Genomic DNA, 255,892 nt, shown 5'->3' on the forward strand with positions numbered 1-255,892 from the left:
GAAATGACACACAGCCTGTGCAAGGGCGCCCATCGGGGAGGCAAGGTGGGGCGCTTGCCCCCTAGAGGAAATCGTACTTCGAACTATCGAAAACCCAATAGAATTTTTACATTAGTTACAGCAAAATTTGAAATTATATTTGAAATGTCGCTTATATTTGCCCCCTTGGAAACCACAACGTGGGCGCCCTTGAGCCTCTGTGTGTTAAATTAACACAAGTGTAGAATCTTCGGTGTTGTTTTCTGCGTGATTGCCAAATATGTTGGGCATCTAATTATAAAGGCTTATGAATTGAAGCTACAGACAAACACAGTAGAAAGAAATACTTAAACAAATCCAGGTACGCAAAATTTCAACATGCAAACCGCGCGATGTGTTTTCAATTGTTTAACATAATGTTTCTGAAGAAACCCTAACAGCACAAGATGTGCTAGGCATGTGCCATTTAGGTGTTCTAAATTCATCTCCAACATTTGATGCATTTATTGTTTCTTTTTCTAAGCGATTGTGTACTAGAAGCAAGAAACGCATCAACTTTATTAGATGGCAACTGGCGCCGATCATTTGAAAGTGAATATGGAAGAACTATAAAATAAAGTAAATAGACAGTCGGCATTTTGTTATAAAATTAAGTCTACATGGCGAGCAGATTTTATCTTATCCCGAACGGTTATCGTCGAATATACGTGGCTTAAAGGAGCAATCTGATTTGCCAAATTCAAAAGACCTCAACAATTTATAACTCTACAAGCGATGTTTTCTTCAGCGCGTCCGTGGCCAAGTCGGAAGAGCACGCCGCTAGTAATTGAAAGGCTGATTGTTCATGCCCGCCCCCGCCACTGGAGTACTTTTTTTTACTTGTTTAAAGTGTTTTTTTTCGACTCAGCATAATATAAACACATTACGCATATAAGCGATTTAACATATTTTGGGAGAGTAATTTTGTGCTTCATTAACGATTACGGCACGGCTCAACACCGATTGTGTATTAAAGACGTAACACACCCCCTGTGTTAAACGCCAACACCGCTGGGTATGTGTTGAACTAACACCGCATAGAGGTAGTCACGCTGGAACCACTGTCCTGTGTTCAAATTGAGTTGAATTAACACAACCATTTTTCACTGTGTACCCTCTGGTGAGGAACTGGAAATCTTTTTTCTGTAATCATCTCGGCGAAAGTTTGAAAGTGCTGTTGCAATAATGTATATTATTTGATAATTATATTTTTGTTAAAGTGTGTATGTGTGTGTGTGTGTACAGATACTAACTAGTGTACTGCATGTATGATGCAAAATGTGTGTAACCAGAGGACCAGAGTAAGTTATTATGCATGACATGACGGTAATGTGGGGGATGCAATCTGAGGTATTACATTAAGGCAACTAGCTTTTCAAACAAGATACTCTGAAATGGATATATTAATAATATCGGGATGTGCCATATGCTTATTATGTATATGTGGCTATAGACATGTAATGTTACACCTGTTTGGAATATTACATGATATTGAATAAACATATTCACCAGTGTTATTTAACTTGTTGGATGCCAAGTTGTTGTAGTTAACAATGTTTTAAATATCTGGTGAGTTGAAAAAACTATTATATTCGTAATATCGATGATATTACTGTTTATGACTTATGTTACGTGCGGATTGAAATTGAAATGTAAGTAAATTCTGTGATAGCCAAATGGTTATAGAACCTGATTAAATGGTATATTGTTAATTAAAAAATCAAACATTTGTCTCGATGTAGTGCTCGTTCAGTATAACCACTGCTTTAATCTAAGAGAAATACACGATTAATGCAGCAGAATGATTTTGAAAGAATATGTGGATTGAAGGTATCTATGATTAGATACGAAAAAATCACAAGGAATCTCAGGATACGGTGATAATTCGCGAAAAGTATCCCCATCTGCTTTTGTCTACATTGCATAAAAAGAACGAATGAAATTAGTATGTACTTGGACTATTCTATGTTGGTACTGATAGCCAGGCACGTACGCAGAAATTTATTTCGGGAGAGGTCCAAAGCTTTTCGGGAGGAGTCCAAATTCAACGTCAGAATAAATTGTAGTGAAATTTGTAAAATCACCCTAAAATTAGACTAAAATTACAGAAAAGTCGGGATTTCTGGGAGATTTGGATCCCCAGGACCAACGCTCTTCGTAGGTCCATACTGACAGCTAAACTCTAACAACGCAAGCAGTTCTATATCCGTAACAAGAATCATATTTCAGTAGGCCCATTTAGCAGCTGGAAATAAGAAAACCAATCGTTATTTAGCATACTTATGTGTTTAACGCTTAGTTCAGGGATGCCTACAAGTGTATATTTGAGTTTTGTTATGTATGGAAGGAGAGTTAAGAAATAAATTTGCATAAAAAGTATATAGTTTATATTATAGTAAGAATCAGGGACGTAACTTGTGGGGGACAACTGCAACCCAGGGAAGCTTCGCACTGTAGCGGCAGTCTTGTTACCAAGTAATCCACTACCTATGAAAGGGTATTTTAGGATTCCCCTTAATGCGGAATAGATTGGGCAAGTAATCCTTTTCTTGGAAATTATAAATATACTTCAACTCGAACAATTTATTGTATAATTTCTTCAACATTTAAATAAATTCAACAATAACAATATAACTGCGCTAACACAAAACAACATTGCTCAATATTAACTTGAACCCTTTCCCAATTTGAATAGTAGTCCGGAAATTTTTATACATTCGCATTCCACTACTTTATATTCTAAATTAATTTTACTGGTTGTACTTTTGACAGGTTTCATATATCAAATATCTACACAAATTGAATTTAATCCCCAAATATAACAATATATATATATTAAACTAGTGACCAAAGACATACACTCACCAAAAAGTTGTAACAGTTGGGCCGAAATGGAAAGAAAAAAAATAGATTAAAATTTAGTACTTACAATTTCCTGACGAGCTGCATATCAATGGCACTTACATAAATTTACACTTAATTATTCCGGCTACTTTCTGTGTAGGAGCATTATTATCCAAACACTATTCCGAAATCACATTTAACTAGTTATCAATTTAACGGACACTATTTCTAAGCTCCTACCCCTGCTTACCTCATGTTTCAATCTAAAGGAAACGTAATAGGTACGGGTAGAATACAAAAGATAGATGGCGTTTTAGTCACTTCGAACAAACGAATATCAGAACCATGACATTGACCTACAGAGCCAATGTTTCCATATACAAGTTTATTTAACTAATCAGCTGATCGAGAGTTTTCAAGTTCTTTTTTTTTTTTTTTTTTTTTTGTTGAACTTCTTTGAAATGTCTCATATTAAATTTCCCCCCTCTCCGGGTGATTTAATTAAACAAACAGTTATCTAACATTTCGAAGTAAGTTCATCTTCCATGCACGGCATGCAGTAAAGAATAATGGAACGAACTCACCGATGGAAATTCTTCACAAACAAATCGTTAGTTGTTTCGGAGCTCCTTTTAGTTCATTGTCCAATCGACGAAGCACGCACCATAACTGCAGAAAGATAACAGGACTGATGACGGTATTGTTCTTGCCTATCCACCTGATGGTCCTGATTTAGATCCATTCTTCTATGGGAAGGTTCTCTCGGACAAACACAGCAAACACAGTGAACACAGCCCTGGCCAGAAACACCCAATTCCGAACCTGCAGAATTGTACAAACAGAGCACAGTACACAAATATATATAACACATAACATATATTAATAGTGAAGTGGATTACAATTATTACAGAATCTGTACATATTTTCTTAATTTCCATTATTATTTTCATTATTATTTTCTCTTGCTGGATAAAATTTCTTTATGAAACTGACATGACGTTTAATCTTTACTTTCTTATCAGCTACAAGTTGTAACCACACTGTGTTCTTTGTTGGATAGCTCATAATTTCGAACGGACCCTGATATTGGCTATCTAATTTAGGTTGATAACGTTTCTCCAAAGAAGATTTAGTTACTTTCTTAACCAATACTTTTTCTCCAATAGGTAAATCTATATCTCTATGTTTTCTAGAATACAATTTCTCTTTCCTTTTCCAGGCCAATTCAATATTATCTACTATAGTTTTACTCATCTCAGTTTTATCTTGAGTACTTTCAAGAATTCCTAGATCTAAAATCCAGTTTACATCTAAAGGATTAAACATCTTTCTTCCTAAGTATAACTCACTTGGAGTTTTACGAGTTACAGAATTTTCACTACTATTTAATGTGTACTGGACTTGATAAATATACTTAGACCACTTAGTTTGATTTTTATAAATATAGGTTTTCAAAATTAATTTTATATTTTTATTTTGTCTTTCTGTTAAGTTGCTTGACATGGAATAAGGAGTAGTACAAATGTTTTTAATGCCTAAACTAAATAGATAATGTTTGAAATAATCGCTTTGCAGGTATCCAGCATTGTCATGAATCACCTTATTTGGAAACCCGTAAGAATAAAATATTTTATCTAATTTCAAACATATAGACTTTGAACTCAAATTCCTAAGAGGTTCAATAATGACAAATCTAGAAAAACCATCGGTTAAGACTAATACATATTTAAACCCATTACTGATAAGCCAAGGCCCCATTACATCTAAAAATAGAGAATTATTAGGATATTTCTCTTTCTGAGTATAGTAGGTACCATAAGGAAGTCTATTCCTATCCCTACATAGCTGACAAGTCGTACATCTCTGAACAAAATCTCTAATTTCTTGGAATAAATTAGGAAAAGTATAACGTATAGCCACTTTTGCTATCGTTCTTTGGACCCCACTATGACCCCCACCTACAGGGTCTTGATGATGAAATTTAATCACACTATACTTAAGAGACTCTGGTACAACAGCTCTTAAACCTCCATATTGTTTACCTTTAGTTTTCTTCAGAAGGATACCATTTTTAAGAACATAAGGTTCCTTTACCTGTCCCCTTTCTAATTCTTGTATTATAGTATTTAAACTAGGGTCCTCTCGTTGATGATCTCCTAATGGCTTATGAAAGAAAGGATTATTCCAGAAATTAACAAAATTCAAGTGTACTTCTTTATCATCCACCTTATCAATTTCCACTATATCTGATGAAGGAGGTGTATAATCGATATAATTATGCATCCTAGTTAGAAAATCTGCCATATTGCGCTCACTCCGCAAGTGAATAATATCAAATTGATATCGACTCACCTTTTCAATAAGAGAGCCGTATTTTCTTTGACGTTTATGATTTTTAAGTATCCACGTCAAGGCTGAATTATCACAATAAATTGTGAATTTCTTATGAAGATACATGTCAAATTTATCAAGCGCATGAACTAAACTAGAAAGCTCAAGATCAAAAACGCTTTTCGACCAATCTGATGGAGGAACTCGTTTACTCAAAAAGTAAACAGGTCTAAGTTTTCCATCACCATCGTACTGGCTTAATATAGCACCATAATTTTTGGTGGAAGCATCGACATGTAAAACGAAGGGCGCATTCATATCTGGCACTTTAAGAACAATATGGTTAATAATAGCTTCCTTAATTTTCTCCAGTAAATCGTCTTCCTCCTTCCCCCAGATAAATGAAACCGTGGGTGATCTCATAGCATATAATGGACTCAAAAGTTCTGAATAATCTTTTACATATCTAAGATAATAATTAAGAAATCCCAACATTCTGTTTAAGGCGCGTTTATTTTTCGGCTTGGGTATTTCCTTAATCGCTCTTACTCTCTCATCATCTATTCTCATTTGACCATTAGAGAACTCATATCCTAATATTTTCACTTTTGATTTCATAAACTGAGCTTTGTGTGGACTAATAGTAATCCCCCAATCTTTCAACCTTTTTAACACTTTCTCTAAAATTTCTTTATGTTTTTCAACACTATCCGAGTGAATTATTAAGTCATCACAGTAAATATCTAAATAATCCCCTTCTATATCACGAAAGATCTTATGCATTAAACTAGACAAAACGAATGGTGAAACTGCCATCCCCATCGGTAGGCGACAATACTGTAATAATCTATTTGGTGTAGCAAATGCTGTTATATTCCTACACTCAGGTTTAATCTCCAATTGATGAAATGCGGATCGGACATCAATTAATGTATACAGATGGTGTTTACCTATATTAGAAATGATAGATTCTAAGTTTGGACTCGGAAATCCAGTCAATAACAATTTAGAATTAATTTGGCCATAATTAATCACTAATCTCTTGGATTGATCTCGATTAGTAACAAGGAAACAAGGGGAAATATATGGGCTACTATTTATTTCTTCAATAACACCCTGCTCTATTAATTTGTCTAAAAACAAATCGAGTTCTTTCATTTTATATTTAGGAATCATATATGGTTGAGTAATACTCGGTGAAGGATCTGTTAATTGAATTTCATATAAATAATCACGAACATGCCCTAACTTATCGGTTATTACTTCTTTGTATTCATTAAGTAATTGTTTAACATAAGGTATTAACCTTTCATCATAAATATTTTCAAAATTTACACTACCTTTTAATGCTTCTTCTCCATCTCCCTCTTTATCTGCCTCCTTATACAATGGATTAAAGATTCTCGTGCCAGGTGGAACAGCTTCATAAACAGCAGCATCAGTATTCTCAAGTGCAACTGTCTCCTTAGTCTTTGCCTTAGTACGGTTCTCCGCCCTATTCCTGGACTCGCCTACGCCACTGGTTGTCTGCTTGGTCTGGTTGCCATAACGTCGAGGTCTCCTTGGAAACTGCTTAGCCTTGCTGGTTTGGGTTGGTGATGTCAGGTTACAGGAAAAAGAACTGCCACCGTATTGTAAGGCTGCACCTTCAGACCTAGTCCCCTCGAATCGATCACAAACTCTGGCGCCAATGTGTCTGGGATCTCTCCGAGTAGGCCTGAAATGATATTGAAAAGCGCACAGATCACTGTTCATACCAACTGGGTTATTCTCAAAAGGTTGTAACTTTACTTGCATTTTCAATTTCTCAAAAAGAAGTTCTCGAGCGTTTATATTTATATGGGCGTAATTATCCCGTAAAAAGTCTAAACCCAATAATAATTTTAATTTTGGATGGTTAACAACTCCAAACCACGCCGTAAAACGGACACCGTATATAAAGAAAATAAGTTGCACCAACTCACGCACTAACAACTCATTCTCTTGCATGATGGTCACAGAATAGTTTACTTGTTTTATTTTAGGCTTGCATTTCGTACGGATTTCTTCTAAAACACCATTTTCAATTAAGCATAGAGTCGAGCCAGTATCTATTATACAGGGATATAAAGTATGGCAAATACTGATGGACAATTGTAATAAGCTTCCATGATCTTCCCTTGCACTATGAGAATACGCACTATGAAGTCCGGTTTTATTTTCGTTTAAATTTTGATAACTCAGTCTATTCTGTCTATTAATAGGTGTTGGCATATAATTTGTCCTGGCACTTCTAAGAGGAGTTTTTAACCGTGGTAAACAAACCTTTTCACTTTTAACTACATTTTTATAATCTTGTTTATATTTGTCATTAATTTCATAACTTTCCGCAAAATCTACATATTCATTTACCGTTTTTGGAACACTAAGTATCAACAACAGGTTACGAATTTCGGGAGTAACTAAATTACTTATTAATTTACAAATTTCATCCTCAGGCATGTTAATTTCTAAAACATTTAATGTACTTAGTTTCTCTTGTAAAAAGTTTAATAAATTTTCATTTTCTTGCATTACTCTATATAATGATACCTTCATAAATTCCGTATTAATCAAGGGTGTGACAAATTTTAATAATAATGAATGACAAATATGACCCCAATCTGTAGTTATTGTTAACAAGCGCTGTAACTCTTCATAAGCTTGCTTCCTACACCTCTGTAAACTCGATACTAATATCGCCTCTACGGGAGCAATTTCCTTTACTATTAACATATCAAGTTTCAAAAGAAAATGACATACTAACATACCATCTGTTCCATCTATTACCGGTATATCATATATTTGCTTTTCTAAAGAATTAAAAATACTTTGCGAAAATTGTTTTTGAAAGTTACAGGTTATGGGAGCTCGCAACACTGCTTGTCTCTGCTCATGAACAGGTGTATGTGAGAACGACAAGAAATTCCCCCCTCTCTGATTTTCCTGCCCTTCACACCTACGACCTTCTATCTCATCGTCAAATGAAATAAGGGGAGGGTCAGCTAATGCGACTCTGTTATTACGTAACATACTACCCCTAGCTTCGTATGCCGCTTGCCAATGACTCATTTTTCCTTTTCTTTTCTAACTGTACCAATGACCGAAAGATGTATATACTTAATGAAATTAATTTCTTTCCTTTTATCCAGCTTACAAATAGTAATACAAATTTTATTTTCGTTTTTCTTGTTTTTAATCACAACCAGATTCGAAATCCACTTCTTATTGCCCTCACGCATTAAGGTTTAAGTTCCGAGATTGAAACATGAGGTAATTTATATTTATATGTAGCGGCAGTCTTGTTACCAAGTAATCCACTACCTATGAAAGGGTATTTTAGGATTCCCCTTAATGCGGAATAGATTGGGCAAGTAATCCTTTTCTTGGAAATTATAAATATACTTCAACTCGAACAATTTATTGTATAATTTCTTCAACATTTAAATAAATTCAACAATAACAATATAACTGCGCTAACACAAAACAACATTGCTCAATATTAACTTGAACCCTTTCCCAATTTGAATAGTAGTCCGGAAATTTTTATACATTCGCATTCCACTACTTTATATTCTAAATTAATTTTACTGGTTGTACTTTTGACAGGTTTCATATATCAAATATCTACACAAATTGAATTTAATCCCCAAATATAACAATATATATATATTAAACTAGTGACCAAAGACATACACTCACCAAAAAGTTGTAACAGTTGGGCCGAAATGGAAAGAAAAAAAATAGATTAAAATTTAGTACTTACAATTTCCTGACGAGCTGCATATCAATGGCACTTACATAAATTTACACTTAATTATTCCGGCTACTTTCTGTGTAGGAGCATTATTATCCAAACACTATTCCGAAATCACATTTAACTAGTTATCAATTTAACGGACACTATTTCTAAGCTCCTACCCCTGCTTACCTCATGTTTCAATCTAAAGGAAACGTAATAGGTACGGGTAGAATACAAAAGATAGATGGCGTTTTAGTCACTTCGAACAAACGAATATCAGAACCATGACATTGACCTACAGAGCCAATGTTTCCATATACAAGTTTATTTAACTAATCAGCTGATCGAGAGTTTTCAAGTTCTTTTTTTTTTTTTTTTTTTTTTTTGTTGAACTTCTTTGAAATGTCTCAGCACCGTTCGAGGGAAGCCCATTTTAAGACAAAATGTTCTTATTCCATATACGATACGAGCATGAAGTTATAAATGAAGCTTCAAATAGGTTCACTACATTACATGAACAAAACAGCACACAAAAGGTAAATAAAATAAAAATGAGTCTTGGGCCCATTTTAGTAAAAATGTTAGGAGCCCTAGAAATAATATTTTTTCGTATGGCTATGAGATTTGTCAATATTGTCCCCTTAATTTGGCATATGTGGAATGGGCTCAGGGGCGCAACTAATGGCTCCGCAGACCCGTGCGGGAGGGCCCACAGGCTCCAGGGAGCCCGTAAAAAGTAAGAGAAAAATGGAAAGAGGGGGCCAAAGAATAAGAAAAGCAACTTTTTCTAGGGGGCCCAAATACGCGTATTAATGCTTTCCCCCCAGAAAAAAATCTCAATTACGGCGCTGCTAAGAATAACACTTTTAACGAGGATTACACCAAGGAAAGGTTTATTGGAGATCAAAACTATTGAGAAAATCGAACAGTATAGTTAATGTTTCTGTAAGGAAACACTTTCAGGAAAGAACTAACTATTATGCTCCTATTTTCAAAATATGCCCTCATCAACCTTTTCATTATGATATTGGCACCGCAATGGTATACAACATGATTAAGAAGATACAGCCCAAAATTATACTTAATTAAGTCCTTAAACTTTAATTTTTCTTTATCTATAATATTATGTGAAGATGATAGATATGTTTATCACTCGATGCTTGGTAGATCACATCTAACTGAATGCTTGATGCAAAATTTGTATGCATATTTTTTTTCAGAATATAGAGAAAAATAAATTTTTGTACTCAAAACGATATTTTTTTGGCACTCAAAACTATGTCGTTCGTTGTCAGCAATATATCAGTATATAACTGATAGTTTTTTTTAATTGTATTTTAATGGAACAAGTTGTTTATTTATAAACGCACTTTATATACAACCTCTGACAATAAAGTTCGGCGAATGATCCCGTAAATAGAAAGTAGATACAACATGAATGAAACTTACCTTACTGTCCTTCGAAGTAGTTCCGTCCCGCAGTTATGTAACGCTGAGCACGGCTGTACATGTCCTGGAAACTATTTGAAAAGTCTTCTTTCCGGATGGTGCTCAGGAGCCTCGTCAGGAGTCGGGAGGATTCAGATCTGGCAAGTATGGTGGATGGTCAATTTGCACCACCCCCTTTTGGGCCAGGGTGTCCAAGCTTAAAGCAACTTCAAATTGATCCTTTGTTCGTTCATTTTACTCTTATCAGTTTGGAACCGGACACAGTAACATTCACTTGGTATAACGCATCTCACACAGACCACAGTTGACTCACAACTAAACAACGGTGGGTCTACAATGGCAACACCTGTCGCTACTCGTGTGCAGTGTTTCGTTGCGCCAGTATTACCAGGACGAGCACAGCGACTTCATTCACCGAATTTTATTGTGAGAGGTTGTGGTTATATAGAAGAATATACTGTTAACTAGCAAGTTGTATTTATTGCTGCTTGTCCTCTCCTAACGTGACATACGGGCTCTTACACACAATGACAAACAACTGTCGTGTTAGTTTTCCTTCTACAAAATTCAGTTATTTAATTAATATTGTCAGAAATTTTGGATCACCGTTTCACCATGCACCGGGTATGAGTGAGCGTTGTTATTTGGTTATCATATACTAAGTGGGTTCCTTCTTCCTGAGATTTTCATTCCACGGTGAGGCGTGTGCCAGTGGGAACGTGTAACGATGGAGTGAGATAACTACGAGAATCGTGTTGCAGTCATAGTGCTACACAAGGTGGGCGTGCCACCACCACGGATATTTGCTACCCTGAAACCCCTGCAAATCAGTGAATGATTTGTCTACCGCATCCAGCGTTACAATGAAACGGGAAGTGTTAATGATCGGCAGTGTAGTGGCAGACCGCGGAGGACATCACGGCCAGTTTGAGCCGTAGCTGCAAGGATTCGGCGAAATCACTTCAGGACTCAATCAGCGATGTTCATTTCGGACCAACCATGTCATTTCTAGGCTCAATCAGCAGCTGAGACTCGGAGACTACAAATAACGTACAGGTCACTTTCTGACTGACGCGTTACACCAGCAAAGACTGGTGAAAGCCAAATGGTAACCTCTTTCTTGACGAGAAGCTGTTCACAGTCCGAGTGCACGCATCATCATCAATGCATGCTGCTGGACATATTTCTAGGATGCAAAGGTCCCATCTACTAGCAATTATGGTGCAGAGGGGCATGAGCTTCAATGGCATAACATGGCACCGTTTTTGTGAACAAAGGATGAAGACTTTTTTCTTTCGTGTACCAAATCGCAGGTTTTCCGTGTGTTGGAACTTACTGTGAATCCACTGAGTAGTACCATGTTTCCCAACCAGCAACAGGGTTCTACTCACGCGCACCTCCACATCAGACTGGCTCTCCAGCAGCCTGGATCTGAACCCGCTCGACTACAAGTTCAGTGCTATAATCAATGGCCTGCAAGAGGAGACACCTTAATTTGGACTTACTAAAGTGCGCACCACTTCCCAATTGACACAGTTCATAATTCCATTGACGAATACCCGCCAGACTCCGAGCTGCATCCAGGCTCAAGATGGACATTTTGAAAACTGATTGGTTATCTTCATGCTCCACACTTCCATGTATCATATTGCAAAAGGATATTAATATATCGTTAACACTGTGTCTGTGCATCATTTCCAAATATCTTACAGTATTTATAAAATAACTATGTATATTACGTATACTTGTATTTAATTAGAATTGTAAGAAACGGCTTATAGCGAATTTATGACAATTGAGAATTTATTCTTTTATTAGATTAAAAGAAAATATTCTTCAATCTTAATATATTTTTCAGTTCAAAACTTATTGGCAACAGAATTAACTAAATTTCATTAGGCTCATTATGATTCTCTAGCCTGTATCAAGATTTCTTCCCTGCAATTTATACAGAAGATCTTTATCCACCATAGGAATTCACACATGTTGATATTTTAGAGCGTAGAAAATACTTGAGAAATGTTTAATTTAATTTGAAAATTTTTATAAAAATGTAGAAATATGTACGATCTCGTATAATACAGGGGTGCCCACAAAGGGGGGCTATGACGCAAACTGCGTCATTGAAATATTTGGGTGGGGGTTAAAAATCTATATAAATATGTTTGAGAGGGTGTAAAAATTAATCGAAAAGATTTTTTTTCTTGGAAGAACACCTACGGATAGACAATTGAGGGGGGTGCGTCATGGACATAAGGGGAGAATGGGCACCACTGTATAATATATAAAAGAAAAATACATGTTTACAAGTGTCCTAGTAACAAGAAGTGAGTATTGAAGGTTAGAACCATTGGATGTGTTTAAGGTAAATTGCTTTTTTAGTTCGGAACATGTAAGGAGAATTTAGGAAAAGACAAGAAGTGGTTACTCCAGCTTCAGCTTCAAATTCAAATAAAGTATGACAGACAATAAAAAGAATCACATACTTTAAGTTTCAGTTTCATTCGGTAGATGGCGACTATTGGAGAACGGCTATCTAACGGCTTGATATGTAACTTTTATTCACTTTGTTTCAATTGTAAAATATGGGATATGGATATCCAGATTTAAAGTCACCGTTACCTGTGAAAGTGTTAACGGATTGACTCCATTAATCGATCGAGATAATCGAAGTAGCTATCGATTACCAAAAATAAATCGAAAATTTTCTTTCGTTCAAGAGCTATCGTGTTGAGTAAACGGGCGTAATACTAACTACACAACTTTATTGTCCCACACTGTCCCATTTGATGTTCCTATTAAATTGGATGGGTTGAATGTGTAATCTAGATTTAAGGTCCATTTACGAAAAGCAATTACGTAATTCAAATACCAATCAATGCTATCGTTAGTTTTCCAGATGTAATACAAAACAACTTTTATATTCAGCAGATTTCTTTGTCAGCTTCTTGTGCTACGTGTCAATAACAAAAGTTTATGTTTGTGGAAGTTGAAGTGTAATGCCCACAAGAATAATTGGATAAATGATAGCTAAAATCAACGGTAATCATCGAATGTTGAAAACATCCATGTGACTTTGGGTGACATAATTTGATTCGTGTATTTCCTTTGAGTCTCTTGTTTCTTTCTACTTTTTCATGTCGTAATTGGGTAATTCTTCCATACCATTTACTTTATTTCTTTTTTATTATTCATCCCATTTAATCTTCTTGACTTCATTTCATGTCGTAATAGCTTTCATGTGTTTCTGTAACGTCCAAATCGAAACTAGGTTGTTTTGAAATAATTTGTTAATAAATATGATTTAATACTATATCGTCAGTGTGTTGTTAAAAAAAAAAAAAAAAAGTTTTAGTACAGTGCTATCTCTAAATGTATATTATCGAGTCATTGGGAATTCCGCATTGGTGACGTTAGACATGTGGGAGCCAGACACATTAGACAGAAGCGTAGGTTGAAATGTCTGTTGCAATTCGAAAAATCATACGAATTCGAGAAAGAATGACTGATAATGTAAATAATACGACAAAACCACGCCTTCTAATTTTTTTGCGTAAAGCTGTTTTGGCTCGCGTCGCGTTAGAACGAACAACGTGAAACGTGGAGAAAGACAATTGCTTGAGTGGTCTTATGCTCTTCCACATTGGCGTGAAGCCTACAAACCGACATTTTCCGAAGGCAGAAAGAAAGTGCTGAAAATAATGCTAAGGTAAGACCTTGGTCTGGGAGTCATGTGACTTTTTGGGCAGTGTTGTCCAATATACTGAGGAGCAACGGGTATATTTACCTTGCGGAGGCTTCTCTCCAACGGGAGAACCAACCCACCTGCGTCTATCAGTGATGCCAGAACCTTTCCGATGTTGTTCCTGTGTTCTCCCATTTTTCAATTTCTTCTGGTAACAAATGCTCCCTGCTATATAAGCATATTGTGTTTATCAATCTTAAAGCTCTCGTGTCCTCTAAAGAGGTCGGTACACTCTGATCTTACACCACGTGATATTTTTAGCGACATTCTTCGAGAAAGTGAAAAATACTATTATGCGGAAAATATATCTGTTTGTCTGTCTCTCCTGTGATTCAGCAAAGTCTAAACAATTCACGGAAGCTCAATGAAGTTTTTCATCAACCAATTTAATTCAAACAAAAGTAATTTAGAATACTGAACCATACTACTAAACATTTCTCCTCTTACTTTAACATCACTTTTGATTATTTTTTTTAAATGTAATTACTCTTTCTTCACTCATTTGAGGTAGAAATGTTTGTTTTTTCCACTTCGAACACTGCATATACTTTTTATATTATGAATCATGTAACTCTAACACTCTAACACTAAAACAGTGTTTGAGATAAGGCTTGGACGAACTAATATTGGCCACGAGATTCATGATTTTTTTTGTCTCGTCTGAAATTTAAAAGGTACTTCGAGACGAGACGAGAAACGTCTTATCTACTGGACGAAACTATATCCACTATATTGTGAAGACGGTATTTCAATAGGAGGCAGATAAATTATCTGCGTTTGCCTTGCACATAATCATGGGCGCCCGAAGGGAAGGTAGGGTTCCCCTTCCCTTATAGCTCACGAAAATGTATGCGTAATATAGCAAACCACGTAAAAATTATATTTATTACCAGAAATACCATACGAAATACAGCAACCATAGAGATGCCCCCCTAGAAAATTTTTCTTCGGGCGCCCCTGCAGATGATATAATTATTGTAACGATTTTCAAGATCAAAATACTAATATGACGTTAGAACACTGGAAGAAGGACCATAAAGAATATAGGACAAAGCTATCAGTTTAATCGAAAAAGTTGTGGTGATCCGATTAGAGGAAAATGTGTCAGTCTTAGAAATCTGCAATTTAAATATATTCTTGCTATAGAAGTTGTGGCTAAGAGGGTACTGGTTGGTTTGCTATCTGAAGACGCGATATTCGATTACACCTGCCAAAATATTCGAATTCTTCCCTCTCTTCAGCAAACAATATCATTATATCAAACTTATATACTATGCTTTATATATATATATATATATATATATATATATATATATATATATATATATATATATATATATATATATATATCAAACTTACATGTAGAAAAAGCTTTTACTTTCTCGACTTTGTTTTTTGGGCGCCGATTGCTAAACAAATTTAAGTTTGTTTAGTAATTTATAAGTTTTGTATCACATTTCGGTATTGTAGGAAAATATAATAATAATTATTATTATATAGTTTTATGCGAATAAAAATGGGAAAAATTATTATTATTATTATTATTATTATTATTATTATTATTATTATTATTATTATTATTATTATTATTATTATTATTATTATTATTATTATTATTATTTTGTATGTTTCACAAACAAAAATGATAATGAAAAGCAACGCAAATAAAAGGTAAAGCCAGTTGTATTTTTAAAAAAATAAACGAGTGCCAGATAGTTTGAACTAGTAGCAAAAAAAAATGAAATGAAATCTTTGAGTTTTACGTCCCACGATTATGCCGGTTAGGCTAAAGGAGACGGTGATGATGAGTGATGAAGGAAATGGTGGAATGAAGAAAGTGGGAGGAAACGGGAGAACCCTGAGAAAACCCACGCACATGGTGTTTGTCCACCACAAAGTTCACTTGGCGGGGGTAAACTAGTAGCAGAATTTGAATGCATCCATATTAAGTTTTCGTGCTAAATTGGGGTAATTAAGTGCTAAATTCGTAATGCTGTAGAATTGAATTTTTTTCAGTCTGTTAAGTAAACCATTGTTTTGACGATATGAACACAAGTTACTTTCACAGAAATTCATATTCTAACTGATACTGTAACCAAGTGCAACTTGGATCCAGTTAATTTTGCCGCTTTTCCTGAAACCAAAGACTACTTTTCTTTCTTCATTTTGAATAAAAAGAAAGAAAGAAAGGTTAGCAAAACCAATATTAATGGACGAATGCTGCGTAACAACTCTATGCGTCATTTATAATTTCATTACCAGAACTTAAAACAACTATGAAAATTTGGAAAGGCAGAAGAAAACGTACTGCTAAAGTCTCGTGTTTAGGTAGTACCTTTTTTCCGAGATGTAAGATAGGGTTTTGCATCTCGAATGCCTTAAGGCATTTTATTTCCAGGTGCAACATAATATCACAGTGCACAGTGTGTGTTTGTGTTTAGGAACAAGTGTTAATGACTTCTTATAAACAGCCCATTTGAATTGCTAGAAAAAGCCAATAGGTCATTTTAGATAAATTTAAAGGTTCGGCAAATGTTTTTTTTATATATATATATTGAGTTCTAATTAACATAATCAAACGAAACAAAAAGTGTTCTGCTTTATGTTGACTGTACTCCAGCATTTTTTACATAGCTATGTTTGATATGGCGTAACAAGATCGTAGATGTTGCCAGCACTGAAAAAGTTATGGCAAAGGTTTTTGGATCACAATATGATTTACGAATGGTTGAGGGCTTTTCAGTCAGGATCATATGGTAGTCCATGCACAATTTAAAGGTTAATGAAATATGGACGTAACTTGGCGTCACCAATGACACCGGGACGATATGTTACACTCCAGAGGAAAGGAAAACGTTTTCGAATTATTTGAATAAAAGCAAAGAAAAGTTACCGAAGTGTTTCATGATAGTAGAATGTTTGTGATCATGATGATTTTCCACTCCCTCGCATCCATTCCTCATGCAAAAACAAATGCCGCTTACTTCCAAAAGGAAGAAATGTACCCTTTGTGCAATATACATATCCTAAATATCACAGCAGTAGTGTTTTCAAGATCTATATTCACACAAACAAAGCAACCAGTCAATGTTCTCGAACTTTTTGTCTCACTATCAACATAAGATGGCTGAAACTAAATTGTCTTATCAAGTCTTCCAATGCCTCGTTAAGGTGGATCACTAGGTGTTCTCGGTGCTATGCTAAAAGCTGCTTGAATAGTGCGGCGTTGCCAGGTAGTGTCGAGGGCTTACTGGTGCCAAATAATAAAAGAACTAATCATGAAATTCTGCTTGGATACTTACTGCAGAAATTAGTTTTCGATCCTTACCGCAATTCACAGCTAAGTTCCGCTTCTCGAACTGCAACACTAGAATCCAGGAATTAAACATACAAATTTGACAACAACGCATTATGGCGTTCTGCGCCAGTTTCTTCTCAAAATCTATTTCCTTAAATGTAAATTAATATTTAAATAAAATGTGAAACATAACACGAAAAATGGTCAAACAATATATCTATTTCGCAATAAGATCGTTACTTGAAAATACTTTACACACACAAGTAAACATTTCATAAAATGGAGCACTTCTAGTGAGATCTAACAGAAAGTGCCATCTTGTATGCTCATTGTAAAACGAATCAAATATATTCTTTCATTTGTTACCTTTTTCGATATCAGAAGAGACAACTAAATGAATCAGTGTCTTGTGTTGTAGCTGAAACATAACTCTATCTTATAGTACAATATTTATAATAATATGTAACGTTTCATTGCACAGTAGTTAAGAGAATGCAGAAATATGTACTGACTTCCAGGTGGTGATCCACCTTAATAAACGTCTGCGGTTTTGGGTGTGAAAAGGGAGCTTTGAAGAAGATGTCTCACCATGATTGAGAGGCTTTGGAAAATAGGTCGGAAAGAGGAAGAAATTCAGTTTTTTTTCACCAACTTAAGTAGACTAGTTTTGTAGTGGAGCTTACGTTCCGGAGCTATACTCAAAGTGCTTGGGAATGGGTTGAGTTGAGTTGAGTTTTGGGTTTAACGTCCCGTTCAGCAGCGAGGCTATATGAGACGTGGACCTACTGATTAACGTGGAATCCGAACCACATGGGCTCCCGCCGGGAATCGAACCCAGGTCTCCCACGCCAAAGGCGCATACGCTAACCGCTTAGCCACAGGGGAGCTCTACTTGGGAATGGGTCGTGGAAGATATAGCAGGTAGGAGGCAGCACGGTGTGTTTTGGTATGAAAAAAAAAAAAAGAATAAGGATAAGAAGTGCAATTGGTCAAGAAAGTTGAATAACACTTCCGAAAGATGAAATACTTTGAAGAATTAATCAAGGTAAAAAATAAACAAGGTAACTGAAAGTTTAAAAAATAGGTGTACAATAATACATAACTCAAAATAATTAAATCAGATGTGTGTTAAAAATACAATAATGATTCTCAAGTAGCGTCCCTGATTCATTTGTTGTAAGGCTATTAACAATCTGCGACAAAAAGTATCCAAATATGTATGCTAAATATTCAAAAACGATTCCAAGTAAAACCTTGCTTTATCTGCTGTGCGTTCTACAGCAAATCCTAAAAATGTAATTTCTCATTTGTCTGCCTGGAGTTTAACAGCAATTGCCTGAAAGATTGGGAACACATTCTCTTTACAGGACACACCAATGAAGCTAAGGCTGATGGGAAATTTCTCTTTCACCGTTCACCTCGTAATTCATGTTGCAGAGTATTATTTTTACTCTAAAAGCAGGTTTTGAATCATCTTGCTGCACAATTGACATTATGGTATTTATGCCATTTTGCGTGACAGAAATTTGATGGAAAACCTCCACAGATTCCGTAGTTTGTGCACGTTCGCAAGTGCAATCAGTTCGTAGTTTTACTATATTTTTGTTTACATTACGGCAATAATGCAAGTCAAATACGCAACAATTTTTATATAACATTTAGCTTCGACGACATCATGTACGGAAATAGACCAAAATTCAGTCCTAAATTTTAGCATTCCCCAATTCGAAGTAGCAATCCATAAACCTTGCATGTGTGTCGCTTCATCTTTTAAGAAACAAAACCACTGTTTCATTGTATTTTTAATTATTTTATACTAAAATGGTATATTTTATTTATTCATAAATATTGAAAAATGGTCTGTGAAGAATATAGATAGGATTCAAGTACTGCAACAAATAAATTACTGGAACTTTCAACTCTCTCACTGTCTTTTCTCAGCATTTATCCAGTACGTATTTGCTGTGATTATCCTTGTACCCCACAGCGTACGCGCCTTTGGCGCGGGAGACCCGGGTTCGATTCCCGGCGGGAGCTCATGTGGTTCGGATTCCACGTTAATCAGTAGGTCGACGTCTCATATAGCCTCGCTGCTGAACGAGACGTAAAACTCAAAATCAATCAATCAATATCCTTGTACCCCATATTTTAGAGCTCAAGTTAGTTAAAAACTGCGCTTATTAGCATTTTTTTTAAAAATCCATTTTTCGATTATACAAGTCAACGATGGAATAAAACTCCATTTTCAAATTGTTATAGCAACAGAATAGCAGATGATTCTGAATAAGACAATCAGAGCTTCGTAGTGGCGAGGTGACTGACGATAAAAAAGAAAATGAAATGAAATCTTTCAGTTTAACATCCCATGGTTGTGCCTTTTAGGCTAAAGGAGATGGTGATTAAAGAAGTGAATGATGATAGAAGAATGGCGGAATGAGAAATGGGAGGAGCAGGAGGTACTCCGAGAAAGCCCATGGACACGAAGTTGTCCATCACAAACTTACTTGATTGGGGATCGAACTTAGTACCGCACGCACCAGAAAATAAGCGTTCTACCACTGAGCCACCGCTCCTCCCGCGAAAAACTCGAACACGTTTGAATCTACTAAAATGTGATCTACTAGGTGAACTACCAGGCGATATCTCTACTATGTGATATACAATCAGATGTACAGGAATCACTGAGCACTTACGCAAGGTGAATTGAAAAGTGACGGCGAGGTGAACTGCGAGGACTAACATGTCGTACTAAGACATGAATGTGCAAAAGATTTGATATTTTTATATGGAGAATATTTCATTTCCATACTTCTCAGCTTAAATATTTGAATAACTAAAGTATTCTTAAATGTTCCAATATTCTAATAAAGTACACGATTGGAGTTTGTGTGTTGTCCGTTCAAATTTACAGCTATTATATTAATCACAAAACTTATTCCATAGTTTTAGAAGACTTGCTTGTGCTTGTATATGTATTTGTATAAATAGAACATATTCATCTTCTATAACCCCTAAACGAGGGACATACAGTATATATTAGACTAGTGCACACCTTAATTAGTATTTTCAAAAGAGGCTAATAATCATTTCAACATAAACATTTTTTTTAGTCAAAGCAAGACAAAGGCCAGCTATTTTGAAGTCCAATTGATTTTTTTAGTTAAATAAATTAAATTATTTCTTTAAAGCTGAGTAAGTTAGGGTGATATAAACGCATACATACACTAATATTATGTTGACCTCTTCTGACCTGAATTATTTCTAAGTGGATTGCACAACTCTACATAAAATGTGTTGGGGGTACAGTTCATTTTTAGGTATACCCGGGAAGATGTTGGGAGTCAATGGGTGCAGTTCAGTTTTAGATAATACCCAGAAAGATGTTGAGAGCGAAATAATCGGACAAGGTGTTAAAAGTTAGTGGAGAGATCATATAAACAAATGAGTAACGTTATCAAGTTGTTGATATGTATGAAAGCGTTTGGGATAGTAATGCCATGAGTGTCTGAAGTTATTAGGGATGCGCACGAGACGAGTCGAGACAGAATTTTCCTGTCAAAATTCGAGTCGAGACACGGCTCTTCCAATAGAAAAATATACATTTTTCGAGTCGAGACATCACTTTTACAGCACATTTTCGAGTCGAGACAGCCACAAATCTTGTCCCGTGCGCATCCCTAGAAGTTATAAAATTAATGACTTAAATACAGGAAGGTTCCTGCTAGTGTTGTCAGTTATATTCATCATTATCATCATAGGCATTCTGCCCTTACTGTCAGGTCACTTGCAGCAGCTGAGAAGCTTCGTCTTCACGTAATGATCTTTCTGTTTTTATATCATCCATTAACTGTAGTCTCCTCCGCCTCTCCTTCTCCTTCCCGCTTACCATACCCTCTAGGACGTCCCTCATGATACAATTTCTTCTTAGGCAACGTCTAGCCAGTTTCTCTTCCTCTTCTCAACAATATCTAGCAGTGTTCTTTCCTCCCTCACCATTTCTAACACTCTCATTCGTTTTCCGCTCGACTCAACTAACTCTTTCTATTCTTCTCCATATCCACATTTCGAAGACTTCCAGTCGTTTTACATCACTTTTACGTAATGTCCCTGTTTCCTTCCCATACAGTACAACACTCCACACGAAGTATTTTATGAGTTCTTTTGTCAACTCTTAATTCCAGGTCCCACAAAACAGACTTTTCTTATTCCTAAAGGCTTCTTTCGCCGTTCCTATCCTTGCTTTTATTTCACGTTCGCACTTCATGTAATTACTAATACTACCCAGATATCGAAAACTATTCACTTGTTCTACTTTCTTCCCTCCCACTTTTATATTGGACAAAGACCGCTTCGTTCCAATCACCATGGCTGTTGTCTTTCTAACATTTATTTTCATCCCATATTCTTCAAAGCCCTTTCTCATGTTTTCTAACATTTTATTGATTTCCTTTTCAGATTCTACAACAAGTGCCATATCGTCTACAAATCTTATGCATCTAATCATTCTATCTCCTACTGAAATGCCGTCTTCATCATGTAGGCTCTTTTTCACTATCTCTTCTAGATAGATATTAAATAGTGTTGGCGAAAGACAGAATCTTTCTCCAACTCCCCTTCTAATTGCACTCTCCTCCGTCAGTTCTTCCCCTATCCTAACACTTACTTGTTGATTCATATATAAGCTTCTTATGAGTCTTCGATCTTTCCATTCCAACCCAATTTTCTTTAGAACTCCCAACAACAATTCCCAATTCATGCGGTCAAAAGCCTTTTCTAGATCAATAAATACAACATACACCTCTTTCCCTTTTTCTATAACTCTTTCACCAGTCAGCTTAATAAAACAATATCATCTCTTGTACCCTTACCTCTCCTGAATCCGAACTGTTCCTACTTAACTTTTTCATTTGTTCTTCCATATAACCTTCTGTTCAGAATTCGAAGCAAAATTTTTGCTGCATGAGATATAGAACTATTAGTCTTGTATCTCATGCAGCAAAAATTTTGCTTCGAATTCTGATTTCTTAACCATCGGTATCATGATCGTGTTCAGGAAGTATTTTGGCCACTCTCCTGTTTCATATGTTTCATTGCATAGTCGGAACAATTCTTTCTTGCCGTTGCATCCGATATTTTTTATGAATTCGATGGGTATATTATGTATCCCGGTTGCCTTTCAATTCCTAATCTCGGATATAGACTTTTCAGACTCATTCTGAAGAATACTAAACCCTTTATCATTCTCTCTGACTTCATTTTCTACTTCAACATTTAGGCCACACGGCCCATCCCTATTCTTTCCACCTTCTTATTACCTCACTTCTCTCGCTGACTACCTTCCCATTCTTATTTTCTACTGCCATCGTAACACCGCCTTGTTTCCTCCGAAATTCCATACATTTGACCTCCTTGTACATGTCCTCATATTTCCCAACTCTTTCTAATTCTTCTATATCCTCGCATTTTCTTTTGTAAAACTCTTCCCTCGCTCTGTCTGTTTCCCTTCGTAATTCATTATTTAACATTTTGTACATCTTTCTGCCCTCTTCTGTATCAACCTGTTTCCACGTCTGCCTTTTTCTCATTTTCTGCAAATTCTGCTCTGGAACCTATGGTTTCTTAGCCGTTTTGTGTTCGCGATAACGCACTACTTCTTCTGCAGCCTGTTGTAAGCAACTTTAATATGTTCCCACCTTAAGTTACTACCTGCGCCTATCCTTTCTCGTTTGAATATTTTTCTTCGAATTTTTCAACCAAAAGATTTTTTACTTCCTCGTTTTTCAACTTTTCAGTATTCAACACTTTGTTACCTACTTTTCTTCTGCCTACATTTTTCAGTTGGATATCTACTTCAGCCAGCACAAGATTATGATCAGAGAAAATATCATCCTCGGGAAGGGTCTTCGCGTTCTTTAAGCTATTCCTATAGCTATTCTGAATAATAACATAGTCTATCTGATATCTTCCGCCATCTATTGGTGATTTCCATGTATATCTTCTTCTCTCGTGCTGATAGAACCCAGTGTTCCCAATTACTAGTGAATTCTGTCTACAGAAATTCACCAGTCCCTCTCCCCTTTCATTTCTTTCGCCTAAACCATATTTGTCTACGATACTACCTTCCTCTTTTTCTTCCACAACTGCATTGAAATCTCCCATTAGAATTACGCATACACCCTTTTCTTCCTGTCTATAATTTCTTCTATTTTCTCATAATTTTCCTCTACTTCTTCAGCTGCATGCGAAGTCGTCGGTGCATATGTCTGTACCACCACTAGATCCTTCGTTTTTCCGTTAAGTCTTAACAACTTAACTATCATCAATAAATTCTACTTTCACTACCTTCTCCTTTAAGCGCTTTCCAAGAATTATTCCTACGCCATTATGACCGCCCTTTTCATTATCTGACATGTGAGTAAAACATCCAATATTCGTCATATTGGTAGATGATTAATTTGTAGTAGCTATAAAATCCAAATAAAATTTGGAACGAAAAAAAGTAAATAGGGTTTTTGAGTGAACTTAGTAATTTGAAGTTAGTTGTGATAAAATCTTTGGAGATTAATTATTTAGAATAAGACTAACAAAATGTATTATCATCAGAGAGAGACACGGAGAGAGAGGGGGGAGGGAGGGAAAGAGAGAAACCAAACCTTTAGGCACTACTAAGGGTTAATCTTGGCACTTAATGCTGTTTTGATACACAAAAAGATCTTTTTTCATTCCGGGAGCAGTGAATATTCGTTATCTGGGACCGTCTCATGGTATGTTGTCTGAGGAAATTGTAATATTCTCTGTAGCTGTCATCTGGAAAAAATCTTAGTAATTTACAATTCTCTGAGTAACTTGAGTAATTTATGAAGCTCTATGATGTCATAATTTGCTTCTCCCATTCTTAGTAAAAATAAAAAGACGAAAGACATAAAAAGCGACGTTCTTAAGTTGGTAAACCCTGACAAAGATGGCCATTCAGCAATCGGGGCCCACTCGGGCACACGCGTATTTAGAGTCATTATACTCAATGGATCTCGCGCTCACTAGTTCCAATGAGATTCATGATTGCTCAGAGTGCTCAGACTTGCAAGCATACTAAACCACTGTCACGTAATGAACATTTAAATGGTTATATTGCAATAAAACTTAATTATGATGTTTATAATGACAAAAACCCTGTATCAAAATACTGTCATTAACTCATTAATTATTGAATCGAGTCAATATTTTGTATTCCCTCCCGGCTGGTCTATCGACTAGCACGCATGCCGTTTCTGCTCAGTGTCTAGGCTTCGAGTCCTTATGCGATAATCTTGAAATTTGGAACGCATTGCTATAGTAGTTCGGATTTTTAAAACTGTAGGTCCATGTTTTATATACCCTCAGTACTGAAAGGGACATTAAACTCTAACCAATCATTCAACCATTATTTTATGTTCTCCAAATGGGACAATACCGGTTAATTGGGAAGTGTGATCACCCTATTTCTTTGAGGTTGAGACCAATTTCCCTTAAAATAAATAAATAAATAAATAAACTTCACTCGTATTCAGAACAGTATTAATCATAATAATAATAATGATGATAGACATAAAAAATGATAAAGTATATTCAGATTTATTTGAAATATCAGAAGTGAGGCTGTTATCGATCAGTGATTAAATCTTTACATCAGAACGCATGTTTCAGAATTCGATCACATGTTAGTGTCATGCAGGCATGGTGATAGAGCAATATTTTTGTGCTTATTTTAGTAAGTTCCTGTCTTATTTTACACAGTGTATAATTCATCATCCGTTTCTTATCTCGCCAGTGGCTTACAATAACAGATTTGTTGGTTGTTCAGAGCTTAAAAAGTTCTTTTTCACCAGGAGACAAGGATGATCAGATTCACATGGGGTCCTAAGCAAATGATAATTCAATCGGTGCTTTCCGCGTTGAGTTGGTGTTTGAAGCGAGTATAGTGAAGCTTCTACCATTCGACTAAATCGGCATAATGCGTATCTGTCTGTCCGTGTTACTGTCTGTTTCTCGATAACTAGTGTTACCCACAATACGAGATGAGAAATAATGCTTTCTCGTTTTATCTCGTCTCGTCTCGTTTTATCTCGTCTCGTCTCGTTTTGTATATTTATGTACAAAATTTAGGCTCTATTTTATTTATTTATTTATTTTACTTAATTTAATCTAGAAGTTACGAGAATCCTGCCTTTCCGAGAGGATCACGAAGGGTGTGATATAACAACATATAAATGATATTTATTATTGGAGTACAATATAATCACTTGTACATCTTTAAATTTGATCAATGTTCTTCATTATGTTGGTACAAATGCTTCATCCATTCATAATTTTATTATGTTATCACTCATGTAACACTAAAAAATTGTTTGACGTCTTACACAAAGTTGAACTGGTGTTGCCTGTGAGAGACTTCACAGTTCTCGTTTCGTCTCGTAGAGGAGACGAGAATTGTGATGTTTTTTCTTCATATCAATTTAAATGTTTTTTGCTTACTGAACATCAAATTGTGTGATGTATAATCGCAATATTTTAAAGTACAATTTATTTTTTAAGTAATATTAAATTCATACATAATGCAAATACATTTAGACATTGCAAAGAAAAGTCACATAGATTTTTTAAAAAAATCGATAAAAATCAAACATGAAAATCCTTACTCCTTTCAAAGAAAATCGGGGAATTTCAAAAATTTAGATTCAGATAATTCAGGATTTCTGTTATAATTCTAGATAAACTATTTTATTTCTAGAAAGAAAAAGTTATTGTGATACACACTGTAGTTTTGAGTAGTCTTTTCGCATACTAAACAGAATTGTTTTGGATTTAATTGGATTAGATCCAATTAATAGAGTAAATTATGAATCAAGTTCTAGTATTTTGGTCATTGTTTAATAAGTTTATCCTAACATTAAAATTTAAAACCAATATTTTCCATGTAAAGTTTGAGTTTTTGTGTCTTTATTTGTGCAACACAAAGGTTATGTATGGTATTGTCCATGAGACGAGATGACAAATGAGGCGTTGTATGGCCTAACCAGTAACACTTCCCAAGTGGAACACTTCGATTTTCATAAAATTTGGCAGGTAGATACTACACATAAAATAAACGAATACGTGTTCTTTATTTTCTGCGGAAAAACGGTTTCAGAGGGCAAAAGCCCCACCCCAAAGTTTGAAAATTGGCGCCCGAAAGACAAAAACAAGTGGACTAAAGTGAACGAAATTGTTCACAAATATTGTAGACGTAAGATGAGGGAATACGGGTTTCGTATTTTCCTGTAAAAAACGGTTAAGTGGGGCACGGACCCCTCCAAAACTTTGATCACGAAATATCAAAATTGCTAATAACAGTATGTCAGATGTGTGTAAAGGGCATGGAAAATTGCAACGAAACTTTGTGTAGAGAATATACACAAGAAACAAACGAATTCGGATTTTTTATTTTCTGCAGAAAAACGGTTGTTGGGAGCGAAAACTCCCTTCCAAAATGTTGATAGTTGTCGTCCGAAAGACAAGAAGAAGTGGAGCAAAGTGAATGAAATTGTGCACAAATATTGTAGATGTGAGATGAGGGACTACGTGTTTCATATTTTCCTGAGAAAAAAAATGTTGGGTGGACCGAGGTGTTGGATGGCGGAAGGAGTGGACCGTAGCGAATGAAATTGTGTGTAGATATTGAATATGTAAAATAAGACCTTTCGTGCTTCACAACTTTCTCCATCCGATTTCTTCAAATTTGGCAGATCAACAGTAAGCACAAACAGTATAGTGTATTTTATAGTATTTCAGGAGGCGCCTTTAACCTTCACAATGTTTTTCCGCATAAACAAAAAAAAAAAAAAAAAAAAAACGTGTCGGTTTATTTCCTGTTTACTGTTGATGTGCCAAATTTGAAGCAAATGGGATACAGACACTTGAGAAACACGAAAGGCCTTATATTACATATACAATAACTACACTTACTTTCATTTGCTTCGATCCACTTCTTCCTGCACTATTACGGTAATATTTACTTTATTTTCAAAGGGGACCTAGTCCCCAACACTGTTTTTCCGCACAAATTAAAACACGTTTCGTTTCTTGTTTTGTAAATTGTCCCTATACGAAGTTTCGTTGCAATTCTCCATATTCTTTAGGAACTTCTCACGTATACTTACTTGCACTTTTGATATTTCATGATCAACGGTTTAGAAGGTCCGTGCCCTACCCAACCGTTTTTTTAAAAAGGAAAATACGAAACCTGTAATATCTCATTTTATATCTATAATATCTGTGCACAATTTCATTCTCTTCGGTCCACTTCTTGCCTTTCGGACGTCAAATTTCAAAATTTTTGGATGGAGGCCTTTGCCCCGGAAAATAAAAAACCCGTATTCGTTTATTTTTGGCGTATTGTCCCTACACAAGCTTTCGTTGCAATTCTTCATGTCCTTTACACTCATCTGACATACTGTTATTAGCACTTTTGATATTTCGTGATCAAAGTTTTGGAGGGATTCGTGCTCCACCTAACCGTTTTTTTTCAAGAAAATACGAAACACGTATTCCCTCATTTTACGTCAACAATATATGTGCACAATTTCGTTCACTTCGGTCCACTTGTTTTTGCCTTTCGGGCATCAATTTTCAAAAATTTGGGTGGGGACTTTTGCCCCCCTAAAACTGTTTTTCCGTAGAAATTAAAAAAAACACGTATTCGATTATTTTATGTGTAGTATCTACCTGCCAAATTTTATCAAAATCAGAGTATTATACTTGGGAAGTGTTACTTGTAGGTCAGTTTTGAGACATTGAGAGATGTTTAGACTTTTATTAGAATAGATATACAAAAAGCGCACAAAATCGGTTCTTTGTGGAGCCATTGTTTGACCTACTGCCTGATCTTATAACTCTGAGATTCGTAAGTTTGCCATCCAACAGGTAATGGTTGCAAGTTCTTCTTGTCTCGTATCGATTCTCGAATAGCTTTTGTTCATCTCGTTTTGTAAATTTATGTACAGTCATCGACAAAAGTTCTTTCCGTTTGGTAAAATTTATTTTGGGAATAACTGTGATAGACCTGGAACGTACAACTGTGATATACCTAGAACGTATCGAAAATTACATTCTTTTCAATTTACTAAAAGCTTCACTCAAATTCTCCTTCCATTCTGAAGTTATTTACAAAACTAATTTCATGCAACGAAAGGAATTTTTGTCGTTGACTGTTCAAAATTTATGCTCTAATCTGTGTGTCTGTGTTTTTTTTTTTTTTTTTTAAATTTTTATTTCATCTTGAAATTACCTGAACCCTTCCGCGTCACGAGAGGTCCACAAAAGGTGTGACAACAACATTTATTAAACCATATTTATTGTTGAAGTATATTGTGTAATAACTTATATAACTTTAATCGTTGATAAATGCTCTTCATTCAAAAACTTTAAATATTTGAATCAGTGTTGTCCACAAGACTGCTCAAATGTCTCGTCTCTTCTCAAAAATTTTGAAATTTACTTATCGTCTCGTTTTCGAATCGAGACTAGACAAGAAATTTTTCGTCACATGGGTAATATTAGTAATGAAAGACGGGCACTACCATTGATATAGTCTCCGAGGCTTGAATACGGTGCAGCTAGCTGATGGTACACAGAAATGGGCGCCCAAAGGTGGGGAGGGGGTAGGGCCCCGGGCCTTCCCTGGCTCACAAAAATGTATACATAATATTGCAAACCACGTATATTAAATACCAGACGTAATGTAGCAATCATGGAGATGACCCCTTAGAAAATTTTCTTTGTGCGCCCCTGTACATAGATCATCATGCAAGGTCAACTCTCACAGTGTGGGTCGTTTCCCAGCACACTACCTTGCCTCCAAGAGAAGTGCAGGTTCACTCCACCGACCGTAACATAGATGACAAATAGCAAAGATGACACAATATCTTTAATGAATGAAAAACTACTGTGTCAAAGTACTTAGTATTCTTTTTATATATACACGAAAATTGTGATGTTATTTGTTTGTAGACTGAAATATACTCGAAACTCCACATATTTGTGTAGTATCTTGTATTTGGATCTATGAGTGGCTGTGGGAAGAGCTTGGTATGTAGGACAATGAACTTTCATTGTAACTATTTGAATGTTGTAAACAGATGCAGTTAGAAACAGATTCACTTCCTCGATCGGAGCTAAGAACAGATTACGACACACATTCAGTCCTCTTTCTTCCCTCCGATCTTGAAATTTTTAAAAAGCAAAATAAGAGAAATGTGAAACAAATCTGGCAGTGGATCCATATCGCTCCTTCCTTCCTCAATGATCTACATCGTTCTTGGTACTATGAGGAATAGGAAATACCAAGGAGATGGCATAGTAAAAGAAATTGGGAAATATTTGCACCAGCACCGTGTAATTGTTTCTTGTCCAAAAGTCGCATGTCGTGTCGAGTAGGGCTATTTCAGGTGTCTTTTTTGTCCTTGGTGTATATAAATGCGTGTGCGAGTGTGTGTGTGTGTTTGTATGTGTGCGTGTTTGTATGTGTGCGTGTTTGTATGTGTGCCTACTGCATCTCATTTTAAGGCGGGCGGAGCATCTGAACCAAAGACGCCAACGTCACTACACGTAAACCAAAATAACACCGCTTCCTTACCTCTCTCTCTTTCTCTCTTCTGATAGAGGCGTCTATATCGTCTAACTTCAGTTGATTCTCGTAGTTGCTTAGTTAAACGATTCGTTAGCGCGCGGAGGACAACAGGACATAACGTCGAAGAAGCAACGGGTGCTTCGACATTCGCGGCAGTACGGTCTTTTGATTCGCGTTTAGCACTTGTACTTTTTTAAGTGCTGGTGTTCGGTTACATTTTGGTGGTCTAGTTACATTTTATGGTGTGAACCTGATGTTGCTCTGTCTCAGGTTTTGTGTTCGATTCCCCAAGAGGTACCTGGCTGCTGTATGTTTGTTGGAGCAGAAGAAAAATTTCAAGGATCTTGAGGAGTGAACAATAACTTTGTGGTGACATTGTTGAATCTTGAAGTTAATTTATTAATATCAGTGACAAACAGGAGTGTTCAATCAAGTTTATACTTTTTATACAAATATATTATAACCACTTTTGTGTGTTTGTGTGTGTGTGTGTTTCGGGATACTTTGTCAGTCCAAGTGCAGCAATCAAAATGCCTATGTTTGGAGGTTTGTCGTTTTATGACACATCCACATTTACGCCCCCATATACATTCAGTAGCATCCCCGTCCCGCGACCCTACACTTCTGGGTTATCCGGACTAAGCACTACCTCTTATTATGGAGGTATGGGAACAAGTTTACTCGGTATATCTTCGTACCGGTACACACCTTTACCAACAATATCTGAAAATACCACATTGTCGAGTTCACCCCAAATTACACGCCGTGGAATGTTGTCCCCTCGCCGCCGCCCGGCTCCCGTGTACACACCACCACGTCCGATTTACATTGACACTTCCGATATCGATGTATCGACCCCTAGAAATATTCGACCTAGAGAAGTACAACGCGATTGTACAATTAAGAGAGGACGCACTGTTGTTCGTTTGCATACGAAACATTTGAAAGACAACCCGGCACTACAAAGAAATAAAAAGACTCCCGGAGAGAAACTGAAGGAAAAATTTATGATTCGCGAATATAATGATGCAAAGCAAAAGGCGCTAGAAGAAGAGAAGCGACGGAAGGAAGAACTAGAAGAAAAGCTACGAAGAGAAGAGGAAAGGCAACAACGGATAAACAGGATACCGGAGGATGTTATCAAAAGAAATAACAATCAAGCATTGTCGCAGGGTAATGGATCTCAAACTACGGTAAGCGGGAAACCATGTAGTATTCGAAAGGCAAGTAATGGTACTTTGAATACCATTGAACAGTGTGATAAAGTTGCAGAGATAAGTGAAGAAGACGAAGAAGAGGAGGATGAAAGTGCTGAAGAGAATTCAGTAGTGTTTGTCGCGCCTAGTGAAAATGTTGCTACTAAAACGGGTATTGTAACAGACATACTGTGTATGGACGAAGAAGATGAGGGAATTCAAGAAGTTCCTCTTCCGAAATTGGATTCCGAGTACAAACAAACTAAGAAGAAAGGTACAACAAAAAAGAGTACTGTTAAAAGGTCCGGACAGAGAGATCCTCCAAAGACAGACAATAAACTTACGGCAATGCAGAAAGCGCACAAAATTTGGGATAAGGTGATGCATAATACAAATGAAAATAACGATAAAAAGGAGAAAAAGACTGTGAAGAAGAAAACGAAACGAAAGAAGAGTGACAGTGTAAATATCGTAGATAAAGATGTTGCATTAATTCTAGATATCTATAAAAAGACATTAGCAATTGACACGGGTGATAGCACTGACTCCACAGATGTAGAAAATGCGCCTCGAAAAGACAGTTTGACAATTACTTCTGAATCCGCGAGTCCCAAAATCCTTCCGAGTGACAATACGGGTAAAGACAAAAAGGAAAAGACTATTGATATTAAAAAGGATAAACCTAAAGACGCTATTAAAAAAATTGCTGAAAAATTAGCGATCCCACACCATGAAGCAAAAAGTAATGTCAAGAAACCTGAGGATAATGCCCAACCTAAATCCAAACATGAAGAAACTGGAAAGGGTACTAAGTGGGGAATGAGGAATGGAAATTTACTATTCGGTAAGAAACAGCAACAAAATAATGCAAAAAAGGATGTCGATACTAATAAAGGGAAATCACCTGGGAACTTGAAACTTGACATCGCTAAAGCGGCCGGATCCAGACAAGTCGATTCAAACTCGTCAACACCAATAACACCACTTAGTAGTACTCCCTCAAGCGACATAGATTCAGCGATACAAGGAAAATTTCCGCAAAGTCAAGCTACTCCTTCAACCATTCCTTCTAGTAATTCTCAATCTTTGTCTGTAGAAAATAAAGAACGAACTGATGCAAAATTGACATCATCAAACGCTTGTAATATAAATATTTCTGCAGGAAGCAAACAACCACCCGCAAGTAACGTAGATGTAAAGAAACCGAATGGTACAAACCTCTCTTCATTCTCGTCAACGACTATTCAAGAAGAAGAAAATATACCAATTCAAAGCGATTGCTTATCGAAAGCCAAAGTAAGCAATGCGTCACATGAACATGACAAGGAAGAGTACAAAAACATATTGTCAGAAACAAAAGACGATCTGTGTCATTTGGAAGAAAAAGAAAATAAGGAAAGCAAAACTCTGTTGGAGTCTGTGAACTTAATCACAAACAATTTAAAAGACATTGGACAGAAAGAGTGTCATCTCGATTCAAAATGCAAAACACCTGTAGACGCTGGCAGACAAGAAAAGAAGGCAAATCAGAAATTAAATGCTAGGGCTACTGTGGTTGATCAGAAAGTGGTTTTACCATTGGCACCTAAAAAGGAAATTTTAAAGAAGACTGAAGATCCTGTTGCTGTGGTCACCGTAGTGTTACCAAAGAAGATAGAAACCCAAGAAATAGATACCGTTGCTGTAGTGAAAATCATAGATGATAAAGAAGTGAGTGAAAACTTCGTAAAGAAAGAACAGATAGATAATAAACAGCAAACAAACAGTGGCGTATCTGCAGAAAAAACGCGGAAACCGGAAGTCGTCAGTGCAAAGAAAGAAACTGAATCGCAAGTGTCAAGTGCGAAACCGTCAAAACTTGTTCCGTGTTTCGAATCTAAAGCTACCACTCAACCCTCAAATATTATGTCTTCTAAAAACACAGGAAATATTTCGCCAAGTGATAGTGTGTTGTTACCTTCATATCTACAGCCGAAAATGGAAACAAAAGATAAACCAACGCAACAAAAGACGAAAATAGAACCGAAAATTGAAGCGAATTTTAATTCTACTTCTCAAGATAAAATAGCGGAACCAAAGGCGGAAAAAATTGTTAAGCCTCCGGAGCAATATGCCAAAACAGAATCGAAAGTGGGGGCAACAAATAAGACTGACCTAGATACAAAAGTAAAACCAGAAATAGAGGGAAAACTTAAATCTGCTCAAGACACAAAATTAGAACCGAAAATAGATACAAAAGTTAAATCTGCTCAAGATGGAAAAGTGGAGCCAAAAGTAAATGAGAAAGTTAAGTCTGCTCAAGATGCAAAGGTAGAACCAAAGATAGAAATAAAAATTAAGCCTGCTCAAAATGCAAAAGTAGATCCTAAAGAAGAAGTAAAAATTAAGCCCGTTCAAGATGCAAAAGTAGAACCAAAAGTTGAAACAAAATCTAAGCCTGAGCAAAAAGAAACAAAATTCGAACCGAAAATTGAAACAAAAGTTAAAGCTGCTCAAGATGCAAAGATAGAACCAAAGACAGAAACTAAAATTAAGCCTGCTCAAAATGCAAAAGTAGAACCTAAAGAAGAAGTCAAAACTAAGCCCCCTCAAGATGCAAAAGTTGACACAAAATCTAAACTCGAACAAAAAGAAACAAAAATTGAATCGAAAATAGATTCAAAGGTTAAACCTCCACAACAAACTGCTAAAGTAGAACAAAAAGCAGAAACTATCCTGAAATATTCTCAGCAAGATGCTAAATTAGAGACGAAACTTAAAATACCACAACAAACTGCAGTCACAGAAACAAAAATTAAACCAACACCAGAACCGGAAAAAACTGAAATCAAAGCAGAGCCAACAGTTAAGACTACAATACAAAATGCGAAAGTAGAACCAAAATTAGTCAAAGACACTACTCCACAAGACAAAAATGTAACTGTTATTAAAACCAAAGACGATAAATTCCAAGCTGCCGGAGGAAAGAAAGTTACATTTGTTCAAAGTGCCACTGGAGACGATAAGAAAGAACCAAAAATGTCTCTACCTGAAGATCGTCAAAATATACCAAAAGCTCCTCAACTTGTTGGAAACGAGAAAAGTTGTCAAAAAGGGATTAAAATATCAAGTGGATTGCAGCAAGATAAAACAGAACAAAGAATGAAACCTGTAAATCAAGAAACACATTCTAAAGATATTAAACAAATTACACCATCAAAATTAGAAACTGAAAAGAAGAATGCAGATGCAGCCACAGCAACTGGGAAAATAACAGAAACAAAAGAAGAGAAAACGCCAATTGCATCAAAAGATACACCTACCAATTTAGAAAAGAATTCCAAAGTAAAGAAAGAGAATGATAACATAGAGCGGGTATTAGAAAGTGAAGAACCCTCTACGAAACAAGCAGAAGTTCCTAAAGATGGCACGGTACCTAATTTAATACACGAGACATCCAAACAGACTGAGAAACCAGCGGAAAAGAAGGCAATTGAGTTAAATAAACCTGTAGGACCTTTAAATCAAGTTCCAAAACCGGAAGATAAGAAACCTCGCAATGCAATACAAGAGCGAATCGCTCTTTTCGCCAAAAAACAAGAGAAAATTACTCCGATAATAAAACCAGATGACAAAGCCGTGGGCAAGAAAGATGTAGCAAGTAATTCTACTGCTCAACAGAAACCGTGTGGTAAAGAGATACAAAAAACACCTCCCGATTCTGTTTCCAAGGTTGAACAACAAAAAAAGACAGAAGTTGTCGTAAAGCCAAATGACAAAAATGTCCTTTCGGGTACAGAACAATCGAAAGAAACTCAAGGATCGTCCGGAACAGAAGAAACAATAAATAAACTCGAAACAAATTCCTGTCAAGATAAAGACCACCCGAGCATAGCAAAATCGGGACAAGCGCCAAATGAAAAAGGTAGCATCACTGAAAAATCTACTACTGAAGACTCCGAGGGAGAAACTGATTCTGAGGAAGAAGAGGAGGAGGAGGAAACCGAAACTGAAGAGGAAACTGATGAAGAGGATGAGGATGAGGATGAGGAAGAGACCGCCCCAAGGACCAGCACTTCTTCTGATGACTCTGGATTCAACAGTCGTCCTTCGTCCAACTCTGGAAATTCCGGTTCCAAACAGAAGGGTAACGTTGATCATTTTTGTCTTGTAATTTTTCATGTTATGCAGCATGTTAGTTGTGGTGATTAAGTGGATTTGCATGCGTTTTTTTTTTTTTTTTTTTTTTTGTCTTTCTTTCCTTTGTGGGCTTTAATCGTGTTAGACATCTTAGAAATGATTCCAAGCAAGGAAGAAAAATAGACAAAAAAAGATTTTAAATTTTGTCACAACTTAAAAAGAAGTTTTAAAAGAAAACTACGTCCTCTAATCTTAGATTTCTGTTTCCAAACAGTTAAAGAGACCATTTCCCTAACAGGAGATACTAAGTTCCCTTTTATCTTCCTCTTATCGTTGGAAGAATAACGATAAAACCAAAGAATAGAATTATAAATTTTAAAATCTTTGTTTTACGTCCCACGATTATGCCGGATGGGCTAAAAGAGACGATTATTATGAGAAATGAATACAGTGATGGAATGGATAAAGTGGGAGAAAACGGGAGAACCCCGAGGAAACCCATGCACACGGTGTTTGTCCACCACAAAGTCCACTTGGCGCGAGCTGGGATCGTTCCAGGGAACCCATGCACAATTATAACTTTTTATTTATTCTGACAATTTACTTAGGGAATTCTGTTAGATAAAGTTCAAAGGGGAAAAAATGAAATGAAATCTTTGAGTTTTACGTCCCACGGTTATGCCGGTTAGGCTAAACGAGACGGTGATGATGAGTAATGAATGAAATGGTGGAATGAAGAAAATGGGAGGAAACGGGAGAACCCCGAGAAAACCCACGCACACGGTGTTTGTCCACCACAAAGTTCACTTGGCGGGGGCTGGGATCGAACCCAGGACCCCAAGCACCAGAGGTGAACGCTCTACCACTGAGCCACCGCGTTCTGACTTCTTCCTGACTTCTTCCTGATTTTCCCTGACTTTTGGCAGGAAATTCCCTAACTTTCATGACAGGTGTCGGATGACACTGCTATATAAATAAAGAATAAATAACGGTAAATATTTATATATGCGAACATTTATTCTATAAAGACAAATAGTAATCAATTGCTCATACGTACAGTCCATTTACCTCCCACAAAAATTTGAGCAACGTCCATTATAATGGTTGGCTAAGCAAAATTGGTATAAAATTAATGTTAGAAAACTTATATTTTATAAAATTTCCCTGACTTTCCCTGATTTCCAGACTTTTTCCCTGACTTGTAACATTTTCTCTGACTTCCCTGGCCAGTAGGAACCCTGAACTTTCCAGCTCTTGGTCAAAAATCTTAGTGGCCACAAAGCTCCAAAATAATAGCTTATTTCACTACTATGATCTATCAAAGTGCGTGATTTGTGCGGTGTGGGCTATGTCCCACTATCATGTTCTATGTAGATATAAATATCGTTTGACTAGTTGGTTGACTCAAACTCACTTTCGAGGTTAGCATCCCATTCAACATCAAGGCTATATCGTCATTGAAATAACCAATATAAGTGTATATCAAAATTTACATTCTGACATTACTTTATCTGTTTATATTATTAGATCGAGTGATCACTGTAAGAATCATAAGTGACGGACGGTTCATTCCTGAGACCACAAATTTGATTAAAATCGATAAATGTTGTAAAGTTATATAAGATATCGTTGTTAACTCAAAGTTACTAATTTTGAAGTACTTTTACTGGTTATTACAACGACAATGTAAGATATGAACCTACGGCTTAACGTGGGATCCGAACCATATGAACTCCCATATCATTACCTATCGTTTTATTCAATTCAATGAAATCTATTGATTGATATGTGACATATATGCATACTTTTTGTTAAAAGCTAATATACGGTGACCCCATAAAATCCTTCACACTTTAAAAGGTAATAAACAAAAAGTATTGCAGATAGAAGGTTGTTTATTCAAAAATATAACATAGTGTTAAAAACAGTTTATAATTACTATAGAATGTTTTGGGTACTGTAAAACAGACTGCCTTACAATCTCAATGTTCGCAGGCGTATGAGCACTTATAGGTTGGTTACATATATATATATATATATATATATATATATATATATATATATATATATATTTTCTCAACGCTGAATCCATTGTTAAAACATTCTTTTTCCACAAGATAGTCTTCCGGTCAGGAACATTTTCATTACGCATGGAATAGCAAACTTTTTAAGCGGAAAGCTTTTCACTGTAATCACAAAATTGCTGCTTTTGAAAAACATTTCGACTGCGTCCGCATTCATTCAGGTTCGTGTTATTCAGCTGATTATTTACATTATTTTAAAGGACTCGCCGTGCGTGTAGTCGTCTCCGGAAGGGGACTCCAACACCGATTGTTCCCTCCCCATTTTTCTTAAGGAAAGTTGGCATCACTGGCGTGAGGAGAATTTCTCTGAATTTTTAACATTTTATCGAAAAAATTCCCTTTTCTCTTTTCTCTACAAACTACGAACACTGGCCGAAACCATAACTACGACTGAAAACTTCATGAACCCCCCCCCCCCAATCTTCTCGCCTTTCCTCTGACAGCGCTACAACCAATCTAAAAGCGGAAAGTTTTATTGGGTATTGTTGACAAATAATTGTATTGTCAATTGTTGTGTCATTTCAACACACAACAGAACAGAGTCATTCAAATCGGAATAAAGTAATTACAAATTGTTTTCGATATCATTTTATATTTTTGAACAAACTATTTTTTATCTACAATAGACCTAATTCTTGTTTTATTAGCCTTTTAAAATATTGGAGGCTTTACTGAGTCACCTTGTAATATTGCAGACTGTAAAGCACATTTCTGTTTATTCTAGAAATGTCTTAGAAAGTGCCATACAAGTGTCGTTATTATATCAGATTTTTAGTAGGGACTAAATGTTCCATTTGCAATTATTTCGGAACATCTCAATTACCACGTATTTCCGAATTCAAGACAGGGATTTTACCCGTACTTTCCCAAAAATATGAGGTCGTCTTGGTTTTGCAAGCAGTGTCGGAGTGTCCAAGTTGAGGGTCATTGGCGCAGGTCTTTAAAGACCCTCCCATATATATATATATATATATATATATATATATATATATATATATATATATATATAATTTAACACTTCAGTTGCAGAACATGGTAAGTGACAAAATCATTTTTTGTTTTTTGTTTTTTGTATTGAATAAATATGGTACAAAATAGATCGCAAAAAAAAAAAAAAAAAAAAAGAATAATACTGAGACAACCAAACGTAATCGTGAAGTTACTTCAGTTACTTCGACAGTTTTTTACGCAGTTCATCACTTCATGAGGGAATCAAATCAATTACTTTTTCTTTGCCTACATTCTGGAATAAATCTTTTTTCTGTAAACATAAAAAGTAAAGTAGACAAGTGGTTTGGACTTATCGTAGATCTTAGTCTAGTTTTAACAATTTTCAATTTAGAAAATGCCCTCTCACATGTGAAAAGCACAAGGGGCCGTCACGAACTAGAGGGGGCCTTTGCTAAGTACGAAGTTTAACTGGCTCATGGGGCCGTACTGATATGAGCAAGGGAAGCCCGAGAAGATGAACTTAGGCTTCCGCAACCTTTTTGGTAGGAAGACTCAAGAAAGCATTTGCGATCTCGAAAATTCGACCAAGGCCTGCAAGTCCTGCGCCTCGTGATCCCTGCGGGGCCCTTCCTGAATGCCAAGTAGCCAACGTGGCCAACCTAGCACTAGTGACATGGCACTGAGGACACTCTTCTGTGGGGAAAAATCAAGGGCACAATGACACTAGCAGGACACTAAAGATTAAGTGGATCTTTCCAGTCAGGAAGACTAAGGGAAGTCTATTGCTGGTTTGATTGTTAGTTCAGTTTTAAATTCTGAAAATATATTAAGTAGGTGCCTTTATAATCCTTTGTAAAAAAAAAAAAAAAAAAAAAAAAAAAGGAAAAAAAGGAGTGATCCAGGATTCGGAGTCGTCTTATTTAGAATATACGGTAATTAATTCTTTCCATACTGGTTCAACGTACCCGACTGTAGTCTGTTAGTTCTATTTGTGCTTGGATTCAAACACATCCTTACTTATTTTTAATTTTCTATGATTTGCTTTTTAAATTTAAATATTATTCGAATTCTTTCCACTTCCTTTTCCATTGTTAGCCTTGTAGTTATTTGTCACTGATTGCTAATAATTGTAATGTAAATTAGCATAGCAAATCTGTATTTGGAAGTTCATTAATTAAAATAAGCATGTCTTTATAAGAGCAACATTGTAACATGCTTATTGTGATGTTTATTCCCCATTATAAAAATTATGTATAGCCTATAAAAAGAATGAAATCTATTCTTTTAGTATTACTAACGCTTGTATATTCCATTAAACAAATTACAAATTGTCGAAAATACGTATTCTATTGTAGATCTTCTACTGTAAATAATAGTAATTAAAATTATCTAAAACAAACGAAAAAAATTATTGCATTATTTTTCTTCTCGGGGATATAGAGAATATGGTAATAACGGACTAAAAAATTCGCTGCAAAATTTCACCAAATCATTCAACGATTCTACTAATAAAGACTTTGTTACCCGTAAAGATGATCGCCTTTGGTACGGGGGCGGGAGACTTGGAATCGATCCTCGAGATAATACTTAACATGTAATGTTAAGTTACATGTTTTCATAGAACCATAATCTGAAATAGGCATGTTAAACCATACACAAAGGAAGTTACGAAGACTGATTACGTATTTTGAGTGGCAATACTCCCTAACTCAGCGTTCAGATTTTTTTTTTTTTTTTAACTGAATGCCACTTTTATTAATCAGAACGTTTTATGGGTCACCATACTCTTGCTCCCTTTGAAAGTAAATTTATTACTTTTTAAGTGCTTTCACCATATACCGCTATACCAGTATACTTAAATTTTTGAAGCATTGTTGTTATAAATTTCCTTTATTTTATATTGATATTAATGGGATAAAAACACATTAATTTATTTTCTTAAATAATAGAAGGTTATCAAAAATATTTTATAATAAATACGCCTATATAATTTACTCGTATTAGAATCTGTATCATTTTCATCATATTGAATTTACACGCACAAAATATTATTTGTAGAATCCAGTGATGAAAATTTTCCGGAAAATTTTCCGATTCATAAAAACATACTCCACTTATTCCTACATCCTTGTATAGCCGTGATGTGAGGTGGAAAATTTTCTTCTATACTTTTCCGGAAAATTTTCCGTTCTTAACAAAGATCAGTGGTCAAGTAACAATTCCTCAGTATTCATAAATTGATTAAATTCATGTATAGAAATGTTAAAAATTGAAAGATTGTTTAAAGAATCTGAAAAATTTTCATGGCTCAGACAATTTTCTGTACTATGTAAGAACAAGTGAAACAATTTTTCATGAATCGAAGAATTGTCTGTCCTGTACATTTTGAAACGGAAAATTTTCCGCTTCATAAAAACACACTCCGCTTACTTATTCCTACATCATTGTTTAGCCGTGATATGAGGTGGAAAATTTTCTTCTATATTTTTCCGGAAAATTTTCCGTTTTAACAAATAGTGATCAAGTAACAATTCCTCAGTATTCATAAAATTGATTGAATTTATGTATAGAAATCTTAAAAATTGAACGATTATTTAAAGAATCTGAAAATTTCCATGGCTCAGACAATTTTCAGTACTATGAAAATGAATCGAAGAATTGTCTGTCCTGTACAGCGATGAAAATTTTTCCGGAAAATTTTCCGATTCATAAAAACATGCTCCATGTATTCCCATCGTTGTTTAGCCGTGATGTGAGGTGGAAAATTTTCTTCTATATTTTTCCGGAAAATTTTCCGTTCTTAACAAATATCAGCGATCAAGTAACAATTCCTCAGCATTCATAAAATTGATTGAATTTATGTATAGAAATCTTAAAACTTGAAAGATTGTTTAAAGAACCTGAAAATTTTCATGGCTCAGACAATTTTCAATACTATGTAGGAACAAGTGAAACAATTTTTCATGAATCGAAGAATTGTCTGTCCTGTACAGCGATGAAAATGTTTCCGGAAAATTTTGAAACGGAAAATTTTCCGATTCATAAAAACATACTCGACGTATTTCTATATCGTTGTTTAGGCGTGAGGTGAGGTGGAAAATTTTCTATATTTTTCCGGAAAAATTTTCCGTTCTTAACAAATATCAGTGATCAAGTAACAATTCCTCAGTATTCATAAAATTGATTGAACTTATATATAGAAATGTTAAAAATTGAAAGATCGTTTAAAGAATCTAAAAATTTTCATGGCTCAGACAATTTTCAATACTATGTAGGAACAAGTGAAACAATTTTTCATGAATCGAAGAATTGTCTGTCCTGTACAGTGATGAAAATTTTCCGGAAAATTTTGAAACGGAAAATTTTCCGATTCATAAAAACATATTCTACTTACTTATTCCTACATCGTTGTTTAGTCGTGATGTGAGGTGAAAAATTTTCTTCTATATTTTTCCGGAAAATTTTCCGTTCTTAACAAATATCAGTGATCAAGTAACAGTTCCTCAGTATTCATAAAATTGATTGAAATCATGTATAAAAGTGTTAAAAATTGAAAGATCGTTTAACGAATCTGAAAATTTTCATGGCTCTCACAATTTTCAGTACTATGTTGGAACAAGTGAAACAATGTTTCATAAATCGAAATATTTTGTGTCATGAAAAATTGAAGAACTTTCTATGAGTCGGAAAATTTTCATCATTTGGAGCAAAAAGTAAAACAACTTTTTGTGAATCGGAAAGTTTTATTGCTCTGAAAAACAAATGTAAGGAATTTTCATGAATCGGAAAATTTTCATCACGATGTAGAAACAAGTGAAAACACTTTTCATAATCCGGACAGTTTTGGATATTATGTATAGTGATGTTAGGTGGAAAATTTTCCACTATATTTAACTTCACATTGAGATATACAATTCCTGTAAAAGAAAATTAGACAGCAACAAATTATAATTTTCCAATTAGGTTACAGGAACCAGAAAATTTTGTAATATTTCAAGTTGGGAAGTAAAAATTTACATAGTGTTTTTCTCTATTACTTCAATTTTTCCATATAAGACAGAAAATATTTCGATTCAGGAAAAATTGTTTAACTTGTTCCAAATAGTATTGAAAATTGTCTGTCATGAAAATTTTCAGATTCTTTAAACGATCTTTCAGTTTTTTACATTTCTGTACATGAATTCAACCACTTTTATGATTGCTGAACAATTATTACTTGATTACTAATACTTTTTTAGAACGGAAAATTTTCCGGAAAAATATAGCGGAAAATTTTCCACCTCACATCACTAGTAGAATCTATACTTGCTTGAGATGCTCAACACAATTTACTTAAACTTTATTGTTTCTTCTTGTTTTTTTTTTTTTTTTTTTTTTTTTTTTTTTTTTTTTTTTTTACTGATGTTCAATCGAAATGGACTCCAAGCGCAGAGGACCACTTGTTGTCCGCGAATTACAGTTTGGGAAATGCTACCTCATATATATATATATATATATATATATATATATATATATATTAATTTCCCAACAGTTAAGTTCATCAATCTTGAATACATTTCATCAAAATATGTTTTATGTGGAACACTGTACTCAACGGATTAAAAATGTAGACATTTCTAAAGAATGGAAGAAGTAGTAGAAGAATTCCAAATGTGAGTATGAAAAGGAATGAAGAAAATTAACATAACAGAACAAAGTTTAATATCGTACAAAAAATCAATGAAGGTAGGATTGAGGAGAGGAGAACAAAATTGGAAGTACACTCATCCTTGCTTTTACGGACCTGGATTTAATTGATTTAAAAGCAACAGACGAAATCTGGATCAGCCGATTTAGTTCAAAAATTCTGATTTTAAGCTAAAAAATTTTGAATTTTCTCTATTATAGTGTATATTTACAACGTACTAGGTATTAACAGTACAGTATTATTTTTCTTTCTTTCGTAATTTACCAATTAATTTTTCTACAGATTGTCAAAATTTACAGACAATCTTCAACATTAGACCGCTATTATCCCTCCTTTGATATGTTAAACGGAGAATGAATGCACTTTAAAAAAAAAAAGGATGCAAGGTGCAAGAGGAAGGAAGGGGAAGAAAATAGAAAAAAATGAAATTTTTCAGTTCAATGTTCCATGATTATGCCTGTTAGACTAAGAGAGACGGATGATTAAGGCAAGCGAATGATAATGGAAGAATTGGTGGAATGAGAATGTAGTAGAAAACGAGATTATCACGAGAAAACTCATGGACACAATGTTGTTCACCAGAAACTTACTTGGTCAGGGTCATAGGTAAGCACTCTACTATTAACCCTTTCACAGAGGAAGTCGACTTTTGTCGACAGAACCAAATTTCCTTAACATGCGAATGTCGACTATAGTCGACGTGTTAAAATTTGTTTGTCCGTATCTTGACTTTGTCGAGAGTAGTCGCCAAAGTTGTACCGTTCATTTTTGTTTGTGTTCTATTGTTTTCGATAAACAATATAGAAATCACACAGAAAACCTTTGGCGACTACAATCGACAAACCCAAGATACAGACAAATTTTAACACCGACTATAATCGACATTCGCAGGTTAGAGAAATTTTTTTCCGTCGCCTTCCACAGTGAAAGGGTTAAACCACCGTGCCCCCGAGAAAAAAATAGAGATGCCCTATGTTTCATTTGGGTTTAGCGTCCCTTTTAACAGCAAGGCTATATGAGACGTGGACTTACACCTTAATATGGAATGCGAACAGCATGAACTCCCACCGGGAATGGAACTCAGGTCTCCCCCACCAAATGTGCATATGCTAACTGCTTAACAGATGGGCGATGTAAGTAAGAGAAATTCTTAACGGTGTAGAATAATATCGCATCTTTATTTTTTTACCCCATTAAATTATACGGCAAAGTATTTTTTTAATGAACTGGATGGTTAATTGATTTGGAATTTAGCGTCCTGTTCAACACCAAGGCTATATATAAGACATGGATCTATATCTCAATATGGAATCTGAAGCACATAAGATCTCATTCTGAATCGAATCCAGGTCTCCCGCGACCAAGACACGTACTCTAACCATATAGCCACAAAGGAGTTGAAATAAAATGGAATTTTTGCTTTTTTCCTACAAATTTATTTAAATGTTCCTTACTTTTTTTAAAAAAAATAAACTCTGTTTTGTATATTTTAATACGTATTTTAATACTTATACACTTTAATTTAAAGAATTTGTTAATTTTATTTTTAACGCAAATTCATTTTATGAAATCAAGAAACATTTGACTAGTCTTAAAGAAGAAATAAGTACGTTATTAAAATTTCAGTTCATTTTTTAAAAAAAATAGAAAGACAGTTCTCCAAATAAATCAACGGGCTGAAAAACAAAGATGACGTCAACACTTTTAAGTCAAAATTGAGACCTTAGCGCATCTCCATAACATATAGAAGCTTCTAAATTTAATACTGATTTGACATTGATGATAGAATAGTTAGGCATAGTCAGAGGCGGCTCATGAGGAAAGTCTCATCGGTAAAAAAAAATGTAAAGCTTTATCACTTCAAACTATAAAGAGAGAAAACTTACCTAATACTCTAATACTTCTATATAACAATTAGCACATTCGGCACTTTTCTTTCCTTTGCTTGAAGCGCTAAAACTTTACTTTTAGCCAATAATGTGACTTCCTTCATGAGATGCCTCTGGCATCGAATTTGATGGCTCAATCTAAACGAATTCGGCTGGTTTTTCTATCTTTTCCACTCCTTTCAGAAAAAAAAAAATAATGTAATCGTAAATGGAATTAATCATTACTTCGAACCACGCATCATTTTATTCCTCTTCCAACGCATCTTCACTAATATACTGCAGTGGTTCTCAACATGAGAGTTAACGCCCTTCAGAGGGCCTTCTAATTTCCAAAGCGGAGGCTAGAACAAGAAAGGGGCATTTGAGACATCATGACCTGTTGCATTTTTCTTACTATTGGACGATGCATTTTTAAAATTATCAAAAGCTTAGACTTTTTTTTTCAGAATTAGGAATTAGATGTCTGGTTTTCGGCATCTATGGCCATGTTAATCCGTCAGTATGAGGGAAGATGTCCATTGGCTATCACACTATCCGAGGAAAGGGAAGGAAGGAAGTGGCTTGGACCATTAGGTTAGGTATCATTCCGGAATTTACCTGAAAAACCTCACTCAGAATGGCTGACCTGAAAAAGCTTTTCACACTTTTTCGAGCGAGTGTCACCATCTCCACCAGGAATCGAGCCTGGGACCGCTCACACCAAAGACGAGAGCGTTAGGGATTACGCTATGCGGTCACGATTTTTTGTCTATTTTTACAAATAATAGTGTAGATTCTTCGAGGCTGTTTTTAAGAATTGAAGCCATTTTTTGGTTCTTAGACTGCTTCGTTCAATCATATGTTTAACTTTGTTGATTGGGTGGTGGATTATGTTAAGATGGCAGGAGGCGCTCAGGACAATCGCATTCCCCTAAGAGGACGCTAGGATCAAAAACATTCAGAACCACTACTTTATAATAGTACCGTCACACTCAGAAACTCAGGAGTTCTTTGGAAGCTGTACATTGGATTTCTACAGTATGAATAAAATCCAAAACTTTGTCTTACGTACGTACATCTTTAAAAATCTTGTCAAGAAAACACCCCTATCCATTTAACGATATACAGTATTTGCATTTATGGAAAATAAATACATTGACACTTTTTTCATTTTTTTCTATCAACGTGTTCTAAAGATTTTAAAAATATCTGTATACTATCCATATTGGAATATTTTCACACAAACAAGTATTCTTAATATTGAGAAGAAGATAATAACAGCGACACTGAATTTAGCAAATATGTAGTTTCATAAAACTCTGAACAATAATGTAAAGGTGTGTCTTTCAGTCAAGACACACCTTTGACGATGTTGACAAAAGGCTTCACATTTATTTGACTTCTGCACATGCAGGAATAAAATTCCACTTTCACTGGAAGTCGAACCTGTACGTTTGGTTGATAGGTCATGTTAAATGTAACTGTATTTCTAAGTAAAGAGAGAAGTAAAGTACAGAACAAGACTAAAATCTTCCTAGGCATTCACTTAAGTTTTAATCTTAATTCGTCTTGCAGATGCTTGTAACTGAATTTCAAAAGCCAACTCTTGCATATCCCCAATTAAAAAACAAATCAACGGAATTGTAGTTGACTTTATAACAATTTGCATTAGGCAGTTGATTTGCCTGGTCATGAGTTAAGGGTTCTTGTGTTTTAAGTGTTTATACAACACCGAGGTTACGAAGAACATCTCTAACTATTAACGTGGGATATGAACCGCGGACCTAGGATTGAACCCAGTGTCGTTGGAGGTTGGACAAATCCTCACGGTATAAAACTTTTCCACCACACTACCTCACTTCCAAGAAATCTGGATTGCAAAACCACTTCATAGATCCCGACCTACCTGTTCGTACATGTGGCCATCATATTTGCCATTTTCATGATTGGCCATATTGAATCTTAGTTAAATAATTTAAAATCAAGAGTGGTTGCATTTATTTCCCTGAAAAATGAAAAAAAAATATGTGCAAAGTAATGGTCAAGGTCTTTTATTATATCTTTATTGCTTTTGAAAAAAGTCGGTATAAGTTCTAGTTGTACTTGTAATATTTGGAAGTTCGCAAGAATCATACGTATACAAAGCTAAATATTTGTTTGTCCCTATACAAACCCATACTGTTCGCTTGGTGTACTTCCAGGTAACTGCTGGGAAAAGATATCGTAGGCTATTAAAATTTCTTTTACGTACGTATTAGCATACTAAGCGCGGATGGGGTTTTAAAATTTTCACAATACCCTAGAAGCCTCTTGAGTTAGACAACCCAAACTACCGTACTGTGTTTCAAGTTGCATACCGTGGCCAAAAAATTGGTGTTTCTACTTGCTTACTACCTATAAACGAATAAAAAATACATGATCAAACGAACTTTCCGCAAATATCTCATAAAGATTCCACATCACTAGCTTTAAAATGGAAAACATAATGCCATACGAGGGTGGGTTGATAACTTCTCAGCCTTACCAAGAAAACAAGTAGATAGGAAGCGAAGCTTGGTGTTTTTAGTCAACATATTCCCCTTGTAGTGCAATGCACTTTTCACATCGCTGCTGCAGTGCTTGCAGGCCAGACAAATAGAAGTCGGATGAATGCTATGCAAACCAGACCTCTGTTTAAGAAGTGACGTCATCGGCGCCATTGAAATGCGTTGCCTTTTAAAATAAAATTCAATTTAGGAAAGAAATAAAAGTCTGATGGAACCAAATCAGACGAATAAGGTGGATATTCCTGTATTTGAAATCGCAGATCCTCCAATTTTTGCAATGTCAGAAGTGCCTTGTGTGAGGGCGCATTGGAATGGAGGAAGATTACTCCTTTTGACAGCTTTCCACGTCTCTTCTCCTTTAGTGCTGCTTTTAGTTTGCCCAGAAGAGATGTATAATAAGTTGCATTGCTGGTTTCACCCGATTTCAGATAATCCAGAAATAGAATTCCTTCACAATCCCAGAAGACCGTAACAAGGACCTTAGCAAAGGAGCGCTGTGTCGTAGCCTTCTTCGGATATAGAGAACCGCTGTGGCGCCATTCCGCCGATTTCTGTTCGTCGTGGGATCGTAGAAATGTAACCCGCTTTCGTCCACTGTTACCAGCCGTTGCAAAAAAGTTGTCTTATCCGCTTGAATTGGGACAGAACTGCCTTACTTGCCTCCACCCGTTCACGCTTCTGATCTGCGTTCAAAAGTTTCGGAATCAATTTTGCGACCTTCCTCATACCCAAGTCTTCATGGATAACTTTCCACACCAGTTCATGACTAATGCCCAATGTGTCCTCCATCTGTTTGAGCGGGATTTGGCGATTGTCGAGAATCATCCGGTGAATGGCGTCAATTATCTCGGGAGAAGTCAGTGAAATTGGTCTGCCACGCCTTGGATCATCGTTCAGACCAAACTGCCCACGTTTGAAGTTCGCTGCCCATTTCTTCACAGTGGCATACGATGGTGCCTTGTCCCCCAATGTCGTGACAAGGTCGTTGTGAATTTCCTTCGTCGAGAGTCTCTTTGGGAAGAGGTACTTGATGAATGCACGGTATACAAATTTACTAATTTCTGGGACGTGGGCTGACGTCCTCACTTCGTAACTAAAAAATAAAATAAAATAAAATTGGTTTAGTCAAACCAAATTTTGCACAGTAACTTCACAAATAATAAGCATCATAAACGTATATAACTTTTATATCTGGCTTTCTTTGAACCTAGGTATGCTGAGAACTTATCAACCTACCCTCGTATACCTAAAATTTGAAATTATTACTTTAATTTAAAGTCTAGTGGTTATGATCTTTAGGCTAAGGAAACCATGATTGATGAAAGTGGATGATTGAAGTGCCCTCCCATCGGGAATATACCTGATACATATGGCTCTCTAAACAAGACCCGTTGGAATGATTTTGATTATCATTCTACTAACCACTTTTCAAATAAAATTGTGTTTTGGATATTTGTTTTTAAAAAATAATGTTTTTAATATGTTATGTAACCCTGTTTACATCTTGAAAGAAATAACTCAATTAGCCACATGATGTGACCCTCGAGCAGGGCTGGATTAAGGGGGCCTTAGGGGGCTGTAGCCTCAGACCTCCACGTAGACAGGTGCCTCTCCTCTGATCAAAAGCTCAACTATCTATCTAAAAAGAGTCATAAAGATGCAATCATCATCATAAAATAAAATTTGATCAAAAATATGAAACGTATTCCCTTCACTTTGCTACTGTACTTTCATAGAAAAGTATTAGGTGAAGTCAGCAGGGGTCACATAAATTTTTCTAGCCCCGGGCTTCCACATGAGTTAATCTGGTCCTGCCCTCGAGATTCCAACAATAACTATTAACCACTTCAAGAGATAAAATTTCCAACGCTATTCTTAATATGTCTATTAGTTTTCATTTCATAATTATAGAGATTGTTCTTCCAATGAAACTAAAGCTTCTGAGTTTTACCTCCACCTGTATCAACTATTTTTACATTCATCAGTTCTGATTGGTTTGCACTACTTCCAGTGTAAAAACATAGATATTAACGACAGACAGAGGGCATGGAAATATACAAGCTGAGGAAGTTATCTTATCAATATTGCCAAATACGTAGGATGATGAATGAGAATGATCAATTGAGAATTCATGGCGACATTTCCCGTTCTGTTCTCTAGTGTTCCTTTGTGGCCAAGTTGCTTACATAGTGGTATTCTGTTCGTTCAGTCACGGTACTGTTCAGAACCTACTCACTCAAAAATTACAATATGTTTAGCCAAAAACTATCCACAATAATTAATTATATTGTGAATCATGTTTATTCTTCTTTCCTGTGAAATTAGATATACTTCTGAAAAGAAGCCGTCTTGCAGAACCAATTTCAGGGTTGCCATTAGTATAAGGGTATAAATAAACCGTTCAATTTTTAAAGAGAGTTCATTGCCTCGGATATAAATACGAATAGCATTCAGTACACTCAGTGCTATGTATCTTTAGACATGACAAAACTCCAATTAATCAAATAATTTAATCTGTTAAGGAAAGATTTCTAACTGAAGTTTTATTTGGTTTTACAAGTATGGTATCTAAAGTCCTGGCCGATTTTCTTTTCCTTTTCTTTTTCAAGAATATGTCTTCGTTTACAATGTCAGACATTTTAATTCCTTGAACATTGAAACATTTTTTTTAAAAATAAAATTTTAATAACTTATTTAAAAGTATACCAAAGGAAAGTTATTTGAAAGTGTATTATTATATATGTTGCCTTATTTCAAGAAAATGTGCGTACGAAAAAATTCAGAAAATAAAGTGTACTTCCTGTGCAATTAAATATTTAAGGCTATAACATATGTTCAAAAGTACATCACATTACGATATTAGTGGTAATTACGACACATTAAAATTATTTATAGTATTTAGGGATCTGTTATACTTACGCTCTCTTGTTTCGCAATATATTACTAATAGAAAATTTGTCCCTGGAATTTACCTACACTTATAATGCACTTTTTAATTAAATAGCCAGGTTTTTCCAGATATTTTACTAGTAATCTTACGATTTTTTAAATATAAATTTATCTTTAACATAGAGTAATTATTTCTTGACAATGGATAACATCTCGTCAACAGCAACTATTTTAATACTAATACTGCAATGTTGTTAATTGCTAGAAAATTGTTTTGGGTAATATTAATAATAGTTTTATATCTTTTCAATCATGGTTTTGGATATAAAATGAGAAAGTGAAAGACGGACTGAACATAGTTTTATATATAAATAGGCCTATATATACTTATAACTCACTTCGTCTCCCTACTCATAATTTCTCAATACTCGTTAGGCCTAAGTTTCCCTAACTTTAAAACAATCACAAATACTTTGCAGTACATCTACAGTTATTTAAACATAAACATAAGTAAATAAGTATTCTGATCCGAGGTAAAGGTTACTCTCGACAATTAATGCCTTTGCTGTTTCTAGTGTGTAACGTAAATTGCCACAAGAAATGTGAGAAGCACATGCCCAATCTTTGTGGTGTTAATCAGAAGCTATTGGCAGAAGCGTTGTTGTCATTAAAAAAAGGTAAGTTTTAACAGTTGTCTCAATTAACACACTGGTAAATATTATCGGCATTATTATTCTTCTTATTTTTAATGCCAAGTGAAATTTTGCAGTGAAATAAATTGTAGATATTACGCAAAATAATAAATAAATAGTAACATTATGTTTTCTCAAACATACACTAATTCCGTATATTTTAAGAAATTAGTTTATACTGTCAAAAACTAATTACATGGATTTTTTTTTTAAATATCGACATCATTTCGAGAATAATAAAAATATATATTGATACTATAAATTATATTTTCAAGTGAGTTACCTCAATACTTCTACGAATGGTTTTAACATGGAAAATGTTACCAATCTAAACATAACGAGAAAAATCCAGAAAATGTACTGTTTTCGATAATGGTACACATAAGAAGAGTTTGGTGAACTAACAGCATGAAATTTGTTTTGCTTTGAGTGTTGTTTGGGACTAACCCATGTATCATTTAGCTTTTATCATTTTAATTAAATTTATTCGTCGTTAATTTCATATGTAAAAGGAAGCAAACATGTAATTTCTTCTTGATACCAGTATTATTTATTAATAATATGGAAATAGCATTATGAGATATTTCGTGTTCATTTATTCAGCTATTCTTTTAATAGAATAAATCTGTATTTACTCGAAAATAAGACTAGATCTTACATTAATTTCTTGCTTAAAGACGCATTATTAATAGGGAGTTACTTAGTTTTTCGTCAGGCACAATATCTAGTTACTCATTTACTTACACAAATAGAAAATGTCTGCATAGATTTATTCTTATACAATCATGTCATCGTATACAATAAGCTTTGTTAAGAGGTTAACCGGCGTAATAACAATATTAATTTACCGTGTTTAAAAAATCTAGCCATTGCTAATCTATAGATAAAAATTGTAACTTTCTAGTAATTATACATAAAAAGGTGAACCTGTTTCACTCCCTGTAACTATTGGAGTATATTTCGGGAGCAGAATTTATTCTTGGAATAGTGCTTATATTACGAGAAATTTGAAAAGTTATGCTATGGCTTACCATTTGGTTAGATCTTATTTTTCAGGGAAACAGGGTGTATATTGCGGTCTGTTTTTTTCCCAGAAATGCCAATTTATTTTTTTGCCAATTTATTTTATTTCAACTAAGAAAAAAACTAGTGTTTGAATATTATTTTCCTTCCTGAATCTATACTCCAGCATACATTCGAAATCCTATAAAGAAATTTTCAATAGAAAATAATATAATTTTAGGTGATAAGAACACAATATGAACCTGTAGTGAGCTATAAAGTCTTACTGTACAAAGGAGCAGAAATTTGTTTGAAATGAAGGCTCTTTTACACAAACTATCAACTGCTCTTAAAATCACAGAAAAGGAAGTTTTATTAAAAACTTACGCATATTCGTGACAAATCGTTCTTTATTTTATTTTTTATTTTACGAATACCTTAGGAACCACGCGTTTGCACTTCATAATATTTCAGAAGCTTGCAAAGGAGGTCAAGATCTACCGCCATACCAAGTTTGATCCAATTTGGATGAATCTAGTTGAATTCATACGGACAAAAAGTGGTATAAAAATCCTTGAATTTACCAACAACAAAAAGTTCTGGCCAACTACACAATCTGTTCGTTTATAATCGGCACACTGACCTTCATCATTGTTATTGCTGGCTTTCTGAGTAGAGGTTCGATGCCTCTTAAATCCGTGTTTCTCTAATTACCTCAGCATAATCTGTTTATCCCTAATTTACTTCTCATTTATCTTCAACGCTGAAAATCCTGCACCTCCAACGTGAATCGAACATAGATCACACTTTATCATAGTGAATGTGTGCTAACCATTCGAACCGAATAGGAGCTCTTTAAAAAGTATGCTTAATTATCCAATTTAATTATTGAGAGCTTTCTGGTCGGAGGTAAGTTCTAATACCCTTATATCCAAACCAAGCAAGGTGGCTTCACTAAGCTATTAACAGTTCATGGATGGAGTGACCAGTCCTTTTCCTTTGTAGTTCAGTTGAAATTAAGGAGCCGAACGGAAATGAGATATTTAATTTAACACTTATGCCCTACCAGGTTAAAGCAGTAGTTCCCAACCTTTTTTGACTGACGACACACTACTGCATTCGCATGCCATTGTGACACACAATAATAATAATAATAATAATACATTATAATAGTATACAATTACAAGTTTTTATAAAGTAGTGACTATGTATATTGAGCATTGCTGTTGCAAGTACCGCTTGACTGGTACAGTCTACTTCAAAAGTGATTTTAACTAAATATTAAGTGCTTTTTATATTCTAAAACTTTGCGACACATCCTATGGGACTGTGCGACATACCAGTGTATCGCGATACACCACTGAGCTAAAGGAACAGTGATAATACAGGTCACCAGATTATCTGGGTCACTTGAGTCAAGACTTTGTCCGAGTCTACCGAGTCTTGGCCTCGTTTCTTAGACATGGAATGATCAAATGACCCGACTACTTAGACAGAACGAAAATATCTGCTATTGCATTCTGCAAAAATTGTGACACTCATAATTTTACAATATAATTACTATAGAATTACAATAGAATTACATGATAAGTTTTACTAGTTCGTTCCTATTAAATTTTGGGCAATCTCTCATAAGAAAAACATATATCTTTCCTTTTCTGTGATACTCACACTTTATACCGGGTATCCCAAAATTTACGTAAGAAGTAATTTTGACAGAACACAGGTTTATAATTAAAATTTGTATTTTTTATTGATTCATTAAGTATACAGTATAGGATTATATATAGAATAGCATATTGGGTAAATGTCACCCATGGCTTTGCTGGCACATACGCACTTTTGTTGAAATTTTTCATGACCGCTTTGCATAAATGTGGTTGAAGCGATCAATTTCCTCTTTGAAATCGTGGGTGACCCTGAGCTTGTTGACATAAACCTTAGATTTTTTTAAAAAAAGGCCCAACTGCGTTAAGCATGATCTGGACGGTCTATTCTAATCACAAAATTCGGAAATTACACCACTAGGAAATGACTCATGTAGTAATTATAATTTTTTTCTCGGGCTGTATGATATATGGCACAGTCTTGCTGAAACCATATGTTGTCCACATCCATATCTTGCAATTTAGGCACAAAAACCTGGTTGTTTGTCATGTCGCAATAGCGAGCACCATTAACTGTTATTTCTTGACCAGCTGCATTTTCGAAGAAAATTCTTGACCACGGCGCCGAATTGATGCTCCTGGACTTTCAGCAAAGTTCTCACGAACTGCTTCAATGTTTTGTGTTGAATGACTTGTTGAAGGACAGCCAGAGTGTTTAAGATCACAATTTGGTCCAGTCTTCCTAATTTGTTTTTATTCAATCTCTTCACAGTTGATAATTTTTAAAATATTTCTTAACAATGAAAACGCCTTGTTCTTTTGTGTAGCGCTCCATTTTTAATAATCCTGAACTAACTGTCACGCTTTTTTTTTTCGTTTGGCAACACCTTACCGTACAAATGGCGCAAAATTCAAATCTTGCGAGAATTTTGGGACACCCTTTTCTTTAAAAGATCTCTCCAGTCATCTCCTAGTGCAATGCTTATACATATACACACACAAGAGGGAAAGAGAGAGAGAGAGAGAGAAATAAAATTACCTATTTAGTTAGAAGAGAGAGAGAGAGAGAGAGAGAGGAGAAAACTGCTAGAATCACTTTAGTAGCTTCATGCATGCTCTCAATGAGTTAGAGCCCGCGGACCTTCAAAGCATATATCACTTCGGGCCCGGGCCGTAAATTTTTAAATATACAACCATATTTCTCAGGTTTTCCGGGCCTTTCTTTGTAAATATACTGTACAACGATATATATTGCACCGTTCTTTCTGGTGCTGTAAATAAAAATACAATTTTTCGTTAATGATTAAGTTTCTGTAATTCGGGCTTATTTCGGGCTCATTTGATTATTACACGAGTTCGGGCCGGGCTCGGGCCTAAATGCTAAACATATTTCGGACTCGGGTCGGGTCTCACATTGTAAATTCATAGGCCGGGCCCGGGCTAAAAATTTCGACCCGTGCAGACCTCTACCATGAGTATGACGATTTCATTATCTCTGAGTCACACGGGGTCTGTCCGCCATTTCGTCTGACAGGTATGTCGAGGGGCCTATTTCTCAAAACTATTAGTCTTGTAATACTAGTGTGAAACTTTTCAAAATGACATATTTTACAATTATACATATTACGAAATCATCATAACTTAGATGAACCATCATTAGTATTTAGAAATGACTTCTACTATTATTATAGTGTTTCTGCTTCATGATATTTTACGAATCATAAAATCCGCATTACGAGACCAGTAGCTTTCAGAAATACGTTCGTGGCTGCATAGGTAAGAAAGTCAGTTTACTTGACTGCTTTATGCTAATGAATTTGGATTTCTTCGAAAACTTGTTATTTTTACGAACAAAACAAATTAGTACTATTGAAACCGAGTTAAATGATAATTTTGGTGAAGAAGAAATAGAAAGTAGATCTATTCTTATATGCATCGCTTTTTAAACATTAGCAAATGTAGATTGCTGATTCTTTTCTCTAACAGGATGAAAAGTTTCAAGGTTATTTCGTATGGTGGGTTGAATTTAGAGATGTACAAATCATACATTTTATAATAATATATACCATATTTTGGTTAGTTATTTGCGCTTCAGACAGTGTTAAGCAACATTTTCTTAAAATTTATTCATTCTGCTGTGGAATTTCTAACTCAAAACAAACCTACTACAAATTTTTCTGCATGATTACGATTTCTCTCGTTGATTTATTTAATCTTTAAAGAAGTCTTGAGTATCAACAGTGTTATATTTGAAATGAGGCATTAAATCAAAGGACAAATATGTTTTTGGCAACCAGCCATATTACCAGACGACAAAATGCAGAATATATATATGTGTATTCCTTGCTTTCTGTAGTATTTCAGTAGCATTCATTATTCCTCGCCGACATCAGCAGATAGTGATGATCAGTGATGCTCACCAAAATCTCTTTTCGTGAAAGAAAAAAAATCTCTTCTTCACACTGAATGTCCCTCTAGATAAATAATTTAAATTGTATTCTTTGACCATATGTCGCGCTGGTGCAGTTGGTGAAGGATTCACCTACCAACAATGTTGAATTCAGACTTTTGTACAAGAAGGGGCAATACAAATTTAAGAGGGGGCTAGTTCTAGATTGCAATAGAGCAGCAGGCATCTGTCGCAACAAAACTTGCTACTTGTTATTGTCTGGTCGGTTGCAATAACCAGCATTTTCCCCTAACAACGTCGTAAAGCGTTTGTGTGCGCCTGTATCTAATTTCCAAGTTTTTATTTAACTTGGACTTTATACGAGATTGCGGTTTGTTAATCACAGCAATTAGGTTGGACAAAAAAAGAAACTAATTTTCTTTAAGAGACAAAAATCTTTGCTTTTAAGACTCTTTTATTTCCGAAAAAACTAAGCAGAAAAAAAAATATATTTGAATGCATGTGTATAGATAATCTAGAGGGGGCGCATATATATTCTGGGGGCCTCAACCCCCCTTAAACATCCCTGAATTCAACACTGCCTACCAATTGGACGGGCTGAGTTTGATAATCAGTGAGGCAAGAATTGATTCTTTCCCTTCTGTAGTTCAGGCGTTCACTCAGGCTCTCTGTAAAATGGGTACCTGAGAAAACCTGCGAGGTAAAGACGTAGTGTTGACTATATGTAGATGGCCTCCTACTGTATATGTCCTGAAATAGAAGGCTGTTGTAGCTGTGGTAGAACGCTCACCTTTGATGTATGGTGTCTCTGGTTCGATTTCAGCTTGCGCGAAGTAGGACTTGTGGTGGATAAATACCATGTGCATGGGTTTTCTTCGGGTTCTCCCGTTTCCTTCCACTTCTTTCTTACCACAATTATGATCCATCTTATCACTACCATCTCCTGTACCCTCGGAGCACAATTATGAGAGGTTAAACTTTTTGTTTTTAAAAAAGTGCCAAAATCTAATACTAAGTGTGGAACCTTACATCCAAGCAATTCTTGGGAGTGGTATGGCCTGACCGAATGGACCTCCTTTGGTGTCACCGTCTACCCAGACAACACGTACGTGTACGACACATGTGCACTTTCCATGCATAAGCCGTATATTTGCACATGTGCATTTGTGTGGATGATGAACACATACATAACCCGTGTATGTGCACATGTGCATTTACGTGGGTTATGCACACGTACATAACCTGTGATTAAGTCGTGAATGTGCACATGTGCATATGCATGGATAAAGTACACATTTACATAACCTGTGCCTAAGCCGTTACATACACATGTGCATTTGCGTGGATGAAGCACAAGTACAGAACACGTGCTTAAAGCCGCTATGTGCACATGTGCATTTGCATGGATGAAGTACACATTTATATAACCCGTGCTGTAGCCGTTATATACACATGTGCATTTATGTGGATGCAGCGCACGCACGTAACCCGTGCTTAAGCCGTTATGTACACATGTGCATTTGCGTGGATGCAGCGCACGTACGGAACCCGTACTTAAGCCGTTATGTGCACATGTGCATTTGCATGGATGAAGCACATATTTATATAACCCGTGCTGTAGCCGTTATGTACACATGTGCATTTGCGTGGATGCAGCGCATGTGCATAACCCATGCTTGAGCAGTGGATGTGCACATGTGCATTTGCGTGGATGAAGCACATTTAAATTACCAGTGCTTAAGCCGTTGTGTGCACATGGGTATTTGCACGGCTACGGCACGTGTGTATGAGACGTCCATGATACCGTGCAAGTGTATACTTTTATTTTCATTATTTTACTCTCATTTTCATCAATAGAAAGTAACCTCCATTTTTGGTAGGTGTCGTTTTTCCTCCAGGCGGTGTTATAGAGACTTTTCGACGAATAACAGCTGAATGATTGTAAAAACTCCATAACGTCCACTGAGCTAGGATACAATATCAACAGGTGGCAGCATTGTACTGATGTAACTACTGTCAGACAGTTCGTAGGTTTACAAAATTATTTTCGTGACCGATTACAGTAGAATATGTTGCGTTATTTGTTACTTGGCAAACATGTCAAAGATACTGCCTAAAGCGTTGCTCGTTGCAAATAATAAACTCCAAAACTAAAATTCTCACTGACAATTATTAGTTACTTGTTATACACTTTGAAGGTGATGTCTTCGCAGTTATAGATTGTGTTACTGCGTGAAACACCAATTATATAAACTTCTTTTTTCCGTTGCATCTCGAATTTGCTTTTACATCACCTCTGTACTACGAGGAAATCACCTGTGCACTACATGCAAGTCATCTGGGTACTGTTTCAAATCACCTCTATCGTACATGTAAATCATCTGGGTACTGCGTGTAAATCATCTCTGTCCTACATGTAAATCATCTGGGTACTGCGTGTAAATCACCTGTGTGCTACGTGTAAATCATCTCTGTCCTACCTGTAAATCACCTGGGTACTGCGTGTAAATCACCTGTGTGTTACGTGTAAATCATCTCTGTCCTACATGTAAATCACCTGGGAACTGCGTGTAAATCACCTGTGTGTTACGTGTAAATCATCTCTGTCCTACATGTAAATCACCTGGTTACTTCATGTAAATCACCTGTGTGCTACATGTAAATCGCCTATGTGCTACGTGTAAATCACCGCTGTCTTACATGTAAATCACCTGTGAACTACATGTAAATCGAATACGTGCTACTTGTAAATCACCTGCGCGGTAGATGTAAATCACTTGTGCAGGACGTGTACGTTGCACATGTTCTGTGCACGTGAAGATGTTGAATAGGACCTGGCATGTATATGTGCATCACATGTACAGGCGTGCATTTATACAGATGATGCACATGTTGCATCCGTGCAATTGTACATGTACTATACGGATACTGTACGTGCATTGTGCTGTCTGGGTAAGTGTATAACCTATTACTAGTGCTGCGCTTGGATACGTTGAGGTCAGCGGATTATTTTAAAACATTTTTATGGAAACTTGTATTACTAAATGCATTACTTGCATTTTTTAAAGATATTATGTACTACAAAACGCTATCTATTTCTAGTTTGTTACTGTTATAGTACAAAACGGAAAAACACAGGGAAAACCAATTTCCTATGTTTTCTCACAATGAATATTCACTTTATGTAGTGTAAGTTGGAAACTAACATATTTTTCTTTTAAAGCTGTTCAACTCTGTCTAAATTCCGACGTCCAACTTCTGGCCATATAAAACCTCAATTTTAACCAAGATGATCGTACATTTCATAAATTTGTCGTAACAGGACTTGTGGTAAACTGATAAGGCACTGTCGACGAAATATCATAGTAAGCCAGTTTTTGATGAACACCTTGTCGCAACGGCAACAATATTTCGCTTTCTTGTCCATAGAGAATTGCTAACCATTGCGGTTGCAAGGTTCTGTAAGGTAAGAAACATGAAGTCTCGATACCCATTGCGAAAAAAATATATACACATAGTATAGCGAACATTTGGACAAGTACAGTAATATAATTATATGCATACGTGCACCGTTATATTAACTTTGTGTACCTTTTGTTTTCGTCTTTGTGTTCTCCTAGATTTGATAACAATAATGTAACGGCGTCTACTAATTCTGAGATCAGAAATCAAGAAGTAGAGGAAAATTTGTCATAACGTTCTAATTATCTTTTTCTGAATGATGAAAATTCTCTACATTTGCCATTCGTCTTCTCCCTTTCAAATGATTTTCTAATATTTCCCTACGCCGAGAAAAAATTTCCCTAACTAACGTCACTGTTGGCAACGATGGGAAGATAAGCTTTCTTGTGAAAATGTGTGAATAACAAATTTTTCAGCCAAATATTTCAGCCTCATATATATATGAACAGGAAAAAGTGTGCATATGGAAAGTTTTTTTCTCTCTCTCTCATATTTGCTAACTGTCAGCATTATGTCGTGGCGATGATATTTTTGCTTCCAACGAATGTTTGCAGTTGCCCAAGGTTTCCGCTAATAATGAAATGAGGATCTATCTCTCTAATGTACTATCATAAGAACTTTCTCTCTCTCTCTCTCTCGTTCTGCATACCCATACCCAAGTCAAACCAACGCAAATTTTTGTTTCAAGTAAATGTCAACTTGGTGTATTGTTGATCTCAATTACTCACTCTTCCCCGTACACCCTGTTATGTGCCAATAAAATTTAATAATGCCTCTTTACCAAAGATTTCTAGCTTGAATTCAACATAGTGTCGGGTATTACCCAAATCATGGTAAGCCTCAGGGGGGTATTTTGGCATTATGAATCAAATAACTATTTGATACATACCGCTCGTGTGCCCGCATTGTTTACCTCATAGCCCTAAGTTCTTTCTTTCTAATTGAAAAAACGTTTGGGTTTAGTTCGAGATTACATAAACAGTTTTTTACTGATTCTTTAATAGTTTCAAAATCCAGGAAAACTTTAGATTCCCATTTTTGTGAGTCTCTTCCTCATACGGAAGTGTATTCTCTCGTTCCAACGTCGGCGTTCTGTCTTTCTCAAAAAGATAAGAGCGAATTATACTTGGAATCAATGGTGATACACTCGCCACACGCTCATCGTTAAGTCATATGGTCATACTGACAGTCGTTTGTACAGTCAGTCATTCAGATTTTCGCGACAGCCACTTTCTATTTTCGTAGAGTCCATCATGATAGCTAATTATCATTCTGAAAGTCTATTCCTAAGTCCTTACTTTACGCTAACTCACAAAGATCTTACAAAACGACTTAAGATGAGTAAATCTTTTATAATGTCTATTAACTTCATTATTTTAATTAATCACCTGTAACTTTATACATTCTACCAGAAAGTAGCGTAAACGTCTACCATTATTAACCAAATTTACACATTTTTAATAGAAACGTTTCTAGTACTTTCCACACAAACTATCTGTTCCGAGCACTTTAGTCATATTTATGGAATATATGTTATTCACTATATTGCTTATCAAGTTAATCGTTGTGTTGTTTTCTCTATTCACACGTTTATTTTTTTCTTTTCGTTTCAAGAAATATATATATTAATAAATAAACTTAAGTTATTCTTTTCGAAAGATCTGTTAGCTTCCAATTTTCTGATCGCAATACACGACAGATAAAGCAATATTTTAAAGTATATTTTCATAATTAATTTTCTCGATATTGGCCAGGACATTAGATTAACCTCCAACTTTGCTCTTTTTTTCGTACTAAATACTTTTCCATTAATTTTGCGTTCGCCCTAGCTAATTTTCTCATTTTTCTCCACGCCTACATTTTTCTAATTTTCTTTCATCTTTCTTGCACATTATTCATATTCCTGCTTATAAAGTACTTACTTCACAGGAAGCATTTGATTAAATGATTTGATTGTTTTTTCCAACCCTATATGCAAAGGCTCAAAATAAACTTGTTGATTCTTAATAAAGGTTTTTCTCACCATTTTTATCCATGCTTTTATCTCTTGTTCACTCTTTAAATTTTCATGAATAATCTTGTCCAGAAGTAGAAAATATTTACCTATTGTATTTTCTCTCTTGCTACTTTTATTTATTTTGTTTCAAGTTTTCCGGTTATTATCAGTTGAGTGCGGAATTTTCACGACATCAAACAGTTTTTATTTTTTTCTGCATCCAAACGATGCAAACCTAGTTTCCGAATTATGAACTTCTTCAGTTAGAGAAAATTCATGATTTACAGACAGAATTGTTTCGTACATGTTGTTATACTTAGAACAGCAGCGCTTAGTAAAAGGAGAAGTGGACTGTCTTCTTCCGTGACTCAACACTTAAATGGTTTAACGCAAATAATATTAATAATAAAAGCTTGAGGTTTGTCTTCCAGTGTTGTCGAATGTGCATATGGAGAGTTGTCCTACTGAATACCAACTTTGCTTTACAGTTTGCCTTACTGTTCTCTGTGGATGTGCAAAAAACTGTAGGATCTATAAAGACGATCTACCATATCTCCAAATAAAAACATTTTCATTTAGCAGCTAAGAGATGTTTAATATAGTTAAGTATAACTACTTCATGTTTTCTTTCCTTGATGGTAATTAATATAGTATTAATATATATACAGTGGGGCAGGGCCGAATCTACGAAATATTGTGCCCTTGGCAAAGACGTATAGACTATTTGGCACCCTTCCTCCCAATTTTACATCGAAATAGCTAAACCTACATACTCTCAACCAGCTACGCCCGATCCCCCCAAGATCCGGCCCTGCAGTGTGGCCTTGATAACTGGAAGCTAAGGGAAATAGATAAAAATTCGAATAATCGAGTTTTTCGAGTAATCAAGGTTCGAGTTATCAAGGTGACCACAATAAAAGTTCGACATATCGAGTTTCAGCGTTCCTCATGAAAGGAGACTATATAACCTCTATAACTCAAAGTTTTATTCAATCAAACTCTATAACTCAAAGTTTTATGCATTCAACCTCTATAACTCAAAGTTTTATTCAATCAAACTCTATAACTCAAAGTTTTATTCATTCAACCTCTATAACTCAAAGTTCTATTCATTCAACCTCTATAACTCAAAGTTTTATTCATTCAACCTCTATAACTCACAGTTTTATTCATTCAACCTCTATAACTCAAAGTTTTATTCATTCAACCTCTATAACTCGAAGTTTTGAAAATTCCTAAGATGACGAGTAAAAATAAAATACTAAACATGAGTAAAACATGATTACAGCACACATATAGAAGTAAACTTCGACTCGTGGAGATTCACAGACAAGAAAGTTCGAGTTACCGAGGAATGCATTCGCTATCACCCCTATCAATTTACAGGTCAGCTGACATGCCCGTTCCTCACACGGGAATAATAAGGTCAATACAAAAGAATTAAATGATCTGAAAAGTATACAACCTACAACCCTGTAAAATAGTGTGGGTTACTTATTTCACATACACTATGATTAGTTACTTAATTTTTTGCATACATTTTGACTCCTCCTCAATCTTGCTCGAATCGAAAATCGAAGAAATGTCTTCCTGTGTGATTGGATCTGGTGAAGATCTATCTATGTACAAAAGGAGTTGGATAAAGCTCGGTCTTTTTCCGCCTATAATAGTCATAAAAAGTAAAAATGCTCATGAAAGCCAGTATATCGTATGAATATGAATTTCAAGCATTAAACGTTACATCTATAAAATACATATGAGAAATAATGTAGGAAGTCAAAGATTGACTGTTGATATTCTGCCTGTTTGGAGGGTTTTTATTTATTTATTTAGTCTTATTTTACATGGAGAAGTTAAGGCTAATCATGCCTTGTTTCCTTTTTTAACTTGCAATAATAATTTTACGACATAGTATGAGGTTTTTCATGAACCACGCTATATGGATATTCCTTCATAAGCCTATTAATTCTAATCTTCGCGAAAACAAGCAATACAATGGTTCATAAATTTCCTCATACTAAAGAAAAATTGCTGTTTTAAGTTAAAAAAAGAAGTCTAAACTAGCATAGTGTAAATAACCATGTTTGTTTGCGGTATTCTTTAGTAACTTGCTAAAATTTGTTTCATATGCGTCTTACATAGATGTAACCCTAAATGCTTGAACTTCATACGATATACTGGCATTAATGAACACTTTTTTTTGTTTTTATGATTATCATCGGCGGAAAAAGACCGAGCTTTCCCAACTCCTTTGGTTGCTCTAAATAGCTCATTTCTGTGTGAAATTCTGTTCCTTCCTTAATATATATTAAGATGATTAATTAGGTATTTTCATACAACATATATTGTGCTCAAATTGTCACTTTCATTCAATTTGTGCCTTGAGTGTAGAGAAAGTGATGATCTTGATAAAGAAACAAGTTAAACTGCGATCGTACAGCAGGTACGAACCATATATTGCAGACAATACCGTTTTGTTGCTAGTTGTCAGTATAGATTCACGGGAATTCCAGCGAAGCATTTCCGAAAAAGAGATTAAATGAACCGTTCCACTAAGTTCTTTAGCTACTAAGTTACGCGCATTGCCAACAAAAATAATTCACTTCGCCAAAATTTCTTTTAGCGTGTAGCTTTTCTTGTGTTAAGTGCAAATAACAGTTTAAAATTCGAGAGAAAAAAAATTGTTGACCATGCTTTTTCGGAGGTGAGAGAAACCCAACGGAATACACGTTTTAGTGACAAACTTTTGCTTTTACATGTTGTAGTCAATTTGGCAGGTAGAGTTGTCTTGCCGATAGATCATGTCTATCGTAGATGATGTCTCGACACGACCTAGTTTTGCAAAGTGTGTCGCAGGTGCATTTACTCAGTAAATATAGAGTTTTAATTCACCTGGGAGATCTTGCACTGTAATTAGAAGTAAAAACTTTTTCTCGAAGTTCACTTTTTTTTTTTTCATGCAGAGCAAGTCCCTTCTTTTAACGAACTGCATGTCTTTCTGCATTTAGGCTAGTGGAGCAGGGACGAAACTAATTTGTATGGAATTAGGGACAGAAAATAGGCTACCTTGTAACTTCCTACGTGCTATGTCGTGCGTCGTTACACGAAGAGGGTGAAGAGGAATTAGACGCGACAGCAATTCTTTAAATTTTCTGCTACGGATATCCTGCTGCAAAGAGTGCAGGACTTCCATTATGATTTCGAATGCCTACAGTGAAATGTATTCCAGGACGGATTTTGTGGGTACATCACAATAAACACACCAAGGTCAACGAAAGGCAGAAAATATAAATCTACTCTTATTTTGCCATTGTTTTATTATTATTATTATTATTATTATTATTATTATTATTATTATTATTATTATTATTATTATTATTATTATTATTATTATTATTATTATTATTATTATTATCTCGACTTTAACAGCATATTGATACAAACATAATACCCCATTTTGTTCCATTTCATGTATATGCAAGGATTAAATTCTAAACTGATCGGTGACGGAAATTACCAAATGTTATCTTAACGTGAGGGGTAGCTTACGGTAAATCATGTAGTCCTTGGTGTATTAATTCTTAAATGAATACTGTTACGTTGGAACATAGGGAGAAATAAACAGAAGTAAGCATAATCAAATATGTAATACCAACAAAACGACTAAAATCCTATGTGTGTGTGATGCTAGTAAAATTACTATTAAAATATGATTTCAACTGATGCTGTTAAAATTATTTTTATGTATAATTTTGAGACAGACGGCTTTTAGTTTTAACTAAGCGATTTAGTAGAAGCCGTGAATTCCTCTGTAAAATTAGTGTGTTAATTTAGACCTCTCGGGATTCCGTGTGTATTAATAAATTTTAAGTTTTCAATCCTCTTAAACCCTATTTTATGCTTATATTATTATTATTGCTATTGTATTTCATATTTTCTTTAGAAATCTTTATAGCCACATAAGGACATATTTTTTTCCTACTAAGTATCTCAGTTTATCAAATAACATAAATTTTAAATTACTCGTTTTTCACAAGTTTGGTATTGTTATAATTTGAACTTAAATCCCGTTTAATTCCTCTTCTCTGAAGGTTGCTATCCAAATTGATTAGATTAATGTTTTTTAATAGATCCTTACAATTTGTCTTATCCAAATTTCACCCTTGTTTAGGCAACAATCCGAGAAGTAGAAGAATTAACAATTTACTTTTATCTTTGGACCATTTTTAACATTCTACGATATGTTTCATGCTTAGGATTTCTAGTAACTTGTATTTTTTTCTATGAAAATTATATGTGAGGAAATTTCTTCGATCTTCGATTGTTACTTTTGTCAATTTCCAATTCACCTACTACAGACTTACAAGCCTCTTAATTCTTTTCTAGATAGTTTGGTTTTCCAAAAGATATGAAATAATACAATTAACTTTAGTGATCTATGCTGTGTCGATAATGTATTCAAAAGCTTAATATTAATCATCATCTATTATTGTCGTCAGGCCAGTTGTCGCAAACTGACAAGCTTCCATGCACCACCGTTTTCTCTTAGTCATTCACTATTAGGATCATCATAGATATTCTGCCATCACTGGCAGAACGCTTGCCGCAAACTAAGAACGTTCTAAGCAACATGGTACCCAGTTAACCTTTGACAATGATCATCAACATTATATATTCTAGCATTATTGGCAGGTTACTTGCCGCAAACTGAGAAGCCTTCATGCACCACGGTTTTCGGTTAGCCTTTGATCATGATCATCAACAATACATAGTCTATTATTGCTGGCAGTACTTACAGCAAACTAAGAAGTTTCCATACACCACGATTTTAAGTTAGCTATTCACTATGATCATCATCTTTGATATTCTGTCATTGCTGGCAGATCACTTGCTGCAAACTGAAAAACTTCCATGCACCGCGGAATTCAGTTATCCATTCACCATGATCATCATCATCATTGATATTCTGTCATTACTGGTAGCTCATTTGGCAAAAACTGAGAAACTTCCATACACCACGACTATCATAGATATTCTCGTAGATCACTTGCTGCAAAGTGAGAAGCCTTCATGCCCCACGGTTTTCGGTTAGCCTTTGATCATGATCATCAACCATACATACTCTACTATTGCTGACAGTACTTACAGCAAACTGTGAAGCTTCCTTACACCATGATTTTCAATTGACTATTCACAATGATCATCATCATAGATATTCTGCCAATACTGGCAGATCACTTGCTTCAAACTGAGAAGATTCTCTGAACCACAGTCTTCAGCGAATTTCTTCATCTCTACGTAGGAATTTTCTATTGTGCCATCCATCAACTGTAGCCTCTTTCGTCCCCTCCCTCTTCTTCCTGACACCATACCTTCTAGCACATCCCTCACGATACAGTTTCTTCTCAACTAAGTTTCTATCCTCTTTTCAATTACGTCTAAAATTGCCCTTACTATTTCTAATACTTCTTAATTCGTTTTCTGTTCGATCCAGCTCTCCCTATTGCTTTTGTCTTTAATTTTATTAATTGTATTTTAACTTTACGTGTGGACGTTTGAGAGTTAAATGCATAGGTTGCTTATAAATAAAACAACATATCTTGACTAATTCTGTTTTCACTGTTCAAACTTATTTCACATTTAATTTCAAAAGGCAATCCAATGTTGTATGATTATGTAGATGTGTAAAAAAACAATCCTTATATATTTGAATAGACTGTGGTCTCTCGTAATTAGCAGTAATTGGCTTTAAAGAGTAAATTAAACAGGCGTCAGTAATTTAATTTTACAATGTAAAAGATCAAATAAAAAGTCTCCGCGATTTTTTGGCACTTTTGAACAAAAAAATCTTTATTGAAAATGAATTTTAATCAAGTACATGTTGACCATTATTATCTATGATCTTTTTCCATTTTTCGGATAGCTTCATAATTCCATCGCTGTAGAACTTCTGTGGTTTATCGTCGAAAAACTTGGAAAAGTGATTTTCAACGGCGCTTCGGTCGGCCAATTTTTTACCATCAAGAGAGTTTTGAAGAGACCGAAACAAATGGTAATCAGGCGGTGCATTTTTTATTCTATTTGAAGTGACTCATTTCAGGCGATGAAAGATGGGTGAAATACGAGAATACCAAACGCAAATGATCATAGTTAATGGCTGGTGATCCTTCATAAGCAACTTTAAAGCCTGGATTGTCAGCAAACAAGGTTATGTTGAGTGTTTGGTGGGATTGGAAGAGAATTGCCCATTATAAACTGCTGCAACCTGACGTAACCATCAATTCAGTCCTGTACTGTGCGCAACTCGACTGTTTGAACGAAGAAATCGAGGAAAAGGATCAGAATTGGCCAACAGAAAGGTAGTTGTATTATATCATGACAATGCGCGGCCACACACATCTTTGATGGCTCGGAACAAATTGACGGAACTTGGTTGGGAAGTTTTGATGCTACCACCGTATCGCCCGGACCTTGCACTGTCTGACTACCATTTGTTTCGGTCTCTTCAAAACTCTCTTGATGGAAAAAATTTGGCCGACCGAAGCGATGATGAAAATCACTTAGCTAAGTTTTTCGACGATAAACCACAGAAGTTGTATACCGATGGAATTTTGAAGCTACCTGAAAAATGACAAAAGGTTATACGGTGTAGGTAATAATGGTTAATATGTACTTGATTAAAATTGATTTTCAATAAAGAATTTTTTGTTCAAAAATGTATCAAAAAACCGCGGAGACTTTTTATTTGATCCTTTATATTGTAAAATTAAATTACTGACGCCCGTTTAATTTACTCTTTAAAGCCAATTACTGCTAATTACGAGAGATCACAGTCTATTAAAATATATAAGGATTGTTTTTTACACGTCTACATAATCATACAACATTGGATTGCCTTTTGAAATTAAATGTGAAATTAAATGTGATCCTATAGAATTATGAGTTCAATATTGAAACCGGAAGTGAACTTACCATTTCCGGTTTTAATAGAGGGGTGAGGACGTGATTGAACTTATTCTTGAGACTGAATCCTTATCAAAGAACGATTCTCGCTATTTCTTATTTTTGCTTTGATATTGTTTGACAAACAAACGTGTGAACTAATTTGTTCTATAGGAGTTCCATACTTTAAATACCATAGTTTCGAAGTCTAAAGTGATTTGAAATATTTAGATAATAAAAAAATCATTTCTTAATTACAATTAAATGTTTACCACATGTATGTTCACCCTGAATACTATGTTACCTAATACTATGTTCTCAGTCTGACACTTAAGAGACACTCCACCTGAGCTTGTTGAAAAGTAGGACTCTAAACGGTGTTTATCTTGCAATCAACTTTCCACATTTTTAGATAATGGTTATAAGAATATATTTGCGTTTCGTGGAAAAAACTCATTAAATTCAAGTGTGTTATAAACTTCTGAATTACAGTAATTGCTCCTTATCACATATCACGTTTTGCTATCTCATGGTTAAACTATTTTATCATCTTAAGTAACACAACAAGTTGATAAAGTCCCGAAGAGTTTCCTTGTTGCATGATTAAGAAAGTAAATGTAACCGTTGTTCTAGCCGATTTTTCTAGCCGTTGTTCCTTTCTCTCTCCATTATGTCCAATAACTATTTATTTTGACCAGGAAAATTCCTAATGAAATAATTTTAGATCTGTCATCTATGGCATGCTGCTCTAGGAAGTTTCTTTGATTCATTTTCAATGCACTCTACGCTTCTTGTTATTCAATCAATCATAGAAATTGTAGCAAAATTGTTATAGGAAACTTAGGTTCTTTGTTGTGTTCCTTTCTATTTATCATTCACTCTCTTCTCTATAGTTTATAGGGGCCGCGGTGGCTCAGTGGTAGAGCGTTCACCTCTGGTGCTTGGGGTCCCGGGTTCGATCCCAGCCTCCACCACGTGCATTTTGTGGTGGACAAACACCGTGTGCGTGGGTTTTCTCGGGGTTCTCTCGTTTCCTCCCACTTTCTTCATTCCACCATTTCATTCATTACTCATCATCACCGTCTCCTTTAGCCTAACCGGCATAATCGTGGGACGTAAAACTCAAAGATTTCGTTTCATTTCTTTCCATAGTTTATACAGGGTGTTTCAAAACAACACTGACAACGTTTGGGAGGTGATTCCTGACACCAAGATAAAACAAAAGTGTATACCAACATGGGTGCATAACTGCTTCTTTATCGAGTTATAGGCTGCCGAAAACATAAAAAAATAAACTTTAAAGGTCCATAGCTCCAAAGCTAAGACTTACCGTAGTCGGGTTAAGACTTCACTTAGGAACTAGTATGTGCCCTATCCAAATATCCAAGTTTCAAAATCCTGTGGTACTTCCGCAACAGTTTTTACACAGGTAGTTGGTGAGTACTTCAAATTACATGCCCGTAGCCAAATTCTCTCTATAAAAATTGTTGCGTGGGTACCTTAAGGTTCTATTTTTGGGTAGGGAATATATTAGTTCCTAAGTGAAGTCTTGATCTGACTACGGTAGATCCCATAGTTTTGAAACTATGGACCTTTAATGTTCATTTTTTTTTTTCGTTTTTAGCCGCCTATAACTCCGAAAGAAAGCACTTGTGCACCCAGGTTGGTTTATACTTTTTGTCTAAAATAAGTTATGCAACCCAACATCTCACAGGGGCCGCTTTATTTGCCTAACCACATTATTAGGAGGTGGAAATTTATACATGTTGTCATTTGTGTTTTTCGGGGTATAAAAATTCAAACCGGCAGACTATAAAACAAAAACAAAAATACAAAACCATTTCTGTCTTAATATAAAATTTCGCTTATATCTCGTTCTCCGTTCGCGAAACACATTAATGTAAGCTTCAGGTATTCTATTAGAAGTCAATATGAGTTCAGTCTACAAAATTAATGCTATAAACTAATTTTTGATATGATGCTTATGTAACATGCTAGTAAAAGTTCATTATTCACAGAATTTCTTCTTTCCTTACTGTTAATACCGAGTCAGTATATTTGAAGTAGTAAACTTGTGGATAGCGTTTTCAATTGTCTCCTCGAATTTTAACAGCCTCAATAAATGCTGCATGATGCTCAATCTTTGGTGCAAATATTGATTGGCATCAACTGAATTATAGTTGTCTCTCAAGTACTGCTGTACTAAGAGCAACATTGTTTAGTGATTATTTTGAATACACGCGTTCCGTGGGAATGTGATACATGTCCTTCAGGAGTAGCCGAAAGATAAAAATTCATTGTAATTCTAGCTGAGTCATCATGACTCTAGTGTAGAGCTTTCTATATACATTTACAAACAACACTTTACGCATCTATTTATTTTAACAATAAGTATGAGATCATACTTTTGAAATATGTCTACTGTCCATTTATTTCATTCTTACTGGCATATGTGAGGTTCTGTCCCACCTATCTGAAGAATGTTTTTAATAGTATTTGGTCCAGTATCGAGTTAATAATGAATCCACACTTGGTCTCTAAACATGATTGACTTCATAGGTGATTTCAGAGGGTAGCCCGGAACAGTGTTTCTTCCAGACATATTTCTGGAGGAGGGGACTCTGAGAGTGTCCTACCCCCGATGGAGACCAAAATAGTACGTCTACAATATAATAATAAATAGAATAATACCAGCAGTGTCTCCCGGAATACTAAGTGTGCCCCCGGATCATTGTTTTGAAAAAGGAAAAAAAAAGCTGGATCGGAATGAGAAGGATTCCACCCCGGAGCCACTAAAATCCCCCAGGAGCATATTTCCGAGCTTATTCAACATACGTTACCAGTATTTTCGAAGTACTACTTCCATTTCCATTTCCCATATATTGAAAATCCTCCTCCTCCTCCTCCTCCTCCTCCTCCTCCTCTCTCTCTCTCTCTCTCTCTCTCTCTCTCTCTCTCTCTCCCGAGGGAAACATCTACAATTTTTACTATAATTTCGAAAAATAGTAGGGAGTTTAGAGGAGAACCTTAAAAATGTATGCTCACTGGTCCGATCTTAGGTTATGCAAACTTATGGCTCATAACGTGATGTGTGAGTTTTTCAAGGGTTTCCACGTGGTCCTGTAATCTAGCTCTCTGAAGACAAGATAATGTAGTGGAGAACGGATATACTATAAGGATTGACCTTGGATGATAATCTGAGCACTTGCCAACTGCACCAGTTCGAGCCCCAGTAGTAGTTTTGAGCCCCTGTTAATAGTAGGGCTATATCCTGTCCTTCATAACCCCGCTGTTGCATAAAGATGCAAAATACATTTCAAACTTAAACTCAAGAATTCCAGTTTTCCGAGATTTCTTGATTTCATGAATTCTTCCACTATCGTTCCCTTGTACTATCAGATATTTCCATCGGTTCAAAAGATAAATAACTGAATATTTTATTTTAATTTTTAATGTTGAATCCGAAGCCATATGCCACATGCTATCAAACATGAAAGCCATATATGGTACTTGCAAACAAACGCTCCTGAACTCCCCTATTATGACTGACCCTTGGTACATCCAACATAAAGTTCTGGAATATCTCATCCCATCCTTCTTTCAGAGAACTTACGTACGCACACGTCAGTGGCCCTCAAGAGCATTAAAAACCCATTAAGAACATATGGAAATCTCGTAGCAAAGTTGAGTAGATCTACTGCTGTAAAAAAAGATTTAAAACTGAACCAGTGCCAAAAAATGAGGGAACGTACTCTAATTTCATCTTTGGATGAAAAGGATATAACTCATTACATCAGTACGCTCTTCTTCAATTTACCTGTTCTCGGGCTGCCTCTGCAGCACAAGAAGTTTCCTCTCTCTCTCGTTCTCTTTAAGTAAAATTCAACGTACCTACTCCGTTGATTTGGCGGCATCCCAATTTAAAAGAAACTGTCAACTTGAAACCATAATGCAGTCGGTACTTAGAGGATCAAAGCCGACGAGTAAGCAAATTATTCGGATATCTCTGGGGCTAGCAAGTACATTCCCTGGGTTTATTATATATATATATATATATATATATATATATATATATATATATATATATATATATATATATATATATATATATATGGAAAATATTGCATGTATAGAAAACATGCATTGCATCAGGCGAAAGTTTGAAGCACTAATATTTCTGATATGATACACATTTCTTGTCGAAAGTATAGTTGATCTGAATATTTGGTCTAGGAATTAATTCGTGCGGTTGGTACGCACACATTGAAGCTGTAGTACAAACACAAAATACATAAATACCTTAAGAAAAATATTGTCCATCGCTAGCCACCACTTTCGCCCATCTGTCAGGCAATGTACGGATTCCGTGGAGAAAGAAGTCCTCATCCTTGGAAGCGATCCAGTCAGAGACCCATGTTTCGATATCTTCTGAAGAAGTAAACCGCTGTCCAATCAAATCGTTGTTCATGCAACAACGCAGCACAAGTAGTCGGAGAACAAGTAGTAGTCCGAAGGAGCAATGTCTGGTGAATACGGCGGGTGGGGTAAAACTTCCCATCCGACATTTTCTAAATAGGTTTTGACCGGTTTTGCGACATGTGGGCGAGCGTTATCACGTTGAACAATAAGTTTATCATGTCTGTTCTCCCATTCTGGTCGTGTTCTGGCCAGAGCTTGCTTCAAACGCATTAATTGTCGTCGATAACGTTCTCCATTCATAGTTTCACCCGGTTGCAGCAGCTCATAGTACACCACACCTTTCATATCCCACCATATGCACAGCATAACCTTTGCACAGTGAATATCTCGTTTTGGTTGTGATGGACCTGGTTCACCTGGTTTCACCCAGGCCTTTTTTCGTTTAGGGTTCTCGTAATGGATCCACTTCTCATCACCCGTAATAATTCGATGCAGAAACCCCTTTCTGCTCTGTCGTTGAAGCAGCAATTCGCAAATGGTTTTTCGTCTTTCAACGTCTCTGTCTTTCAATTCATGTGGAACCCAATGTGACATCTTTTGAATCATTCCCATGGCTTTCAAGCGTTTGGAGACTGTTGTTTGATCAACGCCTAATGCTGCTGCAAGTTGTTCCTGCGTTTGACACGAATCCTGCTCGAGCAATGCTGTCAATTCTTCGTCTTGAAATTTTTTTGGCTGTCCAGCTCGCTCTTGGTCTGCCAAGCCGAAATCACCACTTCTGACACGTTCGCTCAGCTAGAGCATGGTCACCATACACTTCCACCAAAATACGATGACTTTCAGTCGCACTTTTCTGCATGTTAAAGTAATGCAGCAGGACACCCCGCAAAAACACTTTATCAGGCACAAATTGCGCCATGTTCACTTAACTACAAACTGGTGTTGTTGACGCTTTAATCCACTGCCCTATACTACGAACGATACGCGATGACAGGGGTTTGCAACACATGTGTGGATACACGGAACTGTGGGACGCTCCGTTCGTTGCGCCATCTCTTGTCCACCCGCACGAATTAATTCCTAGACCAAATAAAATAATGAACATTGCACTGAAATGCGTACAATGTGAAACACACTAAATATATTATTGAATCAGATTTATTTTATTACGAGTATTCTGGCAATACTGACAGACCACTTGCAGCAAGTTTAGTAGTTTCATAAATAACTGATCTCCACTAATTTCTTCGTTAATGGCATTGAGTACCCGCGCCATCTTTGTTTTACTGATTTTTATACGGAAGTACAAATATTGTTCTTCTTTCTTTGAAATGGGTTAGAATTTTAACGATGGGATTTTACTGATTTATTCTTCCAATCTAGTTAAATGTTTCGTAGTTAATTAAATTCATTTGCATTATGTGTTTAATGTATTTAATATTACTTAAATGGCATTTAACTTATAAATGCAGCACTGAATTTAATTTTCAGGAAGTACAGGGCATTTAAATAGTCTTGAAAAAGAAATTGGTAAAATTTCATCATTAAAATTTCTGTTCATTTCAAACAAAAGAAGATCAATGGGCTGAGGAACAAAGATGGCGTTAGTAGTCAGCTCTTTTATGAGTATGAAAATCTTCTCTCATTTTCCTATTTCACTATTTCTTCTACCACATTTGTAGGAGACCCGCATTCAATTCCCGATGGAAGCTCGTGTAATTCGTGTCACACGTTAAGCTATAGGTCCACGTCTCATATAGTCTTGCCGCTACAAGTGACATTAAACTCTAATCAATTTATCAATTCTATCACATTTGTCATAAGACATCAACTACATATCCCTTCTCCTTAAATTATTTCCAACTATTTTTTTTCTTCCTTTTTCCATAATGTCTAGTGTTGTTATTCCCTACCCAACTTTTGCTCACGATGTCTCAGTTCTGTTCGTTCTACTCACCTGTTTTTTTAAATTATTCTTCATATCCATATTTCGAAAGTTTTCAGTCTTTTTTATTGCTTTTCCGCTCTATCCTCGTTTCTGCTCCAGACAATAATATACAATAAACGAAACATTTCATGCCTCTTTGTTTCATAGCTATCTGTTCAACGAACAGCATGTATTTTTCTTCCTCGTGAATTTTCTATTCTGTAAATTTAACTTTTTACCTTCCTGTCCATATTGCACTAATCTTCTACTACTAGGTAACGACAGCCTGTTTTACTTGTTTTTCTCCAGCTTCTATATTTGGCATTATTCTTCGTTCAAATCAATATTACTTTCGGCATTTCTTTAAAACTTTAAATGTGTTTGAATTCGAAACATCTAGAGTTTCCCAATATCTCAACTTAAAGTATTAATTCACATTGAATAACGTTATTTTTACCACGCGTGTGCTCTTCAATGAAAAATAACTTTTCGTATAAGTTCTTGGAAATCTATAATATACATAATAAATTTTGTTTTCGTTGTCTAATTCTTCCCAAGTTATTATTATTATTATTATTATTATTATTATTATTATTATTATTATTATTATTATTATTATTATTATTATTATTATTATTATTATTATTATTATTATTATTACTCAAATTTGTGTCCCATTTCCTTGTCATTATGCTTACAAATTGTTTAATTAAATGAGCATGTTATGAGCATACTGACAAGAACTTGTTTTATGAGAATCAGTCGAATCTCAGCAAGACAGAATATGTACCGGTCACGTATTCTTGGATCCTTAGTAATATTTCGTAAACAATCTTCAATAAAATAACACTTAGAGAAGCAAAAGTGAGAATTTATTAGTTCATTGATAAGATTACTCCTAAAGCAATGCATATTTCAATGCCACTAAATATACGGTATTTAAAACTCGGCGCTTCCCTGTTGCTTGCCTACCAAGTTCAAGTTGAGGAGAGAAGATGGTTATTTTCCATAGCAAATTAAGTACCTACTGATTACACAAACACGTCAATCACATAGTAGAATTTTCACTGCATATCAAATAAATTTACTCATCGGTTTCTCCATTTGTCGAAAATGAAATGAAAATAAAACACAGAATGTTTTAACCGTCCTTTATTATCACTGACCAATATAGCTCTGCGTGGGCTTTCGTTGCGTAAGCACCCTATTTCGAAATTGTGAAGCACTCCTTTTGCTTCTTTAACGTTCTTCAATTCACGCTTAAATGACTGAGAACATAAGTACTATATCTTGCCAAAATTATAATGATTTTTGCACGGAGAATTGCAGCGTTAAATTATAAAAGTAGCCATGAGCAGCTGTTTTGTTGTTTGAAATCCATTTCCAATTTGGCACAGGCAAACACGTGCAAATTACGTAGTGTATGGCTTACGAACAATAAAGCTGTACAGAACCAAAAGCTCTTTCATGGCGACGGTAGTAGTTTAAATTAAAGCATAATGAAGCCTTGTTAACAATTCTTATGACAAATTAAACATACGTAATTTAGTATTTCAATAGTTTGTAGGTACTTCGCAACTAAGCTGCGTAGTCACATAAAAAAGAAAAGTAAGAAAGGAAAAAACCTAAACACCAATCTCTTCCAAAACCTTTATCCCTGATTGTACCAAAATGCGGAACTGTGGTAATTATAGATCAAATCCATCGTCATCTCGAATTTTTTCTTGGTATCTTAAGACATTTTTTCTTTCAGACCAACAACTAATATCTTTCAAACATACAGTACCTAACGAAAACCTTGCTAGCAGTGAAATTGCCCGACAGGGTATGGGCCATTACGCCAAATCACTACAATAATATCTACTAGTAAATTAGCTACTTAATTAACGGAATAGAATGAAACTTGCTCCAAAATTATTTTATAATTCACACATTATCTACATATAAACTTGACACTTTTCACCTAATGTTATAAATGAAGTAATAGAAGTAATCGTTTCAGCTTATTTTTAAATGAATATAACATGGTGATCATTACATTAATAATTATGTCATTTTTTGGTGTTGTACTTGATACCTTAGAACAAAAATATGATGCCTACAACATTGCAAATATTGAAATATATGTACCTTTTAGAAAAGGAAAGAAAGAAAGAAAACATGTGTCAATTAGCTTAATTGGATTGGAGAATTCAGGCACTGGCGTCGTCAGCTTTTTAAATCGGGGGGGGGGGAGTCGGGTGAATCAAAATCAAAATCCTATTTCTTATAAAAGTTGTATATACAAAGTAGTATAGTTTCTTTAAATATATTTGACTGTTGGTTCAGACTGACTGACTCGTGGTTCAGAAGAAAGAAACATGAATGTCCAAAATTGTTGAAACAGAGAAAACTCACTTTAAAGTTGAAATAGATATACATGTAAACATTTGCATGTAAACATGCAAATATTTACGATTTTTTTTTTTTTTTTTTTTTTTTGTCTAATACAAAAAGCTTATTTTAATATAGGTTCACACTGTTCAAAAATTCTGCTCTCTCACATCCCGTCTTAAAAAAATATATAATAATTTCTATTGGCTCTTTAATTGCAAAAGTATTGCCTTCATAAACTAAATCAAGAATAGAAAATACAACAAACATCATACTCGGTTCGGCAGAAAAACTTTACAGTTTTCAAACTGAAATTGCAACCATATTGGTTAATTTAGACATGATCTTTATTCTATTTATTTCTAATTTCTACTCAAAACATTTTGCATATAACACTTAGTTGCAAAACATACCACACCTATATCATTTATCAGATGATTTCCGTCATTGTCAACTCATTCTTGGAGCCGTAATTGTTAACTTTGCATCACACGCCGCAGAATGTCTTGAGAAATCGCCGCCACTTCAGTTTGAATATTCCGCTTCAAATAATTCAATGCCCTTGATCCGCTCTGGTAAACCTTACTTTCTAGATATCCCCACAGAGAGTAATCACAAGCATCGAAGTCGGGCGATGTGAGAGGCCATTGAACGACCCTTTGTATGAGATCACTCGAGCCCCAAAAAGTTGTCGCGATGAATGCCGTTGAATAATTTGCAGCATTTGGAGCACTTGCTCTATCCTGCTAGAATGAATTTATTTCTAATGCAATATCAAGTTCCTGTGACTGTGGCACAATAAATGTTAGCAGTGTATTCTGGTGGCCAACACTCCACGGTAACTGAAATAATTTGAGGTGGTTACAATGTGACGATCAACTTCAGCGATCGCGTCAGCGCAGAATTGATCTAAAAAGAAAATGCTTTGTTTTACGGCAGTTATGAATATGGCTCTCAGACATGAGGAAAAAAAATCTGAAAAAATGTAAAAATGTAATTTTCAAAAGGTGGGTGCAATATGTTTCGTAACTAGTTGTTGTAAGCAAAACGCTTTTAGTAATAGTTCAATTGGAAATAGAAGATCGTATTTTCTATATGACGTAATCAGTATGACCACAATTTCAGTTTGACAACCATCAAGTATCACTGTCGGACTTCGTAGTTTAAAATTTCGCCATCGTTTCCGCCATGGAGAAATTGCATGTAATATATTACGCTACTGCTATCGGGTGAAATGCAAGCCTAGCTAATTTTTATACGATAATATTTTGTGCAAAAAAGTTTAGATTTTGACTGCGCGTTAGTTACGTTACAAACAAATTTATAATATTCGCCACAATAGGAAGATTTCGAATTCACAATCTTAGATCAGGGTCACAACAAAAACGAACAACGACTATTCTTCTTTCCTGTTTAGTTCCTTCTTCTGGTCAAGTGCTGCAATGTAAGTAGCTTACATTGACTAAATAATGACGCATTTTAACTCATCATTTATCAGACTTTCGCAATGGTATGGATGAAGACATTGAAAACATGTTGGAGTTGAAAACGTCAAAATTGCGCATATCTACTTTGTACACACCTTCCGGTTTCTATTGTCAATAATCATGTTAAGAATCGGCAGACTTTTAAAGCAAATTTCTTTAATTTAGAAAGGACATGACTATCTATATAAATTGAAAATTGTCCAACTAATGGAAGTCATCCTTAATCATAACTGTACATTATCATTGTAACTTCTTTCTGTACTTTCAAGTGACAATAAGAGTAAAGACAATAATGTAATGGTAATAAGAAAGAAAATAAGAAAAGAAATAGAATTGTCCATTTCAGTAGATGTACACACTTTATAAAATTTCTACATACTGCATCAAAAAAAAGTTTTGGCTGCACATGCGTCGGTAAATTTAGGTCAACATATTTTAGTGAACATTTTAAGATTAAAATCCCTAAGTAATTTACATAAAGGTTAAGCACAAATGTTAGAAATGTACTCGGGTCAGAATTTTAACACCGAAATATTCAAATGAGCTGACCACTCCTCAAATTTCAGAAATTATTAATTTCATTATTTTCCATGGTGACAACTTTTACTGCATTTTAGATAGTTCTTATTAATGCATCGGAAAATATCGATAACATACCTTATGTTTTAAAATTTACAGCCAAGGTCGAACCCAAATTCTTCAAAATGCAAGCCTGATCCTGGCTACTTGCAAACGTCGTTTTGAATATTTAGAATATCGAACCAAAGTAGATTGAACACTATTTTTGTACAGGGCTGTCATAAAGTCATTGCTATAAAACAAATAATTCTTATGACGTTTTTTAAAATAATGATATTGCAGTGAAATAAATGTTAAGATCTTTGTTGTGCATTATATTTTGTATCATCATCCATAGATACACCGCCGCCATCATCGCCACACCTCCAGCTGGGCTCCGTCGACATCCATACATTCTTGCAACCTTTCGCGAAATCCGTGAATTTTATTCCGTCTGGCGTCGTCAGAAATGTCATGGATTATCTCACTAAGCTTAGCTTTCAGGTCCTGCAAGCCTTTTGGTTTTTCCGCATACACATGTATTTTAACGTGACCCCATAACCAAAATTCAGAGTGTGCCAAGTCGGGGGACCTTGGGGCCAAGGGTGGGGCCTCTGCGCCCAATCCACCTGCCAGGTAGCTCAATTCAAGATAGTCCCTGACGACTTGTGCAAAATGTGTGCGTGCGGGAGGGGGGGCTCCGTCTTGCTGGTAGTGGATACAATCCTTGATTCCCAACCTAACTAATGCGGGCATCAGGAAATGTGTAAGCATTTGAAGGTATGTGTCCCCCGTCACAGTGTTTTCGTAAATAAATAAATAAATAAATAAAAAATAAAAAAACGGGCCTATGAGGTGGTACATTGATATGGCACACCATACAATGTAATACAATGCAATGATATGGCATACCATAATTCACTTTCGGGCTGTCTCTTTCATGCGTTTCATATTCATGAGGGTTTTCAATTCCCCTCCAAGACAGTTGTGCCTGTTTACCCTCCTTGAAACATGGAAAGTTGCCTCATCTGAGAACATGAGTAACTGCAGAAGTTCCCTGTTATCATCCAGTGATTTCAGTACCAGTTCACAGAACTCCAGTCTCGTGTCTTAATCTTCTTCTGTCAGTTCATGCCAACCTCTTCATTTGAATAGTGTTGCCAACCAAAAAATTATAGATCATCACGCAATTTAAAATGTATTTCACTGCAATATCATTATTTTCAAAAAAAAAAAAAAAAAACTATAAACATTTGTTTTATAGCAAAGACTTTATAATAGTCTTGTATTTAATTAAATATGTTTTAAGATCCAAATGAAATTATGCTATTTTAGTTGGAAAAGTTTAAGTAAATAGCCTGACATAACCTATTGTTTAGTTTTGCAAATAACCATATATTTGGTTACTCATACACAATAGTACTATTTAAAATACCTACGTTAAATACTTGTGTATTTACTGTAGCTAATAAAATGATGCAATTTACGTAAATAATTGTAGTTTTACCTTAAGTATTACTGTATGTGGACGCATGCATCAAACTGTGTGCATTCGCAACTTCGCTCGTGTGTCGATCTTTGCCCCCATTTCCCCTTGGAAAATATTCTCCAGTCATCCCTAGTTGGAAGTTGTTTAATATCCGCTCTTAGGCCTTACATAGAAATTAAGAATTACAATCTTACCAAATGCGAAGGCGTGCACATTTTTTGAAGATTTCATAAGTAATTACTCAAATTTCTTCTAGAGTAGGGTTTCTCAGCCTGGGGGGTCGCGAAGATAAGCAGAAGAGATAAATATAATTAGAATCTAATATCGAAAAATATGTTTAAATATTATTTTGAATTTTGTTCTAATAGGCATATTTTTATTATTATACATACTGCTAAGAACAATAAAAAATAGGTCTACTAAACAGTTTCAACAGGTGCAGAGTTGTTTAAAAATCAATGTAAATGAAAGAGGTACGATATGAAACTAATGAGAACTGCATATTGAAATACAAAAAATATACAAATGCAACAAAACCTGTATTGAAATACAATTAAAGTTGAAAGTTAATGAGATACCTGAGCATGGTGTGATTTCACTAGTGGGCCAATGTCCGGTTCAAACTTCGTGACGCACATTATCAAGTCATTTAAAATACTCAACAACGTTTTAAACAACTGTCCAAGTTTTTAAACCAAAATTAGAAATCACTTTATTTTTTATCATATGACCCAAAATTAAGGGAGTTATGGAGTTTTAAAATTTTTCAAACGTACTCCATTTTGAAACAGTATGGCGCATAGGATATATATAGTAATATATATGAACTAACCAAATTTGGTTTTAATCTATTCACTTTTCGGGAAGTTACTGCATCCACTATATACCACAAATTTATTCTATTATTTATTGAAATAGATGGATATCGTCAGATCTCCGTAATAGGTATATTAAATATCTTACACAAGCTTATTACAAACCAGAAATTATAAGGTGATCATTGGCAAGAGGATGTGATAAAATAGGGGGTCGTGATAGAAATTAGGTTGAGAACCACTATTCTAGAGTGTTTCTAAGTTGTTTTTTTTATGTGCATATGTTGTTAAATTTGCTGAACATTCATAATAGTCAAACATTTCTTGGTTGAATTCAAATTAAAGCAAAAGTTCGTAAAATGATGGCACATACGTCCAGATTGCAGGTTCAGGTAACGTACTGTGGCTTTCTTAAGGAAGTATCGTTTAAAAGACTCATTCAATTTAGGTAATTTAGCGAATCGAAGTGGAACAGCCTCACATAACTTAACAACCATTAGCCATAATTTAAAGTGACATTTCTTGGCATTTTTGAACACTTCATTGCAATGAAGAGATGTCCTGTTAGTTTACACATATTTATATACCCGACAGTATTGTGCCCGTTTTGCTCGCTGAGATAGTATTATCCGTTAGTAAAAGGATACAGATGAATTAACTGCTCCTAAAATTTGAGGGAAGTCTAATGGTTGTGTAGGTTTTTAATTTACCGAAACGGAGCTTTGATGGCGAAAACGAGTTGGAGGAACTGAAGTGCGTAACTGTTGGCGTCTCCTGAATTTTTCCTAGTAATGTTGTTGTAAACACATAAATTTAAAAATGCGGAAACTATCACAAAAAATATATATGCTTCTTGTTTTTCCTTATTTACGTTTAAAACACGTAACCTAGATATTGTGGTAATTTTCTACAAGTTGTGGGTGACATGATTTTTTCTCTCTTTTTTTCAAATAGGCATAAATAAATATGAAATACATAACAGAGGAAAAACTATGCTAGTTTAAACAATATAGCCCTATGTTGCTATTTGGTTAGTGCTTAAAACATGGTGACAAATAGATATTAATAAGACATTTCTGATTACAAAACAAGGTGTAGAGGATTTGTATGTATACACAAAATTTCCTTTAAACTCATTTCCTTTACGTATTAAGATCATTGAATAATTGCGCCATCTTTATTTTTTTAAGCTCATTGATTTATATGGGGAAATATTTATTTCAAGTGATTGTAATTACATAACAGTTTGCTTTTACTGTTTTCTTCTTCATATAGAGCTCCCTTGTGGCTAAGCAGTTAGCGTACGCGACTTTGGCTTGGAAGACCCGGGTCCAATTTGCGGTGGGAGCTCATGTGGTTCGGATTCCACGTTAATAAGTAGGCCCATGTCTCGCATAGCATCACTGGTGAAAGGGACACTGAACTCAAAATCAAATTTTAAAAAATTCTTCATATATAACCCTAGTAGCAAGAACGCTTTCGGCCAGTTGGCGCGTGCTTGGCTTTTGGCTTTCTACCCTTGCACTTAAAACTCATGCTTTCATACAATCCGCCTTTTGTTGTACTTGCAAACGATACTTTAGATCCTTCGTAGAGCGTCATAGCATCATTGGTCGTTCATTGGCTATTGATTTGACTTGACTTGTAAAACGCTAGCTTCAAGCTTGAATGCAACACTGAATGCAAGGTTGCCCCATGTAACTTCGTGATGGGAATCCAGCTTGCGGCATGCTTGCACGTTTTCCAATCAAGCTAGATGCAAGCTTGGCCGACTTTAAATTCAAGCTTACAGCAAGCGTTTTCAAGTCGTCTCTACTACTAGAGAAATGGCCGTTGCTTTGTAAAACTTTTTTTTTTTTAATTATAAGCAATATATGTGTGTCACTGGTAGCAAAGTCAAATAACAATAGACATAATATATTACTTTTCTTTTATAGTATATAAATAACTAAATAATCTGTTGCAGCAATATCAGGTTGGCAACGACCGACATTTTTTTAAAGCCATAAAAATCCGTTTTTCTCAATTTCCTAGAAAACTACACACGAGAATTTACTATCAAGTATTTCAATTTGTTCAGTTTAAGATCATCTATCGAGACTGGCAATTGAAAGTGGTCCCGAAGTAACATTTCTTACTGGGTCTTTGCACGTGAGATTTAAATATACATATATATATATATATATATATATATATATATATATATATATATATATATATATATATATATATATATATATATATATATATATATATCCCTTTGGGAATCTTATCATACATTTTGTACGATACGCATTTTTCATCGTACATTGCATTATTTCTCTTCTATTTGAGCTTTTTCGTCCGGGTTTTTTTGTTTTTCAAGTCCAGATACATTGTAGAAGACATTACGTATGGTTTCATAGCGTCCTGCGTCCAGACATAGGAGGTGATGACGTCATAATTTTGAAATAGAAATTTTCCCTTATGAACCCTATGTTCATTATTTTTTGGCGGGCTTCTTTTCTCACGTAGAAGATTGAAATTTTGCACAAACATTCAGTCTACCGAGTAGTATTTACCAGGTTTTTTGTTCCGATGTCAGTGCTAAAACAGGGTGGGAACCAGAGGGGCAAAGGGTTAAAAAAAAAGGATATTTTTACCCCAAAAATCCCGTTTTTCAGGATTTTCCCGCCTCACATACATGATGGAGACACGTGAGTGATACCGTCTGAAAGGCAGTTCCATTCTGAAGAGAATACGGGCGACACATGTCCCTAGGGTAATTAGGGATGTCTCAGGAAATTTTTTCCCTGAGATCATAGTGTTTTGTGGTAATTTGGGGCATTGTGGGAATTTTTGATAAAATTTCTCCCGCCCTTACTATTCAAGATAGAAACTTGAAATTTGGTACACACATCTAGTTTACCAAGTACTATTTATCAGATTTTTTGGAGGTCTCTATGTTCACACAGGAAGGGGGCAGGGGGGGCCAAAGTTGGACAAAAAAATGTTCCCCTCAAAATTTTCCCTTCGACATCAATTTTCCCTCTCCTGGTATATGGTATGGGTATGCAAGTGGTACCATTTGAAAGCCAGCTCTATTCTGAAGAGAATGAGGTATGAACCATGATCCTAGGATAAATAGTGACGATGCAGTAGCTGCTTGACTGAAAGTCTAAAAAATAGCCCAAAATGCCAGGATCCCCAAAGGGATATATATATATATATATATATATATATATATATATATATATATATATATATATATACTAGTTGCGACCAGTTCAAACTAGTTCTACACTTGACTAACGTAAGGTTAGAAGAGTTTTCAGCAGCAGTTGGAACAAGTAGTTGTTGCTATAAGATTGTTGAGTTTCAATTTGCAAAATAGTCTTAATTTTTGGAATCAAAATTTCACACGATAACCGAAACTTTATGTGTGATTTCTTTCCGTGCGAAAGATTACAAGGCAGTCGGAGGTCGGTGATATTCAGTGATGAGAGGAGTTCCTATCTCAGACACAGAGACGGCAGGTGCATATCCATGCACTTAAAGATGAGCTAGTAAATCCAGTGTCGTGCGCACTCAGCATGCGGAACCCCATTATGGTATGGAGTGCAATAAGCCACATATCCCCCCTCCCTGTAGTCTTTAATCAGAAGATTATGACAGGTACATTGTACACCCGTAACATCATCTATTTTGTCACCCGATCCTCTCTGGACGCTGCAGAACAATCTTACAACAGGATAACGCACGTTCAGGTAAGACTAGGATAATCCAGCGTGTATCTACTAGTATGTGCCTTGGTATTAGAGATGCGCACGAGACGAGTCGAGACGGGTTTTTCGTGACGAAATTCGAGTCGAGACACGGCTCTTCCGATAGAAAAATATACATTTTTCGAGTCGAGACATCACTTTTACAGCACATTTTCGAGACGAGACAGCCACAAATCTTGTCTACATGGTATATGTCTTCTACTTAGGCCTGCTAGGATTTGGATCTAAGTAGTGAGGGATATCCATGTTTGTCGTCGTGTTACATCAAGATCTACAGCGAATGTTGAATACCTGACCCCAACATTTATTCAGCGTCTGCGAGTCAGGCTACCAGCCCAAACGGTTGCTTATATAGCCGCTCCTGTTATAATGGGTACACGTGCTATTATGATCAGTACTAGAACTCTCCCTGGACTAAACGGTTAGTATACGTACCTTTGACGCGGAGACACGGGTTCGATTCCCGACGGGAGCTCATGTATATTTTGGAGCTCATATTAAGCTGTAGGTACGCGTCTCATATAGCCTCGCTGCTGAAGGGAACGCTAAATTCAAAATACCATTATATCACACCACATGATCAGTACTGCATGTTTTTGAATACCGTATATAAATCCCACAGGTGGCATGTTGAGATCCCTACCATCTTTTCCATACTACGTAATTTTGGGGTACATCCATGGTTCTGTAGTGGGTGAATCTGCAATGCATTTCCACCAATGTTTGGCAACTGCGCGGGCCCGTTTCTGTTTCGTTGTCAGATATTCGAGCGAAGATGTACAGAGTGCAGAGAGAAAAGCATAGTTTTAGGGAACACGGACCCCTCATCCACCTGAGGATTGACGCCCACAGTGTTTGACTACGAGTTTATACGCAATATGTATAGTAAATAAAAATAAATAATGTGAAATAAAAAAGATATATAATATCTAACAGGCATCTATGACCATGTGTAGTATGTATTGATAATCACGTGAAACGAATAAAATCACAATGAACTATTGAACAAGTACTTAAGAAGTAGAGATATTGCAGAAGATAGCGATTAATACTTTACAAGCATTTTGCATGTTTTCCTCGATTGCAGTTACTCAGTACAATTTTTGAACAGCATTTTGTAATACAGAAAAGCATATTTTTATTTTTATGGTGAATGTAAAAGAAAAGCATATATATATAAATTGTGCTTAACACCCAAAGGCATTTACAAAGTATTTTATTATATAATCATCAAAGGATGTGCAACACCAAACACATACATATAGTTAGTATTTAAACATGAAATTACAATAAGTATACCCTGTTTCTTCTTCAGGTTATAGCTAATAACACAAAAAAAATCTACAATTTATTAACAACTCAAAACACTTTCTCTTAAAAGTCTTAAATTCATACTGAAGTATTCTAAGCCCCAATTCTATTACCCGCATCACATAATTTATACAGTGGAGAATTTTTATTATATTTATTCTATTATGAGGTATATAAAAATTGTCTTCCTCTTAGATTTTGTCGAGGACAATAAAAAGGTAATCAGCCTAATAAAAACATATTATCTTCCCTACTATCAACCTATTTTTAAGATATAACATTATTTGTATAAATCTCCTATTTTCTAATGACAACAATTTACATTTTTTTAAAGAAGTACTTCGTAAGAAATATATTGTGTTTGTATACCAAGCATTTTATAGGCAGTATATTTCAATAATTTGTTTTGAACTTTCTCTATTTATTGTATTTGACACTGATAAAAAGGATCCTATACTATAGATGTATATTCTAACTTTGATCTTACAAATGCATTGTATAATGATAATTTAGTTTTAGTATTTTTACAATAATGACTTGATCTCTTTATAAAACCGAGCATTTTAAAAGCTTCATTAGTTATTATATTTATATGATGTTAAAATTTCAAATTCATGTCAAAACAAACCCCTAGATCTCTTATAATTTCCTTTCTTTTTAATCTGATTTCCTATAGTATATTCAAACAAAATTTCTTTTATATTGAGTATATGAAATATTACATAACATTTAGAAATATTTAGTTGGAACTTGTTTTTCATACGCCACTCATTTAGTCTATTTATCCGACTGTAATGTATTACAACCCCTCTCTGTTTGGGTTACATAATTTGGTGTCGTCTGCAAATATCAGTCATGATATATGTTTAACAGCTTCTGGTAGAACATTAATCATTATGAGAATAAGTAAAAGATCTAAACTTGATTCTTGAGGTACTCCTGAATATACCGAATATTGCTTAGATTTGATATTATTAAAGATAACATATTGCATTCTTTCGGTTAAATATCAATAAAACAATTTCATTAAATCCCTCGATATACTAAACATTCTCAGCTTTCTAAGAAGTACACCATGGTCAACCAAATGAAAACCTCGTTCAAAGTCTGTAGGCTATATATATTACATCTACTTGTGTCCCCCTATTAAAAGAGTCATTAACTACTTGATTCACAATCAATAAATTTGAAGTAGTTGATTGATTACATCTAAAACCATATTGAGAGTTAGACAAATATGTGGCACTATGATTGAATAGTTGTTCATAAATAACCGCTTCAAATGTTTTAGCAGGAGAAAGTATCAGAATTGGTCTATGATTTTCTATCAATCTTACTGAATTAACTTTAAGAACTGGGCATACCGCTGAAATTTTAAATTTTGCTAAAAATTTACCTTGATGCAAAGACAAATTGAACAAATCAGTCAATAGTTTAATGAGGATTTTTTTTTTTTTTTTATCATTAAGTGTTATTCCTATGTCTGTAATTTTAGTAGGATTACTAGTTGACTTTGAAATAGAAGAAACTTTAGTTCCAATTAAGGCTGTATTACTGACAGATGTAGCCTCAGTATTTTCGGTTATAGCAACATTTTTGCACTCATTACATATCCACTCTCTAATGATACCTCATTGTTTCAGGTCAATATCGTTTCCATCGATATATTATAACATGATATATTGAACAATTTATCACAGTTCTTTCTTGAGCACTGTTGTGCATCATCATAACGATTTATTTTCAAATTACATCTCGAACATAATGACGTTGTACTTGTACATATACAAAGTAAATCTTAGGATTCAAAATGGCGGTTAATAACAATACTAGCTAACTAGACCTCCAGGAACAAGCATCCTGTTAACGGGAACGAAACACTGCCACAATGCAAATGTATTTGAAATGTAAATAGTAAAAACTGATTAAAAACTGAGAGCAAAGCTCCCCAATACTTAGAGTTTACAGCGCCATCCCCATTTGCCACGTATATACTCCACATGTTTTACCAGCCTTCCAGCGCCAAGCAACCAGCCTCAATCGAATATTTGTTTACAATTAGAGGTCACCAAATTTTCAATTCTTGAGATTAGTTTCACCTCTATACTATAATCATATACTACTGTTATTATCAGTAACACTTCATGTTCACCTCATTATCTTCAGTAATAAAAAGGAACAGGATAATTTACTTAAACACAAAATAACACGGAGCTCAAACTCCACACATCCTCTGACCAATCTCATCAACGATCTAATGAGGTTGATCCTATATTAGCCTATATATATTCCTTCACAGGCTAATTGTAGAGATAACGTGAATGTGTTGTATATTTTGTAATCCTCGTTTAAATGAAATTAAACTTATGTTTGAAATCCTGGTTATACTCTTTAGAATGAAATATATAAATGACTAATTGGAAAATTAATTGTTTTCAGTTTTAAGTCTAATGAATATGCCCTGTAGACTAAAGGAGATGAATAATTATTCAAAGTGGATGATTATGAAATGAATTTGTTGAATAAAAATGTGGAGAAAATGGGAGAAGTCCGGGAAAACCACTCATACAATGGTGTCCACTACAAATTCAGTTTTTTAAAAAAAATCGCCCGAACTAGAGCATTGCTCTATTTTCTTCTTAATTCAACACGACTGGAAGACAAACACAAAATCTTCGAGGGCAATTAAAAGTTACCGATTCGATTAGAGGGACTCGAACCACCCGAATGATCTTCACCTCACGATCATCGACCTAACGTCTCAGATTGCTCGACTACATTCAGCGACTTCATGGCCTGGATTCGAGCCAGACATTCCTCTCACCAGAGGTGATAGGTTTGCATTTTTTCTTAATATTTAACTCATCATAGAAACATCCAGAACAGTTAAAAGAAGCCCATTCTCTTCAGTGGAACTTGAACTTACAGTGGACTGCGTTTTGCGATCTAAAGCCAAACGTCCGGTACCATTCGGCTACTGTCATCGGCAGCCACTGGGTCACCGTGCCCATTGTGAATAATGAAGATGAAGTGGTTAAAATTAAATTAAATTAAATCTTTTAGTTTTACTTCCTACGATTATGCTTTATAAGCTAAAGGAGATAGTGATGATGAGAATGAATGAAGTGGTGGAATAAAGAAAGTAGGGGGAAATAGACGAACCTCCAGAAAGCCCACCCATACGGTGTCTGTCCTCCACAAAGTTCTCTTATCGCGAGGTGGAATCGAACAAGGGACTCTACACACCAGAAGTGAACCCTCTACCACTAAGACACCGTAGTCCAGATGAAACGATTGATAAACATATATACTGTAATATTACCCCGGCTTCCTTCCATCTTCTCTGTAAGTTCCTATGAATCATAGCTCATAGATCCAATGATAACGTGCAAAACTGATTGCCTTTCAGGATTTAAGAGAGAATAGTGCGAGAAGAAGAAACGGTGTTAAAAAGGCATGGATAAGTACAGTAACGAAATATAAAAAGACTGAGCTTTATTATGTAGAATTGAACGTTTGCATTAAGAACAAAAGCAATACAAGACAGAATCTATTGTCTAAAGTGTAATACAAATGACTATTCGATATTCACACAGTGCGGAAATTTTAAATCGAGATTGGAGCTGAAAAAAAAAGTGAGACCATAGACAGTTTGTTCCCTAGAATCATTTAAAGTACCATTCTCCTGCATCAATACATCGTTGAGCTCTGTCGTCAGTGCATAGAAGGATTGCTGGATTGTTTTTGTGGGATGCTGTTGAAAACCTTTGTCGTTGACCTCTTGATGATCGTTACGTCATCAAAGTACGAACCTTTGGATGCAGACTTAAGTTTAGGAAATAGGAAATAATTGCATGGGGCCAGATATGAGGAATGAGAAGGTTGGGATAACACACAGAACCCCTTTTGAAACAAAAAAAAAAGTCTTGCACAATCATTGCCTAGTGACTTGGAGCATTATCATGGAGCAGATGCCATTAAACATTACTTCGATACTCGGGCCTCACACGTGTGATACGATACAGTAACCGCTTCAATACCTCAAGGTAAAATGAGGCATTAACGGTCTATCCTGTAGGTACAAATTCCTTAGGCACAATACCCTTGCTATCGTAAAAATAAATAATTAGTTAGTTTTTTTTTTGGTTTAGTTTAGTTTGGTTTAGTTTTTTTTTTTTTTTTTTTTTTTTTTTGGCTTGAGAGTTAGGAGACTTTTTGCACTCTAACGTTTTGTCGACGATTCATATTTAAAAACCCAGGTCTCATCCCCAGTAACGATATTCAGAAGGGAGTTAGGGTTCCTATTGCTGGTAGCAATTAGTTCTTGGTAGTGGTCAATCCTGTCCGTTTGTTAGTCGTTTGTTAAGGAATGAGGCATGAAACGAACAGAGCTTCTTCTTGATCGTGGGATTAATTCACGTGCAACTCCTCAGCAAGGATTCGTAATATCGCATTTCGGTCTTCCGTGATCAGTGTCCTTACTTTGTCCACCAATTCCTCTATTCTCCTTGTCCATGCTACCCTGGATGTTCGTCGTCTTCAATTGACTTCTGCCGCTCTCTGAAACATTTATACCGTGAAAATAAACGCACACGGAATAAACAACGTTCTCTTGTTGTCCCATTCTCTTGTTGCAACATGTAAGTTCCTGTAGTAATCTTACCCAGACGCTCACAAAACTTGATGTTCGCTCTTTGTTCCATGCTGAATTGAGGACGCAGTTTTGCAACGTCTGTCTACGCTCACCACACCCAAACACGTAATTGTCAATCAAAATGAATGCACTTGGTATCAGTTACTCATAAAACATTCTTCTTTTGTTTGCATCACAGCTCACTTGCACAGCTGCGCCACACGTTGAGAAAAAAATCAGTCTCGATTTCAAATTGCCGCACTGTATGTATAAGGTTTAATAACAACGAAGGATCAAGCTCACTACCACGAGAGCAGAAAGCACGCACATTAGTCAATTAGCCATAAAGAGGCACGAACAACATGAGAATTTGTTGTTTTTATTATGTATATAGGCATTGGCTCAGCGTAAAACAGCACGCAGAATTGATGAAACAAGAAAATGGTACGGCGAACCAGAGAAAAAACAAAATCTCTGGTTTCAGTTTTCCCTAAGTTGTTTCAGATATATTCTTATTTCTTAAGAGTAGATAGCTTTGTACTATTAAGACAGCATCATTATTAAAACAACGTCAACCAAACATTTTGTTGCCATGACCAATGCGAATTGTTCTATTAAATATGGGTGTTAAGAACCGATCACGCGCTAGCTCCCTCTTTTGGTTCTCCCTGGTAAATGAAGGAGCATACAGGAGTTTACTAGATTTGGATCGATGGTAATCCTTATAAAGCTTCTTTTCTTTGGAATTTATTCATTTTAGGACTTGTGTGAAACCAGATTACTTTTAGAATTTTTCACTTTAGGACTTGCGCAGCAAGTTGATTTTCATAACTTTTTTTACTTTAGGACTTGTGCAGCTTAGATGATATTAAGGGCTTCTTCACTTTGCGACTTGTGCACTTCTGCTGCTAGGTGAATTTTAGGACTTACGCACTTTAGGACTTGTCTAGCTAATTGACTTGTAAGCTTTCTGCACTTTAGAACTTGTATAACTAGATTATTTTTTTTTTAGGACTTCTGGATTTTAGACCTTTATGTAGCTAGAAGAGTTTTAGGACTTTTGCGTAATTTTCGTCCTTAGAACTTCTACACTACACTTTACAACTCGTACTTCTTCATATGTATACAGATATTTAAGCAAGCGCATTGTCGCCATGAGTAATGACAACTTATAGACCTACCTATTCTCCTGCAATCCCCACTCAAAAGAAAAACACATCTCAGCAGTCAGTATGGTAAAATTATCAACAGCCAAATGGCTGTTACTGTATTTATATACAGTAGTACACGGTCTAAGTATTACGACAAGGATTGTAAAGTACCATAAAGAATATAAGCTAATAATTAAGTATTTTATAGTATTATGCTCATTAAGAATTTGTTATCTTGACACTAGCTACAATTTTAAAATAAATAATAAATAACCAGATTTGTTCACAATGACTTAACTCATACTTAAATCTTTTAAATAGTCCCCTACTATTCATAGTGTCAGATTTCTCGTGTAGTGAAGGAACTTCGAGAACAAAGAGCGTTAAAATTTACTCCCGTCTACGTCTTTGTAGTATCTGATTATTTTCTGAATAAATTAAAATGTAACAAATCCACACAACTAATACAATAGGATATCTCTTCGTTTATCAGCCCATAGCATTCATTAAATAACATTTAATAGCCTACAAGAAGCTCCCCAAATGCGTCATGACTTTGGAAATACTTTTATTAATAATCAAATTACATTGAAAAACATGTTACTGATAATGATAATCAAAAGTTCGATTATTTTTTTGTCAAGTATTTGACCAAATAGATTTGATACATATAATCAAATATCACATTTTGTACAAATTTAACAAATAACCTAATCAAATAACTTAATTCAGCCTTTCTTTTTCATATGTAGTTTGATACCCATTAAGTGAACATAGTACAGTGGTTGTATGCCCGACAGTTACCCCCCTCGGTGCGCAAGGCGTTGTAGAGCACCGTCCCTGATTCTATTCAGAGATCTCTTTGCTGCGGCTGGGAAGGTAAAGAAGAACTCTTGGCGGAGCGTTCGTCCACATACTTTGAATAGTACATTGCACCAAGAACAACGTTAGCAATTTGTTAACCTCCTGCGTAACAATAATAATAACAATAAAAAGAAGGAAGACATACCAAACTCAAATCGCAATAGCTATAAAGAACTTCTGGTATATAGTCTGAGTAGTGACCATGTTTTGTTAATCCTACAGGCTTAGCTTCTGTCTAACATTCTTCACTCTACTATTAGCATCAGCATTTCTCTTAGCCTCGGAACATGATCGTGAGATGTCAAATAAAAATAAAGTGCCAAAATCTATTAGGTGTGGATCCGACTTTTTTTTTTTTTTTTTGTAATAATCTCACATCCTTTTATAAAAAACTGTCATGGCTGACGTTAGTTGGAAGAAGAAATTTACATAATCTTACCCTATTGTACAAAATACTTACTACGTCAGAACCATCGTATCTAACCCGTAGATTTTTATATTTATCAGACTTTCATACTAGAAGCACAAGATCACAAGATAATTTCTTGCTCTCCATACCCAGTCACAATTCTGATTCATACTCAAAATCCTTCACAGTAAGTACTACACGCCTCTGGAACAGTCTACCTCAATTAATACATGACGTTTTCACAGTTGCCAAATTTTAAAAAATCTGTAAATTCCCTTCTCTTAAGTAAAGATAAGGATACTGGTAGCACATGAGAAATCTTCGTTTTACCAGATTATTAATAACCCACATATGAACACACAACCAATAGGTAACCTATGTTAATTTGTGCAGCTTGTATATTCATAGTTCTGGTACCGCTATATGCAATATGCATTTTAAGTTTCTCCATGTTATTTTGTTTCCTATATTGTATATTATTTTCAATTTTTGTTTTTGAAGTCTTTAACTATTTTTTTTACTTAAGTAGTATATTCTTTTTTTATGTGGTTCAATACTTTTCTTTTGTACTTGTTAATATTTTCCATATATTGGTGCTTTTTTTAAAAAAAAATGCATGCACGTGGTTAAGTGCTCGGAGAAGGCTGCAGAGCCTTAACTTCGCCACGTAAAAGTCATAAATAAATAAATAAATAAATCTCGACACTGAATACTAGCGGAGCAGTATTACTAACGCAGAATTATTTAAAGTTGAGTGAGTTGATATAGTCCTGTTTCAAATGCAATTCCGTTTGTTTAAATTATTTTAACGCGTTGATTTTTTTTTTAAATGAGCATATATACCATGGCGCGAACAGCCAGCTAGCAGAGTCAAACAGTCTTCACTCACTTGTCAGGGCATAAGTATTATGCCCTTTCTTCGTTCAGTTCCCATCATTTCCCTGTATATTGGTTTTCCCGCCATTTTGTAAAATCAATGATGTAAAGGAAAATTCTTAAAAATAAAATTTAAAAAAATCCAAAATCACTTAGCAAAAATCTAGGGTAAAAATACTCGAAAAGAAAAAAACTCTGTAAAATATTTACTCCGTTATTTAATCATTACTCCGTATTACAGTGTTCTAAAATATATCAAGTATAGATGTAGATTTAGTATGTGACTCTAGCCAGTAATATACTAAACCAGATTACATCAAATAAGTTATTATACAAGATTTAACATGCACCCTGGAATAAATAATTAGTAATAATGCCAGTGAGGGGTAAGGAGACGAGCGCTCCCCGGAAGCTACGCCTTCCACAGACATGTTGTATGGTAATGTATATAGGTTTAAGTATATAAACTGTCCTTTTAATAAACAAAAAGGTAGCTGTCCTTCAATTTTTTTCTGCCCCTCCGTTTGTCCTCCCCCAAAATTATTAATACTGGCGTCGTCAATGGTAGAGTTACCCACGAGACGAAACGAAACAAAGAAAAGATTTTCTTGTCTCGTCTCAATTCTCAAATAATTTCATCTAATGGAGTAGGAAATAAGTATGGAGTAGGAATTATCTCTTGTCTCGATTCTCAAAAATTCTCTCTTATATCATCTCGAATCTCGAAGAGTTCTCTCTTGTATAGTCTCGAATCTCGAAGAATTCTCTCTTTTATATTGTCGATTCTCAAAGAATTGTCTCTCGTATCGTCTCGATTCTCAAGGAATTATCTCTCGTCTCGATTCTCAAAACAATATCTCTCGTATCGTCTAGAATCTCGTAGAATTCTCTCTCGTATCGAGCCGAATCTCGAAGAATTCTCTCTCGTATCGTCTCCATTCTCAAAGAATTCTCTCTTGTATCGTCTCCATTCTCAAAGAATTCTCTCTCGTATCGCCTCCATTCTCAAGGAATTATCTCTCGTCTCGATCCTCATAAAATTCTCTCTCGTATCGTCTGGAATCTCGTAGAGTTCTTTCTCGTATCGACCCAAATCTCGAAGAATTCTCTCTCGTATCGTATCGATTCTCAAGGAATCATCTCTTGTTTCGATTCTCAAAAAAAAAAAAATCTCTTGTATCGTCTCGAATCTCGAAGAGTTCTCTCTCATATCGTCTCGAATCTCGAAGAATTCTCTCTTATATTGTCGATTCTCAAAGAATTCTCTCTCGTATCGTCTCTAATCTCGTAGTATTCTCTCCTGAATCGTCTCTAACACCGTAGAGTTCTCTCGTATCGTCTAGAATCTCAAAGTATTATCTCTCATATTGTCTCGATTCTCAGGGAATTCTCTCTCGTATCGTCTCGACTCTTAAGGAATTTTCTCTCGTATTGTCTCGATTCTCAAGGAATTCTCTCTCGCATCGTCTCTATTCTCAAAGAATTCTCTCTCATTAGTCTCTATTCTCAAAGAGTTCTCTCTCATATTGTCTCAATTCTCGTAAAAACCTTTTTTCGTCTCTTTTGTATTGATGCCCTGATTTTTTTTCGTAGAATCCTTCCGCGTCACAAGAGGCCCACGAAGTTCTGATATAGCAATATTTAAACCGTATTGATTATTGGAGTATATTGTCTAATTACTTAGGAATCTTTAAACGTAGATACACACTCTTCATTGTTTTCGTACAACTAATTTATATTTTTTACTATGAATCATGTGACACTAAAACAATGTTTGAGGTCTAAAATTTGGATGAACTATTGTTGCTCATAACACTCGAGAAGTTTCTTCGAATCACCTCGATTCTTGTCTTGGAAATGAGCACATTACCATGTTTCTTGTCTCGTCTCGAATGTAAAAATACATTTCTTGTCTCATGTTCAAAACTAGTCATTGGTAATAATTAAAGTACAATTATACATTTTTATGCTTCACATAAAATACTTTAATGTATTTTCCTGACTTTTTATTCAAATCAATGAGTCAGTGAAGTCAAATTTTATTTTGAGCAAAGATAGACATGCTTTTCTTGTATTTTCAGTTTGTATTTTATGCTAACAAATGAATAAATAATTTTAAAAGCGCCAAGCATAAATTCTTACTTTAAAACAACAAACATGCACTGTACAAGTGCTATAAAAGTAAGTAGCACAGAATCGAACCTAGAACCACAGCCAACATTCTTTCTTTCTTACAGTGCTCCGCCAAGAATTCACAAGTAGTGGGCATTTCTACTAAATGTGTATCTCTGTGAGTGCGTTTTGCCAACGACGCAAATACTTCCTTCTTCCAGAGCTCGCTTTTCATTCATTGTTCCAAGTTGACATGTTTTGTAGTGTCCACTTTCTTCGTCTAATGTCATTTGTTCCTTCCTTGAATTGTTAAAAACAACACTTAGCAAAGACTGGACAAGATTTATAGCGTCAACATTTGTCAATTTCTGGTAGTAGATAGTACCTTTCGAGGTGCTAAATTTAGTCTCCAAACCAGCTGATCTTAGAGACAACATAAGGTTACTCATCAATCAAGTGGCTACGAAACAGGTTTCTCCCCCACCCACCCACCCACCCACGAAAACCTCTTCCTCCATCTTTGGGGCCACCAGTTTGGTCTGTATCATATTTCGATATATCGATTTGGGTCTGCTGTTGTTCAGTGGAAGAGTGCTCACCTCTGGTGTGTGGGGTTCCCTTGTTCAATCCCAATTGAATTTTGTAGTTGAGAAATACCGCGTGCGTGAGTTTCCCGTTTTCTACCACTTTTCAATCCACAATTTCGATCATGAACATCATCATTATATCTCCCTTAGTCTTAGAGCATAAACATGGGACATTAAATTAAAATATACATACATATATTCATATGTTCAAATACTGAAATCTCGATATTGAAAAAGATTACTGGTCGATATATCGTCACTTTTCGAAATTACAATTCTTGCTATCACCTCTGGTATGTGGTATCTTTAGTTCGATTCGGTCAATCACCAAGTAAACTTTGTGGTGGACAAACACCGTATGCGTGGGTTTTCTCGGGATTCGCACGTTTCCTTTCACTTTCTTCATTCCACCATTATATATTTCATTATTACCGATCATCTTCCTTAGCCTCGATTCATAATCGAAGTGCATTAAACAAACAAAAAATCTTGATATATCGATATTTCAATAATTTACAATAACGTCAATAATTCGGCATGTTTAAATATTTCCGATAATACGATGTTTTTTTTTTTGTTTTTTGTTTTTTTTTCGATTTTTCTATTAAAGATTGATAACGAATTCTGAATATCGCATACCCTTATATCCAGTGACTTCTCATTTTGATAGTAGGAGATTATCTTGAAGTAAAATATTTGATTGATTGTTTGGCATTTACCGGTTGTGTACGTCTGGGAAAGGGTAATCTTAAAACTGGTTGCAATGCCACTCATGACCCGTTTCTTCTTATTATTATTTGCACCCAGAAAAGCAATTTACACAGTATTTTATGTATTGAATATAGAATTGTTAAAACTTTCGTCATACGTTTGAACTTCTATCTACATCATTAAAAAAATCTTATTGTTAAGTGTGTATAATAATTATGCGTGGACAGAGGTTCTCTAATGAGCATACTACGAAAACAGTCACTTGAGGAACCTTTTAAAGTCGGATCCTATCGCCACCATTTCATTAGTCTCATTTTTTAAATTTTTTTCAAGGTGTTGTCGAAAGCAAAGAATAATTTTAAAATTTCTAGTTTGTGTTTCCGCTTACACTTAATTTTGAACCTTCCCTAGAAATCAAATTCAGAATTACCCATAATAGCCAGTACCGTGCCGTGGGGGGCCGAGCGGAGCGACGGTCCCGGGCGCCGAAGTAAGGGGCGCAAAATACAGGTGGAAAAAATATATATAAAATGGAAGGAAAAAGTAATAAAAAGTGGTCAAATCAAGGAAAAGCAGGGTTTATTTTTGAAAATTTTCTTACGCTTCGCGCCAACCATAGTAGTGCTTCGCGGCTGGTCTGTCGATCTCACTCATATGTAACGGGGGGAAGGGACGCTGTCGTATACTCTCGCCTCGAGCGATGATTTTGCACGGCACGGCACTAACAATAGCGAACTTACCAATATAATTAGTATATACTCAGGAGTAAAAGTAGGGCTGAAAAGGTAGGGAGACGCATGACGTCATGCCTAGTGATGGGTAAATTCCCGGGAAGATATTTTTCGGGAAGATTCCCAAAATGGGAATTTATCCGGGAATTTATGTTCAATCAGAAAGAAAATTGCATTCTATTACTATATTATGATTTCAAAGTTGAATTAATTTTTATATCACAGCATATTATTACTGTTGTCCACAGAGGATTCTTTAAAATGTATATTCTGAACGGTACCATGTTACTTTATTAACACTTTATTATATTTAGAAAGTACGCATAAATGTATATTTATTTACAATATGTTCTATCAATTAAATGTGTGAAAAAATTATATAGTAACAGTTTAAATTTATATGTAAGTGGATTTGCTCAACTTGATTCTATTGTTGATATTATAAACACATTAAATTTGTAAATGTTATAAACTAATTAGATTGGGTAAATGCTAGAAGATACATGTCTTACCAATTTATCAACATTTGCGCATACATATTTATGTTCACAAAATTTGCAAGATACTTACTTATCTTTATATTTTAGCACGTAACATTGCCATACATGACCTTTCATTCTACCTATTTCTCGAAATTCAATACTTTAATTCACATGTAAAAGAAGTCCGAGTACTTCTTCAGAAATTCGAGTCAGAGAGAGGAGATAGACCGACGTCTATTACTAAGGGTGGTTCAGGGTTCATTAATAGAACTTCATCTCTATTTCTACATAATTCTAAATTACTTTACAAAATGATTCCTTTTCATCATTTGTAAATTAGTAGTTTGCTAATTTTGGCTGTTCTTTAGCATTGGGGGCCAGATTTGCACCTACTTTTTGCGATATTCTATTCCGATGCGTTTGTTTTATGGTTTCATACGTTAAATTATGTTACCAACATTAAATTGAGACAGCGTTGCAGAGCGAGCGTAAGCGAATGAAGGTGGGTTAGAACCCCGCATGGCACGTTGTTTTCTATCTTCGTTACCAACAATTCACTTTCTTTTCTCACATAAATCACTTCCACTTACCTTTCCGTTTTGTATAAATCCCCTACTGCCCTAAAAAAAATGCGTTCGATACTTTCTTGACTACTTGAACATCACTATCAACTCATTTCTTCCGTAAATCATCCTAATTTTTGCTAGTTTTGGCCCCCCAATTCTAAACAATGACCTTACTTTTTAGTGCAAATGAAAATGGAACAAAAAAATTATATTATTAGTTATATAAAGTACAGTCAAAGAATTTTAAATTTTTTAACCTCCAAATTCTTTAAAACCTAGAATTAAATCATAATATATTAAAGTAATTAGTCACATTGTTCTTATAATTTGGAAGATAAAGTAAAGAAGTGTAAATAAATTCCTTCCCGGGAATTTATAGGCCAGGGAAAAAACCCGGGAATATTCCCATTTTTAAAATTCCTTCACACCGGGAATATTCCCACTGCCCATCTCTAGTCATGCCGTCCCCCCATGCCTATCTTTGCCCATTGAATTTTTTTAGGAAGTGGGGGGGACGCCATAGATAATTTTTGGAAGTGGGATAACGACGTACCCCCGCATTCCCTGTCACATTTACCCTTGACTATACCACTAATTGAAAGTCACAACCTTCCCATTTACTAATATTTAATAGACTTTTGGATTAATTTCGCAGGCAAATTCTAGGTAAATTTAAAATTGTGGCTAGATTACAAAAATATTGTTAAATCAGAGTATTTTCATTAATGAATTCTTCAATATTATTAGCATTTAACAAGAAAAAAGTATTGATCTCGTTGAGCCGAAATAAAATGATATGAGTGAATGTAAATTCTTATGTGGATTTTCGAGAAAAAACGAATTTCTTGTAAACCTAATAATTTATGCTGTACGATAACAATGCGACTTATCATGCTGAAACTGCTACTGAAGTATGTGCTAATCAAGATTTTCATTACGATAGTAGCAAGAAGACAATATACGAGATGGTATCAAAAAGTTTCGAGACTAGTTCTGTTTACAAGAAAGTAGTTTACTATCTGCGTTTATCATCTTCAAAATAGTCACTTTGTACAACAATACAGCTCTCCCAGCGTTTCTGCCACTGCTGGAGGTGCTCCGCAATGGTGTCCAAACAGCAACCTTTGAACTGGATCTTCAGATTCGGGAAGATGACGAAGTCTACAAAAAACAAATATGGCGAGTATGGTGGGTGCGGAAGTGCGATCATCTTGTTTCGGATGAGAGACTCACGTGTGAGGAGAACACGGTGTTAGGGCGCATTATCGTCGTGGAGTAGCCAGTTTTTTGTGCGCCACAGATCTGGTCGCTTTCGCTGAATGTCCTCCCTCAGACAACTTAAAGCCTGGCAGTATAACTCGATAACGAAAGTCTGGGCCCTCAGGATGAATTCGAAGTGCACAATGCCGTGAATGTCGAAAAAGTCAATGAGCATGCACTTGGTCGATCTGCGGACCTGCCTTGCGATTTTCGCTCGTAGAGATGATGGGCTCTTCCGCTATAAAGACTTATTTTATCTCAAAATTCGTACCCATACACGTAAGTTTCGTCATTGGTAATGATCCTCGACATAAAGGATCATCCACGGCACGCCGACAGAGTTCTTGCCGGATTTCGACTCGGTGTTCCTTCTGCTTCTGGGTTAGCACAATGGGGACGAACTTGGCAGTAACACGGCGCGTGTTCAAATCACACGTGATAGCGCACTGTTCCCTAGACACACCAACAATGTTGTAATGTTGTAGACTGTTCTCCGACGATCCTCATACACAAGTTGCAGATGGTTTCTACATTTTCTGGTGTTGTGCTCGTTACAGGTTGTCCTAATCTCTAATGCATCGTCTTCTAGTGATGTTCTTGCGCTCTTGAAGCGCGTGCGCTACTCAAAACATCTTTAACACTCATTGCAGCACCGCTGTGCATTTTTCGAACCATGTCAAGCTTCTCTGTGGTGAATTTTACCAGTTTCACACAGAATTTTACGTTCGCTTGTTGTTCTAACTTGCTGTCCATGATGAAAACACAGACGTGGTAACGCACGTGGTCGGAATATCACCAGTTGCACAACTGCCAATATACACAGGATAACGTCTTTTGACACACTGACTTATGAAGGTAGGTGCTCCCTATGTGTGTCATCAGTTGACGTTATCCTGTTACAGAACTAGTCTCGAAACTTTTGGATACCACCTCGTATACTGTGGTATATATCTGTAGCCATTATTATCTGTAGACTAATCATCAATCGATATATCGATATATTATCAAGTTGAACATGCTTGAGGATCAGTTGTGATGCGTAGGTTTCAATGAATTCTTATTGCGTTAAAAAATAATAAGTTAAAAAATATTAAGTCAATCTGATGTACTGGATAGCTTTTATTCTGCTGAAATAGATAATTTATCTATTTATGTACTGTATATGTAAAGAATACATTTCTAAGTACCGGATTGTATTGGTTGTTTAATTATTCCCAACAATGATACATAAAGTTCTAACAGTTACTCATAGAATCATAACAGTGATGCACATGCTCCTAACAGTGACACACATACATACTATTGTAAAAGTTGCCTTCATTTATACTATTATTTAGTAAACTTTTATTTCTTTAAAAAGGAAAAAAGCAAATCAGCTAGAAATAGAAGTTTAAAAAGGTTGGGATGTTTCTGCTAATCTTTTCTCACGTAGTAGAAATGAAACAACATATATATACGTTTTTGGTGAACGATTTATTCACCAGTTGGTTTATTTACATGTAACTGTACCTTGACCTTCACTAGAATATAGTCCGTTAACAGAAGATGAAAAAAAAATGTTGTTGAGTTTTTGTCCGCAATAAATACTTTTCTGCTGGCACCAAACTCGTAGTTTCGCAATGGCATAGGCTTGACATTGGCTGCTGTCTAGAAATTGTTGCGAACGACTTTTGTTAATTGCTTGCGATGCACAACGTGTCCTTTATATAGTCAGAAGAAGACTGTTGAAATTCACTTCTTTCACTGTATGTTTCTTTTGGTATATCATGCTCGTAGTACATTGCTCTCACAAAAGAATTTTGAGTTAGGTGTACAGATTTACGTTGTTTCTTAACGGTTTCTCAAAATACTGTATAAATAAATACAACAGATTCCATATAAAGTCATCATCCTCATAAGTATTCTGCCATTAATGGCAGATCACTTGCCGCAACTGAGAATCTTCCATGCTCCAGGTTTTCCGTTAATCTCTTCGTTTTCACGTGCGATTTTTCTGTTTTGATATCGTCCATCAATTGTAGTCTCCTTCGACTCCCCGCTCTCTTTCCTGCCACCATAACCTCTAGCACATCCCTCATGATACAGTTCCATGTAAAACAAAGAAAATTCCAAGTCTTTTGAGACATAGTAATATATCGTTCTTTTACAACTAAACAACTGTTCTTTGGCTACATCGTAGATACAGAGGTACACCCACAAGAAGGTTTCAGCGGGTTTGGACCTCCCCCCTAAAACTTCGTAACTCCATAGACATTTGTACACTTTCTTAATGAACTGTACTTCTTTAGCATAGACATGATTAATGTAGCATAAAGGTTTGATCTTATACTTTATCTGTATTCTTCCTTTTCTTATAAGAACAAGCTGGTTCTATCAGTTTTTCTGAGAATATAGGTGGCAGTAATTAACAATGAATTATTTAACATCTTTTTGAGTATAGAATAAAACCAGTTTAATATTACATACAGGTAATTTGTTGTAGTATTAGACCCTCTTACAATTTGGACCAGTCCCAAGAACAATTTCTCGGTGTGCGCCTGTGCAGATACGAATACAGAGAATGTTTCAAATCTTTTAAAATTACTTGTTTAAGCTTTCCAGTTGAGCTAATGCCTATATTGACGTGAACAGTTAAGAAGATCATATCTAGGGCTATGCCATCCATTGAAATATCTTTGATTTACAGCCGAACATAGTGTACCTCTGACAACACTATATTGCAAGAAAATATCAAACTATTCAAAAATCTTCAGTAAACCATCCAGAAATTTATGATTTGCACTCGTGTTTCTGAGAATATATTTCAAAACTATATCACAGTACTATTCAAACTATTCAGAAATGTTTGATTACACCATTCAGAAATATGTTATTCATTCCTAAACATTCGGTGTCTCTGATAACCAGGGGCGGATGCAGGACGGATTTCTGAGGAGGGCAGTGGGTTGTAATACTGCTACTTGAGGCTACTTTTAAGAGCTCCAAAACTCTGGAATGGCTTTTATTTATATATATATATATATATATATATATATATATATATAAAATAAGAAAGTTTCCTCTTCTGGGGGGGGGAGATTGCCCCGATTGCCCCCCACCGGATCCGCCCCTGCTGACAACACTAAATTGCAAGGTTAAGTCAAACTATTCTTCAAAATATTCGGTAATCTTTGAAAAATCTTCAAATTGTTTAGAAATGCATGATTCGCATCCAAACAGTGTATTCGATAACATACTAGCTTCATATGTTTCAAGAATCTATAAAACTACTCTTCAAACTGTCTAAAGGGAATATTTTCTATGAACAATAACGAACTCCTCAGGCAGCCTAGAGCGAGAAAAATTGTTAGAAACCTCATATTACAAAATTAAAATTTTACTTGTTTATTTTAGTCATAGCTTACACGTTTTATTAAAAATATTCTTTATTCATCTAATTATTCCATAATACATTATATCATATAGATCATCCTTAATATAAAAATGTAAAGCATTATCATGTATAATCAAGGCTTATCTTAAAACGAAAGAAAGCTACTACTATAAAATAAGAAAGAAGAAGAATCTTCTCGAAGACTTAGAAACAAGTTTTAACGAATAAACAAAAAGAAATGAATTAAAAGAACAAGGAAGGCCTTATCAACTATTACAACAGTATCTACTTTAAACTAGGGGTGGAAATCAGAGAACGGCCATTAATAGTCAGTCTGATCGGGCTACATCATGACTTAAATGAAAATGATTTATATACCTAGGAGACTATATCCCCCATTTCACCCCTGCATGTAACTATAATAACATATAAACATTTATCAACAAATGATTAACTAGCCTTCGGCTAGTTGGATACTTCGCTCCCAGATTCCCGCATTTTCTTGGCTTACAGACTCGTATTCCTCATATTTTTAACATATCTCTAATCTTAAGGAATTTCGAGATATTATAATCTTACTTTAACAATTGCAACCTTGACTATTTTTTCTTTCTTTTTAAGGGAAAAACGTGTATTGGAAAAACGCTTAAAACGCCTTTAATTACAAAATTTCATGTTTCTCACCTTAAAAAAATTTCGAGATATAGCCATCCAAGTATAATGATTGTAAATCCGCCCTTTTTCTTTTCGCCTCTTTTCTTTCTTTCTAAGAGGAACATTAAAAAACGCTGAAACGGGACTTTAATAATTTTAAATTAAAAGACTAAATACTGAAATATTACTATTTCAATTTGGTAGAGGAGTAGTAGTAGTCTGTGAGAGACCGGAATTCGGATACATGGACATTTTAAGATAGTAATCGCTCCTCTTTCCCTCCCCTTCCCCATCGAATTATCCAAAATTCCTTCGTTAGTGGGACCTTTACACCACAAATCCTATCCTATGCGCTGTCCAAATTTCGAGTTTCTAGCTTAAGCGGTTCGGTCTGTACGCTGATCAATCAGTCAAGTAGTCAATCAGGACTTCTTCTTTTACGAGATTTAAATCTAAGTAACAGTGAAGGAAGTTTCTATTTTAATTCTGTTTGCAAATGGTGGCTAGATTTTATTGTACTTTTATACAATTCAAAAACCTTGTGCAAATAACAATTGATCAAATTTTACTGGCCTGTATATTTTAATCGCGGTCTTTCTCTAGTATGTTCCTTGTGTCATTCCCTCCATAGCTAATAGTGTGGTGATTCTTCAATGTTTCATAATGTATCCAATCATCCTGTCTGTTCATTTCGATACAGCATTCAGTATTTTTTCCCCTGACAAATTCTTGAGAACAAAAGGAGGAACTACTCCTGATCCATATGACTAGTGGCCTTAGCTTTTATAATATGGAGGCGGACTAACCCACTCGAGTGTGGAGAATCGCTGGCTGGGCAGATACGTTTGCCAAGTGTTGACGAGACATTAAGAATCATTGTCCTTTAGTTGTTGAGATTCTTGCCAAGAAACGGAAAACATAATGTCACACTAAAAAGACAATTTGCTTTTGAGGGCAGATGGACCAGCAGACATTGTGATATAAGAGAGACGTGTTGCACCGGATAACATTGCAAACCAAAAGGAAGAAAGGAACGGATTGCGTAGGAAGATCTTGTTTTTTTTATTACTGCGCTTAAGTGAAGAGTTTGATTATGCTATCTGGCTTCCTCTCACAATGTCTATTTTCATCCGATTTCTCTCGTAAATGTGTACTAGTTACGTAATGGCCCATGACCGGTTGTTGGCGTCAATAATGGTGGTTTGGGAGTTCCGGTTCTAAAACAAATTGTGAAGAAGCAATCGGAAGGCCATGTTGTTTGCTAACGTACACACACTGAAAAGATAAACCGCAGATTACTTTCTCTGCCGGTCAAAATGCAGTGCCCTATTTTTTTTAACTGTCTTTCTTGTTTAAAAAAGCCTTACAAAAACTATCTCACCAAATGTTTCTTTTCGAACCATGTGGTTTACTTAGTAGCAAAGTGATTGCGATTTGTTACCACATGTAGAACCAACGTGTTACAATTAACTTTTCTCTTGTCCCAATTCTGTGTCTATTGCTATTACTAGTTTGGATCATGTAATCCCTAGTAACACAATTACATGATTATATCAGCTATTGACTAAAATAATAAAAATTGTAAGATGATAACTTCAGAGCCAGTGACACTTCGCTTAGAGTTGTAGTAGGAAAAAAAAATGTAAATTTTAATCTTTTTCAGTTGCTATTTTTCGTAAACACACAAACAACTAGTAAGTTTACATGCAGGATGTATCAAATTAATATGTAATTATACTCTTTAAAAAAAACAGAATACTTCACTAATTAAAACACATAGATGAACAACTTTAGTGTACCTTATCCTTAAGGACGTAAATGGTCAAAATTGCTACCTTATGCCGCTAAACATCGTCGACATAGAACAAAGCAGTATACCAATTGTATTTTGTTTCTAATGGTATAGTATCATACACCTACTCAATTTACTCTTTTATATATTCTAGTGTTTGAAGATTTTCGTCGTTCACTGTGTTCTTTAGTTTCCCAAAGAAAGAAGTGTAAAGGTTTAAATCCAGAGATTGAAGTGGGCACTCCGCAGGATTACTTCTTCGTACTTCCCATTTCTCAGGGAATGTGCGATTGAGAAAGTTCTCCCCCACTTCGAGATGGAAGTCGAGATGTGCCACATTCAGTGTTGCCAGGTGTGAAGATTTTAAAGGTAGCGAGGTTGTGCTCCAAAAGTAGTGGATTTGAACTGTTTGTATCCCAAACAAAAATGTAAAATCTCAGACGCCAGATGTGTGGGTTGGTAATGGTCAGGCTGCGACCGTAGTTTCGAACTGTTGGCGATAGTGTGTTAGAGCAAACTACATAATATGTCAGCTGCAATGGAACTGCCGTGTGAAATGAAATGGAAAAGCAGTGTAGAATGGGCGACTTCTCTGATTTTCAAGCAGACATTGTTTGTTTAAGTCAGTTTTGTGGGCTCTGAAATACACTTTACAACGTTTACATCATGTTTATTCTCTGTAATACCTCACTTCTTTAATTCATTTGCTAAATTCTTTATCTGGGAACCATTAATTTATTGTAACTTCACTTACACATTATGTATTATATAAAACTAATAATTCGTGATTTCATATATAAAAATGTAAAAAGTAGCGCATTCTTAAGACCTGCAAACAATTAAAAATGAAATGAAATCTTTGAGTTTTACGTCCCACGGTTATGCCGGTTAGGCTAAAGGAGACGGTGATGATGAAAGATGAGTGAAATGGTGGAATGAAGAAAGTGGGAGGAAACGGGAGAACCCCGAGAAAACCAACGAGCACGGTTTTTGTCCACCACAAAGTTCACTTGGCGGGGGCTGGGATCGAACTCGGGACCCCAAGCACCAGAGGTGAACGCTCTACCACTGAGCCACCGCGCCCCCTATGCAAACAATTAAAAGTAGCGTGTCACCCAATTTGTAATTTTGGTAGCGAGAGAAATTTAAAAATCGCCCAATTCGCTACCAGCCCAAACTAGCATTAGCAATTTTCTAAAAACATTTACCTTCTTAAGATACAAAACACAGCAAAAAATATAACAAATTACCTATCTGCTTTAGGTAGAGAGACATTTTGTTTTAAAGAATACAGGCTATACTTTAATTGGAAACATTCTGTACTGCAGGAAGTATCGTTCATCATTCATTTTTTAAATCACTCACTCACTCGCTTTAATATACAGTATATACAAAATTAAGATAAAATTACTCTCATGCTTTCCAGACGAAATCGCATTCTGTTTGTCAGTGGAACGCTTCCGACTGCTCAACTACACCATATCGACTACCACTAAGCCACTGCACTCCAGCATCACAAGTATTTGTTTTAAACTTTAGCGTTCCTTTCAGAACCCAGGCTATATGAGATGTACTTCTACAGTTTAAGGTGGAATTTGAACCACTATAATACCTCCAAATGTTAGTGCTCTCCCACTATAAATTGGACCCTGGATCACATGTATCACGCACTAGCCACCAGCTCAGTGGTAAGTATAAGAACGAGTTACACCTAATTTAATTTACATTTGAGTGGACTTTCGAACGGTATCTGATAGATAATGCTACACGTAGTTGACGAAAGTAACAAACGAAACATTTAGAAAATTCCCTTTTAAAGTCTCCATGCTTGAACTTATTTGGCCTGAACTTAGTCGGTAACAAATTACAATAAAGAGTTTTCAAAAATTCAGTGACAATTTGTCATATGTCCAAAATAGCCTGTTAGTTTTATGTGGATTAGTATAATTGCTTTTGTAAAATATAAATAAATAAATAAATGCTGTTTGCAGATTATGATTCTCTTCTTCCTTGCAAATTGGAGAGTAATTTCTACCTCCACACAAGCATAGAGTATCGTTTGTATACAGTAACACGTGAGACATTACAATATGGTTAGCAGAAGCAAATGAGAAATGAGTCTTAATAAATCATTCCAAACTTTTACTGAGCTGCTTCGTGGCTAACCGGGTAGCGTACGCGCCTTTGGCGTGGGAGAACTGGGTTCGATTACTGGCGGGAGTTCATGTGGTTCGGACTCTACGTTAACCAATAGGTCCCGTCTCGTATAGCTTCGCTGCTGAAAGGGACTCAAAATCAAAATCATCTCAAACAAATCAACCCAAACCCAAACAGAGTTAAACTCAAAATCAACTCGACTCCAAGCTTTTATTATCGTTAAACTCTTTTCTAAAATAATAATAATAATAATAATAATAATAATAATAATAATAATAATAATAAGAAGAAGAAGAAGAAGAAGAAGAAGAAGAAGAAATAAAATATACTATGAAGTATGAATAATATTATATATTGTCCTTCCCTTTCAATAAAAACTGACATCAAAATTACAAGTTCTACATCACTAAATACTCCTCTGGGAGATCAGAAATGGCATAGTCTATCCCACCAAAGGGCAAATAAACAAAAGCTGATTTGATTGAATATTTTGAGAGATACATAAGATTTTAACAGATTACTATATTAAGTACAGAAAAAATACAAGGGTTGGGATCCAAACTGTGTCCCTCCACTTTTATGAAAACGGACTGATGGAAAGCTAAAGTTCACTTCCAAATAGATGTTGTACTTCAAGCTCTCGCCAGTTAACGTATCGCCAGAAAATGTTCCAGATGAAATAAAACATCTACCTTAGCAACATACGTACTTGGTAGGCTCCATGTTACATTGGCTAACGGTCAGTATACGGTTGGAACTTCGTAATTCAAATAACAAAGTTGAAAAATACATTTTCCGAACTTAGTGTGAAATGTATGTGGCCAACTAATTGCTGGCATTTATCCGACACTTTTCACCTCGCATTCGTAATCGCAATTTTACTTCTTTCATAAGGATTTCGCTAACATTTGAGTTGGTTAGTAAATACTCGGTAAAGTGGCCAGTTACAACAACGTAAGAGTCAACGACGGTAAACCTACTGTCTGTTCTACTAGGATAAAAGTTATAGGGCACTAGATGCCAAATTTGATCTCAATTCTTCAATTTTTTAAAAAAGAATTTTGTTTAGCGAAAACAGCTTTATGTATTAATCCTGTCAGTCCATGTGTGTGTTCGTCGAATCGAAAGACAAACTACTTGATGTATCACCATCCATTTTGGCCAGGATGTAGAGGGGATGAAAGTTAAGAATCGAGTTAGTTGATTGAGGTGAGACTCAATCAGAAGTGGTAGAAATCAACCATTTCCGGTTTCGAGAGGCCTCATCCCTGTGAAATTAAAATACCGCTAATTTTACAGTAATTATGAGATATCTTCAAATAGATAAACGATAATCGAAATGTGGAACAAGAGCGCGCTAGACAATATTATTTTGCATGAGGTACCGTTATCACGAGTCACCTAGTAGCTTTCCGTTTGCAGCGATTTAAAAACGCGAAAATAAATGCAGGTTTTTTAAATAGCTGGAAATCGAAAGCAGATAAGTGAGTCGTGATAACGGTATCACATGTAAAATAATATTCTCTAGGGAGCTCTTGTTCCACTTTTCGATTATCGTTTATCTATTTGAATATATCACATAATTATTTAAAATTAGCGGTATTATAATTTCATCGTGATGAGGCCTCTTAATGATGCTCACTATAGAGGTAAAACGTTAATAGATAGTGAAAAACGGTTTCCAGCAATCGAGTAAGCATCCCAAAAATATATTTCATCTACATTATTAGTTCTCTACTAAAGCTGGTTGATCTACGTAGAACTCAAAAACGTTAAGAGATTGCGAGAAACGTCTTTTGGAATCGATTTAGTATTCTAAGAGTAGATGCCATCTTCTTTCTTAACCCTTTGTTCAAACCGAAACTGTTAGTTCCGGTTTTAACGTTGATCGCTATGTAATAGAAACGATAATAGATAGCGAGAAGCTGTTTTCTGCAACCAATTAAGGATCCCAAGAATACATTGTATATCCACTCTAATCTCTCTACTAAAACCGGAAATGGTAGAATTGTATTACAACTTCCGGTTTCAATATTAATTGACAAAAATATCACGCATTCAAACTAACCCCTTTTACGTGGTGTGATGTGGATATGTCTCAGCTAGTCGTTAATTACAATTTCTTCAAGAAAAACGTTAATAAATAATTCAATTTCTATTTCTTTCCTTGCAATATAAATGTAATGTTTCTTTTTTCTCCTTTCCAGCACCGCCATCCTCGAGTGAGTCGAAGGCGGAGGAAAGCTCGGTAGGTGAAACCCCGACGAGCAGCGATTCAGAAACAGAGGAGACCACGACGCAATACAAGAAGTGTACACCACCCGCTAAGACCATCCCGAGGTTCCGCAAGTACGTCGTTGAAGACTTCCAATTCCTTAAGGTGCTCGGGAAAGGCAGCTTCGGAAAGGTAAGTTCAACTCAACGTTAATTAACTAACATTAAAGTATGCTTACTACCATCTCCCTATAATTGGTTCAGCAAATACAGAGTCAGCCAAAAATAATGTGTACATACTTTATACAAAGAAAAGTCAATATTGTGTGTTAGTGCTGAACTTAATTATACATCACAATAGTATTATTAGTGATGATATGAAGTGTGAACATGAAATTAAAGCAAGAATAGGAATGGCGAAAGAAGCCTTTAGGAGGAAGAAAAGACTATTTCGTGTTACCTTGAATACAGAGTTGAGAAAAAGACTCATAAAATGCTTCATGTAGAGTATTGTACTTATGGGTTAGAAATATGGGCATTACGCAAAAATGATGAAAAACGACTTGAAGCTTTCGAAATGCGGGTGTGAAGGAGAATGGATAAAATTAGCTGGGTCGAATGGAAAACGAATGAAAAGGTCTTAGAAATGGCAGGGGAGAAAAGAATAATTTTAGATATTATTAAGAATAAGAAGAGAAACTGTTTGGGAGGGACATTGGCTAAGAAAGAATTTTATCATGAGGGACGTGGTAAAGAGTATGGTGGCAGGAAAGAGAGGGTAGGGGCGAATGAGATTATAATTAATGAACAATATCAAAATAGAAAAATCGTACGTGAAGACGAGGAGGTTAGCAGAAGACCATGGAGCACGGAAACTTCTCAGCTGTGGCAAGTGGCTTGCCAATAATGAAAGCATACTTATAATGATGATGATTTTAGGTTTAGATTCCTGGGCTTTCGGCATCTAAACTTCGGATCCGGATCCAAGATCCGAAATTCCGGATCCGGATCCAAGATCCAAAACTTCGGATTCGGATCCAAGATCCGAAATTTCGGATCCGGATCCAGGATCTTATAGGATCCGGATCCGTCTGGCCATCCCTAATCTAAAGTCATTTAGCCATAAGGCCATTTTATTCATATAATAATGAAACGAATCCTACTCATGCACCAACATATACCGAAATATTTGCCCAATTACTCTCACACTGTAATTCAACCCTTATATTCATTCTTTATTAAACGTGAAATTACACTCAATTACATCTAAATGTAATTACATTTCATTGTCAAAGCATAGACATTACATGTAACTTAACCTATCATACCACCGTGCACACTACATGATTTCTTTCTCTCAGTCAGTCAGGTCAGTTAGGAAGGCAATAGTAAATATGTAATCGAAATTTAAAGGAAAAGATAAACATTAGAGCAAAGGGAACAGACAATTCGAATTGCAAAGCGCCATCAAACCAAATAAGAACTTTCCATTCAGGAGCGGATCCAGGACCGACTTCTGGGGGGAGGCGTGGGTTGTCATACTGTTACTCTTAAGGGCTTCAAACTTTGGAATGGGTTTTATTTATATATATAAAATAAGAAAGCTTTACTCTTCTGGGGGGCGATCGCCCCGATCGCCCCCCCTGCACCCGCCCCTGTTTCCATTACAAGTAGAGTAATTTTAATAATCTTAATATCTTAATTGTAAAGATTATTTTTCTAGCAACCTAAGACACGTAATTGATTCAATCCCTAAATTTAGAAATATGTTAACCAAAATCGAAATAATTTTTCCTTGGTAAGACATTTCAACACATCAAAACCATTATGCAGTGCACTTATGTTACAGAGAGACATTCTCCCTTTCTGTGGAAGGAGAAATTAAAAAGGATCTACGCACACATTATATTTTCCAGTAACTATCTGCTTCATGTTAGCGTTGCCTTAGTAATTCGAATAGAAATATCGAAATGTAACAGTTTCGCCAATAACTTTGAGTTTTGTGTCTCACGGTTATGCCGGTTAGGCTACAGGAGACGGTGATGATGAGTAATGAATGAAATGGTGGAATGTAGAAGTGGGAGGAAACGGGAGAACCCGAGGAAACCCACGCACACGGTGTTTGTCCACCACAAAGTTCACTTGGCGGGGCTGGGATCGAACCCGGGACCCCAAGCACCAGAGGTGAACGCTCTACCACTGAGCCACCGCGGCCCCTTCGCCAATGACTAAAGCTAACTAAGCCTTTGGCTTTATAAGACGCGTTATAATACAAGAATGAATAAAAATTTAATTTCATCTCTAGCAGCTGTTCTGCTGATTTCTTTCAGCTTCACCTATGGAAATTAAAATTATATTTAAATAACTTACTTTGTATACAAAATCCTATTTATTATGTGAGACTCAACCATATCTTGGCAAAAGATCATCAAAATAATTACACTAAAATGAATTACGGAATTAATTTACAAAAAAATATTCTTTCAACCGATTGAAACAAATATTTGGGAATAAATTGTACCAAAATAAGTTCCAATTATTGAATTAGAATAATTATTCCGAAAGCATGCATTCAAATGGAAAATTATTCGGGGCTTTAAGTATATTAATACGCCCACGCGGAATTATTTGATCGTAGAAAACATTAACTTAAACGACAACATACAACCATATGTTGTAACAGATATTATAAAGAGATTTGAAAAATTACTGTGTTAAAATAGAGACCATACAAATTCAAGAACTAGATATTGGCTCAGTGTTGAATGAAAGAACATAATGAATATTTCGAACGTAGATTCTAGGGATGCCCGGAACCGGTTCCTGGAGGAACCGGTTTCAGGCTCTGAACGAATCTGGTTCTAGAAATCCGGTATCGGAACAGGGTTTTCGTATCCAGATCTGGAACCAGTTCCTAAGATCCTGTTTCGGAACCAGGTTTTTCGGATCCAGGTCTGAAATCGGTTCCGGAACCGGTTCTAAAATCTCCAAGAACCGGTTTCTCGCGGAACCGGTTTCGCCGGAACCTGAACTTTGTGGCCATCACTAGTAGATTCCCTTAATATATCTACGGATGTGAAATAGGAGCGTCGATAGGATTAGTCATGAATTATAGGAGAAAATTCATGAAATCTATGAACGCAAAACAATGAATCAGGATCTCAAAACTCTTAAACATTCCATATCTATGGTTGCCTTACTTGGATCTAGACTCAAAATAATCACTATGTTCTTTTAGCCGACATTGAACCTAATTTCGTTATTACCCTTTAATTTATCTTTCTTTTAATTTTCGACTGACTATAATTGCGAAATTAAGTATTTGTACACGCATGTTAATCTTTAATTTTTTTCCGTGTGAGGAATAATTCCTCATACTACCGTAGTGTTGTTTCCGAGCACTATGTACATCAATCATACATATCTATTCAAATTAGGTCTCGGAAAACTGTAACTACTTTCCAGTGGCATAACTAAAGGCTTGGAGGCCCTCCCACAGATAATGTGGAGTGGGGCTCCCTTCTCTATGTACCACATTACGATTTGGGTCCCCCTGCTGGCTTGAGGCCCCCTTCATTGCGGGGTCTACGCGGCCCTTATTTACGCCCCTGCTGCTTTCGGAACGTTGGTAAAATTTACTTAATTTACAAAGTAAATACTTGAAAAACCTCACAAGTATTAGATGTTAGCTTCATGAATATTAAACAAACTATAAAAGTGTATCTTTTTCAATTACTTAAAGAATGTATATCTCAGTGTTTTCAATGATTTTTTTTAATTTGTAATGCCTCTTGTCTTACAGATAAATACAACCAATTATCGCGTATATTTTGTTATTTTCTTTTGCAGTGAGTACAAAGTACAAGTCATTTCATATCGCTTTATTTTTGTTATCATATCAACATTAGTACTATATAGTGCCTAATTGGAGCAATTTAAAATTAAGAGTCAACGCTAAATTTATATAGGCTATACGTATATGGTGAAAAAGTACAGTATTACAAACCAAATGATTTTCCACATATGTCCAATGTTTTATCCCGAACTAAAAATTTTCAATACAGTATTTCTTTTACATATGATTTGTCCAATTTTCCTGTATGTAACGAACAAGTCAACTTTTCGTTTTAATGAAAAGAAACTAGAAATTAATGTGTCCTTATCTTTACGAAAAAGAATTAAAACTCTCATTGCAAAAACAGCACAGCTGACTGTCGCTCATTTAGAGTTTTGATTATGATGCATTTTACTACTTAAATTGCACTACTACTAGTGACATAGGTCTAATACTGTGACACCTATTTATTAGCAAATCGTAATGAAATCAGGATTTATCATAATTTGAAGAATAAATTAATGGTTATAAATCACATGATATAATAAAAGAATTGTCATATATTTCGACATATTTATCATTTGTATCGGACACTTAAATATAATTTGAACCAGCTCTTCAGGCAATGATAATGTCTTCTTTTTTTAATTTAACGTCTCACAAATATGTTTCAAGGCTGAGAGAGACGATGATGAGGATAATGAACGAAAGGTGGAATGAAGAAAGTTGAAGAAAACGGAAGAACTCAAAGAACCCTCTCCCCACAAGTTGTTTGTCCTCCACAAAGCCCACTCGCTGCGAGGTGGAGTATGGTAGAATCTGATACCCTTACTAGAATAAGAGTTGCTGTTGCTTAAGTGTAAGTGCAATATGTATTCGTCCCATGACACCGGTGGTAGTGAAATTTAAGTAACAAAATATGTCATACCTACAACTCTAAGTGAGCGAAAGTCGTATTTTAAAGCTGTATTGTTCTTGCAGCAAGGAATTGATATATAATACATATAAAAATGCTGATGTGAACTACCAGACGCGCGTTTGACTGCGAGTATTTCTTCTAATCAATACCATTTTTCGTTCTAAAAATGTTTCGTATTACATTATTTGTTCGTTATAGGTGTTATAAACTATTGTATTGTGTGTGTGTGTGTGTGTGTCCTTTTTTTTTTTTTTAAAAAAAAACTGTAATTGTGTTTTAATTTCGTTGCTATAGTAACAACCGGAGAAAAGTCTAATTTAAAAAACATGAATTTCTGCTTTTAATTAGTATCGCTTCATAAATACGGTCTGTCTAGTTTTCAACTACCGTAGAAATATCAATTTTCTGCTTTAACTTTCCAAAGCTCTTGAACAACTATATAAAATTTTATTTATACAAGAAGAATCATAACGTGTTAAAAATCTCTGTATGGATTTATCACGTAGGAATGAATTGTGCTAATTTAAGAATCCGAATACCTAGAACGAATTTTATTAAATTTATTTTCTATAAAATGTAAGCGGACCAGATACGACTAACTCTTAGAATTGATGTCAGAATTAAAGCGTCTAACCGTTTTATTATACGTTAAACATCTATATGCGTTAAGTACAATCTTGTTCAAAAAATCCTTACCATCTATCCCTTTTTGAAGAACATTGTACTCATTAACCCGTAGCCAGAATTAAATCATACACCTGTAGATGTTATTTAGATTATTACGATCTTTGGAACGAAGAGGTCGGTGTCAAATATAGAAGTAAATTAGGTAAGGAGAAAATAGAACAGGTGACTAGTTTTCGATACCTGGGTAGTATTATTAGTGATGATAGGAATTGTGAACATGAAATGAAAGCAAATATAGCAATGGCGAATCCCCATCAGGATTCTTCCGCCTACAGTCGGACAATTTGTCCATGCCGACCAGATGCCACGGTCGGATTGCCGGCGCTGGACGCCGGCATCTTAAAGCGCGATTTTCGACCGCGACGAATAGAACAGTCGGCAAACAGCCGTAAAGGCGCAGTAAATGCGCCGGCGCCGCCATCTAAAAGAGGCCGGCATAAGGAGTCGGCAGAGGGTGGGAAAGAGGCCTTTCCGACTGTTTTGCCGACTCTGACGGTCGGTAACAGTCGGCAAAGGACATTTTATTTTACGATTTTCGACCGCTTGCCGCCTCGGCAAAAGGTCGGCAACTTTGAACAAGTAAATCGTCGTGCCGCCGCGGACGGGTGCCGGCGGCCCGCCACCGTCGACGGCGGCAATCCCTCTTTCCGACCGCGACTTCCTGATGGGGATGAAGCCTTTAGGAGAAAGAAAATATTATTTTGTGCGACCTAGAATAAAGAGTTAAGAAAAAGAATCATAAAATGCTTCCTGTGGAGTGTTGTACTGTATGGGTCGAAGACATGGATATTACGTAAAATAATGAAAAATGACTGTAAGCTTTCGAAATGAGGGTATGGAGAAGAACGGAAAGAATTAGCTGGGTCGAACAGAAAACGAATGAGAGGGTGTTAGAAATGGTGGGGAGAAAAGAACAAATTTTGATATTATTAAGAAGAGGAAGAGAAAATTGTTGGAACATTGGATAAGAAAGAACTGTATCATGAAGGACGTGCTAGAGGGTATAGTGGCAGGAAATGGAGGGAGAGGGCGAAGGAGACTACATTTAATGGATGATATCAAAACAGAAAAATTGTACGTGAAGACGAAGAGGTTAACGACAGATCATGGAGCATGGAAGCTTCTCAGTTACAGCAAGTGACCTGCCAATAATGGCAGAATACTTCTGATGATGATATATAGAGCCAAAGTGGAGTATTAGAATTTCCTACGGACAGTTGTGAAAACATGACCTTATAAAGGAAGGTGGATGACCGGAACTTCTTTGAACAAGACTGTACATACCAAGACCATATCAATGAAGCGTTCTTCTACTATTCGATATAACATGTCTTTTTAATCATGTGTTTACGCTTTTTTTTTTTAGCACAACTTTCTTTTAAAAATTTCTTTTACAATGAAATTTTAGTAGTTCACAAAAGCTCTTCATACAGTACTCCATTGACTTTTATCCTTAGCTAACTGGATCCAGTTTCTACTTTGTATTCATATTTCTGCGAGATCCATCTTAATATTATCCTCTAATCTGCACCTAGGTCTTCCTAATGGTCGTTTTCCGATTGGACTTTCAATTAAAACTTTGAAAGCGTTCTTATTTTCTTCCATTCTGACTACATGACATGCTCACCCGAGCCTCCTAGATTTGATGACCCTAACAATGTTTGGTAAGCGGTATAAATTATGTAGTTTTTCGTTGTGAATTTTCCGCCGTAAACCACTTCTGTTCCTTTTGGGTCTCAGAATCTTGTTCTCAAATATTTTCAGTCTAACAGGCATGATTATCGTTTCTTATATATTTCAAAAGAACGGTTATATATTAACAGAACAAAACCTTTTATTTCATTCTAGCATCAATTACCCGCTTTGCTGGATAGAATTTTTTTTTAAATAGTAATATGTTTCGTTTCAGTCACTTTTTAGTATTACGAAAGCGCTTTTTGATATTTGTCATTTAGATTATTTTTATATATCCCCCTCTTCTCCCCATGTTGCGGGCCACGGCATCGGAAGTGTCATTGTTCATCTCAGCGACCTCAAAAACTATAGATTCGACACTAATATCGGTCATTTTCGATCATTTGTCTTTCCCCTCCTTTAAGTTACATCGTCAAAGTAATATGACAGAAATCATCTCATGTTCGAACTTAATCTAGGTTGAAAATTTGATCGAGATCGATCCGGTAGTTCAAGAGTTAGTAAGTTTTATTTATTTTTATATATCTCCCCCTCCTACCTCCTCTCCTAAGCTCTATCGTCAAAGTGAATAGATAAACACCATCCCAGGCCCAAACCTCATCTAAGTTGAAAATTTGATAGAGATCGGTCAGGTGGTTCAAGAGTGAAGTCACATAGATAGTCACTTTCATTTTTTTCTACATATATATCTCCTCCTCCCCCTCCCCCTCCCCTACATTGCACCGTCAAAGTTAAATTAAAGTGTGTCCCAGAAAAAAAAATGTAACAATTAAAACATTCATGAGTAGAAAAACAAAAGATTGTAATCATGTGAGAAGATGTTCTGTACGTACGTTGGGGTGTGTATGTTCGTTTCTACCACCAAAGAATACTAATCAATACGTCCAGAAAAAAGAAATGAATGCGTTTTGCTTTAATACGCGACATAAGGCGATTTACAAAGTTTTTGTCCAATTTATCACTAGCACATTTTAACTGCCGTTTGAATTCTTGCATGTTCTTCGCTGCTACGTTGCTCTCCTTCAACTTTCTTTTCATTGCTGCCCAATATTTTTCAATGGGGCGAAGTTCAGGGCAGTTTGGTGGATTGGCAGCTTTCGGCACAACGTTCACATTATTGTGTCCATACCATAATAACTGCCCTGCAACTGTAATGAGGAGTAGCCAAATCGGGCCAGAAAATAGTATTAGCATTATGTTGCATAATAAACGGCAAAAGCCGGTTTTCTAAACATTCTGATATGTAAATATCCTGATTAATTTTCCCTGAAGTGATGAACGCCTAACTTTTCTTTCCACAGGAGCAAATTGCTTGCCATATCAAGAACTTTAGTGGGAATTTCGCTGTGCGTTTCGTTTTTACAATATGTAGAAACGTCCATTCGACTCTTTGCCACATAATATTTTGGTCCTGGCAGTTGTTGACTGTCGGCCAGAACATAAGTTTCGTCATCCATAATGAGACACCTCGAAAATTGCGAAGCATATTCGCATACAGTTTTCGTGCACGCATTTTTGCAATATTTTGTTGTTTCTCGCTTCTGTCCGGCACTTTAACAGCTCGAAACGACTTTAAATCTTGTTTTTTAATCCTCTGTACAATTGACTTTGTTGTATTATACCTTTCAGCCATTCTGTGTACAGACGTGCTGGATTTCTTCGATGTGCACTCACAATTTTTCGCACTAATGCACTGTCACTTACACTAGCTTTCCTTCCACTCCCTTTCTTCCTGTCACACGTTAATGTATCCTTGAAAAGGAGAATAATGTCCCTTACGGTTTTCCTATTCAATTTAAGTTCTTTTGCTATGGATGCATATGACCATTCAGGATTTTCTTCATATTTGTAAATCACTTGTTTACGTGTCTGTAGTTGTTTTGATGCCATCTTGCACGACTGTTTGACAACGCCGCACGTCTACTAGCTACAGCACTACTCACAACTGCAAGCTTCAAGTACACAATGAAATGAGTCCTGTTCTACTCGTTATTTACGAGAACTTATTTTAACAAGTTGTTACATTTTTTTTCTGGGACACACTTTATATAAATTATCCCAAGCCCGTACTCTCCCCTACCTCTAAGTCTTCCGTCAAAGTGATACGACAAAACCCACTCCAGGTCCGAACTTCATCCATATTGATTTTTTTTTTTTTAAAGATCGGTTGGGTGGTTTAAGCGTGATGAAGTCACAAAGACAGTCAGTCACTTTTATTTTTACTTTTTTTTCCATATATATCTTCCCCTTCCTCTTCCCTTTAGTTGCACAGTATAAGTGAAATGAAGAAAACATTCCAGGCCCGAACCTTATCTATGTTGAAAGTTCGATCGAGATCGGACGGGTGGTTCAAGAGTTATTATGTTTCATTTATTTTTATAGATTTCTCCCCTCCCCCTCCCCTATGTTCTGCAGTTAAAGTGATATGATAAAAACCACCTCATATCTAAACCTCATCTATGTTGAAAATTTGGTTAAGATCGGTTGGGTGGTTTAAGCGTGATGAAGTCACAAAGACAGTCACTTTTATTTTTACTTTTTTATATATGCATATCTTCCCCCTTCCCTTTCGTTGTACTGTAAAAGTGAAATGAAGAAAACGTCCCAGGCCCGAACCTTATCTATGTTGAAAGTTTGATCGAGATCGGTCGGGTGGTTCAAGAGTCATTAAGTTTTATTCATTTTCATATATTTCCCCTCCTCTCCTCACCCTACCCTAAGATCTACTGTCAAAATGAAATGATAAAAAGAAAACTTCCCAGGTTTGAACTTCATAGATATTGAAAATTTGATTGCGATCGATCGGTTGGTTCAAAAGTAATTAATTCACAAACATAGTCACTTTAATTTTTATATTTATTGATTTTTGTATATTTCCCCCTCGACCCCCTCTCCTACGTTGCTCCGCCAAAGTGAAGTGATAAAAATAATTCCAGTCCCGAACCTCATCTTCATTGAAAATTTGATCAAGATCGGTCGGGTGGTTCAAGAGTTATTAAAGTTTTATTTAATTTTTCTGTCCCCCTTCTCCCCCCACCTAAGTTGTACCGTCAAAGTAAATAGCTAAAAACCACTCCCAGGTCAAAACCGCATCTACGTTGAAAATTTGATAGAAATTGGTCGGGCGGTTCAAGAGATTAAGAGTAACAAACATAGTCACTTTCAATTTTATAATATATGTTAATTTCCGTACTTAGTTACTTATTTATAAATTTTAAAAATTGTTAAAATAAAGAACCGGATATGCAGGTAGTCATTCTTAAAAAATGTAATATTTTGTGCGTATAACTTTTTTTTTTTTTTTTTTGTTAAATTTCATTCTCTCTAGAGTACTTCTATAGGATGTTTTTCTTTGCCGTAGGTGTTGTTGGCCGAGCTGAAAGGTACAGAGTGTTACTACGCCATCAAATGTCTGAAGAAGGACGTGGTTCTTGAGGACGATGACGTGGAATGTACGCTTATAGAACGGAAAGTATTGTCTCTAGGAACTAAACACCCGTATCTATGTCATCTCTTCTGTACGTTCCAAACAGAAGTAAGTAACAGACAAGTTATCAAACCACTTAAAAATAAGACAGTGGCGGATTTAGAAGGAAGTCACGTCGCTAAAATTTAAAATTTTATCACTACAAACTGCATCGCTCCAGAAATTACATAGGTATATATTTAGCTCATAGATATTTTTTGTCGACGTGACTTCCCTTAAGGTCTACCACTGGATATAGCTAAATTATTATCTGTTCCTTCTTACTTCTGGGCCATAAAAAAGTCACATCTAACTAAAGAAAGAAAAGATCTTAAAGGGCATAACTTTTGAACATTAAATTTTAAAAAGTACTATACAATAACGAATAATTTCATTTTTTGATTCATAAAAGTAAAAGTCATCTGAATTCGTATAAATCTAAGAATGTTATTATACTGATATGGAAATATGGCTTTCTAATGAGGTTCGTGAAACAGAATGAGTAGTATATATATATAAAATATCTCCTAAATATATGTATATAAAAATTGTATTCCACTTACTGGCCACTGCCCCTAGTACCAAGAAAGCTTTCGGCAAGTTGGCGCGTGCTTGGCTATTGACTTTCGAGGCTTGCACTTGAAACGCATGCTTTCATACAATCTGCTTTTTGTTATACTTGCTAGAGATGCTTTAGACCCTTCGCAGAGCATCACAGCATCACTGGCCGTTCATTAACTTTACTTATAAAACGCTTGCGTCAAGCTTGAATGGAACACTAAATGCAAGGTTGCCCCCGTATAACTTCGTTACTGGAATCCAGCTTGTGGCATGCTTGCACGTTTTCCAATCAAACTGGATGCAAGCTTGGCCGACTTGGAATTCAAGCTTACAGCAAGCGGTTTGCAAGTTGTCTCTGCTACTAGGGGCGTAATCTGAACCCTTAACCAATTGAAATGAGATTTGGCAGCGGTTTATGCTTAATCCCAACTACCTGCTAAGACAGTTAAAAAAAGAAAATGAAAGAAAGAAAAATAAGTATTTCAATCACTAAGGAGCTGAAAAGGAGATGCACTTGTTTTTAATACCACAGAGATATGCGGTTAAAAAGAGATTTCCAAATTATGCTATGCTTAAATCTTATAGACAATTATGTCTGTCGACAGGAATCAGAGCACAAACGGTAAGAGAGAGCGAGAATTTTTATTTTTAATATGAATTCAGCGCAGCAAGAATATGTTAAAGTTCCTTCTTTAATCCTTTATTGAAGATGTAAGTAGTAAATATATATATATATATATATATTCCGGTCTCGATATTGATCATTATAGAACAAAAGAGGTAATACGAGGGTGAGTCAAAAATTATCTACAGTACCGTTATAGTACACCGTCAGGGTTCTGGGCATCCGTGCTTAGAGTTAGTACGACTGCGGTCAAGTGTGCGAAATTTAATACTGGTGGCATCATTTGCCTTGCGCTTATCGCTAGCAGTTTACACACCAACGAGGAACAACAAGCAGTGATTCAATTACTCTGGTCGGAGGGTGTGAAAGGGCTGAAGTTCATCGAAGGCTTTTATCATAATATGGGAACGTCATGTAAAAGTGTCTTCTTTTCTTGGATCGAGAAATTTAAAAGTGTCCGGACGAGTGTGACGCACGAGGAGGGAGCAGGACGCTCTTAACCTGAATAGAAGAATTACCATTAATGAGGTAGCGTCTTATTGAACAACAGCCGTAGTTCTGCCCATCAATCACAGACTTAGATGTGCAGGAAACGGCACAAAAATGGCTTCGCAACCAACCATAAACATTATTCTTGGAAGGAATGTAAGACTTTGTACCGGTAAGCCAAGTGCATTAACAAAAAGGTATCTATGTAGAAAAATAATGTACAAGTTGAACCTCTACCTTTGTGTAAAATTGTAGAATCTAAAATACAGATTAATTTTGACTCGTGCCCTAGTAATACATAGAAAAAGCGTTATATATTAGGATTCGGCGTTGAAAGAATAGGTTCTTTTCCCACCCTTAACTCTCTACTAAAACTGAAAGTGGTAAAAATTATTATTATTATTATTATTATTATTATTATTATTATTATTATTATTATTATTATTATTATTATTATTATTATTATTATTATTATTATTATTATTATTATTGGTTTCGATGTTGATTACCGTAGAGAAACTTAAACAAATAATGCACATGAATTCAAGATCCTAAAAATACGTAGAATTCATTTCAATTCTTATTCCTCTATTCAAACCAGAAGTGATAAAAATGTACTATAGCTTCGAGTTTCAATCATTAATTAATTATCGTAGAGCAAAAACTGTAACAAAATAACAAGAAACTGTATCTGATATGGACTCAGCGTCAAAAGAACATGTTCCATCTCTGACCATACCCCTATTGAAACTGAAAGTGATAGAGCTACTAATTGAATTTCCATAGTTTAGGAATCTACCGCAGTTTTATAATGCGCTTGTTTTTAACTGAAAGCCACAAAGACGTTAAACTTCATAGTTGGGATTGTCTAATTCACATAATACGAATATGGCAGTAAGTACACTGAAAAAAAATTGTAGGTGGCATACTTAAAAAGATAGATCACATGCGTAATCCCTGTAGTTTTTGGACTTAACGTACAGCAGATGTAGAACTGAAAACGCATGTTTTATAATACTTTCCGTATAAGTGTTCCATCTATACGTACTTTCAATATGAAACAATGTAGGCGGTCAGGATCTCACATACAAATGGACGTATATAACATATAGCTGAGGAATGTAACATAAATATATGTATGTGATATATGGAAAAATGTTAGATGCCAGACATCCTGCAATGGCATGATGTAACATCTAAGGGCTGTGCGTATGTAGCATATGGATAGCGTATGCTCCATAGTGATTTCTGTAGTAAGCAAGAGGATTCCGTATACAGTATTTGTACAATATACCGCTGTCCGTAGAAAGGATTTTTCTCAGTGTATACTACCAAAAATCCAATATGAGTGACCTAAGAAACGATGTCGGACGTTTCTTTGATGAACGGCCACAACGTTATATCTATTTATATATAGTTTTACATTATTAGGTCTATTATTATTATTATTATTATTATTATTATTATTATTATTATTATTATTATTATTATTATTATTATTATTATTATCTGTGTATTATTTCATTACGATGTTAATTCGTATTTTACATTGCAGTCGCATCTTTTCTTTGTGATGGAGTACCTGAACGGCGGTGATCTCATGTTCCATATCCAACAAAGTGGCCGGTTCGAACAAGATAGAGCTAGGTTCTATGCTGCTGAAATTATATCTGGTCTCAAGTTCTTACACAAGAAGGGTATCGTTTATAGGTAAGTTTGACTGTAACAAACATTATAAAATGGAATAATTTTATAATGCACATTCTAGTTGTTATACGTAATTTACATAAGAGTAATGCATGTACAGGGTGAAGCAGGAAAATAGGGCACTTGAGAAATGGCTAGTATACTTAGCCTGTTGGAGGGGGAGGTACGTTTGAGAGAGTGGAGGCGTTTTGCTTCTTTGTAGCATTTCACTTTCAGTCGATATCAAGCAGCCGTGGACATTAGAACACCATGTTTTTGCATACAACTGCTTGAGGATTGGTGAATCAGTGGCCACAGTTCAGCGTGAGTTTCCTGGCAGATTTAGAATTTATCGAAATGACTCTGTTCCCTCTCGTAACACAATCATACATTCGGGTAATAAACTTGATTCAGGAGGCCCATTAATGAAAAAACAAATCATTAGGTTCCCCACGTACGGTGTATACTTTGGAAGTTGTTGAAAGAGTTAGAACAGCAGTGTTGCGAAGTCCACGCCGCTGTGCTCGGCGACATGCTACGAAAGTTCGAATTAGTAATCGAACAGTGAGACATATTTCGTACCCGTACAAGTTAATGATTGTATAGGAGGTGAATGAAACTGGTTACTTACAACGATTGAACTTTGCACCTACGAAGTTGACATAAATGCGTGCCCTTACCGGACTCGGTAATATTGCATGGTTCCCTCGGTTCCCAGATTGATCAATGCTAATTATTTTTATAGGAATGTTTCAAGTCACGCGTTTATGAGACCGAACCCCATACCTTACATGATTTGAAGAACAGTATTCATCAACAAATAGTTTAATCCAAATTGATGGAAGCCTGCAAGAATGAGTGAAAGCAATTTTCCGTCCACGTTTATAACAGTTCGTAAACGAAATGAACATATTTGCAAGATGTGATTTTTACTCCTACTATAGTTTAATTCTGTGTAATTACGAATGTTTCTCTGTTAATACATTTTCAAGCAAAACTACAATATTATGATTACTTACAATATCCTATGTTCCTACCTCACTCTGTATAATTTTGAAATCATATTAATAGAAGATGATTATTTTAAAAAAATTAAAAGAAAAAACTTTAGCAAGCTTTGGATAACACATTTTAAAGGAAACATCAAATACACATGCGAAGTTGGTGAACGAGGAGTGTTCTGTCTTTGTGAATCTCCGTCCTTCCGAATTGCAAGATACACATTTTTAAATAATATTCGCATGCGTTTAATAGCACTGGATAGAATCAATAGATAAACGTGTCCGGAATGACGATTCGGAAAGTAAAACAATACAAAAACATGACTTTCTGAAAAGTGCTCGTAAATAGCATTGTTCGATTCAGCTTAATATAGAATTTACCTGCAAAGCTCTGGATTATGTTGTTCGAATCCTGATTATAATTAAGTGAAAATAAAAGGTCAGAAATAATAATAATAATAATAATAATAATAATAATAATAATAATAATAATAATAATAATAATAATAATAATAATAATAATAATAATAATAATAGTAGTAGTAGTAGTAGTAGTAGTAGTAGTAGTAGTAGTAGTAGTAGTAGTAGTAGTAGTAGTAGTAGTAAGTAGTAGTAGTAATGGTAGGAATCTGAAATGTGTGAATCATGACAGAAATTTAATCTCCAGAAACAACGGTGGTGAAGCATCTGCGTCCAGTTGGAAACAAAAGACAGGGCTCCTTAACGGTCTTTATGCAAGTCACATCCTACGTTGTTGGCTGTATGTCAATCACAGATGCATTTCAATCTGGCTTCATTTCAAAATGCGGAAGTAAAGAAATGACACGCATTGTATTTTTGATATTGTTTGATCTGTCTTAGAAACATGGAAAGAAAGAGCTCAAACAATCGCAGGCGTACGTACACTTATACTATCCTATTCTGTGATGACATGTTGATAAATCTATTAAATATAAAGAAAAAGTTGCACAATAGGTATTTTATCTCTATCATTTAAATAGACTCATGAAGCTGTTAAAAGAAAGTATTCTTGGCCTTCTGAGCCTCTTTGACAAGTTCTGGCTATTGCTGTGCGATATTTCGATATATCGAATTGATAGAAATTTTTAAATATCGAATGTTCGATTTATTGTGAGTTTCGATATTAGGATTTATATGATATTTCAATATTTTCGATATTTCTGATATTAATATTTTTCGATATTTCGAAATCGACACTTTTCGATGTCCGAAAAATCAATCAAACTTCGATATTTTATCGCTATTGATTTTCGATATTTAATTCTGTATACCTACTACTTCTGGCATACAGCCCTACTTCTGGCTACTCGACAGAAAAAAACACCAAAAGGAGCTTTAGGATGTTCCTTATTTTATTTTATTTTTTTTAAAAGTAGAAACAAATACTTGCAACCTTTGTGGTTTATTTATTTTAAATAAAAATATCATCGGCTATCAGTACTCTTACAGCTTTAACATATGACTATGATGTATGACGGTGCGCACATCATAAATTGTACCACACGTCTCAAATTTAAATGTAATTGTCACGCGTGTAGGAGGTTAAGTTTCAAACTCACTTTTCCACTAACGTTGAACTTCATTTTCAAACTTGAAACATCTTTAAAGCTGGACTTCCTTTCCCAAAATATTAAGCGTGCACCGGTCATTTTGTTTCACTAGCATGCATATGTTATACTATATCTGTTGAAGAAGCACCATACAACAAATTGTAATGATAATTCAATTCCACTTCGAAAGCGGTACTAACAGATATAATTTATTACATTGTATACAGTGGTCGAAGTGAGATGGTATGCGGTGGTATGCCATACCACCTCTTGATTTTAAGTCATGAAGGCATACCATCTGTGTTTTTACAATGATTAAAACATACCATTTTGGGAAACTAGATGCAAAATACCTTTAATAAATCCATTTTTATACACATTAATTGACGAATAGCTTTGCACGTAAAAAGATTTTATTTCTTATGTAGAAATAATTTTCAAGTTGACAACACCGATATTTTTGTTATCTTTTGTTTTTAAAATGAGTTATCTTCAAAGAAGTTCACCTAGTTTATATTTTGATGTGCCATATTGAATTGTTTCTTTGTTATGTATGTGTGTGTAAGTGTCTTTTTGCCTTAATGCATATAAATGCTGTGTTTTGAGCATGGGCGGATTTAGGTGTTGTCTGGTATGGGGGCGGAACTTCCTGGGGTTTGGAATGCCCTACGGTCGAGTTGAAGGACCGGAAGTTTCCCTGCAGGAAATTATTAATATCCTCATTCGCTTTTTAAGCATTTTTGTGTATAATTATCTATAGTACAACATAAGGGGATATTTTTTATTTTTTTTTTTCTTCAGAAAGTTGGCGGGGTATCAAAGTCTTTCCATATACTGACCCCCCAGCTCTCCAATGGTTTTCAGTCATTATGTAAATAGAAATGTAATCTTTTTTGCAACATACTCTCACTGCATTTTAACATTTAGATAGCCGGTACGTCGAGTCAGAATCGTAATAAAACATACTGCCCCTGTTTTTTTTTTTTTTTTTTTTCACTTCTAACACTGATTGTACAGTATATGCCATTTTTGATATACTCTTCTACAGTATAAGCTATTACAACTTATTAATTGTTTAAATTTGTTAAATTAGTAATAAGCCTAAATAAAGTTGGCATAAATACTTGATAGTATAACAAATATTGTGAAGAAATAACTAATATATTACTTTACTCTACAACAGGGACTTGAAGCTCGACAACATTCTTCTGGACTTCGACGGTCATGTAAGAATAGCAGACTTCGGAATGTGCAAATTGCAGATCTATTTGGATCGCACAGCGGATACGTTTTGTGGGACCCCTGATTATATGGCACCAGAGGTTGGTTTAATCTTGTTTCTGCTCAGTTCAGTGTTTGTAATAGAAACAGAAAGCAAGCTGGAAGCATTGACTTTAATTAATAGTGTTTTACTCTGAAAGATCTCTCGAGTAACTGATTTTGATTTCGGCTAGTTGTTCTCGGAAAGTTTAAGGAGATACTCGAAAGCTTTCCATATGAAATCACTCAGCTTAGGCCATGATTTTGCAATAAGTAGATATACTCATCTCCTATAGTGTCTACACATCAACGCTGAAATGGATTGTGAGTAGGATTAAAGTCTCGAATAAAAATTGCTTTTTTTGAAAAGAAACGTTTTCCGCGGCCTTTTTTCCCCTGGGAACTCCTGGGCTTTTTTAAAATTGAATATTTCTATTTTTGTAGAGAGGTAAATAGTACGTTTTATCTTTGTTATATCTTAGCTATTATAACACAAAGAAACATTTAATTACTGCATTGTAGAAAGAAAAGAGATTTCTCATGGCTAAACAATTAGCATACACAACTTGGACGTGGGAAATTAAAATTGAAATAAAATCTTTCAGTTTAACGTCCCACGTATTAGGGTAAGGGAAATGGATGATTAAGGCGTGAGAATGATGATGGAAAAATTGGTGGAATGGGAAAGTGGGAGGAAACAGGAGTACCCGAGAAAACTCACGGACACGATTTTGTCCACCACAGTTTTATCGCGAGAGACCTGGGATCTGTTCCGGCGGAAGGTCATGTGGTTTGAATCCCACATTAAGCTGTAGGTCCATGTCTCATACACCCTGGCTGCTGAGAGGGACGATAAACTCAAAATCAAATCAAATCAAATCAATAAAAAGAAAATCCCGAAAAAATTCAAGGATCAGAGAAAATCGGTTATTCGATATCATAGAAAAAGTGCAAATTAGTTGACACAGTAGATTTTCTAGGTTCAACGAATTGTTTGTAGAGTTATTAGTTTAATATTCGACGTCAAAAATGTTGTAGTAAAAAATTTAATAGTGTTATCAATAAGTTTTCTGAAAGTGTATTAGATTTGCTGAAACAAAATCATCCTTTAAAATGTATGAATAAAGTAAATCTTCATTGTAACTATAATTATATTACATTCATTGAGGCTGCTAACATTCGAGAGGGAGAATGCTTAAAACGCTACCCTCAAGTTATTATTCCAAAAATCTTACGACATAACAGTGAAGAAAGAAAGAATTCTGTAAATAATGATGTTAAATTGTCACATCCAAAAGAACCGTTTATTGGTTTAATTTTCTAAACTGAACTCTCTGAAGCTCAGGATAAAATATTTCTCGAACGGAGAGCAGGATGTAAGCAAGATTTTAACCCCCCCCCAAAAAAAAAGGCCTGCCAGATTGAATTTAGGCAACTAAGAAAGCACAGTGCCTAACAAGATGTATAAGTTCTAGATACTTGATAAAATGTTTAGGCAACCAAAACAGCACTTGGGGTTTGTGGGTTGCATAACTTACAGTTGCAGGTAACCAATTGCAGTTTGAAAACCAATCAAGACAGCCAGTCCCATACTGAACGTAGAACTTACAAGTGCTGGTTGTTTTAAACGCACTTTCTTAATTGTAGAATCCATTTCTATTCAAGGAAGCAGAAATAGTACTTGAACAGAACAGTCACAAAAGTAAAAACTTGAAAATTTCCGTTCTTAACCTTAAAAATCCTTTTTTTTTTTTTTCGTCTCTAGTCATGTCACACCGGATCACCTGGTTCACGATTTTTATCTGCGACATAGATCTGGGCATCACTTCTTAGACCCAATTTGATTAGGTGACCTAGACAGACCTCATGACTCAAACAACCCTGATGACCTGGAAGCAGCCGAAATTGCATGATGACTTAGTACAGAAGTTTATGGTAGATTAATGTTATACAGCACTCGAACTCCAATATTCACGTATTCGATTTCCAATGCAATTTCCTCTCCAACATACAATGTCTTAAATATTTCAAATATAATGTCATGTTTTTTCTCCTCATACTACAAAAATAATATAATGGTTTTAAAGAGACTATAGAAGAAAACTTTATCAAAATATTATTTGGGGCTTAGAGGTATTGCTCATGTTCTACAAGCTTTAGAAAATCGCTTTCTTAGACTTTAACATCTCTCATAACATAAACGTGTAGCTTTTCTTATCATTCTCACGCGCTTACACATTGATGGATCTTGTAGTTATCTTTCAGTGTGGTGCTATTTACACTCACACAAAAGATAACAAAAATACATCTGAAAAGAGATGTACAGTAGGAGAAATATACAGATTAGAATTTCGTTATCGATCTCGAGATTCTCCGTGTAAATATGAAATTTTGTGTTTACCAGGTCACAGGTTTGACTATTTCCGGGTCATAAGTCACACATTGAACACTACTGTGATTCCTTATTTGATTCAACAAAGTCTATCAATACATTTATTTGTGAATTTTTAATGCGCAAATGCTTCAATGCAGTATTAAAAGAATTTCGAAATACTTCATGTTATCTTGAATATCTCCTCCCAATTTCAAATGTTCAAGTGAATATAATGAAATAAATTCTAGAATTACGTGAAATTCAATAACTATAAATGGATATCTTTTCGAAGTTTTGCATGGAGTCTGAAGCATTCAACTCGTGAAACTGAGAATTTGTGGACATTCTGTCTCAAAATCCTACAGTACGTACTATGAAATATATATTTATAATCAAATTGCAGGGAAGAATGAAATGAAATAATCTTTGGTTAGGTTTTGAGTTAACGTCCCTTTCAACACCGAGGAGGTATGAGACATGAACTTACAAATTACCATTAAATCCTAATCACAGGACTTCTCAATGGGAATCGAACCTAGTCCTTCTATATCAAAGGTCGTTGGATAGAATTTAAGTTTGGCGTTCCATTCAGAAGCGAGAGTATATGACAGGTGAACGTACGGTTTAATGTTAGATACAAACCACATTAACTCCCGCCGGAAATCGAACCCAGGTATCTTACGTCAAAGGCACGTACCTATCCAAATAATAACGAGAAAGCTCACTAAAGGCACGTGTGCTAACTATAACAGCCACGGGGACGAGGGAACTCTATGTTAATCCCTATTTTAGTGTTCCGAAGTTTCTCCTGTGGCACGCAGTCTAAAGGAGGAAACAAATACCAGGGAACAATTATGAATAAATATATTGATGGTAAATGGAGAAAGCTCAGAATAACAATGCCTATTGACCTCCCACACAGGAGAGAACGTCCCTTGGACGTCCATGGGGCGTCAGTCTTGGGATGTCCCATTTCCACTAGTTGACGTCCCGTGGACACCCTGTACCCGCCCGTGTCTGGGCTATTTGAAGGAGAATGCAAAATACAACTTTTGACATCCAAATATTGTCCCGTGGCAGGCATATCCACCTGAAACCCAATTAAAATCCCTTAGATAATATCTTATCGTTTCCACAGCATTAGTTAATTTGACGAATTACAAACGCCGTACTTTCCAACATATTGCTCATCGTTATTTCATTTTTAGCAAAATTCTGAAATGTTGGGACACCTTTAATGTTACCTAATTCCTAGTATATTTGCGTAGCCTAATATATATTTATCTCACTTCTAAGCGTGTTATATGTTTATTTATTTATAGAGCTACTTTCCTGGAGTTTGTGCTAAATCATTTCCTTTCTGTAAAACCGCAAGTTATCTTCAATCATTTTATCAACATCCGTTCCTCTTAACAGTCTGTTGATTGTATCATGATACCACGTGAACTACGCACTGTATAGTTATACTGGTCGAATGCAGAAAATCTCAAGATATGTTCTTTAAAAAAAAAAAAAAAAAAAAAAAAAAAAAAACTAAGAATAAGAAAATTGAGATATTACCTGTATCTTATCATTTAAGTCTCCGCTTCGCTGTTTTTATTTTTAATAGTGAGATGTGAGTTCCTAAATTTAATCAAAGTGGAAGAACAGGAGAAATTCCGTTAGCAACCGTAACAAAAAAGGAATCGTAGTTGATTATGGTTAAACCATCGAAATATTTCTTCTTTTTCCTGTTCTCCAGAGGAATGAATGAAGTTATGCCAAATATAGGTATATTACAAGTAATAACTCTATATGTTTTTCAAAATTCGAGGATGCATAAATCTGCAGATTCTTCTTGCATTATAACCTGAGTTACCAACGCACGTAAACTCATTTGAAGTCCATAAACAATGTGTTTGAAATACCATGTGACATATAACACTCAACAAATAACAATATTTTTTTTCTTTTTTAGATTATCAAAGGATTGAAGTACAATCAATGCGTAGACTGGTGGTCATTTGGTATTCTTTTATACGAAATGCTGATTGGACAATCACCATTCAACGGAGGAGATGAAGATGAATTGTTCTGGTCCATCTGCAATGAACAAGCTTATTATCCACGGTTCCTTAGCAAAGAAGCCAAGGGGATTCTAGTAATGGTAAGCAAAAAATAGATGGTACAGGTCACCATACTAAATTTTCTTGCTCTTATTTCTTAAAGTGGGTCACGAATCATACCATACTGTAAAATTATTGCTGGAATACTCATCCAAGGTTAGTTTAAAGGATTGCTAATAGTCAATAGATGGCACTACGTGACGTGCATTCTTTCTTTTCAATGTATTTTGTAGGGGCCGTCAGTATTTAAAATAATTGAATCAAATTCAAGAGGTGAAGATTCATTATTCAAACATTCTCCAAAGACAAGTTGAATAATAATAAGAAACTAACCCGTGCAGTTGCTATAAGCACATCGCATCCAGAGGCGAATCTAGCCCAGGGCCGGGTGGCCTAGGCTCCCCCAGTTTTTGAGTGACAAGAATAATTTAAGCTTTCATTTATATATTTTTGAAAGTGTATACTAGACTCGTGATATATCTATCATAGTCTGGGGTCTGGCTGCCCCCAGTTTTTACCTTCTAGATCCGCCTCTGATTGCATCATGCATCGTCCACTGAGTGATACCAGCCTGAAACGTTATAAAATTCCATCTTGAGAAGAGAAAGTCCCATTTTCCTCTTGAATTTCCCACGCTATACTAATATCAAAACTTTCGAAAAACTCTGAATACACGAACAATGAAATTAGTGTATATCAGTTATTTTCTCCAATTAATTATTTTTATTTTCTTCCGTTATTTTTTCTTTCATTTTTTTTTTTTTGACTACCTAAGTACAATTAACGTTACACTAACACATTTTATGGCAACGAAATTTGACAATTTGCATTTTCATGTTTAATGAAGGCTCATTTATCTATTCACCCATAGACAATTGGAATATATATATATATATATATATATATATATATATATATATATATATATATATATATATATATATATATATATATATGAAAAATCCCATGAATTCTGCCAATTTTTACGAAAATTCCCTTTATCGCATTTCAAGAAATCATTGTCAAAAAATCCCACAATATAGGATTTTTCCCACGGGTTGTTACCACTGGGTGCACTGTTTATAATGGATTATCACTCGGTGGTAAAGCGCTTACCTCTGGTGCATGGGGTCCCTAGTTCGATCCCGACCAAGTTAGTTTATGGTGGACTACATTGTGTGAATGAGTTTTCTCGGGGTACTCCCGTTTCCTCCCACATTCTCATTTCATCAATTCTACCATCATCTCTCATTAGCATTAGTTCATTTTATAATTTTCCTTGTTAGTTTCGTTGTTGGTAGCATGTTCGTGAGAAGTAAAATAAAATGCTCTCAACAATAGAAGAAACAGAATATCAAAAGACTACTCAGGTTGATATTTATTCGACTTTCTTTTTTTCTTTTTTAAACGTTATAACATTCTATGATTTTGCAGCGACACTATGGGAGAAAATAATGAGGAAATGGATGATAAAGCTGAAAGTGGGAGGAAATTCTCCACCACACAACCAACTTGATAGGATCTGGAATCGGAATAAGGCCTCACGTGCTAGAAGTGAGCGTTCTACCACTGAGCCACAGTGGACATTTTATGTAACTTATCTTTGGACAACATTAATATGCTAAATTTGATTGAATTAGTTTTAGTATTGTCCCTCCCTGCAAAATTCTTTGAATAGATAGGAGTCATGTGCTGCCATCTATTACTGATTTTCGAACCTTTACATTTACCTTAAGAAAAATGAAAAGAATAGACCAATGAACACTCCTTCCTGGTTTCCTAAAAATGAGGAAAAAGCTATTCTAGGGTTAATAATTAAATATTTATGGAATATGAACAAAATAATTTTAGACGTTATACAAAATTTCGATTAAAAGAACTCACAACGTCAGTAACTATCTTTTCTGCATTTTGTTTATTTATTTTTATTAAATATGAAGAAAACCATGGATGAAAGTCATATCGGTAAAAATAACAATGTATCGCCACGTGTTGAGCGAAAAGACCTTTCCTGATAATCTAATTCTTGTGTTAAAGTATACTTAGGTTTGAAAAGTGTTCTTCGTTTATCTTGCAGCGAGAAAATTACAATATTTACCTGTGCAATTTCCCTCAGGAACCACCACTAACTAGTATCTTGATCAATTGATCGGAGTTTTACGTCGTTTTTAAGCACACAGGCTATACGAGACGGAAATCACCCTGTAAAAAAGCTGTAAATACATAAGTTATAAACAAGTTATGTAATTTTATACGAACTTTATTATTTTTTTTTTAAAGAAAGTGTATCGTAATAAGTTTTGTGTTATTTCTACAGTTACTGGAGAAAGATGCATCCAAAAGACTCGGAACCCCTGGCTGTCCATACGGTGATATTTGCGACCAGCCATTTTTCAAGTCCATTCATTGGGACAGACTGGAAAGAAAGGAACTGGAACCACCATTTAAACCGAGAGTGGTAAGTTATATTGCTAGTATATATTTGGTAGGGAACACGACACGGTGGGTCCAGTAGAGTCGGATTTAGGTTTAGTGGGGCCGTAAGCTATTGAGGGGAATGAGGCCCTTTAAGCATCAAGATGAACGTAGGCACCCTATAACAGAAATGAAGAAACTAGTGATATTTTAGGAAGCAACCTAGCAGAAAGGGCCCTATTACTTATATCATATGAATCTACACAACATGAAGTACTGTTGTTATATGTAGATTTATTTTATTTATTTTTCTTATATTTTGGAAATGTATATCCAGTTGTTTTCTTTGAATTTTGAGGGCCCCAAAGAGAGTGCGGCCCTAAGCTATAGCTTGTTTAGCTTATATGTAAATCCGGCCCTGGGTGGATCTGTGGTAGAGCGCTTAGTTTTGGTGCATGGGATCCCTGATTCGATCCACATCAAGTAATCTGTGTAGGATAACATCATGTCCGTGGGTTTTCTCGCGGCAATCCAATTTCCTTCCACATTCTCATTCCTTCAATTCTTCTATCATCATTTACTTATCTTAATCATTCGTCTCGTCATTTTGATGTATTTGATCATTACCGAGATACTCCCGATTTTGGGGGGTGAGAACTCCAAACTGAAAAGCAATAAAACTATCGAAAGCTACTAATTTTTTCCTTATTAGTTTTAATGATTTTTACGTTCAATTTCAAAACTTTTTTTGTCTTTCGAACGAGGTAGGAGAAACCATCTATTCTTAGTAAATACATTAAACAAAGAATACGATTCGTTACAAGTAGTAACTTACTGAATGTACGTCTCTATTAGGAGTGTATGTGTCACTCCTATGTGTATTCGCGTTACTATTAGGAGTGTGAGTGTCACTCTTAAAGGATAATTTGTCTCACTGTTAGGAGTATGAGCGTCACTCCTAGGAGAATTTGCGTCACTGGTAGGAGTACGAGTCTCCCTCCTAGGAGAATTTGCGTCACTGTCAGGAGTATGAGCACCACTCCTAGGAGAATTTAGGATATGAGTGTCACTCCTAGAAGAATATCCCGGGCAGAGTTTTCACTCCATGAAATCATTAGTAACTCAAAACGACAGACTTTTCCTTCGAATCGAACTCACAAACTCTAATTGTTAACTATCCATCTACATCAGTCTTACCGAACGTGGGTGGCTTGAAGAACAAGCAAAGAAGATACAAGCTATTTACAGAAATAAACTGTGAAATTATTAATAAAGCCACCAGTTGTAACCATCATTTACAATTTAGCTTTAGCAAACTTTGCAAATGCTACATGTCTTTCCTATTCCTATTCAATATATCGACGTTGTTGAAAATTAAATAATTAACCAAATTGAAATTCTTTACAAAATTATAAAAAATGAGTAGCTAATAACATTTCAGTGTACAACATTGACATAAAAAAAACGTATCAAGTAAGGGTAAATTATTATTATTATTATTATTATTATTATTATTATTATTATTATTATTATTATTATTATTATTATTATTATTATTATTATTATTATTATTATTATTATTGAAGATTTGAGAATTATGCTACTTCTGAATCGCAGTACGGTTCAGGCAAAAAATGCGTATGATCAAGTGGGAAGGAGAGGGCAGCGTCAAGTATGCAGGTTTACGAAGAATGACGCCAGATATACAAGGTTGAGAACCTCTGTTCTAAACAGTGTTGCCAATTTAGGGAGAAAGTCCATAAATCTAGGGAATTCGATTTCCATGATAGAAACAGAACAAATATCATTTTTCCAATTAGCGACTTTTTGGCGATTTTTAAATGCTGATTTGGAAAGTTATTTAAAAATCTAGCGACTTGAGTTTCGGACAGTTTGTATTTCTGTAATCAAGCACTATTAGTTTCTTGTATATTTATTAGTTTTTATAAAGCACTATTAGTTTTTCATACATTTCTTTCTTTTTGTTTTTGTTTATTTTAATCAGTATAAGCAAGAAGTAGTTGGTCAAACATGTAACGTTACCACCCCTCCCACAACCGCACTTTATTTTCTCTTACCCCTTGGTCTCTAACAGAAAACAATTCTAATCTTCAATGTTCTGTAATTTGCATAGCTTCCGTTGAAAGACACAAGTAACATAGCATGAATAGCAAACAAATTAGCTGTAGATGCGAGACTTAAATTGGAGTAAGTTTAGAGAGTGATTTCAGGGAGTGTCCCGCGGTGAAATTCGTCGCTCCTAAGAAACTATTAAATATCCCTGGATCATTTCTCAGATCGTGCTCAACCTGCGTTGCCACCAGTATTTTTGCACCCCTATTATTCAAAGTTCCTTCCAACCAGGGAAAGCTTCTGAAACCATGACTAGTGACAGGTTTTTCTTTCGTCATATTTCTATATTTAAATGTATAATGTTAGTACTTTATATAATGTTAATTGTGACGGAAGTATTATAGCTTTAATTTTTAGCGACATTTTACTGGAAATTGCAGTCATTTCATCTTTAATTTAGTGACTTTCTGAGTCAATGTTTTAGCAACACTACTGGTTCTAAACACAATACTTTTCTGCCCTATTATTGAAGTTGATTCTTCCATAGTAAACGAAGAGAAGGAAAAGGAAGAATCAAAAAGATAATTTATAATTCTTTTCTAGCAAAAGCAATACTAAGGAAAGGAAAAGAAATGTTTCGAGATAATTCATATACGAGTTATGTATTGGCAACACTGCAGGAATATGTTTTTAAAAGCAAATTGTAGTATTACGCGTTTTTCCTTAGTACTCAATTGACGTCGAAAACTATGACAGGGATATATCCGTAGCTCAAGAACATTTTATAGAGGGATGAGGAGTTTTGTCAAGATGACACAAAACACAATTTACCTATAAATAAATACAGTATGCATGCGGTGAGGCAATGACAAAGCATCTAGCAACAAAATCAAGGGGAAAAAAAGTAAATATAGCAGACATAAAACTGAGCATGAAGAAGCAAGAATTCATGTATATCTGTTTTTTATAGGATTAAATCCAACTGTGTGTACACTGAATGATCTTTTCCATAAAGTAAAAAACTTGAGAATGACTTGCAAAAACACTACTCTTTTTCACATTTGTAATCAAATAATAGAAATGTTTTAATCTCCCAAAACACTTAATGAGTTTGCGTGTGAATACTTGTCATATGAAGTACTTTTTAACGTCAGAGAACATAATCTGTCAATTTATGAGAGGATATACAAAGCAGCTATTGAGATATTGAATGTACTATATCTTATAGTGTAAGTTATTTCTTCATTGTATAACTCGTAAAACAACTTAGATATGCTGGGATTTTCTGTATTTCGTAATTTTAAACAATGTCCTTGGGATACACTAGAATGTAAACCAATAACTGTATTTTAATTTAACAATATCAAAATTGAAAAGCAAACCTGTCATGCAACATTTCTATCCTTTCAAAAATAAAACACCACTGCAAGCACGCAGTTGAAGTACATTGGCACTCTTTCAGTAAAGCTCGACCTAGATTGCAATGTAGGATGGCGTCTTGAAAATGTTCATTCAATCTAATATATTGATATAAAACTGATCGAATGATCGAATCACGGAACCGTGAACGTGATCGAATCACGGAAACGCTGAATCGTGTGAAATGAATTTTGGAATATTATATAGTTATCACCCACCTCGAATTAGGTTTTTATCAAGTTTCTTTGATTAAATACTAGAAAAGTTCAAAGACTTATGCCAAAAATATATTATCTTAGGGCTGGCCCGCAACCAGAGGGGGGCTAGGGGTGTGTGTACTCCCTAAACGTTTCGTAGCCCCTCCAGATCTCAACACAAAAAACACAATTTAGATATATGTAAGAGAATTTATAGTGACTTGGCCCCCTCTAACATATTCATGGCCCCCCAAAACCTCTGTGGCTGGTTGCGGGCCTGTCTTAGGGATGTTTATCATTACATTTTTATAAAAATGCGTGTTCTAAGCGGAGAAAAGATTCAAACATTTTCCATGACATGTTCTCTCTGTGCAAAGAACGGGCAATTCAGCTGTGTAAAATAAGGAAGAAACTCAGAAAAAAATATTGTTTTAAACGTAATTTTTTAATATTATTTTTTGGTTTCCACCTACGATTTGTTTTTATCCAATTCGTGCAGTTCACAAGCTTTGTCTTCATCTTCTAAAATTGAACTCTTGGGGCTAAAGCAGTGAAACATAAAGATTTAGCGGTGTTTAGTACTTCACTCTATTTGTTTTTTACCTATTGATTTATACGGGGATTTACAAGTAGTACATGTGTATGTCCGTAAAGAGTATACGTGTCACCACCACTCACCATTAGGAAAGAGACAAATAACAACCTGCTACTTAACAGAGTATTTTGCTACATATACGGTTCCAGTACATAGATAAATAAATAACAATTTCTTCCAGCAAGTTAAAGACGATAGATGAATGATGTTGGGAGAGAATACAGTAGCAAAAGAATTGGGGACAGTGTTATTTAGAATGAGAGACATTTCTGTCTCGGACCCAGTGACAGCTTTATACATGTCCGTAGAAGTGCAAGTGGGTGGAAACTCCAGCGAGTATTGGCACTCGTTATAAATTTATAAAAATACGTTTCCCATGATTCTCTTTCCTGTCTGCACACGATTTATTTTACAATGATTTTAAAAGTTATAGAACGAAAAGTAGAATCGAAATGAGCAAATAGATAGAAACTGATAGTCATGGAAATATGAGGTAAATATTAAATAAACCGTGCTTTTTGTAATTAAGTAATGTTACAGGGTTGAAGAGTTAAACTTGAAGTGGATCTTTTAGATTATTTTTTTTCTTTCAGATTATTATATTATTTTTCTATTTTTCTTAATGTAGATTATCTATATGGTTTTTAACATAATGCAGCTGATAACATTTTTTTATTTATGAAATAATAATAAAGTTTGTTTTGGTAGGCCAAGTCAATTAAAAAGTCACTCAAACGATTGACGCAGATAGCTATGAGAATTTTACATGATGCAGTTGAATAAGTAAAGGATTACTCAACATATCCTTTACTTTTTCAACAAAGTGTAATCTTTTTTTTTTTTTTTTTTCAAAAAATTGAAAGTAATTGTGTGTATATAAAATCTGTAATTGGAAACAAACTCCCGTAAGAATGTATTGGCATAAAATAAGGCGGACTGAAATTCTACATTAGGCTTTCTCCACTTATTCATATCACGACACTTTTTTTTTCATATCTTTTTGTCAGCGACCCCCCCCCCCCCATAAATAAATTCCAATTTGTAAGAAACTTTTTTTTATTATTAGTGCTCATCGCCTTCCTTTTTTAATTCTAATTGTTTTTTTAAATGATTATAATTTGTTTAAAATTTTCTTTAATATTCTTTGCTGTATTTGACAAGAAGTATGCAAATAAAAATATGTCTATCAAATTAATCTTTAAATCTATAATTTTCCGCTACTAGATACTAATTACATTCATCTTTTTCGCATTATTCCGCGAACCTCCTACGAATTCCGACTACACAGGTTGAGAAACCCTGTTCTACATTATATGTATATTATAATCAGCTTATAACGAGAAAAAAAAAGTCCAAAGATAATACATACGAATTGATAGATGATCAAACTCAAAAGAAGGCTGGAGGCACTAGTGGCTCAGTGGTAGAGCGCTTACCCTCTGTGTGTGGGGTCCTTGGTTCAATCCCCGCCCAAGTAAGTTTGTAGTGGACAACATCATATCCGTGGATTTTTTCGGGATACCTTTCTCTTCCTCTCACATTCCCAATTCACCATTTCTTCCGTCATCATTCACTTGCTTTAATCATCGTTTTCATTAGCCTAAAGGGCATAATCCTGGGACGATAAACTAGAAGATTTCAATGATTTTTTTTTTAAAAAAAAAAAAGGCTGTTTGTCTCTTTTTATCTAAAATGTATATACCAGAGTATAACACAAATAAATTATAACTGTGCAATTTATTTTTGTGAGTTAAATGTTTTATAGGCCTAAGTATTTGCAATGTTATATACTGTAAAATCACAAATAACTGTACTTATTTTTTTTTCTATTCTTTTACAGCAACATCCGTTGGATGTGAAATACTTTGACACTGCATTTACCATGGAAAAGGCAAAACTTACGCCTGTTGATAAAGAAATTCTTCAATCGATGGATCAAACTCAGTTCCAAGGATTTAGCTACACAAATCCTAACGCCACAGATTGATGTCACTCGAGATTAACTTGAAGAAGAAGAAGAAGAAGAAGAAGATTACGATGATGATGATGATGACTTTGATTTCAGTCGAAAGCCTTCATCTGCAAGGATTAGGATAAAGCTTTCTTTGATTTTTTTAAAGATCAGTCCCTTGTGCTGGCTCACAAGATCTTTGCGGAGGCAAATTAAAAAATGTTTTAATGGACTGCTTAATTATACAGAAGCAGTTTTATTTCTTCAAACTGAATTATACAGTGTTCAGTTTGTAAATTGTGTATAAACAGCTTGAGTCGGGCTATGTATAATATTAATTATCTATTGTTCCTGTCGGAAATCTTGGGAAGTAAGTTTATATCTTAATTCCTATATACAAAATAACTTTGTTTTCAAGAACAAAACAAATATAATGGTTGCGCTCAATATTTTTTAGTATAGAAAAGTTCTGATATTTACCATCGTCAGCATTTAACGCGTTATGCATATGAATACTATATGTAATGTGCAGGAACATTTTCAAGACTACTACATAATATATGCAACCAGCAGCGTGCATTGATTTAAAAAAAAAGTCTTTTGTATAGGTTGAATAATTTAGTAAAAAAAGATACATGATTTTTATATATGTCTTAGTTTGTAGAGGAATTGTGAACACCAGTCGCATTGAAGTTTATTCTTGAATTATATATTTTTTTCTTCAAATGTGGACGAAAGTATTACGGAAGTTGTGAAGAGAAACTAGCAAGGAGAGATTAATATTTTGTACTTAAAAGCGAGCGAATATATAGCTAGTTACTTATTCTACCTTTCATTATATCGGAAGGTCTAGGTCTATGCACAAATTTTGCCCTTGTACAAGATGTAGACACGTATGTTAAATCAATCAGTTTATACGTTATATCGTCCTTTTTGTTCGTTTTTTGTTTATTTTACAACCATTAATACAGTTAAATTGCCTATTGCTTTTATTTTATTCGCTTCCAACAGTTCAGTACTGTTAAAAAATGTCTTCCGTACATTTCTAAAGTATTTTAGTGCGTTTTTGTGAACTATTTCCATAATAACAATGTTTATCATAGAGTTTATACCTTTATTTATACATATTTATTCTGTGTTCCAATATACTGACAGTATGTTGATTTTATATAAAGCAATTAACCCTGCGCCTTTGCTTAGTATTTTCCTACCCAACGAATATATAAGTTATATATATATTTAATATGTGTAAATAAGTGGTGTAATTTTTAAGGTAAATATTAATTTCATTCCAGCGAACTTGACAAATCTTTTATTTGATCAATTATTTTGACAATGAGAGCGAGGTGAAAATCCGTTAAGAAGACAAGATTTCGAAATTATCTTGAATCTTGTGATAATGAACGTTTTATACAAACTATAAACATGCGGTATGTAATAATGTTTACACATTGGACACAACAACTGAAAAGTAATGTATAGTGTCGGTTGCTAGCTGCCAAAAGACGTTAACTTTAAAAAAAAATGGTTCTCTGTTTTCTGTAATAACAGTATTTGTTATATTTATTCTATTGTAAACATAATCTTATGTAAAATGACAATAATCTAAGTACATTGTAAATAATAAAATTTAAATTAAAATAACTTAAATATTTGTGTTAAGACAGTTCTTTCATTGTAACATAAAAAAGTATAAAACTACAACATTCTATCTGGTTTTGGTACTTGTTTACCAATGTTAACACTTCAATGAAGTATAGGTAGGGTTGCCATAATTTTTTGATCCAAAATACGGACAAGCCTTAATGACGACCCATCAAAGATACGATGCCCAAACACAAAGCAAATATTTTGAAATTTCTTACATAAAAAAAAAATCACCTTTATAGGTTATCACAGAATTGTTTACTGTAATACTTAAAACACTATTGGAAACTAACATGTTTAACATTTTTTTTTTTATTAACACATATAATAAATCATGCCATTAAATTACATATATTAAATCTAACCCAAAACACTCTGGAATGGAAAATTGAGACATTTTTTTAAAAACATAACCTACTTTACTAATAGTAACTGAAATATACATAAGTTATATACCATATGATGAAAACACAATTCTTTTCGCCCGAGATTTTAGCGATTCCCGACTCGGAAATTTTCAGGCAGCTCCAAAAACTGTCAAATACGGACATTTTCCTGTTTCATGCTTTGTACGATACGGGCACGAACACGGGCCCAAAAATACAAACAGTCCGTACAAAATACGGACGTATGGCAACCCTAAATATGAGTATAATAGGATTCCATGACAGATAAACATAACCGTAAAAAATATTCCTTTTATAAAAGGTGCTAAAGAAGAAAGAAAATGATACTTTTGGTGGGGTAAAATGGACAAACAACATAAACACTAAAAGTGTTGGGCGTGATTTATGTTTAAGCAATGTTTTGACCATTATCGGTCTTTAACTATGGACATATTATAAGCAGAGATGGAGTGGATCAGTGGGTCGTGGGTCAACAGGGCGTGACCCACCCTGACACACCGACTCACTCTACTCAGTGCATTGTATAGAACATCTTCTGAACACTGATGAATTTGTCTATCTTTTACAGTAGAGCGTCGATTATCCGAAGTAATTGGGGGACATGGGTGTTCGGAAAACTGGTTTGTTCGGATAATCGAACTGTACTGTACTGTCCTGTACTGTACTGTACTGCGCTGTACTGGACTGTGCTTCTACAGCCAGTGCCAAACCGACAGAAGTGTGCTGATTGTTGAAACACAGCGACTGGCGGCTTGGCCGGTCAGCAGCGCCTTATGAAGGCCCCATTAGAAGCAATGTTCCGCAAGCGGTGGCTCAGTGCGGCGACTACTGTGGGAAACTTCGTTTGGGAGTGAGGGGGATGATGGACGGTAGGGTGCGAGAGTAACAGGTGCGAGCGAGTACACAGTTCGGTTAAGCGGTCGTTCGGTTGACCGACGTTCGGATAATCGACGCTCTACTGTACTTTCAAGGCCTCCACTTTTCTTCCGTACTTATTTGTTTCTATTTACTTATCTGAGATGAGTATCTCTACGTGAAAAAAGAACTTCATGCACTTGTTGATATTGATATTTGTAATTGTAATAATAGCTATAGGACTTACTATTTGGCTTTCGAGACACAGTCTAATTTTACACTGTTTTTGCCTCCGATACATTTCCTTGATTTGAGACTTTCAAATTTCATGCTATTTTCCACTGAAAAGTATCTGTAATTCTACAAAGAAATAATTATATATGATAATTAAATTAAAATTTATCGTAATATATCCAGCGGTATTGTAACAGAGCGGTGATTGGGCGATTGAGAGTAGAAATTCAAACTGCGATTAGTGATAATTTCACAGCCTTGTTTTAGTACAAGTATGAACTCTTGAGTCAGTAAAGAGGAGGGCGTGGAATATGGGTCACAGATGATGACGATGGGTTTTGGTGGATGGTGAGTCAGAGTGGATCACGATGGGTCGTTAGTCATGGGTCAAGTTTTCATTGACCTATGCCATCTCTGGTTAGCACATCGCATCAAGCATGGACTCACTGTTTTAATGGATTATAGGAAACCACTCAAATTGGTTGCTCTTCCTCATGGAATAAATTTTAACAAACCTAATATAGGTAAAGAAATTTATATATAACTGATATTTATTGCTACAAAGACGGGTATAAACCTAGTTACCGCTTTAGTAATTACCTCAAATTAATGTGAAGAAACAGCAGCTCTAGAAGCACAAGTGGGTGATGGTGAGAGCCAAGAATATTTACCTCAACTTCTTGTCCTATTGATCATATTACAAGTTTTTATAATGTCGTTATAAAAATCTGTACAATTCATACTATAGTTGTAGAAAACCCGAAGTATCGAAGATATCTTCCAACCTGCTTCTCTCGTCTATCCAATGATTTTTCATCAACGAAAATATCTAAGTTCAACTCTAAATGAAATGGCAGATCAAGAAAATAATCCTCACCATGACTATTGAAGATTGAAAAGCGTGTTCTGCTATTTAAAATAAGGCAGTGTTCTCAACAGCATTTTGTAAGAAAGTATTTTGTAAGGATAATTTAAATCATGAAACATTTTGCAGAAAGGACATTAGGTGAGCTCAAAATAGTTCACAATGAGACAATTGAAGAAATCTGGACAAAAAGTGTTTCTAAAGCTTTTCCCCGTGACTTCCCAACATGGAGTAAAACATTGGTGCAGTCTCGGATTTCTAAGACGGCATTTGGTCACCCCATATTTAGATTTTACTAAATTATTTTTGTTTTTAAAGTAAAAATTTTATTAAACTGGACTCAACAAATGTAATATTTATTCAACATAGATGTCTTTCCTACGCAGTAAAAAATGGTTGTGTTAATTTAACTCAATTTTAACACAGGGCAGTAGTTCCAGTGTGACTACCACTATGCGGTGTTAGTTCAACACAGACCCCGTGGTGTTGGCGTTTAACACAGGGGGTGTGTTACTTCAACATCATTTTCTTATTATTTCAACACACAATCTGTGTCATAATTCAAGGTCAAAGCCTTGTAAGTAACACCGTTTTGGTGTTAATTCAACACTTCCTGTGATAAAATGCAAGGTCAGACCACCAGATTAACAACATTTTTGGTGTTAGTTCGACTCCACTTCTGTGTTACTGCGACATCTATCTATTTCAGTGTTGAAATAACTCCGTGTGTGGTGTTGATGTAACCATTTTTCTGTGTTGGAAAACTATGTGGTGTGCATGCTTACGCTTACCAAAGGTTCTAGTTTTAAAATAAGAATAGTAAACTACAGAACACTTCATATAGAAAATCTTCATAAAATTTTTGTCGTCCTCCCCAACATTTGTTGTGAAGTATTTCTTGATGGTGCGAAACACAACCTTCACCATCCTGTTCAAGAATGATAGGAAACTCTTACCTATATCCTTATAATATGTTTGCCTCTCAATCGTGATTCTACTTCTTTTCCGCCAATTTTGAAGCACAGTCCCCGGTGTTAACTCGTGAGCTTTAGTGCAGTGTAGAAGTGACACAGTAATACGATGTTGTTTCTCACTGTCGGCATATTTCTTCAGAAACATTATGTAAAACAATTGAAAACACATCGCGCAGTTTGCATGTTAAAATTTTGCGTATACCTGGATTTGTTTAAGCATTTCTTTCTACTGTGTTTGTCTGTAGCTTCAATTCATAATCCTTTATAATTAGATGCCCAATATACGAGTATTTGGCAATCACGCATAAAACAACACCAAAGTTTCTACATTTATGTTAATTTAACACACAGGCTGTATGTCATTTCAACTACCGGCATTTGACACACAACTCCAAATGGAGAGTGAGTTGTTCTAACCATCTGTTTGTGTTATATTTTAACACAATCGTGTTAACACATAGGTATGTCGTTGAAATAACACAACGATTTTTTACAGTGTACTACAGCAATACACCGATATATCTCAGTGGAAGATTGAGGGCACGGTGGCTGGTAAAGTTCTTACCTCTGGTGCGTGGGATCCCTAGTTAGTTCTGCGGCCTTTTAAGTTTGTGTGTACAACCCAGTCTTCGTGGGTTTTCTCGCGATACTCCTGTTTCCTTCCACATTCTCATCCACCAATTATTCCATCATCATTCACTTGCTTTAATCATCCATCTCTCTTAGCTTTAAGGGCATAATTGTGGTACATTCCACTGAAGGGTTTCATTTCATTTTTCCTAGTGAAAGATTAAAGATATAACTGAAACATACACTCAAAGTTAAGTAAAGAAGAAAATACGAACTATACCTAAGCTAACCCTAAACTTCTCTATGTGATCTATCCAGGTGGAAGTGTTCTACAAAATTTCATAATTTTAGCTTCCGCCTCTTCATTGTCCTTTGTCAATAGCAAGGCTATGTAGGAACTGACCTACAGTTTAAAGTGAAATTTAAACCAGCATGATGCATTTTACACTCTCCAACTGGAAATTGAACTCAGAACCTCATCTATCAAAGACATGCGTGCTAGCCACTAATCAGTGAATATAAATTACTCTTGCTTTACCAAGTTTTACATTGCATTTGTTTTAGAATGTACTATCTAATCTAGAATTTTTGGGCATTCCAGATCACAACAGTAACATAAACACAATGTACACTAATATTGTAAGTTCCCAATTACTTTTGCAAATAGAATCTCAATAACTTCTTCAAATTACATTATCCTTTAATTATTCAGTATGACCCAAGTATTTATACTATATAATTATGCTTACGCAAATAGATTACAAACAATTCGTAACAAAAAAAAAATGAAGTATGAAGACAATAAGATTGTTGTTAGATATCACACACAATCTTGTTTTCTTTTTTTAACTTCAAAGTAATTTAATCATTATGATAGTAACTTTTTGTTGTTGCCAATTTTAAAGTTATTTATAGGCAATTATCTATCATACCACTTGCCTCGTCTTAAGGCCATTGTATTTACATGCGTTAAGGTTTCATGGTCGCGACATCACTAACGTGAGGAGCGAAGAGGAACAATTTGTCTCGGGATGTGGAAAACGAGTCTGTAATTTAAACTAAGAAGATGGTTCTGACCAGAGAAGATACGGATTTTGTAAAATGCAGAAAGGTTAAGTGCATTCACTTTGCAAATGATTAAAGATCGGCAGTTGTAAAATAAAACAGAAAATGGTTTTTAAAAAGTTAGGATTTAGGATTTACATTTCTGGGCTTTTGGCATCTAAGGCCATTTAGCCCGTCACGTTTGAGCACATTATCCGGGGAAAGGGAAGGAAGGAAGCGGCCGGGGACCTATAAGTTAGGTACCACCCCGGTATTTGCCTGGTGTGAATGAGGAAAACCCAGGAAAACCTCATTCAGAGTGGCTGGCCTGAAAAAGCGTTTTACACTTTTTCGACCGAGTGCCCCCACCGGGAATCGAACCCGGGACTGCTCGCACCGAAGGCAAGAGCGTTATCCACTACGAAAAAAAGTTAAAATAGCATCAAAAAGTGGATAGTTGTATGACAAAAATTAATATGTTCATTGTATTTTTATGTCATTAGCTTACTAAAAGCTTACAGTAAGCATATTAATCAACAGTAAGGATTGTCAATAACACTAATTACTAAGTATGACTGACAGTATCAATAACCAGAATACGTGGAAACGAAGAAAATGGAAGAAAAATGGTAAATCATAGAAATATTAGCACCATAGACATAAAACTACAGAGGAAACATCCTAATGAATGATGTGATTAAAGACTGCGAAAAATAATTAAAAAAAAAAAACTCAGTTCACATTGAGCAAACACTACGCTAACACTTGATAAAACAGTCTATCCATACAGCACGTGATGGCCACATTTTCCGGAAAAACGGAAAACGGAAAATATATTTTCCGGAAACCGGAAAATTGAAAACGGAAAACGGAAAATTTTCCGGAAAATCAGAAAACGGAAAATTTTCCGGAAAAACGGAAACGGAAACTTTTCCGGAAAATCGGAAGACGAAAAATTTTCCGGAAACCGGAAAACTCTTTTTCCGGAAATAGCCATACCTATAATTAACTTCTGATTACACTATATCATAAGAATTTTCTTCAGATTGTTCATACACAAGTTATGTCGGCTGTCCGTTAAGATGGGTTTAAGACTGGAAAACCATCATTCAACATCTAACAATGTGCAAGGAGCATATTTAAAGCACAACACAATCTTGGGATTTGAATTAACATGTATTTGGTGTATACTGCCTTCTTCTTTCTCTCCGTCTTTTCTAATTTATCTGGGATTGATGTTTCTGACGAATTTTCTCCATAAAACTCTGTATTCTTTACTTGTTAGACCTTTCTACCTGAAAAGGACATCATTAACCATATCAATCCATCTCCTTCTGGGTCTCCCTCTACTTTCCTTCCCATATCCACTTTCGTTGCCAGGACTCTTCTTACCACATACTCATTTATTTTTCTTATTAGATAAAAAATGGACATGAGATTTGGAACATGGAATATTAGGAGTCTTTATAGGGCAGGCCCGTTAAAATCAGTAACGAGGGAGTTAGAGAAATACAGGATGGACGTAGTAGGAGTTCAGGAAGTTAGGTGGGAAGGAAATGGATCTGAGAATTCCGGAAATTTTACGTTCTTTTACGGGGAAGGAAATAAAAATCACCAGTTAGGAACAGGGTTTTTCGTTCATAAACGTATATTACCAGCAATTAAACGGGTTGAATTTGTTACTGACAGACTTTCTTTTATTACTCTTAAGGGACGGTGGTGTGATATTATTGTTTTAAATGTACATGCCCCAACAGAAGATAAGGATGACGATATAAAAGACAGTTTTTACGAAGAAGTGGAACGGATATTTGACCAACTCCCGCGATACCATATGAAAATTCTATTAGGGGATTTCAATGCGAAGGTAGGACGAGAGGATATTTTTAAACCGATTATAGGGAACGAAAGTCTGCATAAGGAAAGTAATGACAACGGTGTTAGACTCGTGAACTTTGCAACATCCAAAAACCTAATCGTGAAGAATACAAAATTCCCACATCGCGACGTTCATAAATACACTTGGACATCACCAGACGGGAAAACACATAATCAAATTGATCACGTTTTAGTAGATAGAAGGAGGCAATCTAGCATAATTGATGTCCGGTCGTTTAGAGGGGCTGATTGTGACACTGACCACTACCTGGTAGTAGCGATAATACGAGAGAGGTTATCGTTGAATGAAGGTAATATTCATTGTCCGAAAACGGAGAGATTCAATTTAAAGAAATTAGAAGAGAGCCAGGTAAGAGAGGAATACCAGATTGAAGTTTCGAATAGATTTTCGGCTTTAGAAGATTCGGAGTGCACTAGTGTTGAGGATACCTGGATTGAAATTAGAGATAGCATTAAAATTTCAGCAAAAGAAAAATTGGGACACGCGGAAATACGTAGGAACAAACCATGGTTCGACCAGGAATGCATAAAACTAGCAGAGAAGAGAAAACAGGCAAAATTACGCTGGCTACAAAATCCGAATGAAATGACTACACAAAATTTCGCAGATATCAGGCGGGAAACTTCCAAAACTTTTAGAACAAAGAAACGCGATTTTCTGAAAGCTAAAATTAAGGAACTTGAAGATAATAGTAAAAATAAAAACATACGGGACATGTATAAGGGAATCAACGAATTTAAGAAAGGCTATCAACCTCGTGCTTATATAATTAAGAAATCTGACGGTACAGTTCTCACTGACACGGATAGCATCTTTAATAGATGGAAAGATTTCTTTGACGATTTGCTTAACACGCAACCAAAAACTAGTGTTCGTGGAGAAAAGGAGATACACACCGCAGAACCGTATATTCCAGAACCCAACCGAATAGAAGTAGAAACCGCTATAAAGAAATTAAAGAAACACAAATCTCCGGGTGTAGATGAAATTCCGGCTGAGTTAATTTTAGCTGGAGGCGAAAAATTGTGGAACAAGATACACAAACTCATTCTCCTTATCTGGAACAAGGAAGAATTGCCACAAGAGTGGAAAGAATCAATCATTGTTCCAATCCACAAGAAAGGCGACAAAACTGACTGTAATAATTATCGAGGCATTTCTCTTCTGTCAACATCCTATAAAATCCTTTCAAATATTCTGTTAGCAAGACTGACCCCATACGCAGATGAAATTATTGGAGATTATCAGTGCGGATTTAGACGAAATCGATCAACTATCGACCAAATATTTACCATTCGCCAAATACTCGAAAAAAAGTGGGAATACAATACCCCAGTACATCAACTATTTATTGATTTTAGAAAGGCGTACGACTCGGTTGGGAGAGAAACATTATACAACGTTCTTGCAGAACTTGGAATACCGAGAAAGCTAATTAGAAAAATTAAGATATGTTTAAATGAATCCCAAAGTAAAGTCCGGGTAGGAAAATATTTGTCTACGAGCTTTCACGTCGAAATTGGCCTGAAACAAGGAGATGCGTTGTCGCCATTATTATTTAACTTCGTTTTGGAATACGCTATAAGGAAAATCAAAGAAAGCAACCAGGGCTTACAGTTGAACGGTATTCACCAGGTTATGGCATATGCTGATGATGTAAATTTAATAGGAGATGATAGGAGAACAATAGAAAGAAATGCAGAGATCTTATTAAACGCTTGCAGGGACATGGGTTTAGAAGTAAATGCAGAGAAAACTAAATACATGGAAGTGCGTCGGGACCGGAATACAGCAAATTATGGATGCGTTAAAATACTAAATAATACGTGTACTTTTGATAAAGTGGATACTTTCAAATATCTAGGATCAATATTAACAGAGGAAAATCATATTCACGGAGAAATTAAATGTCGACTAAAAGCAGGGAATTCGTGTTACTATTCGGTTCAAAATCTCTTGTTGTCGCGAATTCTGTCGAGGAATTTGAAACTTAAAATATACAAAACGATAATCATGCCTGTTGTTCTGTATGGCTGCGAAACATGGTCGCTTACTCTAAGGGAAGAACATAGACTGAAAGTATTTGAGAACAAGATCCTGAGACGAATATTCGGACCCAAAAGGAACGGGAATGGGGAATGGCGGAAACTTCATAACGAGGAACTACATAATTTATATGGTTTACCCAACATTGTTAGGGTCGTCAAGTCTAGGAGGCTTAGATGGGCGGGTCATATAGCTAGAATGGAAGAAAGTAGAGACGCTTTCAAAGTCTTGACTGGAAGACCAATCGGAAAACGACCATTAGGAAGACCTAGGCGCAGATGGGAGGACAATATTAAGATGGATCTCGCAGAGATTGGAATACAGAGTAGAAACTGGATGCAGTTAGCTAAGGGTAGAAGTCAGTGGAGAGCTTTTGTGAACGCGGCATTGAACCTCCGGGTTCCATAGAGTTAGTTAGTTAGTTATTAGATGGCCGTACCACTACAGCCTTCTTTCTTGTATCTTAGATATCTCTATAACCTTGGTTGTTACCCTTATTCTCTCATTCCTCACTCTGTCTCCTCTTGTTATCTCACACATCCAGCGCAAAATTCTCATCTCGGTAACACTCAATCTTTTTCCACGTACTTTTTTTATTGGCCATGTTTATGTTCCGTATATAATTGCTGCCGAATCACTGTTTTGTAAATTATCCCTTTTATTATTTACGGTGATAAGGCGATCACATAGAACTTCATATACTTTCTTCTAATTTCGCCATTCCTCTTGCATTCTGTGTGTAATTTCCACGTCCAAATCACATTCTTGGCAACAAGTGAGCCTATATATTTAAAAATTTTCACTTCATTCAATTATTCTCCTTGTAGCCTTATTTCATCATTTCCTTTTCCGTTGAACTCGAGATATTCTCTTTTCTATCTACTAATGTTTAAACCTCTACCTCCCAAAGACCTCCTTCTGTCTACTTTTCTTTCAACTTCCCTATTTGTGTTTCATAGTACAATATCGTCGGCAAACATAATACAACATGGGACTTCATCCCTTACATTTTGTATACTTTCCGTTATTTAGTTGGTCAACAATGACTCATCCCCTCCAGTAATGGCATTTAAATGATCGTTATCATGGAAACGAGAGTTGGTCAGCTATAATCGATTCTGTGAATGATATAAATTCCCACGATCCTTCGATAACGGGACGTTCCGCTTGTTTCATAAATGAAGAGAAATTTGTGATGAAGGGAAATCAAACACCTCCAAATGAGGAACAATATTCTTAGACTCAGGACACTGTTTCTTGAGTTGATTTTAGTTTAGCGTCCCTTTCAGCAGCGAGGCTATATGAGACGTGGACCTACTGATTAACGTGGAATCGAACCACATGAGGTCCCATAGCTGTATTTAAAGGATATGATATAACTGTCTAGTGGTTTCCAAATCCTGTTTAGAATAGTTTCCATATAACGAACGCATAGTATGTGAAAGTATGTTCTGAAAAGTATGTTCTGTAATTATATACAAGCTCTCAAAAAGAAATACTAAAACGTAATGTTTTCATTAGCACATTCATCTGATGCTACCCAAAACAAAAATCTAGGAGGAATTGTAAATTGGGATGAATTTAATTGTCATACTGTAATCAACAATAGACCTAACCTTAACACTCTAATTTACTACGACTAATAGATATCAGTAAAATAATTAATAAAATATAACTTCCTGGGATTACATAATGATAAGAGTTTCCTGGTAATGTTACGGGGATTTTCCACGGACACCATGAAGATGTTTTACTTAACCTCGAGAACAAATATTCAAAATATTTACATTCATAAACATTTCACACAATCAAATATCTACGAAGTTTGATAAGATATTAGGATTTTATAATTCACTAGAAAATAATATATCTATATATTTCGCAGAACTTGCAATAAACACTTCCTTACAAAAAAAAAAAAAAAAAAAATCTTCATGTCAAGGTCCAATTAATTGAGAAAATACTATTTTCCTATTCTTCTTTCGTACCAATTAAATTGGAAATTAAAGTTATGTCAACATTTTGTAAGAGAATAGAATGTTACTAGCCACATGACTATAGACAGGTAGGCGAACATTGTTACAAACCACATAACCGTGTAGATTGTAGAGGATACTACATAATCAAAGAAATTGAATAAAAATGTTATTTTTATGTCACACACAAATCACCTTTAGGCTAAAGAAGACTGGTGGTTAATGGAAGTGAATTATTATGAAAAATTTGGTGGAATGAGAATGCAAGAGAAAACGAAACAACACCGATAAAAACAACAGGCACAATGTTGTCCACCACAAACAAGAGGGATCTAACCTTTAGTGTTGCCCTCTAGACAAGAAATGCCTCGTCTCGAAAACGAGATGAGAAGTATGTTTTTTAAATTCGACACAAGAAAGAATTCAATCCAAACGAGACAAGACTTCTACACAATTTACGAGACTATAAACCCTTATTTCTCGTTTCTTCTCGTAGGCAAAACTACTAATCAGAGACCCCTTGCACCAGAAGTGAGGCCTCTACCATTAAAAAAAAAAAAAAAATATTCCTGATACTGACGTTTATTTTTCACACTTTTAAGGACTACCAGATTCAGCACGCATAGAACAAAGAAACTTCGAGGATTGTTGAAACTCCGAAAATGCTCCACAAAAGGACTTAAATTTCCAATGGATTTCGTCGCGATTGTCAGACTAGTGGCGACTTAAGAGGGAGAGCCTGTTGATCTAGAACTCACTGACCTACTCACAAATGTTGACCCACAACCCTAACAGCTAGGCATGCGCCATTTAGGTGTCCCAGCTACTTTTTAGGTATCCAACATTTGGCACATGTGATATTCATGTGCTAAGTATGTACTTCAGCTACCTACAGTTTTAGGTACGTGTTACATCTGAGTCAATACATTCTACCCTAACAGCACAATTACATAGCAAGCATATGCATATCATGTTCCTTCAAGTACATGGGAATGTCCAGTATGTGCCATCTTTACTTCTGAAAAAGAAATCACATGGATGGCAAGTGATAATCACAATCTATGTCCGCCCCTAGGCACATGCCTGACATGTACCTGGGGAACGTGCCTAATATTTTCTAGGTATGTTCCCCATGCCGTAAGCGTCAATGAACCACAAAATTACTCCTCCAAAATACGTTAAATCGCCTATATGCGTAATGTGTTTACATTAAGATGAGTCTAAACAACACTTTAAACAAGTAAAAAAAAATGTAGGGCTAACCTAGGGTGGGCGAGAACCACTAACCTTTGGATTACTACCCGCGTGCTCTTCCGGCTTGGCTACAGAGGCAATGAAGAGAACACACTTCCAGAGGGATAAATTATTGAGGTCTTTTGCATTCGGCTAGTCAGAGCGCTTCTTTAACCACATATATTGGACTATAACCGTTTGGGATCAGGTAAAATCCGCTCGCAATGTAATTGTATAATAATATGTTGAGTGTCTATTTACTTTATTTCATATTTCTTCCATATTCACTTTCAAATTTCGGCGACAGTTGCCATCTAATAAAGTTGATGCGTTTGTTGCTTTTAGTACACAATCGCTTAGAAAAAGCTGCAACAAATGCATCAAATGTGGGAGATGAATTTAGATCACCTACATGGTGCATGCCTACCACATCTTGTATTGTTAGGATATCTGAAACAGTTAGTACCTAAAGGACGTACCTAGAACATGACAGACATATGTCCCAAGTGACGACAAAAACTAATGACTGTTAGAGTGCGAAACTGAGCCAAGTATATAAATGCTATATTTGTGGTACATAGTTGCAAATATCAATTAGGTATAACAAGTATCTAAAACTGTAGGTAGCTGAAGTACATACTTAGCACATGAATATCATATGTGCCAAGTGTCAGGTACTTAAAAAGTAGCTGGGACACCTAAATGGCACATGCCTAGCACATCTTGTGCTGTTAGGGTGAGTGATCAAGTATGTGCCGCTTGATCATCTCCAAAAAATTAATTTTTTCATGAATGTTTATCCTATACCAGGGTACTTCAAAACCACAATTAATTATTTTTTACAACATCCAATGGTGACACAACGACTGTCGCCATTTTGCGTTTTTTCGGTTTTAGGCATTTACGTTGTTTTGAATATCTCAGTATGCATTTGTCCTAACAAATTGAAAATTGCTGGACGTCTCCAACTCATGCAGGGCTAAAACTTTGATCTCTTAACATTTTTGTCTAAAAAAAAAAACTTGAAGGGGGTGAAATCAGGGTCTGCAGTAGCAACATTTTTGGACATTTGAAAACACGTTTGGGAATAGGAAACACCTGACGTAGAGGTCTGAATTTGTGAGTGCATGTAGTCCGGGGACATAAGTTAATACACAAAAATTTACAGACCTGTAGCTGCTCCCAAAGTAGTGATAAGCGCAAGAGTCTTGGTCTTGCAGTTTTTGCAAGAGTCTTGCATGCAAGACCAAGACCAGGAATACCGATGCAAGACCAAGACCAAGACCATACCTGCAAGACCAAGACCTAGACCAAGACTCTTGCGCAAGAGTCTTGTACAATCCGCGGCAAAAAACCTGCAACATGAGGATGTAAGTTTATTGTGAAACTACACCTAACAGCACAGGGAATGAACATAACGTCTAAGTGGGACGAATCAGGCCAGGATAAACCTCGGCCTCCTCCCCACAATAAACTTATATGTTTATGTTGCAGGTTTTTTGCCGCGGATTGTACAAGTACTGGTACTACTTGAATTTTTTTTATAGAGTATAAAAAAGAAGAAAAATCATTACATCTTTTACTTGAATTTTTTAGCTTCAGTAAAAATGCCACTGGAGTGAATGTGTTCTCAGTAGTTTCATGCAATCCGTGTGAGCCGATCTGCCCAGGTAGCATATAGCTACAGTATATCATTTCCTGAATTGGTTGTTAGCGTTTTCTGTAGATATTGTTCGTTTTCAAGCCACACAGATGTCATCTTCCGCCATGTAAGCTATTTTGGTGGACAAACATAGTATGCGTGGGTTTTCTCAGGTTGTTTCCGTTTCCTTCTACTTTCTTCATTCCACCATTTCAATCATTTTTCATCATCACCGTCTTCCTTAGTTTTGATACATAACTGTGGGACGTTAAACTAGATACTTCATTTCATTTCAAAGCATACTAATGGTGTTCTTCCAAAACTGAAGAGAAATGTAGTATTTAACATCAGTAATTCCGTACATCATAGGTGCTGACTACATGGGTATGGCCTTGGCTCCAAGACTCAAGCATCCGTTGGAAATTTTTAGTGTGTGCTCATAAAATTAATATCGAAATAACATTTTCATGACATTGACAAAAACTTAGTGCATCTGACAGCAAGTTTGATTTCATGGGCGGATGCTTATACGTTGAATAATTCTTTATCAATATAACTTTTAGCCTCCTTAGGTATACGGCACATCGAGGATTGAGCGATATAACATTATACTACAACAGTAAATCTATATTATAAAATTGAAAGTAACTATGTTTGTGACTCCTAATCTCTTGAACCACCGGCTCGAGATTGACCAAATTTTCCATATAGATCAGGTTTGGGCCTGGGATATTATTTGTCAGTTCACTTTCAAGGAGCAACGTATGGGAGGAGAAGGAGGGGGAGGTATACAAAAATCAAAATAAATAAAAATAAAAGTGACAAAGTTTGTGACTTAATAGTTCTTGAAACACCAGAATGATCGTAATAAAATTTTTAACATGTATGAGGTTCGGAACTGAAAAGTTTTTCATGGTTTCACTTTGATGGTAGAACCTAAGGGGAGGAGGAGGGGAGGGGGAGGGGAGGGGGAGGTATATATAAAAATAAATAAAACTTAATAACTCTTGAAACACCCGAATGATCTTTTATCAAATTTTCGACATAGATGAAGCTCAGGCCTGGCACGATTTTTATCATTTTACATTGACGGTGCAACATAGGGTTGGGGAGGAGGGAGATATATGTAAAAAATAAAAGTATACGTGATTGTTTTTGCGACTTCATCACTCTTGAATCAGCCAATCGATCTTAATGAAATTTTCAACATAGATGGGGTTCGGACTTGGGGTGTTTTCTATCATATCACTTTGACGGTATAACTTAGGGAAGGAGGAGGAGAGGGAAAATGTACAAAAATAAATAAAACTTAATAACTCTTGAACCACCCAACCGCTCTCAATCACATTTTCAACATAGATGGGGTTCGGACCTGAGATGGTTTCTGTTATATCACTTTGGCGGTGGACCTTAGGGGACGGGGAGTGGACAGATGTTTAAAAATGATCGAAAATGGCCAATATCAGAGTGGAGTCTATAGTTTTGGGGGTCGCTGAGTGACACTTCCGATGCTGTTTAAATCCAAATTCAGCCCCGTAGCTTGGCGGTGGGAGGGGAGATATCTCAAAATGATCGAAAATTAATATTAGTGTTGAATTCATAGTTTTGGGGGTCGCTAAACCCTAACAGCACAAGATGTGCTAGGCTTGTGCTATTTAGGTGTCCTAGCTACCTTTTAGGTACCCGACACTTGGTACACATAATATTCATGTGCTAAGTATGTTCTTCAGCTACCTAAAGTTTTAGGTGCTTCTTACACCTAATTGATATTTACTACTGTAGCATTTATGTACCTGGCTCAGTTTCGTACTGACAGTCATTTGTATTTTATATCCTCACTTGGGACATATATCTTTCATGTTCGAGGTAATTCCTTCAGGTGCATACGTTTTCACATACTTATGACATATAATTGATATCTGCAGCGACGCACGAATGATAGTCAGCTATTTGCATTTGCTCATGCGCAGTAACATGCAATGGTTTCTCATGCTTTCTACTCCAATTTCTGTCCTAGTAGGCCTAAACAATCGCTTAGAAAAAAGAAGCAACAAATGCAATCAATTTTGGGAAATGAATTTAGAAGAAAGAGATGACATAACCGCTGAATGAAAATTAAGATGAATCTTTCATACATATATGAACAGTTAATTATTTACGTAGTTAAGGATAAAGTATCGTATATTTTGTTTTTTATTGTATTTTTTAGATGCCAACTGTCGCCGACCATTTGAAAGTGAATATGCAAGAACCATGAAATAAAGTAAAAACACGCAGTAGTAATCGCATGACTTGAGGCCATTTTTCCGCCCCCTGGAGCGTGGCACCCGCCGCCGCCACCAAAATTTTGCGCCTCGGGCGCCCGGCGCACATTTTTGGGTTACGTGGTCCGGGGTCAATGACCTAGGAGTACATAGGACCACCCTTTTAGATTTTGGCAGGGGTACCATGGCCCACCCCTAAATTTTGGCAGGGGTACATAGGACCATCCCCCTTAAATTTTGGAAATTGCCAAATCTAAAAATTTGATGTGGTAGCCTAGGACCATAGTATGTACCTCTATCAGTATCGGGGGTCTATGTCGTTCCCTTTCATGGGTAAAAAATTGCCAAAAAGTCAAATTTCGGGGTTTTTTGACCTAATTTATCCCCTTTGATGAGGTACTATTACCCTATATGGTTATATGGGCGTATACAGGGGTCCATTACCTTTCATAAGATATGGGTATATTAATGCACTCCTTTAAAAATTTGGGAAGAGTACCTTGGACCACTCCTAAAGTTTTGGAAATTGCCCAATTTAAACATTGGGTATTATAATATAGGACCCTAATATGTATTATGATAAATTTGGGTGGTCCACCTCGTTCCCTTCTAGGGGTACAAAATTGCCAAAATATAAACGTAAGCAATACGTTGTACCACGTGTTTGGTCTTTCGGACCAATTTATCCTCTTGGATGAGGTCCTATTACCTTACATGATTATATGCTCATGTATAGGGGTCCATTTCCTATCATAAGACATAGGTAGATTGATGCACCCTTTAAAATTTGAGAGGTATCTTGCCTCATTCACTCAGTTTTAGAAATTGTTTAATATAAGCATTTGGTATCTTCGTACAGGTCTTCAATATGTACCACTATAAATTTGGATGGTCCACATCGTCCCCTTTCATGGGTAAAGAGCTACCAAAAATCAAATTTTCGGAGGTTATTGACCCCTTTGATAAGTATTTAGCACGTTATATGGTTTATTACCTTTATATGTTTATGTGCCCTTTTAAATTTGGGAATTATCAAATAACAAAATTCGGTAAACGTTTTTCTAGGACCCATTGTAAATGTTGGTGTTCCTCTTATGGCCAAATATTCAAAATTTAAAGGTTATTGACCTATCTTTTGATACGGCTTTATTATTGAATAACTACAGGATTTATTACTTTTTCATAAGACACAGGTGTATTTGTGTACCAATTTTAAATTTTGGGAGGGGTACATTTCTTATTGTCATATTAATAATTGGTAATTGTTCTTAAAATTGGATAGTATCTCATTCATTGGGTAAATCATTGTCAAATATGAGTATGATCACGTGATCAGTTATTGACCTATGATGGGATTAGGAGTCCAGGACATTGATACATTGAAACTTTGTAGGATAATTTGGGAATTGTCAAATGAAATTGCGTCATTGGTTTCGATTATTACAACCTATAGTTCAAATATAAACGTAAGCAATACGATGTACCACGTGATTGACCTTGATGAGGTAGTGTACAGGGATACATAGCTAACCTTATTGAATCTTATGACTCATCGTCTTAAGGGAATACATGCTACAACACTGGCAAAGTTATTGTTGATGCAAGTTGATTGGTTGATCACTATCTTTCGTGCAATCTGATTGGTTGCTGATTTTCAAATCTTTGCTGCATTCAGTTTTAAGTTTTGTTTAACATTTTAAAAAGTTTTTGAAATTTTTGTTTGAAACTTTGGTTTGACATTTTTTCATTTGATATTTTTAGTTTGAAATTTTTTTTCGAAGTTTTTGTTTGAAATTTGTTTTGAAATTTTTGTTTCAAATTTTTTTGTTTGAAACTGGTTTCAAAATTTTTTCGTTTGAAATTTTTAGTTTGAAAAATTTGTTTCGAAAGTTTTGTTTAAAAAATTTTTGTTTGAAATTTTTGTTTCAATTTTTTTTATTTTTTTGGTTTGAAATTTTTGTTTCAAAATTTTTTTTGAAATTTTTGGTTTGAAATTTGTTTCAAAATTTTCTTTGAAAGTTTTTCGTTTGAAATTTTATTTTCGAAATTTTAGTTTGAAAATTTTGTTTCAAAGTTTGGTTTGACATTTTTAAAAGTTTGTGCACTCATTAGTAAAGAACCGGAACTGGTTAAAACAAAAACCTCTGGCAACATTGTTTACCATGGTGCAATAGTACACGTCAGAACATGATAATGCAACGTCATCAGTTTTGCATCATATATAAGTATTGTTCGAGTTAGTATTCATGATAACGTCATCATGGCTACTTGTTTGCAATTTCTAAACACACGTGATGTGATGAAATCATTTACCAAGATTACTGATTTACAACAGAATGTACCTTATAGAATCTTAGCTAGCAAAATGATCCCTACAAAGTTTGGATTAAGAATCGCAGTGAAGCTTCAAAATGATAAGAATATAATTTTACCAGCAAGATATTTACCCATGGAAGCATCAAAACAAGAAGAACTGCTGCGTTTCCTAAATACTGGATCTGTATCTTTATGTTACAAAGGATTCTTGGGTCGAAGTCATCAATTTGAATTTAGTACACAGCCGGTTTCGTCAGCAATTGTGATGAAATCATGAATTCAAACGTCAGCACATTCCTTTGACGTCAGACGTAGTTGTATGCAGAATGCGATCTATGAATTTGGTTGGTCAGCATGACGTCAGCAACTGTGATGAAATCATTAGTTCAAACGCCAGCACATTCCTTTTCAATGACGTCAGCAATAACTATAAACCAGCAAATACAGTGTCATCCCACGAAATCATTTGAGCAAGTGCGTTTCAGGAGGAAAGATGTGTACTTCTAACGATAAAGAATTCCTCTTCGGAAGCTATTATCCAATAAATATATTTCAAACAAAACATGTGATGATTGGTATCAGTGCTAGAACATTTGAACCTGTGATTCGATTGGGCAAAGCAGATCAATTTGGTATACAACTGAACTTTGAAGAATGGAAAATATTATGTTCACGAATCGACCAAATGAATGATTATTTTCATGATGAGCTAAATGTGACCACAGTCAAATCATTAGGCTCAAATCATGAAGTGGTGTTGCGTACAGTCCTTGAAGAGAAGATGGTGCTGTTACGTAAAAAGAGTACATTGCATGTCCCTCGTAACATGGTGTATCTAACACAAACGGAATGGAACAAATTCATCAGCGTATTCCAGTGTGTAAAACATGCAGTGGAAGTGTGCAACAAAACAAGCATATTCCTGAAAAAGTACTACTTTGAAAAATGTCATGCATATTGTACAATATGTATCTAGATGTTGTGATGGTTGTCAACATCGTTCATGGGTGCATACCTGTGTTGATAAACAGTTTATTTGTGATCAAATGGACATTGAGATTCCACCAATTGATATTGCAATAGACCTTAAAAGACTTCAATTGGAATTAAAACTATATGCTAAAGACAAACTAGTGCAAGAAGTTCAAAATACATTGTATCGACAATATCCAGATAATTTATCTGGTATGGATGTATGTGGAGTGTAATAAAATGATCCATTTCAATGATTTGTGTTTTTTCATTTCAAGTACAACCCCATATTCTGACGTGTACTATTGCATCATGATAAACAGTGTTACCAGAGGTATTTGTTTTAAACAGTTCCGGTTCTTTACTAATGAGTGCACAAACTTTTAAAAATGTCAAACCAAACTTTGAAACAAAAATTTCGAAACAAAAATTTTTAAACGAAAAAATTTCAAAGAAAATTTTGAAACAAAAATTTCAAAACAAAAAATTTTGAAACAAAAATTTCAAACGAAAAAATTTCAAACAAAATTTTGAAACAAATTTCAAACCAAAAAATTTCAAACAAAAAATTTTGAAACAAAAATTTCAATCAAAAATTTTTAAACAACTTTCGAAACAAATTTTTCAAACTAAAAATTTCAAACGAAAAAATTTTGAAACCAGTTTCAAACAAAAAATTTTGAAACAAAAATTTCAATACAAATTTCAAACAAAAACTTCGAAAAAAAATTCAAACTAAAAATATCAAACGAAAAAATGTCAAACCAAAGTTTCAAACAAAAATTTCAAAAACCTTTTAAATGTTAAACAAAACTTAAAACTGAATGCAGCAAAGATTTGAAAATCAGCAACCAATCAGATTGCACGAAAGATAGTGATCAACCAATCAACTTGCATCAACAATAACTTTGCCAGTGTTGTAGCATGTATTCCCTTAAGACTATGAGACATAAGATTCAATAAGGTTAGCTATGTATCCCTGTACACTACCTCATCAAGGTCAATCACGTGGTACATCGTATTGCTTACGTTTATATTTGGTCCATAGGTTGTAATAATCGAAACCAATAGCGCAATTTCATTTGACAATTCTCAAATTATACTACAAAGTTTAAATGTATCAATGTCCTGGACTCCTAATCCCATCATAGGTCAATAACTGATCACGTGATCATACTCATATTTGACAATGATTTACCCAATGAATGAGATACTATCCAATTTTAAGAACAATTACCAATTATTAATGTGACAATAAGAAATGTGCCCCTCCCAATAACCTTTAAATTTTGAATATTTGGCCATAAGAGGAACACCAACATTTACAATGGGTCCTAGAAAAACGTTTACCGAATTTTGTTATTTGATAATTCCCAAATTTAAAAGGGCACATAAACATATAAAGGTAATAAACCATATAACGTGCTAAATACTTATCAAAGGGGTCAATAACCTCCGAAAATTTGATTTTTGGTAGCTCTTTACCCATGAAAGGGGACGATGTGGACCATCCAAATTTATAGTGGTACATATTGAAGACCTGTACGAAGATACCAAATGCTTATATTAAACAATTTCTAAAACTGAGTGAATGAGGCAAGATACCTCTCAAATTTTAAAGGGTGCATCAATCTACCTATGTCTTGTGATAGGAAATGGACCCCTATACATGAGCATATAATCATGTAAGGTAATAGGACCTCATCCAAGGGAATAAATTAGGTCAAAAACGAAACACGTGGTTGTATTAAAATTTGACAATTTCGTACCCGTAAAAGGGAACGAGATGGACCACCCAAATTTATAGTAGTATATATTAGGGTCTTATACAATTATACCAAATGTTTAAATTGGGCAATTTCTAAAATTGAAGGGGTGGGCCAAGGTACCCCATCCCAAATTTTAAAGGGGTGCACCAATATACCCATGTCTTATGATAGGGAATGGACTCCTATACATGACCATATAATCATATAAGGTAATAGGACCTCATCCAAGGGAATAAATTAGGTCAAAAACGGAATACGTGGTTGTACTAAACTTTGGCAATTTCGTACCCATGAATGGGAACGAGCTGGACCACACAAATTTATCGTAATATATGTTAGGGTCCAGTACTATAATACCAAATGTTTAAATTGGGCAATTTCTAAAATTTAAGGGGTGGGCCAAGGTACCCCTCCCAAATTTTTAAAGGGGTGCACAAATGTACCTATTTCTTATGATAGATAATGGACCCCTATACATAACCATATAACCATATAAGGTAATAGGACCTCATCCAAGAGGATAAATTGGGCCAAAAGACCAAACACGTGGTACAACGTATTGCTTACGTTTATATTTTGGCAATTTTGTACCCCTAGAAGGGAACGAGGTGGACCACCCAAATTTATCATAATACATATTAGGGTCCTATATTATAATACCCAATGTTTAAATTGGGCAATTTCCAAAACTTAAGGGGTGGGCCAAGGTACCCTTCCCAAATTTTTAAAGGGGTGTATTAATATACCCATATCTTATGAAAGGTAATGGACCCCTGTATACGCCCATATAACCATATAGGGTAATAATACCTCATCAAAGGGGATAAATTAGGTCAAAAAACCCCGAAATTTGACTTTTTGGCAATTTTTTACCGATAAAAGGGAACGACATAGACCCCCGATACTGATAGAGGTACATACTATGGTCCTAGGCTACCACATCAAATTTTTAGATTTGGCAATTTCCAAAATTTAAGGGGGATGGTCCTATGTACCCCTGCCAAAATTTAGGGGTGGGCCATGGTACCCCTGCCAAAATCTAAAAGGGGTGGTCCTATGTACCCCTAGGTCATTGACCCCGGGCCACGTAACCAAAAATGGGCGCCGGCGCCCGGGGCGCAAAATTTTGGCGGCGGCGGGCGCCACGCTCCAGGGGGCGGAAAATTTGCCTCAAGTCACGCCATTACTACTCAAGCGTCATTTTGTTATAAAATTACATGGCGAGCGAATTTTATTTGCTCCCAAACGGTTATCGTCGAATATACAGTGTTACAAGAGCACTCTGATTAACCAAATTGAAAAGACCGCAAGGATTTTTCTCTCTTCAAACGACGTTTTCTTCATGGCCTTCGTGGTGAAGTCGGAAGAGGTAATCAAAGGTTTGGTGGATCGTGCCCACCACTTTTTTTTACTTTTTTTTTACTTTTTAAAGTATTTTTAGATTCACCTTAATGTAAACAAATTACGCATAAAGGAAATTTAACATATTTTGGGAGAGTAATTTTCACTTACGGTATGGGGAAGAACATACCTAGAACATACTAAGTAAGTTCCCCAGGTACATGTCAGGCATGTACCTAGGGGCGGACATAACTTGTGACTATCACTTGCCATCCATGTGATTATTCTCTCATAGTTACATAAGGGACATACTGGGCACATTCCCATGTACCTGGGGAAGCATGATAGGCATATGCCTGCTATGTAATTGTGCTGTTAGGGAAGTGAACAGTGATACTTCCGATCCCGTTTAAATACAAATTCAGCACCGCAACTTGGGAAAGGGGAAGAAGGAGATATATAAAAATTATCGAAAATGACCATTATTATCAATGTCAAATTCACCGTTTTCGAGGTCATTGAGATAAACAGTGACACTTCCGATGCCATGTCTTGCAACATGAAGGAGGATATATATATATATATATATATATATATATATATATATATATATATATAAATTTATTGAAAATGACCGATATTAGTGCCGAATCCATAGTTTTCGGTGTCTCTAAGATGAATAGTGACCTTTCTGATGCCGTTTAACCCAAATTTAGCCCCGCTACTTGGAGAGAAGGAGAGGAGAGACATATAAAAATAATCGAAAATGACCGATATCAGGAAGCGCTTTAGTAATAATAAAAAGTGACTGATTAACGATATATATATATATATATATATATATATATATATATATATATATATTTTAATTTAACCCAGCGAAGTTGGTAATTGATGCTAGTAATCCATATTTACAAGTGAGACTGATTTTGTACAGTTATTTTAATTAACTTGTAGTTTGATGTCGTTATTTTGTATTTCTAATATAGGTCAAAAGTATTTATACAAATTGAGTTTATAGAAAAGACATAGACAGTTGAGTCGTTTTTAGTTTTCACTCAAATTATTCTAAAATACTGTATTAAGTTTCGATTATAATAATTTTATATTTTCTCTTTTGTTTAATCGATAAGCTAAACATATCATCATAATCATTATCAAACTATTCTGCCATTATTGGCAGGTTGCTTGCTGCAACTGAGAAACCTCGATGTACGGTGGTCCTCAGCTAGTCTATTCGTCTTAATGTAGCAATTTTCTGTTTTAATAACTTCTTTCAACTACAATCTCCTTTGCTCCCTCTCTCTCTTTCCTTTCACCATACCCTCTAGCACGTCCTCCACAGCCAATATCCCAACCAGTTCTTCTTTCTCCTCTTATCAATATTTAAAATTCTTCTTTTTTTCTCCTACTGCTAATATTTCTAACACCTCATTCGTTTTCCGTTCAACATAGCTAATTCTCTCCTTTTTTTCCTCCATGCCCAGGTTTCGAAAGTCTGCAATTTTTTCCATTGCTTTTGGTAATGTCCATGTTTCTGCCCCATTGGAATCAGTAAAACAAAATCTCAATATTTAATTATAAGTTTGTTTAATACAAAGATTAGCTAATCGTGGTTGAAATGAAAAATCTGACGCCTTTAGAGTGTAAAAATAAGTTTGCAGTTCATGGTATTTCAATAATCTGTACCGTTTTGATTTTCTTTCATTCGTCTCAGGGGTAGCCTCCCCAGTTTGGGAACCAGTGGAGTGTTGGATCTGTTAATATATATGCTTCTAGTCACAAAAGTCACCTTACCTCAGCCGCTATTGCCGATGCTGGGTATGAAATACTTGAGCACCCTTCCTACTCTCCAGATCTTCCCCAAGTGACTTTCACCTGTTCCCCAAGATTAAGTAGCACCCGCGATTAACAAAGTTAGCCAACGAAGAGCACGTTATGCAGCTGTCGAAGAATGGCTTCCAGCACAGCCGTCAAGGATTTTTTTTAAACTGGTACTCATGCTCTAGAACATTGTTGGGAGAAATGCATTATAATGAGAGAGGACTAGTGGGAAAATGGAAGATCTTCTATATCAGGAATTATTGAACATCCCTCGTAATATTATTCAACACTGCCTACATTGCCTACACAGAGAAAAATCCGTTCTCCGGACAGCGGTATATTGTACAAATATACGGTATCCTCTTGCTTACTATAGAAATCATACGGAGCATACGGAGCATAGGTTATTCGTATGCTACATAGGCACTGCCCTTAGATGTTACATCATGCCTTTGCAGGATGTCTGATATCTAACAGTTTTCCGTATATCACATACATATACTTATGTTACCTTCGTCAGCTATATGTTATATACGTCCATTTGTATGTGAGGTCCTGACCGTCTACATTGTTTCATACAGAAAGTATGTACAGATGGAACTCTTATACAGAAAGTATTATAAAACATGCGTTTTCAGTTATACGTCTGCTGTACGTTAAGTCCAAAAACTACAGGAATTACTCATGTAACCTATCTTTTTTAAGTACGCCACCTACATTTTTTTCTCAGTGCCATTATGAATTTATATTCATTATTTCTAATACATTTGACACCATATCATTCCATGGCAATTTCAAAAAACCGTATCGCTCTGTCGTAATATGATGTTCCCTCTATTTTTTCTACAGCTCCAGTCTCGATTTCAAATTCCGTACTGTATACAGTATATACCAGGTATGTTTGAGTGTACTAACTTCTGATTTTGACAACGTAGTGTATTTTGCTGATCGCAGTTTCTACCACTATGAGAAATATATATATATATATATATATATATATATACTGGCCGTCATAAATTTAGTAACAAAGAAGTGTGCAATAAAAAAGAAATGACGGGGGATGGAGTGGTGAAATGCAGAGAAAATGGATAAAATACAACGAGCATTGACGAATGATTGGAGAAAGGTTGTGCGGAAGAACTCGCGATTATGCCATCCTCACACTACTTCGTAAATATTAAGTACGGGCGAAGACTACATGAGCTGACGGAATTGGTGGTTGACAGTGTGTAGACTGCAGAGGCAAGTCTAGTGGAGTGAAACAGGCGAATATGGCAACAGGGAATCATTTACCGGATGAATTACCGGCTGGTGTGCCATCGGTAGATTGTAAGCAGGGCAACGTAAGCCCGACGTGGCACGGTGGCTCAATGTCGATCGAGCAGTGATCAATAGGTTATGGAGCAAATGCCAGAGAGCGGAAAATTGTTCGAGAAGTCACAGTGGTGGTCGACTGTGTGTGACATCGGCCAGGGATGATCGATATATCCGTTTGACAAGTCGAAGAAATAAGTCTACAACAGCAACTCAAGTGCGTGTGGAGGTTGTTGCTGCCACTGGACGTCCTCTATTAACGAGTACAGTACGCATGCGACTTCACGAAGGTGGATTGTACGCCAGAAGACCACTGGTGTGTGTACCCCTTACCCGGTGTCACAAGAGGCAGCGATTAAATTGGACAAGAGCATATGTGAATTGGACCCAGGAGCAATGGCAGTCAGTTCTCTTTACTGATGAGTCTAGATTTTCTCTGGACAGTGATTCTCGATGCAGATTAGTCTGCCGAGAAACAGGAACTCGTTACCATCCATTCAATATTCTTGAAAGGGAAGATATGGTGGTGCAGGTATGCTTGTGTATGGCGGCATTTCGCTTGGAGGACGTAATGATCTGTATATTCTCCCGCGTGGCACAATGACATTCCAGCGCTATAGGATGATGTTCTGGGTCGTCACGTTGTACTTTGGCACGTTCTAGAGGTCAGGGATTTATTTTACAGGACGATAACGTTAGTCCCCATAGAGCACAACTGGTCGATTAGTACTTGGAGTAACAGTATATTAAACGAATGGCGTGGTCATCGAGATCGCCTGACCTTAATTCGATCGAGCACATGTGGGATGCTCTAGGGCGACGCATTGCAAGCCTTGTACTCCCTCCACGAACTCTCCAATATCTTCAACGGGCTCTTCGTCAACAATGGACCCAAATACCAAATGAGCTGTTACAAACACTTATTACCAGCATGAGACTACGTTGTGAATCGTGCATTGCTATGTGCTATGATCATATCCCTTATTAGTGTCAGCAAACCATCCTTTTGCGGCTTCAGTGTTTCCCAGTTTCAGTGCCTCCTACGTCCAGCTACGTTTCAGTGCTTTTTTTTAAATTTCAATAACAGTTTGTTCACCAGCATGCGTTTACTTTCCTTACCTAGGTATATACCTGAGTCTCCATTTGTTGCTTAATTTATGACGGTCAGTGCAAATATTATTATTAAACAAGCTGTAGTCCAGAGATGCCTCATTGAATTGCGGGTTCTGGAGTGAAAGTAAATTGTTGTGCCAATGATAATGTGAAAATTCTATATCCTGGATTAATAAATTATTTTGCTCCAATTTTGACTTTGTCATTTCAATGATAGTGATACCCTACTATGTACTCCGTGACATTAGTATACAATTGTAAAAGTATTGTACAAAATAATATTCATATATATATATATATATATATATATATATATATATATATATATATATATATATATATATATATATATATATATATATATATAATTGGTAGACTACGTACTTTTCTGCTGGATTATTACTTTTTCTAAACGGTCTAAGCCAGGGATGCAAATAAGAAACAAAATTTTACTAGCCCAAGAAAAAAACTACTAGCCCACATCCCACAATAGAAATTATTTAGTTATCTTCGGTATTATATTAAATACTCGCCCGCACCGTTGAACCATTCGCCCCGGGCGAGTGGGCGAGTGGTTATTTGCATCCCTGATCTAAACTCTTTTTTCCTGTGGTGTGGGCCCCTCGAGCACTATAATTATCCACTTGCACGGTCCAATTCCTAGGAGTCTATTGAAAACTTGTGTTTTTAGTGCTCCGAAGCGTAGCTCAAGAAAGCGTGGAAAAAAGCGTTTTACGGGTCGTGAAAGGTACCGATCGATCCGGGAAAATCTAACAAATAAGACAAAGAAAACCGCACCAAAATCGAACAAACGGTTGCGGAGAAAAAAAATCTACCTAAAATTCTCCAGTTTATTAACATTGTGGCTGAGAATGAAAGAACAATTTTAAAAGTAATAAATGCAAGATCAGCATCCGGTGTGAGTGAAAGAACAAGAAAATTGAGTGATACAAGAAGCAAAGAAAGTTGTAAGTACAGTATTTTCTGCTTGGGAAATAATATTGCCTTTAAACTTTTCACTATGCTGGACTTAACTTTTCTCTCGAGCATGAACTGGTATAACATGGGCTTCTAAGCTAATTTTTGGGACACTATGGCACCCGGACCGAAAGGACCAGCGACCTGAAACTATGGAGGTGGATTCTCAACCACCCTCATTCCCTCCCCATGCCCTCCCTCTCTCCCTCCCTCTTCCGAACTATATTCGACCAAAAATGGGGTAGGTCTTGACTTTTGATCCCATTTTCGGAAGAATATCGGTGACCCCCCTCCCCAGGAACCTTACCCCTCTCAGGTACCTCCGATCGGGAAGGATTTCCGAAGTGTCCCTACAATGTTTTCTGCAAATCGTACCATAACAAAAAATTTTACCAATCGGAATTAACTCTAAGTGTAATAGTATTTATTATTTAGTTATTTAAACTTAGACATAAAAGTGTAATACGGAAACAAAATGGCTAATTCTTTTCCCATCTCTTAACAATAAACAAATTTCAGATTGACGAACATCCGTATTTTCTTCAAGGGCAAAGTGTTTTCTACTAATAATTTCCTCACACTTCCTACAATTCTCAATTTCCTTCACATTAGTCTCACAATTTTCACTATATGTGTCACAAAGTATACTTCCATTACGCACGTCCTCAAAATTTAAATCTGTAAGCTCAGAATGAATACTCAGAAAATACTCTTTCCTACAACTTTCCTGAAGATGTGCGAAGAAACCTCAGTTTCTCGCATTGTTTGGGCTGTTAGATCTTGAATGGACACTGGACGGCTGAGATCTCGTCAGGTGACCAGCCTCTGCTCCTGTACATGCAATTCATTTATCTCCTGCGCATAGTCACTTCTGTTAGTCGTGTTGATATTGTTATTGAAATTGCGGCCTGCATTCCTGCCACGCCGCTGACCTCGTCTACTCCCGTTAGCTCTCCGAGACGTCCCGCTGTCTCGTCTCTGCCTACCGCTTCCGTGTTGTTGCCAATTTTCTCCTACTCTATCATCCTGGTCAACATTACGCTGTGTGACTCTCCTTCCCCTCTGTTGGTAAGGCCCACTATTTCTGTGTTGCCTTCTGTTAACACGGAGGGGTTACTCGGCCTACTATTTCTTGGTGAAAGGGGTGACTGCCTTATCTCCTCTTCTTCGACAGCCAACATGTTTATCCCCCTCCTGCTGTTATTACTCGGAGGCTCATATGTACTTTGGAGCTCGCCAACGATCCCCAGTAACTCCTCAATAGTAGCGGCTTTGAAGATACTATACAGCGGTAAATAGAAAATGGAAGCTGCCTTGGAAGCACTCTGAGTAGTACTTGTTGTGGCAGTGGTGGATCCAATATGCTGTTCGTGTGGAGCAACTCAAGTAAATACTCGGTCGGCTTTTTGATATGCGATCTACCTTAGCAAGGTCAGAGCTAAGTGCTTCGGTCATTTCCTCTATTCTATTGCCCGCATTAATCTCCAGTTGACGAACTCGTTCGTCTGTCTCTTGAATAGAGTCCTTTAACTCTTGACAGGACACTGTGATTCTCGCATCCAGGTTGCCCGCAGTGGAAGTTATCCTAGCATCGAGTTCCAAGATGTTTTGCGTTACTTCTTGCCGTATGCTAACCGTTATTTACATTTCTACCGTTTCTAACCTCTCTAACAGTCTTCGGCTAGCGTGCTCCTGTCTCTGTTCCTGTTGTTCTAATTTTCCTGTAAGTTCCTGCATGGATCTCTCATATTTTCCCGAGATCTCTTGCATAGCTTTCTCTTGATTATTTTCTTGACTTTCTAATTTTCCCGAGATCTCCTGTAACGATTTTTCTTGTCTCTCTGCCATTTCTCTTATCATTGAAAATAACTAAACGAGACACAAGTCAGTCGTGTTATTCTTGACTTGCGCGGAGGTACTAGGAAAGGTTCCCTTACATGCTCCGGTTCCATAATCCTATCCGCGTTCTCATTGTTTACCACTACTGGTTCTACTTCCTGTCCTGGAGAATCATGAGTAGTGATAACGCGATCTTCCGTATAAGATTCTAAATTTTCTCCAAACTCTCCTAATTGGTTGAAATTTTCTATCGCGAACTCTTCCATGTTTTTCGTTTTACTGCGCGTTAGAACCATTAAATCAAACAAAATTTCTAAAAGCTCCAAGTGTCCTAAGTGTGCCCTAAATAAAGCAATTTTATCCCCCTCCAAAGTTGTAAACAAATATAAAACTGTAACGCACACACAATAAATGCAATAAATATCACACAACAAAATAAACACTTTAAATTCTCTGTATTTCCAAACGCGTCAAAAAAGTAAATAGAATTAAACTAATGCGCGGAAAGGCTTGTATCGACGGCATGAACGTTGTGGGTAATCTCTTTGGTTGCTTGTGGCTTCATTAAAACAACGTGTACCATTAGAAGGGAAAACAAATTGAATTTACTTTTACACGCCACAAAATTTCAAAGCAAAACAGAATTAAAAAGGGAACAAAATTCCACACCTGGAGTGATCGTGCCCCACGCTGGGCGCCACGTTTTGTAGAGTGGGGATATGTGAGAATGAATATAAAAAGTGAGGGGAGATGATAATGACTAATTAATATTAATAAGATGGCTGAAGGCCCAATTTTATTTACTTCTCACATTCAAATGATTCGGTAGAGCAAAAATAAAAGTAAAAACAAAAAGGATAAAGTGATTAACCAAACAAAAATAATAAGCTAAATTTTGGTGAACATGAGACTCTAGATTGCAGGGCTTCCTGCAATTTTAACTCCAGGTGAAATTCCAAATAGATTACTCACACAACAACAAAAGTTACTGGTTTTCATGCCTTATGAGCTCGGCATACTCCCATCAGCTGAAACAGAAACAGGATACATTTATCAATGTTCGGCACATACCTTAAGTTCTGGTGAAATCCAAGAAAGACGACAGGGTTCCTTAGTGAAATCATTTGATTCCAGCAGCACACTAAAATAGACACTGTACAACTGATGTACTGACACTAATAGAATTTTGAGAACAAAATTATATGAAATTTGAAAACTTTTAAAATTTAAACTTTTTTAGGCCTTTTTACGATTTCTATATGAGATTGTTCAAGTTCTTGCACGTATATATAAAGTTCCGTGTAGTCCGTCATCATCATCCTTGGGTTTCCATGAAGATTAGCATCCCACGTTGGCATACCTCTTCCCTTTTGGTATGCTTGGTCGATTGAAGAAATCCTCTCATCGATACTCCAATCCCTCACTGGACCTGCAGCAGCATGTTTGGGATGGTGTCTGCTGGTCTCGAAGTTCTAGATGCCTTCGTTGTCGCCTAGACTGGAGGTCTCTAATTTGTGGTCGTAAACGGCCTGGCTGTTGACCGGCACTTGCATTTCTTTACAACACGAATATTAGTTGCAGCATGGTTTTGTGCGCTGAAGAGTCCGCTGTTGCGCTTCTGTGACGGAAAAGTTTAAGCACTGCGTCTCACACATATGACACAAACGAAATAGTACTTCAAAATAAATATATTGATATTGATATATACAACTATTTACAGAATGGGGTGAAAGACTGCTCCCATGGTTTATCTAATGAAGACAGTTTAGTTGTCTGATCGGACGAAGAAGTTACTACTTCACCGACACATCTACGAATTGCGAAGTTTTAATGTTTTTTTTTTTGTTTGTTTTTTTCTGTAGGCAAGTGCTTGCCAGCAGAGCCGATTAAGTCTGAATTTTTCAACGAAAAACTATATGAGACTCATAACGTTGTCTTGAATATTCATTGTCACAAACTAAGGCACTTCATGGTTATCCAAATAACCAACACTTAATGTTAGTACAGTAAAGACAAACTCCCTTGGACAAGCTACCAAGGTACGCGCTGTCAAAGCGAACTGCCACGAACCCGACAAGAGATCAACCCTCTTGATACACGTCTATCAATCAACTGCCTTGTCACTCCCCTTTGAATTGTTTTTATTCTTTGCCATTTCTACCCAAAACTATAGGCTCGCGCTGCATATAGCATGTTTTCTTATGGCGAGGAGGAGTGCGGTGCGAGGGGTTCGGTCCGGTGTGCTTACCTACCCCTTTGATCTATTTACCATTGCAAAATTACACTTTTGTTCCTTTTCACTTTAATTATAGTTCACTGCAATGCCTGATTAATGAGCTGCTGCTATCACTAAACAGTATGAAAGTGCAGCTTTCCAATGATATATTACACTTAGTATCTGCTGTGAGATTTTAATATAAAACATTCTGTAAACATTAAACTTCTGAAAAAACTTGCCTCTCTCACCCTGTCTTGTGTCCATCCCAGGGAGACACCTGGTGAGTGAATTCGAAAAGTTTTCACCTGTATGTGAGGGGTGAGGGAGGTTCTCCTAGCGATGGTTTTTCCGTGTTTAAGAAGTATTGCAGCAAAAGACTGCTTAAAACTCAATACAAAATACATCTATATGTCACAATATACATATGTTTTAAACACCTTGTGCTGTCATATAATATTTAATATATATTACATTAGAAAATTCCCCCTTCAATCATCCTAGTCCTCAGCAGGAAAACTTCTGCTATTAACATGGCGGCATGGCTCTTCTTTGTATCCAACTTCCCGTTCAAGTACTGTGAGAGCTGAACCCTTTTCCGATATAAGCCTTTATTTCATTGATATTAATGCTAAAACTAGCTACGACCTAATCTATTAAAACAAAAAACGTTACGAATATATCAAGAGAAGTTTCAACACTTTTATAAAGAATTATGTGTGGAAACATCTATACACAAAGGGGGTGAAGTCTGATAGACGGAATAGTACCGATTCAGAGTCTCTCAAGTATAGTTTGAAATCCTAGGTCCGCCTGGCTGGCGGAAGACGTCCGTTGCTTCCCAGACGCTTGCTTACTAATATGTGCGAATAGTGGACGGAGTTTCCAAAACTCACACTTCTTTGTATGCTGGGTTTCTGCATGTACATGTTCCAGAGCATCCCAGCAACAATAGATCTCTGCGACACTCCGACTCTGAAAAGAAATGTTTCTCCCTCATGCAGTAATGACTAAACTATAAGTTCATATTAGGACATATTCTTCCTGCGTCTAGGTACGTCTATAATTTGAAAAAGTAGATGGAAACTATGCACAACTGTTCTCCCTCAGAACGCATAGCTCCTGTGCCACACAAAGACTGCTTTGAATTTTTTTTAAAACTCTACGTTTTCCCAGAACGAGAGACTGAAGCTACTTCTTTCCATAAAAAATGCATGATACATAAATTATTAATTAAATGAACGCCAGATATACTTATATTTACATGCTTCACTTCATGATAAATGACATAATAACATATACAAATAAACTTAAACCTAATTAATGATTCCATACCTAATCCTTTATTTTAAAAATAAATGTAAATATGTAATTGAAGATCTAAATATCTAATTATCCTATATGTAAATAAGGCAAAAAATTAGTATTCAGAATAGCTATATGTATGCACTATACACTAGTCTTCTAGACCGCACGGGTATCCTGGCCGACAAAAACGATATGAAGTATTAATAAAATATTTCCAATGTTAATATGGTAATATTGCAGTACAAACATAATCATGTCGTATGTAGGAACGGAAATAAAAGGATATGTCACTTAACACAAAAGACAGAAACCAAGAAATTGCTCTTCCAAATATTGATAAGGTAATCGAGAACCAGTTTACAGAATTAGAAAACACGTATTTCTTTCCTTGCGTGTATCATTTTGTTTTCGTGAGTTGTGTGCTTATTCATCGGAGCTACAGAAGTATAATGCAAAATCCTCACTTGTTTCTAATGCATTCCTTTATTACCCTTTGTTGCCACATATCAGACTTCTCTATTGTATATTTTCAGTACATGTAGCTCCAATAGTGTGCAACAATGTACCACTACACTTCACTGTTATGTTTAGTGATAATAGTGCATTTTAAATCTGTGAACACTTGTATATGGTGCTATTTCAAATAAAATATTTTATGCTGAGTTGGCAACACTGCTTCACCTATGGCAACGCTGGCTGTGGTTTTCGATATCACATTTTGTTCTTATTATATTGTGCAACTCTTGTTTTGATTACTTTAACGGTTTTCAAGATATTTACTTTAAACATATTTAATTCCATGATAATTTTTTGGATATTCAATTTTGAAGCCCCCTAGCTCCTATTCTTCTGGTCCATAGCACCTTAAATTTTGCTCATGTTCATTTCTCATTATGCTCTATCAGATGTGCTATGCGGCAATGAGATTTTAGCGACAACTTGTGGGACCCTCCCGTGTTAGAACGCTTAGTCGATCGCGAAAAGCCGCAACACGATTTCTCCAAGCTTTTTCTTTATAAAAGTCAGTATTGAAACCAATATACTAGTAAATTCAGCTACTTTCGGTTTCGATAGTATTGTGGGTTGAGATGATATATAGCTTATATACTCTTGAGACGCTGTATCGAATCGATTAAAGAAACACTTGTGGCTATCTATTACTATTTTTGTTCTATATCGATCAATGTTGAATCCGAAAATGGTTATTTTAAACAACTTCCGATCTGAATAGAGGATTAATGGAAAAGATAAAATATAGACCTATTTCTTGGTAGCTGAATCGATTGCAAAAATCTATATCTCGTTATCTCGTAATTCAGTATTGAAACCGGTAATAATAGTAAATACAAACCATTTCTGGTTTTGATTTAATGTTGTGGATAGTTATATGTCTTCAGACGCTAAATCGTTTGCAATAAATCGCTTCTAGCTATCTATTACTCTTTTCGTTCTATAGAGATAAAAATTGAAACCAAAAAAGGGTATTTGAACCACTTACGGTTTGAATGGAGGGTTAATGGAGGAGATCGAACCTATTTTAGGGGCTCTATATCAACCGCAAGAAATAACTCTTCTATCTGTTACTGTTTTTGCTCTGACACTTGTCGACAGACAGGCGGACAAAGCCATTCTAAAGACTTCCGACACTTATGCATAGCTTAAGCTGCAAGTGTAATAAGGGCTAACATTGAACGTATTCTTGGCACACTTAATTGGTTCTGGAAAACCGCGTCTTTCTATATATTACCGTTTGTGTTCTGTGGTAATCAACAATGTAGCAGAAAGCGATAGATCTCTACCACTTCTGGATTAAATAAAAGTCAAATGAATTAGATGAATCTATTCGTGTTGCAAAACTATGTATGCATCTCGCTATTTCTTACAGCTCTTGCTCTGATGCCAGACGACAGACGAACGGATGGATAGACAGACAGATGAACATAGCCGTTCTATAAGACTTCGTATACGTGTGCATAGTAGTAGTAGGAGCCCCGTTTGGCGCGGATGACTCACCTCTCAAAGGTCAATGCCCTTGGCCCGGGGTCAATGACCTAGGGGTACTTAGGACCACTCCCTCTAGATTTTGGCAGGGGTACCTAGGACCACCTCCCTTAAATTTTAGAAATTGCCAAATTTAAAAATTTGGTATGGTAGCCTAGGACCATAGTATGTACCTCTATCAGAGTTGGGGGTCTATCTTGTTCTCTTTCATGGGTAAAAAATTGGCAAAAATTCAAATTTCGGGTTTTTGGACCTAATTTATCCCCTTTGATGAGGTTTAATTACCTTATACAGTTATATGGGCATATATAGGTGTCCATTATCTTTCATAAGACATGGGTATATTGAAGCACAGTTTTAATTTTTTGGGAGGGGTACATTGGCCCACCACTTCAATTTTGGAAATTGTCCAATTTAAACATTTGGTATTATACAGTGCGTCTCACTAGCTTTCGAACCCGAAAAAACGTTATAATTTCCGAACAAATGTACATAAGAAAATGAAATTCAAAATACACGTACCTTGTTTCATGCTAAACACGAGAAAGGGTTGAACAGAAGCGCACACGTCAAAACAAAGACTATAGGTGGCGCCAGGGAAAGTGCTGTTTAGCGTGGTGCGCGTGCGACTCGAGTCGCTGCATCGCGAGGATGGTTCTGTACACCGTGCAGGAATGCGGATTCATTGTTAAAAAATATTGGATATCGGGATCGTTATCAGACCGTTCAACGTGAATTTTGCCGTGAATTTGGATTCCGTAAAGGACCATCGAAATCATCAATACATCATTTGGTGAAAAAGTTCGAAACAACATCAACGTTGCTTACGGGACATGGAGGCGCGCGTCCAGGGATGTCCGAGGAGACAATACAGAATGTGCGCAACGTCTTTTGCAGTCTCCTAAGAAGAGCCTGCGTCGATTATCACAAGAGGTAGAAATGTCAAAGTCAACTGTGCAAAGAGCCGCCAAAAGAGTCAAGCTGTTTCCATATCGCGTTACAGTCGTCCAGGAGTTGAAGACTACAGATTGGGAAAAGCGTGTGATGTATTGTCGTTGGTTGCAAGCTTTGTTGCATGACAATCCAGGAATTCTAGACTATACTTGGTTCACAGATGAAACTTGGTTCCATCTCTCCGGTTATGTGAACTCGCAGAATACTCGGTGGGGCGCCGAAAATCCGCATGTGTACCATGAGATTCCACTTCATCCCTTGAAGGCGGGAATTTGGTGTGCAATTTCCCGACAGCGTATCATTGAACCATCTTCTTTGAAGATACAGTAAACACACAAGTTTACTTACACATCTTCAATAAATTTGTGAATCAGCTGGACGATCAAGAACTGCGTCGCGGTTATTTCCAACAAGACGGAGCAACACGCCATACTTCCAACGTGGCCATGGCAGAGATTGAGTTCTTTATGGTGACAGGATAATCTCCAAAGGATTGTGGCCGCCAAGATCTCCGGATTTGCAACCACCTGATTTCTTCTTATGGGGTTTTCTTAAAGGTTGTGTCTACAGAAACAACCCACGATCACTGCAAGAGTTGCGAAACAACATTGAGAATGCGATTCATGAGATCACACCGGAGACTCTACATAGGACTTTCCACAATATGGAGCGTCATGTACAAACATATCTTGACGTCCAGGGAGGACACTTTCAGCACCTGCTGTGACGGTCGTGTATTCAGCATGAAACAAGGTACGTGTATTGTGAATTTCGTTTTACTATGTATATTTGTTCGGAAATTATAACGTTCTTTTTCGGGTTCGAAAGCTAGTGGGACGCACTGTAGTATAGGACCCTAATATGTATCATGATAAATTTGGGTGGTCCACCTCGTTCCCTTTTAGGGCACAAAATTGCCAAATTTTAATACAACCACGTGTTTGATTTTAGGCCCATTTTATTCCCTTTGATGAGGTTCTATTACCTTATATGCTTATATGGACGTATACACGCGCTCATTCCCTATCATAAGACATGGATATATAATGCACCCCTTTAAATTTTAGGAGGGGTACCTTGGCCCACCCCTTCAATTTTGAAAATTCTTCAATTTAAGCATTTGGTATCATAGTACAGGACCTCAATATGTATCATGATAAATTTGGATGGTCCACCTCATTCCCCTTCATGGGTAAAAGAGTGTCGAAAATTAGTACAACCACGTGTTTGGTTTTGACCAAAGTTATCCCCTTTGATGAGATCCTATCTTACATGATTATATGGGTATGTATAAGAGGTCAATTATCTTACATAAGACATAGGTATATTAGTGCATCCTTTTTAAAATTTGGGAGGGGTATCTTGGCCCACCCCTTAAATTTTGGAAATTGTTTAATATAAGCATTTGGTATTATAGTATAGCACATCAATATGTATCACTATAAATTTGGGTAATCCATCACCTTCCCTTTCATGGGTAAAGAACTACCAAAAAATCAAATTTCGGAGGTTATTGACCCATTTTATTGCATTCCTTGAGGTCTTATTACCTTATATGATTATATGGGCATATATAGCGTTATCTTCTATTTCTTAAGATATAGATGCATTGGTGCATCCGTTGAAAAATTTGAAGGAGTACGTACAATGGCCCCAAACCTTAAATTTTGGAAATTGCCAAATGTAAACATTTAATATAGCACTATAGGACCCTAATATGTATATTCGTCCTTTCCTTTAACAATTTTTAATTAATACAAATGCAACTTTTAATGATCAACTTTCACTTAAGAGCTAAATTTTTAATTGGCACACCTGTGTATGAATAACTTTCACTTTTGAAAAACATAAACTTTTAATTGTCTATCCGTTGTACAATACACCTGTTTTTATCTCTTCTTTCTTCTTTGTTTTATCCAATATCTTTCTCCATACACCATGTATATTTAGTCCGCTATTCCAATTCATAAGTTTCTCGCTCCCTTCCTTTCTTATCCATTCTGCCTCTTTCCATTTTCGTATAATGCTTCTTTTCTCCTTTTCCAGCTCCTCTACGCCTTCCCAGTCTATTTCATGTCCTGTCTCCCTTACATGTTTATATATAGCGCTACTATCTCTCTTCAACCGAACGTCGTCCCTATGCTGTTTAATCCCTGTGCTGTTTACTATCTCTGTTCGGATAAATCAAAAAGTAAGGTGAAATTGCCTATCAAACCCATAGTATTGTGTGTAGCTAATTAATTCTTTTCCATGTTACGGGTAATCTGGTAATAGAAGTGTGACGGCTTGTACAACATTCTATGTCCACCCGTCTGGTGCTGAGAGCAACTCAAAGGTGGCGCAACGACTGGAACATTACACCAAGGAGGAAGTGCGCGGTGTCATTCGTTTTTTCTTGGCCAAGGGAACAAACCCATGTAATATTCATCGAGAATTGGTGCAGGTCTACGGAGATAGTGTTATGTTGAAAAGGGAAAAGAAAAAAAGAGAAACAAACAAACAAAAGAGGAGGAAAACCCTGTATCGTGCAAATGAGATGCATAGAAATGAGTCGTGATTGAGAACCCTTCACCCCTGGTGGGGGAATATTCATGAAGCTATCAGTTTATATCTAATTTAATAGGGATATATAATCCATGTCTTACTTTTGAGCATACAAGGTTCAATCAAAATGAGAAGACTTTTATATCGGACTTACAAAGAAAAATAAAATAAAATAAATACATGATCGTGTTTATTATATATATATAGAATTCCCAGTCACGACCCCCTTTTCAGTTTTATTAAAATTAGAAGAAGAAGTAAAGAAGAGAAGAGAAAGATGGGATAGGAACAAGAAAAGAAAGAAAAAAGGAAAGTAAGGAGATTGAAACAAACATGTGTTTCCAGGAATGAGAACATTTCGAAATTAAATCAAAGATCCTGGATGGTATCGCCAATTGAAACAAATCGTTTTTATTCATTCATTATGTTTTAACGCTAAAGTAAATAGTATCCTGGCTGTTGTAGCCAATTGAAACAAATCGATTTCTCTGGTTATTAAAAAAAATTCAAGGTTATATTAGACTGACTTATCATCAGAAGTTTCCAGATTCTTGTTTTGTGGCCAACCAAGAATAAGAGTCAACATTGTTTAGCTTAATTAGTACTAAAAAAAATTTCATAAATTCTAATTGTATAGATTATTTTTGAAATTATAGAGCTGAATTTGTATGACTATTTATTCGTGCCAATCGTTAATTACAATATAATAGGTTAAAAAAAATTAAAAATTAACATTTGCCTCCATCGTGGTATCTCAAAGATACTGTGAAATTATGTCATCGTAATGGGTTAACATATTCAGGTTATCAGACATGATTCTCAACTTTAATACATACAGGAAACTCTTAATACTAACACAAAATTTGCGATCCATCCTCTCTACTTCTATATTTATAAATAAACATCTTAATTGAGCGTTCATTCTTTATGGTATCCCTGTCATATATCCAATGAACTACAAACATAGGCCACATCATTACTACCACAACGTCATTCTTTTAACTTAACGTGCATAAGTAGTATTATTACTTCACATTAGCCCATTCGTCATTTTCATAATATATATAACGTGAAAACCACTGCTATCAATGAAGAATGAAATATTTACAAATGTATAGTGAGTGAAAGAAAAAAAATCTACTCGACAGGTTCAAATATTAGAACGCCTTTCCAACTATTATTATTTTAAATTATTATTGCTTCTGTTCATAATCAGTTAAACTTGAAGAGGGATGGATACGCGTAAGAAATCATATTCTAATTGAGGAAGCAAGTTGAGACATATTCCAACGTTACTAGTTTCGATGAGGCAAAATATATGTTTAATGGATTGGATAGGCACATAAATATAATCATGGCACACTCAAAGTAAACATCTGCCTACAAAAGGAACAGAAGAAAAAAAAACGTTGCACGAAGTGATAGTTCTAGAAATAATGATATTGAATCCAAAGGTATGTCCAAATAAGATTTCACCGGATCAGCACAAATCGATATCAACATCAAAGAATACGTAAATTTTCCTTCAAATTATCCTAACCCACAATACTAAATATATGTCACGCAAACAATATGACAAGACACACGAAAGAGAATTTTAAATTACGAGCATATTACGAGATACTATGAAAAGGGCACATCAGTAAATAATAAACACGTTCAAAATACAATTTTTCCCGATTTCACACATATTGCGCATGTAAAAAAATGTATTAAAAAATCAATATCGAAGAGCACACAATGACATATGGAAAGCGTACATACAAACTATATTATGAAATAATGTCAAAAGGACATACGGCAGAATATGGAAAACACGTTCGAAGTACAATTATTACCGGCTCTACACTTACGATATACTTTTCCCTAACCTACACACAAATGTATTTTAAAAGAAAGGACACAGTAGTATATATATATAAATGAAGACATTCTCAAAGAAATTTCATCATCGTTAACATTTACCAATGACATACGTTACGTAGCATTTAATATTCTAACATAAACCGTCAAGTTATCACAGGTGCGTTTTAAGTGAAGTTCACCCCGGCAAAGTAAAGGCACATATTAGATTTGAAATCACAGGCAAAATTAAATTCTCTAACCTAATCAAAATATTATGGGACACTTCTTCTTTGAATTCAAATTTAACCTACCTACAGACACATATTAGATTCGAAAGCACAGACAAAATTTAATTTCCTAACCTAGTCGACATAAATATTCTGGTACGCACATTTAAGTTTGACCTAACCTAACCTACAGCAAATATTTCACAAAATAAAACATCATCAAGGGACATACGTTTAACTGAGCTTACCTAACCTAAACATTTAAAGATCTTAAAGTACATTACTATGGAAGAGTGCATGCAAAGTAAAGGTTTACCGTATCAACACACAAGATTTTCAGGTTCACGTATCAAGTACATAAGATTTCATACTTCGATCATACATGCTTATGGCATGCAATCATTTGTACATGAGTGGACTATGATAATGAGCTTGAAAGACGCGTAACGCTTTTCGATTTAACTACGCATAGTAATCTTGAAGCACTTCATGATTGAACAAGGGAAAAACAAAGAAAAGATATTACCAGTTAGGAAGTTCCACAGGTTATGTAAGTCCAATCTTTCAGTCCAATAGGCAGATTTCGTATACCCACTTCTTAAACTTCAAAAAGAATTGATGCCACTGGATCACCAGTTCGATACCCTACAGTCGTAGGAGACCGTCCGTGTGGCCCATTGTCGTCAACTTTGAAGAATTACATCCCCCTTGCCATCACTATACATTACCAGTAATGGCGGAGATGGTATTTGGCGGCCTTGGGCCTAACGGTGTTTAAGTTAATTTTGAAGTCAGACTCCTCGATTTTCTTTTCCTTTTCTTTCTACTTATTCAGGTTGACCAAAATATTAAAATTTAGACAGGGTTGACTTCCAAAACTGTTTTAGCTATCGAATTTTCCGAAATTTAAAGGAGCCTAACTCAGACCGCCTTCTGTATTCTTTATCTCATGGTGTTGAACTGCGTCATCTTTTTCACAATACCAGACCTTTATAAACGTGTTTTCGATACTAGATATGTGACCACGATTGAAATAATATTTATAACCATTACATGTCAATACCGACACTTAGCCTTCGAAACAAACTGATTTATACATGGTACTTAATATCCGGATCCTATAGGTTTTAAATATGATAAAAATTTTAACTCACCTATATTTGCCCGGTTTTATTTACGCGGTTGTCATGACACTAAGTTGATCCAACTACGAGCTTGTCCGCCATCTTAATCAACAACGATTACTTGACAGCGATTCGAGTGCCCTCTTGTGATGATAGCCAGAAGGAATACCAAATGAACATCAGAATGAACAACAAATGAATGATGGGCAGTATGACAACTGAACAACTACACTGATTTACACGTCAAATTGATAATAGGCAGCATGACAACTGAACAACTGACAGAATTATATAAGGTAAAGTAAAGTATAAATTAAATGTTACTATACAAGCATATGAATGGAATTAGTGCAGTAACGCGAGCAATTGCAGAAAAGGCAGTTCGAAATTTAGTGGTAAATTATTGGTGTGCTTGCATCTTTCATAGAAGACTAATCACCCTTTGCACCATTTATTTCATTAGCAACGAAACAAATTAACGTCAAAACAATCTTTTAGAAACATTAGGGCGCAGTATTACAATACCATAACCAACTTTAACACTACGTAAACCACCGGTAAACATTAAAATACGGAAACCAGCTTAAACAGAAATGTAACCGGTAATCGGTCGGTTACATTTTTCCCGGCGGCTTTAAGAAAAAAAAATATTTTTTTAACTACTTAAAACATTTCAACAAATTATATTTTTTTTATATGACTATTTAAAATCTTTTAATAATTCTCCTTTCTTTTCTGGAGAACAGTTGAACAATTTTACGTTCGATAAATTTTGAGTCGGCACTTCTCTCCCCTCCAAATCTTTTAAAGAAACAGAGTTGTGATGCACTCGAGTCACAACAAAAGGCCCCGTGAATACAGGCATGTACTTGTGTGTGACCTTCTTAAACGCATCCGATTGAAAATGGGTTTTGACCATAACCAAATCCATTTCCTTAATTTTAATTTTATATCATCATCTAAATCATCGCGAATTTTAATGTATTCTTTGATTTCCAGTTCAGAAATCTCACCGTAATCTCCACATTGTTCGTGAGAAGAAGGAAGAATTTGGTTAGGTTCACGTAATTCCGAATTAGTATCTAAATGAACAAGGAGTATCTTTGGATAAGAGATATCCAAAGTTACTTCTTCCTCACTATTATTTTTCAAGATTAACTTTCTGTTATGACTATCCAAAGTAACTCTAAACTTAGCAAAGAATGGCGAGCCCAATAATAGTCCAGCTTTCATGTCCTTCACGACAAAGACTGGACATTAAAAAGATTATCTTGTATATTTAAGGTTAATTCAAGCAATCCCTTAACAGGAAAATTATCTTTGCCTGCAAACGCAGTTAAGTGTACACTTGGCACTGGTTTGAGTTTAGCCGAACGAAAGGAATTTTGTAGGTTCTGCCAAATATTATAATTTAAAAGATTTAACTCAGCGCCCGTGTCAAGGATACACTTAATTTGCATTTCCCCCACCTTACAATCTATAGAAGGGGAAGGAAATATCTCGAAATCTTGTTTGGACATATTCCCTTCTTCCTCTTTTAACACAAAATATGTCAGTAATTTCAAGGAAGACTCATTTTCAATCGGCACATTTTCTTTCTCAAAAGAATAAAGTTTACTAACATTTTGATTCGGGGAGAGAAGTTGGTTGGAGCAGCCGTCGTCTCCCCTTAGTGACGACTGCTCAACATGTTTTCCGAAACAACTACCGGACTTATTGGTTCCGCAGTCACCGAAGGGTACGGTGGACGTAAAGCGGAAGTGACAGTAGTCACAACAGGTAAGTTTTGGGGAAACGAAGAAGTTACCATAGTAACGGAAGGACCTGGCATCATAACCGGTTTCATATTATTAAAATTGTACATTCCCGGTACCGTGTAAGGTACTGGTACTGGTACACCCCCATACATCGGAACCGGCTGAATACCGTTCACGGGTCTAAAGTTATTATTTCTATTCTTTTCCCATCCTTGTTTTTGGTTTCGATTTCTTTTCCAGTTATTACGGTATGATCTCCCGTTAGAATTTTGAGGTTTATTTCCGAATTGAAAATTAGAGTTATTTTCTCTTCCCCCACCTTCATTGCCAATCGGCTCGGTCTGTACCGCATTGTCGGTTCGATTAGAGCTATTAGGTAAAAAGAATGTTTTCCTAACCTGTGGTTTTCTAGGTTGAAATTTTTGATTGCCCTGATTTCCTAACGAGGGAGTTGGACTGCACTCTAATTCAGCTATTCGTAGCATTAAGTCTTGCACCGTGCTAACTGAGCCTAGTTTTAAAATTTTGGCTTCCTCCTCAGGAAGGCAGTCTAAAATCAGATCTTTCAACTCTTGATCTGAGGGCGAAGTTACAATTGAATTATATCTTTCCACAATATAACGTACGAAACCTAACAAAGAAGAATGTTTTGACTTATCATATCGTAGCGAGTAAAGGTGGCGCTTTTGTGCCCTCTCTAGTCGCTCCGATATGTATTGAAGCTTAAAGAGCCGCACGAAGTCAGAGAAAGACTTGATTTGAGAAGCAACACTACGACACCAAATTTTTGCTGACTTTTCCAAAACTCGTCCCACTATATATACACGATCTCGATCTGTGAGAACGTACATACTCATCGTTTGCAAAAGATCATCTAAGAAAATTTGTGCTACCCCTTGCGTTAGTTGACCGTCAAATTTTGGAAAGTGATGAATTTCTTTGAGATACGTGCCAGCTCCCCTTTTATAAGAAGGACTAGTTTCCCAAGGCTTAATCTTTTGGTTTAGCTCTAAACTTATTGGATTGTCCTGATCGTTAATGACCAGATCTCTATGGCCACACTGATTTTCACTAATCCCCGTACGGACCGATTTCTTTGTTCTTTTCACCTTTTTCAGACGATTAGCTCTGCGAGATTCTTTGCGGCATTTTTTGGAGCCCGACGAAGAAGATGAAGAATAATTCATGTCATTCTCGGTATCATTTGCTAAAACGTCATCAAGTTTGAATACCGGAGTTCTCGGAAGTGCCTTGTCATCCTGACCTGATCTACGACTCTCAAAAGGAGTTTCAACTAAATTTAGGTTACCACGACTCTCGATCAGATGTCTCAAAGTTTCGGTATTCCGTTCACATCGCTCACGACTGTGATGGTACGCATCAATTACATCTTTTTCCATTAATTGGATCATATTTGCTGTCTTTTCATTAGATTCCCGAAGTTGTCTATGTTCCTCAACTTGCCTCTCTTTTACAGTTTGAAATTCACTATTTAATCTTACATTTACTTTACTAATGTCACACTTCAAAATTTCCATATCTTTAGCCAAAGTCTCAACCTTACAATCTACAATTTCGGCAGTTTCTTTACAAATTTTGCTTGTATTTTCTAAGTCCGACCTAACCTTGGTAATTTCAACATTTAAATTATCTACTTCTTTACTGCAAAACTCCCTAACATTTTTTACAATTTGACCTAAATTTTTATTACTTTCTTCCAATTCAGTTCTCAACTGTGACACATCACGTTTTAATTCGCGCTTGACAGCGGACAAGTCCTCCTGCACCGTGGACAAAGACTCTTTAATTGTAACAATATCACTACCTAACTTGTTTATGTCAGATTTTAAGTCATTTTGACCAGCGTCCATTTTACCGCTCATGACTGACATTTCAGTTCTCAGATTACCGCTCATAACTGACATTTCAGTTCTCAAATCCTTAATGATCCCAATTAAAGTTTTAAGTAATGGTCCCCCACCAATTTCGATTTCGGGTACACCTTTCCCTTTCGGATTTTGCACCACAGGTGGTTCAGTTTCTGTATCTAACGCACTATCCAGTTTACAGTCGAGACAAACCCATTTATTGTTCGTAGTACGTAGTACTTCCTGTTCCTCCTCAGGAATATTTAAACAACAGATATGGAACCATTGGTCGCATATTTCGCAGCGTATGGATACACTGTCACTAGAATTGTACTTGTTATCACAACATTTGAAATGTTCAGTAGAACCATCTACACTAAGACTTTCTTCACTCATTTTCATGAACTGGGTCACGCGTCTCATAGCTCATTATCATCAATCCACTCATTACTTCACATACTTATCTCAGTTTGGCACACAAAACAATAATTATAAAAATATTAATGCATATCCTAATACAAATTGTCAACTAAACAAATATCCTGGCTGGGTCGCCAATTGAAACAAACATGTGTTTCCAGGAATGAGAACATTTCGAAATTAAATCAAAGATCCTGGATGGTATCGCCAATTGAAACAAATCGTTTTTATTCATTCATTATGTTTTAACGCTAAAGTAAATAGTATCCTGGCTGTTGTAGCCAATTGAAACAAATCGATTTCTCTGGTTATTAAAAAAAAATTCAAGGTTATATTAGACTGACTTATCATCAGAAGTTTCCAGATTCTTGTTTTGTGGCCAACCAAGAATAAGAGTCAACATTGTTTAGCTTAATTAGTACTAAAAAAAATTTCATAAATTCTAATTGTATAGATTATTTTTGAAATTATAGAGCTGAATTTGTATGACTATTTATTCGTGCCAATCGTTAATTACAATATAATAGGTTAAAAAAAATTAAAAATTAACATTTGCCTCCATCGTGGTATCTCAAAGATACTGTGAAATTATGTCATCGTAATGGGTTAACATATTCAGGTTATCAGACATGATTCTCAACTTTAATACATACAGGAAACTCTTAATACTAACACAAAATTTGCGATCCATCCTCTCTACTTCTATATTTATAAATAAACATCTTAATTGAGCGTTCATTCTTTATGGTATCCCTGTCATATATCCAATGAACTACAAACATAGGCCACATCATTACTACCACAACGTCATTCTTTTAACTTAACGTGCATAAGTAGTATTATTACTTCACATTAGCCCATTCGTCATTTTCATAATACATATAACATGAAAACCACTGCTATCAATGAAGAATGAAATATTTACAAATGTATAGTGAGTGAAAGAAAAAAAATCTACTCGACAGGTTCAAATATTAGAACGCCTTTCCAACTATTATTATTTTAAATTATTATTGCTTCTGTTCATAATCAGTTAAACTTGAAGAGGGATGGATACGCGTAAGAAATCATATTCTAATTGAGGAAGCAAGTTGAGACATATTCCAACCTTACTAGTTTCGATGAGGCAAAATATATGTTTAATGGATTGGATAGGCACATAAATATAATCATGGCACACTCAAAGTAAACATCTGCCTACAAAAGGAACAGAAGAAAAAAAACGTTGCACGAAGTGATAGTTCTAGAAATAATGATATTGAATCCAAAGGTATGTCCAAATAAGATTTCACCGGATCAGCACAAATCGATATCAACATCAAAGAATACGTAAATTTTCCTTCAAATTTTCCTAACCCACAATACTAAATATATGTCACGCAAACAATATGACAAGACACACGAAAGAGAATTTTAAATTACGAGCATATTACGAGATACTATGAAAAGGGCACATCAGTAAATAATAAACACGTTCAAAATACAATTTTTCCCGATTTCACACATATTGCGCATGTAAAAAAATGTATTAAAAAATCAATATCGAAGAGCACACAATGACATATGGAAAGCGTACATACAAACTATATTATGAAATAATGTCAAAAGGACATACGGCAGAATATGGAAAACACGTTCGAAGTACAATTATTACCGGCTCTACACTTACGATATACTTTTCCCTAACCTACACACAAATGTATTTTAAAAGAAAGGACACAGTAGTATATATATATAAATGAAGACATTCTCAAAGAAATTTCATCATCGTTAACATTTACCAATGACATACGTTACGTAGCATTTAATATTCTAACATAAACCGTCAAGTTATCACAGGTGCGTTTTAAGTGAAGTTCACCCCGGCAAAGTAAAGGCACATATTAGATTTGAAATCACAGGCAAAATTAAATTCTCTAACCTAATCAAAATATTATGGGACACTCCTTCTTTGAATTCAAATTTAACCTACCTACAGACACATATTAGATTCGAAAGCACAGACAAAATTTAATTTCCTAACCTAGTCGACATAAATATTCTGGTACGCACATTTAAGTTTGACCTAACCTAACCTACAGCAAATATTTCACAAAATAAAACATCATCAAGGGACATACGTTTAACTGAGCTTACCTAACCTAAACATTTAAAGATCTTAAAGTACATTACTATGGAAGAGTGCATGCAAAGTAAAGGTTTACCGTATCAACACACAAGATTTTCAGGTTCACGTATCAAGTACATAAGATTTCATACTTCGATCATACATGCTTATGGCATGCAATCATTTGTACATGAGTGGACTATGATAATGAGCTTGAAAGACGCGTAACGCTTTTCGATTTAACTACGCATAGTAATCTTGAAGCACTTCATGATTGAACAAGGGAAAAACAAAGAAAAGATATTACCAGTTAGGAAGTTCCACAGGTTATGTAAGTCCAATCTTTCAGTCCAATAGGCAGATTTCGTATACCCACTTCTTAAACTTCAAAAAGAATTGATGCCACTGGATCACCAGTTCGATACCCTACAGTCGTAGGAGACCGTCCGTGTGGCCCATTGTCGTCAACTTTGAAGAATTACATCCCCCTTGCCATCACTATACATTACCAGTAATGGCGGAGATGGTATTTGGCGGCCTTGGGCCTAACGGTGTTTAAGTTAATTTTGAAGTCAGGCTCCTCGATTTTCTTTTCCTTTTCTTTCTACTTATTCAGGTTGACCAAAATATTAAAATTTAGACAGGGTTGACTTCCAAAACTGTTTTAGCTATCGAATTTTCCGAAATTTAAAGGAGCCTAACTCAGACCGCCTTCTGTATTCTTTATCTCATGGTGTTGAACTGCGTCATCTTTTTCACAATACCAGACCTTTATAAACGTGTTTTCGATACTAGATATGTGACCACGATTGAAATAATATTTATAACCATTACATGTCAATACCGACACTTAGCCTTCGAAACAAACTGATTTATACATGGTACTTAATATCCGGATCCTATAGGTTTTAAATATGATAAAAATTTTAACTCACCTATATTTGCCCGGTTTTATTTACGCGGTTGTCATGACACTAAGTTGATCCAACTACGAGCTTGTCCGCCATCTTAATCAACAACGATTACTTGACAGCGATTCGAGTGCCCTCTTGTGATGATAGCCAGAAGGAATACCAAATGAACATCAGAATGAACAACAAATGAATGATGGGCAGTATGACAACTGAACAACTACACTGATTTACACGTCAAATTGATAATAGGCAGCATGACAACTGAACAACTGACAGAATTATATAAGGTAAAGTAAAGTATAAATTAAATGTTACTATACAAGCATATGAATGGAATTAGTGCAGTAACGCGAGCAATTGCAGAAAAGGCAGTTCGAAATTTAGTGGTAAATTATTGGTGTGCTTGCATCTTTCATATAAGACTAATCACCCTTTGCACCATTTATTTCATTAGCAACGAAACAAATTAACGTCAAAACAATCTTTTAGAAACATTAGGGCGCAGTATTACAATACCATAACCAACTTTAACACTACGTAAACCACCGGTAAACACTAAAATACGGAAACCAGCTTAAACAGAAATGTAACCGGTAATCGGTCGGTTACAAGATGAGGAAATAGGGAAACTGTTACTGGATATTTTTGAGAAATATGTTAAAGGAAAGTGGATAATTATCGAATTGGGATTATTTCCAATAGCTATTGGGTGAGTAGAAAAAGTTGCAATTGCTCTCAACTGTAATAGTACATTACAGTTTTCTCCGGCCCATTAACAAAATTTTGTTAGAATAACAAAATTTTGCTAATTGGGAATACTAACTATTGATGCTTGTTAACACACTCATTCATCCCATTCAAACGTTACCAGTCACATTAGGACAGTATATTACATCTACTTGGGGTATTGTGAAAGTAGTTCGCTACGTTTATCTTCTGTACAGTCGAAAATCTTTAAATTTCGAAAGTTATAAGTTCCGATACTTTCACCTTTTAGATTATGCAAAACGGCGCAGTTTTTTAAGCAAATTTTTCACAACAAACGGGCCAGTAGTGTTCACATAGGAATAGAACGGACAGAAGTTCCAACTGAGAAATCGACAGAGACAACTCGTAAGGCTTTACCCGTCGACTAGCATATCCGATGACATTAGGATCTAGTTTCTTGCCTATCACTCGCATTTAATATTATTCTAGGTTCACCGTTACCACGCATATGCGAAGGGATTGAATTCTGGGGTCGATTTACATTATTGTTACGATTACTATTATTATAATTACTCTGACTATTACCGCTCTCCCTTCTTCCGTACGTCCTGTTAAAGTTCCTTCGGGCGTTATCCCCTCTATCCGTGTTCGATTCCATGTTAGTACGGTCATAGGGACGATAACTCCGGCGATTGTTGAATATGGGCCGATTCCTGAATATTCGCCGGCCATTATTGTTGTTTTCTGAGCCATACCCACTAGGATAACGAGATCGAGCTTGGGTATAGCTCAGAAAATCTGTGTGGCAACTTGCCGTTACCTTCGTTTTAGTTGGTTTTAGAATCTTTGCCTGTAGGGCGAAGTACCGTTTTGGTGGACCACCAACTTCCTTTCCGCACAAGGCAGCCAGACGTGAGGTGATTTCTCGCACCGTCTGGCACAAGTGGGACGCTATAGCACGGGACTCATCGGGTGGAAGAGCGTTAACTATAATGTCTACCAGTTTGGCCTGAGAGGGGTGTTCAGCTATCTGATAGTATAATTCAATTATCTTCCAAGCATAGTCCAAGAGGGACCCATACTTGGAGCGATCATATCGGAGTGATTGCAAGTGTCTCTTTTGGAGCCGCTCGATGTGCTTATTACAATACTCTTCTTTAAAAAGGATCAAAAAATCACTAAATGTTCGGATTTGATATTTGACGGAGGCAAACCATGCACGTGCAGCGGCGATTAAACACTTTTCGACTATTGGCAAACGTTCCCCATCAGTGAGTTTATGGATGTCGAGATATTGCTGCAGTCTTCGCAGGAAAACTCGAGGTAACCCGTTAGCAATGTTCCCATCAAAAGTGGGAAAACGTTCAATATCCAGGAGGGAAACTTTAGAGCTCATACTATACGAGACAGAAAAAGAATCTAATGGGATCAACGCGTTATCCTGAGCGGTTGGGGATGTCACCGGATTTGTTCCCGACGGATTGGTCACCAAACTGAACGCTCCCATATGACCAAAAGAGGTTTTATAATTAGTGTCGACCATCTGAGGTTCGAACTTAGGACCCACCACGGCAGTAACCGACGGTCCGGCAAATCTCTCTCCCCCTCCTGGCAGCACGCTGTAAGATTGTACCTTTCCAAAAGTAGAATGAGCATTTACTCTAGTGACTGTTGTAGTCACAACACTTGACTGCATCGGTACATTGAAATTGCTCAACCATGATTTCGAGGTTGGCTGGTGCGGGGGACAATACATTGCTGTGTCCCGTGCATCAGGCAACACTCTACTCTTTACCGGTTGGATGTTACTCATTTCTGGGAAAATTTTCCCTGGGGAATCGCTACCAGGAAAATGATAGGACAGATCCAGTTTTACTTGATTCGATTTTCCGGCATTCTCCTTGAGGTTTGTCACTTCATTTTGGATATTGCTAAATTTCTGGTTGACTGATTCTAGTTGGGTTTCTATTGACAGATTAGATATTGTAACATTTAATTTATTTATTTCAGCCTGTTGCTGTTCAACCTTTTGTTCTATGTCACAGAATCTTGTGTTCGTGTTCTCAAACTTTACATCTACTTCATGTAATTTTGCATTTGTTTCCTCTTTGAGCTGCTCGATGGAATGCTGGGCCTGATATCTAACCTGGTCTAGTTCAGTGGACGTTTGCTCCTTCCATTTGCTAATTGAAGAAGCAAAGTCTAAACAGATCTGATCAAATTTGTTGTTTAGTACCTCGAATCGAGCATCGGTCTCCCGTTTCGAGGTATCAAACTTTTCATTTATCTCACGCCTTAAGTCTTCACTATTCTGATCTAACTTTTCATTTATCTCACGCCTCATTTCCGTTTTCTCACGTCTCATTTCCATATTATTTTGTTACATGTTAGCGAACTTTTTATCCATATTAGTAAATTTTTCATTCATCATTTGCATCATCTGGCGAATTAATGCAGACGTGTCAGACCCTCCAGATGACATTCCTTCCTTCGGGTTTACCGTCTGATTCTAAGAATCGCTGTGATCTCCATTCTTTTCCTTATCGAGGTCGGATATCTCCATTGGAGATATTTGGCCTCGGTCCTTTTCACAATCGTCACAGTATTTTACTATTTCCCCGGTTTGAACTTTTTCTGCATTTTCAGCAGTATCATCCAGAGTGGTGCAAGCAAAGTGGATCCATTTTAGCCCGCAACCGGTGCATCTTATTAATCTCCGCGGGGCGCGGGATCTTTTAGCGCTATCATCTAAGGTGCATTGAGTGCACGTGACTTCACATTCGTCCTGTGACAACAACCTTTTTATTTGTTGCCATAGCTTTGAAACACTATACAAAGACAAGATATATATACATCACAAATACACATATACTATACACATATACTATGAAATACTTATTCACTATCAAGACAGGTATTATTCATGAATTAAAGGACTCCCATTCTCTTTCCTTGCTTGAAACCCTTCTAGCGGTTATTTCTAATTTAGAAAAAAATTTGACACTCCTTCCATTTTTCCCCTTAGGAAAGGAAACAAAAATGACAGAGTAGTCAACGACTCTAGTTGTCCCACTTGACTATAAAACTTCTCTTATTAATTTCAATGTTGTAATCAATTCAACATGCCTTCAACCTCACTCTTTGACATTCTTAAAAATTTCAAATCTACCGCTCGCCATTTAAACTAAGATCCGTTGCCATGGGAACAAACGTTGCCATGACAACTGTCCTTATCGCGGTACGCTAATCTAAAACTGTTGGGCGTGATAACTAGTATTGTTCAATAAGCATTTTCAGATCCGTTACCACAGCAAACATGGTTCCCATGGTAACCAGTCCTGTTTATGGTCGCCAATCTAAAACTGAAAAGGGAAAAGGAAAAAAGAGAAACAAACAAACAAAAGAGGAGGAAAACCCTGTATCGTGCAAATGAGATGCATAGAAATGAGTCGTGAGTGGGAACCCTTCACCCCTGGTGGGGGAATATTCATGAAGCTATCAGTTTATATCTAATTTAATAGGGATATATAATCCATGTCTTACTTTTGAGCATACAAGGTTCAATCAAAATGAGAAGACTTTTATATCGGACTTACAAAGAAAAATAAAATAAAATAAATACATGATCGTGTTTATTATATATATAGAATTCCCAGTCACGACCCCCTTTTCAGTTTTATTAAAATTAGAAGAAGAAGTAAAGAAGAGAAGAGAAAGATGGGATAGGAAGAAGAAAAGAAAGAGAAAAGGAAAGTAAGGAGGTGAGGAAATAGGGAAACTGTTACTGGATATTTTTGAGAAATATGGTAAAGGAAAGTGGATAATTATCGAATTGGGATTATTTCCAATAGCTATTGGGTGAGTAAAAAAAGGCTGCCATTGCTCTCAACTGTAATGGTATATTACAATGTCGCTGAAACAAGTGTACGTGTGGTGTAACGCATTTGAAAGTGGTAGGAGTACTGTCACAAATGATGGCAGAAGTGGCAGACCATCAACGTCCATCACCGACACGAATGTGGCTGTCGTCGTTGCCATGATTCGTGAAGACAGAAGAGTGAGGTTGCAGGGCATTGCCAATGAATTGAATAGCTCTTATGGTTCCGTAAGCGATATCGTCCATGACCAACTGGGCTTCACAAAAGTGTGTGCGCGCTGGGTACCCAAGCTTCTGAGTAACGAACACAAAAACCAGCGAATGGGCATTTCCCTGAGCCACCTCACACGTTATGCCGACGAAGGAATTCATTCCTTCATCGCATCATAACGTGCGATGAAACTCCGATACCTCTATGGGCACCTGAAACCAAACGTCAGAGCATGACATGGAAACATCCATCGTCACCACAGGCCAAGAAATGCAAGACAATAGCATCTGCACAGAAAACAATGGCTACTGTCTTTTGGGACCGTCTCGGTGTTATTCATGTTGAATTTCTGGAAAAGGGTACGACCATTAATGCAGACACCTACTGCCAAACCCTGGACAGGCTGAAAGCAGCCATACGGCAGAAACGGCGGGGAGCACTTCGAGAGGGCGTGTTGTTACTGCATGATAACGCACGTCCACATACAGCCGAATGGACCCGTACACACCTCCGCGGGTTCAAGTGGGAAATTCTCGATCACCCTCCGTATAGCCCTGATTTATCCCCGTCGGATTAGCATTTGTTCGGCCCCCTGAAGCAACATCTCCGTGGGCAGCGTTTCCAGACACTGACAGAGGCACAATAGGCCACACGTACCTGGTTAGGAAATCTGGAACCACATTTCTTTGAACAGGGCATGGATGATTTGGTGCCACGTTGGAATAAATGTTTAGACAACTACGGTTCTTTCTTCGAATAATAGTGTGATACCATACTTCAAACATAGTAAAGCTTCATCGACGTATCTCTGTATGCTTTTCTGTAAATCAACAATTCACCTTACTTTTTGATTCTTCCTTGTATATACCATTATAAATGTCGTTTCCTTTCATGGGTAAAAAATTGTCAAAATGTAAATGAGCCCTTTGACAAGGATGAATGTGTACAGAGGTTTATTACTTTTATATTTTTATGTTCCCTTTTGAATTTTGTTGGAGTACATAGAACCATTTCTTAAATTTGGGAATTATCAATTAACAAGTTGGTGTCCCTCTTATGGCCAAATTATCAAATTTTAAAGGTTATTGACCTCTTTTATCTTTTCTGATACGGCTTTATTATTGAATGAGTACAGGATTTATTACTTTTTCATAAGACACAGGTGTATTTGTGTACCAATCTTAAATTTTGGGAAGGGTACATTTCTGATTGTTAAATCAAAAATTGGTAGTTGTTCTTAAAATTGGGTGGTATCCCATTCATTGGGTAAATCATTGTCAAATATTAGTATGGTCACGTGATCAGTTATTGACCTATGATGAGATTAGGAGTCCAGGATATTGGTACATTGAAACTTTGTAGGATAATTTGGGAATTGTCAAAATGAAATTACGTCATTAGTTTTGATTATTCCCGCCTATGGGTCAAATATAAACGTAAGCAATACGATGTACCACGTGATTGACCTTGATGAGGTAGTGTACAGGGATTCATTTCCTTTGTTGTGGTACTTCTTAAGTTTGAGAACACACTTCTAGAAAACAGTTGGTTCTGCTAAGGTAAACAATTGACGGAGATAATTGATCTTATTGAACATATAATGATATGGTTAATTCTAAGACGTATATCGAGAGAGGCATTCTTTAAATTTGGAAATTGTGATAAACAGAATTTTAGCATGAGGCGCGAAATTTGAAACAATACTTAGAACTTTAGTCACAGCTCATAGTCTAAGATCATTGATGTTCTTTAATTTGACCTTGAGCTTTAGAAAATTGATAACTAACCTTACTGAATCTTATGATTCATAGTCTAAAGGCAATACATGCTACAACACTGAAATTTAGTCACAAGGTGATGTAATCTGACACTGGCAAAGTTATAATTGATCCAATTTAATTGGATGATCACTATCTTTCGTGCAATCTGATTTGTTGATCACTATCTTTCACGCAATCTGATTGGTTCTGCAATCTGATTTTCAAATCTTTGCTGCATTCAGTTTTAAGTTTTGTTTAACATTTACAAATCTTGGTTTGAACATTTTCGTTCAACATTTTGCACTCACTGATAAATATGATCAAAACCGTTTATTTGTTAACCGAATAGTTAAAAACCTAGTAAAGTTTGACGGTTAACCGTGAAACGTAAAATTATTTGTTTGAAAATTTTTAGTTTGAAAAGTTTTTGAAATGTTTTTGTTTCAAAATAGTTTGATTTTTTGTTAAAATTCTTCACTTCAAAATTTTGTTTGAAATTTTTTTTTGAATTTTTTCGTTTCAAATTTTTGTTCCAAAACTTTGTTTGAAATTTTTCGTTTGCAAATTTTTTGTTCGAAATTTTTTGTTTGAAATTTTCTGTTTAAATGTTTTTGTTTTAAAATTTTTGAAATTTTTTGTTTGGAAAATTTTGGTTTCAAATTTTTAAGTTTGTGCACTCATTGATACAGAACCAGAACTGTTTAGAACAAAACCATCTGGCAACATTGTTTATCATGATGCAATAGTACACGTCAGAACATGGTAATGCAACGTTATCAGCTTTGCATCATCGTTCAAAATAGTATTCTTCATAACGTCATCATGGCTACTTGTCTGCAGTTTCTAAACTCACGTGAGGTGATGAAATCATTTACCAAGATTACTGATTTACAACAGAATATACCTTACAGAATCTTAGCTAGCCAAATAATCCCTACAAAGTTTGGATTAAGAATCGTAGTGAAGCTTGAAAATGATAAGGATATTATTTTACCAGCAAGATATTCACCCACGGAAGCTTCAAAACAAGAAGAACTATTATGTTTCTTAAACACTTGGTCTGTATCTTTATGCTATAAAAGACTCGTTGGACGGAGTCATCAATTTGAATTTAGTACACACCCGGATCTGTGAATTTGGTTTCGTCAGCAATTGTGATGAAATCATGAATTCAAACGTCAGCACATTCCTTTTCAATGACGTCAGCCGTAGCTGTATGCTGAAATCTTTAATCACAGAATGCGATTTATCAATTTGGTTTGGTTAGCACATTTCTTTCCAATGACGTCAGCAATAACTCTATGAAATCAGCAAATACAGTGTCAGCCCATAAAATCATTCGAGGAAGTGCGTTTCAGGAGGAAAGATGTGTACTTCTAACAATAGGGAATTCCACTTCGCAAGCTTTTATCCAATAAATGTATTTAAAACAAAACATGTCATGGTTGGTATCTGTACTACAACGTTAGAACCTGTGATTCGATTGGGCAAAGCAGAACAATTTGGTGTACAACTGAACTTTGAAGAATGGCAAATATTATGTTCACGAATCAACCAAATGAATGATTATTTTCATGATGAGCTAAATGTGACCATAGTCAAATCATTAGGGTCAAATCATGAAGTTGTGCTACGTACAGTCCTCGAGAAGAAGATGGTGCTGTTACGTAAAAAGAGTACATTGTATGAAGCCCGCAACATGGTGTATCTAAAGCAAACGAAATGGAACAAATTCATCAATGTATTCCAGTGTTAAAAAAAAAGTAGAAATATGCAACAAAACAAGCATATTCCTTAAAAGTATTATTTTGAGAAATGTGTCATGCATATTGTACAACATGTATCTAGAAGTTGTGATGGTTGTCAACATCGTTCGTGGGTGCATACATGTATTGATAAATAGTTTATTTGTGATCAAGTACACATTGAGTTTCCACCAATTGACATTGCAATAGACCTTAAAAGACTTCAATTGGAATTAAAATCATACGCTAAAGACAAACTAGTGCAAGAAGTTCAAAATACATTGTATCGACAATATCCAGATCCTTTATCTGATATGTATGTATGTGTTTAATCAGCGCTGTGTAATAAAAGGATGCATTTCAATGATTTGTGTTTTTCACTTCAAGTAGAACCCCATGTTTTGACGTGTACCATTGCATCATGATAAACAATGTTGCCAGATGTTTTTGTTCTAAACAGTTACGAAACAGTTCTTTACTAATGAGTGCACAAACTTAAAAAAATGTCCAAAAAATTTTGAAACAGAAACTTTAAAAAAATTTCCAACAAAAATTTCGAAACAAAAATTTTCAAACAAAATTTTCAAACGAACTAATTTCAAAAAAAATTGAAAAATTTCAAAAAAAATTCGAACAAAAATTTGAAACGAAAAAATTTCAAAAAATAATTAAATAAAATTTTGAAAAGAAAAAGTTTGAAACAAAAAAATCCAAACCAAATTTTCAAGCAAAAAATTTTCAAACAAAATTTTGAACGAAAAATTTAACAAACAAAAATTTCAAACAAAAATTTTGAAACGACAAAAATTTCATAATTTTTTTTAAAGTTCAAACAAAATTTTCGAACAAATAATTTTACGTTTCACGGTTAACTGCCAAAATTTATCCGGTTTCTAACTATTCGATTAACAAATAAACGGTTTTGATCGTATTTATCAGTGAGTGCAAAATGTTGAAAGAAAATGTTCAAACCAAGATTTTTAAATGTTAAACAAAACTTAAAACTAAATGTAACAAAGATTCGAAAATCTTCAACCAATCAGATTGCGTGAAAGATAGTGATCAACAAATCAGATTGCACGAAAGATAGTGAACATCCAATTAAATTGGATCAACTATAACTTTGCCAGTGTCAGATTACATCACCTTGTGACTAAATTTCAGTGTTGTAGCATGTATTGCCTTTAGACTATGAATCATAAGATTCAGTAAGGTTAGCTATCAATTTTCTAAAGCTCAAGGTCAAATAAACGAACACCAATGATCTTAGACTATGAGCTGTGACTAAAGTTCTAAGTATTGTTTCAAATTTCGCGCCTCATGCTAAAATTCTGTTTATCACAATTTCCAAATTTAAAGAATGCCTCTCTCGATATACCTGTCTTAGAATTAACCATATCATTATATGTTCAATAAGATCAATAATCTCCGTCAATTGTTTACCTTAGCAGAACCAACTGTTTTCTAGAAGTGTGTACTCAAACTTAAGAAGTACCACAACAAAGGAAATGAATCCCTGTACACTACCTCATCAAGGTCAATCACGTGGTACATCGTATTGCTTACGTTTATATTTGACCCATAGGCGGGAATAATCAAAACTAATGACGTAATTTCATTTTGACAATTCCCAAATTATCCTACAAAGTTTCAATGTACCAATATCCTGGACTCCTAATCTCATCATAGGTCAATAACTGATCACGTGACCATACTAATATTTGACAATGATTTACCCAATGAATGGGATACCACCCAATTTTAAGAACAACTACCAATTTTTGATTTAACAATCAGAAATGTACCCTTCCCAAAATTTAAGATTGGTACACAAATACACCTGTGTCTTATGAAAAAAGTAATAAATCCTGTACTCATTCAATAATAAAGCCGTATCAAAAAAGATAAAATAGGTCAATAACCTTTAAAATTTGATAATTTGGCCATAAGAGGGACACCAACTTGTTATTTGATAATTCCCAAATTTAAGGAATGGTTCTATGTACCCCAACAAAATTTAAAAGGGAATATAAAAATATAAAGGTAATAAACCTCTGTACATACCCATATAATGTGCTAAATCCTTATCAAAGGGAATAAATTGAGTCAATAATTGAACACGTGGTCATACTAATCTCTGGTAATTTTTACCCTGAAAGGGGGCGAGATAGACCCCCAATACTGATAGAGGTACATACTATGGTCCTAGACTACCATACCAAATTTTTAAACTTGGCAATTTCCAAAATTTAAGGGGGATGGTCCTAGGTACCCCCGCCAAAATTTAGGGGGTGAGCCATGGTACCCCTGTCAAAATCTAGAGGGGGTGGTCCTAAGTCATTGACCCCGGGCCAAGGCGCTGACCTTTGAGAGGTGAGTCATTCGCGCCTAATGGGGCCCCTACTACTATGGTATACTATAGTTTGGAAGTACTAACAAAAGAAATGGATTCAGTTTGTGTTACGAAAATTATCTGTTTTCCGTTTCTCGGCAGTTTTCGTTTTCCGTTTCTCGAAAAAAAAATTGTTTTCCGTTTTTCGAAAAAAATTTCGTTTTTCATTTTTCGAAAAAAAATCGTTTTCAAAAAATTCATTTTTCGAAAAAGTATTTTTCGAAAAAATGTGTCTATCCCTACTATAATATGGTGATGAACTATTATATGATTGGATCGGGCCCCCCTAACTTCAGCCGAGCCACCCCTACATTTTTGGGCTGGCAACGGGCCTGAAGAAGCGGAGACAAAAATTTTGAATATACAGAAGGTCGATCCGCGTATATGTTTCAAATTTTACACCCGTACCCCTGACCACAGAAGCGACCGAACCAAGTGGTTAAACGCGTGTGCTATACCTGGAGGTCCATTGTATCGTCTGCCAAGCGAAACTGTGTATCATGTGCATCATGGCTCCAAAAGTGAACCGTTTTTGGAAGGGCTACGTAATTGGACTTTTCCACGCCAAATATTCGGTTTCTAAAATTCAAAAGCAGTGCAAAGAAAATGGTTGTGCATTGGGTTCGACGACTATCAAGAACATAATCAAGCAGTATAAAAAAGAAGACTACCAAGTAAGCATTCACCCACTAAGGGGTCGAGGAAGCGAGCGTGTACCACAGTGACTCCACAAATAGCTCAGAAGTTGCGGTGAATGGTCTTACAAGAAAATCCCCCTCCGCAACGTGTGATGGCAGCTCGACTCCACATACCACAGTCAACTGTTAACCGCTCCCTGAGTGGGAAATTAAACCTCCGGAGGGTCTTTAAAAGTCATGGACATTACCTAAGTGCGACCCGTCGCCGTGAGAGAAAGACCAACAGCAGGCGCCTCTATGAACGCCATCTATCTGGGGAAAAGTGGAAGTTTGTGGCCACACTAGATGAAGCATGGGTGTATCTATCAGATTGTGGCAAAATTCGCTCGATAACTTACACTTCGCGAGATGCAAAAAGCCGTCCTGCGTTCATCCGTCATTGCAAAGCAACTTTCTCGAAAGGATTTATGGTTGTCGCCGGTTACTCTTATCAGGGCAAGTTAACAATTCGTCAGGTCCCTAAAAACTATAAAATCAACTCTACATTTTTTCAGCAACATATACTGACCCCAATTTATACAGAAGATCTGTCTCGTTTGTATGGGCATGCCATAAAGCAAGTGTCTGTGCATACATATGGATAAGGCCTCCTCACATACATCTCGTTCTACCCAGAACTTTCTGGAGCAGATGGAGACAGACACCGGTATTCGTGCTATTCCATTTCATGATATACCAGTGAAATCACCAGATGCCAGTCCCATGGATTTCTGCGGGTTTGGTCTACTGAAAAGGGCACTTTCTTCTCGTCGTGTCACTACTCTCGGGGGCCTGTGGAAAGCCTGCCGGGAGGAATGGGAGAAGATTCCACTTCCTGTACTTCGTCGTAGTCTTCTACAGTGGAAGTTACGATGCAGGGCTATTGCCAGAACACATGGCCATTACATTGAGGCCAACCGATGGTGGTCCCATGGATTTTCATAAGGTTAGTGCTATTTCAAAGTTGGACACATATACGCGGATCGACCTTCTGTAGAAGGATATACATTGACAAGCATAATCAGGATCAAAGGCAAGATATTCCGTTTTGTAACAGTAAGATATGACGTATCCGATTGCTTAAGTGAGAAAATGAAAATGAAATCTTCGGGTTTAACGTCCCGCGGTTATGCCGGTTAGGCTAAAGGAGACGGTGATGATGAATAATGAATGAAATGGTGAAATGAAGAAAGTGGGAGGAAACGGGAGAACCCCGAGAAAACCCACGCGCACGGTGTTTGTCCACCAGAAAGTTCACTTGGCGGGGGCTGGGATCGAACCACTGAGCACCGCGGCCCGCGATTGCTTAAGTGAGTGCGATCATTTTTTATTTGATGGCCTTCTGTTAGAATCATAAATTTACTATTTTTTTCTTTCTTTAATTTTTGATTTAATATGCTGTATTTTACCCGATCCTATAGTATTCTTAGTTTTAGAAATGATGGCCAAACCAATTTTATGCATAAAACAAAGCATCAGTTGTATGCTTTGACAGTTTCGTTTGATTCTGCTGAGTAACTTCAAATTATGAATTGTCCAATTGGTGCAGCCATGGTCTCTGCCAACACACTCATTACTATAGAATTTAATACACCACCTACGCATCAACATCCATCCGTTGTCCGTTCACTCGCAGAGTTTCGTGTAGAGACATGTACGCTATTGAAATTTGATGAATTACTGGCATTTTTGTAGAGAGATTTTAAGTACAAACAAAAACAACGCAGTTTTCAACTAAGGCGTGAAAACAAATGTTTCAGTTATCGAGATAAGCTTGGGAGTCGCCGCTTTATGTTTGTGCTCCTAAGCAATCAAGCATGTGTCCGTGTGAGCATCCGCTCGAGTGTGAAGATCAGCTGAGTAATGACGTTGGGTCGAAGGGAGCGGAAAAAAGTATTCATTCGTATACATTCTCTTGAGTAATAAATGCAAGTATGCTGTTAAGTCGTAGCCTTTATGCGTGGTGATATGAAATGCCGCATCATTTTCTGGCCTAGTTGAAGTGAAGTACTCGACTGTAGATAATGTTTTTTTCTTTGTCACGTGACGGTGACTTGCTGTTTTCTTGTGTTGTAACCATGAACACTGACTTTTCACGTCAACGATGTTGAGGCCCAGTCTGATCCTTTGTGATGAATATTGGCTGAAATCAGTTATTCAGGGAGTGTTTTACAAAGTTACGTGAAGTGAATGTACTGTTAGTGCAAAAATGAAGGTTGCAATATTTTTGTGTAGTGGCGGTAGAGGCTATCGCTTTTATAATGAATTGACAGTTTACCGTATTTGTGATATTGATCCTGAAATGGAAGTTTGATTTAGCGAAGTGCATTTTATAAGACTAAGGATGGAAAACGACGACGGCATGCCTGTTTTAGATGCCAGCTTCACTGCACGTGAATATGAAGCTTCCGAACAGCAGAAGACACGATACGAAAATCAGACACAAAGATGTTTCAAAGCAATGACCAAAACCACTCCAGACAATTCTGCTATTGGTGATATGAATTTTTCAATGACTCATTATGTGAAAGAAGCAATGAAAGTGAGTATCCGTGCGGACAGGTATTTTTAATGTTAATTGGTGACTGAAAATTATTTCAGGTACAATTTCGTGATCTTTCAATTTTCAACGAACAGCTTTGCAATCATTATTGTTTATTTAGTACAAGGAAATTTGTGGAATGTGATTTACAGTATTTATAGTATATTAATGCTGTTTACTGCTAGGGTTTTGTGTAAATAAAAAAGTAAAACATTTTCGCAGCAAAATTGAACTGTCATCAATAAAACAGCATTAATATCGTAGAAATAACAAATTGCATTCTCAGATATGCCCGTGCACTTTATACAAGTGATTCGTACAAGCTTGACAGCTTTCCTTTTTCGTAATTTCTATTAAATATTACAGTGTTAAGTTTGAATGTCATCATATAGCTAGGAAAGCATGAAAGCGTGAAACTACAGACATACTAAATCCTACACAGTGATACAGCTGGAGCTCTCTTAAATAAGTTTTGATCAGGCAGTGTTTCTTTTACTAAACAGTGAGGTTGATTCGGTTTCATTGATTTCTCTGGTACTAACACGCCACATGTGTTTGAATATTACATTATAAAAATTATGTGCTTCGCATGTAGGCATTTACTTATTTCGTGAGAGCAACTTATTAACAAATGCAAATACTTTTAGTGTGTATCAATTAGTTACATTTAGCCTCTAAACTCTTGCAGAAATACAATACATATGATAAACAGCCTTGTTCTAAAACATTGAAACGGTTATATTTACAATAATAATCTAGGATTTCGCGCATAAATTGATAGAACTATCTGATTATTTTATGGCGTAAGGTTATTCAACACAGACACTAGTTCATCAATGTTATTTGTGCAACGCTGTGGATAGCTATTTATTGTTTGTATATATACTAGAGGTCTGCACGGGCCGGAATTTTTATCCCGGTCCTGTCTCGGCCTGAGTCCGAAATATGTTTTAACATTTAGACCCGAGCTCGAGCGATAATCAAATAAGCCCGAATTACAGAAAGTTAATAATAAACGCAAAATTGCATATTTATTTACAGTAATTAGATATTTAATTTTGAAGTGCTTTAAAAGTTCTCTAGAAAGAACGGTGCAATATATATTGTTGTACAGTATATTTACGAAGTTAGGCCTGAAAAGGCCCGAGGAATATGGTTGTATATTTAAAAATTTACGGCCCGGGCCCAAAGTGATACATACTTAAGCCCGCGGGTTCGGCCCGAGCCCATGGAGATATCTAATATACACGGTACCTTAAAATTCCGTATATCAATATTTAAAGAAAATAACTTCAAAGGTATCACCCAGACAGTTGAAACTTCAATTTCCGATTGAGCTCCCTTGTGGCTAAGCGGTTAGCGTACGCGCCTTTAGCGTGGGAGACCCGGGTTTGATTCCCGGCGGGGACTCATGTGGTTCGGACCCCATGTTAAGCTGTAGCTCCACGTCTCATATAGCCTCACTCCTGAAAGGGACACTAAACTCAAATCAAAATATTCTGATTAGGGAGCCCGTTGACTCACCTTTGGTGTTAGGGACATCTGGTTCAGGCCTAGGCCATGTGACTTTGTTTTAGATAACATCATGGTCATGGCCATCTCAATTCGTTTTAGATAACAGAATTTCTCGATGTGGATTTCTGTGGATTTTCTCGATGTTCTCCCTCATTTTAATCCTACTAGTTATTTTATAATCATTTACTTATATTAACCATCCGTCTCTTTTAGGCTACAAAGCATAACCATAGCACGTAAAACTAGAAATTAAATTTCTGATTGTACTGACCAAAGTTCCTGAATTTTCGCTAATCTGAATTATAATTGAGTGACTAAAGCCAGCTTCTGTCGTTCAACTGGACAGTAATTTTGTGTACATCCAGCCTGTTCAACGTGTAATTAAAAAAAATAAATAAAAAAAAAAAGGATCCATAAAGGTATTTGCATGGTACTAAATTTAGTCGAAAATAAATGAAGACATTCAACACAAACTTAGAATATTGCATATGCATGTAAATGTGGACTAAAAGTGTTCTTTCCGCAGTAAATTTCGTTAAAATTAACCGATTTACATGAAACGGGGTATGTGTTTTCTTTTAAGGTTGACTAATTTGGATTCTAATTTTGGATTGAAATAGAGGTCAGGAACGATGCAATAAATTCAACACATTCTCTTCCATCAAAGTAGGCTTTCTACTATACATTGCACCGCTAGTGAGAATTGAAGCAAGGTTCTAGCAGTTAATATCTAGGACAAAATTACCCTGTATATGTATGTTGATCCACGATGGCCTTCGTAAAATAATGTTCCAATTTTTAAGGAACATGACACGTTTTTTCTGTCCCTGTTGGTTGTAGTTCAAGTCGATCAAATATATGAGAGGCGAATGAGTATTATACTTGGACTGCCCAGCACCTTATCATCAGTCTTGCCCATGGCTGAGCGCCATGACCCCACTGTTTGCTTCTTAAGTTTTAGTTTAGATTTAGCTTCTCCATCTTGTACGGTCCTCAGCTTTCTTCAGGACATTTTGCATTGGTGGGTGGAGGGTTTCCGTGACAACAAACCTTAACATTCCAATGTTGTCGCTAAATAGTCAACACGTGTTTTCAGAATGAAAGAAGCGTCTTTTGTTTCTTTGTACGCTTTTTTTAAGCATCCCTTTCTTCTCAACTTGCACAAACTGGGACGACATATATATCCTTTCGTCCATTCTAAACAAACCGATATTTAGAAATTTTCTTTTTCGTTAAGACTCACAGGACAGTTCCAGCTGATGACCCACGATGCGCACGAAGTGGCAACAGCATACCACGTGCTTCTCCAAACTTCAATTTGCTTCTAGTTTTAAAAACACTTTGATTTTATTTTCTAGATTTTTTCCCAGTCGCCGCACACTCTGCCTAAAAAAGTATAATAATATCTCCTGTATACGGGAAGTGAGGTGTTTAGGTATTTCCAATTCTTCATTTGTTGGTTTGGCCCTCCATGGTACTCGTACCATTATTTTTCTTTTCTCAGAGCCTTCATTATAGCTGATTGTTGACGCAACGTAGATCATCCACTACATCTAATTCGTTTAAACACTGCCCCCGCCAAGTGAACTTTGTGGTGGACAAACACCGTGTGCGTGGGTTTTCTCGGGGTTCTCCCGTTTCCTCCCACTTTCTTCATTCCACCATTTCATTCATTACTCATCATCACCGTCTCCTTTGGCCTAACCGGCATAATCGTGGGACATAAAGCTCAAAGATTTCATTTCATTTCGTTTAAACACTATATGTTCATTCTACACTGGTATACAGGGTGTTCCAAAAGTAGGTATACAGTCCCGTTCCGTATTTTATATAATTTCTTATTGTTATCAAACAGTTAAATCTAGTTTCTTTATTATTTGTTCTTTTTACTTATAACTTAAGCCCAGAACAGTCGAAGCAAATAAATCCATAAACTAGAATGTTATACTTGATCAATGTAGGGGTGTATACCTACTTTTGGGCCACCCTGTATTGTTTACATCATCATTTACTTTCCTTAATCATCCGTCTTCGTTAGCCTGAAGGACCATAGTTGTGGAACGTTAAACTGAAAGATTTGGGGTCTTTTTTTAATTTTGACAGAGACCGCAACCAGCACTTCGTATACAAGGCAAACATACAACTTAAGGGTCGTCGCTACAGCGAAATTAAACTACTGCTAATTGTAGAGTTTTTCAATAATATCTTCAAAACAAATAAAAATATTCGAAAAACAGAAACGTAGTGAACTAGACAATACGATTTTGCATGATATCTTTACCACAGTTCATCTATCTGCTTTTGGCATATCGCTATTTACAGAACTCGCAAAAAATGCTAAATCTATCTACAGTTGCAAATCGAAAGCAGGTAGGTGAGTTGTGATAACGGTATCACATGCAAAATTGTATTGTCTAGTTCACTACGTTTCTGCTTTTCGAATATTTTTATTTGTTTTGAAGATATTACAGAAAATCTCTGAAATTAGCGGTAGTTTACAACTTACAAAGAGTGAAAAAGTGGCTTGACTGGATCGGGACTCGAACCTGGGATCTCCGGCATACCGTGCCGATGCGTTAACCACTACGCCATCCAGAACAGCCAAACACTCTCTCATTCCTGCAGTCGGTGCTCACTACTTGTAAATTGTTTAATTCGCACCTACAGAGGATTGTGGGGTGTAAAATAAATCGGTTGTTTTCTCCTTTCATTAATATAGGGGTAGTTTAATTTGTTGCAGTGAAGACCCTTAATATACTCTCGAATCATAGATGAATAAAAGATGTTTCGAAGAAGAAACATTAACTTTTCTGAAATGATGATTGAAAGTTTTTTTTTTTTTTCCGAAATATATTAGTGTTTTTATTAATCTTTGACACAAGATGATTCAGATTTTCCTCAATTACTTCGACGAACATTATAAATGAAGGCAAATTAGAAATGAATTGACAGTTCAAATCCATGTGGAAATTTCTGTTGACAATGGAATCTTACGTCACAGGGCTATTAAGATAATCGAGACAGGAGTCAGTCGTAAATATCGTAGAGACAATAAACAAGTGGAAAGTTTCTGTAGGAAGGGACAATAAAAATTACAAAGTTGCTGCCTTGTAACACACGTTCAGAATGCTTGTCAACCGAAGTAGAATAGTCACAAAGTGGCAACATGTGATCCTCCAAATGTCATTTCTTATTTTGCTCCAAATAGCGGCTTGTACAGTCATATCTAAAATGATTGTCACATATCTATAACTGTCTTGTTGTGGCAATGTGATTTTGATTTTGCAGGGTACTTTTAATACTGTTGTGTATAATCAAGAAATGTATATTTGTGGTAAATTTCATATGAAAAGAATTACAAATACGAAAATTAGAATGGGTGAAACAAAATGTTGCTAAATGGACAAGAAAAGTTTCTTTTCGTTACATTGTTCTTATTTACTGCACTTTTGACACTTAAAATTTACCACATACATGTCTTTACCGATTATACACATACTAACATTGTAAGAAATACCGGGCGAAATTGTTATCAAATTACATTCCTACAGCAACATATTCATAGACATGCGACAATAATTTTGGACATAACTGTACCTTAAAACATCCTAAAGATACAAAATCTGCGAATGGTTTCGAGGCACTCCTTACTTCTTTCTCAGCGCATGTAAAGAACTTGTTTCTACATAAAAGGCTTGATGAATTAAATTATTTAGTTGTCCATCCTATGATGTCTTTTATGTATTAACAGATTTTTCTTTAGATGCACCGAGAAAAGATGAGAAGTGTGTGGAAACAGTACTTAGATTTTTTGAATCTGGAAATTTTAAGGTATGAGTATTGATTTGCTGTTAAATGTACATTACTTGTTAACCTACAGAAATTGACGCGTGCTTATAATAATTCCGTTGAACTTATGCGTCCTGCTTTCCCAAACGGTTTTGTCAGTTTCGTCTGCCATCCTTGGTAGATTTGAATCCTTACTGGAAGATCGTCTCACTTCTCAGAATATCCTTTTGCATTTCGTATGCGCAGAATTGAGAGAGGAAGAGTCACAGATCTTAGTAACTATAGGTTTCTTAAGAAATGTGCCTTACTTTGTATTTCTGTTTTCTTCTATTAACTGGATATTTCAACCTAGGTAAAAGAAAGAGCCGATGACGCAGCGTAAACCGATGTCGAAGATGATTACGTAGGTCGAAATATCCAATAAGCCATGTTTCCATGGTACAAGATAAACCATATTTCTTCTGAATATCTAACCTGTAGCTTCGATAAGTAAACTAGGCGTCTTAAATATTTAATTCTTTGGAACACGCATCAGTATAAAATGGAACTATTTTACGTTAGAGTTGCGTGTTCATTTCCTGTTCAGACTCAGTTTGTACTTCCAATATTTCATTCTATGCGAACTTAGGGTCATGCAGTTGCAAATAGTAAGCGCATTTGAATTTATTCAAACCATCCCAAAAATATATTTGATTGTACTTACGTTTTGAAGTTACATTCTACCAGGGGCAGATCCAGGACGGACTTCTGGGAGGGGGGGAAGGAGCGGTGAGTTGTAATACTGCTACTTAGAGCAACTTTTAAGAGCTCCAAACTCGGGGATGTGTTTTATTTTTATATATAAAATAAGAAGTTTTCGATCGTCCTCCCCCCCCCCTGGATCCGCCCCTGCATTCTACTATGAATTTGTATTTCGTATCTTAAACTCTGGTTATTAATTATTTTGGGATGGTTTAAATAAATTCTCATGTGCTACTATTTTAAAATTGTATGCCACGAAGAAATTCGCAAAAAATTTAGCGAATGAAGTATTGGAAGTACAAATTAAATCCGAATGGAAATAGAACACGCGATTCTTAACTAAAATAATTTAATTTTAAACAGGTATTGTTTTTTAATAGCTCTTGAAGTCCCTGGATATCAAAACATACTACATATGGCGAAAAACATTATGAGCAGTTATGTGATTAAGTAAGATATAGTACTAAAATAAAAGGATAGTCATTTTTGTACTGCATACGTTACAATTATTATTTATTCATTGTTTTCATTGTTTTCTTTTAGTCTATGTTTGTAATGCGAAGTCATCATATGCTAACTGATGTAACGCTAGAAGTTGGCACAGAATTATTTCAGTGTCACAAAATTGTGTTAGCTGCAGGGAGTCCTTATTTTAAAGCCATGTTCACTGGTGGTCTCCGTGAATGTGAGATGGATCGTGTTAAGCTTCAAGGTGTTAGTCCAACAGCTATGGCTTACCTTCTTCATTTCATGTATACAGGAGATATCCGAATAAGTGAAGTAACAGTGTGTCAGATATTGCCAGCTGCTACTATGTTCCAGGTAGGTACGACTATCTCCTTTCAGCTCGATACACTTTCTCCAACATTTTTATGCCTTCCAGAAAATAAAGAATTGTCACATGCTGTAAAATAGGCACGTGTATCACGCATGAACTTATCAAATACAAATCTTCTCCTAGGCCTCTGAAAACGAAAAGATCGGAGGAGGCCACATCTGGAGGACATGGTAGATAAGGTAGAAGTTCGTAGTCAAATTGGACAGTTTTGGTCAAAGCAGTTACGTAAGTGTAGGCCAGGGTACTGTCTTGATTGTTTTTTATTTTATTTCACTAATCTAGCCCATTTTTCATAAGTTCTTTGTGAAAACTATCTATTAAAGAGGCATAATACCGACCTGTAGCAATTACACCCTGTTTCAGGTAGTCGATATAAACGATAGTGTAGGAATCTTTAAAAATAAATCTTGTTATGACTTTGCTAGGCGATGGAGCAGTTCTTGTCTTTTTTGGAGCACGTTCTCCTGAAATTCAGTGCTTTCATTGTCTTTCCTTTTTGGTTAGTAGTAATGTGATCAAGTTTCATTAACAATGGAATAACGCATCAGAAACTTACTTGGATTGCGTTTCCATATGTCCAAACACACTTGAATATGTTTATGCGATTCTGCTTTTGGTCAACAGTAAAGAGTTGCGGCACCCGTCTTGCCAACAGCTTCCTCATACCTAGATATTCCTGAAGAATATTAAAAGCACGTTCGATTGGGATGCGTACCATCTTAGCTACCTAGCGAACCTTCGTTCGAAAATCTTTCAACAAAACATTATGAATTTTATTTACCATTTCCTGGGATCTGATTTTTTTTTCGGACGCCGTAAACGCTCAGCATCGTTCGTTTCTTACTGCCACAGTGTATTTATAAGAAGCACATTTGTGCTATTTCCTGAGACAGACACCATAGTCTTCACGATGCTTTTCAGCCTTTTATTTTGTTCTTTTAATGATTTTTCCTCGCAAAAAGTTCACGAAATTAATTTTTTAAAGAAATAATTTCAGATACTATATTTTATCCGGTTAGAGCACTGTCAACAACATTATAACAACTGAAAGACAATCGAAATTCTTAAAACTACAAACTGAAACTTGAAACCGGAGTGCCATCTCGCGGAAGTCACGGAAAATCAAACATTCCTCTATATAATACATTTTCTCAAGAATATTGCTTTACAGTAATGTGGCAATATTGATTAATACATCATGTTTTCATGAGTGAAAATTTGTATCTTATTACTGTCAAATGGTAGATACTGTGTATATCGATAGACTTTCTGTATGATGAAACAAAAAGGTATTAATATTTATTCGTAATTCGTTTATAATGTATACCTGGCTATTTGTCAGTGTTTTTTGTAATTTTACCCTCATTCTTTTAAATTTATATATCAAAGTAATTGAAAAAATACTAATTTTATTCTTCGTGCAATTACAACACTATAATTGCATTTTATCTTTTATGCGCAATAGTTGTCATAAGGGATTCGCCAATCTCTCTAAAATGCATTTTAAATATTTTTTTGTGTGAGACTTAAGTACTCTTCCAAAGAAGTCAGCAATTTAAAGTAAGAATCGAAATCACAAATCATGCATTAGAATTGTTTTCCAGTTAAAGCTACAAAGATAATCATAATCGAAGGTTCATGCTTGTTTGAAATACAAATACTGGCGATTTTAAAAAGAAATACGAAACTTTCAAGCCGCGAACAGTTTGTCATCGGAGTAAAGCAAAGAAAGATGTAAAGACTTGTACAAAATACTAAATAAAATAAAAATTGAATATCGGCACATATTTTCAACGTGTATTACAGTACAGCACACATTACTGTGCATAACAAATTATGCTTTCGTAAGATCAGTACACGATGCGTGTGCGTAAAAACCTCACAGACGAGCAGAAAGGCCAGATAATGACATCTTTGGACCATTTGATAACGTCACACACAGAAAGGACGGTATATTGACGGGCGATGAGTCCTGGGTGCTCCTTTACACTTCCGAAACAAAGCAGTCCAATATGGCATGGAAATATTCCGCGTCTAAGAAATTCAGATAAACCCATTCTACTTAAACAGTCTCAGATACTGCTCTGGAACATGCAAGGCGCTCTTCTGGTGGAGTTTTGTCCACCTGAAATTGCAATGTACCGTCATGCTCTTCGTGAAAATCGTCCGAACAGACATCATTCAAATGCCAGATTGCTTCACGATAACACTGTTACATATGTTGCTCAATACGTTCATGCCAGACCTGCTTGATTTGGCAGTTACGTGTTCCAGAACACATTACACAGTCCGGTTCAGACCTCGCTCTTTCAGACTTCAAGCTGTTTCATTCCCTTGAACTTTTCATGTAGGTCGAGTGTTCGATTCGGCGGAAGTTCGCATAAGTTTACACGCTCAGAAAACGATCCTATTATGAACAATGTGTGCTAAAAGCAGTGCCACATAGAGATAAATTTTAGCACCGCGATTTTTATGTTCAAACATAGGTAAGACATTAATTTCATTATATACTTTGTTTTATCTATTTATAGAACTTCCGACAGGAAACAAATAATGTACTTAACTTTTCCATCTCCTATCTTAAAACAACGTATAAAAATATATTCTGTTCTGCATGCCTTGTAACTTAAAATTCTTTCTTTCAGGTTTCTCATGTGATAGATGCTTGTTGTGTGTTCCTCGAGAAACAGCTGGATCCTAGCAATGCGATTGGAATTGCAAATTTTGCTCACCAACATGGGTGCCATGATTTATATCTAAAGGCTAATCGTTTTATTGAGCAACATTTCACACAAGTAAGTAATAAGTGGCATTTTAGAAGTAAGAACGTTGAAACTTAAATACTTTCGTATTCATTTCTGTGCTATCATCTTCAAATGACGCTGTGTTGTCAGCTACATTCATTGTGTTCTTGCAGCTTCATCATCTGATAGATAAATAGGAAAAGAATAGAAAAATTAAAGAAAGATGTTAATACGAACGTTACCTTGAACATAAAAACGCTATACATTACCAAAATTTTCAGTACGTCTTAGTTGGACAATTGCTATTGTATTGTGTATTCTGTGTTGTATGTCCGGTGAGGGTGACCAGGTCTCCGGGCGCCACCCGGATTTGAAATACATTCTATGGGTCTTATGGGTCAATGAATTAAATATACGGACCTATAATTAATTATGGAATTTGTTTTACGTAATTGTTTTAGTTATTTACAAAGATTATATTTTTATTGTAGAATTCTGGGTTTTAAATTCTTACGTCTGTTTTATTATGCGGCATTGTGCTTATTTTTGATGAGAAGTTGATATACTGAGTTCCATGTTTCTAGCTTGAGGAGTTAGTTAGATCTAAATTATTTGCTTAAATTTTGATCATCATACGTCCCTAAAATCAAAGTGACATGATAAAAGCCTAGCTCGAGGTAGGTACTATGTTTCAAAATTCATTTCAAACTATTCAGTCGTTTTTACGTGATGCGATCAAAACAACAGACATCACTTTCAATGGACAATATATATATATATATATATATATATATATATATATATATATATATATATATATATATATATATATATATATATATATATATATATATATATACTATCTGAAATGCCCGCTCTTCGCACAGGAGAATAGGTTTATGAATAGTACTTGAACTGTTTTTCCTCCTTTAAAATATACATTTGAGTGTAAGTATGCGTTTGAGTGAAAGAGAGAGTATCAGAATATTGGAAGACGTAACTCTTATCCTTATATAATCTTCTTTAGCGTAAATGTGAATCGTGGGACGTCAAGTTAAAGACCTCATTTCATTTTTACATTCTCGGCCAATACCGCGGCTGATTGATTTCTAGTAACATTCGTGATTTTTTTCCTTCATATTGGCACCCTTGGTCACGCAGCGTAACAGTACTCAAAGTTCTTCCTGTTACTTTATGATATAATATTGCAGGAAAAAGAGAACTGAAAATTCCATGTCCTACTTCGTTGAACATTAAAGATTCTTAGTGTAAGATTTTATTTTCATTTTAAATTCGGTGATCCAAAAGGATACAATTTCCCTTGATCAGCCATACACTGGCTAGTTCATTTCCATGCAAGACGAAATTTCTGAATTCATGAACCTGTAACAGCTACCACTCACCTGTTTAATTATCATCTTGTTTGCACAGATTTAACTAACAATATGGAAACTAAAGCCCTCCCGATTTTAATCAGAAAAGTGATAAAATTATATACAACGTTATACAAAAGGATGAATAAATTCCTTTATTCCTTAACAAACTAGAATTACATAAACAAACTGAATTGTCTGATGCGCTAAATCCCACTATGTCGAACATACTACTAGGAATAGGCCAACGAAAGTTCCCTCTGGCATCGTAGTGATGTTCGTTTCTGCTCGGTTTTATCAGAGAAAAACACTCCTTTCATCACCGACAGCAGTTGAATGTTAATCTGAATGGCGTTAAACTCTTGCAGAGTAGACGATATGGCACTTGCTTGCAGTAGGGCAGAGAATGGATCTTGTTTTTTCTAGAAAATGCAGGTTCTACAATAATGTAAATCTTACGTAGAGAACCACAAAAAGGAGGGACGAGGCTTCTTCTATAGATAAATAGCCGCTGGTGCAATTTTCATTAGGTGATAAAAGGAACATGTACTGAGTGCCGTCTTAACAGCATCGTGGGCCCCTGGACAAACCAGTGTACTGGGCATCCTACGACTAAATGTTACAAGTAACGGGCCAGATGTAATTCTGTTTTGGGATCTCCGGGCAAGGGACTTAGAGCCCATGCGTTAAGACAGCCCTACATATCTAGAAAATTGTTAAATATGACAGAAAAGATGTTGAAAAGCTTCTGATTCTTATGTGTCATCTATAAACACGACTAAAAGTCATTATTGCTAATTTTTGTATATTAAATTTCATTTAGAACTTTTTTTAAAAAAAAATCTACTGCAGAAATATTCGTATTCTTTCATAATCTATATTTCTTAACCTTTTGTTAATAAATTTCCTTGTTAATTAGTGTTTTTAACTGTTTGACGTATTTGGTCACGCTGCTAAAAATGAATACATCATTGAGCTGGGTATGCATTTGTTTGCACTCCAAAATCTGTTCTTTTATGGGTTTAGTGCATTATTTTGAATTAAAAGTGCCAATTTTCAATGATTTTTAGTGTCTGAACATCCACTATCTAATCATAATGTAAAACATTATTTATTAATAGACAACCTTTCAGTTATTTTTACGTATGACATTAATAATTTATATTTGTTTCTTGAAGGTGTGCCAAGAGGAGGAGTTTTTGCAACTCTCTGTGTGTCAGCTAATTGGACTGATCAAACGAGATGAACTGAACGTTCAAGATGAAACGGAAGTGTATAATGCTGTTCTCAAGTGGGTTAAACATGACGAAGAAAATAGGTATCCAAAGATGGAACATATTCTGTATGTTGTACGGTGTCAGTATCTGACACCACATTTCCTAAAGGACCAAATGAAAAACTGTGATGTTCTGAAGAAGTTACCAGCATGTAGGGAATATTTAGCTAAAATATTCAAGGATTTAACGCTTCATAAAAAACCATGTGTTCGAGAAAGGACTCCAAATGCGCCTCGGGTTATCTATATAGCTGGTGGGTATTTGCGACATAGTTTGGACATTTTCGAGTGCTATAACGCTGATGAGGGAACGTGGTGTGAACTAGCCAAACTCCCAATACCAAGGTCGGGTCTTGGTGGAGCGTTCCTAAAAGGCATGTTTTTTGCAGTCGGTGGACGCAATAATTCTCCTGGGTGTAACTACGATTCTGATTGGGTAGATAGGTATAATCCATTCACAAATCAGTGGCGACCATGTAGGCCAATGTCTGTAGCCAGGAATCGGGTTGGTGTGGCTGTGATGGACGGGTTTTTGTACGCCGTTGGAGGATCTGCTGGGAGTATACATCATAGGAGTGTTGAAAGGTAAGTTAGTATTGAAGTTCATTCTTAAGATTATAGTGCGTTATTTCGTACCAGACGGGAAGATACTGTAAATAAGAAATATTATATAGAGTAAAACCTTTGCTTAACGGAACCCTTAGATTTTTATTTTTTATGTGGATAGAGTCTCTCGTAATACAGGTTGAACAACAACTTAAGTTATGTAAAGCCTCCTTCAATAAATAACCGGAAATATACTTTTGCAGAATATTTATTACAAGCAGCAAACTAATTACAGTACTACTCTTCAACGTAGTTCTCCTACTCCCCTCCCTCGGGTTCGATACCCGACGAGAGCTCATGTGTTTCGGATTCCACGTTAATCAGTAGGTCCCGTCTCATATAGCCTCGCTGCGGAAAGGGACGTTAAACTCACAATGAACTCAACCACTCCCTTCCCTTCTCTGTCTATTTCAATGCTTTTGCACCAGCGCTTGACAAGGACACTTGAGTCCACAAGAAATTTTTTTTTTTTTGACGCGCTCGAAACCAATCATGCACTGCCGACTGACTTCTCCGTCACACTGGAATCTCGATCCATTTAGTGTAGTAAAGTAGTGAGCTAAAGATGTGGAAATCTTAAGATATGAGATTGGGCGAATATTGAAGGCGAATAAGCACTAAAACCATAGGTCCTCGATGGTAGAGAATGTAGCACTGGCAGTGTATGATCTCGCATTATCATGGAGCAAAACTGCACCATTGGACACCAGACCACGTATTTTTGCAGAATGGCTGATTTCAGGAGGTTGGAGGTTGTTTACGCAGGAGGTTGGAGTAGATCGTACCGTTTACATTATGAGTTCTGGGAATGTAATATTCAAGAATAGTTTCTATGTGGTCCCCAAAACAAAAATAACAGTATTTCCCATTGTACCGATGTTGCTTTTCCGACTGGATGTGGAGAATCTTCAACATTGGTTATAGTCTATTTGAACTACTCAGTCTTCTCATAAACATAGTGTCGCAGAAACGTAACGACACTTCAATGGTGTAGCTTGGAGCAATCCACTAAAGGTGCCTTCATTATGTGTAATTGTTTGCCAGTGTTCCATATGCAACATATGCGTGCCAGCCACGCTATAACTAGCTTTAGGATGTCATCACAAAATATCAAACATGTAATAATGAGAGTCAAATATAATGATTTTTACAACTTTTCCGATTATTTAGTAAGCCTTGTATTATCTACAAAGTATTACAGTCACAGTCACTATGTAACGTAGTAGGGATGTACCGATACCATTTTTCCCCGATACTGAAGAGGCCGATACCGATACTTTTGGACACATTTCTTATATATTATCGGGAATTTTCAGAATAATGAAATGATCAACATTGTAATGGGGTATATTAGATATAAGGCCAAAATTTGACATACAAAGGCAAAAAGCAGAATTTCATGTTAGATTCCACACAAAAAATATATTTCCTCTAAATTTAATCCAGCTGACATAAAATGAACTAAAAAGCAGCAAATACTTACGTACTGTAAACTTAATTGTAAGAGTCAATGATTGATATTTAAAGTGATAATGTACTTTGATAGTTACATTGTATTTATTAGTCTCTATTACATACATATGATGCAAGCGGATACTACCGTTACAAGTTCTTATTGTTTACAATATTATGCGTGCTGAATCAGGTGTTGCTATGTATACCATGAAAAAATAAGAGTTATATTTAAGCGAAGTCGAAAACGATAAAACTATTTATTAACTTTAGAACTAATTGTTTTTAACCAGTAAGTAGGAGAAAATTAAGACAAAGTGAGAGTCTTGTGGGTTTCTACCACAGAATTTTCTTCTGAATCGAAACCTCTGTCTCGTTTGAGATTCAAATTACGTGTCTGTTATCCTGCCCATGGGCGCCCGAAGGGGGAGGGACAGGCTGGGACCCACCTTCGCACACGAAAATGTATACTAATATAGCAAACCACGTTAAATACTAGACGTAATATAGCAACCATGGAATGCCCCCCCCCCCTCCCTAGAAAATTTTCTTCGGACGACCATGATCCTGACTGAGAATCTTTGGCTTTTCTTCACCACTATTTTGGCATCGAGGGAGTAAAAATATGAGTTGAGTACGAGTAGTGCATATCAAAGGCGTGCAGATGCATAAAGAAAACGATGGTACAATTGATAATAATTTAGATCAAATTTAAGTCTAAAAGAACCCGATGAAATATAAGTGTCATTATTAATATTAAATTGAAAATAGTTCGGAAAATGTATTGGTAAATATCGGTGTCCATTTGCCGATACCGATACCAATACTCGCAAAACTGGCCGATGTCACCGATACCGTTACATCGGTACATCCCTATAACGTAGTTCTTATCTGTCTTGTTCTTTCTTTTTACATGAAGTATGCCTACTTTTTTGACTATTATATCATTTATAATGCCATGGTATTACTTACCCTTGTCAGACTACTAGTCTACATATTTTTTAAATCTTAAAGTATAAGTGTGTGTGTGTTTGTGTGTACATATATACATATTAAACTTGAATTACAGTAAGTTCATTGAACTTGATTATGAACTCTTAAATAGATACATAATTGACCGGGCACATCCACTATAACTGTATTAGGGGAGGCCGGGGTAATAAGAGACATGACCAAAAAATATCGTAAATATCAAAGCAAAAATATTAAAAAAATAAGTAATGGCAACGTCAATATCTTTACTTTCCTACCCCACTGGCACTTATGAACTAATATGAGTTTTTATATTATTGTCACACTGTGACAAAATACCTTCACTTTGAACTTACCACTGAAGTTCGTGACTTTTTTTAAAATAAAATTTTATAAAAGTGAGTTAGAAATGTGGAAATGACTGCTATGTAACTTTGTGACGAAGACTATGAAGATTGATGAGAAATTTTGAAAATCGCTGAAACATTGCATTTCAGGTCAATTGAGTGCATGTCTTTTATTACCCCAGTTCAACTTTATGCTTATTTAGCGCATATGATGAGTATAACCTGCTAGTTTTTTGTATATAAAAAGTAAATAGGAATACTCCTATCCTGGCAATCCAGTCAAGAGTCTGTGCTTAGATAGTGACAGTGGAGAATATGCTTTGGATCAACTAATTTCATCATCAACTGGTGAAAGTTTGCCAGGAGAAATTGATCCAACCAGTGCAGAATCTTGCTTAGAAATGTATTACGCCGTTTAATATGATCTTGACTGATAAATTGGGAGGGCTATTGCTTTCCCAGATGAAGGACCGTGCATGGTTAAATTTTTGAAAGAAAGAAAAAAAAAAAAGACTAAGTGGTTTTAATTGGCCTGCCTATGATGACATTCAAACAGTGACATCCAAATTTGTGTTTTATGAACCTATCAAACTGGATGGAAATGGAAATGGGCTATTCCAGATTCCCAGAGGATAGCTCCAAAAATTCGTTGTGTTTATAGCAAAGTGAAAAAGTACTTTTGAAACCAAAACAGAAAGATTAAATATGACTCCTCTTCTTTTGGTAGGCCTAGGTGTTTGTAGGACTATTCTTAATATTTATTTAAACTCATGCCTATATGCAACAGTTCTTTTTGGCCTATACATTTTTCATATGTTTATTTAAGTGGTCCAGCGTAAGATAATTAATAAGGCTTATCTGCTATAATTATGTTACAGTAAAGTTTAAATTACATTTATGAGGTTTTTAAATGTTCATTTTGAGTTTACATAGGGTAACACAACATTTTCAAACTCTTTTTGCACATTTGCAGTACCGGACCTCGGTTGTGATCATTGACAGATTTGGGTGGGTGAATTTTTTGCACTTGAAACGACCGCACATTTCAGGTGTGATGTTGTCGACCCGGTTGTGATTCTGCATGTCATTTGGTCCCATTTGAACTTTACTATAATTCTGTTAACAGTTGCTAGCGGTATACAACAGCACTGATGGTACGCTGGCATCTACTACACACATCCAATGTTCAGTAATGTGACTTCAGCTAAATTCTGTCAGCTTCTTACAGCTATGATGCCATTTGTTGTATTTAATGCCTACACCACTACCACTATTTACTTCATATTCATTGGTCATTCGCCTTCGTTCGGTGTTGCCACGAAATCGTGTTGCTCCGTGGGTGCTTATTTACTTACGTTGGGTAGTGCACTTTTTTTTTTTTTTTTTTTTTCCTGTTGCTTCCATAATGATGAGATGTTTTGAAAATTTGCATCTTGGTTGTAGTGGAAATAGAGGGCGAGAGGTAAAGTAAGTTCATATACTTATTATTATAATCCTAATTTTTAGTTCTCTTCCCGCTGGTCTAGCAGCTAGCGCGTGCACCTTTGTTGCACGTGGTCACGGGTTCGATTTCCGGTGGGAGAACACAGAAAATTAATTTAATCATCATTCACTTTCATTTATCATCCGCCTCCTTTAACCTAAAGAATACAATTGTTTGACGTTTAACGTAAAAAAGAAAGAAGCTTCAGTAAGATATACAGGAATAGGAATAAATATGTTATTTCTTAACAGTTTATTTACGTCTATGAGTATGATGGTATTTTCACGAGCAATTTATTTGAATAGTTTTTCTTATATGTTCATATAATAATATACTTTATGGTATACTATATTTTTTAATGTAAAAAAGACCCGTTTCTTTTCCTGTAGGTATGATCCTGACGAAGACAAGTGGACGTCAGTGCGACCCATGTACTCGAAACGCTTAGGAGTGGGTATTGCTGTAGTAAATCGGTTATTATATGCAATAGGTGGTTATGATGGAGCAAATAGATTAGCCAGTGCTGAATGTTACCATCCAGAAAATGACGCTTGGAATATGATATCACCAATGAATACTGTCAGGAGTGGAGCAGGTAAGAATTAATTTAGTTGAAATTTTAGAAAAACCTATGGAATCAGTGTTCTTACCAAAAAGTTTAAAGTATCTTTCTCTTTATTTTTTTCTGTTAAATTGTGCCCTGCACGTTACAGAAGCAAGTTTGGGATCACTCATCGCAATTTAAAGTGCTAACGCGTGGATAGTGGAGGGGCCTCGGTGGCTCAGTTCATCTCTGGTGCATGGTGCCCTTGGTTCGATCGCCAGCTCGCACCAAGTCAGCCTCGTGGTGGACACACACCGTGTACGTAGGTTTTCTCGAGGTTCTCCCGTTTCCTCCCACTTTCTTCATTCCACTATTTCTCATCATCACAGTCTCCTTTAGCCTAGCTGGCGTAACCATGGGATGTAGTAAATCATAAAGATTTAATTTCGTTTTTTGCGTGGCTAGTCGAATGTCGATGGGTATCATCTTCCCAAAATAAAATTAAACTAGTAGTTGGACAGTTCAAAATAAGTTCAACATTTTAAAATTAAAGAAATGCAAGCTTTTCATAATACGTCTGCGACACAGTTAGTCTTTCCATTTGCTTCGTAAACATGGAAATATTCTTTGCTCCACCAGAAATAGAAAGGTTGAATTTTAACGGTTCAATATTTCTGTAAATTTGTATCTTAATCTTTTCATTGCCGTCGATTGCTGTAGCAGTTGTCAAAAGTAGGTGAGTGCACTGCTGTCGACTGCCAGCAGTGCCGTTCTGTGTTAGTGGTAGAGAACTCACCTCTGGTGCGAGGGGTCCCTGGTTCAATCCCAGGCCATGCAAGTTTGTGATGGACAACATCGTATTCATGGGTTCTCCCGTTTCCTTCCATATTCTCACTGCGCTCTGTCTCCTTTAGCCTAAAAGGCATAAACTTGTGCTGTTAAACTAGAAATTTCATTTCGTGTATTTATGAGAACTGGTATAGCAGTCGGCAGCAGTGAAAGCGTTAATGTTCACAGCGTGTTTCCATTATAAAGAGTGCTCTTGCTGCAAAGATCCAATTATATGATCACGATACGAAGTTTGATTCTAAAAATGGAATTAAAGATAGCATATAAAAATGGATTTCAATGGTGTGTGAACGGAAATTCATACACATTGTGTATTATCCATCAGAAATTCATGTGGTGTAATATCAGTAAAAGACCTGACGCATCAGTGGTGATTTGTCTACCCCTTTCATCCATATTAGTGATTAGTCCCCTGCATACATACAACTATTAAACATGTAAGTTTTGTTGAAGTAACTTTGAAAATGTTGCCTCTAACAAGAAAAATTATAAATCGAAAGGCTAGAATAAAAAATCTTGTAGTAAAACTTAGCACGTCTTCATTTGATTTTTTTCCTGTAAAACAGTCATTTACAACGATACTTATCGTAAACGATCGATGAAGCTACCGCGATCTTGACCAAATTTAGACTGACAAACCTTCACAGTTTGATAGGAATATTGAATATTATGGTATTTTTAACCTTCCATTTTCCTCTGCTGTAACCTGTATCTTCAGGACATTACAAAGCAGACGCTACTGCTTCCTACACTTTCTCTGAAACCTTCTCTTCTTCTTCTTCTTCTTCTTATTATTATTATTATTATTATTATTATTATTATTATTATTATTATTATTTCGTTTTTATCTCTTCTTTCTTTCCAATATATTTCCCTTTAGCTGCAAGCGAGACAATTAACGTTATTAGCACTTTACCTTATATATTTAAAATTTCTCTTTTGTCCACTTCTATTTTAATTCATTTTATATATACGGTATCATCTGTGCTCTGTTCTCTTGTTCTCTCCTGTTATCTCATGTTCTCTTATCTTTTGTGCATCATTTTTCCCATTTGGATGAGTTTTGTTCATTTGTGTTTTATTATATTTCTTATTACGTTTCTTTTTATTGTTCTATTCGTGGTTTATTTTCGTATTTTATATTTTGTATTCTCAGTTCCAGATGTTTATTTCTTTTCAGTAAAGGTTTCACCTGCTGTTTAATTATTTTCACTTTTCTTCACTGATTTACACAATCTATTTTTCACTATATATCTACTTATTCATCATACTTTCCAACTTAATTTTTCATCTGATTTATTCGCTCTTTATGTACCTTTCGCTGTTTCACACTTGTGACAACTTTCTGTATTACGTTATTCACGCCCTAGCATCGCTTTGGTTTTTCACCTGTTTTATCGTCATCGATTTACTGCTACCACCCTTGCATTTAAACAAATTTACTGACGTTAAACACTATTAATTTACACTACACATTGCGAACGCTAAACGGCGTGACAAACATCTTGGCATTTGAAGGCGGCGCTCCGAGTTCCCTTTAAATGCTGCTAGCGAATGAGAGGCCAGCGGTATTGCCACGTTTCCATGTCTATCCCCTGCCACCTGTCTACTTAGCTATAGCCACACCCCTTTACCACTTAGCAACGTCGCGCCAGAGCTTGCGTTTTATTCGTTTAGCTGAAATGCCAAGATGTTTGTCACAGGCTTTAATTAACTATATCAGTAACACGTACGAACGTGCATATTATGGTGTGTAATCCTTTGGTTCTCAAGTTTATTGGCCAATAAATCTGGAGTTCGGACTTATTATTATTATTATTATTATTATTATTATTATTATTATTATTATTATTATTATTATTATTATTATTATTATTATTATTTTAAGTTCAACTTGGATTTAATGGCCAATGACGCGGGAACCAAAACTCCATACTGCATAATATTTCATATGCCTACTGAGATCATCAAACTCTACTAACATTTCAAATGTGGTCAAGTTAAGATCTTTAGTACCCAAGTTGTTTTTCATCAAAGCGTTTTATTTATTTATTTATTCTACTTGGTTCAAGTTTTGCAGTTCACTAATTACTATTTACACGTGAAATATGGAACTCATCTGGTTTTAACCAGATTTGATGTAGTAGCCAAATACCATGACTAGCTTACTACACATATGAAACATTATGGTGTGCAAGTCTATGATTATCTAGTTACTAGCCATCAAAGCTGAGTTTTTAACTTTTTTTGCTAAGTCCAATAATGTGCAAATTTGATGCATAACAGCTGGGGAATCAAAACCGCTGCACACCATAAAATTTCATATGCTTTTACTGAGCTCATTAAATCTGCTAATATTTTAAATGTGATCAGCTGGAGACCTTTGGTTCCCGAGTTATTGATTATCAAAGTTTGAATTTGTGTTTAAAATGCAGTGTGTACTTACAGTAATGATTTGCTAAAAATCAGTGGAGGACATTTTTTTTACTCTATAAGGAAACTTCGTAGTTAATATGTATTTATTTATTTTCTAACAGGTGTGGCTGCTCTTGGGCAATATATCTACGTTGTTGGAGGCTATGATGGTAAAACCCAGTTGAACTCCGTGGAGAGGTATGATACTGAAAAGGATACATGGGAATTTGTGAAACCCATCAAGGTTGCTCGAAGCGCTTTATCGGTCTCAGTACTTGATGGGAAACTATATGCAATGGGCAAGTACACATTTACTTATTTATTGCTTACAAGCAAGTTATTGCGTAGTGTATGTATTTACCTAGCCAGCATACAAGTATAAAATATATGGTAAATGGAGGCAATAGTCAAATTTGAAACCATATTTTCTGCAAGTGCAAATGTTAATGAAATTCAACAGGGTTGCCACAGACGTGGAAAGTCAGGGAAAGTCATGGAATTTGGAACTGGTCAGGGAAAGTCATGGAAACAAGGTCAAAAGGGATGAAAGTCATGGAAAATTGTATGAAGATATATGTTTTAAATTATTTTGCTGTTTTAATACTTTTTCACAGACTAAGTGGGTATCTTAGTAATGATAGTAGTGCATAGTTTTTGTTTGTGTGACAATAATAATAATAAGTCCTCTTGAAATTACAACATACGAACAACCCAGTGATGACAGAAGAAATAATAGAGCAAATGTTCTCCATAAAAGAGTCTACAGTTTAATTCAACTATGTTTTGAGGCAAACTTTTTTTAAAGAATATATTAGAATAACATGCTAATAAACCATAGCGATTAGGTTATTTCTATGAACGTATTCTTCAGGATAAAAGGTATGCTGAATTGTGGCAAGTTGTAAAGCTAGTGTTGATTGTTTCGCATGGTAATGCATCTGTGGAGTCTGGATTTTCGATTAACAAAGACTTCATGGTTGAGAATCAGAGTGAGCTCAGCATCACAGCAAAGAGAACTGTTTAAAAGGCCATCCAGTTTCACGGTGGCAGAGAACATATAACCATTAGAAGTAAAATGTTGGGATCTGTTCGAGCAGCAAGACAAAGGTATGAAAGTTTTTTGGAAGAGACACGAAAGCAGAAGACAGAGGAGAAGGAAGAAAAAAATGACAAACTTAGGATTGCAAATCAACTACAGAAACTGCAAGAAGAGAGAAAGGTCATTAGGATGAAAGCCCAGGTAGAAGAGGAAGCAGTTGCAGAGAAAATCCTACGGTTGGAAAATGAAGGGAAAAAGTGAACCACTGTTATTCATAACAAATCACTTGTTAACACATAACAAATCATTTAGAGTTCATAATGAGCATTCAAGACAAGAATTTTTCTTGTTCTCACACAAAACTTACTGTATCCAGAAAAGTGAATCATTGTTATTCTTAAAACGCATGTTAAAACACATACTTAACGAATCATTTTGACTGCATAGTGATTGTTTTTCTTTCTCTCACACGAAACATATTATATCCAAATGTTATATGCATGTATATATATTTTGTAAAGTGTACAAAAGAAGGAAAATAAATAAGATGTCGGTTGGGCGGCTATGAAGATGGTGGAGACCGTCAAAAAAAAAAAAAAAAGTATTCTAATTTTTCATCTAGCGGTCATGGAAAATAAGTACAAAACAGCTGGAAAGTCATGGAAAGTGACGGAAAATGATTTTAAAAATTTTGTGGCAACCCTATTCAAGGAGCGAGAATTTTCTTTCTTTTTTTTCTTTTTTCTTTTTTCTTTTTTTTTTTTTTTTTTTTTTCTCAGTTGATGTTCTTGGGTAGATTTTCAATAAAAGAAGGTTACTCACCTTGTACCTGCAGTTTCTGCGTTTTGTGTAGGAATCCTATCTTTTATATTTCGGTCCGTTCTATGACCATGGTCACGCACTGCCACTTCAGAAGTTAGAAGACCATAGTTAAATATTATTTTTGTTGCTTGGCTCTGTAACAAAGTAAAATAAAACCAAGTATTCGAGAGGAAAAAAAAAAAAGCCACTATGTGTGATTACTGTAAGGTTGGAATTGTATCCATTTAATCTTAGCTCAATATACAAAAGCTCATTGTGATTAATTAAAATAGTTTTTTGTATGATGAAACTCAAGCGACGAAGTTTTGCTGTAGTGAGAAGTTGGTAGTGTAAAGTGATTTTGTTACATAATAAAACAAACCACTTGATTGTGGTTATCTGAATTTTCAAGATTAAATAGGCACAATTCCATTCTTACAGTGTTAATCATACACAGTGTTTTTCCAAACACTTAATTTTTATTTTATTTTGTTACAGGATATAACAAAAATAATGTTTAACTAATGTCTTAATATGGTAGACAAAACACTGTATCTGTGAGTGCTAGTTGATTGATTTGTTTTGGCAAGAAATATGTTTCACTGATCCGTGGATCGAATAAAAAAATATCCAAGCAGTACGATGGTTATGATTACAGTCTTTGTGGTCGCAATGACTAAGCACCGACTTTAAATAGTAAAAGTGTTTCAATGGTCAAGAAGCGGACTGAGTACCGTAGTGATTAACGCATCGGAAACCCGTAGTTCGATTCACTGTCCAGTCGAACATTTTTCACTTCTTGAATTTCATGAAATGTGTATTTTCGAACATTTCACTATTAAGAAAAGAAGCCTCACTGGGCCATTATAAATTGAGAATCAACAAATTCTGAATTGTTTTGATAAGAATATAACAAATATCCCATGGATCTGAAAAATCCCTGAAGTGGTCAAGATTTCGAAGGCTTCAGGAAAATCCTCTTGTCATATTAAACTGTCTATAATTGTGGGAACTCCCTAAGTCGTCAAGAATTCAGAGCAGCTCTTTTTGAATCTTTTTTTATTGTGAATTGAATGTAGTACTACCGTAATTTAAGCATTTGAAACCATACACGTCTTGCGAGTACAATTATTTTCCCCTGAAATTAAAATATATGAGGAATCAGTCAACAGTGGTCATTTTTGTCAAATTTCAGTTTTTAGTGATTCTCTTTAGCATAAGATTTAACTCTAGAACTTTTTTTGGGAAGAAACGTCAAGTAAATTATTATGTCAGCTATATTATGAGGTGTAAAAGTTTTGAGGAACTTAAAATTGGTGGTCAGAAGTGAGGAGGAAGAAAATGAGAATTAAGATTAGGGTACCGTATATATATAAGAACAGAGTAATTATGAATTTATTTTACACACTTACTTAGATACGTCAAATAATATTCACCCAATATAAACTTCCAATGCTTTATTTAACAGTTTCACAGTTTCTTTTCTACTGTCAGTTTCTACTTATTTTTCTGTTTGTAATAAAAAGCGGTATTCAAATATAAATGTGTGTGTTCTATAAATCACATGGCCTGACATCTTGACGTTTCGTTGTATAAATAAGTAAATCAACGAAATGAAATTTACTGTCCTTTTCTATTTCCATAGTGACTTGATTTCTAGAATTAGTATTATGTATTTTCTTTTTGTTTAAATTCTGCATTTCCCTAAACAAGCGGTGAAGCTAGTTAGTCTAATCGTGATAAAAATAATGAAAGAAACCAAAAATACGAAAAGAGATGACAGAAAACAACGCACACGTACGTTTTTCTATCTCAAGTTCTATGGATATCCAAACCAAAACAGGGATGTCATAGCTATTTTTCGAAATAAGAATCAATGTTCTTGACACACACTATAGTAAGATGAAAGTTGTCCTAGGAGTGAAAGACTGCTTTCTAGGTCAAAAGTAGACGTACATGTCTACCTTGTTCCCTTTTAGGTTAATGAACTTTATCCAACGTTTCTCCAGTGAGTAGATTCCATCCCTGAAGTGCAGTTCAGGAAGGTCTGCAAAATATCCACATAAAGCTACCATAACCTTTTCATTGACAGCATTTCCCAGCCATAAATTTCTTAGATGAAGAGAAACAGGTGGAGAGGGTCCCAAGTCTGGTGAATAGGATGAATGTTTCAATGGTTCGTATCAGCTCCTTCCGTTTTCCCATTGGCAAACCATTTTTGTGGGCATGTGCATTGTCCTGATGATGTTATTTTTTCTTTCTTTTGCAATCCAGGCCTCTGCTCACGTATTTTTTCATGCAGTTGCTCCAGAAGATTAGCATAGTATTTATCAGAGAGTTCTTTTGCATCCCAAAAAAATACTGGCCATAATCTTTCCAGCAGATGAAATAGACATCGCCTTTTTTGGTTCATGGTCACCAACTTCGTTCCAGTGCTTTAGTTGCTGTTTCGTTTCTGGTGTGTAGTGGTGCACACACGTCTCATCCACAGTACTAAATCAGCTCACAAAATCAGTTGGATTATTTTTAAAACTGTGCAAACTTTGTTGAGAAATTCGTTTTTGGTCAGCATTCAACAAATACGGCACGCATCTTACATAATGCTTTCTCATATTTGACGCTTCATGTAAAGTGTACCGTACACTTTCTTGTGATGTGCCTATGGCGTCGTCTATTTTATACACCTTTAATCATTTATACATATTGAGAAGTTTCTTAATGTTTTCATCTATGGTTGCAGTTTTGGAACTTCCTTACGTAGATCATCTTCAAGAGAAGTACGATCACGTTTGAATTCAGTCGCCCATTTTTTAACTATTGAAAATGAAGAAGTTTTCGAGAAAATCGGGTAAAATTACTTCTTATGGCGTTAAAATGTGTTGTGCATTGCTAATAATAATTGATAATAATATTGCCAATCGATAGATTACGTGAGACTGAACAAAATGAAAGGGTTGACTGTAAATCCTCATGCATAGTTTTCGAAAAAATTGAGAAAAAAGTTGTTATGGCGTTAAAAAGTATGTCGTGCATAGCTAATAATACTGTCAATTGGTAGAACACGTCAGATAAGAAAATGAGAGGGCTGGTAAATTCTCATGCGTAGTTTTCGAGAAAATCCGGTAGTTCTTATGGCGCTAAAAAGTCCAGATTCTTCTATTGTTGTATATCTTCTTCTAACGATAACGCATATATTACTCGTAATAGAAAATTCAAAATAATGTTATTTGTTTAAAGAAGAAATGTTAGAGTGTCTCTTAACTAACTCTATGACCTATGGAACCCGGAGGTTCAATGCCGCGTTCACAAAAGCTCTCCACTGACTTCTATCCTTAGCTAACTGCATCCAGTTTCTACTTTGTATTCCAATCTCTGCGAGATCCATATTAATATTGTCCTCCCATCTGCGCCTAGGTCTTCCTAATGGTCGTTTTCCGATTGGTCTTCCAGTCAAGACTTTGAAAGCGTTTCTACTTTCTTCCATTCTAGCTATATGACCCGCCCACCTAAGCCTCCAAGACTTGACGACCCTAACAATGTTGGGTAAACCATATAAATTATGTACTCGTTATGAAGTTTCCGCCATTCCCCGTTGCCGTTCCTCTTGGGTCCGAATATTCGTCTCAGGATTTTGTTCTCAAATACTTTTAGTCTATGTTCTTCCCTCAGAGTAAGTGACCATGTTTCGCAGCCATACAGAATAACAGGCATGATTATCGTTTTGTATATTTTAAGCTTCAATCAAATTCTTCGACAGAATTCGCGACAACAAGAGATTTTGAACCGAATAATAACACGAATTTCCTGCTTTTAGTCGACATTTAATTTCTTCATGAATATGATTTTCCTCTGTTAATATTGATCCTAGATATTCAAACTATCCACTTTATCAAAAGTATTATTTAATATTTTAACGCATCCATAATTTGTTGTATTCCGATCCCGACGCACTTCCATGTATTTAGTTTTCTCAGCATTTACTTCTAAACCCATGTCTCTGCAATCGTTAGAGTGTCTCTTAATCATGAATTAAATCCTAATAAAATTTTGTAACGAGATTTGTACCATTTTCTTTGCAGGGGGTTACGATGGCCATAATTTTCTGTCAATCGTCGAAGTCTATGATCCCAAGAGAGACGTGTGGGAAGATGGGAAGCCTCTTACATGTGGCAGATCTGGCCACGCATCAGCTGTCTCATTTCATCAGTGTTTTGTTCATTGTGATCAAGATGCAAGTCAGAATATATGAGTGATTGTATATTTGTACTTGTGCATTATTTCTGTATTTTTGATACCTGCTGTAAAATAAGAATTAAAATATTGTAGATTACTCAGTTTTTTCTGAGTTACCAAAGAACTGCACTTTTTCTTTAAAAAAATCTATTTCGATTATAATTGAGACATCTTTATTTAAAAAAAGTCATTTGGGTTATGCAGCTGTGTCATGCTTTCACCGGCGGCCACTTAAGTAGGTAGGCATTCAACAACAACTATATTATCTGTAGATTTCATGAATAGTAATTCGGTATTGCAAGCACATATTGCAGTTCTTGAATTTATTGTGAATATTGGATTCAAGTAAAGTCTAAATATTTTAAGTATTTATCTCTGACGTGAAAGGAAGCCTGTAATAATTTCATTCTGGCGATAATATGAAGGTGTATGAGGAACAAGTAGGCGACTTACTAATGCCAATCAACCAGTGTTAGTGTAGTGACTTAATCACGAGGGGTAGCAACTTGGAAGTACTTGAGCAAAAAACAGATATTTCAAGCTCATTTTGGCCTACAATATGTAACGTGTTTCAAGTATTAATTCTTTAAACTATAATATGTTATTGCACAATATAAGATTCAAAAAGTATATGTTGAAATTGGCGTCACTTTTTCAGCACCAGGGTTGTATGAGATGCGGAACTATAGTTTGAGGAGAAATCCGAACCTTCGTAAGTCATTCAAATTTCACTGCTCTTCTACCGGGAATTGAACCCATGATCCCGTGCGCTACTCACTTGACCAGAGGCCAACGGGGAAAGCATATCATACAAAGGTGACATAAACGACAGTCATATTAGCTTATCTACCATATTAAGGGTTAATACCATCAACGTATGGATCTAGATCTTCCCATTTGCGTCATGATGGGTTAACCTCGAAGTTATTATGCTTTCCTTCAAGGATCGAACACTGAATTATTCACGCTAGCTATTCGGTTGGGCTGACAAGAATCATTGAATGCAACACTGAGCTTTTGTTCAATATGAGTTCGGATTGAGACTAGGTGTGACGATAAGATTGTCCCAATTTTAGCGAGCTGGTGGTTAATTCTAAAATCTGGTATATAGAAGGATGCAGGGCCGGCCTTAAGCCGATTGGGCCGATTTCTCCCAATCGGGCCCCGCGCTAATGCCGTCTACTCTACTGTTTACTCTAATATAATGTCCAGTGCCGTTTTAACAGCAAACAAGTGTGATGTGGATCCTATGACTAATTTTTGCTCCTAATACATGTCATTCTGTTCGCGGAACCGCCAATGTTTGCGGGGCCCCCGGCCAAGTGGCTCTTCTACTCTCGGTTGTCAAGTACAACACAACATATTGAAATACAGGTACACTCATGTCCAAAATTATTGTCGCATGTCTGTAAATATGTTGTAGGAATATAATTTGATAACGAATTGGCCAGGTATTTCTTATAATGTTAGTATGTGTATAATCGGCAAAGACATGTATGTAACAAATTTCATGTCAGAAGAGCAGTAAATAAGAACAATAAAACGAAAATAAAACTTTCTTGTTCATTTAGCAACATTTTGTTTTACTCATTCTAAATTTTAGTATTTATAATTCTTTTCCTATGAAATTTACCACAAATATTCATTTCCCGATTATACACATTGTATCAGTATTAAAAGTACCCTGCAAAATCATTATCAAATTATATTTTAGGTACGTGACATATTACATGACGTATTATGTTATAAATATGTCACAATCATTTTGGACATGAGTGTACATACATGGACTCCACAAGGGAGGGTATGGCCTCTCCCTAACAAGTAAATGAATAGTTTGTATTAAATTTCCGGGCATAAGCAGACATTTTCTAAATTTAATGCTGAAGTAATCTCTCTACTTTTTTTAACAACTTCTGTTGTAAAAGTATATGTTATGTCCAGGGAGTATTCTGCACACCCACAACACCCCTAATACTCCTGCAAATTTCCTTACACACACCCCTGGGCGTAAAAATATTGTTTTCTTTGAGCTTGTGTAAAAATGTGTATCATTAGTCTGGATGCACACCCTGTTTTATTTTGAACAACCCACTAACTAGGACAGTTCGTGCGGTATTACTCTGACTTCATATCGATAGTATGCTCAATTGACTACTTTTTATATATGTAACAATTTCGCAAACTGAGAAATCCTCGGTCGCAAGCATGTTTGAAATACAAGGATCAAAAGTTCAAAACTGAACAGATTTTACAAGAAGTTCGAAGAAACAATTTTTGAGATAGACGTTTTATTTTGGGTACTGGAGTGTTTTCTTCGGTGCCCAACACAATGGTGAGGTCAAAACGTACGCATTTTGCAAGGTAAGGGAATTCCTTATGGTAGGGAGGATGTGAAGGGTAATAGCATCTTACAACTTGCAAATTGCCTCCTGTTGAGCACACCGTGTCGAAAAGTTAATAAAATGTATTTGTTACCCCTACTTGACTATATTATTATGATATCCCGTTCCTGTGTGGCCACCTTCAAATTAAACAATGACATTTGTTTCCGAAACACTTTGCCAGGCGTGAGAAATTCAATGAAGAACGTCATGTTATTCATATTTAATCTTGTGATAATCTATATTCCGATGTTCTTGCGTTTTATAGGTAAGAGTGGGAGCCATATTTTCTCAAAAGACTCTGTCAAACCAATGTGTTTTGCCCGGATCAGCTGTCCAGCAAAAGATTTTGCACTTTGCGCACTACAACATAGTGTCATATGTGGAAAATAAAGATCAGCTTAAGGTTAAAATGAAGTTAAACTAAATAAATTATCCATCACAGGTAGGCTTTGACAGTGAATACGAATATCAGTTTACACCACCTTCATTTTATTTGTAGTCAATCCCAAGGAACTGTCGCTTCAAACAGATCGCGCAGCGCCGGATGACTGCAGAACTATCCTAAGCGGTACTCCGAACCCTGTCGGCCTATGCTTATTTATTGCGGAAAACAGTTTCAATAAATCATCGTTTGCCATTTCTTTTTCAGCGAATTGAAATGCCGATTATGCGAAAATATTGACCAAACCAGTGAATATTTGAAGATATTCAGTTACAAAATTTTTAAAAGAAACTAGCAGCGTTCACCCCGCTTCGCTGCGGTCACCCCGGAACGCAATAAACTTTGTTACTTAGATAATTTTTACTTTTTCGCTTTCAAGTGATATGATAAAAACCATAGAAGATTGCAGTAAATCTTAACATTATATCGCCTGTCATTTATGTTAACCCGCCCCGCTTCGCTGCGGTCATCCCGGTGCTGGCATATTGTAAAAGTGTCTGTAAAAATAAGCAAATCAATTAAAAAATTTTAAACAGAAGATTCAAGCTATTTTCCGCTGTATATCGCCTGTCATTTATGTTAACCCGCCGAGTGACACGGTCATGCGGGTTGCATATAAATACGTTTATTTTTACCTATGATGAACTAATAACAAAGGATTTGTACGTTATGGACACTTGAATGGTCAATTATCTCAAGACACTGGTAATTAAAAATTAAAGTGATATGATAAAAACCATCTAGGGTCCAAATCCTAATAACCCCCCAAAAATGAAAGAAATTGGTTCAGCCGTATTAGCGTGATGAGCGGACAAAGAATTGTACGTTCTCTTTTATATATATAGATGAATAGCGGGAATGTGCACTCAAAGTTGTGAACAAGGTGGCTTTTATTCTAGAGAAAACTGATGTTTGCATACATCGTCGCTAGCCGATTGTTTGTTTCTTAGACACATTTATCGCCGAATATCGTAAAATATTCCCTGAAGATTTGGCACTATTTTCCAACAATCGCCATTAAAATCTGATGAAAATTTTTTTTTAAAAAAGAAATGATAGAGATGAGGTATTGGAACACTGTCTTCGAGAATGCATAAGCAGAAGTCGACTGGGTTCAGAGTTTCGTTCACATTAGTTCGCGGCCAAGAGTTTTGGAGGCAAATATCATTGTTCAATTCGAAGGTGGCCACACAGGAAAGTGATAATTGAATTGAATCAATACAATGGAATAGGGATGGCAAATACATTTTGTCAGCCTATCGACCCGATATGCCAAACAGGAGGCAATTTGCAAGTTGTAAGACGCTATTACCCTTCACCTCCTCCCTAATAAATGTTCTCATCTTGCAAAATGTGTACGTTTTGATTTCAACCATTGTGCTGGGCATCCAAAAAAAAAAAAAAAAAACCCTTGATACCAAAAATAAAGCGTCTATCTCAAAAATAGTCGTTTCAAACTTTTTGCAAAATCTGTTCAATTTTGAACTTTCAACACTCGTAATTCAAACACTCTTGTGATCGAGGATTTCTTCGTTTGCGTAGTTGTTTAATATATAAAAAGGAGTTAATTGAGCATAGTATCGATATGAAGTCAAAGTAACACTCTGCGATCTTCCCTAGTAGGTAAAAGTTCTGGTGCTCGTACTGATTGTCATGTGATACTACCGTGAATACCGAGATGGTGTCAAATAAATCAGCCTCAGTGTGACTTCTTTGCATATCCTTTCTCTTATTGTAGCTATATATTAAAGATACGAAACCTGAGGACAAACTTTGCCCTCTCTTGCGAAAAATCCCGTGGATTTATTTATTTATTTAAATCAAACCAGGAGAACCGAATATATACTAGTGCATACTGAATAGGTGGGTGCTTATGAAGGTTTATCTTTTAACTCGAAAAATCCAATGGAAAATATGTCATCCACCTTCCATCAGTTCCTTAAGGTTTGTGATCGTCTAATCACCATTTCATTGTGTCTGCAGTTGATAACGATTGCAAGCTGATTATACCTTTCATAAGTAGCTACCTACGATGTTCTCAGTAGCGTACGTTAGGTTTTCCTGACTTGAATTCTTTCAAAAAGATACAGCTGTTAAGAAATCTTGTAACCAACGAATTCATTTCAATGTGCATTTCGTTGTCTTACAAATATAAACTTACGGAAACATAGACTTCACCATTGTATTTCTCGTAAAATTCTAGCCCAATTTGATATATTATATGACCCCCATCCTTTAAAAAAAAAAGTGAGCAAGATACAAGATGACCATGATAAGCATACCCTGAAATAGATGTCTGCTTCCTCCCAGTTTCGGTTAATGTGTTTTTTGTTTTTCATCTTTTTACCCGTTTTACAAATAAATTTAAATTTTCAAACTTGAAACACATTGTTATAGTTCATTCTGATCAATCAGGTTTTTGGTCACTACAGCTGCCTTTATAGACGGAAAAATTTTAAATTCTGCTTACGCTTGTTTCTTGATATTCCACACTTCTCTTCCTAGTTTGGTAATAAAACTATATTTCGAATCGATAGATTTATTTGTAAGAGAAGGAAAAAAAAAAAAAAAACTATGAAATACTGGTACAGAACCTTCTTGATAAATTGCGAAGCATAAGGGTGAAATGTATTTTAATATTCATTCCCTGTCTGTATTTCCATTTGGATTATTTCTCTGAAAAATTAGCTGCTATAAGCCATGAACAGGGTGAGCGTTTGTACCAGATAATTTTGCAGATGGAAAAACGTTAAAACGTTATAAAGGGAAATGGTTATAACTAGTATAGCATTGAGCACAATATATATATTCTACAGACCTGGGGCCCCGCACCACCTAAGGCCAGCCCTGGAAGGTTGATAGAAAACAGAACTGGTACGAACGTAATAAATGTGAATTTGAAAACTAGATACCTTAAAACAAAAAGTTTTGAATAGATGATCTGCATCTCTGTCCAAAATGAGTCGCAGATGAATTAATCTATTAGGCATAGTCATATGAGTTCATCAGATTACTCTACCATATTATTCCTTGTAACAGTCTGCCTGTATTTCGAGGGGGAAAAAAACTACTGTCAAACGTGTTCAAGTACGGGATTAGCACCCTCGACCTACCCGGTCGTTTTCAGAGGGCTTCGACTGCATCTCGAGAACGAAAAGAGCTATCGGAAAATACCTTTCAGATTCAAAACTAGCAGTGCTCAGTAGCATCATTAGGAATGTATGGTAAAGTTCGAGTGGAGACGGTTGTAGGTTTATGGCGAAAAATGTAATAATGTTGCAGTAAAAGAAAATGGCTCCCTAATTGGATATGACTAAAGCTAGTTCCTCTTCTGAAGAATCGCGAACAGACCGTGCAAGTTTATCTGTACCAGGCCCGTATTTAGGTAAGTGCTATTCTGTGCTCGAGCACAGGGCGGCAAAATTTTGGATTTTTTTTTTTTTATATAAAGATTCACAATAAAGACATCTTTAAAACTAGCAACCCTCAGAGTCCCGTGCAAGCGCGAGAAAATATGTTAATTCGCTCTAATTACAGGAGTTACTAATTAGCTATTATCTGATTAATTTTTAAAAAGTCATCCTCTCCCATTCCCACCCCAAGGGGTGAGGCGATGAATTTGAACATCATGAAAACTGATACTGTTAAATTCAGCGACCTCGAAAACTGAATTCAACATCAATATTTTTCGTTTTCGATTACTTTTAAAATCTCGTCCCCTCACTGGGGAGTGGAGTATGGCCTTGAAGTTGAATTGGATTAAAACTGTCGCTATTCATCTCAGCGACCGCAAAAACTATGAATTCAATTCTAATATTGGTTGTTTTTGATTATTTTAAAAATACCTTCTTGTAATTCTTAGGGGGACTTTGCACTCCCATATCTCAGCTCAGGTGTGACCTAGGGACCTGGAACAGGTCATTTGGAACATTCCTCTTAAGAGCTTTAAAACATATTGAAATTTCATGTTTAAATCTATTATTATCCATCTATCTAACACCACATCATAATCACCATTTAGACAATTAGGTCATTTAAAAGTACGTTGTAAAATTTATAACTTGTAATATCTAAACTGATATTCAGCAAGATCTGGTATGTTGCGAATCATGGCTTGTTTCCTTATTTGAGACATAAGTTTGTGCGGGGTGGGTGGCTGGGATTATCGTATTTAGAGCACATGGGCGCACAATATATAAATGCGGGCCTGCTCTGCACCCACGAAAGGTAATGCTCTCTGAGTGGTGGAATCGTCCGCAAGTGTTGCATTACGAGGTGCTTCTGCTAGGTCAGACCATCGCTACTGACCTCTACTCTCGGCAGTTGCAAAGGGTGCACCGTGCATTGCGGCAGAAGGAGCCGTATTGGTGAATTGCAAGGGTGTGCTATTTCTGTACGACAATGCCAAGCCACATATGGCAAAGAGGACCAGGGAAACACTGCCATGCATCATATTCAGCGGACTTTGCGCCAACAGTACATGTTTCATTCCCTCGACAACCAACCCCATAGGAGATCCTTTGCAAATTTGGGAGATCTGTGGAGCGCACTCACAGACTTCTTTGCATTCACGCCCGCCGTTTTATCATAGAGAATTGTGCAGCTGCAGGAAGATTGGCAAAAGGAGTTGGATGCTAATGGAGATCACCTCGAAACCTAAAGATACACTTAAAGAAATACAGTAGATATTTTCCATCTCAAAATACGTTTGGCAACATTGCATGCACCAAAGGGTAAGAGCTTCAGAAGGTCTGTATTTGCTTTCCAGGTATATATATATACAGGGTGTTTCGAAACCACCGACAACGATGGAGAGGTGATTCCTGACACCAAGATAAGACAAAAAGTATAGACCAACCTCGGTGCACAAATGCTTCCTTTCGGCTGCCGAAAACATGAGAAAATCAATTTTAAAGGTCCATAGCTCCAAAACTATTGCCTATCCATGTTTCAGGACCCTGCATTACTTCCGCATCATTTTTATAGAGGTAGTTGGTGAGTACTTTAAATTATATGCCCGGAGCCAAACTGCTTCCGTAAAAATTGTTGCGTAAGTACCTTAGAATTCTGAAACATGTATTTTTGGATAGCGCACACATTAGTTCCTAAGTGAAGTCCTGACCCGACTATGGTGGATCCCATTTAAAATGGACTTTTAAATGTTAAAAATGGTGTTTTGAAGTTCATTTTTTCATGTTTTCGTCAGCCTATAATCCCGAAAGGAAGCATTTGTGCACCCAGGTTGGTCTGTAATTTTCGTCTTATCTTGGTGTCAGAAATCACCTCCCAAATTTTGTCGGTGTTGTTTTGATACACCCTGTTTATATATTTACAGGGTGTCTCAAAAGTATCCTGACATAGGGTAACTTATTATCAGAGTTACAACAAAATGTAAGAGGGAAAGCCATCTCCAAATATGATGTTTACAATCTAAAATGAAGGAAATCAGACGAGCCATTTGGGATGAACACTCTATGCGCCTAATGTTAAATGGAAATGCAACGTTGCCATTTACCTGGACCCACAACATAAGAGAACGAAGTTATTGATTGAAATGGGGGCTGGCCATTGACACTCTAGAGTAAAAGACAATAACTTCATTCACTTATGTTGTGGGTCCAAGTAAATGGCAACTAGCATTTTCATTTAACATTGGGCGCATAAAGAGTGTACATCCCAAAGGGCTCTCCGATTAAAAAAAAAAAAAAAACTTTAGATTGAAAACCACATTTGGAGGCGATTTCCCCTCTTACATTTTGTTGTAGCTCTGATAGTAACAGAATTACCTTTTGTCAGGGGACTTTTGAGACACCCTGTATAGATCCTTCACTACTTTCCATTGTTCACTATTAATATTATCTGGGTGTTGAATACTTAGACCTACTACCCATTTTGTATTTCATTTCCTCAAACTTCTGTAATTTTTACAGCTTCAATTATCTTAGCCACCATTGCACTCGTAGTTCAGTCTCAAATTCTTTTCATAGGTTTTACTTGTGTTTTCTAACATTATATTAATTTCCAATTCAGATTCCGCAGAAACAGCCATATCATCTGAAAAGTAAATATACTATATCTTCTCTTTTTTATTAAAACAATATTTTCCCTAATTATACCTTTTTTTAACTGTTTCGTGTTCTTGTAGATGGAAAATAAGTCAATGAAATGCAAAATTTTCGGCGAAGACCACTAATCTTCACGAGGGGACTGACCCGACTCAAGTCCCTTCCCCTTATATATAAGTTCACGTATGCTTACGCCGGGAGCTTAAAAAAAAAGTAACATCGTGATCTTAAATTGAACATGCAAGCAAAATCAACTTTTAATATCACCGCACTAAAGGGAAGGGACTTGAGCCAGGTCAGTCCCCTCGTGAAGATTAGTGCAATTGGAGGGGCTCTTCGCGGAAAATTTTGCATTTCATTGACTAATTTTCCATCTACAATAACACAGAACAGTTAAAAAAGGTATAATTAGGGAAAATATTGTTTAAATAAAAAGAGAAGATATAGTATATTTACTTTTCAGATGATATGGCTGTTTCTGCGGAATCTGAATTGGAAATTATTGTAATGTTAGAAAACACAAGTAAAACCTGTGAAAAGAATTTGAGATTAAACTAAATTCTAAAAAGACGAATGCAATGGTGGCTAAGATAATTGAAGCTGTGAAAATTACAGAAGTTTGAGGAAATGAAATACAAAATGGGTAGTAGGTCTAAGTATTCAACACCTAGATAATATTACTAGTGAACAATGGAAAGTGGTGGAGGATCTTTAATATTGTAATGATAATGATATAAAGCATATTATTTGAGTTGGTGAATGAAGAGTTAAAGAAAAAGAGTCAAGTGTTGAAAAACCTTATACCGAACGGAAATGTAAACATTACGGAAAACTTTCTGGAGATAGTTGATTAAAAAAAAAAAAAAAAGCCTCTTCTCCCTGCCGAAAGAATAAATCATTATACAATACGGTTCTAAAGACTTGTCACTCCCTGTGTCCCAGAACATCAGTATGGGCACCATCGTTTTTGCATGTCTTCGTCGTAAATTTGAGCATGGTTCATGTATTCCTCTTATGTCCTCATTACTGAACTAATTTACAAATGATGGCCTAAAAAAATAACTCCAGATTTTTTTTATGTGCGTCAGCATAGTAGTTTTTTAAACTCGAAGTTCACAGGATCTTTTCCACGATGATGATATTTTAGAAGGAGGGGGGGGGGAAGGGGGAAGTCTCATCACAAAACCTGCCACTGCTGCACATGTTTGTTGTGTTGATGGTCGACCTGTCTTCTTATCCAAAATGTATCCAGTTCAGAAGAGTTTCTCTTGCCAGATTGCAGTATCGCTCGCTTCGGCGGACCTTCTTTATTGAATCGTGCTGCAAAGTCCCGTCGCACGTCTTTCATGGTTTCTCGGACGTGTGGACATTCATAAACCCATGCACTTGCCAGAAGTCGTGCTTCCACAGTAGGTACTTCTGTCAGCCATCTGAAAAGAAATTGGAATATATATATATACAAACGAAGAGGGGGCTGACGAGACGAGACTTTCGGACCGTTGCTGTAGAATGAAAGTTTGGATCACTTTCTGTCTTTTATTAGTGGGTACATAATACTGGACTAGGGTGACCACCATGGGCGGAGTTATGGGGAAGCATTGCCCCTCAGCTTTTTGACAAAATAAAAATGCCACCTACCAAGACCTCCGAGACTCCCACTGACCCCCCTCCCAGCAGACAATTCCTAGCTCCACCTATGGTGACCATACGTCCTGTTTTGACCGGGACAGTCGTTTTAGAGGCGTGTCCCGGCCGTCCCGTCAGTAGATGGAAAAATGTAGTATTTGTCCCGTTTTATGCAAGTGAAAGAAGTAAATAACAAACTCAGTACAATTATTACTTGTAAAGGTATTAATAATAACAAAGAGGCAAAAATTGAACTGAAATTCCCTACACTAAACATGATTTTTAGTTCGCAGTAGTGCTCGAAAGGCAGCAAACGTTTTAGCAGTTGCTTGCTTGTTGAACAAACTTCAATGTGACTTCCCTTTTTCATAAGTATCGAGTCACTTGAACCAATGTAATATCAAGGGTTCGAGCTAGGACAAAGAAGCAAATGCAGGCAGCATCGTGCCCTACTATATTATACGTTAAATGCTGTTTATATTTATAGCTTATATATGAGTCATCTATTTACAGAAAATCCCAGAAAACCGAGAAATACTGTAGGATCGATGCGTTTTGTAGAACGAAATATTTGAGGATGTTCAAGTTTTTCACATGAACACACTAATCTACAAGACATGCAGATCCGACATTTTTTTCTAAGTTTTGAAGGATTTTCTGTCAATGGATAAGAGTCGTTTTGAAACTGGACAACTCATATATTATGTTATATTACAACATAAATGTATCAGGTATCGCCAAGGTAAAGAGGAACTAATTTATGCGCTGACATGTTTCTCATTTTCATTATTTTTAAAAAGGCGGAACGTGTCCCGTTTTCAGCTGAGAATTTTATGGTCACCCTATACTGGACACAAAACTAAAAATCAACTAGCTTTCATGGTAAGCCCGTCTTCACGTGCCGCATTTGTACTAAAATATTTTTCCATTAAATAGCCTATGTTGTGGCCAGAGACTTGATCTATTTGGGGATGAAAACAGACAATTTCCAATGGTACTTATTTTCAGGAGAAAAATTGTGAAGTCAAAACAAGCAATAAACGAATTGAGGTACCACAAATATTTACGGACGGAAGTAAACTGTTTCTGATGCGGACAGTTTTTGCTATAGGCTAGCTACTATTAGTATGAAATGTAAAGAGGTCGCAATGTTACCAAAACAGTATGTTATAAGCTCGCTTAACATGTGCATAATTTTGTTAGCTTTGTCCCATCTTTCAGAATCAAATTCACCAGCACTGAAAATGCTGGAATTGACGTTCAGGGGCGTCATTTAGGGAGGGCAGAGGGAGCAATTGCCACCCCCAAAAGTTTGAAGAATTCATATACTTTAATCGATTGTCTATTAATACACTAGTACAAAACGTAAAAGTCTTACGTCGGTTGTGCTTTTGCCCTTCAAGCGAAGTCTAAAATGAAGCCCCTGTTGACGCTCGCTCTTTCCACACATTGTTTGCCAGCGGAGTCAAAATTGGCAATACAATTTTGAAATTAACAATGAGCTCATAATAACGTGCACGCAGTAAGACAGCATTCACATTTCGATATGTACAAGTTTTTTTTTTTCTTTCTTTTTTTCATTAGAGCGGTGGTATTCAATCAGGTACGCGTAGGGCCTACTCCTAGGACTACAGTGACTTCTTTGGAGGTACGTAAACTTAGAATAACGCAGTTTTAGAACATAGTTCTATTCTGTAATATACCTAGTTATATCATAAATACTGTCACAAAGTTTGGAGTTTCGCTGTATGCATCCGGAGTATCACAGTGCTGCCACCTGTGTATAAAGCGGAAGATGCATGTAAGGTGTGTTTGTTCATGACATACGTTGATATTGTACTGAGTTCTGATGGAGTGGGGCGATTACGAAAATCCTGTAGCAGTAATTGCACTACACAAGCTCGGGAAGACAGCAGGTGAGATTTTCAACCTCCTGAAACCCCTACAAATCAGCAAGAGATTCGTGTATCGCGCCATACAGCGATACACTGAGACTGGAACGGCAGCTGACCGCGCAAGGAGTGGCAGACCACGAACGGTACAAACCCCGCAGGTCCAGAAGGCAGTCGCAGCAAGAATTCGAAAAAATCCTGTTCGAACACAAAGTGTGACGGCTGCTGAGATGAACATCAGCAGAAATTCCATGTCTCGTGTGTTCAGGAGTGACCTACATTTACGGGCGTATAAGAGGCGGACTGGTCACTTTCTGACCCAAACATTAATGTCGCAGAGGGTCCTTAAATCAAAGAGACTGTTGCGGCGTTACGCCAACAATCTGTACAGAAAAATTCTGTTCACTGACGAAAAGGTGTTCACCATTGAGCAGGCCTACAATGCCCAAAATGACCGTGTGTATGCCACGTCATCTACTGCAGCTGCTGAGGCAGTTCCAAGGGTTCAGAGGGCTCATCGTCCTGCCTTAGTGATGGTTTGGTCGGGAGTGATATACTCTGGTACAACCCAGCTGCATTTTTGCGAATACCTTTAAAAAATCTGCCAAGGTGTACCAGGACACAGTGCTAACTCCTATAGTGAAACCACTGTCTGCTCCCATGTTCCCTAGAGAAAGGTGTACCTTCCAGCAGGGTTCCGCTCCAGGCCACAAAGCGAAAATCTTCATTTCTACCGCTGATAGGCCTTCTAGCAGCCCGGACCTTAATCCGTTGGACTACAAACTTTGTGCAGTCCTTTAGGCAAAGGTCTGCCATAAACGGCATCCATCTGTCGACAGTCTGAAACAATCATTGACCCGAGCAGTGAACAATTTCCCCATGGACGTGGTGCGTAATGCCATTGACCGGTGGCCGAACAGACTTCGTGCCTGCATCAAGGCCAAGGGGGGACATTTCGAAAAATGATTCGTGCGTCAGGTGTACAACATGTCAATGTAAAACATGACCAAAATAAATTGCCTTGGTGTTAAAACTCTCTGTGTTATTCACATTCAAACTTGTGACAGTATTTCTGATATAACTAGGTAATTTTATTAAATTTATAACACAATGCTTCTGTTTATAGTTAAATTGGATTAGTAATTAATAAGTAATGAATTCTCTATTTTTGATATGGTTACCTAAAATTTAGACTCATAGACGGAAAGATAGAAAACTCATAAGAAACTTATACATGAACCAACAAGTAAGTGTTAGGATAGGGGAAGAACTGACGGAAGAGAGTGCAATTGGAAGGGGAGTTCGACAAGGATGCTGCCTCTCGCCAACACTATTTAATGTCTATCTAGAAGAGATAGTGAAAAAGAGTTTACATGATGATGACGGCATTTCGGTAGGAGGTAGAATGATTAAATGCATAAGATTTGCAGACGATATGGCGCTTGTTGCAGAATCTGAAAGGGAAATCAATAAAATGTTAGAAAACCTGAGGATGGGGTTTGAAGAATATGGGATGAAAATAAATGTTAGAAAGACAAAAGCCATGGTGATTGGAACGAAGGGATCTGTGTCAAATATAAAAGTAGGAGGGGAGAAAATAGAACAAGTGAATAGTTTTCGATATCTGGGTATTATTCTTAGTAATAACATGAAGTGCGAACGTGAAATAAAAGCAAGGATAGGAATGGCGAAAGAAGCCTTTAGGAGGAAGAAAAGTCTGTTTTATGGGACCTTGAATAAAGAGTTGAGAAAAAGATTCATAAAATGCTTCGTGTGGAGTGTTGCACTGTATGGGGCGGAAACGTGGACATTACGTAAAGGTGATGAAAATCGACTGGAAGCCTTCGAAATGTGGGTGTGGAGAAAAATGGAAAGAATTAGTTGGGTCGAGCGGAAAACGAATGAGAGAGTGTTAGAAATGGTGGGTGAGAAAAGAACACTTTTAGATATTATTAGAAAGAGGAAGAGAAACTGGTTGCGACATTGCCTAAGAAGAGATTGTATCATGATGGACGTCCTAGAGGGTATGGAGGCGGGAAAGAGAGGGAGGGGGCGAAGGAGACTACAATTAATGGATGATATTAAAACAGAAAGATCATACGCGAAGACGAAGTTAGCGGAGGACCGTGGAGCATGGAAGCTTCTCAGCTGCGGTAAGTGACCTGCCAATAAAGGCAGAATACCTATGATGATGACAGGGGTGCCCACAGGGGGGGGCTATGACGCAAACTGCGTCATTGAAATTTTGGGGGGGGGTTAAAATCTATATAAATATGTTTGATGAGGGGGGGTAAAATTAATCGAAAAGAAGATTTTTCATGGAAGAACACCTACGGATAGACAATTGGGGGGGGTGCGTCATAGACATAAGGGGGGGTGGGCACCACTGATGATGATGACCTAAAATTTGAATTGATGATAGCTTAAATCTGGAGGTACACCTTGAATGGAAAGTGTCGTTAAGGATGCGCGGAAAAAGTTGAATGCCACGGTAGTGTCGTACTAGGAATTCGTCGAGGAGAGGGGATTCAAGCTTCCAAGTAATTATAACTTCAGGTGTTTCTATACGTATCCTAAATATTTATTTTTGCAGAATTTTCAAACCAAGAACTCTCTTTCCTCATGTGCGCCACTGTATCCTGTTTTAGAACATAAATTTTGTTAACAAATTCTCGGCATGTGTGGAGTACTGTTAGAAGAAAATTAACTCTCTGTAACAATAAAGACTTGTAACAATAGTCAACGGTCGTAATTGCAATCATGTCCTTATGTAGCACTGCTCATGTTGGTACGTAGTTCTAAATACCTTTCTTTACCAATGTGCAGATCAGTGGCGACGATTGGACGTTACAAGTGGGGGGGGGGAAGATATGATCTGAATATGTGTATATCAATGATAGTGTTCCTGGTTGTTTCTGACACTGTTTGACGAAAGGTTGTATAACTAATAGGATACCGTACTATCTTTTCCAGTTAAAATACCGTATATCGTGTTTCATATTTAATTAACTAAATTGACAAGAGCAACGTACATAGGTACTAACCCTTGATTCCTTGTTCATAAACATCTTAAAATTCTGTCTGGAAAATTGTGTGATCAGATTATTTAATAACATATTTGCACAACAAATAAATAGAAAGGATATTATTAATCATACTAATCAATAATGAGGCTTGTTTTGTAGAAGTTGTATTGAAACTGTGGGTTAATGAACAACTTACATTTTTAATTCCACACTTGCCATTAAATGTATGCTATTACTCTTAGAAAATGAAAGAGTAAATACTACAAGCATATGCTACGACGCAATTGTAATATTAATTCCTTTGAATTGCAATTAAAACGCAACTCCTGTAGCTGTCTTAACTCCACGGTAGTGCTCTCAACGGGTCGGGTCGGGTCGGGTTGAAGACCGACCCGACCCGACCGGTGACCCGAATTGACTGACCCGACCCGATGACCCGACCCGACCCGACTGACCCGAACCGTGATCCGATCTGATTGACCTGACCCGATAACCCGACCCGAGCTGACCCGGTTGACCCGACCCGAATAACCCGACCCGACAACCCGACCCGAGCTGACCCGATTGACCCGACCCGACAACCCGACCCGAATAGCCCGACCCGAAAACCCGACCCGAGCTGACCCGATTGACCCGACCCGACAACCCGACCCGAGCTGACCCGACCCGTAACCCGACCCGAACTGACCCGATCCGAGTCGGGTCGGGTCGGGTCAACCCGACCCGTTTGAGAGCACTATGGTCACGACACTGGGTGAACGCCAAAATGCACTCACATTTGGAAACTAGTTTTAAAAGCATAATTTTAGAAAATAAAGCATAAAGCATAATTTAAAATATATAGCACAATTCTCTTTAACTGAAAGTTTAACATACTGTGTTAATAATTTTTAAAGCCAATATTTACAATGCAAAATCATTGAGAACATAACAATGCAACAATGAAAAGCTTATTTTCATTTCTGTAAACTTTTCGGTGTAATCCTTTGATGTGGAGAAAAGAAAGTAAAAGAAGATTTTTTTCCGCCAACAATGAATAGTATGCAAGAACTCCATACTATATTGTTACAGTGACGACGACAGCTTTAAGTTCTTAGGCAGAGGAGGGGCAGATACATTTTCGGGGGGCGGCTATTTGCCATACCAAAAATGACATATTTATTACGTTTGACTTATTTTACATTACATTGTGTATTTCGTTGCTGTTTTTATGTTAGATCTATATGATTATAAATTAAACTTATTTCAAATAAAATTTGTAACTAACAAATAAGTAACGTCTGCATATGAAATATTTTTCAATGAAACTTTTGAAGCCTAAACATAAATTGAATTACTTTCGCGTATGCTACAAGTAACACATTCGTCTATATGCTACGTATCTCTCTCTCTCTCTCTCTCTCTCTCTCTCTCTGAGAGAGAGAGAGAGAGAGAGAATTTACGAGGAGCTGCTGAAAATGTCGTAGTCCAATCCAGAAGGAGTGTAGGTACTAGATAGAAAAATGAAACCGTAGTTTAGAAAAACATATCTCTGTATGTACAAATATAAATTTTCATATTAATAATGAAATTCTTATTGTTCCTCAGGCCTCTGAAGTGATTATGTGTGCCCAAACAGATAATTTCACGAACATCCAGATCCTTACTGTTATAACATTTTTGTTCCACCAAGGAAAGTCACCGAAGTAAATTAATTGGGAAATCAGTGAAACACCACGGGACTCTCCTCCGTTATATATAGTGGTGAAGAAGTAAGTGGCTTAGTATAAACGTAGCAATTTCTCAACAAATTATGCTTTACATCCAGGATGATTAAAAGCAATGACTCTTCCTGGAATCATGGATGCAATTTGTGACATTATTCTTGAAAATTGCAGCATTTTAGCCAGTGGTGGATATAGCCCCGGGCCGGAGGGCCTAGGCCACCCCAGTTTTTGTGTGACAAAAATAATTTAAGCTATTTATATTTATTATAGTCTGAGGTCTGCACCCCGCTTTCTCAGTTTTTACCTTCTCAGCAAAACTTATGTCAGGGATTCTGGGCATTTCTTTGGAACTCGTCGGTAGCATAATTCAGAATGGCTTGGGTATGCGCAAGTTCTCGGCATAATGGGTTCAAAATATATGTCAGGAGAATAAAAGGGTAACGGCATTAAGAGAAGTATTCTTCCAATTTGACCGTAATGCTGATCAATTTCGCTGACGAATAGTAACCATAGATGAAATATGGTTGTACCACTATGATCCTGAATCGGAACAACAGTCAATGGAGTAGTAGCACTCATTTCTCCATCGCCCCAAGAAGTTCAAGACACAGAAGTAGGTTGAGAAACTGTTTGGAACATTCTTCTGGTATAAGTATGGAGTGGTAGACTACCTCCTCAATGGTCAGATATTTAATCCAGAATCTCTAGATTACTTACAAAACTGAAAGAAAAATTCAAAGTTCAACGCTGCGGAAAATGAAAAGAAAGGAATTCTGTTCCTTCAGGAGAATACACCTGTCCATCAATTCCCTGCGAACATAACTGACATTGTATAATCTAGGATTTCAATGTCTAGATCATCATTCTTATTCCGCAGATTTAGCTCCGTCTAACTATTACGTGTACTTATTTCCCAAACTTAAATAACACTTGAAAGACGCCATTTTAGATCTGATAGGGGTAGTGCTACGAACAGTGGTGCGAGGAAATCTAGATTTTTTAACTTTTCTGCAAAAGCTGTAGCACTGTACAAGGTTGACTCTCGGGGGAAGAGAAGAAGAAGTAAAACTTCACCAATCCACGTGCACTCCTTCTGGGTTGGGCTACGAATTTTTCAGCAGTTCCTAGTCAATATGGTAGACGTCACGTCAGTACTTTGAAACAAAATAAGTATCTAAAGGAGCACTAGTATAAACCAATTACTAACTACAGATCAGCACTCTGACAATACATTTTATTGGGAATCAATTTCATTCCATAAGTTTATTATTATCATTTGCAGGAAGGGAAAACACAACTCTTTTTGTCTCCTTCAAAAAATTAAGCCCTGGTAGTTGCGAACTAATCTGTTATAAGCACATCCTCTGAATATTGGAAGCCGAGAATAATGTTTCAGAAAAAAGAAGTTTTAAATAAAACAAAATACGAAACTGAAAACTTCAAACCTGGACAAATACAAACAAGTTACGTAACTGGTTTTACCTTTCTTTTGTTTCCAATCGAAGTTGATCCAATGAGAAGAAAACAAGTCGACCAAATCTACTATTGTTCGCTAGGCACAATTATTAAAATCATAAGAAAGAAGTATAACTAAAATTTACCTCAAAATGGGCTAAATTAGAAAACAGAAATATGCGTGCATACCCAGACGCTCAAAGAAGAAAGCTTGAGGATTAATCTGCCACATAGTAAATTCATGGAAAGTAGACTACAATTTGTCAATGAGATTGGTTATGATACTGATATACAGTGGCGTATTTAGGGGGGGGCTTCCGGGCTTAAGCCCCCCCCGAAATCTTACTTACTATAGTAAAGTATATGAAATATCTTGCAGAATTTTCACATTTTCAGGCAAAGCCCTCCCCGAAAGTTAGCAAAGCCCCCCCCGAAAGAAAATCCTAAATACGCCACTGCTGATATATAATACTACATGAAAAATGTTTAAAGATTGTACGAGTCTGGGGGCAGTCTAGGTGGCAGTCAGGGGAGCAGAAGTAGCTACTAGGGGGGCGCTCGCCCCCCTTGCCCCCCTCTGGCGTCATCACTGTATTGTTATGTTTACTTTTTGAACTTAAGCACTTTGTGTACTTTTTGGTGGCATCTTTTACTTTCCCTTTCTGTATATATGTACCTGTAAGGCGCACACAAATGATAGAAAAAATTTATTCGAGCAAAGCACATCTTTTTACAATGAATTAAGTAGAAAGTTCATTAAATATGAGAGAAACTAGTTGCAAAAAATAATAAATAGATCAAGATATTTAGAATATTTGATGTATAATAAATATACATTATACACGATTAATGTAAAATAATCATTGAAATTAACAATAAAGCATAATTTTAAAAAAGCATAGTTAAACAAGAAATAAACCATAATGTGGGTTGCTCTAACAATTAAGTTGTATGAAGACGAGAAAAAAACGAAACCTGATTCCTCAACGAATTTCGTTGATCTTCTTTGTGTCTACAAAAACGCATTCCTAGAAACCTACAAGCTAGGTATCATCTCTGTGATTATATCAGTTTCTAGTGCTACATGTGAAAGATCATTCTCTTCTTTGAAAAGATTAAAGACTTGTATACGCAAGTCAATGACTCATGATAGGTTGAAAAACTTAGTGTTACTTTATATTGAGAAGAAAATTGCTAAATCGTTAGATCTTTAACAAGTTGTGGATATGTTTGCTGCTGCCCACACCAATAGAAAGATCCTCTTCAAGTAGAGGCATGAACCTATGTTATTTTCTTTACCTGTAAAAGTGTATTTGCTTCCACTTAAGTCAACCAGCTACACATATTTTAAACGCCATGATTAAATAACTATTTACTTATATTAGAAATCAATTGCATTAATGAATCCTAGTTGTTCGAGGTACTAAAGTCTTATATTTTCACTGTTTTCCAAAGAGTAAAATCATGAACAATAAAGATGGAAACATTCACCTTGAATACACACACACACACACACACACACACACACATATATATATATATATATATATATATATATATATATATATATATATATATATATATATATATATATATATATATATATATTGGAGATGTCCCCCTCAAAATCCTCTTGGGCCCTTCATTGCCCCCCCCCCCTGAAAAAAACTCTAGCTACGTTACTGGACACCATGCACCAGAGATGAATTCTCTACCACTGAGCCACCGCGGCTCTGCTTGGGCTTGGTCGTCCATATCCAATCTCTCTTTTGGCGTTGCTTAAACAACTTCTAGTTTTGTTCTAAATCCAGACTCCATATTGGCGTAGATATTAATATTACAGTCGATTGGTAAAATCAATCTTCCACATTTAAAAATTAAAGTACACACAAGTAGAAAAATAAGCATTTATCATAAAAACACTAGCTGCAAGTGTTCAAAATAGATTTATGGTTTCTATAAAATCAATTGAAAATTGCTATTTTTAATTAGGCAGCTAGTGAAAAACTGCAGCTTTCGACTCCAGCCGAGTTTAAACTCAACCTAAACTCAGTTGACCAAAGTGAACTGACCCGACTGACCCCACCCGATAACCCGACTGACCCGACCCGACAACCCGACCCGATAACCCGACTGACCCGACCCGACAACCCGACCCGATAACCCGACCCGATTGACCCGACCCGACAACCCGACCCGAATAACCCGACCCGACAACCCGACCCGATTAGCCTGACCCGACAACCCGACCCGAGCTGACCCGACTGACCCGACCCGATAACCCGACCCGAGTTGACCTGACCCGACCCGACCTGTAACCCGACCCGTTTGAGAGCACTACTCCACGGGAAGACAAATAACCAATACACACTTACGCAACGACAAATATTATATGGTACCATTTCTATGAACCAGTAATATATGCAAAAACTTACATTTCCAAATGAAACTATATACATTAACCATTTTAAATTATGACTTTTTAAAGGTAAATTATTGAATTTCAGTCAATCAGCTACAGCATCATCCCTTTTTATCCTAGGATCATGGTTAGTACCTCATTCTCTGCAGAATAGAACAACCTTTCAAACGGATCCATTCACGTCTTCCTACAGTGGCGTCGGAAGTATTTTTCAGCTGGGGGGGCAAACTGCTGTTTAGAAAATAGATACGGGAATGTAACCTAGGTAAGATAATACTAATATGTTTGTAATGTAACAATAATTTGATTTGATTGGTTAATAATAATAATAATAATAATAATAATAATAATAATAATAATAATAATAATAATAATAATAATAATAATAATAATAATAATATAATGAACCGTTTCGTGAGAGTGAAATTTCCATCTATTAGAGGCATCTTAGTTTACATCTTTAGATTAATTAATCCCGTGTCTGTTTTGTTCTGGATTTTGGTCTGGTACAGAAATTTTCAACCAGTGAAATCAGAATTAAAAACATAAAATTGTAAAATTTGTACTGCTCACAATGACTGTTTGTAACCACAAATTTTACCGTTTTATATACTGGTACATATTTTTAACTGTATTGGACATGGTCACACGGACACTATTAAAGAATCTTAAAGCTACTTAAATTATTTGGAAATAAGGAAATTAAAATTATATTTTTAAAAATCCAGTTCTGGTGTTGCAGAAATTGCTATTTAGAACTACAAACTTTGTAGCACTTTGTAGTAGAAAGTAACTTGTACTGAACATTATAAAACAGGCTACATAATTAAGTAAAAAATAAGAAAATATAATTTTTTCTACCTACTTGACTTCGTACCAGAAATGGAAAAATGGAATTTTCACTAAAGACTTCATAAAATTTATATAGAAAATTCAATTATACTAATTATTCAGAGTTATTTATATTTTTTACTGCACTTCAGTATATCCAGTTTGTTATTACATTCACCTCTCTTCCTAATCTCATTATATTCACTTCACTTCACACTAGTAAAGTACGACACAATTAATAAGACATAATTCAAGTTTATATTGAATTTTAAGTGCTATTTTGTAATTTAAATAATTGGTTATAATACGTATAATATTTTCACTTACGTAATTCCCCATTTATTTCTTTTCAAAATTGACCAATAGTAACTTTTCTTTCGCTTGTCTTTGATATTAATTCTCTTGCAATGGTGTTTAAGTCTGGTCGCTACACATATGCAACAACAGCAGATGAGCCAATCTTTCCTGCGTCATGGACGTCCTCAAATATGTCTTTAGACTACGCAAATAGCTGAATGATCTTTCG

At 35.9% G+C, this 255,892-nt stretch overlaps 3 protein-coding genes across 5 annotated transcripts; all 3 read left to right on the plus strand.

The window, feature by feature from the left end:
- The first annotated feature begins 30,019 nt into the window (after nucleotides 1–30,019).
- LOC145673221 (uncharacterized) lies at nucleotides 30,020–143,822 on the plus strand. Of its 2 annotated transcripts, XM_081742710.1 has the most exons (9): nucleotides 30,020–35,410; nucleotides 51,004–51,105; nucleotides 111,248–111,447; nucleotides 121,752–121,925; nucleotides 125,087–125,241; nucleotides 128,973–129,111; nucleotides 133,381–133,569; nucleotides 135,846–135,986; nucleotides 142,068–143,822. In XM_081742710.1, the coding sequence occupies exons 1-9, from the start codon at nucleotides 30,619–30,621 to the stop codon at nucleotides 142,212–142,214; spliced, it is 6,039 nt and encodes a 2,012-aa protein (XP_081598836.1). In that variant the 5' UTR covers nucleotides 30,020–30,618; the 3' UTR covers nucleotides 142,215–143,822. The 2 variants fall into 2 exon arrangements, with proteins under 2 accessions (XP_081598836.1, XP_081598837.1); XM_081742711.1 differs by lacking the exon at nucleotides 51,004–51,105 and having other exon boundaries at nucleotides 30,023–35,410.
- Nucleotides 143,823–197,200: 53,378 nt separating this feature from the next.
- On the plus strand, nucleotides 197,201–197,560 carry LOC145672527 (protein GVQW3-like). Its single transcript, XM_081741688.1, has one exon. The coding sequence runs from the start codon at nucleotides 197,201–197,203 to the stop codon at nucleotides 197,558–197,560; it is 360 nt and encodes a 119-aa protein (XP_081597814.1).
- A 7,985-nt stretch (nucleotides 197,561–205,545) lies between these two features.
- Nucleotides 205,546–233,547, plus strand: Keap1 (kelch like ECH associated protein 1). 2 transcript variants are annotated; one of them, XM_081742712.1, is made up of 7 exons: nucleotides 205,547–206,497; nucleotides 213,086–213,364; nucleotides 216,026–216,175; nucleotides 218,676–219,358; nucleotides 224,023–224,228; nucleotides 227,564–227,740; nucleotides 233,361–233,547. In XM_081742712.1, exons 1-7 carry the CDS (start codon nucleotides 206,300–206,302, stop codon nucleotides 233,528–233,530), a joined length of 1,863 nt encoding a protein of 620 aa, XP_081598838.1. In that variant the 5' UTR covers nucleotides 205,547–206,299; the 3' UTR covers nucleotides 233,531–233,547. The 2 variants fall into 2 exon arrangements, with proteins under 2 accessions (XP_081598839.1, XP_081598838.1); XM_081742713.1 differs by lacking the exon at nucleotides 213,086–213,364 and having other exon boundaries at nucleotides 205,546–206,497.
- Nucleotides 233,548–255,892: the final 22,345 nt, after the last annotated feature.

This window comes from Thermobia domestica, chromosome 16, assembly GCF_964235325.1.
Source record: "Thermobia domestica chromosome 16, izTheDome1.hap1.1, whole genome shotgun sequence".
Lineage (NCBI taxonomy): Eukaryota > Metazoa > Arthropoda > Insecta > Zygentoma > Lepismatidae > Thermobia > Thermobia domestica.

Excerpts from the sequence above, each read along its gene's own strand:
- Keap1 (XM_081742712.1), top strand. The coding sequence starts at position 206,300 with ATGGAAAACGACGACGGCATGCCTGTTTTAGATGCCAGCTTCACTGCA. Across the intron at positions 219,359-224,022 it reads CATCATAGGAGTGTTGAAAG|GTATGATCCTGACGAAGACA; the intron begins GTAAGTTAGTAT and ends CTTTTCCTGTAG. Across the intron at positions 224,229-227,563 it reads TACTGTCAGGAGTGGAGCAG|GTGTGGCTGCTCTTGGGCAA; the intron begins GTAAGAATTAAT and ends ATTTTCTAACAG.
- LOC145673221 (XM_081742710.1), top strand. The coding sequence starts at position 30,619 with ATGCCTATGTTTGGAGGTTTGTCGTTTTATGACACATCCACATTTACG. Across the intron at positions 129,112-133,380 it reads CTGATTATATGGCACCAGAG|ATTATCAAAGGATTGAAGTA; the intron begins GTTGGTTTAATC and ends TTTCTTTTTTAG. Across the intron at positions 135,987-142,067 it reads CACCATTTAAACCGAGAGTG|CAACATCCGTTGGATGTGAA; the intron begins GTAAGTTATATT and ends ATTCTTTTACAG.
- LOC145672527 (XM_081741688.1), top strand. The coding sequence starts at position 197,201 with ATGTCGCTGAAACAAGTGTACGTGTGGTGTAACGCATTTGAAAGTGGT.